The sequence below is a fragment of the Vidua chalybeata genome, chromosome 2 (assembly GCF_026979565.1).
Source record: "Vidua chalybeata isolate OUT-0048 chromosome 2, bVidCha1 merged haplotype, whole genome shotgun sequence".
NCBI lineage: Eukaryota > Metazoa > Chordata > Aves > Passeriformes > Viduidae > Vidua > Vidua chalybeata.
In genome coordinates, this window is record NC_071531.1 from 101657189 (window position 1) to 101932013 (window position 274825).

General features: G+C 39.7%; 6 protein-coding genes across 28 annotated transcripts; 3 read left to right on the forward strand and 3 right to left on the reverse strand.

Annotated features, from left to right (window-relative positions):
* Positions 1–13549: 13549 nt before the first annotated feature.
* Positions 13550–27753, reverse strand: RGCC (regulator of cell cycle). Of its 2 annotated transcripts, XM_053934973.1 has the most exons (5): positions 27068–27172; positions 26742–26918; positions 17312–17419; positions 15805–15867; positions 13550–14154 (listed from the first exon to the last, which is right to left on the reverse strand). In XM_053934973.1, exons 1-5 carry the CDS (start codon positions 27102–27104, stop codon positions 14147–14149), a joined length of 393 nt encoding a protein of 130 aa, XP_053790948.1. In that variant the 5' UTR covers positions 27105–27172; the 3' UTR covers positions 13550–14146. The 2 variants fall into 2 exon arrangements, with proteins under 2 accessions (XP_053790948.1, XP_053790947.1); XM_053934972.1 differs by lacking the exons at positions 13550–14154; positions 15805–15867; positions 26742–26918 and having other exon boundaries at positions 17332–17419; positions 27068–27753.
* Positions 27754–39414: 11661 nt separating this feature from the next.
* Positions 39415–102746, reverse strand: NAA16 (N-alpha-acetyltransferase 16, NatA auxiliary subunit). 7 transcript variants are annotated; one of them, XM_053936684.1, is made up of 20 exons: positions 102385–102493; positions 90138–90222; positions 87800–87904; positions 87091–87248; positions 85875–86009; positions 79848–80001; positions 78200–78319; positions 75973–76068; positions 72407–72513; positions 51716–51788; positions 51307–51476; positions 50786–50938; positions 48768–48896; positions 48072–48285; positions 46130–46323; positions 45295–45403; positions 44698–44796; positions 43982–44125; positions 41462–41559; positions 39415–41201 (listed from the first exon to the last, which is right to left on the reverse strand). In XM_053936684.1, exons 1-20 carry the CDS (start codon positions 102436–102438, stop codon positions 41001–41003), a joined length of 2598 nt encoding a protein of 865 aa, XP_053792659.1. In that variant the 5' UTR covers positions 102439–102493; the 3' UTR covers positions 39415–41000. The 7 variants fall into 7 exon arrangements, 5 of the variants coding, with proteins under 5 accessions (XP_053792659.1, XP_053792660.1, XP_053792662.1 ...); XM_053936685.1 differs by having other exon boundaries at positions 48768–48892; positions 50782–50938; XR_008429623.1 differs by lacking the exon at positions 39415–41201 and adding an exon at positions 43210–43491 and having other exon boundaries at positions 41487–41559.
* Positions 102026–119947, forward strand: MTRF1 (mitochondrial translation release factor 1). 5 transcript variants are annotated; one of them, XM_053936705.1, is made up of 10 exons: positions 102026–102402; positions 109189–109647; positions 112169–112260; positions 113099–113186; positions 113397–113504; positions 113592–113764; positions 114941–115058; positions 116200–116336; positions 118018–118116; positions 119730–119947. In XM_053936705.1, exons 2-10 carry the CDS (start codon positions 109212–109214, stop codon positions 119847–119849), a joined length of 1371 nt encoding a protein of 456 aa, XP_053792680.1. In that variant the 5' UTR covers positions 102026–102402; positions 109189–109211; the 3' UTR covers positions 119850–119947. The 5 variants fall into 5 exon arrangements, with proteins under 5 accessions (XP_053792680.1, XP_053792679.1, XP_053792681.1 ...); XM_053936704.1 differs by lacking the exon at positions 102026–102402 and adding an exon at positions 102889–103134; XM_053936706.1 differs by lacking the exon at positions 102026–102402 and adding an exon at positions 102889–103127.
* A 3274-nt stretch (positions 119948–123221) lies between these two features.
* WBP4 (WW domain binding protein 4) lies at positions 123222–146294 on the reverse strand. Its single transcript, XM_053936708.1, has 10 exons — positions 146189–146294; positions 140041–140113; positions 138547–138609; positions 138323–138446; positions 137306–137518; positions 136459–136514; positions 133525–133591; positions 131362–131501; positions 130115–130335; positions 123222–128351 (listed from the first exon to the last, which is right to left on the reverse strand). Coding segments are annotated over exons 1-10 (1167 nt in total). The 5' UTR covers positions 146191–146294; the 3' UTR covers positions 123222–128143.
* A 59-nt stretch (positions 146295–146353) lies between these two features.
* ELF1 (E74 like ETS transcription factor 1) lies at positions 146354–234228 on the forward strand. Of its 12 annotated transcripts, none has more exons than XM_053936690.1 (9): positions 146355–146440; positions 195878–196187; positions 204724–204898; positions 213277–213384; positions 213971–214135; positions 218970–219053; positions 221966–222158; positions 223268–223735; positions 232544–234228. In XM_053936690.1, exons 2-9 carry the CDS (start codon positions 196116–196118, stop codon positions 233157–233159), a joined length of 1881 nt encoding a protein of 626 aa, XP_053792665.1. In that variant the 5' UTR covers positions 146355–146440; positions 195878–196115; the 3' UTR covers positions 233160–234228. The 12 variants fall into 12 exon arrangements, with proteins under 12 accessions (XP_053792675.1, XP_053792665.1, XP_053792674.1 ...); XM_053936699.1 differs by having other exon boundaries at positions 232547–234228; XM_053936694.1 differs by lacking the exon at positions 146355–146440 and adding an exon at positions 167783–167865.
* A 2538-nt stretch (positions 234229–236766) lies between these two features.
* On the forward strand, positions 236767–259384 carry SUGT1 (SGT1 homolog, MIS12 kinetochore complex assembly cochaperone). Its single transcript, XM_053936709.1, has 13 exons — positions 236767–236903; positions 236984–237029; positions 240441–240531; positions 241215–241284; positions 241603–241673; positions 245746–245799; positions 247530–247546; positions 248499–248533; positions 248949–249045; positions 250039–250146; positions 256682–256772; positions 258074–258255; positions 258856–259384. The coding sequence occupies exons 1-13, from the start codon at positions 236860–236862 to the stop codon at positions 258955–258957; spliced, it is 1008 nt and encodes a 335-aa protein (XP_053792684.1). The 5' UTR covers positions 236767–236859; the 3' UTR covers positions 258958–259384.
* The last annotated feature ends 15441 nt before the right edge of the window (positions 259385–274825 follow it).

The following is a 274825-nucleotide window of genomic DNA, read 5'->3' on the forward strand; positions in this document are numbered from 1 at the left end:
CTGTTCTTCAGCAGTTTCATGTTCATTGAAAAACAACTTTCTAATTTTGTAATGCCACTCAAAAAGCACAGACGAGATGGATTTGTCAGCTGCTCCTGCATGTAAAATAATAATTTTACCACCAAGTCTTCCTTCACCAGACTCTTTCCACCCCTTCCCCAATACTCTCTCCCACCAAGAGCTTTTTCAACTTCTGCCTTTGCAGGTGGACCAGTACCTCACCTCTGGCAAAGCACTTTGTCGAGGCAATGGTAACACTGCAAAGGAATGCACAAGGCAGGACTCACACAAAGTCGTTTTACATTTCTGAACTTGGAAAAAGCTGTGAAGCCTCATTAACAGATTAATAGTTCTGGGAGCCCCTGTGAGATGACAGTGCAGCTCCTGACCTTCTGGAAAGCTTGTGGGAGGCATTGGTTTGTATTTATGTTGAATGCAAGAAGGGGCTGCATGTGATTTGCAGCATAGAATCACAGAAGATTTTGGGTTGGAAGACACCAACCCCTTGCCATGTGCAGGGACACCTGCCACTACACCAGGTTGCTCAAAGCCCTGTCCAACCTGGCCTTGAACACTGCCAGGAATGGGGCATCCACAGCTTCTCTGGGCAACCTGTGCCAGTGCCTCATCACCCTCATAGCGAAAACTTTCTTCCTGTTATCTGATCTTACTAATGAATCCAAAATTAGTGTCTCATGATTGGGGAATATTTGAGGAGAAGGTGAGAATTAGGTCATAACACCATGGAAGAGCTACAAAGGGGCCACAAAAATAGGTGGAAATATCTTATGCCATTGCTTACCATGGACCTACATACCTGTCACAACATCTGCTTGAGAAGCCTAAAGTGAAATCAAAGGCTCATTTGAAGTCCAGAATGATTTACAGTCCAGTTCCTTAAATGTCACGCTGAAAAAGACCAAACTGAGAAGTTCCTACAGCATTTCAGAAAGAAATGCAGAAAGAAATTGTCTAGATAGTGAACACCAACAATGACAGAACACCTGGCAAAGTAAAAGCCACCATGCTTAAGTTGGTTATATCTGAAGAAACACTTTTCTTTTTCCACTTGTGAGCTAAAACTTATTTATTTTGGAGCACTCACTTTTTATTCAGAGTTCTGCTTTAAGATCACATTAGGTGAAATTTTCCCCATCTTTTTAAGCAAAGCTTCCAGCCCTTCTGGTTTCAGAAAAAGTTTTAAAAATATTGTACAAGTCAAGCAAAGGATTAAAATGCTGTAATAATTTCTGATGTCTGTCCTGAAATCAGGTTTGAGACAGTTTGGAGTCTCCTTGATGTGTTTTGAATACTTGTCATAGCTTTAACTTTAGCTTTCTAAAATGTTCTTGTCTCAGCAAGGCAGACAAAAACATGGATGACTGTTTGACCTGAGCAGATCAGATACACCATCCTGAAAGAGAACATGACTTTTGGCTCGGTGTGTGTGTCCTCAGCAGTTTGCTATTTGACCTTTCTTAACAAACAGCACTTCAGCAGCGGGACTGGGAGCTACTCCCCAGGCAATTCTTTGAACCACTCTGTCATTGTTAAATATTTAAATGTCCTTTTAAAATGCTCTCCAGATTTCATAATATTCACCATCAAGTGTTTGCACCTTCTCTGCTGGGCACGTCCTCAAAGGCTCCTAGTTGCATGAGTCTCCTTACCACAGAGGGGCAAGCCTTGGACCAACAGCTTCTAAGGTTTTCAAAAGCTTTGCTAAATCAGTACAAACTGGTTCTGGCTGGAACATTTTATAGTTGGGCTGCTGGGGTGGTCTGAAGAGCTTTTTTTCCTCCCTTTGTGATGCATTGAAATCCAAGGTAGGTGATGAGGGGGCTGGAGAAAGTACTAGAGCATTTCTGGTCACAAATGGGGGAGATGAGAAGCTTGGGCCCAAACCTGCAGACAGCCTCCTCTTTCCAAGTCCAGAACATCATTTATATTGGATTTAGAGGTTTTAAGACAATGTCAGCTTTTGCCAGAGGTGATTTGGGATCTTGGGTTAAAAGAACAAGCATCTGGTGTCCAAGGTTTACATGGTATTCAGGCAGAAGCACAGGTCCTTGGAGAGTGAGCATCAGAAGATAAAAATTAGGAGACACAGCATGAAAATCTCAGCAAAGGCAGCAAGGTATGCCATAAATTAATAATCAGATAACTATCCAGAAAAACACAATTGAATGAGATGCAATTTACATAAAGGCAAACAAGCATGCAGAAACAAGGATAGCAAAATAAGCTACAGTTTTAGATTCCCTCTATGTGGTGCATTGGAGATGACCAGGTGGAGTCAGCTGGAGTCTCTTTGGAAGCCTTTCCATTCACTGGAAAGATTTTATGATCAGTTGCTGCCAATATTCAGTCACAGAGACAGGTCTCCACCTCAGATCTTGGGTAAAGACCCATGTCTCCAACCAGCCAGAGACTAAGGCCTTGGAGCAGAACACTGGAGGGATCCCTGAGGTGTATGATAAGCATAGAAAATCAGAGTAAATGCCCAGGACAGTCCCTTTTAATGCCCATCTGACATGAGAACTCTATACAAAACAGAGAACTTGGATGTGGCCTGAAGGGATCTGAGCAACTTGGCCCATACACACTGAATGGGAGAAGAATTTGGCCCAGGATACACAAATCCACTTCTCAAAATCAACCTATGTTTTGGGGTGAAAGAAACCCAAAAAAGGCTCCAAAGGGAATCACAGTTGTGGACTGCACCAAAGAGGGTGGAGGCAAACCTCCAGTGAATCACAGTCTTTTGGAAGAGTGATGCATGCTTGCAAGGAAACTTTATTTTGGGCAAAGTCGGTCACTCCTGAGTCATGCCAAAGCAACACCACTCAGATGATCAGGCAGAGAAGACTATCCACATTGCCTTTCCCAAGCAAAGCAGGTGGCAAATGCCATTCAGGGGAGTGACAATGTCCATCTGCAGCCCTGGTCTCTTTTAGAGAACCCTTCCTCCTCTCTGAATCCTAAAACCCAAAAGTGGATGGGAAAGACGTGGAAAAAGGCCTGGAGTTCTAACGAGAACAGTTCAGCTCCCTGGGAGGGATGTGGTTGCCCCTCTGCAGTGAGTCAGGGGCCGGGAGGGCGCCCAGGTTGCACCACCCTGGTTCCTGTGCAGCTGCCAAGGCCAATCCCTCCAGCCGCAGAAGAGCCTGCCAGCCCCAACTCCTGGGAGCAGGAGGAACTCATCAGGGGCAGGGAGGGGAGAGAGGCGTGCTGGGGGCAGCAAGGGGGAGCATGGGAGGCAGGAGAGGAGAAAATGAATTGAGGGCAGAGAGGATGTCTCCAAAGAAAGCCAGAAAGCACCTACACATAGTATATAAACACTTTCCTGTCCCTAATTTTGACACATGTGGGAAAAGACCTTTTTTCTGTGCATGCTGGTGGATCTGGGGGTGGATCTCAGCAGCTGCAAGAGGAGCACGCACTCCTCAGTGACTCCCTTCATGTCAGGATGGGGGCAAGGAGAGACCGGCAGACATCCACCCACTGCTGCTTCCCTCAGCTCCTGCACACCCAACAGTCAAAAAGCCCCAGATATTGGGTGACTTTAGCATACCCAAGAACAAGGCAGGAATCCTGCCCACGCACACCTCAAAACTCTATTTCCTTTCACTGAAACAACTTCTGCCCCTCAAGGCTGGAAGCTTAACAAAAAACCACAAATGGGATCTACTGTTTCAGCGTGTTTTCCAAAGAGAGAACACCTGTGTGCATGTGGGAGGAAAAACCATCCGCTCAAGCTTGGGCACCCAGGAAAAGGACCCACGTCAAGCCCATTATTCCAAACCAGTGTAATTTTCCTAGAACTGGTAGGGACTTGGGTTAACCTGGCTTGCAGATGGGGAGAGGCTCTCACACAGGGTCAGGCACAGGAGCTCAGTGTCTTTAGAACAGGCAGTAGGTCTGAGCACGACACTGGCAGTGAGTCAGGTCAGCTCCTCGTCCAGGTGGCTGAGGTTTCACAGGACAGAGTCAGCAACTTTCTCAGCTCCACTTAGAGCACAGAGTGAGCTAAATGTGAAAAAATGTCCTGAAGCCAAGCCTCTAAAAGCTGAGAATACAAAATTTGATGCTAAAGTAGGTCTTGATTTCTATTGAGCTGGCTCTCTGGTGCACATTCCTGCATCAGCTGCTTCGCATCGCATCAGGCCGGAGCGTCACACTACCACTTGTTCACTGCTTGCACTGAAGCTTGGTTTCTGAAGCAGCGAGCCAGCAAGCCAGGTAGATTCAAACTTGCCACGCAGAGATTTGTGTCAGTATTTGGGTGTTGTTTGGGCAAGCCTCCATTAAAGAGCAGTTTATTTTCCCCAGAGCGTTGGCAAGGAAATAAATATGCTGAAAGGGCCAAGACACACATGAGCTATCCACCAGCTTCTTCCCTCTGGATGAATAACATTAACACTATAATCCATCCATCTGGCATATCTGAAAATGGTACAGGATCCATTCCTGTCAGCCTTCCTTTGATGGTTCCAAATGAGGGTACCCAAGCCAGAGGGCACAAGGATTTTAGAGGGGTTTCATTCTACCAGTCCTACCATCCCATGACCTGCTGCTGCATGGAAGAGGAATGGTTCCCTTCAGATAGTTGGGGGTCAACCTTCTTTTAAACCAACAAGCTAACCCTCAAAAGGATCAGATACTGTACCAAACAACTTCAGCAGAACTTAGAAACCATTGCTGATACTTGCTTGTGTCTGCAGGGAGCTTAACACAGCAGTCACTGTAGGGTCCCAAAACAACAGTGGTTTTGCTCCCTTTGGGGAAAACCCAGCATCTTGGGGTCTTTTCTTCACACAGCCAAGGTGACAAGAGGCAAGGCCTCATGGGGCAACAGAGAAACACTGACCTGGTTAACACTTGCACATGCACATACCACATTAACATAGACTTTTTTTTCTATTTCTCATCTGGCTTCATGAAATTAGATGGAGACATCACAGTAGGCTCTGCATATAGGCTAGCAGATCACTCACCACATGAACTGGGGTTGTCTGGAAATATTACATCTTTTTTTCCATTATGAACAAGAGACTGTTGTAATTCTGGCACTGAGATGAGCTGAGGGCATCAGTTTCCATGCAAATCCCTATGATATCAGTCTGATTATGGGGGAAAATAAAAGTTCAAAAACACAGGAATTGGAGAAAAGCCAAAGAATAGGAAAATTAGAGGCTGAGCCCTTAACTGAGCAAAACTGAAAGAAGTCACTTTTCCTGCCTTCTCCCTTTAGCATGGTCAGTTTGCAACCACACATCACTACCGTGTAGTACTGTTCCTTCTTGATAAAAAATCTGCATTTGTGAGGCTGGCAGGTCTGTCATCCTACCATCTGGTTGTCACAAAAGCCAGGAAATGTATCTTGAAGGTATTTATAATTTTCAAAAGATACAACAGAACTGGTCTGGTTTTAAGAAATGGTCTGTAAATTGTAGAGGAAACATCTGAAATTATATCACTGATTTAACAGATACATACTGCAAATGCAGTGTATCTGTACATTTTTATGTACAGATATAAAGCAAATCATTACAGCCTGACACCCTCAAAATCCTACCTTGCCTTTTCCCTGCTTCTGCAACTTCATCTCAGCTACTGAGTTCTTCTTTTAAGGACCAATACCACCCTACTTCAAGCCAGGCTTTTATGTATATGGAGATCTGGGCACATCAAACCTCCAAAGGAAAGGCTTTCCTCGAGGAATTGGTTCAGTTCAGAGTCTGTTTCCCATTTTGGACATCATCATCACCACACCAACTGCTCAACCCCAGATGGAAAGAGAAAAGAGGACGGAGAAATAAGAGCTGCCTGGAAATTTTTCCATCAAAGTCTAGACACGTCATTATGGGGAAATAGTCTGCAACAGAGGTGCTCTGAAAGTGAAAATTCCTGAATAAAAAAAGTAGCTCAGAGAAGGTTTCCAGAAATGTTTGGGTGATTTTATTCTCCCTACCTTTCACTTCATGAGGTGCTAACGATGGCATGTCACAGGATAGCACAACTGTCTAACTGTATTCTGAATATCAGCCAATAAACAGAACCAATTTAAACCACCTTTTTTTTTTACCATCAGGCTTTTGTTACGTGGGAGCCAAGATATATTTCAAAACAATGGTGTTATTCAAAATACATAGGGAAATCTGCCTCATTGGCTTGGTAATGTAAAATTTATTTTTAGTTAAAAAGAAGTCAGTTTTTTAAAAGGTCACTGGAAAAGCACAATTGGCAGATGCTGAATGGCTCCTTCTTATTTAACCACTGCGTCATGAGGACTAGGGAAGAGTGGCAGATGGTCCAGCCATCACTGTGAGAAATGCTTGTTTTAGTCTTAAACTTGAGTCCATAGACTCATGTGAGCCATTGTGGATGCATCCTATTAAAGAAACACTGAAATAGGTCTGACATTTTAAATACTTAAATGTTTTTCAATCCAGATTGCTCATTGTTTGGGTGCTTACTCCCTTCCCCTCCATCCCTATCCCTGATAGGGGTAACTAAAGTAACGCATACACCAGGCCCCATCCTCTGAAGTTGAACCATTTAATCGCTAAGAAAATAAAAAATAAAATAAAATAAAAATAAAATAAAATAAAAACACACCCCCCCCCAAAAAAAAAAAAAAAAAAAAAAAAGAAAAAGAAACAACAACAGATGTCAGATTCCAATAAACTGTGTTTTGGTGCTTGCTACTGCTCTAGCACAGCCAAGGCATGTGCAAGGCTGCAGCTGAGCCAGGCAGGGCAGGGGGGAACAGGAGCAGAGTCACGCCACAGCCACGCTTGGCCACTGAAAGGGATGTGATGACAGAGCTGCTGCCCCTCCATGCAGAACAAGGTACTGATGATGCTGGGGAAAGCCAGAGTCCATGAAACAGTCTAAATGCTTATGCACTTTTCCTATGGCCCTGCAAATCAGGGGGATGGGGCCAGCTGGGGTGCAGAAGGTGTAAAACCTGTAGAGATGAGCAGGTTTTTCTTATTTAGCTCAGCTCAGGCTGCCTGCTTTCTGCCTCTGAGATTATAGGCAAGGGGCTCACGTCTCTCACAGTCCTTTCCCAGAGAAGACCATGTGGATTTTGAGCCACAAATGAAGAAGAAGGAGGAAAACAAATCTTAAGCCTCTAATTATGTCTCTCATCTTTCCTTTTGCCTCTCTGTGGATGGACCAGCTGTCAGGCAGCCTGTAATGCCCATCTTTTGGTCCAATTTGGGAAGACCACTCTGTAAGAAGGGGTTTTGTTAGATACAAAGAGATGTAGAGGGAAGAGAACAGTGCATGGGAAGCATTTTGTGTTGAGGTACCTTCACAGCTGGTGGAGGTGCCTTTCAGTAATGCATTTCATCAGGGATCATGTGTTTCTTTATACCTTCATGGCCGGTGGAAATGTAAAGAAACACATGGTCCCTGGTTAAAGCATTACTGAAAAGACTAAACAAGGATACTAATGGATTTCAGACAAGTTTCTCGAAACTCTGTAACTTTCTTCTGCAATCATCTGGGCTGGAGTTACCGGGTAGCAACCTCAGGAAAAACCCACCAAGTTAGTTCTCTCAATTTCATTCAGCAGGGCTCAGGAATGTCAGACACACTTCCTATGGCAAGACATTTCCTACAAGATTATTTAAAGATGAAGTGCTGTGAGCAAGAAGCCCTAATCCTAAACTCAGCATTAATGCAGTCCTTGGATCACTGATGGACACGGCCAGCCTCCTCTGGCCAAGCACCAAACTTTCACCTCTCCCTCCCAACTGGGGCTGCTGCATGCAGGAGAGATCTGCCCTGAGCTTTATAGTGGAATTTATTTATTGGAGCATGCCAAAGTGCTTTGAGGCAGCTGATGTATAGCTGCTAATGTGTAGTAACTACTGTTGCATTAGCAGCACATTGTACCAGCTGTCAACAAAATAAATGATCTGGGATGCTATTTGGAGACTAAGAGCTTAGCTGTTCTGTTTGGCCTCTGAGAAAAACATGCATTTTGTTTCACATCATAAACTCTACACATAAACAAACATAAATGTTCATAAATCAGTTTTCCAAGACCATAAAACTACTAAAATATACACAGCTTCGAGAACCAGTCTATGGAGACAGATTGCTAGCATCAGAGCTTAATGTTGCATGAGAGTCCATTGAAGTCACAGCTTGAAAGCACAAAATATTTGTGGGTATAAGCTCTTAGCACCACCCTATTGCCAAATCCCATGGGGGAAAGAGTGTCAAGTCCCATCCACCCTCATGAATCATTCTGCTTCTCAGAGAGATGGAATAAAACCAGGGCACAGCACAATCATTCACGCAATTTTGTGAGATACTAGGCTAAATGCCTCCTGAGATGTTCTAAACAGTGTTCAGGAAGTCCTACTTGTGCTTCATAAGAAAGCTGAGACACCCCAAATTTGCAGACTTTCTGGAGCTCTGAGGGAGCCCAGCTACACACTGACAGAGAGTTAAATCCCAGCCCACCTGCAAATTTCACCATGGACTTCAGTGGCATCCATTCAGTCCTCAGCCACTGAGCCACACTTTATAGATAATTAACCTAGAAATTGTCTAGCAGCTGAGATAGCCACTGGCATAGTCCTAGAATGGTTTTTAAAACAAGCAAACAAACAAACACAATGCCAAGGCTCCAGATGTCCTGCTAAGGCAGCAGGGCTGCCCTGCCTGTGAGCATGGGGTGGGCAGGCAGGGGACCGGAGCTGGGCTGCGGACAGGGAGCACTGGTGGGGAGCAGCAAAAGACAAGAGAGTGTGCTCTGAGGGTGCAGACAGCCAAAGGGCACAGGCCTGGGGTCAGCACAGTGACACCCAAGCACCAGCCTGAGACTCCCCGTGGTTTCCTTGCTCCTGCCCAAGGAGGCGACTGGAGCTCCCGCCCCGCCTAACGCGGTGGCAATCGGCAGGCAGTGCGCTGGCAGCCGTGAGGGTGAGTTACGAGCCTCCCCTCTCAGCCCCCCGATTCACCAGGCCAGCCCAGATACACGGGGCCTTGAGGGAAGGCACGTCAGGGGATGGGCACAGGTACAAAAGAGGCTCCAATTCCCGATGTGGTTCTCCAAGCTTGTTTAATCCATGAGATGGAGGGGAAAAGAGCCCGAACAGGAAGGGTCATGGCCTTATCTAGGCCCTGGACAGGGAGGGCTTTCTGGCTCTCCGCCAACCCCAGGGGAGCACGAAGGAAGGGACCCTGTTTATCTGATTCCAGTCACAGGGGTCCCCGAAAGGGAGGAAAGTATAGCCCGAGGTGAGGAGTGAACTTCTCAGCTCGCTCTGGCAGCTCTGCTCCAGAGCCCTGAGCTCCCGTGGGCTCGTCCTGTGACACCCCACGTGGGCTTAGTGCCCGGGCTGTGGTCCCAGCAGCTCCCGCCGGCCCAGCAGTGCCGTGCCCCAGCTCCCAGCGCTGCAGTAAGCAGCTGTGCTTGCACAATGTGATGCACAGTCCCAAACAGGGAACCCTGCCCAGCTGGGTGCTTCTGCCTCTGCTCTTCCAGCCCCAAAAGCTGTTGCACTTTAAGGCCACTTGTAGGCAGGTTTATTTTGACACCTACACTTTTCTTTAGTGAGTGGATTGAGAAGCCCAAGTGAAAAACCTGCTTAACTGGGGTGTTTTACAATATTTGCTGTAGCAAAGGACCATCATTAGGGGATAATTCAGCCTTCTCACCTTTCTGTAATGGTTATTGAAGGAGCCAAGGGCAACATCCTAACCTCGGTGGTTCACCTAATGCTTAATTCAGACTAAATTGGTCCTGACCGGATTTGATAGAGTAGCAAGATTTTTTTTTTTAATGTGACGACTACATATATACCATAATACTTTAATTGTTTTGGGTTTTTTTAAGACAAGGGCAACAGTTTTAATTAAAACTAATGATCTGAAATACATTATCAACAGAACCAAAGGATGGCAATCGGTGTTACAGCCATCAGCTATGGAGAAGGCAACACTCACCTCTAGTCTGAAGCCTATTTAAGCAACTTCAGGCCTCCCAGAGAAGACAGTGAACTCTGATGCCTTGGGATAATGGAGGCACAGGCCTCTAGTCTGTAGCTTTTAAAAGCTAAACCAATAAATATTTTAGCTTTCCAAATATAGGTGTGAAAGAGCAAAAGCAACCAAAGCACTGGGGTGCCTTTGTAAAGACTGGCCTATTTTAATCACACAGGTCAGTCCACAACATTTGACTGATAGCTCTTTTAACCTCTAAGAAAAGAGAGAACCTTGAAAAGATCTGGTTTACAAATCTGATTTACAGTTTAGAATCTAAACTGATGAGATGTAGCAGCCAGGATCATCTTACATTATTGTAAAGTTATCTAGAGAGCTAGAGCTGTTGGCCAGGCTGCAAAAAAATCAGTAATGTAGCAAATAACACAGAAAACAGGAGATTTCCCCGTTGAGAATATGGATTTCGTGCTGTCAGTATGCAGAGCTGGATTCAGTTCAAGAACTGCTGCAGTCATATTGGCTTTGCTTCCAAACATTGCAACTTCAGAAGTTTCTCTCCAACAGTCTAGCAGATGTCATGACTAGCACCGTCAGATAAATTAAATCTCCCATGATGGGCTCCAGGGGTGCAAATACCAGTCATATGGTCAGCTGGGTACACCTGAGCCATCTGAGATGAGCTCCAGAGGAGACCCATGCAGGGTGGACCTTTCCCACTGGTGAATTCCTAATGTTTCCCAGCAGGCAGAAACTTCCTGTGCTGGTTTTCTTTTCAAGCATCCACTACTGAAACCAAGGCTTAGATGAATCTGTGGAGTTCTGAACATGGTTTCTCCTGCCCTCTTTGACCCTTCAGATTAGGCAATGCTTCTGGAAATCAGTTCCACACCCAGCATGTGCTGAAAAGCCCACAAGAGCAACAAAGAATGGAAGAAGGCACCAGCACAAGGGCCATGGGAGCCAGCAGGGCCTTTCCCTTCCAACCAAGTTCCATCCCTGCCAACACAACTGTTTTCCTCCCTCCTAAAAACTCACCTGGCTGTCAGTGCATCAGTTGTGGCTAGAGATGCACATACAACCCAGGAAAAACTTAAATCCCTCCTTTGTCTGGTCCCTCTCCCTTATTAAGATTACCAAGCATAATGTGTTACCTGGTATCAGCTTGCACCAAGGACACGCAGAGTCAACAGCAAACCAAGATAAGATGCATTAGCTCAAGCCTTGGTGATGGAGGGTTAAACTAATCCATTTAACCTAGAATTTGCAGTAGGTAAAGAGCACATGTGCAAGTAATTGTTTCACCTCACCTTCCACAGGTTAAGCTGTGGCAGCACATCTGCTTAGTCTAAGCTGATCATTTCTGGGTGCATGGTGTTGGCACAACAGTGCTGAGACTCTTCTGAATTCAAATTCAGCATTGCAGCATGAGAGGGAGGTCAAAACAAGGACTAAAAATTCAGCCAGGCCCATAAGGACAGTGCAGTCTCCAGCAATGCTCCTTGGGGATAAAGTATGACAGAACTTTTTCTAGCAATTCATTTTTCAGTGCCATATGTAATCAGATTATGAACTTAAGTCATAAGCATCCTCCAGTGAAATGACATCTACATTAGTGCCTTCCTTCTGACACATTGAAAATTGAACATAAACTGGCAGAAATTCAGATACACAGCTCCACAGATTTGCAGCTGATGATCTCCAGATCTGCTGTATAAGCAAGAGGTCTCCACCTGTTCATGCATAAACAAGATTAAAAAAACTCAAACAGATGGTGACTTAATCCCCAACTCTATCACCACTGACGTTAAACAAAATGAGGAACACGCCTAGCTAAAACCTTTGCTTATACTGGAAAAACCTTCAAAACTGGGTGTCTGTAAGGACAAAGTATTGCCATTCCAAAGTACTGCACTAATGTGGTGATTTCAATCTATAAAGGGAGACATCTGACTTTAAATACTGATTATAGGCACAGAGTATTCAACAGGATCAAGCAACAACTGAATATGCAGAAGTGGAAAACTCATGCCTCAAACAATCCAACCTGAGGAACAGAGGAGAAAATAGCTGTCCATCTCCCACCCCCTTGTTCATACTATCAACTAGCATTAAAATATAGAAAACCAGCCAAAACTGTTGCTGCTATTCTAGCAAGTTTAAAAACATGCCTTATGCTAAGGATGTTTCTTAAAAGGGAAACTGTTGTCCCTGCTGTCCTGTTCCCCTTCCCTCAGCTCCTGCTGAAAGGCACATTGTCTCTACAGCTAACAGAAGTCCTACACCAGCCAGAGGAATCCCTTCACATCTGGGACTGGGCAGGAGGGCCAGACACCCTCTCAAGTTCCACAGAGGCAACAAAAAGGAATAATTGCTCCTGTATGATTACAGCATAGTAGCAGTGAATTTTACACTGCTAATAATGGGGTTCCTGTGATGTAGGAGCCTCTGGGAAGGTCCCAGAGCAAGGAGAAGGATATCACTGGCTCAAACCTGAATCATAACTATTTCCTTCATAGATCTGAAAGTTAACTACTGCAAGCATGACACTTTACCCTCCTAAATAATTTTATTCCCTTTCTATTCTATGGGACAATTTATCAACAGAATCTGCAGTTAGAAATGCTGAAAGGAAAGTTTCCTCTTCAGGAACACACTGCACCACACACTGTGCACTTTACATTGCCCTTCTGCCTGAAAGAATGAAAAAAAAACACAAAACAACCTCAAGACTCTTTCAGACTGATAAAAATGTACTAAGTTCAGAATTTTTTTTTTTTCTTACTAATGAATAAAACTGAGGGAAAAAAGAAATCATATGGTGATAAATAAAACCCAAATGTTTTAGTCAATTTTTAGGAAATCTAAAATCCAGGGAGATGGATCTACACCATTCTTATGACGTTCCTATTAGGAAATACACAGTAGGTTTTCTCCAAGCTGCAGAAGGCAGGTCTAAATCTGTCTTTTAAGGTCCCCTAAGCAGATAGTTGTGTCATAGGTACACACACACTCCAGACACACTCAAAGATAGCACATCAAAGGGGGCACAGTAACTGAACCATTCAAGCAACTGCTCACAAGACAGCTTTGGTCAAAATTCAGCCGGAGTTCAAACCAGCCCAGCCCCAGCTCACTTGGTCTGAACAGACTGCAGAGCACAGCTCAGACAGCAGAGCCAGCTGTAATGCCTGCAGCAGCTGGAGGGGAGCTCACATAATGACATTCCCAGTGTCTAATGCATATGGAAAGAATCAGGTTCCTTGTAAAAAGCACAGGTTCACCTTCCCTCTTTCAGCACCACACTGATGGCCAGGAAGTCTTTTCAGAGTGGTTGATCATTCCAGACCCAAGGACCTGGTGTTAGAAACATCCAAACACAAGTATTGTCTCAGTGGTACAGGACCTCCATACCTTTAAACTGATGGGCCTAAATGTCTGACCTTCCAAAGAGTGAGTGCTTCATGTCAAATGGTCTGAGAGTTTAAAACCAGCTTTTACAAAGGGTTTACAATAGGTGTTATTGTTCAAATGTCTAGTAAGTCAGTGTTATTTCATTTATATTAACACAAATCTGAAGTAATAGTTTGACCAAATTTATTATTTTCCTGACTGTTACAAAGTACAAAGTTCTTGTTTAAGCAACCACATTTAACTAGCATAACAAATTTTGCCTAACAGGGCAAAAACATACCATTATTAAGATATTTTAAAGCATGTTGTTTTCAATAAGAGTTTAACTGGTATTTATATTTCAGAGTTTGCATGTTCATAGGAAGCTTACAGACATCTGGATTCCAGTTCAGGATTTATTTGCATACAAAAATATATTATAATGGAGAAAAGCATTAAAGTTTTCAACTATATAAAATTACAAATATATTTGCATAAAAGCAACTTTAAATTAAAATTCAAGCTATATTTTAAAGCAAAATACAGCTCTAACATTTAAGTTATTCCATCTGCTGCAAAGTAAAAAAAAACCAAAAACACCCCAAAAAAACCCAAACCCCAAAACCAATGTTGCCAGTTAAATACTTGTAAGAATTCACAAAGGTTATGTTCAGAGGGTATCTTGGGGAGTGAAGTTATCAGACAAGGGCAGCAGTTCTCACTGACTGATGTAATTTATCCTTCAGAGGACATTCACATGCAAGCACAATGCTGAAAATTCATTTCACATACCTGAAAATACAGAACAAGAAAGATCACTAAAGATCTCTATTAAATAAGATTGCATGTTGTTGACATATCAGACCCTAGCCTAAGCCCAGCTTGCTAGACTGCCTGACAAGCCAAATGATGTATTTTTTTAAAGTTAACAGGAAAGCTGAAATGCTGGTGTGCAAAAAAGACAAGGCAAGTACTGTTCTAACAAGTATATTAGGCTTGAAAAGGTATCTGAACAAAGTTCTGTGTAAACTCAAGCATACACATACAGCTCCTCAAAAATGTGATGATAAATACCAGATGGAGGTTGGACTTCTTCCTCACTGTACAATGATACTGTACAAATGAAACTCTGCTGAGATCACTGGAGATTTGTCTACTTGAGAGTAAAAAAAAAAAAGAAATCTCACATCAAAAAAACAAAGCACAAAACCACTAGAGCAGGTGGTAGTTCCTGCTTTCACCTTTGATGTACTTGGCAAGGGAAAAATAAAATCTATGTATTACAGGCAGCCCCTTTAGAGCTGCAACAAGATATAGCAATGCAAATATTTGCTGGTTTGGGCTTTCATTGTCCTACAGAAACCTTCAAAAACCTGGATTTTTTTCAGAAGAGTGGTCAATTAAATTTCAGTGGTAAAGATGACGTTAGCTCAAGCTTACTTCCATGACACAAGACAGGAAACTAAAAAAATGTATTTTAAGCATGAGAAGTGAAACCAGGATTAAGATACAAGTAAGACAGCAGGGAAGCAGGAAGCTCATAAGGGCAGCTGTCTTGAATTAAGTCCATATCTTCAAGAAATACAGAAAAGGGAAAACACGTAATGAGTACACAAAACTCTCAGTTCATAGTTTGAGAGGGCTTTGTTTATGCTGTTACTAAGGTCTAGTCCTACAGCTTGTTGGTTTGGGCTCTATAGCCTAGTTCCACATTAAAAAAAACTCCAACCTGAAACACAAAAGAAATGTTATTATGTCCATAACAGAAGAGGAAGAAGCAAAAGGAATAGGCAGAGGATATGGTTGGCAATAGGTGGCCAGTTTTTTGGTTGTTTTTCTTTAAAAATCATAATGAAGAATTCATTACTGTAGCTGAAAGATACAATTTCTAAACAGTGCCAGAAATAGTGATCCAAGTTCCATTCCTGGTAAAAACAAGCACAAACAGGATTTTGACATTTAGTTTAAGTCAATAGATACAGATATTTGCTCCTTAGTTCTTTCATAAAGCAAAGTCTAGAACAAAAAGGTTTTTTTCTCACCAAAGGATACTCCTCCAGTTACTTAGCTTTAAAATGAAGAAATAGATCACCAGTTTTTAAACTGAGTTTTGGGTATTTAAGAACCTGATGTTTATTTATCCATCCACTGTCAAGGAGAGGTGAATTGCAGCTGACTCAGAGATGGGACCAGGGGTTCATTGAGTTCAGCCTTTGTCACACAGGATAAACTGTGTGCCTTGAACATTCAGGCAAAGTCTGAATTTAGTCTGTTTTACCTTTTTATCCAGATAATGATCCACAGGACTAGCAAACTAAAAGAAAGCCACATTGTATAAACTATTTCTATTTTTCCCTTCCCTCTCTCCTTATATATTGGCTTTCAACACTCTTTATAACAAGTTCCAAGTGAGATGCAAGCAACTAATAAAAATCTACTTACTTGCTAGTGTTCTGTCAAGATCAGCAATGAAGTCCTCCAGCTCTTTTGTGTCTCCAAGCTTTGCTGCAAAACCAGGGTAAATACTGATTAGACAGGACATGTTTCTCTGGCTAGAAGAAACACTAGAAACACATGAGCCTCCAAATAATTTTCAGGGGTAGCAAACATGCTTGGATTATTGTCAGCAAACTTCTCATCAACAGAGTTGCTGCAATGTCCAAAAGCACTTAGAGAACATGGGAGACTGAATTGAAATTCTAGCTTTCATAGTTTTCTACTTGACAGAAGCAACACAAAGCAATACTTTATGTAGCCTCCTTTAAAAAAAGGGGTTGCAGTGAAGAATAAAAGATACATATCAACTAATCCATGTCTGCTACTGTGGCTATCTTTCCTGTTTCCTCTCTTCAGATGCTGCATGCAAGGCCCTAATCAATTCCTATGAGCTCCCAGCCCTACTCAAATCTCAGCCTTTTTAAATCACTTTAGTATCACAGGCTTGCTGTGCTGCCAGATCCTTTCATCTTGGTCCATACACTATAAATTTGGAACTAAACATTCACCAAATTTTCTGCTCCTGGCAACACCACTGGTTCCATTCAATCTAGTTTTACTGCAAGTTGCTTCCTTATCTCATGTCTGTGGTCTTGTCCAAGACAGTTCCAACTCTTTCTGTCTTCTCATCAGGAAGAACATCTTGTCCTTTAGTGTAATTCTTCACCAAATATTTCCTGTCAGTTTAGCTGACCTCTTTTTTTGCTACTTCACAGAAACTGTTACTCATTATTTCTCGTTAATATCCCACTAATTGAAAAGAAAGCATTCAACTTGGTTTTTTGTGACTAGTCACTGTGGAAAAGATATGAAAGCATGAAAGGCTATTGAACATGCACCATGCAGTACAAATGTATGTGTGTTCACTTATTGATATGTCTGCTCCAGAGTTAATCCAAATTAACCTGAATGAAACATTGTCCTGGGAAGTTGGATCAGCTGCAAGACAGAAGTCTCTTTGAAACAGCATAGCTTCAAAGGAGGAAGGAACTGCTAATATATGGCTTGTATAAGCACTGTGTAAGGTCTATATGGATGTGAGCAATTGTGTTAACTTAAATGGCAGCATATGGCTTCAGAGGAGTCCCTCTACCCCTGCATCCAGGCTAAGCATTTTTATAGCAAAATGGGACTTAAGCCACTTAGTTGCTTCAGTGCTTAGCAGAAGTTAGCTCAGTGTTTCAAAACCAAAAGGCTTGCCAGGCCACCTGCAATGTGCAGATATAGAATGCTATTGCCATTTATAATCAAGACAACAATATTTGGATCTGTAGTGTTCTCAACAGAAATCCTTAGTTTTGTTGTCATTTAAAAAGAAAAACAAATCCAAAACCCAAAAAAAACCACCAGGAAAAAGCCAAAAAAAGTCCATGCAAGCATGTGAATTCTGGCTCCCAGCAAGAAGCTCAAATAACTGAGGATTAGGAAGAAGTGCCAGCTAAAATTAAGATACCTTTACAAGGAGTTACTGAAGGGGATGGCAAGCTTGGAGTAGATGCAGTTGAAGAGTTGAGCTTTTCATCACTGAGACTGAAACTATTTCTGAAGAGGGAATCTGCACCTGTAAAAAAGCAACGTTATAAAGTAAATTTGACACCTTCTGAAGTTTTTAATATAATTTAAACCTAAAATGCAGCCTTTCCTATACAGACTTCAAAGTATGTAGAACTCAAATTTAAAGTCTTCAAAACCAGAGAAGTGAATAAATAAACCTTTTATTGTGTGAAGGCTGCTACTCCCACTCCTACTGTTCAAAAGAAAGCAGGACTAGGTTCAATCCTCACCCTCAGTAAGGAAAGCTTTCCCTGAAGTCAGCACCATTTGAAAAATTAGACAGAAATTACAATTATCCCACATCAGCAAAATTAGATCTGGTAGAACTTGCCCAATTCACCATATTCTGGGAAATTCTGTTACGTAATTTTTTCAAAAGTTACCAAAAAACCCTGAATAGAGAGCTCCAGGACAAGGACAACCCCTCAGAATAAAGAATATATTTAGTGCTGTCCTTTATCCCCAAAGCAAGTGCACCGCTTTCTCCATACATTACTCTGCTGCTTTAAGTATGACATTTTTAATTCTTTTATTCTGTGAGTCTCTGGAGTTCATGAAGCAGTACACTGATACACAAGATATCCTGCAATCTTATTTTAGGTGATCTTTAGTTGATCTTATCTTTAGGTGATCTTAGGTGATCTAAAGAAGGCCTTATATGTCCTGGAAAGGAACAGAAAAGGCCCCAATATAATTTTGATGTTCTTGTATTTTAGAGAAGGCCTTAAGCTCGAAAAGCATCAAAAAGTATCTTTAAGTACAGGGACACCCCAAGTATTAGTCCTGGCTCCACTGGAAGGAGGCATTGTCATCCTTCTAGAGACTCTAAAACTGCTGGTCCTGCAGTTTCAAGCCAGCAACCTGAAAACTGTAGTTCTACAAAAAGACACCATTGTGATACAAACATGTCCATGGTCTCCACTTACTTGGCACATTGCCTAGGACATCAATGTAGGTGGTGACTACCACTGCTTGCCACTGAGGCCAGCAATTCTGCTCCCTGCAGCACACACAGCACTTGTCCCTGGAGCCACAGCCTGGGAGGTGGCTACACTGCAGCACCAAGTCCATTGCAGAGAGAATTGTCACACTTCCTTGGACGCCTGTCCCATTTGCTGTGCCAGGAGAGGACTGCTTTAGCTACATTAAGGGTGTCTTGATGAATTGGCAAAAGGGGGCAGGACCACAGCTTGCCTTGCCAAGATCTGCACATCTCCACCTCCACAGAATGTCTGGATGTCTCCAGACAGCAGACACTGAGAACATCCTCCTGCAGACCTGTGCCTCAAGTTCAGCTGTCTTTGGGAAGAAGTGTGTGTGTCCCCACCCACCTCCTCTAGCCTGCTGCCCTTTCCAGCACCTTCCACGGGAGCATACAGGCACAGTGACAAGGCAGACCAGACGACTGCACCTACAAAGCCTCTCAGATCTTTCCTCACCATAAAAGCTGATTTGTTTTTCTGTGCTGGTTTCCAAGCTCACCTCTGTTTCAATACAGACTGAAAAGGCTTGAGGGAAAAGCTTCAGCCTGGAATACTTTCCTCTTTCTCATGCATTTTGGCCCACCACTGGGCTGTATTTTCAGCTTCCTTTGCCATCATCTTGGATCCTGTTCTGGCAAACACACACAACCCACAGCACCACACAAATGTGAGTGATGGCGTGACTGACATCTGTCACCTGGGGCTATTGCCACTGGTCAGCCACCACTTAGTATTTCTTGTTTACAGACATGGGTATAGAGTTTGATTGCTTCTTCAAAGAACCCTCTAATTGGAATTTCTTTATCTCCACTTTTAAGAAATGCTGTTCTTTCTAAACTTCAGCAGATCAAAACCAAGTTACTCGAAACTTCAAATATAAGGACTTCATGAATACAATGCAGAAATCAGATAATTTTAGATAGAAAAATGGGAAAAAAAGATAAGCCATTTTAAAAGCAGCTCCTAAAAACAGGAAAAAAATGTAACCTAAGGGTGAAAGAAATCTGTTAGTGCTCTGCAATGATGTGTGTGAACCCTGTACATTAATTGATACTTTCTCTCCATTAAAGGTGTGGCAAATTTCCTCTGAAATCAGTTTGCAGAACAATTGCCTACTAAGGCCACATTTTTTTCAGCCAAGATGCAAACCCCAGTGACTAAGAAACACAGAATGGAAAATTCTAGCTGTTCAGGACAAAACCCCTACCATCATAAAAAACCCAAGTAACTTGTAATAGCTGACACAAACAGTGCCGCAGCCAAGACTGTAATTCACTGAAACACTGACAGAACAGAGCAAAGATAAAACACTTTTCAGGCTATTTATTTGAATAGGCAAGAACAAAAATTTCCAAGTCAATTCATATTTTAAAGGTTTTACAGCTCATTGAATTAATAAAAAATACAGAGAACTATGGATATAAATCTGAGTATACTTTTAATGTGAACTCTCTGATACTAACATCCAGACACCAAATGTAGCAAGGCTGGGTTGACATCAGAAAATGTCATTTCATACTGGCTTCCACAAGTTATGCTGGCAAATATTTACAACTGGACAAAGATAAAATATGTCAAAACTGTTACTTTAAATCTCTGAATGTTTTTCTTCCAGTTTCAAAAGGTGAAATGTTTTCACATAACAATGTTATCTTCTGATGGGTTGTAATAGTTTCAGGAAAATATCAACATTTATATTTCTCAAAGCAAAATATACTTTAGCTACTGACTGTGGCTTATTCATGCCACCAAGCATCAGAAATTCTAGTGATGTAAGGAGGAATGCATTGACTCCACCAGCAAGGTCACCATACCTGCTGAAAACAATCTACTGTTAAAAAATACTTATGACATGCAGCACAGAAAAATACCCTCTTTGGCAAAGTGTGGCTGTAGGGCAGAAAGCTCTGGGAAAAGGACACTTCAGCCTTTGCTCTCTACCAGCTGCCCAAGCCAAGATTTGCTCATTCACCTCCAATAATGGCCCTTGGAAGAGTTCCACTGTCAGACAAATACAACATCCTCTGCAACCCAATAACCAGGGGCTGAGGCCAGGGATCTCATTGCTGCTGTTCTTCCTCATCCAGCTCCTTCTCTCCCACCACAAGTTTCTAATCCACTATCTATTTTTCACTTTGTACATTGATTTTAGTCCCAGTGCTTATATGTAGACTATGCCACTTTAGCTGTTTAAAAAATAACAATTTGTCTCTCCAAAAGCAAAAAAAAAAAAAAGCCTTAGAATCTGAGAGTTTTGTCAGTGAGTCTATTTGCATCAGTCAAGCTACACTGCAAAATTAAGGGGTAGGAATAAATATGGATGTATTTTACTTTGGCAAAGTAATCTGTAGTTAGTATAACTTTACTGTTCCAGTATATGGTTAAACCACAAAATAAACCATAGCAACACCATGTAAATATAGAAATGTCCCCATGAAATGAGCAATTGAAAGGCTCTCAGTACTAATGGACTGAAGGAGGAAAACCTTCAACTTTTCATTTCAAAACTGACAATGGAAAAATTCAGCCATGTCGCTTCTTTAGTACCATGCTCTTTCTAGTACCATGGCTCAAGATACAATTTTGAAGAGCACTGGAGTTGGTAACATTTTTACTGCAGTTTTCAGTGGAGAAAGTTTTAGGGAAAAAGTTAAAGCACATCCCTAAAGCTTTCAGAGAAAAGTTTCACAAGTCCACTCAAGTGTCTACATATCATGAATTCATTATGAAACAGTAACTCAGCACTTAATGAGCAGACCACACACAAATAATTTCTATCAGAACATAGCCTACTTGCTAAAAGAATTAGAAAAAAAAAATCTGGAAATTGTAATGTCACCAGCAGAAGTGAGACATATTCATGCTACAAAAAGCCTGTTTCAAAATGTGTATGTTTCAGCCCCCCAAGGACAGTGTTTATTTTTATCATCACAGTTACACTTGGCTGCATTGTTTATTTTTGTGGGGATTTTGCTAGCTAACAAACATCTGTTCCAATACTGACCAAAAAATGACACCTTTTCTCTATTGACACACCTAAGCATCATTATTTAAAGGATTTCAAATCACATAGCTACACAAAAGTGATCTAGGAAGCCTGAAACCCAGATGCACAAGCATGTTTTCTCATTATATACAAAGCTTACCTTCCCACTCCCCCCACCATGCTTACCAGCTATGAGGCAGTTTCCAACTCCAGCCTTCTCTTTACTAATCTTCCTTTCTAATGAGTGAGAGTAATGGGTATGCTGAAGTGACAAGAACAGGAAATCTTACGAAAATTGCATTTCTCAGCACACTGAAACACCTGTAGAGAAGGCTATGCACCTGAAACTTCCAGTTTTTCTTCCCCTTTTCTTCTTACATATCAGTAATGTAATAAAAATTTATTTCTCAGATCATATAATAAAAGGGACTTTCTCCAGAAGAGAAAGTCTTTACTTTTTTTCATTATAAGCATTTTATTGTCCTCTTGTTTGAGACAAGCCATAGGAAGTTCACAGGCACAATCTACCTCCTTTTCATGTTACAAGGCTGGCATTTGCTGCAGAGACCAAAGGCTCATCTACTTCACATCCTGTCTCTCACACCAACTCACAGCAGATGCCTGTAGAGGAGCTTCAGAGTGGTGCAGCCACACACTGATAGTTGCAGGATGAGCTCTACCAAGTTCTCCCAATGCATGTACCAGTCTCTTTCCTGAGACACCAGTGACATCAGCCCAAGCAGTCCTCAGTGGCCTCTGCTGGGATTTTACCAAGTTATTTTTGAGTATGTGAACTTTTAATATCAATAATACCTTAATCTTTAACTGCTCATGAAAGAAATAATACCTCATTTCTTTGAAACATGCTAATTTAATTTGACTTCCTCATACTGGTGACATAGCAGTCACTGTCCTAATGTCACTTAGGATTCTCCAGAAGACTGTCTTGTCCACACCCAAAACATCTCTTTTTTTGCCTGACAGTCCCAGGATATTTAAGCATTTGGAAAATATTTTACATCTTCAATCATTTTTGTTGCCTTTATCTTTCCTTCTTTATGGTCACATATTACAAGACTGACAATGTAAACAGGTTTTTCAGGGTGAGTGCTGCAGTACTAACAAAAAACATGGCTGATGCTTCATCTCTGGATGGCCCAGGCATTAGCATGAGCATGAGGAGATATCCACAGCCACATCTATGTAAACACAAGTGCTGCCACTACTCCAGGCACTGTGTGTTAAAAGACCCTGCTCAATGCCTGCACCTACTTGATTTTAAAATAATAAAATTAAGAGTTCTAGATGCACTCAGGATTTCTTTCTTGTGTTTAAAAGCCATGAGGCATTGCTCAGAAACCATTTACTCACCCCTAAAAAATAACTCAAAAGAAACACTGCTGGCTGTATGAGCACAAGAATTTAATTGATTAATTTATTTTGCAATGCTTTTAACAGAGAGGCAGGAAGCTGAACCTGCCTGCCTCAAGAAAACATGGAGCTACAAGTGTCAAACATTTCTGAGAGCGTGACAACAGATTCTAATGTAGCTTTTCAGTGTTATTGTAACTTTGGCCCAAGAAACACTAAAGCACTTCCCTTCTCAACTTCTCCTAAACTCCAACTTCCCATTCATTATCCTTAGTCTAAACTTGGAAGGCTGTCCTGACACTGCCACAAACTGTACTGGCACTATGCACTGACTGGGTATGCACTTTACACAGGCAAGCCTGCACTCTTCTTTGCAAGCTTATTCTGACACAAGAAGACAATGCTATCTGTAAGTTCATTAATACAGCTGCAGCTACACAAGTGGCTTCTGCCAACACAGCACTCTCTAGCACAAGTCCTCCTTTATCACAGCCAAGATATGCTGTGAATAGCAAAGAGTTATAAAGTATTCCTCAGCTTAGAAGCTCCAGCACGATTAATAACCTAAAGAACAAAGCTGCTGGGCTCCAATTTGTTTGAATACATCAACTTGAAACATAACTGGTACTCACTCACAGGCCAGAAGCTCTGGAATGCTGGAGTAACTCAGAAGTTGCATCATGATTTCCAGCACTGACCCACTCAGTGAATGTAATACTTGTGGGCTGAGACCATCACACACATCTGCACTCAGAGCCTCCCTGTCCTGGCAAGGTCTAGAGTCCATTGTGCTACGCACAAGGCTTGGCCACAGCCAAGCCAGGCCTTGTCCAAAGATCATTTAATCAAATGACACGACAAGATGTGGGAGAACAAAGTACTATTGCACCCATTTTTCATACAGAGTCTTCAAAATCCTACTTTTTCTCAAGAGCCAGAAATATGCAATGTAAGAATTTAAAATAGTATTTTTGGAGGTAGCTTCCTCAGGAGATTTTAAGGAAAACAGAGTATTTTCAGGATTAGCTGCATTGACAGAGGTATTCTGTAAATTTTTTGTTAAATTAAATGAGCTCATGCCCATGGCAGATATCCCAGGAGAGGAAAGGCTTCCCTTACTCTACTAAACAATATTGTTCAAGTATGACCACTTGACATCTGTTAGTAGCTTCTCATGAAACTGAATTTAAAGCTGATTCAGGGACACTGAAACAAACTGTTGCAACAGTTTAAAATGTTTCCTTCCCTTACAGTTCCATCCCCCAGTGGAAAGATATCACTGCAGGAGTGGCCAAAAGATACATCTCATCAGCCACAACACATTGGTTAGGAGGATTAGATCAAACAACAACAGATAGCACTAAAATACAATAGTCTGAACTGTTCCATGCACACATGATAAAGTGTACTTGAAATAGTCTTGGCACTGGATAACAAGATTTTGTAAAGATGTAAAGAATCTTCATTAACAAGATGATCATTCAAAGTACCTGCAGATAATGTGGTTTTAAAAGATTTGAGTTATCAGAACTTACTCTTTCAGCCCAGTTACCCCTTGATTCTGCAGTGGTATTTTAACCTAACCCTTATTACAGTAACAGCAAGGTCATGAATTCAGCACTATACTAGCTAACATTAAATTACAGAAATCAAAGGGAAAATAAACTCAATAAATACTTGAGTTTGAACTGAAAGAACCTGGGTAAGTAGGCAACTCCCTGCATTTATTCTTAAAATAGATGTAGGGAGTGTAGCTGGATTACATCAGACACTAAAGCCTGTTTTATAAAAGGAGCTCTTCATAAATCCACAATTCCTCTCCAATCCTACCATAACTGCAAAATAAAACACTGACTGCACTGAATGACTCCTATAGGAAGAAGTGTTTTACTAGGCCTTTTCTGAGCCATGAGCAGAGCTGGCTGGTTTTGTTTCTTTTCCCTTAAACATATCCTCATAAACTCTGGTGCACCCTCCTGGTCCCTTATATGCTGGTGCCCAGATGGCAGTCACTGCGACTTCTCCAGAGGCACCTTTCACACGATGCATCACCAAGGGAGCAACTCAGACATGGCACAGGATTTGAAAACTTGTCAAGTTCCTCATACAAGATTTTTGAAGACTTCATATAGAGCCATCAAACCCTGTCTATCTTACTACCCCCACTACTGTCTTCAGCCTAAACCCATGTGAATTTGCCATACATATTTTTATTTTCCAGATCTTCCTGAAGATCTGATCTGCCCATTTATATGAGCATGCTGTTTTCTCACCAGGCCTTCTGCCCTGCCAGAGAGCACTGCCATCTTCCTTCAAAGATCCTTCTTGTCAATTCTAACAGAGTAATTTTAAGCAGTTTTGAAGATTTAAGTCTTCTGAATCACAGCAGATAGCTATCTATAGTTACTTAGCATTTCTCCATACAAGAAGAAGAAATTCTAGATACTAGGTTGGGGTTTTTATAATTTTCTCAACAGTAGATTATTTCACTCTGTCATTACAAGCATCTCAATTGTGAAACACAATAAGTGTATATGAGAGGTCAACATATCACAACTATGAAGACTGCACAAGAAATAGTAATACTAGGGCTGCCAGTTTGACTCAGTAAAGGCAGATTTCACCTTACACACCCTCAGCTGTACGAAAGAAAAATGTTCGGTCTAAATTAGGCACAGAGTTCAAAATCCTCCTTGGAAGTAGAGATTCTTAGAAGGAGTTTTACACTCACTACATTATGAAACAGAAAAATAGCATCTTGATCCATGTACTTCCACAGAAAAAAACCCAAAGGCAGTGCTAGGCAAGGTATTCAAGTTCAGGGCAGGTAAAATAATACCTGCCAACAAAATGAATTACATCCATGATGATGAAATAAAGGGCTCTGATAATCTGGAGTCTCTATGCTCTCACAGCTCAAGTGCTAGAGAGATAACATTAGTGTTTAAGCACTAAATCGACAGAATGGCACCTTGAGTCCCTGAAGTGATAAAGAGGCAGAACAGAAATTAGAGGAGCAGACTTATTATAAATAGCTGCAAAACATGTACATTTCATCAAACTTCTCATATAGTTAGGAACTTAACAAAAACCCCGAAACAACAACAATAAAAAAAAAAAAAAAAAAAAAAAAAAAAAAGAAAAAAAAAAAGAAGAGGCAAACCAAATAAAACCCAAACTGGTTATATTTTGCAATTACCAAGACTTACTTCTGAGAAAGTAACCTCCTGCTCAGCAGGGAACAGCAGTTTCCAGCTTCACTATCTGGAAGAGGAAATATGTTTTCTCTCCCTGATTGGTAAAGTCAGTGAGAGGGGCTGAACTTCTTTCCAAGTTAACTAGAAAAAATTTAGTTCCAATTCTACATTTTCTTGCTCCAAGTAGCTTTCTACCCTTCCTGTTCCATGTTCTGCACACACCATTCACATACATCTTGTACTTGGGTGCAAGGTAGCTTAAAATCAGCACCTCTGAAACAGTGATAACACTGCCGTCCACCCAGATGGAAGGAAGGATGACCATTCTTACAACGGGAAACCTGGGTGAGTTTCCACCTGCTGTGGAAAGCACATTTTGGCTCGCTTGCTCTGTCCAGATGATTCTGGCTACCGAGACACAGCAGACACTCTGTGAAGACCGTCCCCCTAAGAAACATCTTTCACTGCAGATGCCGGGACGTCCCGGTGTCCCGCAGCCCGACCTTCCCCCAGAGACAGCTCTTCAGGCTCCACTCCAGCAACTCTCCCCTCCGTTCAACACCAGCGAGTAAAACCAGCGGGGCCAGCCCATGCATCCCCGCACCTCCAACCCAGAACGCGAACGAGAAGGCACTGCGTTTATAGAAACAGACGGGTTCCCGCTCCCTGATCCCTGCCTCGCTCAAACAGAGAGACGTGCTGGGTTAGCACCCTCTCTGGAGCGTCGCTTCCCGGCCGCCCCCCGCCCCCGGGGCCGGCACAGCCGGCACGGACGGACCGACGGACACTCACTCTCGGAGTCGCTGAGGCCGCTGCCGTCGCTGACGCTGGCGCTGCTCCGCCGCTTCATGCGCTCCAGGTGCTCGCCGTAGAAGAAGCGGCGCCGGCCGGCGGGGCAGGAGAACTCGGCCAGCACCGCGTCGAACTCGCCCAGCGCCTCCGCCAGGCCCCCGCCGTCCTCCCCCGGCGCTGCTGGGCGGTGTCAGCGGCGTCAGGACCGCACCGGACCTGCCCGGCCCGACCCGACCCGGACGCCGCCCGCCCCCCGCCCCGGCGGAGGGAAAGGGAAGGGAGAGAAGGAAGGGGTCCCGCCCGCCCCCTCAGCCCGCCGCTCCCACCTTGCCCCGCCGGGCGCTGGGCTGCAGGCGACTTCATGGCGGCGGCGGCGGGCGGAGATGCCCCAGCGCCGCTGCCGCCTCCCGCCGCCAGCCTGAGCGCCCGGCCCCGCCGCTGTCCCTCTTATAGCGCGGCCGGGCCGGGCTGGGGCAGGGCGGGGCGGCGGCGGGGGCGGCCCCCGGGCGGTGCAGGTACGCCCGGCCGGCTGTGCCAGCGGCCGCAGTCCCGCCAACAACGCCACCGCCGGCGGGAAGTGTCGCCCGTCGCCGCCCGGCCGCCACCGGGAGTGCGGCTCCTTCGGGAGGATCGCGCTGCGCTAACCCCAGCACCGGCTGCGTGCCGGGCTGCTGTGGAGGGAGGATATAACGGGACTCAGAGCCGGCTGTGAGGAGGGACTTGTCACGGGAACATAGGACTGGGTCAGCCTTACCCAGCCCCATGACTGCCAGCAGGACAGGGCACACAGCACGACGAGGAGGCGGCAGCTCGCTTGCAGTGAGCCCGTGGCTTTGCATGCAACAGCAATGCTGCTCGGCCACCCCCGGGATCCCCTTCCTTCCCCATGCCCATGGGAGTGGGCTGGCATCTGCCTGTGGTTATTGCCCTGCTCCGTACATCGGTGAGCTGCGGGCACGGCTGTGGAGGCAGCTGGGCCAGTTAATCCCAGAGGATGACCCGAGGAGAAGAGCAGGTGGCAGGGGACATGCAGGGAATGCTCAGGCAAAGGGAGTCACGGCCCCAGGTGCATCAGCCAGGGGGTTCTCCAGTGGAGTGCTTCACTTGTTCTTAGGAGGAGGATTCTGGCACTTGTCCTGAAGTCAGGTAAACCTGATGTTTATACATGCCATAGCCACAGAGTGTTGCTTTTGTCTGTCTCTTGCTCGTTTTAAATGTAAGCTGTCTGAGCAGCTAAAATACCAGTTGTGTTAAATACTCATTGGGGAAGACTCTGTCATGTTTAGTTATGGCCAGAATATGAAAACAGACATCAGGTGCTATTCCATGAGAATGCGTCAGGAGTTATGATTATGTTTGTGTGCTGATGAAAATATTTAGAATTAGTAGAGTCGGGGAGTGGTAAGAAAAAACATCTCTGAAACTTTCTGACATTTTCAGACATGCCATCATTGCTCCTGCAAGATACAAAATTAGAAAAACAATGTTCTAGACAATAAAACAGATTTGTCCACCTCTCCTTACTGGCTGATATGGAGGCATTTATTTATTTTTGCAGTGAATCAAAAGAAGTTCTCATTATGAAGTTCAGTTGTTGTTTATTCTGTGGCTTCCTCCTCTCTGTGGTCTTCCTCTGTTTTTCTTTCTGCTAATAAAAGTGTCTACAAACAATCCTTTTTAAAGACCATAGTGACACAGAGGGAAAGCGAGGTTAAGAAGTAGGGGACAAGAAGATACAAGGGCATGACGTCAATAGCACAAGCAGGATGAAAGACAATGGATGCAAGGCAGAAGGGGGAACTGCTGAGGACGTGACTAGGCACAGCTCACAGCCCAAAAAGACAAGGACCTGGCCCTGCAGCTGATGTCAAATCTCTTTTGCCCAATCACATATGAACAACCCTACCTGTACCACACACATCCCCACCGAGCACCGGTGCTTGGTCTATAGCACAACCTGGCTTGGGACAAAAGGTGTTGGAGGTGAGGCTTGAATCTGTCCATTTGCTGAGGAATACAGGCAAAATGACCAAAGGCTAAAAGTCTTCCTGTGCCCTTCCTGTTGTTTCTCATAAAGATGGTCAAGCAATCTCACAACCTTTTGGGATGGGGTCTGAGCTCATGTCACAAAGAAGGGGCACAAAGGGAGTTGAAGCTGTAAGAGAATGCTTGCATTGCTTGGGGCCTTGCTGCCAGAAAAGGGGAATGACCTGCCTCCTTCTCTCTTCTTGTGCTTCTGGCCTAGACCTTCTGCATGTCTTTTAAGCAGGTTTTTCTCATCTGCTGCTGAGCCAATTCAACACTTTAGAACAGCAGGAAGAAAGTGAGTAATTTTCTGTTGAATTGAGTTGAATGGATTCAGCTCAGGGAGCTAATAAAAGGAGGGTATGGATAGGTAGGGGAAAAAAAACAACTGCTTCCCTCTAGTGATATAAGAATTTATCCCTGGCATTCTCTTTAAATTATTATCTTTCACTCAAATTGACCATTTTCAGAATAATTTCTAGGCATGCTGAAGAAATTATTCTATAAGCTTCCCTTCTTTACAGCCATGTGTTTGGGAAATCTTTCCTTAAGACCACCTGAGCTTAAAACTACTTAGTTGTGTTTACTGCTCCACAGACTAATCTCTTAACATTTCTTTCAGTAAATACTCATGTTTTCTCCTAAGCAGCCATGATTTTGCTGAATGCAACCAAGACAGCTGGTGAATTTTAGTTTAACACATAAACCATTAGCTTATACAAGAGGAAACAAAGATTCACTTTTATGTTTATTGGTTCTATGTCATGGACCATGTAGCCATGCACATCCATAAATATTCTTGAAAGGCCTCAGCATGCTCCAGCTGAACTGGCTGCACTTTTGCCACAGATGCCAACAGGAGCAAAACACATCTGGCAAAAGGAAGAAGTCACTTTTAAGTGCAGTGCCTTGAAACTCTGCAGGCTGACACGCCTGGCTGCTCATTCTTATGGGGAGAAACATCCAACACAACTCCTAATATAAACCTCAGCTACTGAATCCCTCTCATTTTCTAGGCAGCTGTCCAAGGCGTATTTAAAGTGAATTTCTTCTTGCCCATTCGACACAGTGTCTCCAGATCCTCCTCAGCTGGTGACGCGATGTTTACAGTGGTTTCCTACTGCATTTTTAACCTCACAAACTTGTGAGCCACACAGCTATTTAAGTCAACAAATCCTGCCTGGAAACATGCTTCAGGGAAAGGCTTTTAAAACAGGCATTTTGATATAGTCAAGCTGCACGGCTCATGAAGCACTAGTTTTCTAAACAAAGCATGGAATAATTTGGGACAAAACACATTGTGTTGCTACACTGAAGAGACTCCTAGAACGGGTTTAAAAAGGCATTGATGCTGCAGGTTGAATAATCTAGTTGCTTCCAAAGCGTGGCTGAGACATGACCACAGATCCATGAACAACTTCTGAGGCATTCATATAAAACAGAAAAAAACCCAAAACAGAATGAGAAATTTATTGCAAACTGGTTACAATTTACAGTACAGGTGCAGCACCATATGCACATACACAGAAACTGGAACTGCAGAGGGGGGAATTTGCAAATCTGAATGGCTGAGAAGTTTGTGTCTAATGAATCATTTCTTTCCACCACTTCAAAGATCAGGAATAACCCAAAATATCAAATTTTTTTGAGTAATACCATATTTCCACAGTTAAATGTCTTGTGAAACCTACACCTGTATTCTCATTGGTATTGATACCAGACAAAAGCCAGAGTGGCAGATCCCTGCCCATGGAAGCAGCCTGGAGTTTTGAATATTTAATTTCCACAAGTCTTTTAATATTTATTAGTATGTGAAAATAACAATTCTTTACATAAGTAACAACACCAACTTGTTAAAGTAGATAATTTAAAACCTGTGAATGACAAACAACAGTCCATCATTGCCAAACTTCTAGTTGAAGGAAGCAAGGGAAACCAAAATTAAGACAGCTGTCAAAGAGAAAAACGAAAACTGCCAGAGGATGAAAAAGCACAGGTGCCAGCCAGACTGACACACAGGGAAACCCAACTCCTTGGGCTGCAGAGCAGGAATAGATCAAACATCACCAGCATAACTTGTCTCTGCAGCACATCACAACCCTGCCCTCAGGATGCTCATTTGAAGGGAGGCAGTGGTTGACACTCCAGCCTATTTTATCCTTCACGCTGCAAGTGGAATTGCCTGTGTGAGCTAATTGCTAAACTTGTTTTGTAATGAGGAGAGTTGCCTAATTAAACCTTGTCAGAGACATGAGCCATGCATTTTACATAGGCTGCCTAATTACCATCCAAGGTGTTTTGCTACTTTGGCTGCCAGCTGGGCTAAATAAAAGCCTATGACCTGTAGCTCAATCCACACCATCAGTGAGAAGAGTGAGTGACTTATAGCAATATATTAATCTTGAAAGATTGTCAAATAAAAAATCTTTTGCCAGAGGTCTTTCACAGACCTTTACTTCCTCTTCTCCCAACATGTTCTGTAGACCTTGAACTGGAACCTGGAATTTTGACAGACTGATGCATTTCCTTTTGGTTTTCTCTCTGCCCTTGATTGATGCACAGTGGATGCAAACTGCTCACAGTCATTCACAGCTGTGGCCTTGTGAGCAAACCATGCACCTTCCTGCTGAATTCTACCAAAACCTAAACTCACTTTCTCTGGCCCACTAGCCTTCTAAATTTTCTGCTTGTCAAATTAACCTCCTGAATGTGAACACAGTATGGTCTCCATCTTTCAGTAACTAGAGGCAGAATCTCTTGGAGTTTCGAATGGATGTCTTCAAATAAGTTAATGATGCCAAAATATATTTATGGCAGTTTGGATTTAATCACTATTGTTGTAGCTGGATTAAAAGTAATTTAAACTGATAAAGTAGATTTGTAACCTACATTGACATCACTGGCATATAGTGTTGAATGTTGAGCTTCTGTCCACAGTAAAGAGAGATGCAAAACCACTCAAGATTTTGAATGTTCTGGGTCAAGGGGCTTTCCTGAGCACTGCATGGGAAAGGGACAGAAGTTCAGGTAAGGAGAAGGATGGCAGTGAGTAAACAAGACATAAAGAAGTCTGTAGTCTTTTTCCTGCAGTGCAAAGGAGCCACCAGAGAACAAGCAGAGAGAAGGGGACAAAAAGCCAAGAAAATGTAAGCAAAGGGACCACGGCAGTAAGCCAGGAGGGGGAGAGAGCCTGGCATTTGGAGTGCTGTGTGGCAATTAGAGGTGAAGAAATTGCCTCCATTCTGACTCTGTTTTCAGGAAAACAAAGCTGTGCACATATCCTTTGCATGAGGAGGTTGCACACAAGACTCTGCACAAGACTGAGTGGAGGAAAGGGTTTGTTCTTCTTCCATTAAGTCCTCCCTCACCCAAAAGGGTCCAGTAGCAGTAAATATCCATTTTAAAGAGTAATGGGGGGGGGGGGGAAGAAAAAATAATACTTATGAATGCTAGGTATGAAATTTATTTTCTATGTTAGGTTGTGGGCTCAAGCTTTTGGGCAAACCAATTTCTCTACCTCTACCTCTACCCAATTGCTGCTACCATACCAGGGTCCATATATAAGGATCAGGAACTGGAGACACTGAATTCTTTACTTTTCTGCCAGTTTTGCCTCAAAACCTTTCATGACTACCACTCCATCAAGAAACTTGTACTATTTCAAATACAAATGAAAAACAGTTGTTGTTTTCCACCTAGTTTGGCTCTGAATTGTTGATAAATTGAGGAGTAAGATTGCTGGGTACTGTGCTCCTTTAGAAAAAAAGGGCAATTTTGTCCAAGGGAGAAGGAATGCTCTCTCAATAGTGAGTGATTACATAGAAGAAAACAAAAAAGGAATTTAAGGCTTGAGAGGCTTGTATTTTATGAAAAATATCTGACACACAAACCACATTGGAAGCAAATTTAAAGCCTTGTGAAACAAAACATATAAGGAAAGTCTTATGTATTAAAACAATAAGATATCTCTCCTAATTTGTCTCCTCCATTAGTAAAATAAAAGGCAGCAAATCTTTCTGTTTAGATATATTTCACATCAATGCTATTTGCTGTGACTAAAAATTACACATTTTGGTTTTTTTTCTGTTGTATTTCACACACTCATATGCACAGAGCCTGCTTCGCTCAGGCATCTGTTACTTCCTATCCAACACTGTTTGTTTCCAGAGCCTTAAATCTTGCCAGGAAGTAGAGATTCTAAATAGATGCAATTAATAACTACAATGATAATAAAAAATACTTGTGGCTAAAACACCTAGCCAAAAAAGATACTGATTGCATCTAAAGGTATAAAAATGCTTCTTGCCAAACAATTCAAATTAGATTTTCCTGGAAACACTGAATATCCTCTGGGTTTTGTGGTGTTTTTTTATTATTTTTTTTTTTAATGTACATGGGTTTCCATTTTGTTGTTTTGACTTGTCCTTGTATTATTAAACCAATATTTTGAGTTTTCCATGGTGTATTGCACCAATCTCAAGGAAACTTATATAGCCACAAGAACAGGGGAAGTTAGGAATGGCAGGGGGTGCTGGGTGTTGTTCCCATCCATCCCACTGAAGCAAGCTACCAAAACAGGCCGAAAAAATCAAGACTTACTCTCCCTCCCATGCTCTGTTGGCTGAAAGGCAGTAGGAGGCAAAGGGAGAAGCCAAGACTGCTTGTTTGCTGAAGGCATGTGGCTGCAGAGGTTAGAACAGGAGAGGAGCTCTTCATTTATTTGTGTTGCAGTAGTGGCAGTCATAGACCAGGACCCCATTGAGTCAGTCACCATAAAAATGTGGAACAAAAGCAGTAATCCTGGAACTTTGGTTAGCCAGTAATTCATGCCCCTTTGAGGGACAGGGATTTGCATATTTATGGTTGGGAAATAACAATGTTTGAGTCCATTGGAGCCTCTCCTGTTACCAGTGCACAGGGGATTGTGTAGATGGGAAGAAAAGAATCAGTGTTACAGCCAGTGACCATGTACTGCGTCCAGCCCTTTCCTCTGAGTGAGGCAACTGCATTTTAGGAATAATTATTGAGCCGTGGGTATTTTCCCTGTTTTTCTCAGCTTAAAATAATTTTTGTGACAAGCCATAGCAGAATCCTGTTTTCATCAGAAATGGAAGTCAAGTAAACCATGCTCTAATTCTCCTAGCCAGAGGGATCTGTGACAGCAGCTTCTTCCATATGCCCATCTTCTATTTTCAACTCTTACTTCATAAATAACAGGCTTTCAGAATTGCTCACTCCATACTGCCCAGCTCTACTAGTTGCACGTCTACATCAGAGGATTTGCATCCAAAACTAGAGCTCAGAGCATTTACACAAGAGGGAGGCAGTTAAAAAAAAAAAAATAAAAGAACATGAAACACCACTGAAAAGCAGAGGCTTTGCCACAGCTCTGCACATCCAGACTTATCCTGCCGTGGCACTAAGAAACATTTGTATCGTGCCATTGTATCCAGGGTTGCTTGGGCCGTAGGTCTTCCAGAAAGCAAATTCAAGGAGCACACACCTACTCAACACTTACACAGCAGGGTGCCACACTTGGCACTTGACACAGATGTGAGTTTCCCCTTTATTAGAGCAGGATTACAAGCCCTCAGTGAGTAGGAGGAGACAACAGAGGAAAAGAGGTAGTCACCAGAGACAGAAGTAGCTTGTTTTTTGGAGGATCTCTGCAGCCAATTTATATCATGGTAAGCCACATACCTGGTCAAACCAGCACGGCCACTGCCCACTGTGGCCCTCGCTCCTCAGGCCTTCTGTCAACAGGGTCGATGTTCATGAGAGGGTGTCTAATAATTATGGGTATTCTCAGTTCAGTCAGAGAGAAAAGGAGACATTTCTACCAGGCTGGGCCTGGGAAAGAGTTTGAGAGGAATGTAAATAGTTCTCTACCTCTCTTGTTCACATTGTTGATAGATATGTTCTGCCACTGTGCGTCATTCACAGCGCACCAATGGCGTCAGATGTTTTTACTTTAAGACCAATGAAATTGGTCTGCACAATGTTCTTTATAAAAAGAGCAGTGTATTTGAAAAAAAATCAGTTGAGTTCAGTTCTGTTCTCGTCTTCTGAATTGGAGTCTCTCTGTTCCAGTCCTGCCTCAACGGCGACAAATAATAAAGAGCCAAATGCAACGACAACTTTCTTCTGATCAGTTATTTGTTGCTGCCGGTTCCACAATGCCCCTGACCCCCAGCCTGGCTCCTCTGAGATGGCCAGGATTGTGAGAGGTTACCTGTGAAACATGGTAGGGAGAGCCAGGCATGGTCATAAGAAACCCAGAAGGATCACAATTTCTTCTAGAAAAAACACACTTCCTAAGATGGAAGGTGATTGAGAGCAATTTGTACCTTCCTTGAATGGAAGGTCATGTACAAAATACCCTGACACACACCTATGTGTGGACTGCTCATCAAATCCCTGATTAGCCATTGCTGTCTTTTCACTGTCTATCCATCTGTAATTGGTAGACAACCAACCCACATTTGCCAGGTAAGGTTCATGCTAAGCTGTTGACTTGAATCTGTTCACAGAGGCAAACAGCAAGTGCCAGAGCCTGAAGTGGAGAGAGAGACTGAAGAAATACACTGGGGAGAACATAAAAAGCTTTTAGCAACATATTGTCAGATAAGCTCAGGAAATCACATCGATATACATCTTTCAGCACAACTGGTTATAGTCAAGGTGGCACTTCAGTAGCAAAAAGAAAATCAGCCTTGCAGATCTCAGTACCGCAATAACTATTTTTAGATGTTGGCATCCTGAGGTGCCCGTAGCTTTGCACTGGATATAGGGATGCCCCTATATGTAACAGAGCTCTCCAGCCTTCTGATTTTTTATTAATTCATTGCCTATTAAACCAGAACCATGAAGGTGTAAGCTCACAAAGGGAAGACAGACTACACCTATTGGTATCACTACAGGGCTGTTGGTTTTCATTACCTATCCCCTGGAGAATCACCTTATGGGTCCATCAGTATTCACAAATGACACAGCTGAGGGTCGTGGTCCTGAGCAGTGCAAGAACAGCAAGGGACTGCTGACATTCCTATACCACTTTGGGGAGGGATGCTCTGCAATGCCTGAGCTAATCATCAGCAATCACCACCTGGAGTAGTCCTCCAACCCCATAGCAAACAAATCATGCTCTCTCTTATGGATCCCAAAAAAATTTATTCATGGCAAATCTAATGGCTTCATCCCAGTGGTCTGAATTTCCCTGGACAGGTATTTAGACATGCAGGGAATGTGTTACTAATAGAAAAGTTCCTCCAACTTCAGGAACTCTCAGATATAATTTTAAATACAATCAAATGCATGGATTAGCTGACATTCAATTAAATGTCTCCAGTGACTGACTCCTTTGGTGCTTGATGCCTTTTGTGGATTCCTGGACGTCTCTTGCACTACTGTTTACAGAGTCTGACCTCAGGCAGGTATAGTTTGCTTGCATTTACAGATAGGCTTTATGACAGTTTACTACCTGTGGAATAAACTTTTTTCTCAAACTATGAGTTCTCTGTGCTAGACATTGTATGGGGAAGAGGAAGACAGTTCCTGCTCTGGCCCTTGCTTCCTCCCTTTCGTGTTGCTTTAAATATGAGCATTTATCATATGAAATCAGTCCTAAAACTACCATGTATTAACTCTTCCATCTTACTGCATACCTAAAATACATCTAAAAAAACCTCATACCTAAAAAACCTCTCAAAACCTGAGCCTCCTCCTAAGTGCTAACAGCATGTTCTCAAATACTTTGTCTAGACTTGAAGTATGTTCAAGCAGCAAGTTCCAAGTGGGGAACAGACAACATGCTTAGTTCACAAAAAATTAACTGGAATGAAGGCTAATCTTCAAGGCTGACACATTCTGCCTCTCTTCAACAGCCTGAAGGCAGGAATGGAGTTGAGTGAAACTTGCACAGGACATCAGATTTTCCAAAAAAGCCAATCTGTTCATCTGTGGGCTCAAACATATTTTCCCAATATATCTGTTCTCCAATGCCTTGAAATAAGTCCAACCAACTGCACTCTCAACTTGAGATCCCCACATCAATGCCTACAGACAGCTAGGTTATACAAACACGAGTCTAATTCAGATTTTTAAGCACATACAGAACAACAACCTCTCTCCAATGCCTGAAAGGAGAAAAAAAACAAGCATTTTCCTACACTCTTATTACAAAACATCTACAAGACTCCAGCGTTTTGTTACTATGAAAATATTCTGGATGCAAGGCTGCCCTCTAGTGGAAAATGCACGAACTCTTCATTAGGAGCTGCAGTTAAGGCAGTGAAAAACAAATGCCCTAAGTACAGATAACGTCGCTGTTGAAACAGCAAGTGGCAAGTGCATTCACACATGCCAATGCGCTTATGCTTCAACCTTCTGTGTCACACTTAATGCTTGACCTCTTCCTAGACGCTACAGCTGCAGAGATGTGAGAAACTGCCCCTTTCCCCTTAATTGCCAATTCAGGACTAAATGTTTGCTATGTATATACATATCATGTCAGAATTTTCCATTAGGGCCTGAGTTTTGGAACAAGCTTATTTTCTATGATGAGACGTTTGTCAGCCTTGGGGCATGCCTGCCTGCCTGCCTGCCTGTGGGAAGAGGAGAAGGAAAGAGGGTGTACTGTGTGAGATGGCAGGACCCTATGTGAGATTAGATGCTGAGTCAATGGGATCTCTTGACATTTATGCTGTCAACAAAATTATTTGGCTGGTGCAGGGATCAGCAAAAAGGAGTTTAGAAAAGCCACTACAAGCCAGCTCAAAACAAAATGTTTTCAAAGATCCAGAAATGAAGACAGGTAAGTAAATAAGTGTACCGTAATTGATAGCAATCATAATCAAGGCATCTATAGCTTAACATCCAGACCATGAGGAAATTTGGAGGTGTTGCTAAGACTGGTAAAGAGCAAATGAAGCCTAATTAACCTATATAGCAAGAGACCACAGAATATTTCACACAGTCAAAGGACTGCAGAACATCTGCTGGGGGTAGGCAGCAAACCTAAGGTCAAGTCAGAATTGTGCCCAAGCCTTGTTGCACACATATCCCAGCAGTGTTAGTCGTACATCCATCATCATGTATCCAGGAAGCACTGCTGTTACTCCTGTTGTTCTCAGCTCCTCCTTACGTGGTTTCACAGACCCTGTGGAAGGGCACAGCCACATCAGATCCAGACTGAAATGCCAAGCCAGATAGGTAGCTTCCTGCACCAGAGGTGCAACATTTTTGATACCCTGCTAGTCAGTGTGGATAAATCCCGAGCCACGATAGCTCACAGTGCTGGCACGGTGTCCCATGTAGCAGCAGCAACTGCACTGCAGGGAAGAGGAGCTGCCCTGCCTGCTTCAGACCACTGATGCCACACTTACCCTGCACTGGGTTCAGGCCGTTGTCTGATGAACTCATTAACGACCAGAAATCAGAGCAGTCATAACATAAAACATCTCTATCAGTTCAGCAAACTCAATTTAGCTCATGTCTCTGAACGATCTAATGCTGCCAGGCTTGTTTAGATAAACGAGGTCCTGCGTTCTGCCAGCAGCCTTGTGCTACATTTGCATATTTTCCTTCTTTCTGCCTGGACACCTTACGGTAGCAGGTAGTTAGGGTACACAGCATGCCCTGCCCATCTGCAGCGAAGATGAAGTTTGCGTGAGATCAGATTGCCAAGCATTTGTTAGCCCAAGAAGTTCACACCTGCAATGACAGCCCTGAGGAAAACTCAGCAGGCTGCATGCCTCCAGCAGTTCTAAGAGAAAACCAAACCACTCACTGCATGACAGAAGACTCAATTTCCAGAATTCTTTTAAGTTCCTACTGCTCTTAGCCTAGATATAAAAACTATTCATCTACATTATCAAGGAATCCACTGCTGAAGGGGTACCCTGGGTGTTTTTGCTCAAGTCTGACTTCAAGTGTCAAGCTAAACAGCACAGGACTGGATAAGCAGTCCTATCTAGAGTGCCACAGACTTCTTTTGAAGACATGAATTAAATCTCTAGCAAGAGAAGTGTTATCACTAAAAAAAGACAGAAGACACTGTATCACTTCATGTCTTCACCATATGCTGCCAATACTACAGTGGTTCTCAGGTGCTGCTGAGACAAAACAATCCCATTATGGTCCACCTTTCCCTGCCTGAGACATCTTTGAGCAAGTTGTTCCACAGCAAACGGCACATGGTGAATACTTAAGACAAAACTACATCACCACTTCTCAGGGTAGTGCATTACTATCACAGAATCACAGAATGGTTTGGGTTGGAAGGGACCTTAAACACTGTCTGGTTCCAACCCCCCTATCACAGGCAGGGACACCTTCTCTTAGACCAGGTTGCTCAGAACTCCATCCAACCTGGCCTGGAACACTGCCAGGGATGGGGCATCCACAGCTTCTCCAAACAACCTGTGCAAGTGTCTCACCACCCTCACAGGAAAGAATTTCTCCCTGTTATCTGATCTAAACCTACCTGACTGCAGTCTGAAGCCATTACTATTTATAGATACACATCTCAATCTGCTAAATAGTAATTTTTTTCTTAACTACTTACAGAGTTAAAGTTAAACCAGCAAATGTAGCAACTCAATAGAAAAAAATTATGTCCATAAATATGTAAAAATTCCAAACCAAAGGCAAATGTGTACAAAATAATTTATTACAGCATAACATATGTTGGCAATATTTTACAGTGAATTTTCCATTCAACAATTTTAAAATCTAAACAGATGACACACAAAGGAGAATTTTAATTAGAACAGTTTATTTGTCTTAATAAAATCCCCTCTTCATGAACTGGTATTTGCCTTTGAGGGGCTAGTTAATATTACTGAAATTATTTACATTGCAGTGAAATAAAAACAAACCGAGATTGAATAATTCCATTACAGTTTCCAGAAATTTTCTGTACAAGCCACAGTATAATTACGTTTTGATAGCAGTTCATATAGAATGTAAAGCTGTCATGTGATACGTAGCCATTTTGTCTAGCAATGCTATGTTTTAAATAGGTATATTAGATTTAAACTTCCATTTTGATGTGTTGTATATTTAATAGTTAATGCACCAGAATACGAAGTAAGAAAAAGGTTCATTATGATTTGTAGTCAGCCTCTTTGTGCTCCCTTAAACAGTTTTAAAATGTAAAACATATTTCTCTGTTTTGCCTTGCAGCACCTACAGCAATAGCATTTAGGCAGGAGAAATTCTGGAGTATTGGCCATGATACTTAAGTAGACAACTAAGACTTTTAATGGAGGTAATACAGCACACCCACCAGTGAGTTTTTATGATGTAGAGAAAAACTGTATTCTCCTTTACTGTACCTTCTGCGCAAAATTGGAGCAGCTTTTTTCATCATAAGTGCCAATAGGTGAACAGAGGGGGAGAAACCAAAAGGAAGAAGAGGAAAAGGGGAGATGGAACAAAGGACAAACAACAGTATTCAAATTCATTGTCTTCTCAGGGAATTACTTCAGGATATTAAAACTTTAAAATGTTAAACTGACTATAAAATTAAGGAAACAACAGCTATGGAACACAAGGTAGAGGGAATAGTTTTCAAAAAGCCTTAGATATTTGTTGGTTTAGGTTTTTTTACACAAACCTAATCTTCATATCTGTCAACACTGGTTCCATATAAGACACACACCTGATAAAAACATGCAACCCCCCCAATGCTTTCATTGTTCCTGTGCTTCAAAAGAAACCAAACTGACCAAAGATTAAAAAAGAAATCCAACCAAAACAACCCAGAAAAAAAAACCCTAAAGAACAGTAAAGACAAAGAGGGCAATTCAAGCAGCACTTCAGTCTTAATCTGCCAAAAACTCTCAAATGATAATTTATTAACAAGATATGTTCACATATATCTGCATATGTAACAACACTTAAGTGAAAGCAGTCTTTAATATCCATATTATTGTGAGGGAGGGCTGATGATTTATTAAAAGACTTAAACCTGTACAAGTATAAACATGAAAAATGCTGATTAAAGATGTTTACATAAATATTGGCAGTTTTCATTGGGAGGAAAAAAAATCCTAATAGCATACTCCATTTAACTATCCAAATATTTTGTTTTAGATACCTGTTAAAGATATTAAAATACAACCTGGAAAAGTAACCCTGATCTGTATCCAGCCAGCATGTAATGAGAGTCAGAGTTTCATATACATGTGTGTATGTAGGTATACACACACACAGGGGCTTGCACACACTACTTCAGATTTCATTGGACAGCAAATCATGGTTAATGGCCGTGTGATTCACAGATGCAATGCTGCTGTTGTCTTCATTTGTGGCAGGCATGAAGGCAGACGTAAAAGGAAACAGTTTATGACATGCTGCTTGATATTCTTCACATTGAGCATGGCAGCTTCCAAAACTGCCATCAAGCAACGCCTCAAAAACCTTTGTTAATGTCTAAAGAAACAAAAGCATCAGTTAATAAATGCAATTCACAACTGTTTTGTTTTTAAGGGCACATACTGTTAAACAATACTAGTCTCAGCAAACAGGTTTCTCTGTTGGTATTTACGCATCTTTTACTCACGAGAAAAATTTGAAACCTTGTTCTTTCAAGTAATCATTTATCATGGTAAATGAAGCATGCACATTATCCTGCATTAAATTATACACTATTCAAGATCCCACAAGGTGGCTTTACATACTGTATCTTTTACCTTCACATTTTTGTCTCTCATGTTTTTATCCAATCTAGTTGCAACAGCAATTGCTTTTTCTTGTCTTGATTTGTCCAGGAAATACATCATCTTTGCACCTTATCACAAGACAAAACCCACAATGTTTAGTTTTCCTAAATGCCATACCACATATACAGACACAGAACCTGAAAACTTACACATGAACGTGAATTAGACTTCTTACAAGTTTTAATAAACTATATCTTCCTCCCTGATTTGTAACTGGAAACTAATGAAATTAAAGCCATTTTGAAATTTATTAGAAGCATAAGGATTGAATAATACAGGAGACCTGTTCCTGCAAAAGTTACATGCCTCACTTGACTGACAGGTCTTCAGTAGAGAAAAAAAACCCACGGAGTACATTGATGACAAGCCCTTCAAATCAGCAGGCTAAATGAAATCCATCCAACAAATGCAGGAGCAAGTAATTCTCAGAGACACACTGAATTCTCTCTGGAAGTACTGGAGCTAAGTGAACAACAGTTACTAAACAACTGTGGAACTTGGACCAGTAAAAGTTCAGGCCAGTCCACATGGCAGAATACAGGGCCATGGCTGCTCACCTGGAGCTAAGGACACAGCTCAGGTACAAGGAAAGTACAGCACAAGTTTGGTGCTTTGTCTGGACCAGACTACATTGGTGGAAAGGAAAACACTGCATCATGGAACTACACAGCTTCTCAGACCACAAACAGCTCACCAAAACCAGTCTGGGCATCTCTGCAAAATTCTGCTCCTTGTAGCTGCCTTAATCGAAAATCTCATCTTAATGAATGTGCTGGCAATTCATGCACTTTACCCAAGTCTGAAGTCCAAGCCCATTCCACTATGTAATCTACTGCAAAAACCAAAAAGCCTAATCATTTTACTGGAAAAGTTAAAACTCCACATTCTGAATGTTTTGACTGTCTTTTGGTTTTGCTTAACTCATTTCCCCAGTTATTAGTTTTCCCAATTAAATAAAGTTTCCTAGTTGTTACTGCTTTTTATAGGTTTAAGGAAATAAATTGCTAGACTCAATGCAGAGCCATTATTGGTCAAAAAACTTATATTAGCCTAGTCACCCTTGCTTAAAGTTAGGGAGGCTATGGTATAGAAATTGGAAAGAGGTTAGAAGTCTGCTTACACTTCTTAATAGTAATTTTAAGCTCAGAAAGCACTCGTTTGTGCTGTCAGGGTTTAGGTCTTCAGATCTTCACATCTGCAAACTTTAATTATAAAGATAACTGTTCAAGAAACTCAAAAATTGTACAGTAGGTAAGTCAAGTGCCTCAAACCTGTTCCAGCATAAACAGAAGACTGACACACAGCTGAAGTCCTAAAGCTACCAAAAACCTACCCAGTGACTGTAGTGTTTTCCATAACACTGGAGGATCAGAAAATAAGACCTGTAAGCAGCCAGTGAGATGCTCAACAGTATCAAGAGGGGAAGAACACATCTCTAAGAATTAGGAGCAATTGACTGCTGAGATATTTGTACTTGACTTCCCAAATCTTGAGCCTGCTTGCAGGAAAGGGGTACAAGTATTTCTCTAAAAATGCTATCCTGAAACACAGATCTTATAAAAGCCAATGGAATTTTGTGGTATTCTACCTAACCTTCCTTTAGAGCAATGCTCTGAAGCTACCTTCTTCCAGTTATTCTGGACAGATCCTGGGAAACTTTTAAAGACCAGGTGAAGTTAGCACTAAGTACTTGAAGTGCCTGATAAAACTACACTTACTTTTGTTTCTTAACTGCTGGAAATGCATTGTTTTCTCTACCAGCTTATCAAGTCACATCAATATCCAAAAACTTTCTGTAATCATTCAATTTCAATTTCTTTTGACTTAGCTCCAGCAGCTACTTGTGGCTCTTCTACACAGTGTCTGAGTGTCAGATTTCAACATTTTCACTGCTGACCATGAAGCAGAAAAGCAAAGGCTGCATAACAAGTTCATCATGGTACTTTTATTGATGCTGTTGCTACATGATAAAGTTATGAGTAGGAACAGAGACATTCCAGCTGAAAAGAAAACAGGGAAAAGCACTTGCTAATGGAATGGGATTTTGTTTTATATTTTCTAATAATTAAAAAAAAAAAGCTGTAATAGGAAGGATGATAGTGCTTCAAAACTTGAGTATCTATAGTGGTTTGACTGCACTTTTTGAAGGTCAGGAGCAAATTTCTTATTCATCTAATAAAAAAGTGAAGTACGTTTTAAAAGACAGTACAAGCAGACAGAAATGCCCCCCCCAACGCCCTTCCCCCCCACATAAACATGCAATTTTACATCTCATTAGAATTTATGGATGAATTCACAGAATGGTTTGGATTTGAAGGAATCTTAAAGATCATCTAGTTCCACATGCCCTGCCATTCCCAAGGCCACATTACAGTGGACCAGGATGCCCTAAGCCCCATTCAACCTGGACTTGCAGACTGCAGATAAAGATTCTGGATTTACCTCACTTAAATCATCTCCTTTTCAAGAGCATGAAAAAGTAAGACAAACCTGACAGTTGGTGCTGAATGGAGGTAGCATTGTGTTTGAGAAATTCTTCATTAAAACTCTCCAAGTTTTTATTAACAAAGATTTTCTGCATTTCTTGAGTTAGGACCTTGCTCACAATTTCTGGGAGGTTACTATGGTCAGACACTAGAAGATGGAAGGCAGGGGGAGAGAAGCAAAAAAAGCCATTTAAACAACTGCAGAAAACACTGAAACCACACACATCACTGCCGAAAGTCCCAGTTTTAAAATTTATGCACAGAAACACAAATCTCAATCAAAATATGTCAACACAAACATTCCTGGTGCATTTACAGAGGAAACATTCATAAAGGGTGCTCTGTCATGTAAACTTTCTATTACAAGTTCACCACGCAAATTGTTTCAGTCAGAATCATTCTCCTGAATCTGCCACTTATTTTCTTAAATCTTAAGGTTTTCCAGGATCCTTAGAACACTCACTTTTCTGGGAAATCTAGCTAAAATGAGTTGCTGGGTCCACCTGGTGGATTCATGGAGGAAGGTATAATACATACACAGTACAATGGGGAGCACCGCCTATGTTTCCTTTGGTATTGCCATGAAAAAGACCCATTTGTTTTTATTTTTCTTTGTATCAGTTTGTATTTCAAGAGTATACATTACAAAAATATGTAATTACGTTCTTGCAAAATGTAACTTCTTGTATCTTTATAATTACATATTTCCTACACACATACCAGCTTTAGAGAATTTAATCAAGCACTCATGTAGCCATGGGTTATTCCTGTTGATAGCAAAAGCTCTTTTGACAGACTGTAACATTAACAGAAACTTTCCTGTGGGAAGGAGAAAAAAATATTAGGAAATCTAGATTAAGAATACAGAACATTTTCTCTTCATTATTAATTACTGCTTTCTTTAGTAAATCTAATACAAATACTAGAAACATCAGTTTCTATACAGAATTAGAAACAAAGCTTATTTTCCCATTCGAATTGCTTAATAAAACAGATGTTTTTGCTGCTCCAACTCTGGCAACACTGCACAGATGTTACCACCTATTTAGCTTTGGTCTCCTCTTGATAATTAAAGATCACACCACAAATACCATTCCACAGTATTTAAGAGTACATACCACAACGTAATCTGCTCTTAGGGCTTTTTTTGTTTAAGGGTGACTAAACAAAAATGTTATTTATTATTATTGGATATGATGCACACCTCAGCTTCACTCAGGTAAGTATTCCAGATCATTTTTCACTACACTTGGATAACACAAGCTGAACTGAAAGACTAAAATTGTAGAGCAAAAATAAAATTAAGCAGTACTTTACCTTTTCTAAAGTATATTTCAAATGCTAATAAGTGTGTTTCTATATCATCTCCAATAAGATTCTTAAGTGGTATAAGGAACTTAATGGCTTCTTCTAATGGATTTTCTACCTGTTTTAATAAAAGAACAGTGAAAATTATGGCTTAAAATAAATGTCAAATAAAATCCACCAACAGTTTCTGTTATTCAAAGCATTTAAATAATCAGAGGTCAAAGGTGAACTGAAGCTAGCTTTCTGAATTAAACTACAACATAACATTTTTATTTAAACAGCAAGATTTTTTAAAGTGTTTATTCATCATTTCATGTTGACAAAGACAGCAGCATTGCTAATGCTGGCACTTCTTGTGCACTCAGTGCTGTAATTCAGCATTTAGGAAACTATTAAATACAACCAGCTTAGACAACAAGCTTTAAGTTTACTGTGATAATGGAGGTAGTTCTTTGTGCATAGCAAAATACTGGCTCATGCCTTCAAACTTTGTAAATGGCAATATTTCTGTTACTTTTCTCTCTATTCACTGTATGAAAAGCAGATTTCTTCAGGCAAAACACATCTTTTTGTTCAGTATCTATTTTAATGAAGTGTGACCTACTGTTTGGGAAAAAAACTCTGAAATCTAAAGAAAGTAACAATATTAATGTAGAGCTTGGATTTATTGAGGAAAAATACTTCTCTTTAGTATGAAAAAGAGATGGACTACAAAAAAGTATCTCTGAATGCAAAAATGATTTTATAAAAACACCTAGATTCTTTTAGGAGAATCTGATAACAAACCCCTATTATAGGTTTTTTATAATAATCAAGAGAGTTTAACATGAAAGACCATGCTAACCCTTTCCAGTTTTTCAGGAACCAGCTCTTCCCTGGGTCCACTAGTTTCCTCCTCTTCTTCATCTCTCTTTTTCTTTTGATTTTTTTGCTGTCGTTCTCTTTCTGCATGCCTTCTTTCTTCTTCAAGTTTTGCTTTCTTCTGTGCTCTTCTTTGCTTACTGAGCATTTTCTTCAATTCTTTGGCTGAGAGATTTTCTACAGGTTAAAGTAACAGACAGCATAAACTATTTAACTCAAAAATCTTGTTTCTCTCAAACAACACAGGTCATTATGCTTCTCTCCATCTCAATATGGCAAACTTGTAAGTGATTTCCATAACTACCAACACTCACCAGGAGTATCACCACTCCGCAAGTCAACACTGCTGCTGGATTACTATTTACAGCCTAAGAACACTTGATCTTGCATATTTTCTCTTACATGGCTGTTACAGAGACCTCAGTGATTTCAAAGGTTAGCTACATAAAATTGTTACATTAGTCATAGGTTTTACCTTGGAAAATGAGCAATGGTAATACTAAGCTCTCATGTTGACTGTAGGCTCAGCTTGCTTCTAATGCCATCTAGAAATCCAGATGGATTTACACTCCATCTGAAAACATGCTAAACTTGCTATTTTTCATTAGTGTCTGACTAATATACAGCCATGATAACTGCACTGATTTCATGCAAATGCCATGGGATAACTAAATGGAAATTATCAGTTTAGCCAGAATAACACTGCAGCTTCCAGTCTGTTTACTGTGGTTCACTGAGAACAGTATTTTTACTAAATGTGGCAAGGCACAGAAAAATGGGCTCCCAAGGGACTAACACATCTTTTTTGTGGCTATGGCAGCATGACCTCCCTGCTTGGGTCATCCCTATTCTGATGCAGAGAAGCAAGTGTTCTTTTTACCCCATCCACACAGTGCTGCCTTCTCCCACAGATAAACCTACTGGATCCCAATGAGCAGCAGGCGTGACTTCTTAGACACCACCCACCTTTATGATACATTGCTATTCTCTGTGATAGATCCTCTGCCACAAACTAATATTATATACAGAAACAAATTAAGAGTTGGAGAGAAAAAAGGTGCAAGTTCAGCTATTCAAACATGCCTCTTCATTATTTATAGGCAGGTACAGAAAAACTTATTCACCTCAGAATAAAGGTAAGATTTTATTTGCAATATTAAGTGGCATTTTTAGTTTAGCTTCCCTTTTACCCCACGTCAAATATTTTTCCCTTTGCAAAAAGCCAGAAATTAATATCACTGCTTTAGTCAACAGCCACTGCAATGCTGACAGTAACTGCAATTCCACTAAAGGAGAAGCAGCTATTTATCCTAAAATTAAAAAAAAAAAAATTAATAATCTGCCATTGAATCCTCAGATTTCTGAACTACACCCCACTGGATTCCTAAGAATGTCTATTGTCCATTTAATACTAGTTTTAAATAATGTTCTAAATGTATTAATATTGCTAACACATTTACCCATTTATTCTTTGGTCCTTTTTGGTCTTTTGGCTTTTTAGGTTGTGTGAAAAGTGGTAAAACTTCATGCAGTAGTAACTAGTATTGCAATGTAATGAATTAAATACACGAGATCAAAATCAAATTCATGTAATTCAGACTACTTTTCCACAAAATCTATCAATTGCTTCATAATTCATTAGCTAATATTTATCTAATGGCTGAACTGAATCTTATTTTAATGTTCTGAAATGTCACTCCTCCCCAAGTACTCCAGAACTACAGCTAGATTTATTCATGTTCCAGTTCTACAAAGTAATGGGATGTGAACAGAGCAAACTGTAGCCTGTAACCTATGATCTCTTTTCAGTTATTGCAACAGAAAAGAGGAAAAACTTCTGTTCTATTTACTCTGTAACACGTAACTTACTTAGCTTAAGCTTTTACATGTGTCAGACATATGAGCCTTCATTAGAGAGTAGATACCTGAATTCACTTCTTGCTCTTTGCTTTCATTGGTAAGAGGATTATCATGGAGCTTCAAGTAAATTTCAATTGCTGATCGAGCAGCCTTGAAGTAGAAGGCATGTTTCCTGAGCACATCTTCTAATCTCAGAAGGTCTACATAGGCACGGAGTGTCATCTTTCTCATGCAGTACGTGTGGAAGTCAAATTGATCATCTGTTATCTCAAAAAAATGCTTAAAAAAAAAAAACACACTCATTTACTCATCCTTTACTTACTCTTCTTTTTATTAGATAGAGGTGAATAAAGTTACAATTTATATTATTTACAGACAATGTTTAACAGGTATAGACATATTCCTTATAATACTGACTGTTCAAGAAAAGCTATTGGTCAGGAAAAATCTAGGTTAACAAAGGTTATAATGTGATTATTCGAAGACTAAAGTCAACATAAAGTTAATGCAGGAATAGCTGCATAGAAGATATGGTTTTTTATACTGAAACCTTTTCACTTCAGTAATAGTCTTTCATATAATAGCCAGAGAAGACATCTGTTACAAAAAATCATCAAGTATTAACCTGTTGTTAAAAGTCATTATACTAGAAGTTTTATATGCTTCTAGCATACAAAACTGTGCTGATTACATCAACAAATATCTTCATTTGCTTATGAGAAATACTGGGGAAGCAGTGGGTGGTGTTTGCACCTACTTACCCTTTCTACTTCATGACATTTTTTCAAGGCGTCACCGTACTTCCCTAGCCTTTGATAAGCCGCAGCACATTCCGTCTGGAACCACATACACTGCATCTCGTTAAGGTTCTCCATAGCAGAAGTTCCTTCCTGAAATAAGAGTTAAGAAATCAGGTTTTGCTGTTGTAATTTTCCAGCTACGTCTTTCCACTGTGGCTGCTTTCAGGATGTTAGGAGCAAACGATCAATCCTTCAACGTACTTGGAATACAACAGGAAATGAACACCCAGTGACTCGTGATATGCTATGCTCCCCCAGATAGAAAGTAACAGATTGAAATTATTAAAAAAACCCCAATTATTTGAAGATTAATGTCTCAACAGGTTTTTAAGATTAACTCATGCTTGTACACACAGTCTCACTTCTACAATTTGGGGGCACAAAACATTATTTAAAAATATTCCTTGAGTTCAGCAAACAATTTTAGCTGTTTTTTCCTCATCAAGTAAGTGGCATCCACCAGTCTAAAAATCCACCAATATATTCACTGCTTTATCACACAGTATGACAATGACATATTTCTTAGAACTTGTTTGTCTAAATAAGTATAAGATTATAAGATTATAATAAGATTTATACATGATATTTTGACAAGAAAAAAAATCCTAGGATTGAGTCTTTGTAATAGTTGTAATGCTCTAGACTAAGTGAACTGGAAAACATCCCATATATCATTAATATTAGCCATTAGGTTTTCAGAAGAGTCTTTATAGCAGATAAAAGACCCAGTTACATTCAACATTTACTGTTACTGAGGATGATATACTGTCTTTCCAGATGTCTATGATAAAATTCTGTTTCTTACTTTAACACTTCTGACATACAAACATGATGAGTTTTAGTAATCAAATTTTCAATCATTCCTAGAAATACCTAGCAAGCTTGAATCCAATTTTAAGTGTTACCACATCTAGAATTTAGAATAATAAAGGAACCTAATTTATGTACTCCAGGATATCCCACAAAGTAGTCGTCATGTTTAGTTCCATAAATTATATGAAAATCTGATATTTATGAATCCAAATTTTGTCCAATGTCAAAAAAACAGAATTTAAAGTGCTTATCCTATCTTTTAGGGATAGACTCTGTTTTAACAATTTTTTTTTGTGCGTAATACTAGCTTAAAGGAATGAAATGTTCAAGTATAAACTAATTTATGATAATACTAAATCATAATGAGTATAGTACACACTCCCATGCAGCTAGATCAGATGGTACCAAAGGGGAAACAACAAGGTATCCATCAGATGCATTTCAAAAGTGGTATTTTGAAGTATGGCAATAAAAAATACTCCTGGACAACTACCCTCGAACAATCATTTTTTCCAGTATTTAGTGGGTCTAGACACCTGGAGTACTGCATCTGTCTCTGGGGCCCCCAGCACAAGAGGGTCATGGGCCAGTCAAAACAGATTCAGAGAAAGGCCATGAAAAATCAAAAGGCTGGAACCTATCCTGTGACAAAAGACAGAGAGTTGATGTTCACCCTGGAGAAGACCTCACAGCAGCCTGCCAGTATATGAAGGAAGTTCATAAGACGGAAAGGAAGAGACTTTTCACCAGGATCAGTAGCAACATCAACAGGAGCAAAAGATTTGAACTAAAAGAGGGCAGCTTTAAACTGGATGCAAGGAAAAAAATCTTTACTGTGAGCATGTGGCAATTCACTGGACTGTAGTTGCCCCGGAAAGCTGTGGATGCCCTGTCCCTGCAAGTGTTCAAGACTGGGATGGATGCAGCTTTGAGCAACCTGAGATAGCCAAAGATGTCCATACCCATGGCAGTGGCACTGGATTATTCCATCTTTAGAAGGCCCTTTCCAATACAAACCGTTCTATGATTCTGTGTAATTCCTTACCATCTGGCATAAGAGCATTATAATAAAAATGGATATCAATAAAAGGTATTTGATCAAAAGTTATGAGTGAAAAACCACCAGAGGCAAGCAAAACACTTCTTAATCAAAGCAATACACTTGCCCGTGTGAATTTAGAGCACATCTCCTCTGCATCCTTCACCATATTTGCTCGCAGCATGTATTTAGCACATTTAGAATTGATAAATCTGTCTGCAGTATCCAAAGACTGTGCTTCATCCATCCATTTGGCAGCTTCCTTGATGTTACCTACATGCTGTTAGGGAGAAATGAAATAGTTAACTTTCAGTAGAGGCCTGCTATAGACCATCTCCTGAATCTGTATTTGTTATTGGTATTTCTCCATCAGAACCAAAAGTCAGTGTTATTCTCACTCCTCCCACTCCCAGATTTTTTTTCAGAATTACAATTCGCTGTAATTTGTGACTGGCTTTGCAAAACCCAAACAAAGGGGTTTTCATTTCCTTCCTGACAAAACAGTGCCCAAAAAGAAACCCACATGAAAACTGATGCCCATAACAACTGCTAACTGAAATACTACCCACACATTCACACCAGTCTGATGGGTTGATATTTTTTTTTTTTACACACTAGGTACTCCACATGTCCAAATTCCCCTTTTACCTTGTAAATTTTTGCTTTTAAATAGAATAGCTCTATTAATGTTGGAGTGCTTGCAATTGCAGCATTAATGTAATCCAAGGCCAAAGAACACTGGCCAAGTTTGTCAAAGTGCTGTGCCAGGAAATACCGAACCCAAAGCAGTGTTGTTGGGGGCTCTTTCTCTCCATTTTCTGCAACAAAATGGGAAAGGTTACAATAACCAGTAAAGCTGAAGACTGCATTTGAAAAATGAACACAAAAACAAAGCTTGGCAAATTCAGCAAATATTTCTTGCAATGAATTTTTTTTACTAGAAAATATAGTAACTATTTTTTTGCAAAAAGTATCAGCACTTCAAAAAGTTCTTGACAACTCCCATGAACAGTATTAGCAGTTACAGGGTAATTAATGTAAGACCATAGAAACTTACCACATGTACTAAAAAGATCACAAGTTTTCAAAGAGGCTTCATAACCAGTAACAAGTTCCTGGATTGTAGAAACCTAGATATAAAAAACAGTATATGCTTAAGTTTTGCTTTACTATTTTAACAGAAACGAATACATTTTAACAGAAACGAATACACTGAAAAGAATACTTGAGCAAATTAGAGAAACTATACAAAAATAACTACTTAATTTGGAAAAAAAATGGATGTATCTTCACATAGTTTACTTCACCTTTTGCAGGTATTTTGATCACCCATTTTAACTAGTGATGCGGCAGGGAAACGGGTTGATCTCAGGCAGCAGAAAGTATTCAAGTGCATATGATTAGTATCTTATGTAAAAATTCCAAAATGTAACTTAATTTATGCTATTCATTTTTAAGCATTGAAACTGAGCCAATTAAAAGAAAGGTGCTTTGAAAAAGACCAAGCATAAACTTCCCATAACAATGACGAAACAGACACTTCTGTGTTTTTTTGGCAGGTTGATCTATACTATTAATGATTTTGGTTTTGTTTGAAAGGTATTTTTGCCTACAATGCAGGTTCCATCTTTTGACAAAAATCTATACACTGACTGACTGAAGGACAATACTTCCTAAAATCAGACCTTGTCAACAATATTGGTTTTCATTCCTAGGTTTATGACTCAAAACTCATTCAAGCAGTTTCTAACTCACACCATACAGGTCTGACATTCACAGTAAGTACAAATGTTAGGATCTGTGCATTTCATGACAACTATTCCAATTCCAGGTCCATGGCTCAAAAATGCCACTTAGTATTTCTGAACACTTTATGAAGTGCTCAACCTGTTTTGTAGCTGCATTCAAAATATGTCTACCATATCCAGCAAGTAACCAATAAGCCTCTTTATGGAACAAGAACAATATTACAGTAAAAATATGATCTATGTATATACGCCCAAAACACAGAAGGGACTTAAAACATAAGACCTGACAGTAAGCACAGCAGGATAATAGCTACAATCACCATCAGGTGAAAACTCAGGATGGTAAAAACCTAAAACTTCAATGGTTAAAAGTAAGATGATCCTATATTTAACAAGCTGATTGCAAGAGTAAAATAGAATTCTAGGGAGACAGCAAAATTTTAAAAAGCCCAAATTGATAATGCATGCATTCACTTCAAGATACACTTTGGGAGAGAAGGGAGAAGAGAATAAACCTTGTTCCAGAAGATCAAAATATACAGTTTCAAGGATACCACTTTATTTAACTTAATTCAGCACAACAGGCAAAAATGGTTTCAAAGAGAGCAGAGAAAGTGACATGCCCAAGTCTCACACAGCCACTGTAAATATCTCAAAAGTGTAATGAAATGTATAAACATGTACATTCTGGAAAGCTCTGGGCAATTCTCATAAGAAATTAGTTTCAGTAGCAAAATCTCAAAAAATATAATAAAATGTTACTGGACTCCAAAATAACTACAAAGCGATAAAGGAATGTGAAGAAGTCACAAGTAAGTGGATGACGGTAAACAAATGCATTTAGTTGTTCTCTGGCCTGCCTCAGACATCTGTTCACTGGAAGAAATCAACACCCTCAGAAAATATCTGAAGATTCTTTTCTCTAAAAAAAAGTTTAAAAGCAGAAATATCTGCTTCAGGTAGCAGGGTTGCAGTGTGTATATGTAACTGTGTGTTATTTCCTTGCTGATTTTCACTGCAATTTCCAAGTATTCCCAAAGTTATCCTCATCCGGCTGCCACTAACCTCATAATCAGTGAACTGTGCATAAAGGGAGAAAGACTGCTTCATTTCTTGAATAAGCACACCCCACCACAGAATTCTACATATAAATGTTTAAATTACTGCACACTAGGGAGTACAGCTTCATATCTGGACAAAGACCAAGCTACCACCAAAAAGAATGGCATCACTGTCCCTGAGCCACACGTGCCTGGTCCCTGCTTTGGCTGAGTGCTAGTGACTGTATCCAGGGTTACAAGTGATTTCCTCCCTGTTCCACCTCAGTGCAACAATACCCAATTGCTCATTCCATCAGCAGTGGACAGACCTGGGACATCCTTACATGAGGGTCTTCAATCAGCTGACATTAACAGTGAAATAAAATACTCAGTCTTGAGGAGATGGAGAATACCAAGATGTGTTCTGTTGTAAAAGATGCCAAGTTCTTCCAAATTCAGAAGTCTGCAGTGGTTTTGGCTTTTGCAGCTCAAGAAAATACACTGTAATTGTCATTCTAGAAGCTACTATGAGCAATACATTTGGAAACAAGTAATCAATGAAAGCAATAGCTAAGAAAATGCAACTGGAGTAGCTGGGTTATGGCAGACACGCTCAATGAAAATGGCAGTATCTTTCTCCCTTATTTTTTATGTTTATGCTTCAGTCTCTTGCTAGTAATTTAGGAAAATAATTCCAGGTTGGTGTGTCACTTCAGGGAGCAAATGATCTGGAAATATGAACCATAACTTCCGTGTCCATATTAATTGCAAATTTAATTGCAAAATCTGTCTCTTGAATTTGCTATTATTTGTATTCTAGAGTTATCACTGCCATCTTAAAGGCAATAATATTTCACTATTTGTAAAAGCCACAGCATTCGTCATAATTTTATAATTTCCAAAAATTGAGCAGAGGTATCTGGAAATACCATGATACTGATCACAAGCTAATTTCAAATAGATTTATTCTAGGAAACCAGTGTGTTTGTTCTCTTGCCATTGAGTTGGGAAACCTTAAGGTATCACAAAAGTGTAGCTGAAGTCATCAACAAATCTCTCATTTCATTACAAAAAGACTGAATTGATTCCTGGAGTCACCAGTTTCAGAAACCTCTTAATCAAAATTCAAGCTTCAAACCTTTTCATAGGTCACTACCTACACCTTCCATTCATTATGGAGAACAATGAGCTGAGCAGCAGGAATCCTAGGAGGAGGAAATGGGCTTTAGCCTTCTCATTTGCACAAACAAGTGAAGTGCTCATTTTTCCTCCAATATCCTAAAGATTGAAATTGTACATGCTCACAAACCATTATATATTCTTGCTAACTAAATATCTTCCACACTTGGTGGCAGATCAGCCAAAGCCTCCACAAAGGAGGCAATGCTTCCATTCCTGTGCAGTTCATTTCCATTGGAAAGTACAATTTTGTAAGTAAACTTTGAGTAAACATCTTAAAATTAATAGTTGATAAATACAAACAGACTGCAATAAATATAATGCACATACACCTTAATTTATTTAAAAATTTTAAGTAACAAGAATCCAATTGACTTAAATCCCAACTCTAAAATACCCTTTTCTGTGAGCACTAGTTTGTAATTACCTGATTACACCAAGATATGTTTTGTGTCCTCTTTTGTAAGGGACAGCCTAAGGGACTGTTTTCCAGGTAAATAGGTGATGACCAGAATTCTTGTACCATCTTTTGTAGCTATCACAGTGGCACCTATAGGCCAGTCATGAAATTAAAATCTGTGATGCCATATACCAAATAACTCCTGCTACAGAAATTTTTCTTTAGGCAAAAAGAGGCCTATCAAAGGTAAAAACAATACATAAGAACTACAGTAGCCTAAATTTTAGCTTGATTTTTTTTTCTGTATTCCATGTTATTACATGGAATTAAGTTGAATGAAATGACAAATGTGAGGTGAAATACATAATGGAAGACAAACTCAACAGTCCACTACCACAAAGCAAGGATGCAAATTTTTCAAGCAAAAGGCTTAAGTTCTCTGGCTTATTTATGGAATCTAAAAAACTAGATTACATATCCTATTAAAACTATAATAGACTTCTGTTTCAATGACAACCTTCCAAATACCAATACAGTATTTCCTTCAATGAAACAATTGCAAAAAGAGGAATTGAATTATTGTAACGTACTATGAAGCGGTTAGACTTAAGCTGTTTCAACAGTCATTTTTTAAAGACTTAAAGACTTCAGCTTGTTAATTTATCAGTTACAAACACTTCATTTAAGTATTTTTATTTTCAGTTGCTCCTTTTAGAATTCCGTAAGAAGTTACTAGCACTTCCAGCACAAACACAAGTCAAAAGCTACCATATAAAGGCAGTTTGGGAAGCAATCCATGTGTTGACATTTGGCACACGTTTGAATCTCCACCTTTTGATTTCCTGAGGATACATTTCATATGATCTGTTCTGCTCTCAAAGCCAAATGACCAAAAGGGAAACTTTGAATACTGGTACTGAGATGTACACACAATAACCCCCTGCAACGTTTTAGGCTGGGGACGGTGTGGCTGGACAGTGCCCAGGCAGAAAGGGACCTGGGGGTGCTGGTCGACAGCCAGCTGAACATGAGCCAGCAGTGCTTGGTGGCCAAAAAGGCCAAAGGCATCCTGGTCTGCATCAGGAATAGTGTGGCCAGCAGGAGCAGAGAGGTCATCCTTCCCCTGTACTCGGCACTGGTGAGGCCGCACGTTGAGTGCCGTGTCCAGTTCTGGGCCCCTCAGTTTAGGAAGGACATTGAGACACTGGAGTGCGTCCAGAGAAGGCCAATGAGGCTGGTGAGGGGCTTGGAACACAAGCCCTATGAGGAATGCCTGAGGGAGCTGGGGTTGTTTAGCCTGGAGAAAAGGAGTCTCAGAGGTGACCTCATCACTCTCTACAACTTCCTGAAAGGTGGCTGAAGTCAGGTGGGTCTTTCTTCAGGCAGCAACTGACAGAACCAGAGGACAGCCTTAAGATGTGCCAAGGGAAATACAGGTTGGATATTAGGAAAGTCTTTTACAGAAAGGGTGCTAAAGTGCTGGAATGGTCTGCCTGGGGAGGTGGTAAAATTGCCATCCTTGGATGTGTTTAAAAAAAGATTGAATATGGCACTCAGTGCCATGGTTTAGTTGAGGTGTTGGGGCATGGGTTGGACTTGATGATCTTGAAGGTCTCTTCCAACCTAGTGTGTGTTCTGTGTGTTAAGGACAGTCACTTTATTATCTTTCAAGCAGTCCACTGCAGCCTACTCCTAAACAGCAAACAGTGCCTCTAAGAAGATGATGTTGCTGTCTCAGAAAATAGTTTCACCTCAGTGTCAAATCTACAAGCTTCTTAAATATCAGTGACTAATATGGTAGTGTAATATTGTACCTTGATCTTCTAACAGAATTCAATGCATTCTCTAAGTTTGCAACCCCCTTAAGCTGGAGACTCTTCCATGTGGGAAAACTTTGGCTAATCCTTCTCGTAACCTCCTACAAAGGGCTAGAGGAGAAAAACTAGACAACAGTTTTTCAGCAGGTGACATAGCAATGCTTCTCTTAAGCAACTTCTGGGTACTTATTTGGTAGTAATTAGAGCAGATAGGTACTGGAAAAATAAAAATGTCACAAGAATCTCACTTACTCAGGTTCACCTGTCTCACAAAGCTCCTGATCAAAAATATAAGAGAAGGATGATATAGAACAATCATTCTACATTCAAAAGCCATCTAGTATCAGACTGGAAAAAACAGAGAAAGTCTGGGTGCTTCTTATTCCCTACCTATGCAACAGAACTCATTTGAGACATCCAATCCTGAAGTACATCAACCTTCAGTTGCAGGAAAAAGACCTGTAACATTCAGGAATCAAAATTGCCTTGGTGTTACTGAGCAGGTATCTTCCAAGTAGTTAGCAGCCTGAAAGTTTAAACACTAACTATATTTTGGCACAAGGATCGGATATATTCTCTATGGGCAGGCCCTTCATTTCACAGATCGTGCTACATGGAGCATTACTTTCTGAATTTCAATATGCAGATAATTTTAAAGACAACTGTAGCACTTTCCTAAGAAGGGCAATGGTTTGCTGCCAAACTTTTTTCCCTCCTTCAAAAGAAGGGAGTAATTTCACAAGAATATAATCTTATATTGATGAAGCACTTCTACTGTTCTAGCAAAAGGACATCTAATGCAGAAAAGCCTGGAAAAGAGAGGGAAAACAGCTGGGAGGAGGGTATGCTCTTTATGAACTTGCTTATCCTCCACAGGAGGAAGGTATTCTGTGCTGTAAAATAAACAGGATGATTCCTAAAACAGATGGTCTCTAATCTGGAATCTGACAATCTCACTGAGATGGCAGGCAACTTCTTATGATTCAAAGTGTTGATATGGGTGGTCTTCACCACTGAGAAGATGGATTTTTTCACATGGTTCTGAAGCTCTGGAGCAGGAGAAGGAATGCAGAAACCAACCTGCAGAGGCAGTATTTCCTTATGTTGCATTTTCACTTAAGGCAAAACGATGCACACAGGGGACAAAAGAGCATGTGTTCTTGCCCTTCAAGGAAAGGTTATGTCATCTGTCCTTGAAAGTTGGGATTGAACTACCTTTCCGCTTAAGTAGAGAATTCTCCACAGAAGCATCTTTCCTGAAGAAAACTTGTTTCTTGCAGATAATGCATGGTGCTGACAACATTGGTCCTGCCAGTCACAGAAACTGATCCCAAAGCAGCGCTTGCTTTATCAGCAGCAAATCAAACATCTCTGAATCAAGTTAGTACTTATTTTTGAAAAACCAACTCCTCAGATGCAAAAACTCCACTTGAACAGCAGAAAAATATGTCTAAAAGCTGAATAAATCAATCCCTAGATTTACATCTCAAAGTACGAATGAATTTTTCCAGTATCTCCCTTCACTGGCTTTGTTAGTAGTGGTGTTGAAGGTGAAAGCTTTCTGGTTCCACAAGAATAGCGTTCTTTATTGAGGAATATGGAGTTTTGTTGAGTCTGTGACACTGCTTTTCCAGCCCAGCAGAATCCATTAAACTTATGCCTATTTGAGAAATTGAAAAATAGCTGCACTTACCAAAATATCTAAACCATCTGTATCTAGGTATCTCCATACTGACAGATTGAGATACTTAGAAACCATTTGCAAATGGCTTTGCTACAGAGTATCCAAAGGAAACTGATGTTGTGCTGCTTCAAAATATCTAGGAAAAATGGGATACCTAGAGACTGAATGACAAACAGCCTTTTAACAGCAGTTTGAGTGTTATTCTTGTGCCAGAAAACCATGCTGACATTAACAGAAAGTCCTTGTGACCAAATTAGGAATATCTTTCACAATATAAAGAAATATCTAGTGGATGCCCTGAGGCAATACTCTAAATGCCTCTTGGGGAATGGAGAAGCAACAATAAAAATAATCCACAAGAGTCCTATGTCAATACTTGAAGTCTTTGCTACAACAAGATTTTATCTAAGAGAGTAATAAGAAGGTGTACGAAGAGGTATCAGTACCACATCATGCAGAAGTGGTATCAATACACCCTGAATAACACTTATGAGCTTAGTACCAAATAAATTAAAACTAAAAAATATAATGCAGTTGCTAGCTCAGAATTCTGGAGAAGGTTTTTGATGATAACATTTTGAACAGGGTTTGCAGCTGGTCTATGGCACACAGTTAACACCAAACCAAGCCCTTCTTGAGCTTTCTCCAGTATCAGCCCATTTCTGACACAGTGCTAATAATTCACACACACACAAAGCCAGCCAACACAACAGAGCTGAAAGCTGAACCCACAAAAAAATGAAGATTCCCACTATAATAATAAGCTGGTTCCTTGTTCTTCTTTTGATTCTATGGTCTCCACACCATTCTAAACTGAACCTTCCCCAGAAACAGCTTAGCACTAGAAAAAGCTCTGACACAATGACAGCACAAACAAGAATGTCTCCTGCTGCTCACAGAGACACTTTCATAGTCTCCCTGGAAAAGGTTATTTGATGGCTTGTGATGGATGAGCCCGACATACAGCCTGGCAAGGAACTTGTAGTCCCTTCTTGAGAAGGGTCTCTGGAAACACTGTGACGGAGGATCCCAGGTTCAGACTCAGTTAGGCTCTGCCCATATGGGAAATCTGCAATCTGAAGTTCCCATCCCTACAAATGCTGATGCTCAGATGTAAATTTTCAGGCATGTAGAAATACTTCAGAATGGGCACACTTCTGATAATATCTATCTAGCATGGCCCCATCACATTATTAATGGTATTTCAGTCCAGGGCACTTTGACCATACCTTTCCGGATGGCAAAGGGAAGGAAGTTCCAAATAAAGAAGCTGCCAATAGACTAAAAAAAAAAAAAAACCCTCAAATTCCTTAACTACATGGGGGTGAAAAGGGCAGGAAGAAAGGGCAGCTACACTTTTTCTAAAGTGTTTAACTACAGTCTAATGAAGAGAAGAACATCTTCATCTATAGCCAAGAGGTGATTGGCATAAATTGAGATCTACTTTTTATCCAGACAAAGAATAAAACATGCCAAACACACAAGCCAGTGTGCTCCACACAAAAGTTCATGCTCTCCCAATGTGATCTATACAGGAAGGTGTTCACAGACAGCCACCTGAAAAGTTGCATTTCCTATGACTTACAATTCTATATAAATTAATATCTAAGGTCACAGCACCTATAAGCTTAGACAGTTTAGAGAAGAACCAAAAAACTCTGCAGCAAGGCTCAGACTGGTTGATTTTGATTTTTTTCTATAAGCAACATTTCTCCATTATTTAAAAAAATGTCCCATCTATCTGCTTTCAAACATATGATATTAACATTCAGATTTATCAGTGTAAAAAGTAAAAGGTGTAGGGTATGCAAATGACTGAATATTTCCGCTTTCAGTCACAGCACTATACACTAACTTACTTGCAAATGCTTCCTTTGTCTCACTTGAAAAGTTTCTGCTCCACAACTTTTTATATAGCAGACACAGATTTCCCTCATCCAATGTGCTATGAACAAGCCCCAGAAAAATATTCAAATAAATTATTCCAATTGTGAAAGCCTAGTCAGCCTCATACAGACAACTTCCATTGCTTGCATGTTAGGCTAACATCTGAATGCAGTAAAAAAAAGTCACAATCAAAAAATATTCTACAACCTTCACACCATGAAAATCAAACCAGGAAAACAGGGCAAGCAGCCTTTTACTTAACACAAGTCACCTTAAATTTCTTGTTTATCTTTGACATATACAGATATCAAGGATGTAGCTTTACTGTTTTGTGTAACACCCAATGAAATAGTTGCTTTAAAACTAACAGCAATCCACATGTAGGTACATCTCTATTTTCAAATTTATTCAACTGAGCCATCAATACTCCCTTCTGCTTCCCTGAGAAAACGATTTTTAAATGTGTGCATATGCTTATGTTACACAGGGAAAGACAAAAATACATAAATTGCAGAAAAACACACATCTTAGGGTATCATGGTTAGCCACCAACTTCAGCATTTCTCAGTGTGCTGTGGTTAAGCAGACATTTACTCTCAGTAATTTTGCCATAGGGCTACCAGCTTGTAAGGACTGGCTAACTATAAAGCAGTAATTTTGCACTACCATATTTAAAACCATTGGTGCCCAATGCTGCTAGCACTGCTAACAGCTAATCTTGAAATAAAACAAGTGATACTTTTTCTAGTGTCAATAGCACAAATGAACACACAGGCTGTCTGAAACACTAAATTCCAGAAGAAAAAAAGTCCTCCATTTATCCAAGCGAGTCTAGTTTGCATTTGTCATTCAAAATTAACTTGCAACAGCTATTCTGTGTGCTTGCTCTGGTGAAGCAACGTGCCCTTAAAAATAATGCTAGGTAAAAGCATAATCAATTGGAAAATTTATAGCAGCTGTCGTACAATAGAAATACAAACTCAGAGCACATCAATACTCTGTCTAGGATGACACTGTAGTCATCACACAACTCATTTAATGATAATCTGGTTTTCTGAAAACTTTTGGACAGGTCTGGGGACTGCACTAAAGAAAGAAAATAATTTCACATGAGCGAAACATCAGTAGGAGAAATAATGAGCAGAGATATCTAGAGCATTTCTTGTGAGCGTCTGAACGGGTTAATCCCAATATAAATCACTCAAACTAAAAAAGCTCTCCTGAGAGAATAGTTCATAAATCAAATGCTACACCTGTCAGCTCCTAGCTCACCTGTTACCTCACAGACCTAAACTGTCAGCCATCAGCATGTTTTACACTACCCATTCTCACTGCAGAGTGGAAGCATTGTATCCTTGCTGTACCTACAATGACATTTCCAAGCCTGCTCCATCCTCTATTTATTTTAAAATATTTCCTTACTCCTCCTTATGATCCAGCAGCACAATACAAATGCTATCTTTCACTATGAATATACCAGTTGCCAGCCAGATCCTGGGTAAGTCCACTTACCAGATCAACCCTCCTGGAATTTTAACTCAAAGACACTACTTCCTAAACACTTGAAATGATGGAGCCAGTATGAACAAAGGGCTGTCCTTGGTTAATCTTTCAGAACGATTTCTTCTTGAAATGCAGAGTTTCCTAACAGAACTAATGGTTTTTACTTCCTTATGTAATCCACCAATAATCTGCAGAGAACATCTAACTAAAAAAATAAATAAATAAAAATCAACCAACAGTGGCAACTTGCTTTATATTGCTTTAGCTTTCCACATTAAGGAAGAAATATGCCTTCTTTCCAGAAAGGTTAAAGAAAGATCTTCACTGAAGACAGCCTACCTTCCTGTGTAGACAGTCTTACACCTTTTTTTGAGACTGTTGTTTCTGATGTTTCTTCCAGCCAGACATTTTCTCTCATCCAGTATTTCCTCACAGTCTCCATGATTTTAGATACTCAGAAAAAGGACACATGTGCACTAATGTCGAGCTTCAATGGAATCAACCAATGCACCTGCAACACAATCGACGTAAACCTTGATGTTGACTAATTGAAGATCTTCACTCTTTGGATTTTTTTATCTCATGGATACAGAGACCAGCATGTATGGGGAACCAAAGAGGATTTCTGAGCATTGATCAAGTACAAAGAGAATTTTCTGGGGAAGAGGTGAGGATAGCACTTCAAGATCCATTCCTTGTGAGGAAGAGTAACAAATGAGGCTCTTCACAGATACTTCTAATACAGCTGGACTGTAGCTTATAGAATGTGAAAATTACGTTATCTCATGAAACTGCTTATACTTCAGGTTATTAGCTTCCAGCAGAAACATTCGGCCAAGAGCCACAGTTACATTCACCCTGGGCAGTAACTTTGCATAAACAACAAAACTCATAATAATAAAGTGGCACTCCTAAATCCTAGTTTTTGCTTCTCAAACATACAAAGCCTACAGCTTATTCCTGACATAAAAATTATACCAACTACGCAAATTTTATTCAAGCAGAAAGCTATCAGTAGGATAAATGTCATTAAGTCAAGTACTCTTGCTAATTAGAAGCTAAAAAAAAACTGATAAAAAGATTTAAAAATCCTCCATGTTATACAGTAGGCTTTTTAAATTTAAAGTTTCACATAACTCAAGGAAACTCAGGAAAAATGGCTATACTTTGCTGATATCAATATTTTTATAATAAAAAACTTGAGATACTATAGCACAAAGCAAAGTAGAAAAGCTAGGAAACCACTTGTAGCATAAAAGAAAAGCCCAGCAGCTAGATAGTAAATCTCTTTGCCTGCTCAGGAGACTAAGACACCCGTATCACAGTACTTAAATTTACACACAGACTATATTGTGTTGAGACATCTTGTAAACGCTCCATGTTTCTCAGCATATAAAAAACCCCATATATACAGTCACATTTCAAAACCTTTCATTCACACAGTAGTAGTTTAGTTGATTATTCCAAAAAGTCTCAACAAATGATGAAAATTAAATTGTTCATACCATTACAGAAATATCAACTATAAGTAAAAAAACCCTGCTTTCCTCTACAACTTTGAAATGTTACTTAAAACACAGCTTTTAAAAATATAAATATAGTAGTTATCTTGTTAATAAAACCCCCAAAATACAACCACGTAAGTTTCTTTATGTTGGATGAAGTTTTTTTATTATAGCCTCCCTGCTATCCTCCCATGTATCTCTCCTGCATAGAATTAGTTCACTGTAATTAGCCACCTACAATTCTTACTACATAGTCTTTGGTTAAAAGCCACAAAGACCAGAAATTCACTTTAAAATGCATGTTACCTCCAAGTATGTTTATGAATTGATGATGCAAAAAACTTAGTATTTTATGGCAAGATCAAGAATATCAAGTGAATAAATCTCTAACAGCAATATGAGAACTACATGTCTTAAATGCTCTTAAGAAACTACTTTTTTTCAGAAATAACTACAATTCTTCAAAATACATTATCATAATTGGCCCCACTATGCACAAGCACCTCTCAGATTTTTTTTTAAAATCATGTCTGTGGACTTTGCAAATTAGGACAGCTAGTATTTATTTATTTATTTATTTTCACAGCTTTAATCCACACATCTTTTCAAGTTTGGCTTTGCAGAAACACTTTGTTGAGCAACTCCACTTTTAGCTTATTAGCACAACATACAAAGAAAAAGACTGAGTACAAATTTAAAGCTGTACAGACTCAGACACTGGTACTCAAACACTTGCACTGTTCTTTCAGCAGAAATGGCAGGGTGGAACAGACAATTGGGAATGTGAACTACTCTGTCTGCAAGTCAGGGCTCTTAAATAATCCATTCTGAATTGCATGAGACTCATAAATCAGCTCCCTAAGAACATAATCTACTGGAGTCCTGTAAATTCTGTCTTTTATTCTCCCCTTCAAAATACACTGTATAGAAAGAGCAAGAACTTTTCTGGAGCAGAATTTCTATATATTAAAACTCCAAGATGAGGATGACAGCTCATGGGACTTGTGTTATCACTCCCATAAAACAAGCTATATTTTGAGCTAAAGGCCATTGTCTCTTTAAACATATGGCATTGTAGTTGCCACTGTAGATCACAGTAAGGCACCAGGTACTGGGAAGAGCAAATATAGGTAACTGAATCAGTTATTAAAAATTGAAGTCCTGATCTCCAAAGCACAGCACCTCATTTATAACCTCCATAGAACATCTGTCAAGTCTTAGACAACCGTGCCACTGAGCACCTCCCAACAGCTGTGCACTTACACAGTACATCAAGGGTAGGGGCAACAGCACCCTGACCCCACCAGTGCCACACCAACAGTCCCTGCTGCATAATGTTACCAACACCAGCAGGTTTGCTAGAAGAAACTGACTCCATCAGCAGAAACCTACTCAAAGTGGGTTCCTCAAATAGGAACATGAGCTATCCGACCTGAGAAATTAATCTGGATGCAATTATTTATTAGACTTTTATTAGTATTTTGTCCTCCACTTTTCCTTCATCATCTAGATGGGGGCAAACTCATCTTTAGTGAGCATCTACATCAACAGCCTGGCCAAATGATTGCTGATTTCTAAGATAGAAGTATTTTTTACACAGCTCTTTTTCTTTAATTGAGACTACAAGCAGATGATCAATGACAAAATACCAAATGTACAACACTTTCTATTAGAATTTGCACTGTGAAATTTTGCAGAAATAAAGACAGATACCATATGTGCCACTTTGAGAGCTCCAAAATCAAGGCTCTTGAAGGACCATACGGAAACAATCATATGTGATCTGCAGATTACATCCTCAGCCTAAACCCACTGCACTCTTTAATAAACAACCTGTTCTTTGGCCTGTAGTGAACCATGCATTTACTCACATTTAACACAAACCTAATGTGGGTCTGCAGTTACTCAGCTGTGTTAAAAGTTAATCCATTTCTAAAAGGCAGATTCTGTGACAAGTTTTTTCCCTTTGTGAATAACTTGAAGCAAGAAATTCCAGGAAGTGATTAGGGCTCTGCTGGCAAATGGATATAAAAATCACAACTGGAGATTCCAAATTACACTATGTGGATTAGGGAGCTCAGTGCTTCTGTATACAGGCATTCATGCATATCAGCATGTCAGTCTTGACTGTGCCTTTCTGCACTGTTTGCTGTAGTGCCTCAGTCCTGTCATTTACTTACATAAAATGCCCTTGCCCTGGCACTGCAGTAGCAGTTCAGACAAGCTTGCCTGTTGGCAAATAAACGGCAACAAGCTGGTCCTGGACTTGCAGGTGAAACACAGTAAGATTAAGAATTATGAAGGTTTGAAGACACCTCTACAGACTGCCCAGTCCAACTCCTTGTTACAAAACAGGGACAGCTGAAGCAGACTATTCCTGGCCCTGATCAGTCACATTTTGACCATCTCCAAGAAGGCAACTTCACTTCCTCTCAACAACCTGTTCTTATGTTTGACAACCTCTATGACAATTTTGTCTTTTCTTTTGCTCAAATATTCTCCTGTATTTTAATTCATGCATGTAATACCTTGTCTCTGAGCACCAATGAGAAGCATCTGCCTTGTCTTTTTTCATTCTTGCCTTCAGTTAGTTACATACACAATATTCCATCTAAGCCTTCTCTTTGCCAGGCTGAACTAAGTCACTATACAAATATATTCCCCACTACTGGCCCCAGTGTTACCTACCTGGGGACACCAGCTGAAGTTCATGCAGAAGATGACAACTCTAAGCCTGGCAGTTCAGTCAGTTTTCAGTACAAATTACTGTCTACTAAGGCGTACTTCAACATGTTGTCTGTGTTATCACAGATGGTGCCAAAAGCCTTGCTAATACACAGGATCAACTGCTGTCCCCTTGTATGGTAAGATAGTAATTTTGTTACAGAAGGCTATTAGGTTAATCAGGCATGAATTCCCCTTCATAAATACATCCTACCTACTGTCCTTTGTTAATGGTTTCCAGGATTATTTGCCTTATCAGCTTCACAAAGATCAACCTCAGTGGCTCATAGCTCCTCAGATCCTCCTTTTTGTACTTGAAAACAGGAGACATTTACTCTCCTCCAGACCTTAGCAAACTCCATCCATCATGATCTCTCAAAGACTGAGTAGAAGTACAATTACATTGTCTAGCTCTACTAAGAGTTGGAGATGCATCCCAATCAAGTTTGATGTGCATATCCAGTATGTTCAGACATTCTGTCCTCCAGTACCAAGATGCATGTATTTAAGAAAGCAATTAAAGTGACACCCATATACCCTCAAAAATCACAAAAGTGATGTACATTCTCTGCTGCCTTGATATATCAAATTTGATACTTCATCAGCAACTCTTAGAAGACTACCAGAAGATTTACCAGAAGTGTTGAGCTTGAAATGAGTATCTTGTTAGAAAAGATAACAAAAAATGTCATGGAAGGTGCTTTGAATTTTACTAGATTCTGTCTCATGAAGAAGTGTGAAGTTGTATTTTTGTTTCTTTGCTATTTTTTTAGCATAACAGCAAAGTTGTCAATGAAGTCACTAACAATTGGTATCTTCTGTTTCTCTTTGATACATAACAGGAATCCACTCTTGTACATGTAAAAGAATATACACAGGTATCATCAAGACAGCATTACATGCACCAGCTAGGCATCAGCTGAGCAACACACTGCTGTTCTGTTGTATGCAGTCAATTACAGAATGTATGCAGGTGCCTTGAGTCTCCTGATTTAAAAAGCATCCTATCAGAGGAGCAAAAGCATCCAAGAAGATGAAAAGATAAATATCACCATAATCCAATGTTTGTCTTGGTGCTAGCAGATATGAAGATGCCAGTTGAGAAGATAAAAGAAACTTAAGTACCTGCCTGGGACAGATATTCCTCCCAGGAAGATGAGGCATGTACTGTATTTACCAATTAAAGTCATAGATGCAATACATGAAGAATAAAGTTTAAACTGCAGCTTTAGTATCAACACCACCATGATGTTGTTTATCACAGAGTGTTTTGCCTTTACAGATAACTCTTACCCCAAAAATCTTCCATTTTATGATAGAAATTATCCAAATGAAGTTAATATGGGGCAAAAAGGTCTAAGAAACAAACATGGAATGAACTTCTAGAGTTTTGTAGAGCAGTAAGACATTCACAGTGTTCCCTCAGGATGTCTTAAATAATAGCCAGAACCAAGAATGTGTTTCAAGGGTAATTGTACAAACAGGCAAAGGCTGGTATTTGAGAAGTTGACCGAACTCCAGATTAGGTGAGAAAAATTAATATCAAGCTCAGAATGCAAGTTCTTTAACACTAGTAACCTGTAGAGGAAGCTCTCAGCTCATGTTCAGATCAGCCACTTCCTTTCTCCAAATCTCATGGGTGAATAGAATCTGGTGCAAAGTTCACATTTGTGAACTTTGCCTTTATGTAACCAGACTAATTTACATTACTTCATTATAACCAAGGGTTTTCATGTTTAGAAAGCCTCAGGCTGACATATAATGAATAGAAGGAAAGCATAGTTAATTTCTTCACGACATACAGTGGTTACTTCAAGAATCATCTGAGACAAACTGGTAGTGATGAACGTTATACTTCAAGTATTTTTTTAAAACACAAAGCCATCAAGACAGTGTTCCATCAAATGATTTCTCTAATATTTTGCAGATAAAAAGAGATCTATGACTGAGTATCAGCAATGATGTACCACTGAACACAGTCTATATGATACTATAAACTTCCTTTGAATAAGACACTGGAAAATAGTGTAAGACTGAGTCCAGCAGTCTCTATCATCCTCCAATTGACCTTGCTTTCAGTTGGAGAGACATGGACTCTGGCTGCGTACCAGTGTAGCAAGTCAGGAAGTGATTAGTGTTTGCCTTTGGTACCTACAAACAGGGAGCACAGTAACAATTAACATTTGAGAAATAACTTGAACTCTTTACATCCTAACTCCTTTTACTCCTTTTTCATGCACGTAACGTGTACAAAATCAATTGCCAATATTACAAAAAAAAGTAAGCCAACATTGACTCAAATGGCCTTTGTCCAACTGTTCATCCTGCAATTCAATGCCCGCTCCTTATTCCAATATTACAGTAATTTTATGCTACAGCATGGTATAGAACTGGATGCAGGATACTGAACAGCTAGCATAATTTTTTAAAGTATTTTTATATTTTTTGTATTTTATATTATTTGAAGTATTTTTATAATCAAAAGTTCTATGCACAGCACAAGACATTGATCAAGTTAAAATGACAGTACAGTTTCTAGGCAAAAGACAATTGTTAGCTTCTTTTCTTATGGCTTCTCACCCTTCAGCATGAACTACTTATGTCTCCTCCAGTCCAGGTGGCTTGACAAAGAAGAAGAAACAGTAAAAAAGCAAACCCGTTCACATGCTACTTTATTGCAGTAGCATAGCAGCACAAAACCTGAAGAAATCACAACCTCATCTGAAGAGCTTTGAAGGATTAAACCATGTCTTGTATAACTCCCTTCTAAAACTATGGAGCAAAACTTAAGTCAGATCACTGACTTGCAACCAGTAATGGACCACAAAGTCTGAAATTGGCTCTTGCTGCAAAAGCATGCACATTAATTTACAGCAAAGCCAGCTTAATACCTTCTACACATACGGTTCTGTAGCTCTTTTAAAGTCTGCTTTAACACAATCATCAGTGGGTTAGCAACTTCCTCCTAAGAGGCAACATTATTGCTGGGGGTGATGAAATCCAGCACCACCTGTCCCATGTTTCACCACACCATCTCTGTTACTTTCTCAAGCATCCAAGTTTCACAGTTACCAGATCTTGAAGTTTCCTTTTCAAACCAATTGTGCAGACAAATATAAGCTTCTGCACATCACAAACTGAACACAAGGCCAACACACATGCAATTTTTTTCTGCTTCAGAATTACAGGAAAGGCATAGGTTGCATAATGCAATATGAAGCATATTTTAACTCATTAGAAACTTATTTATTAAGGAATTATTTACCTCAAAACAAGTCTTTGAGCATACACAGAGCTTTGTTGCTTTTTGGCAGTCTTTCTTTATTGAACATATTTCAGAATCTCATGTCATTGGTTGCTGAAAGAAAGTTTCTTCCAGCAATAACCTTAAGATTACTTTTTTAATGAAACAAACAGCTTTACATTTCTCCTAATTATAGCACCCTTCTGAGATTTCACCCAAAAGATCTTAAACAGTTCTACTTGCACTGTGAAGGAAGATTAAAACCATCTTTCCTACCTAATCAAAGTAAGGCTCATTCTTTTATGAAATGATGAAGAGCAAGTTGTAATCCACACCCTTCATTACACCAATATTTGCACATGTACATAAACAAATTCCAATTCAGTAGCTGAAAAATAACATGCCATGCACCCAAGTTGGCATTCCAGTGATTTCAGTTTTATATTTAGAGGGCATTCATTAATTCTTTCCAGAAGCAGCTGGGAAAGCTTCCTCAATGTTAGTTTCATAGATACAAAGTGCTCATGTAATAGATACTTTGGGAAGAAGCCTACCTAGCACAGCCAAAAGGCTGAGTACCATCTTACAGCAATTAGATAATAAATAACATTTTCCTGAACACATCTGACAAATGTTTGTCTTGTATACAACCACCCTTTTGTCCTTGCTGTTCATGAAAGGTCACAGATCCACGTGGAGCTCCAGAAAGAAAGAACTTTCTAGGCTTAAATACCATTCATCAAGTCTTTGTATCTATGCCACTTCAAAATCCAACCACAGTTGACTGCACCAAACTGCACTTGTTTCCAAAGAAACACAGGTGTAACTTTCTGCCCAAATGATGAGAAATCAGAATTTTGCTAGGTATTTTCTAGAAGGCATAACAATACTGACTACAATCCTCTTTCAGTCAAACCATACAAGTCATTTATGTGAGAAGCTAGTATTAAGCTCCAACTTAGACACATTAGAAGCCAAAACTGAATATTTTCCTGAAAGATATAGCACACATTAGTTTGTCACAATTTTTTGCCCTCAACCCCTACATTTTAGTAATTCTAAAATTAACTGTCAGGGACTAAAATTAAAGTTTCTCTTAGTTTCAAAAATTCTTCTGTCACACTATAGCTATAGGTAAACTCAACCAAGTGAAATGTAGAAGACAGCCTGCTTTGGTAAGGAAATTATTTGAAATATGACAAAAATGCTTTTGCAGAAGTCCGCAGCACAAACAAATCCCAAGCACATTTGGAAAAGATGAAGCTCTTGATTTTAATTACTTTTTAGGATTAAGCTGGCAGTTTTGAGCAGCACTGATTTGGTATAATGAAGATGACTACCAGAAATGAACCTTTCTGTTTATTATGTTTATTAATTAAGTGCTAGAAATCTTTTCAGATGCTGAATGAGTTTATATGTATCTTTCAACATCCAGATTCTTCACACTTCAAATAGCAGAGGTTAGACTTCCCTAACATTGACTGTGCTCTATCTAGATACTCCATGTACCACAATGTAAAAAAATTCAATTCCATTTCGATTACATTGATAAGTGTGCATTTGCAATAGGCACTGTAGAAAAGCCAGTACTATACAAGTATCTTGTTTTCAACTGGGATAGAGTTAATTTGCTTCTTAGTAGCCAGTACCATGCTGTGTTTGGAACTTATAGCATGAGTACAATGCTGGTAAGACACTGATGTTTCAGTTGCTCCTAAGGTGTGCTGACACTGAAGTGAGGACTGTTCAGCTTCCCATGGTCTGTAAGGCAGCAGGGGCACAAGAAGCCAAGAAGGAGCAGGCCAGGACAGATGACTGAAGTAGCCAAAAGGATATTCCATACCATATAGTGTCATGGCCAGTATATACATGAGGAGAGTTGGCTGTGAGCTGTCAATCACTGCTCAGGGATGGGCAGGGAATGGAGAGAAATTGTTCCGTGCATCATTTGCTTCTCTTGAATTTTATTCTTCCCTCTCCCCTTCTCATTATGATTATTAGTATTATTATAGTTTATTTGGATTCAACATTAAAGTGTCCTTATCTCAACCCACAAGATTCAGGTGTTTCTGATTCTACTCCCCCATCAGGCAGGGTGCAGTGAGCAAGCAGCTGCATGGTACTTAAGTTGCCAGTTGAGGTTAATCTACAACAACACAATACCAGAATTTACTACAATTATGTCAACCATGGAAAAAGTAGAGATTACAGAAGTGTACTGAAAATTTCATGTTAGAACACTAGCAAAGAAACTCTTCGAAAGAAGAAAAATTTTAGTCCAAATAAAGGAGTAGTCACTTCTGGTTGAAAAGCTGCATGATGATGTATTTAGGGTTTCTTCAGATACAAACCCCTCTTTGTACCTAGTCATGAATGGATTAGAATACCTATAATGTTTGTAACAAAGATCTGAAGAGATGTATCTGAAGAGACTAATCTTAATTATTCTGTTTTCTACACACTTTAGCAACATGCTTTTGTTCAAAAAAAAATTTTTGTATACCTTGCTGTCAAGTTTGGAAGGATGAATTACATTTGAAACAACAGTTCTTTTGTGACACAATTACACTAAAACAGAGTTTAGAAGTACAAAAATTATACACTGAAGTTTCAGCAAAAGACTGAAAAAGGAAACAAGCCTTTGTGGTAAATACTAATACATTCATGCAATTCAGAAATGTACATAGAACAATAGCCACCTTTTATTTTAAAAGCACTACTTCTGGTGACATCATAAACCATAAGTTGAAAGAATTCTGTAACACTTGCACTCAAAGTACACAATGTTAATGATCATCTTTGATTTTTCAAGAACCTCAGTGCACTCTGCACCAATCTGACTTCAAGAATTTTGACATCAAGTGATCATTCACATATGACAAAATAACACATTAGGGGAAAAATGTTCAACAACTCTAATTGGTAGTTTACAGGGAAAGCTACAAGAACTCTTAGATAGTCTATTAGCAATTCAATACAGAAGACTTCATTAAAACCAAATAAATACTAAATTTTACCTTTTCTGGATTGTAATATAAAGATTTCAAAGTGGTAAACAAGGGTGGGCAGCCTTTACTGAAGTTAACCCTCAGGAACTTATCCGTTAGTTCTCTAAATTTTTCACCTAGGAACAAAAGTGTGTTTGGTTATATGTCAGTGATTGCAAGTGTTATATAAATATAAGCACTAACTACTGTGCAACTCTGGATAACAGAGGAACTGAGAAACTGCAATTGAGGGCTTTAGTCTTTTCTGTTATTAATAAGACACAAATATGCTCCAGATTTAAAAAAAAAATCAGAGTAAAATACTTAAGTTGCTAGTGTTTAGGAGTCTGCTAGCAAACATGGCAACAGTCCTCAAACCTGCAGTCTGTTAGAAAGAGAAAATATTAAATGCTGACTACAGAGGACGTAGCAAAAGCTATTTAAACAAACACTGAAAACACCCTATAATATTAAGAATAGCAGTGGAGATCTTGCAAAATCATTGGAGGTTTTTGTAAGTTAGACAAATATGTGTTAGGAGTAGTGCAGATATAAAGTATCCTGATTTGAGGAAGAAGGATGGATGAAATTAATCCTTTGCTACTCTTCTAGTCCTATTTTTATTGGTAGGACATGACTTGTGATATGATTGTTTCTGGAATTAGAAACAAGACATTGTTTCAGAAACATAAGCTCCATATCAGAATCACCTGTATCAAAATATACTTCAGGAAGCTAAAAATCTGATCCTATTATATTTTCAGTTAAAAATTTCAATACTTGCAGTAAGTGCTACCTTTCTGAGAAATGCTGTTAAAAAAAAAAAAAAAGAAAAAGCAGTACTTCGAACAGAAGACATCCATCCAGCCAGGTAAATAACTGGTTTTCATTGCTTTTTCCTATGATGAAAGTGATTGTTTACAGCTGGGGGGGGGTGGGGTGATGGAGGGAGTAGTTGCTGTTGTTTGGTTGTTTTTTTGGTTTTTTTTTTTTTTTTTCCTATTATTTTTATTGACTTTGTTTGCTTTGCATAGGGATGAACTTCTTCCACACTTCAGTGCCTCCTCTGTTGTGGACTTCTCTAATGTTTTCAACAAGGAGGTACCACACTTCACGTAATACTAAGATTCACCCATAAAACTGACAAAACTGTTGAAATAAACTTAACTTCAATAAGAACACATTAAAAGTTTATTAACAGCTTTTTTTTTTTAGATATTCAGAAAATGTAGACAACTACTGCTTTGTATACAACATTTTCATTTACTTCTGTCAATTCTCAATTGTCCTAGACTTACTGTTATCAGCAGTGTTGCTAATAAATATTGAGACTAATGGAAGTAATTCATGTTCTTACCTTGCTGTACTAAATCAAACTGCTGTATATAGAAACTCTTACTACCTGTGGATGGGGATCCATAACTGGACTGTAAACACATGCTTTATTACAGATGGATTAATTAAAATATGTTGCCTCACAGTACAGAAACTCCCTTATCTAAAGAAAAAATCCATCTCAGTTTCTCCTGTTGAATTCTTCTAACTTATTATCTTGCTGGAAGAATAATAATTTAGAATTTAGGAAAGCACGATTCAAGTGTCCATTAAATACCTATTTACTTATAGCACACAAAAGTTTTAAAACAAAGTCAAAAAAAAAAAAAAGGCACACAGCTGGGCACCCACCTATAACAAGAAGCAGAGTTGCAATTTAGTCTGAGGCACACACCTTACCACAAGAGCATAAACAAATATAAAAATGCATGCACACACACTTGATCAGTAAAATTGATGGTGACAGCCTCCCTTCATAAAGGTAGTTACCAGCTTGATCAAGGAGCTGATTTGTTTCAAATACAAGGTTAGGATTCAATGTACAGCAAGGTCTGGACAAGAACCTGTCCTTTTAGCATAAGCCTGGATTTTAGAGTATTTTAATTTTTAAGAGCAATTTAATTCTGAATCAAACAGTGACAGCTGTAACTGGTCAGTGACCACACTGGAACAGTAACTGCATTTAACCAGAAATTCTATCCTCTTGAAGCTTGCCAACATTTTTCTGCAAAGATGTTCCTTTCTACACCTTCACATCCTCACTATCAAACTTCAAACAAAAGGAATTCTTGTCTCCTGTACTTGTAAACACAGAAAATAATTTAATAAATAGATTAATCTCTACAGGATCAAAAACAGTCTTACACATTCACGCCTGATAGGCTAAATAATAAGTTAGCAAAAACAAATTTTAATTTTGAAAAATTCTTACTTGTTATAAAATGCTACAGAAAGTAGCCAAGAGATTTTTCTTGTCCAATCTAATAATGGTTTTTGCTTTCATTTACCCTATTGTTACAGCATGAGCAACTAATTCTTGTTACTATACATATTTCTACTTAAGTGAACATAAGCTGTGAAACTACACTCAGGTGTAAGGCCACCTAGAGCAAAACACACAGTGAAATGAAGTCAACAGCAAAACACACTATTAATAAAGATATAGGAAAGTGGTTTGCAGGTTATTTTGTTTGCTGTGTTACCATAACAATTTTGTTATATTAAAAAAAAAATCCATTACTCATCACAACTTTTCAAAACTAGCTGAAATGCCTTAAAATTTGCCCCTGTATCTTCAAATAAACTGAAGGATAGAGGATCATAAAAGGCACAAATGGCAACTTGTTATGAAGCAGTTAAAATCTTTTCATTTTACACAGGAAATGTGTATGCACATGGGAAACAACAGGACTAGACGCTCTGGAACATTTAAAGGTACCAACAATGTGGTGCTCAGCAAATGAGCTAAACTAAAAACTAACCTTAAAAATTTAGAAGCATGAGGATGTATGCTGGGAATTTACAATTGATCTCAAGCTTATGCACTTTCCGAAAATCTTCTACTGGAATTTCAGCAGCTAACTATATATTTTTATGGCATTTACCATTTCATTTAGTCTCCTTCCTTCCATTTTAGAAGAGCTCAGCTCTCTATTTTAACAAGTATGTACACATTTTCCTTCCAAAACTGAGCGTATTTGTGCACTGTATTTGAAAACAAATTTTGAAATGGCAAACTCACAAAGAACTTTGCTATAAAACAAAATAATTTGGGCTACATTACACTGCAGATATTTTTGTTCCTTTTCTTATCAAATTAGCAACACAAAGGTAGTTTTTGTTGTCAAATTAAGTTCTAATGGCTCTACAAGAAAGTAGGTGTACATTTTTATAGCAAAAGTATGCATATTACGCATTGAAGTGTACTATACCCTACATTTTAATTAATGATTCTTAACTTGCAGAAAAATTATGTATAGAAATTCCTACAATCTACATATCATTCTATACTGTAGTTTTATCAACACAAATATTACATAGCTCATATAATCATATTTGAGTGTATGAAGCTTTTCTATCAACTCCTAAAACATAAAAGAATTATGTCTAATCCAAGAGAAATGCATACATTTGATTTGTCTATGTGTTCAAGTAGGTATTAAATGCACAAGTAGGAATTAAATACACATTAAACAGCCTGATGAAAACTGCAGAAAAAAATAGGAAAAAAACTATTACAGAACAGATATGCAACTTGTTACCTGAAACAAAGTTTAAAGGTAATCTTCTAGGTGAAACTGCTCTGGGATGTCTTTTACTAACTTCTTCATAAATCTGAAGCCTCTCTTCTAAAGTGCCTATTATCAGCAAATACAATAGATATAAGTAACAGAGATAAAAACCTATTTTGAAATGTCTTTAAATGTTGAGAATTAATTGAGCTAAACTCCTTATGTGGATTTGGAACAATTTAAACATTTCATGTTACTTTTTCCAGTTAATCATAAACAAAAACTGTACTGAGAACACACTGTATATACAATATACAACTACCAGCATTAAACACTCTAAGGATAAACTGTAAACAGGACCATTACCTTGCACATTCAATCACACAGAGCTGGAGTTTGGTTTCTTTCAGTTACATGTTGGTCAGACCCATTCACACATTGTATTACATTCATAGCTTCGATTAACCCTTTTTTCACTATGCATTCACTTCAGACACACTTAAAGCATTCAGAGAAACATGTTGCATTTCTAAACCACAGGTATACAGATAGTACACTATACAAGTACGCCTCTCTTATAGGTCCTCTGGTGACAGCAAAACCAGGGTACAATACTGCCAGTAAGTACTGAGCACCAAAACTCTTTATACCTTAATGTTTAACAAAAATAAAGCTACTTGAAGATTTTCTGCCCACTCCTCCCCTTTCCCCCATAATATGCTTTGGAGCTCCAATGTGGTTAGAATTTAAATAACACTAATCTTTTGCTTTAAAATGCCATTTTTTATGTAAATAAAATCGATTTTGCTTAAATATTAAATTCAAACAATTTAAAACTGAATGTACAGATCGAGGCTACAATTCATATGTATTAAATATATCTGTTTTCCTTTCATAAGAAAAATAGTTTATCTTGTCACTGAGCTCAGATGTTGGGGAAGGGGGGGGAATCTATTACCCAGTGTCTCCAACAGATGTAGAGTTATAAAAGTAATACTAAAATATTGTTTGGACTGGAACTAAAGCATATAAAAGCCCTAATTGAAGTCACAAGTTGGAGCTCCAGAACTTACCATGGGGGAGGAAATAGTCCTAAGACCACCTAAAAAATAAAGTAGCATTATTAGTTTTATAGAATTAGTACAGTTTTAGTCTACATAGGATTTTAATATGTCAAAAACTACGGGACTGGTTCCTTGTTAAAAACCACATGCTTTCGTCAACATATTTGCTGTATCAGATAGAATAACTGAGTTCCTGGGTAGCTTGATTTCTGAGACAATAACCATGTGATGCAACTCTATGGATACACCAGGAAAACCACTCAAAGGGCAACACTACACTCTGAATATATGTAACAAATTAAATAATTTTCATTACCCAATCACTAGCTGTATTCTCAGAGCTCATGAGACCTAATGGTAAAACCTCCTAGAAGAAAGTTGGTTGAGAAATGTAATGCAGCTATAACATCTACAAATATAATTGTGAGCTTATGATTTATGATGTCATCAGAATAATTCCAATAAACTTTCACTAATTCGTGAAAAATTAAATGCAAAGAAACCATTCCTGTGTAAATGTAAACACTCTGGAAAGTTATCACTGCAAAAGACTTAGCATAAACAGTTGCAATATTGTACTTTTGAAAAATGAGCTATTTTTTCTGGAAAAACACAACAGCAGAAATGTGAGCTGGATGTTACTCCCATGAGTAACAAAGGTTTTAACACATTTATCACCTTTACCTTCTAAAGGGCTGACTTAAAAACAAAAGGGAAAAAAAAAGGTATTTTTTTCAGATGGTCTATCTTAAAAGGCCATCCTAAATAGATATTTTATTATTTCCTACATGCCGTAGAAAGAGATACCATCTAAACCAGTTTCAAAAGTTTCAACAATTTTATGTTGTGGCATATGATAGCAGTCTGATAATCAACTACTAGACAGGAATTAATAGCCATTTGGTTTCCAAGTTCATATGTGGCAAAGGAATGTTCTTCATATAAGCATCTTAGTAAATGCCACCCTTAATTCCAAGAAGATAAATACTTGGTGTTGGTATTTTCAAGCATACAAGTTTTTCAGTGAACATTTAAAAAATGAAAGAACATACTACATAATATTCAACATCAGAAGGTACATCATTTTCTGCCAAGGAGAAGCTTCTAATCTAAAGCAGTACCATATCAAACAGGAGTTCTAAGTGTATCTTGTATTATACATATTTTCACTGTATCTGTGTAGCTTAACTTACTGGGTTGTAGGGCCTTTTCCAAGCCTTCATAATAATACCAGTTTTCTGCATTACGCTCAATTAACTCTTTGTATACTTCACCAGCTTCTTTCAGCCTTCCTAACTTGAGTAACATCTCTCCTAGAAACAACACAGTACACAACTATGAATTACATCAGAAAACACTTGTGAGTAAAATTTACAATACTAGATATATAAAATTGTTTTTAAGCATACACAGAATTTTAAAAAGAGACCTTATTTTCCCAAAGCCATATGCTGTTTGTTACAAATGCCAGTTGAAGCTACCATATATAGAGTTCAGAACATTCATCACTTATTAAAACAAAGACTACCTGAATGTCTGCATCTGAATATTTAAAATAGCTATTGGGAATAGCAAATAAACAAGCAACTCCTCCTTCCAGGACTTCATCACACAACTGGATCAGATTTATCAAGCTGTTTACTCAAGCACATTTTTCATATCAACTAATCAGTTTTTAACTCATTAAATCACACTGATTTGCTACTAAGTAAATTGTTCTACCAGGTCTAGCTTGAAGGGAATTAATTTTCTTCACAGCAGCTCATGCTGGGCTGTATTTTGGGATTTGTGACTAAATGTTGATAAATATACCAACATTTCCACCACCGTTAAGTAGTACTTTTAGACCATCAAGGCTTTCTCTTTTTACTTTACTTTTTGGCAGAGTCCCTACTCTGCCACCCAGCAAGTAGACCAGGATGGACAATAAGGCAGGAGTGGACACAACCTGGACAGGTGATCCAAACTGGCCAAAGAGATATTTTATGCTGTTCAGTTTCATACTAAGCAATAAAAGTTAAGGAGGAGTGTTGGGGCAGGTAGCCATTGCCTGGAGACTAGCTGAGCATCAGTCTGTGGGAAGTGTACAGGGACTGCAGAAGTCAAGGAACTGGGTTTGATTTTCCTTCCTTCCTTTTTCCATCACTCAAACTATTTTCATCTCAATGCACAAGTTCTCTTCCTTTTGTTCTTCCTATTCTCTCCTGAGGCTGGGTGAAGTGAGTGGGCAGCTGTGTGGGGCTTACCCCACTGGTCTGGGTCAGCCCACCACAATTGTGCAAGGAGTAGCTGAAGAACACATGCCATTAGTCACACATATTCAGAATTCAGTATTAGCACTTCAAATCCACAAAACAATTGAGAGTTATTTTTAACCAAAAAAGTCAACTTCAGTATTCACTTCAATAAGTAAGTGCATTAGGAAGCTTGAAAAGGAAACAAGAACTTGATACTTCAGTCAAAAAAAAAGAAAAATTTGTGTTTCTACTTCAAACAGTATTCTTTATGAAGTTCTTTTTCACAAGATTAAAGCTGGGTTATAATAGTTCTGATTTATGGAAAGCTACTCTAGTGTACCAACATAATCTCTGAGATTTCCTCTATTCCTGTGTTAACTCAAGAGAGACTACCTGCATCCACTACCAACTTTGGTAAGAAAAGTTATTTACTTGTGTACAAAATTGTAAATCTGATAGTACCAGTTTTCCTATAGTAATTGTTACAAATAAATTAAAGACTTTACATGTTGTATTTTCTTCCTTTCATTGCTTTATCATGTCTGAAAGCTATTAGCAAAAATTTCTAACAATACTGGGTAAAGGAAGAATAAAAGTTACTTACCTTTAATTTCTTCTACTATTAATTTATCACATATTTGCTTTTCATATGTCTCTATATGTTCTAAAGACTCCTGAAAAAGATCTGCCTCTCTCATCACTTGATTCTGATATAAAATCAATTCACTATATTCATAATCTATTTTATTAGGAGGAACCTGGGGGAGAAGAAAACAATATATCAGTTAACATTTACCTGTATCTCAAATGTATGCAGTATTACACAATAAAAGATTTAAGCTATAGAACATAACCAGATCTGTTTATATAAACCATCTAAACATTCAAAATGTAAAACTTCCATTACTCACAATCAAATCAAATTCATTTAAGCATATCCATTGTAGTTAACATTTTAGAAGAAATCCTTTACTTCTCTTTTTTCTATCACTGTGGCAAACTAATTAAAGCAAAGATCTACATATATTTTCTTTCTGAAGCACTTATGCACTCCACAACAATTTTGACATAAGTTCTAGAGCACATGGCTGGGGTCTAACAGCATGATTTCCCGTATACCAGAGTTCTGGATCAAACTATTTCCAAGACAAATGACCCATCCATGGCTTGACAACTGGAATTTTTCAGATAGAAAACTTACACTATTTCTCTCTAACCAAGTGTTCTCTGTACTAAACTTCAATCCCCCAGAAAATACAGCACACAAGCATACAGAGCTTTTCAAGCAACAGATAATTATTTTTAGGTCTGCCTCCAGTTGTAAACCTAGGACTTTCTAGAGGCTGCAGTACAACTAGTGACTCATCCACCTTGCAGTGCTACAACAGCCAAGGAAGCAGGGTGACACTGAAAATTATTCCTTTCAGAGATAACTCCCTAAGGTGGATTTAGGCAATGAAAAGTCTTGCCAGAATTATAGTAATTCTTTTCATACTAAATGCTCTTCACTAATATACAAACAATACTCCAATTGCAAGAATGTTAGAGAGCAAATGCAATCTCCAGAAAATGCCCAGGAGATCAATAAAACTATATGAAATGTACTGTCCCAACAGAAACTGTGAGAGAGACTTATAATCTAACATGATTTTTTACATAATAAAAGATGAGAAACAGTTGAGTTTCACAATGTTATTTTTTCCTGTGACACTACATACTTTGCTTCCTCCCGAGCAACCAACACTTCAAAGTCACATTGGTCACTAAACAGTTTACTATTATTTTCTGTTCCCTAAAAAAGCTTTTCCTTGGTCTTTAAAGAGACAGATTACTTAATTAGAAAAACCAACACAAACAACCAAAATATTACACTGGCTGAAAGGAACTTTCTTATTGAGAATACTGTCCTAAACCACTACTTCCAGCCCTTCCTGAAGCACAAACTGATTCTATAGGATTTAACATTTGTGATTACATGCTCTTCAGATTTTGAGAGCCAACTTTTACAGTATTGCTTGGCATTTTTAGAAATATTTGCTTTTATATATAAGTGGTCTGAAAGATAGTATAACTAAAAATACTGTAAAGATGTGTGTATCTGACAATGAACATTACTATGAAAATAGTATCATTCAAGTACATTTTTTAGCAACTAACACAGTATAGCAAATGATCACTAATGGAAGACTATACCTTACACAAACTAGTCAGCAGGTAGCATGAAATTCTATACATTTCTCAAAGTAGCTCTCTTATCTACAGCTCCACTTCCATTTCCACCTTTGCTCAATTTTTAGTCTATATCACCCACTAGAAATCACTAATAAAACCATTTGTTACCAGGAAAGCATTTTTCACAGAAAGGACTCATGGAACAGGGGTTGAGCATTAAGCTTATGTCTTACTGTTTATCCTTACTGCAATACCATGGAACAAAACCGCAGAGCACCAATTTAGTTCTTTCTCCTTCACCTCCTAAAAATATCTTTTCCTCCAACACAATACACATATCTAAATTTCAAATTCCACAAGTAGCACAGCTTTTTTGGCACATCATGAATTGGTTTTAGGCCCTTGAAACACAGACTACCCAAAAACCCATTAAAAATATATACACAATACACAAACAGATATCAATTGACCTCCTCGTGGCTGTTGTGGCTCAGCAGGATAACAAAAACAAAAACAAACAAACAAAAAAAAGCCACCACAAAAAAAAACCACAAAAAAACCCCACCAAAAAAAACCAAAAAAAGACCAAAAAAAAAAAAAAACCCAAAAAAAACCCAAAACAAGAAAACCCACAACAATCAAAAAAAACCCCAAAAAACCCAACAAATTATTCCTACACATAGATTAAATCCACCAGAAAGATACCGCACCATCACTCCATTTAAAAAGTTATTTTTACAAGTAACTTCAAGAAAAGTCTGTTTTCAGAGATACTTTGACAACTCATCAATTTAATGAAGATTTAAATCTGTAATTCATCAGAAGGCAAGCAGTTAACAACACAGTAGTTAATCTGAATAATCAGATTGTTTTATAAAGAATAAAATACTCTATAAAGACAATGTCCACACAAATGCTATTGCTGCTCAATACATCTTTACTCCTTCCTCCCCCTAGAAGAGTTATGATTCTTCCACAGGAGATATCCAACTTTCTCCTGAACTAAATTCTGCTGTTTCAGAATAATTTTTTTCCTCTCCTCCTGGATCAAAGAAGGATCAGCTTTTCACCACAGGTCCCCTAAGAACTGTCACTGAAAGAATGTGACAAGATGCAGCCAAAACATACCTAAGAGCAGACCCCCAAAACTCCAGAGGTTTTCTGTCCATATCTGTATTTGTGGGCCTGATGTGAAAATTAGGAATAAAATAAAAAATTAAGAATAAAAAATTGTTCTGGAAAAGAAGAAAGGAAAAATGGGACATACAACAGTAAAACAAATTGCATAGTTGTTTTACACCTTGGTTCCCAAAATTTTAATTCTGAACTGACTCTTATATAATTTTGACTTAACTTGGGACAGCACAAGCAGTTACATTTCCTGCAGTGATGTCTACCTTTAACCTCATAACCTGTTTTTGACTGAAATATTGTGCATCTGGACAATTTACAGCTTTCAGATGACGGGCAACATTGATCTTAACACACCAAAAGAAAATTCACCATTTCCAGTGATAACTTAGCCACTAGAATAAAACTGTCAAAGATAGAAAGCAATTTATCAGTTTAATTTGTTAATCAACTTCCTGACAATCCTCAACCTCCAATTCCTTTATTTTCCCTTCTAAGCCAGCTTCCTAGCTATTACTCTTCCCAAACTCAGCATACAGCTTTTACTAAAATCATCTAGGCTTTTTTCTGTTTACAGTAAACAAAGAGACTCTCTGCCCTTCAGCTTTCTCTGTAGTCATCTTATCTTGCCATATTATTCTTTTCATTTTCTTTTTCTGACAACAGGCTCATCAGTAAGTCTTGATCTCTCAGTAAGGAGTACTTTATGGATAAAATCCTTGCTTGTTTGAACCAATAGGGTATTTTACTTTTCACCCATAAGCTTGCCCTGAGGGACAGTTTTACAGTAAACTAAGTCAGACTAACTGCAGCCTGGATCAACAAAGACAGCTCACTTCCCTCTATTATTCCCCTTCCTCTCTCCCCTCTCACCTCAGTTATTCAGTTCAGCCAATCAATCCTTCCAAAGAGTGATTATCTTTCTGGCACTTAGGCTTCCTGAACCAACCCTCCACAAGTCAGCCAGTGCTGCACAAGGAAGTGGTGCGAGCACACAGGAAAAACTCAGATTGCTGGTTTTGGCAACAACTTGTAGCTAGATTAGCTACATTATTTTGTAATACTGCATCTTCAGATATTCATCTACAATCACTAAAATGACAGTTCCTTGAATTTTTTTTTAAGTTTTACTGCTTGGTCTTGGCTGTTTGCATTCATATCTGAAAGGACAGAGTTGCCTGAGTAATTCAAGTAAATAAATATCATCATCCTACATTACCATAATTTCTCAATTATTATGACAGCAGCGTTTTAGACAACATGTTACATTTCTTTGTCAATTCATTAACATGAATGGTAGACAGTATCAGGCCTAATACAGATTGCCATAAAACTCCTCAAAAACATCCGTTTGTTGAAGAGTCCTGCTCATGAGTCATTTGGAAACCCTTCAGTCTTTTAATCCTCCTTTTAAATTACCACTCTTCTATTGCAGTCATATGCAATAGTCTGTAAAGTCCATCTATCAAGTTGAGTGTATATGAACTACAGGCGAAGAGGGGAGATTTGGGAAGGAAAATAAGCAAGACGTGTATCTCCTTAAAGATCCATGCAATGTCCTGAACTTTATTTTAACTGCAGGATTAAAAAATCCAGACACCGCAAAGCCAGTACATTTAGGGAATATTGTGGAAGAGCCAATGCATGGCAAAACTGAGCTTTGAGTTTGCCTGGGCTCTCCTGACTGTTCAGGACCCAACACATTGATTCTCTCTTCCAGTGTTTGGGGTTCCACCTGGGCCTGCACTCATCAGGGAGCTAGCACAACAAAGCACAAGACTATTTTCAAAAGAAATGCAACTAATGTGTTCATACGTATTTTTAGTGTTTTGGAGGAGAAAAGACAATATACCTACTTAACTATCTCTAAACAAAAAAAGAGGACAGGTTTGATGGGACCAATTTCCTATAAAACTATGTTGTCCAACATTTGTAGCATATTTCTGTCCTTCAATGCTTAAGCAGCTTTTCCACCACTTGCTTCTGACTGACACGATGCTAATCAACAGTTAAACCAGCTCATTGTACAAGTACAAGCCATCTTCCTATTTATGCGAATTTCCCAAATAGCTCCAGCTTTATGAAAATGGCATCAGTGCTCGTGCTCATCTTAGGATCGTCTTGTTTTAGGGTGAGATTTGAGGTGGTGGTAACTTGCACAGCAGACTCAACCAATACAATGCCTTCATCTACAGTATTTAAAACTGGCTTAGTCACTAGACTGCACAATGTATCATGACAGCTCTCAAACAACCGTACTTACACACAACCTTTTAGAAAAGACAACACTAACAGCATCATGTCCATTCTCTCCAAGGGGCCAATACCACTACTAAGCTCTCTTAGTCCTTGAAGAACCTCAGTTTCTTATGCAACATTTGCTTGTTTTCCATCTAATATATATTCTTTCTTTCTAACTCAAACAGTCATTTTGACACCAAATTCAGACTGTGCGCTGCTGACTCATTTGAGAATGACGACTTTTTGGTTGTCAAACACTCACAGAAGATGACCCAATTTTGATTAAAACTTATTCTTTTCAGTTTTTACTTAATGCTGAAGTTACAGTTCTTTTGAAATACCAAGCTATATACACCCAGCTTGCAACATCCTTTTTTTGACTATGATATGTGATCAAGACAAACACTGGTCTCTCCTAGCCATGTATTTCCTTTCTTACACTTATATAACAACTCAGAAAGGATGTAAGACTTTTGTTTTAAAAACACAGTCTAGAGTGAGATAATATCTTAATACTTTTACACAGTAGTTCCAAGATGCATCCCCAGTTGAATGGATCTATAAACATGTTCCTTTTTCTTTCCACACTGCAGAATAATCAACATATCCACTCTGTTCTGCTAATTTAGACTTTATAGCTTTGCATTACCACTAACAGAACAAGGGAATAGTCTCTCTCAAAAAAAGGTTTACTCAGTGATTTTAGGGTAAGTGTACTATATACAGATGCATACAAACCATTGACAATATTTCATTCTTTGTAGAGATGTAATGGCATCCAGACTATGGCAGGAAAAAGGGCAAATGAGCACATCCAAAATATTAAAGTATTTTCTGTAGTTTCACCTACTGTAAAGGGGCAGGATCATCACAGGTTTTCTCTAGCTACAAGTCTCACAAACATTAAGTTACTCCACATGAGACTACTCTTATCTTCAACCCTAATAGCTTATTTCTCAAAGCAGAAAGCTCCACAAATAACAAATTTATTCTTAATTCATAATTAATTTCTATTTCCAAAGAATTAATTCCTCAGATTATATCCCTTACACAAAAAGTGTTTTCTTTCCAGACCAGGAAATCTTACCTGCTGAGTTTTCCTAAACTCTTCAAGTAATTTTAAGGCCATATCATAATCTTTTAGTAAGTGGTATGCAATGGCATATCCAATCCAGGAAGCGCGTTGTGTGGGGCGCAGTTGAAGCAGCTGGTATCTTGTCTCCTTCAGTAAAAGAAATGCAATTTTAAAAGAAGAATTTTTAACCAGAGTTAAAAATGTATACACATGTATCATGATTTAACACCAAGACAGCTAATATTTTAAAAGAACTTTTAAAAGCCCTAGGCAACCTTTGAAATTCTAGCAGCTTAGCAAAAAACAGCACATTTCTGTTTGACAAATTTGGAGGTTACATTCTAAATACACAAGTCATGGAAAAAAGCATAAGATCTCTTTGTGGAGACACAGAAGGTGCTATTTTCAAGAGCACCTCCTAAGGGCCTAAATTATTTCCAAAGACAGAGCTTTGAAATCTCAGAAAGCCCTTTCCACCAGGAAGCAGGAGCTCACTGCCACTGAAAGAGTGGCATTCGCTCTCATAGGCACAAGGTCCTCACACACCACTGCAACACTTCTCAGAACTTCTTCCTGAGTCAAATCATATCCTCGGGTTAACTACTCTATTTTCCCTTTGCATTAGCAAATTCAAGGGAATTAATATCCTTAGTAAGGAGACCAACTGATGTGAAGCCCACAGTCCAGTCCTCTATTTCATATGAAACAGGTAAATCAGTTCAGCCATTTTGAAACTATTCACTGTTTTTGGACAAATTTTAAGGTTTTATTTATAATAATAATCATCATCGCTGGGATTCCAGAATCAGTGATCATGGGACAAGTTACCTACATACTAACAAGAAATATGATAGTGTATTTCTTACCAAAAACACCTTCAGCATTTGCACCCAAAACACAGTTTGAAGGGCTCACAATTGCTTGGTAAGTACTTGCTAATTTAAGTACTGTCCCTTTTCCTTACTATTTTAGTAAAAAATGAGTTAAGAACTATTTTTACAAAGTGACTAGTGAATCCAATTGCACAGAACAAATATTTCTAGTTCTGCTCTCAACCTTATAGAGAGCTTTACTCAGTATCTTTTCCTGCTTTCCTAAACAACAGCTTAAAATCTTTTTTAAACAGATAAAGAGTAGCAATAGAAGTACTACCAATAAAAGGCTTCGCAGTGGAATAGAACAAGAGAAGTCTAGCAGCAATGAGTGGGAATTCAAAGAGAATACTTACTCTATATCCTTCTAAATCCCTCATCTGAATCTGCAACAGAGAGAGATCTCTCAAAATCTGTAGGTTATCTTTATCTAGTTTGAGTGCATTCCGGTAACACTTAATGGCTTCATCATATTTCTTATCCGAACGCTGCAGAAGACCATAGACATGCCAACCTAATGCAGGTTAAGGAAGATACATTACAGTTTTCACAAAGTAACTGCAGTGCACTTGTATTACAAGTTGACATCTTCCTTGAAGATCAGTACCTTTACAAATGAAGATGGATTACTGCAACCAGACTTTACTAACACATTGTAAAATATTAAATGCTTCCAAATTTTTTTAATGACATGTTACTGCTTAAGTCACATTCTGAACCCCCTGAGCACTGTTACACAAATTAAATTTTCCAAACTCCACCAGACTGTAAGAGTTAGTCACAGATTCATTGCTTAAAATATGCTAGAACAATTACAGCAGGAATTCTTACTCATAGAAGTATTTCATTCTAACAATGGAATTCGTGTACAATTTCTACTTTTCCTCACTTGCCTATCCATAACCTCTATTAGACTCCAGCTTTTACAGCACGAAAAAAACACAGAACTCCACTTGATTCACAGTATTTTGTGCATCAGAAGTCTTTGTCACAATCACAGCATCTTAGATTTCCATCAACAATGTGCCATAGCAAAATGATCAGGTTTTGTACTACAAAGGATACAGACGTGACTCTTCACATCATTACGAAGTCCTTTACGAACAAATTCATACGCTTCCTCCTTCTTCCCTAAGCAGTTCAAGGTCAGTCCTTTCATTGCAAGTGTCTCTGTAAGAAGTATCAGATACTTATGTTTCTGACTTCCCATATGTCAGCTTCACAGTGCAGATATCCTTTGAAGTTGTTGCACAGTGAAGTCCCCCATTAAAAAATAAATTTACATCACTAGCAGCCTAGCACAGCTGAAGACAATTACATGGATCATTTCCTTTCTTGAAACTGGTCTTAAAAATATCACTTATAGAACATCATGCAGATGTAACAAAAACAGACAACACAAACTTTTATTAATTAAAAAATACACTTAGCAGGCTTTGAGGGAGTTAACAATAGGCTAAAGCAAATTTAGAGAGCTCCTAAACATGTATTAAAGTTCTCAATGCAAAGACCAGGGGGAAAAAAGGCTGTGTTCACCATAAGAAACAAATCTCTGTCACAGTCTGTTCCCCTGTTACAGACTTCTTACAAAGCATTAGTTAAGGGAAGCATATTTACTGCTACCATATGAGGAGACCTCAATGCAATAACATTTTAATCAACATTCTGAGAGGCACAGGATTTCACAAAGTATGTTGGTATGACTACTGCTCTCCCTCTTCCCCCATTCTTCAAGGCACACAGTAGACAAGCAAGTTGCATGTAATGCATCCACTATGCTTGAAAACTGTTCCAGATTCATATTTCAGTGCTTTTGTTAAATAAGAGGCCACTTGTTTTGGTCCCTGCCAGAAGATCAGTCACCATTTTCATCATAATGCTCTGGTTTTCCTCCAACTACAACCTCTTCCCCAGTATTAACAGCAACAGACTGTGATCTCAAGGTCAGCTGTAACAGCAGTTTGAAGTTTTATTGATAGTTTTATTGATTTAACACTTTTTCTGTAGAGTACACCTATAAATCAATGATGAGCCAAAATTGGTCAAAGGCTTTTTTTTTTTTGTTATTTTTTAGTTGTCCTACATCCACACTGTAAGAACAGAGAAAGGCAGAATGATAAGAAGAATATCCACACTGTGGGAAAGGGAGCAAACTAATCCTGCCTTCCCACACCAGAGAGATAACTGCCCAGCCACATCAATCCATATGTTTTGCCACCTTCTCACTAAACTTTTGAAATTCCTTTTCTCTGAGGCTAAGTGTGACAAGTGCAGCTTTCCATCAGATCATCTCACTGGCTATGTTCTGCCTCAGCTGTCCATTCCAGGCTTTACTCCCAAGCTTCAAAGCCATTAGTGGCTCAAAGCCACGTAGTATGTGGATTGCCAAGGCAGCTAGCTGTCCTGGAAAAGTTTAAGAGACAGCAAGAGCAGAAAAGACAGATCTGTACATTATAAAAGAGACATTATAAAAACAGAAGTGCTAGTAGAGACAAATGCATTAGGTCAGAGCTGAACAAACCACTCTAGTTTTGAAGCAACAAAAAAACTACTTTAATCTCTAGGGAAGTAATGAAGACAACAAAGAAATAGCAGACATGAATGGAAGCACAAAAAGGATTAGTCAAACATTTGGACAAGATTTGACAACACCAAGTAGGAAAATAATTTTACTGACGGAGTACATGCACACTCAGTATTAGGTTGCTTCAACAGTAAAAAAATCCAAAAAAATCCACTGTACCAGAAGGAAAGTGTCTGAATAATGTAAGAGAAACCTGTAATACAGTAAGACTAGAGTATCCTATTGAGGATGTAAATAGAATTTAACAGATGTAAATAGAAGCAATATTCTGTTGCCCTGTTTCCTACAATATTTAACAGAGCAGGATCACCAGATTCTGTCTTCAGCTTCAAGTATTAACAGCAAGAGTATTACACTTAACTCTGCTCCCTTTAAGCAGCAACTTGGTATGTAGTATAGAAAATTTAAGACTATGAACTTGACAAAAACCCCTCCAGATTTTTAATTTATTGGCAGAACATGTTCATATAATATTCAAAAAAAGGCTGGGCTTGCTTTAAATAGGAATGTAAGAAAAACCCACACTAGCATTCTGACCCAGAAACCTAGAAAGGCAAGTTGGAAGCTTCACTGAAGTGCTGCTTCCACCATGTATTTTCATCTTCAACATCCCAGTGCACAGGACTGTTTGACTGAGGCAAAGTGGAAACCTGATCTGAATGCACAAAGACTGAAAATCCAGAGTAATTATTCAGTCATAACAACAGAATCACATTCCACAACAAGCTCTTTTCCTTCTCAATAGTATGATATAGACTAATAAAACATTTAAGCTCTTGACAGGAGCCCAAAAAAAAAAAATCTTGAATCTGCAGTTACCTCCATGTTCAGCAAATTTTGGGTTAGAAAGGATCATCTTGCAGAACTTGAGTCCATTTTTGTACTGTTTTTGTTCGTAACATTTCTGTAAAAGACAAAATATAATCATTGAAATGCATTTAAAACCACAGAACCTTAACACACTATTACAAATGTAGTCAATCATCCAGCAAGGTATGGTGATCATATCACTAACAAACTCTAGGCAAATATACCTATTCATATTAAATTGCTTCTTCTCAGCATTCAGAACATGCAACAAATACTCTACCTTATGGTCTACTTTTTTCTTAAAAAAGTAATTCCTTTTCAACAGAAATAGGAAAGGGAAGTAGCAATATCTACTTCAATTCAGAAATTCTTAAAATAGAAATCAGAGTTAGAAATCTTGACTCAACAGAACTTTTGAGGATAATTAATCTCAGAGTCTAGATGCTCCTTTCAAAATCCCATTTCCCTGGCTTAGTGACTTCCCAGAAAAAGACACCTCAAGACAGAAGACTTTCCTAGTTGCCAATACAGACTTTTGGAAAGAAGAGAGAAACCATGAAGTAGGATAGACTTATTATAACCTCAGAAATTGATACAGAGGTATCAGGGTGGGAGAATTTACTTGGGTATTAAAAAATAAAACATCTAATTTCTACCTGTAATAGTACAGCTAAGGGCTACTTATAGATTTACTTAGAATACAATTTACCCAATTACTAGGTAAACTGGCAAACTATATGGTTCAACTGTGGGAACATATGGAAGAAACAAAATGTGAACATGGGTCCCTTTTTTTCTTTAGGAAGATACTACCTAAATCACTAAGGTTTTGGTAACTTAGATCAACTACTGATCACTACAGTGGATCACTAAAACAAATCTGTTTAAACCAGTTAAAGGCATGCTTGTGTCAGAAAGCATGAAAGTGATTTGAAGTCACTTAAGCTTTTTAACTGTAGGAAAACCACCAAACCAGGCTTAACTTAGCACCAGTTTTGGTTAATAAGGAGTATTGTCCTGCTGTAATTTAGACAGTTATTCTCAGGAGAAGATATGTCATTTCAGTTATGTGCTTGAGTGCTTTAGCACTCTCATGGATCATTCCCACTCCATCAATCTTCCAGGACAAAGGCAAAATCTGTGTTAAATTAATATGGAGATAGTAACTCCTTTGCAATCAGAACAATTATCCCATTACTTCACAGGGTGAAAGCAATACAGAAACATACCTATGCTCACTTTGGGGTAATTGGCTAAGGCAGCAAAACAAGGGTCTGCCCCCAGTCTGTGAAGAAGAGCTTAACTGCAGATAGTTTTTAGGTTCCTGCTGCCTGAAACTCAAGACACTTGCAGCTAATCATGACTAAGTGCAGATTAAATCATAGAATAATTTAGGTCAGCAGGAACCCTTGGAAGTCACCAAAATCAACTCTCAAAACAAAAGAGAGTTAACCTTGAGATTAGATCAGGTTGATCTGCCTGACTGACTTCTGCCAGGACGACCAGAGAAGCAAACAGTTGGGAATTCACATTTAAACAACAGCAACAGAAAAGCTCTGAATGTTTCTTTGGCTTTTTCTTTTTTTTTTTTTTTTTAACTGAGAACTAGTTTCAGCATCTTTTACCAGAAATAACCTAAGTTGTGGCAAAACTTGGAGTCCCCTCTAGGGGAAGGTGAAATTCTCCTATTCATCTACTTTCTTTGTTAACTTATGATGCTTTGTACCATTTTTAAAGAATCCTAGGAAAATACCAACAATGTGCTATGTATGTTTTCTAAACTTATTAAAGTATGCCTAAAAAAGTAGCAAGAGCGAACATTCATTCACAGTTCTACAACTCTTACAATGTTGAGTGAAATCCCAAATATACAGCAGTGCTTAACCAGAAGCTATTTGAGACAAGTGTGCACTTAGAATAGATTAACTGGAGAAAATCAGATCCATTATCCTTGTTCTGACATTTTTATCCTATAGAGTTCAATCTCAGGCCTAGAATGAGAACTGAAGATTATTAGAGATAAATGTGATTTTTGGAGGACAGACAAGATCACATTTTCTGAAGTCCAACAGATGAATGGGAGAGAGAAATTAATGCACTCCACACTGAGAGGAAATGTAAGTTCAATATTCAGTTTTTTGGCTTGCTGACAAGATAACCAGCATCCTTAGTTTAGGTTGAGAGAAGACCTCAGAAGCCCAAGTGCAAACTTTAATCCAGTACTGCTAAGTCCACCACTAAACCATGACCCTAAGTGTCACATCTACACATCTTTTAAATATCTCCAGGGTTGGTGATCCAACCCTTTCCCTTGGCAGCCTCATCCAATGCTGGACAACTTTTTCAAGTGAAGAATTTTTTCCTCATATCAAATTTAAACCTCCTCTGGTGCAATTTCCTCTTATCCTGAAGCTTCTAGGAAAAAAGACCAACCCCTATGTTACTACAGCCTCATTTCACGTAGCTGTAGCACAGATGGACATTTCATAGTTGAGAAGCCTGATGTCTCCATACATGTTCTTTTTTACTTATCAGGACAAATGTAGCCGAAATGTATTTATTAGAACCTGTCCCACTGCATTAAATCTTTGGTTTACTAAAAAAGTTAATTTGCTGAGTGTTTTTTTTTTAACTGTCTTATCTGTAGTGCTTAATGTGATGCTCCTCATCACCCCTTTATGGCAATCATTTCCTGCTAAAGCTAAAATCAAATAATGAATGTTTACACACTTGAAACCTCAAAGGGAAATTGTGGCAAGACCAAAATGTTCAGAACTTCTACTATTCAGATGTTCCTGGAAGGATGCTACCTCATCTGGCAAAAATCTCATTTATTCCCTTTTTCAACACTAACTCAACAATATAATCTGCTTGTAGACTACCGTATCGATCTAGATACCATTCTGCATAAGTACATTATGCATTCTGTGTACATCTGCATAAGTATCAAGTGCCTCTACACAGAGGTCAAATTGGCACTGAATTCGCAAAGTAATTGTAAAGGTAAAAAATCCTACTAACAAGGATGTAACAATGAAAAACAAGAAAATACTTGGTTCCAGTATTGCAATTCTTTCCTGCATCTACTTAGCAAAGTGCCATTCATAAATTCTATTTTTTTGTAAGATGCCATTTTTTTTAAAAGACCTAAAACCGCTTCCACTACTAAATATAAACAAAATCAAGGATTTGAATCACTAGCATTACTTGTAAAACAGAAGGATTTCACATATCATTACTCAATCACATGTGTCATTTATATCTTACTTATGTTTAACTATTTACAACATCAGGTTAGTGCAGGGATGATTTTACAAACTACATCTCCCTAGACATAGCATCTGCTGCTTTGAAAAAGGCCCTACATCGAGCGAACAGCTACATTTTTCACATACGTAGTTTAATACACAGGCAATTTTATGGCTGAAGAACATCCCATTATCTCAGACATTAACACTCACTTCCAAGAAGTCGTCTTAACAAAAAAATAAACTCAACTGGTGACTCGAAGAGACTGCAGCTGCAGCAACCAATTCCCTTCATCACTCCATGGCCCCAGTGCCTCTGAAGGTATTCAAGTGATGTATTTCACAAAGCATTTTTATGTGAAGACTAGATAAAGAGTAGTATCACATTCAAAGACTGAGGACAGCTATTGCATCAAACCAAATAGTGTCAAACAGCAATCAGACTTCCCTGATCAGCTTGATGGTCTGTGAGTGTAACAAAGCTGCACTAAAGTTCAATCCAAATTGTACAGTGACCCATCTGATGGTGAGCTTGTGTAAAGAGGGCTTGTAAGAAAGGTGGGCACAACTTTTTAGTAGGGCCTATTGCAATAGGCTAAGGGGTGATGTTTCTATGCTAAAAGATCAATTCAGACTAGACATAAGGAAGACCTTTTTTATGATTATAGTGGTGAAACACTGGAATAGCTTGCCCACAGAGGTGATAGATGACCCCTTCCTGGAAACATTCAAGGAGTTCTGAGCCACCAGAGCTAGCTGAAAATGTCACTCATGGCAGGGGGTTGGACTACATGGCCTTTAAAAGTCCCTTCCAACCCAAGCTGCTCTATAATTCTATGTGCATTTTTTTAACAACACTGCAATTTAAAAATTGATTCTTCTGTCTCTTGATAAGAACTTATCAAACAAAATCAAAACCATTACCAACATTTTTACATTATTCTCTGATCCTACTTGTACAGCACACATTCTGTTGAGACAGGTCTGCACATCAATAGGCTGCCTTGCCAGAAGCATGATGGAGCATAAGAACCACCAAAAAGAAAAATAAGCACTTCAAACCAATTAAACAATTTTAACATAGCTGCATAAATACAGCTTCAAGTTTTATTAGGAGAACAAATGAGAAAAACATTAGGCTGGAAAACACCTATATATTTGCCAAGTCCAGCTGTCATGTTCTCATTGAACCATGTTCCCAAGTGCCATATTTACATGCCTTTGTAAATACTCCCAGGGTTGGTGACTCAATCACTTCCCTGGGCAGCATGTTCCAGTACTTAACCACCCTTTCAGCATGGAAATTTTTCCTCATATCCAATCTAAACCTCCCCTGATGCAACTTGAGGCCATTTCTTCTTGTCCTGTCACTTGTTACCTGGGAGAAAATACTGACTCCCACATCACTATCACCTCCTTTCAGGCAGTTGTAGCAAGTGATAAGGTCTCCCTTGAGCCTCCTTTTCTCCAGGCCAAACAACCACAGCTCCCTTGGCCACTCCTCAATAAGACTTCTTTAAGACATAATTTGTTTTAGTCTTCCCTGCTACTACACTTCCATATAATCCTGCCTGCAGACCTCTCAGCACTCAACAGTTTCAACATTCTTCTTGCCAGGTAGTGTCTTGGCTCTTCCTGCCAAGATTTTGGTGTAGAACTCAGGGAGGATTTTGGCAACACCTAGGATTCATTAAAGGAAAAATTATTCATGTTCTCAATGCTCTGTAACACTGATGGCAGTGCTGCTTAAAGAAGGAAACCAAGGACTAAATGCAGAACATCAGAACCTAGGGGAAAAGGACAAGGCTTACACATCAAGCCTTATGGAAATAATATTGGAAGTCAGCCATGCTGGAAATCTCTGCCAGTCACGACGGTGATCAAGTTCAGTAGTAAAGAACCCTCAGAGTTATCAATGACAGATTCTGATCAGCAGCTTTTCTTAGGAGCTATCTGACAGTACTTTGGGGTTGATCAAATTACTGATACACATTTCTGACCAAAACTAGGCACAACCAATACAGGAACATTAGCAAGCTGTCAGTATTCTTAATTGGCATTTAATACTTGGACCTTTTAAAAAGCCTTGTTTTACTGCAGGTCTATAAAACAATGTCATCAGCATAAAACAGGCAATCTATTTCCTACAGCAGCTGACAAAATTAGTTGTCTAAGTATCTTAGATTTAGGCAACACTCCGTAGTTACCACTTCTGAGCTAATAAATAATTATTAAATTATTCACCAGTTTGGTAGCAAGGTCTGTCCATCTTGTTTGAAGGAGTTCAGCATCTGTGTTGGAAATGCTCTTCATCACAAACTATACGGATACTTGCAATACTGATACATGAAAAGAAAGCATCGTGATACCACTGAAGTTCAGAGACAGACTAGAAACCTCTCCAAGAGGTTTTCCAAACAGCATCCCTCTCTCCACACTGACTTCAGTTCACCAATGGTTTAGAGAATGAAAAAAAAGTATCAGCTGGAAGGAGCTTCGGGTCATGGAGGCCAAGAAAGCCCTGTCTCAAGCATCTTAAACTTCTAGTCCCAGGGCAACCATTCCAGAGCATCAACATATTTTTCTACCCATTCTCCATACCCTACCAGGATTTTATATATGTGTGGACACCCCATGTCTGCTATCACTCAGCTGGTAAGAGCAGTTAACCTCATCATCGGGAATAAAAAGAGGAAGACAACCTAGATACATTCTCGCTTGCTTAGACTGTCAAAATGGACAGGCCACATCATTCTTCCCCAGACCTGGGGACTTAGCAATGTAGAACAGTGCCGAGTCAGAACACAGACAATGGTGTACAACAGAACAAGCAGCCAGCACTACATGGTGGCAACATTTTGATCAATATATTAATGTCACAGTAATATCTAAGCTTTCACTATCATGATACTCTGTACACAACAACAGCATTTTTGTCCCTTAATCAGATTTTCACAATTATTCAAGTTCAAATCATCAGAAGACACAAAACTTGGTACATATTGCAGCTGGTAGTAACAGCTGTAATCACTGCTGTTTGTATTCTTTATTACTGGCAGAATAAAATTTATCTTGTATTTATTACAGAAATGAATATGTACAATAAAATAATGTTTTTTCACCATTTATTGTCACAGACCTCTTTAAAAGCCCTATAAACTACACCTCTTTTAAAAGGGGAAGCTTTTATCAATAAGCTTGCCTTGAATTAAGACCTGTGTAATTTCATGCTGGGCACACACACACTCAATACAATTTGAATTCCTAGAATATCCTTTGCTGAAAAAGGGCAGAAATTACAAAACAGAGTAGAAAAAGCTCTTGCTGACAAGTACTTTGCACTTGTAACTTCTACACTGCTTGACTTAATACAGTTCTCTCCTATTTATGAACACGTGTGTGCCCCTGCAAAGCAAAAAACGTAACAGCAACACTAGATATGAGACAGACATTTTCCAGTAATTTTCAATCTGCACTTTGTGCAGAGGTACTGAAGAGCCCAATCTGCCCCATCTCCTGGGATGAATTGCAATTTGCTTAGCAAGAACTCAGACAAAGCAGGTGGCTCCACAACCTAGTGGAACTGCATCTGAGAGCAGTTATGTAAATGAAAACATGAACACCAGCACTGTTTTGTGGGATCTGATACCACACACAGTAAAACAAACATCAGGCTTTAAAAGTTCCAATTTTTTTTAGGCATCTTCAAGCAAGTTCAAGACAATTACTAACACAAGGCTTCAACATTAATTCAATCTTGACATTCCATACTTAACAAGACAATGATTCAGCCAAAAATCACATGAATCACAGCAGATCAGACACAGCCCAGATCAGACACACCTGGTACAGGTCACTGGAGGCAAGATACAAGGGCTGGATGCAGAGAGAGAGGCTAATGAGTAAGACAAGCTCTACTGCAGTTCTCACTAGAACGTTCTCAGCCTCCAGTTACTTGTGCCTCACCAACACTCCAAGCAAAAGGGTTTATCTTCACTCACAAAAACAGTAAAAAGGGTCCCCACCACACACCCCTCAGTGTCCAAACCCTTTCATATGATGAACATATCATGCAGCAAAGGGTTCCATAGTAAAACCACCTTTTTTTTAACAAGTTCTTGTTTGGAGCCTGCTACTTTGCAGCCATCGTTTCTACCAAAATCAAAATGAATCACAATAGCTTGAAGATAGGAAGTACCTACTTAACTTCTGTATCTTCTGTGAAGTTCTTTCTCCCTCTAGAAGGTAATTTCATACTCCTCCTCCTGAGGAGGCCTGGGGGAGGAACTAAGAGGACGAGCAAAGCACACTGCACACGTAGACTTGCACTGTACTTGGGCAGTGGCATAACAGCCTATTTCTTTTCCCAGGATTCACCAGTTTTCAGTGTATAGAGGAAATTGTCTCAATAAAACTTCAAATACCTCTCAAAATCTGAAATCTTGGGGCAATCCATCTCATAGCCCATATTAGGTCTGTATTAAATTAGGATTTCCAAGTCTTACATTCATCTACAACCGATTTTACTTGTTATGACTCAACTTGCTCCAAAAACATGGAAGAATTTGCTCCAAAAACATGGAAGCTTTCAGGTGGCCTTCACTTTTTGTGCCACAAATAGTTCAGAACTGAACTTTTCTTGCTATTCAGTGCTTGCTCTGTTCCATATAAACAGCCAAATAAGAAAAAAATCCAGCATAAAATACAAAGGGACTTAATTCTGAAAAATTAACATTTTTTTAAAAGAAAAGTATAAACAGAAGTCCAGAATCAAGAAACAACCCACAGCATTCCACAGAAGCCTGCTTTCTGAGCCTTGCATGATGGCCTTCACAAACTCATTTTGAAAAACTAAACCAAGAATATCTATCTGGGATAAAGTCTTCTCCAAATGAGACTCTCTCAAATCACTGACAAATGTGAAGTGTGACTATCCCTTATGAAAATCTTACTGACTATTACCATTAGCCTGGCATCTATCCTCCACAATTCTGTTATTTCAGTAGTTTGCAGCTGGCCAGGCACCCTCACCACCTTGTCTGAAAGTCCATATGGAGAGTATCGCTTACACTCTTCCTAGGCTGCCTGTCCTCAGCAGCACAAGCAAAAACCACACCAAGAATCAGTCTTAAGTTACACCAGAAGATTTTAAGTGACTGTTCCAAGCTCCTGTCTTTAAAAGTAAGGGATCTTTAATGTCAGAGACTTCAACCTTCCACTGCTCCAGTGGTGGATTAATAATGGCTACCTCAGCTACAGACTCTATCTCATTTGGAAGGCCCTCATTAGCATAACAACATAACTTCCCAATTATTGACTTTAATAGTTCATTACTCCCCCACATCATTCCCAGGAGACTGACTAGTTGCATGCTTATAAACCATTATTATTACATTAAATAAATTTTTTAAAAAACCTTTCAGAATTCTGTGGATAAGAATTAATTAAATCCTACAAACACCTGTATATATATATATTATCAAAGAATAAATCTCTTAAGGTTATTGAAGAAGTTGGAGAACAAAAAGAACATTACAGAGAAGTTGAACAAGTCCTCAGAAAGGGCATTTTAAGTAATTTCTAACACTTCCTTACCCTGAAAAATGGAAAATGCATGCCTGAATGAACTGAGCAGCAACAACCCACTGCTGCAGGGCTATATACTTCCAGACTTTTTGTGTCTTATTAGTTGAAGTCAGCTGCAATTATTAAAGCAGCAAACCTTATTTTAGGCAACAGCAATATGAGGAATTTGCTAAGAAACCAAAGGATTAGTCAGTTACAGGCATGATACTATCCACAGTTCTATTAAACATGAAACAAACATCAGACAATACCTTACACTGCATGAGCCTGGGCTCACACCAATACATACTAGAAGACAGTAAGCATTTACTGAAAACAAAAACAACTTGGTAAGTAAGCCATGAAAACATGACAAGAAGCCCAAGGCTTTCCTCTAAAACCTACTAGACTACTTACAAATATTACTGCCACGCCCTGTCCAGACAGAGCTGATTTGATTCCATAAAGCCAATGTTTAAGACTAACTCTGAGACAGTTTGTAGTATGGATTCTTGGGTCAAGGCAAAAAAAAAAAAAAAAAAAAAAAATCAAAGCTGCTTAAACTGAAACATACTCTGAAGGCAAGTTTACAGCTCAATTTTAAATACACAAATAGATGATCAGGCTAAGCTTACTAGAAGTAAACACCAAATACACAATACCAAACTTAAACCTTAACAAGAAGCCTAAGTTACCACAAGTATGCTTATTTTAGATAGCATCTGCCTCATTTACGTAAAAAGTCACCTAAGCTGAAGACTAACTTGAATTGGCAAGAAACACACAAACACTCCTATATTAATTCTTATTTATGATGCTTTTCTCCTTCCATGAGAGGGGAACATATTCAAATACTTCATCCATGCCTTCTGTGAGGCTGTGAAGTGGAAGAGAAGAGCTTGAAGCTGCTCAGCCCCTTACTCCCAAACAACATCACACCTGTAAGCACCAACAGGTCTTCCAGGGGAAGAGTCTCTAGACTGAGAAAGTGTCTGCAGAACAGTGACAGTATGGCCTAAGAAACAAAACAGAACTGGAAGACAGAATAGAGCAAGAAAGGAGGTTTAGCACTACCTTACAGTAGTCCTGATCAACTAGGATTACTACCTATGCTACAATTGCTATTACTTCCCTAATCACCTAAATGCTAGTTTTAAGTCAGCTTGTTCAAGCACTGCCAAGCATGCAAGCACACAAATTGATGTGGCTTAAAGACTATTTACTCAGCTTCTCAGCTTACATTGATCTCCAAGAGGCCACACTAGCCAGGGCAGCTCTGACAGCTTTGCTGTTACTTGGCCGTCTTGTTCAGAACATTGATCACCTGTCTCATATGTTACATCCACACACCAAGTCACTGTGAAGGATTTCTCATGATCTCCAAATGAGTTTTCCCTTTCTCAATTGCTAATTCTCTGCAGAGTGTTCATAAAAATACTAAAGTCTTAATATATGAGTATAATTTCCTTGCATCTGTTCCAAGTAATTAAATCATTACATGCTTGTAGGGTCTAATTGTGCAGCCTCCCACTTAATCCCTGCCCCCAGTTTTGGAAATTACTAGGGATGCTGTGGGCATTTAAAATATTCTAGCAGTGCCTAAGTAGGCAAAAGCTGGTTTGATTAAAGAGCCTTTAGCACCACAAGCCATACAACTAAACAAAAATACTCTGAGACATGTCAAGGAACCAAAGGGTTCCATTTGTAGTATGCCAACATTAGTATTCCAGAAAGAAGTGCACCATGAAAGAGTCAGTCAGAAAAAAAAATTAAGAAATTAAGGTTCAAGAAGTGACACTATATGAAGAGACAAGCCAGTAATTTTGTGATCAACACTTTAGGAACTGCAACAGGCAGCTACAACTGGCAGCAACTGCAACTACACAGCACCAATTAAAGGCTTCTGAAAGTTTTAGAACACAAGTAAATTTCTGCATGAACTTCACTGAAGTTTTATGTATCTCACCTCCTTGCCTAAGCATAATTTCCAACAGTTTTATCCACTTTTTAATATTAAAAAACCACTGTATAAAATATGATCTCTAGTAAAGCCATTCTATAATCCAATTAAAAAAAAACTTTAGAAGTGGCTGCTACTGTCAACTTGTCTGCTCCTAGTAAGAATAATCACTTAACTGTTCTAATATTAGTCACTTATTTTTAGCCGACAGAAAGAGGAGTGCTAGAATGACTTACTAAGATGCATACCATAAGCATGCAGTAAGCAACAAATCACCATTAAGAACCAGTAATTTTTTTAAAACCTGTATACTACACAAAGCAGCCAAAAGAAAACCGCTCTGAAGAACCTGCTGAAACAAACCAGCTCCACACAGAGCACAGGAGCTTAGTGACACTGTTTGAGCTCAGCTTCCTGAAGCCCAAATGCCTACCTCTGAACCACTACTGTGGTTCTGAAGCACTGAAACTACCTAAGCAATTCAAAAAGAACTAAAGAAATTTGCGCCTGCCAGTAGGATTACTTAGTGTGCTGCAGAGACGTCCTCTGCCTGCAGAGTGGTAAACTGAAACAAAACACCTCAATTTTGTTGAGGCTGGAACTCCATTACTATCACACTGACAAGCTCATGAAAAGGGGAGTGGGGTGTTTTCTTGTCTCGGGGGGGGGGGCGGAGTGGGGCTTTTTATTTCTATGAAGTGTTAACATGATAAAGCATAGTGATTGAGTTAGAAACTCACAGCTAAAGTGAGCTCCTTCTTCAAAGTTATCTCGCAAACATTAAACGTCCTTTGCACCGCTAAGTCTCAAAGAGCGGAATTTGCCCTGCACAAAGAAGTTGAGACGAGTCCTCCAAAGTACGCATAGAAGCAGGATACTTCATTCCACCACACGTCTTCAACTACACTCAAAACTGCTGAGCGAGCGAACTGCTTTTAACCCGGTCCCTATACCAAAACTGACGCTCTCGCTGGAAATGAAGTGCAGATGGGAATCAACCAAGCAACAGCAAATCCTGATACACTCGCACCGTGCTTCGAGGTCTTCTCCTTCCGCGCTGCGCGGGGAGGGGAGCGGCGGCGCAGCCCCGGCTCGCCCCGCAGTCCCCGCGGCGGGCGGGAGGAAGGCGCTCGGCGGCCCGGGGAGGCTGCCTGGCTCCCTCCCTCCTTCCCGCCCTCCCCCGGCCGGGGGCCACACCAGCCCTTCCCGGCCGCCAACACGAGCAGGGGCGGCTCGCCCGGCCTGCTCGGCGGGCCCCAGACAAAGGAAGGAAGGAAGCGAGGACGAACCGGGGCGAGGAGGCGACGGCAGCCCGGCTCCCCCCGGCGAGCGCGGCCGCCGCATCCGTGTGCGCTCAGCCGGGGCCAACTCCGGCGGCGGGTGAAGTGACCCGGAGGGCACCGAGCGAGGCCGGCGAGCCAGAGGGAAGAGGAGGGAGAAGCGGCGGCGGGAGGAGGAGAGAGGAGCGGGGCCGGTGGCTCACCAGGATCCGCTTGAAGAGGTTGCTCTCCTTGGGCGGCAGCGGCACGGACGGCATGGCGCGGGCGGCCCTGGGACAGGCACGGCTGGCGGGGGTGGGGGCGGCCCGGGAGGGGCGGCTGTCGGTACGAGGGACGGGAGGAGGGGGGAACGCCGGGGAGGAAAAGCCCGAACTCGGCGGGGCGGCGGCGGCGGCACTTTAACTCATAGCCCTGCGCCGCCCGCCCTCCCCGCCGGCTCCCCCGGGCCCCTCTGCGCAGCTGCCGGGGCGCCTCGCCGCCCGCCTGACGCTGCAAAATGGCCGCCGGGGTCCCCTTGGCGCAGGCGCAGCGCCGCTCCCCCTCACAGACACCCCTTCCGCCCGGCCGGCCCCAGGGCAGGGAGTGAGGATTCCCTCCGTGATTCCCTGAGCGATTCCCGGAGTGGCGGCTGAAGCGCTCCGCTCCCGGCGCTCAAACGGCCGCTTCGGAGAGCCAGGCTGCCGGCAAGCCTGGGAGGGAGGCGGCGTTGGGAAGGAGCGCAGCCTCTGTTGGCGGCGGGGCTCGGAGAAGCTCTGCGGGCTTGCAGTGCCCTGGCTGGTATTTAAGGAAACAACAACAAACTTGGCAGCCAGGCTTCGAGCAAGCAGGGACGGCCCCCGTCGCATTAAGGCATTTTCAGCAGTTGGTTATGTAAAACTTCCCGACACCATCGTGCGTCCGTAGAACCGCGGCGTTTTTTCATCGCTTGGCTCCTTCACCGAAGGAGGTCTAAGGTCTTTTATTTCTTTTTTTTTCTTGTTTTTTTCCCAAAAATCATTCTTAAAAACAAAACCCAACCAAAACCACCAAAAACCAGAAACGCTAAAACTACATGGCCTAGGGCATTACTTAGAAGGAAAATTGGTTAAACTGTAAGGGTTACAACCAATTAAAAAGACATCTTATAGGGAAGATAAACTAGAAAATAAACTAAAATTGACTGCAATTGAAATCTCTGTTTACATAATTAACCTTTAAAAATATTAATTATATTTTGGCATTTATTTCAAAGTATCTTAGTTCTGTAATGGTATGGTTACCCACCTACAGTCGCAGATGATGAACATGATAGATAGCCCCAGGTAAAGCAAGTGTGTGTGAAACAGCAACTCACAAGAGCCAATTAGAAAGTCTGTGTACTTAATGGATGTTATTTGGTACTCGGTAAGCAGATGGCTATGAGACTGAAGATCCCAAGCAGCATGTCCTTGACTTGACACGAGCCTTGCTGAAGCTGATGACATGATAGCTGCTTTCCTTTCTGGCTAACAGAGGGAACAAGACAGCAGACAAAAAAAAAAAAAAAAAAAAGTGGTATGTTTAGGAAGCTTGCTGAGATAAAAATAGCAAAGATGAGAACATAAAGTATATGCTTTATAGTGCTTTCTAGCTCAGCCATCAGCTTATGGACGCTTTTAGCGAATGGTTCTTGGTTTCCGTAGTGTTTTGTTAATCTGTCTAGATGTATGGTCTGTCATAAGGAATATCTCTATTGTGTTTATTTCTCACTTTTTTGTTCTGGCATGCTTCTAATGATGTCAGTCAGGAGGGTCACTGATGTGACACATCACAGTATGTGTGTTTTACACACGCAGTACCCAATTCACTGTTCTTTCTGCTGTATGCTGTAGTAGTGCTGCATTGGGTATCCGATTGTTACAAAGCAGGAGTATTACGGTGAGGGATGGCAGCCTTGGCTTTGCCCTGCAGCATCATTTTCAGAGCCTGTTTCTACCATGGAGTGTCTTCAGCAATTCTAACAACTAGCTGAAGCCTCAACTCCATGAACCCTAGTTTCTGTCTTGGCAAAAGACATTATTATGCCTCTGGTTGGGTTGAATGATAAACTGATGCATCATGGAGAATGGTCAGACAAATATTGTGCTAGGTGAACCTTTGATCTAAAGCAATAAGGCTGTTTTTGATAGCTAAAGGTCTCTGTTTCCCAATAGTCCAAACACTAGAAAGAATGCTGTCTGAAAGTAGGCAAATTGCAAATAAAAGGCAGGGGTTCAGTTTGCATCTAGATGTGTCCATATTAAAAGTCTGTTAAAAGCAGCAAGAAAAGGAAAGCAGGGAGGCAATAAAAGAAACATTTGTAGACTAGCTGGGAGAGAATAAACAAAGAAATGAGCTTTGTGGGAAGGCAGAGCTCCAACTGAAAGTGAGGTTTGGGAGCACAGTCAAGAAAACTTCTTGTCATTGAATCCCACTGTGCTGGGCAAAACAAAGCTCTCTCTACAGGCTTTGTTATTAAACAGGACTGTATTCAAGATGCATGTGATTCTGTCACCATTTTTTCCTTCAAACAGAAAGATTTCAGAAGCCTGAACTGTTCGGGCTGAAAGGGGGGAACAATATTGAAGTGTTACATAGATTGTAACAAGTTTGTTATTTTTGCGGTGTGTGTCACTTTGCTCCTGTGGAAGTTGCGGGGAGACGCTCACACACCACTAAACCCACTTAGGGCCCCCTGGGTGAAGAAGGGCCCCTGCGTGGGCATGGACCTGCCTTCAAGCCAAGCATGTTGCAAGACCTGGAGCCTGTTCTGTCTGATGAACCATCCCTTTGCCTCCAGTTTCTAAATTGGCAGGTTAATAGTGCCAGGTTTTAAAGTACAGGACCACCATATCTATCCCGAAGCCCCAGAGCCCAGCTGTCTTCCTGCTGTCACTCTTGCCTTCTGCACCCGATGTCACTGTGGACTGCTGAGGAAGGTGGTGGCACCCTGCCCCATAACCCCTTATGCTCACCAGCTCCATCAGCAGCTGCTGCTTCAGCCATACAGGTTTTAAAGCATCTAAATAAACCGTGAGAGGGGTAGAAGCAGCTTTCACATTCATACTCAGTTCCCATACTGCAGTCTAAAAGCACAGGGTAAATTAGGGAAAGAGTGTATCTTACATGTTTTGAGTATGAGATGCATGGACAGGTCCTGTGGTGGATGGTCCCTGGCAGCCCTGCTGGCTGCACAGAGTCCAGCCCTTGTCTTGGCTGTGTTGCCCCTGCGTGCTTTGCTGCCTGATAAGGAGGGAGCAGGACTTTGTTACAGTCTCTATTTTCACACTTAAGTTAAAACATTCACCCACAAGGCAAAATAAAGACTGAACATGATCATGTTTAATCAGAGGATTTAATGCAAGAACCATTACTGGCTGGAGAAGAAGCTGATTTGATTTTCCTTGGCCCACCTTCTTCTTTTAAAACCAATTTTGGAGCATGAGGTCTACTGGCAGTTTCAGGTTATTAGGTTCTTGCTTGTCCTCCCAGAGAAGACCTTCCCAAATACTTTTAAGTATCAAACTGCAAATTTAGAGTACTAATGCAAGTACAATTTTATTATTTCCTTCACTGAGCCCCAGAAGTCATAGTGGAAGCAGAGCAAGGTACAATGGGAATGGTGTCTGGCTGATGGCACATCATGTGGGCTCAGATTGGAAGATTTCCTGGGGAAGATTTCAGGGTGCTGTTTCCTGTGGCCCTTCCTGTGGACCAACTCTGGGGTGGGTCCCATTCTCTGGAAGTGGTTTTCCATCTGTCTGCCTTGCCTCCTGTACCCACAGGTACAACAGAGCCAGAACCTGTCTCAGGCCTAAACAAGCGGTTAGTTGTCATTCAGATGCTGAGCTTTGATCCAAATCCTACCCATTGATTGGTCCCATTTTCAGTATTTTGGAATATTTACCACACCAAATCCCAGTGATGTTTTACATGCCAAATACAAAAGTTTTACCTTTTTTTTTTCTTTTTTTTTTTTTTATTTTATTTTGTAGAATGACAGTAGCTGGGAAGAAAGGTATTTTAGTGTTACATTTATAAAAAAACATTACTTAAGTATTTTAAAAATTTTAAATTAGTGGGAGGTAATGGTATAATGTTTAATAATAGCTTTTTAAATATCCACATACATAGTATGTTTTAAAACACTTTCTGAGGAAGCTGCAGCTAACTAGCATAGTCATAAGCAGAATGGTAATTTTTATGAATATTTTGTTTGCCTTTAGGACAATAGTAGTAATTCATTTAAAATAGAATTTAATAGTGAGCTCTGACACAAAGTGGAGCTTAATGTTATTTTACTCTGATGTCCCTGAAATTAATCTTTACTAACCAGATTCGAAAGGCGGACGCTGCCTTTGCGGCCGGCGTGGCTCGGGCGCTGCCGCGCGGTGCCGGTGGCGGCGGAGGGACGGGAAGCGCGTTTTCCCGCAGGCATGCTGGGATGGGAGTGCGCCCGCTGCACTTCCCGTCTGCCGTGGGCCCGCGGGCCGGCCGGGCGTGCGGACGGTGAGTGCCGGAGCCCCGCCGGTACCGGGCAGCGCAGCCCCCGCCCCGCCCGTGCTCCTGCCTCTTCTGCCCGCTCCTGCCGGCCCTCCCTGCCCGCTCCTGCCTCTCCCTGCCCCGTGAGCGCCGCAGCGGGGCCGGGCTGCCGGGGCGCTCCCTGCCCTCGGGGGCTTTGCTCGTGGTGGCCGTGGTGGGAGGCAGAGGTGTGTGGGAGGTGCTCCGGGGGCTCCGGCTGTTCCTGATGCAGTCGGCGAGCATTGCAGTACCTCCTCCTGCCGTGCACCTGCGAATTCGTATGTGCCTGAGTGCTGCTGCATGGCGCCGGTCGCACCTTTGGTTGTTAGAAATGCATTTTATAACCTCCGAAAGAGTTCGCAAGATTGAGAACTCTTTCCTGTCTTTAAATTATTTTTTTTAAATTATTATTTTAATTGGACAATTACAGTTGCCACTTTCGCTTACTGGTTTTTGATTTGTGGTGTGCATATTTAAAAGTTATTAAAATCTAGTTTGGAGATCATTTAATAGGTCATCTAATGCTTATAGCTCTGTAATAGTTATATGTCTGTTTATTTTTATGCAAATAAGGTGTGGCAGCCCCACTCTGAGAAGGAGATGCTTTTGTTATTTAACATAGCAAAATTATTTTGAAACTTCTGACTTCCTTGAAGGTCTGTGCCATTTAATTACTTTTTTTTTTTTTTGCTTTTAAACCCAAAAATTTTATTTCTGAGAGCTCAGACAAAGCAACACAGCAAATTTGTTATTATTTGAGTACATTGCTTCTTAACTACACCAGTAAAAGTTTGCTGGATGGTTGTAATTAATGTGTTTAATGAATTAATTAAAATAAAATGTAACATTAATATTTTGAAATTGCGTTGATGATGGTCAGCACTTAGCCAAACAATAATGGGCCATGCTGATCTGGAGCGAGTCCATATCCATCAGCAGAATTAGGTCTTTTGGAACTGAGTCCACTCATGCCTAAATCCAGGATCATAGATGATGAGCCTGATTTGTGCCTTTTGCTGTGTTCCCGGTGAAGGGAACAGGGTCCCTCTGCTACAGCTGGTTTTAGTCACTATAGCAATCCAGGAGGGCTATAATTTGCTTTCTGTACATTGAAGCAGCCTTGAAGCTGCTGCTGTGGATTCCATAGCACCTGCTGGCTGGGGAATCTGGGGAGGGTACAGAGGTAGAATAAAGGTCCTTGCCTCCTTCTGTAGGTAGCAAAACAAGCACTCAGACAAGATGCAGTACTTCTGGTTCTACTGCATATTGTTCTTTCTTCATTGTGGACAAATGGATGAAAGTAAATAGGTGAGAATAATGGGTGAGATGAATAGTTAGAGTGTCTCAGTAATTTGTTAGTAAAATGCATGAAGATGCACAGAAGGTCTTGTCACTGAAGAATAAAAAGTAATTGTGTCAGGAAACTGAAACGTGTTTCCAGGTGCTCTTGTTGCAAAAAGGTTCATGCTTTTATTTTCTCAGAATCCACTTTTTTGTAAAAATCAGTGGGCAGATGGGACCGTGGCACTGGCAGGGTTACTAGGAATGCTTCTTTGTATGTTAAACCTTTTCTGTGTGAGGAGCCCTAGAATAAATGTGATCTCAATGTAGTCTTCCTGGTAGAGCCTTGCGCTCCAATATAAAATTTTAGAGCACGGTAGTAATTCATAATGTAGTTTGCAATGTTGATGATATAAAATGAAGAGGAAATGATCTTTCATAGAGCAGCAGTAATGCTAAGAGGAGCCTGGGTAGTATAAAACTGTAGGCCAAATGTCTCAGAAGAATACAGGAGTTGTATTTCAGAGCACCTGCTTCTTACTCACTTTTTGGATGAAAAATATTATGTTGGTTAAGTGTAAATATATCACAGTAAGGAGTATACAGGGGACATAAAGCAGGTAAAGCAGTTCTCCTGTCTTCTTCATATATGAATGAGTGATTTTTTTTTAAGTGCATTGTAGTCCTGTTGACTGATCTGTTGTGTGGTCATCTACTAATGTCCTCCTTTTATGGTAGTGGATATAATTTGTCACATAATTCTGGACATTTCTTACATTCTCTGTATAGAATTCTTTACCTCTAGTATTGATTTGTCTTCTCAGCGACATTTTTCTTTCATCAGCAAGGCATGAAATGATTGGATTTTTGCAATGAGACATATGGCAGAATGAAGCTATTGTCTGTAAAGCCTCATCCACAGGAGCTTTTCAGTAGTATAAATAAACTGTATGAGGAGGGGAGAGAAAAGACTTTTTCCAACCCTCAGTCAGTACAATGGTAGTGATAAGAGCTTCTGGTTTAAACTGGGACTAAAACAGGAATAGTTTTGTCCATGACAGTTGCATTTGTGTTGGTGTAATCAAACCAGGATATGGGCTTGATACCATCCTTGTGTTCATTTGTTGTGTTTTTTTTTTTTTTTAATAGAATGTTTTCTTTTTCTAGATAACAACACTGGCCAATGTACTGTGAATTTTTAATTTCAGGTGGTGGAAAAATAAGAAACAAAATGAAACCTTTCCAAAAGGTCTACCTTTTCAAGAGCTTGCTTGCCAATTGCTGCTGTCACAGCCAACTTGACAGCTGTCTTCTCCCTCGTGTTGCAAAGAAGATAGGCTGCATGGTGGGACTGCACAACCGTGGATTTTGGAGGCCAAAGCCTTTATTGGACACAGCTAGATTCACTCTGTCTTTTAACAGTTGGCACAGGAAAAGCCATCAGGATTCTCAAGGTTTGTGGAAGCATGAGGCTGTGCAGAAATATCTGGAGTCTCTCAGCAAGGAATACCAGCAGGTTAGTCATCAGTTAAGTGCACACTCATTAAATGACTTTGAGCAAAGAACCCTGAGGAGAAGATGTGCCGATCTGTCCCCCATTGCAGCTGCGTTTCAAGAAATCAAAGAGGCTGAAAGAGAAGTTCAGGAGTTAGAAGCGATGTGCACAGGTAAAGGAAAACACATCTACTTGCTTGCTTCAGAACAGCAGCTCTGCTTGTGATAAATTTCATTGCCCAGCCTTCGAGGAAAGCTTGTGAGTAAGTTCAGCCAGCCCTGGAGCACTCCCTGGTCCTCCCTTCTCACGGGGGCTTGTGTGCTGCGAGAGCTTTCTGCATCCAGCCACATCCTTCTGTTTTTCATCTCACCTCACTTTAATTTGAGGTCTTAATATGGTAATTTTGGGAGAGTAGGGATTGTTTGGAACCTCAGAGATATCCATCTAACAGAAATAGTTGGGAAGTGTTCGTTTTCAGGTTATTTTTTGGTTGAACTGAGAGCAGTTTGAAAGAAAAAAAAAATTAGCGAGGCTAAAACCTTTGATAGATGCAGACCTCAGCCGTGTTATTTAAAATGGGATTTCACCTGACCAGTTCAGTGATATTTATTGAGCAAATGACATGAACTTTCTTTAGGCTCTAAGTTGTCAGCTTCCAATTTAAATGGCAAAAGCTAATATTTCTTTGAAAATATTTGGGGCGTCCTTTAAGGAATAAAAAATGATGGTTGTTTAAGAAGCTGCTGTTTTTCAGTAGTCTGGTACAGTAGAAGTTGTGGTAAAAAAGAATTAAAACTTGCAACTGGTTTTTGTACCATTTAGGAATAAGAAAGTACAGAGGGAATAAATAAAAGAATTTACAAAATAAGTAATGGTGCAACATTTGGGAAAAAACCCCAGCATTATTACAAGTGTGAGGAGATGCACACAGTAGGAAGGAGAAAAATGGCATCCATTCTGCTACCATGGTAAGTATTAAGCCAAGAGAGGGAAATGCTGACCTGAAGAGAAGGGGGTTTGCATTAAAGCAGTGAAGGTGGGGAAAATCAAAGGACAAGAGAAATCAGTACCCAGCAGTGTAAATGGAGGAGGACAAAAGTTCATGGTGCTTTTCAGAGAGACAAGGGGTGTGGACAAAACAGTAAGAGACATACTGAAATAAAGATGTAAATGTAACTTATTTAGGCAGGTGGAAAACATTTGTATATTTTAGTTTTAGAAATAAATAGATGTTTGTGCTTTTGGAAAAAAAAAAGGTTATTTAAACTATTTTAATCCTCAACCCTCTCTAATTCTCTTCACGGGAGAAAAGAGGAGAAAGAGTGAAGGAGACAAGGTGCAAAAATATAATGCTGAAAAATAAATGGTCTTGAAAGAATTAAAAAGTATTAAGAAAACTCTAGGAAATTCATATTTCAGCTTAGAAAGGCTGTTTTTGGATCAAAGTAATAATATAATGAAGAATTTTCCTAATTCCATAAATTATGATGTGGAGGGATGGAGTGAGTTCTAGTTGAAAGAAGGAAAAATAATGGTAAAATATTACAGCCAATAAATGAATTAAATAGAGCCAAAATATTCTGTCTGTACCATTTATTCTGTGGCCAAATTAAAACACAGATGTCCCCTTCATTTGGCTGTTCACTGTTTTCCACTTAGCTCCCTAACTGACCCTCTTCTCTCTAGTACCTGAATTCCTGACAATTGATGTAGGATTTTATATTTGCAACAAGTGAAGCAGAAAAATATTTCCCAGTTTATCTCTGGTGCTGTGAGTCACGAGATAGGTTAAATGAATTCTGTTTGGAAGGGAGGTAGGAATGGGATACCAATCCTTTGAACCTTAAGCTCATTGGTCACTGCCAGGCCATCTCTCAGTGCTGTTGACAGTAGTTAATTTGATACTGTTTATCTAACTGATCAATAAACATACTTTTTGGACCAGCTAGAAGCGATTGAGAATCCAGTTTTATGCTGCATCTGAGACAAACCTATGGTTTCCATGCTGGCTACAAGGCAGAAGATTTTCACCTTCTCTTTGTTGCTTTGTTCCCTCATTCTTACTCCCAGCTGCTCAAAGCTGGCTTCAGCCATTCCCTCCTCATTTGTATTGGTAATTGTCCCGTTGTAATTTAAATCTAATTCAACTTGGCATGGTAAAAATGTGCACTTATTCAACCAGACTTGCTTTTTCATTTCAGTGAGTTGAATTGTTCACTTTCTGGTGAGTAAAGCAGAAAGAAAGATGAAAGGGAGAGGGGGTTCCCTGTTTCAGCAGTGACAGGTTTTCCACTTGATTCCAACTGTCTTCCAAGTTTTTACTTAGTGTATAATCTATTGCTAACTAATCAGCATTTTTTGTTACTGTAAACTGGAGCCTCCATAGCACAAAAGGCTTGGAGCTTCTGTGAGCTTTACCTGAGAATGTGTTGTAGTTTGTTAGTAAGCTTTAAAATGGGGGAAGGAGCAGTCTAATCACAGGTAAAATATCTGCTGCTCCTTCTAGCACACCTGAAAAATATGATAATTGAATTAGCAAAGTGCATTCTAGCTTGGGCTGCTCTTATTTGAGTATCTCATGCTGGCAAGCCATTACTAGCTTTTCTGTGCTGCAGTGCATGTCTTTGGACAGCTGTGTTATAATTTGCTCTAGGTGAGATTGACTAACATCTACTCCTGTTGTTCAAATTTAGAACTAGACAGCAGAGATGAGAAACAACTTCTACACCTTGCCTTAGAAGAGAAGGAAAGCCTGGATAAAAAAATGAACATGTTGTGCAGAAAGGTGAGCCTGAGGTAAAATTTTACAGCTTTGTAAATAAAGATGTCAGAAAACCTTTCCTCTGTGATTTTAGCAATAGATTCTGACACTTGAGTTTAATGAAACAGAAGTCCAGCTTCTGTATTCTCCCTGAAAAGAAGTGGCAACATTAATTATTAATAAGCTTCTTAGTGACAATTGTGTCTTAGGACATGATTGAGTAATTTCTCTTGCTTGCTTGTCTGTCTGCAAATGCTGAAGGGGATTAAAAAAGTGGTGAGTCTGTGCTACTAAGATTTGACATAACATCCTAGTAACTGTTTGTGGCAGTGGAGCATGCATTCTTGAAGGATTTCTGATTGGAACTTTCAGTCCTTCATTTTCTCTTCACTTGACAGCATCCCATGAGTGGGGATAATAAAAACAAAGAAGTTGAAACAATTCAGTGGAGACCACAGAGTTTGGGCTCATTTCTATACTCAGACTGAAATAATATGAAATGTGACTTTCTGAAAAAATAAGATCAATGTGAAAACTGGCTGGGTTAGCTAATAACTTTGTCTTCATAGGTAGCTGGGAGTGGTGTGGTTGACCTGTGGTGTGCACCTGACTTGGCAGGACCAGATATTCAACTAGCTTTCATGTGGATGCACTAGCATCTTGCATTTCCACACTGACTGCACTGAGTTGCAATGGTCATTGGACAGTTTTTAGTCCTATTTAACTAGCTTGCCAAAGGAAGTCAGTGGTTGTGTGTGCTCAGGCTGTGGCGATTGTGAAGTCTGGCTGTAAATTTGATTAACAGAAGATCCAGGAGATGACAGAGAGAATGGCATTCTTTTTTTTTTTTTTTTTTTTTCAGCTTTTCCAGCTTCTAGTGCCAAAGGAAAAGGAAAAATATGATAGAAGTCCTGTCATATTAGAAGTGACAGCTGGCAGAACAACTGGAGGTCAGCAAAGCCCCTACAGTGAAGATTACTTCCAACCTCCATCCAACTCCATTAAACCTCTTATGAGTTATTCTTAATGCTTTTTTTCTGCTTTACTGGCATAAAGTAATACTTTCTAAAGATGAGCATTAACCTGCCTAATGACTGGAGTTAGAGTTGCAGATAAATCTAAAAACTGCTGTTTATGTGGTAATGCTTTTTAATTTTTAGGGGATATCTGCCAACAGTTCACTAAAGAAATGTTTGACATGTACCAGAGCTATGCTGACTACAAACGTTGGACTTTTGATATCGTGAACTATACGCCGGCTGAGATAGGTACAGCAGTTTTCAGAGATTCCAAGACAGTGGAATTGAAAGCAGTGTTTCTCTGCTGTATTTGTCACACACTATTTGTCTCTCCAGGAGGCTTGCATCATGCTGCTGCTCATATTTCAGGAGAGAATGTCTATAGGCATCTGAAATATGAAGGAGGGACTCACCGAGTCCAGCGAATCCCTGAGACAGGCATGTCATCAAGAATGCAGCGTATTCACACTGGGACAATGTCAGTCATTGTCCTCCCTCAGCCAGAGGAGGTAAGCTGTTCATTGGTTTGGTAAGGTGGTGCTGAACCCCTGCTCACCCATTTTGGCTTTGGAGTAGGTGTTATTTAAAACCATGTTACTGTTTTGGGGATTTCACTGATAACCAAGTGCTTTGTGCAAGTCCCAGCAAATGAACCACAAGTGCTCTGACTCTGGGAGGTGATAGTCCTTGGCTCTGTACCTTACACGTATAAATGGATCATCAGAAGCAACTTTGCAGAGATTTGCTGTTGCCTGAAATGGCATGTGAGTGAGTGATCATTTAATTAAGTGTTCCAGGCCCAACACTGACAAGGCTCACTGCTATGAGTAAGCCAATTTTAAATTACATCAGGTACTAAGACACAGAATATATCCAAGAAAATACTCAGTGTTGCATAGTAATGTGATTCTGTACATGCTTTTGATTTTTTTTTTGTTTGTTTGTTTAATGTAAATTATTGGTGTCCTTCTCTGGTAAATCAAGGACAGTCTCCTTTGGATGTGAATGAGTGTGTTGGCTAGTCTGTCTGAGATCTCACTGATACCAACAGTTCTCACTTAGACCACCAATTTACACAAAAAATAAACAAAACCAGATCCTGTAGGCTTTTCCTGCACCTTCTCCTACTTCTTCATAATACTTTCCTTGCAACATTGATCAGATCTGAATGTTCTTTTCCCATCCACTGAGCTCAAACTATGGTCCAGGTCATCATGGACTCCTATTTCCAGTGTGACAATCCTTACTTGAATGGATCTGGATATACCTATTTTCTCCTCAGATGATTCTAAGTACTGTTGCAGTAATCATTCAGGCTTGACTCATAAACAAGATCCTTTCACTGCTGTTCAGAAGTGGTTTTTAATTTTTATTTCTTAGCCTCTCTGCCAAAGTTAGTGGTTTTGCAAAACAGTGATTGTGTTTTGTTTGACACACACACACACCTTGTTTTGTGAAGGACTTGGAGTAAGAGTTTGAAAAACTAAGAGAAATCTTTAAGGCATCATTTGCTTTTCAGAGATATTTGACACTGCATTTTTTAAATTATAATGCTTATGACTGCTACTTAGGAACAGTTGTAAAGGAGCAATTTTTTGAGAAGTGATTTCTTATTAATGCTGAGTGTCACTGATGTCCAAATATTTTTAGAATGAGCAGGAAGTACTAATTTTCTTTGATTCTAGGTTGATATTAAAGTGGATCCCAAAGATTTGCGTATAGATACGTTCAGAGCCAAAGGAGCAGGAGGGCAACACGTTAACAAAACTGATAGTGCTGTGAGGATTGTGCACCTTCCTACAGGTAAGTCTGGCTGTACTTTGCACTTCTAATTACACTGAATCTGTATCTTGAAAAGGAAGCTTACGATCCTGCAAGTTGTCTCTTTCAGGGCTGGGCCTTATACCAAGACAGGAGAAGTAGCCCCTTCTGGTTCTGTCCCTCTTGTAGCCAGGCAATATGAGAAAGGGCCTGTGTACCAGGGGCACAATGATTATGCCAGTTCTGTCTTCAGAGAGAGTGTTTCATTAATGAAGTGTTTCAAGGATGAAAGAACAAATGGAGGGTGACAGGGATGGGGTAGAAAATGTAAATAATTTGCACTGTGTGCTGTGTACCTTCAGCAGTAGCAAGGGCATGCTTAACCTAGCTGGAATCTGTGTAGTTACATGACTGATTAAAAAGAAGGCTTGAAGATCTTCATGCAATACTAGATAATGCTATCATATGTTGGATAGAAAGGAAAATGTATATTGATGGGAAGGTACTGTGTAGACTGGACCACTCTGTCTTTTTTGGGATTTGTTCTACTGGAACTCACTGAGCTTCTCTCTGTAAGATACAGAATCACTTTAGGCACAGGAAATTGACCTGAAAACAGCTATTCCCTATATGTCTTTTTCATTCAGAAATCAAATGAGAAGTTACACATTTCTTTTCAAGACCTAAAGGTCTTGTTTTATCTCATTTTTCTTAATTTAGTTCAAGACTCACCAGTGCTGATTAGGCACCCCTTTCTCCTAGAATAATGAATTTTCCAGTCTCCAAGATCTTATCTAGACTAATATTTTAAAAACTTGTGTTACACTCTTTTAAACATCCTCTTGTGGACTGTGGACTCAAATTACATTTTTAACATATGACAGCTAATTGGAGTGAACCCAGTTATTAGAGGCAATGTCAGAAACTTGTTTGCTTCATGAAATTTTAAAATATCCCTGACTTTTCTACTTTTCTGTAGCACAGAACAAAACCCCCCCTGGTGCAGCTGTGACAAGTTAAAATGCACTAATGGTTCTGGCCAGTGTGTTAAAATGACTTTTTATCCTACAGCTGAAAGGCCCTACAAACCAGCACTCCAGTAGGTTTCATTTGCCTAATGTATTAGAATTAATTCAGCTTGTTTGTTCTTTGTTCTAATGGGCTCTTGGATGCCTCTGTGAAGGACTGGCAGTTGAGTGCCAGCAGGAGCGGTCACAGCAGCTGAACAAGGAAATAGCTCTGCGGACACTGAGAGCTAAGCTGTACCAGCAGGTCGTTGAAAAGCAGCTCAGTCAAGAGCAGAGTGCCAGGAAGCAGCAGGTGAGGCAAGTGGTGCTGGAGATCTGGAGATGTGTTGTGTTGTAGGTTTGTCTCTGGGTGATGGGGACAGAGCAAGTGAGAGTGTGTGTCTAAACTAGGGGTGCTTACAAGGGAGGAGAATCTTGTACTTCAAAATGGTAAGTCTGCCTTTACTTACCCCAGTGCAATGGTATTGTAGACTTCTCAGGCAATGAATAGAGACATCAACTGTGGCTGGAAAGAAGGGTCAACAGACTGGCTGAAATTTTTCAAAAGGGAAAATTCAACATTGTGTACTGAATGCCCCCGTTAAGGCCAGAGTTACACAAATTAAGCATCAGTAAAAAATTACGTTCAAAGAAAACTACTGAGTGGAATAGTTCTCCAGTAGATCTGCAGTTCTCAGAAGTTTCTAAAGGAGAGTATTTTAAGGCCATACAGAGGTTTTGAGAGAAACAAGTAAATGACAACTACCACTATGCAATTAAGTAGCAGCTTATTTGATACAGTTTAGGTAACCTTTTGAGGAAGAAACAGCTTCTGGAAGAGTTACCTCAAGTTGGGCTGCAAAGTGTGCTTTTCTCTGTCATTCTTTTCCCATTCTTTGAGTGTTTTCCTGTTTGTGGTTCAAACTTCAACAGTGATCTATTGGAATAAAAATGCTTCAGAATTAGAGAATTTCTCAGTACTCCAGATTTTCCAGCCCAGCTATTTAGTCACTTATTTCAGGCTGCATTTAAGTGTATTGTCCCTGCAGATTATTAACCCCAATGTTGTAAGCAGTGAGTGTCCCAGATTGAAAACAGTGAGCCATTTATCTTTTGTTATTAATTTCAGTTTGAGAGCCTTCAAAGCTGCATAAAGTATTTATATTTATATTTATATTTATATTTATATTTATATTTATATTTATATTTATATACATTTATATTTATATACATTTATATTTATATACATTTATATGACTAGTGTGGAAAATCAGGCAAAAGTGAATTACCTTTCTAGTGTTTCAGAATTTATTCAAGAAATTACATGTTCTAAAATACACATGTTGAGTGCAGATGAAATTTTCACCAAAGGCCACTGAAACAGACACCTATTTATTTCTCTGAGCATTTTTAGCATTTAATTCTCCATTTTAGTGGAGACCACAGTGTTTACTGAAGTGTTTAATCCCAACAGTGCTAAATTTGGGTTTCTGCTTAAAGTTAAAATTGCTGTTTGCACTCTCACACTTCACCACTAGAGGGTAACTTAACTTCTTAATCGTAATCTAAGCCTCTTTTGGTGCTAATTTCCAACAGCCACACATTGACTGTGCTGCTTCCATTATTAATGGAGCCTAATTTCATTATTTTGTGTGGAAGATACAAACCCCCCTCCCCCCAGTAAACCCCACTTGTATCTTTTTTGGAGTAAGGACTTTCGTACCTTACAAGACCTTTGGGAGTTATGTGGTTCTTTCAGCTACAGAGCTAGAACAGAAATGTGCTGGAGGATATAAAAATTTGGTCTGTGATACAGAATCACAGTTCAGTAATGCCACAATATTTTTAAAAATCCCATGTGCCAAGCCAGTGACCACTAGGTTGGTAGTTGGAACAGGCTGATCCATTACAGTTTATTTTAAGCATCCTGTTCTAGAGAAGTATTTGGTGTTTTTAAAACACAACAGATTTTGTTTTTTCCTGCTTTGCTGCAGTTGGGAACAAGAGCCCAGTCAGAGAGAATTCGTACTTACAACTTCACCCAGGACAGAGTGACTGACCACAGGATCTCATATGATGCACGCAATATTAAGGTAAAGACTCCTTATGAGGGTATTTAGATACTCACATTTACCATTAAAAAGAAGAAATTAACTTAGTGAGTACAACTTAAGATATAGATATCTATGTGTAAAGAAAGTAGCCAGTTGTGCTCTGACAGAACACTAGATTTAGAAAGTTTAAACTTTCTTTCCTGCCTTCTTGTAGTCTTAGAGATTACTGGCACAGGCTGTAGCTCACTGGCCTACTTCTCTGTGTGTTTTTCTCCTACTCTGTGAGTGGAAAGTGACCCAGCATGTAGTCCTCAATGAGATCCATGAGTCCTTTGGCCAAACTGGGCAAGTGACATTTGAGATTCTTGAAGCGTAGTACATCCAAACCAAAAACCTGACAGGAAGGACTTTTTATTTTTGTTAGGCCATTCTTTCCTCTTCCTAATGCTGGAGTAAAGAATGAGAAAAACTTTTATGTTGCATCACAGGCCACAGTTAAAAGAAACTGAAATTGAATGTTTTAATTTTAAGATTATGTGAGGTCTTGCTTCTGAGTAAATGTCTGCGTATGGCTTGAATCTTACTGATTGTTCAACCTGGAAAAGAGAAAGCTTTGGGGTGACCTAATTGCAGCCTTCCAGTACTCAAAGGGAGCCTACAAGAAAGAGGGAGATTTTTACAAGAGCATGTAGTGACAGGACAAGGGGGAATGGCTTCAAACTAAACTAGGGTATATCTAGATTAGATATCAGGAAAGGTTTCTTTACTGTGAGGGTGGAGAGACACTAGAGCAGGTTGCCCAGTGAAGTTGTGGATGCCTCTTCTCTGGAAGTGTTCAAGGCCAAGTTGGAGGGACTTTGAGCAGCCTGGTCTAGTGAATGGTGTCCCTGCCCATGGCAGGAGGGGCTGGAACTGGATGATCTTTACTGTACCTTCCAAGCCAATCTATGATTCTGTTTATTAGGGTTTTTTTACAATTGGAAAAAAAACCCTAATAATGGACTTTTTGTATTAAATTTATGAAAAACAAAGTTTAGGGTGAGCCCTCAATATTTTGGCTTAGATATCCAGTTTGCTGTAAGTGCTGATGCATAAGGAGCAGCACTTTTCAAACTGTACCCACAGGTGTCCTGGGTAACTCCAGAGAATGCAGGGCATACTGAATTTGGAATGGTTCATAGTTAATGGAGTGCAGAATACCATGGCAGAGAAAATAGTTCCATGATTGCATAAAAGTGGCTTTTGTTAGCCAGTTACTTAGTGTTTGGATCTTTCTTGAGTGAAACTGGAACCATAAACTGCCTGACAAAAGTTAGTCGAGCTTTGCTTGCAAAAGACTCTTGCCATGGACAAGAGTATTTGAATAAGGTTCTTCAATCCTTGATTGTTCCTGCAGAGAATTTTCATGTAGGTGCATGGGTTACATGAAAGTAGGGCATTAGCTGTTTTTGTTGCCAGAATCCATGTGCCTGGCAGGCAGCTGATGTCCTACTGCTGTCCACCATTGCTGCTTTCACATGGGAGGGACTTGCAAGGATGAGCAAGTGGAGGGACTGCAGGCAGAATGCATTTCAGGGGTTTGAGTACTTGGTGTTTCAGAATAATGCTGAAGGACAGTCAGTAATGCTTTTGTCTGCTTTTTTTTTTCATAGGAAATTTTAAGTGGGAAAGAAGCACTGGATAAGCTCATCAACAGACTATTGGAGTTTGCAGAGATAGAGGCTGTCACCCAGTATCTAGAAAATTTGCAGGCTTTAGAAGGAGGAGGCTGAAGACCTCAAGTAGAATTAAAACTGAATTGTTGTGTTTGGTAGCTGAATAAAACAGATGTGTTTCTTAGATTATTAAAACCTGTATCTCTGTTTTTCAATGTGTGATACTATTCTTTTTGTATCTTGGTGCAAGTGGGTTGAATTTATTGCAGCAGCCCTGGCAGAAAAGCATCAGCTTGGAGTTCTGTGTGCACTTCCTCCTGTCTTGGCAGCTTGGCTTTGGTAAGCTGATCCTTCTCTTGACAGTATCACAGCTGAAAAGGCACAGAATTGTGGTGGTGGAGCAGAATAAATACCACATAGTGCACTTTTTGTTTGGTGGTGGAGGATGTTCCTCTCCAGGTGAAAGAAACTGAGCTCCCCTAACATAGTCTAGAACCTGGCCTCATGAATACTATTTATTTTTTATCACTTACTGTGTGAGCTTCCTAAATTAAATCCCTTAGCAATAACTTTGTAATATGATGCTTTATTTTTTTAGAGTAAATATACAAAAGCAAAGGGAGTGAAAGGGTCAGAATGTTAAAAGAGAAACCTGTTAAATTTCTTCCAGGCACTCTTGGGTCTGCTTGTGGTGGGACTGGCCCATATGCTGCGGTGGTGTGTAGAAGTACCTGCTCTAGTTTTCAATAAAGTTTACGAGGTATCAGGCAGCTCCCTGCCTCCTGGCAGAGAAAACGAGTTCATACTGCAGATGCATTTCAGCAAACCAGGTAGCTCTGGAATTCAGCTCCTGTCTTTGGGAATGCCTGCCTTTGCCTGTCCTTGAGGGGATCCAGATGTTTACAGGGCACTCTTGGCTTTGACAGCACTTGTGCTGATGTTTTGCCCTGCATGTGTGCGGTGCTGCAGGCACTCCTTGTATGCCTGACTCAGGAATGCTCTGTGCTCAGGGTGACACAAAGATTGGTGCTCTGCTCAGCTGCTGCTAAGCTGGATTCACTTGCCAGATCATGGCATTTTCTCTTCATCCTGCTCGTCCCAGGTTCTGCTAGAAAGCTGCTCTGCATTGTCTTCTGCACAAGAAGAACCAGTTCATTGTTGCAATTTAAATTATGCCTTGTGGTTGATTTTTATTTGCATATTTGTTTTGTAATCAGGAATGATGCAGTGTGAGGAAATGTTCTTCTAAAAGGTGTAGTTGTTGTTACTGTATATATAGCAAAAATTATAACATTATTCAACTATATTAAGAAAAATAGAATTTATAACGAAGAAAGCAGGAAAATTATACTCAGTTCCTTCATTCTGCAATTATTTTCCCATTCTTTTGTGTGTTCTTATCAGCAAGCTTTGTCTGACAATTTCTCTCTTGCTTCCAACACTTTAATTACAAAAGCTTTGGGGTTTTGGTTGGGTTGGTGGTTTTTTGCTTTTTTTTTTTTTTTTTTTTTTTTTTTTTTTTTTTTTTTTTAATTGGTAGCTCTGCAAGTCAATAAGGAAACTTATTACTGTGCAATTCAGGATTTATTTGGACTTTGACTTCTTTCAGTCAGCAGTCCAGAAAAAAAACCCTCCAGAAAGACCTGCAACTGAGCATATACTTCTTGGAGTGCCAACAGACTGGCAATATGATCAGTTGTAATAGGAGAATATCCAGCTAACATGGTTATCCAGTTACCATGCTCACTTTCATTATGCAATTAAATGCACCAATTAATTGTATTAATTATATCTCTCAAACATTTCTAAATTTCTCTTAAAAACTTCTTTAAAAAAATTAAACAATAAGTTTCCACTTCCAAGATTAGTTAGTGTCTATGAAGTTATTTACAATGAAAAATTATTGAAACACTTAAAAATATGAGCCTCATTTATATTACTGGAAGAAAGAGAGTGATATTTCTACAGGACCTTATGGATATTTGTGATTGATTAATTTTCTGTAGCCCTTTTTTGTTGATGGTTTTGTGCAGAGTGATGAGAAGACGGAAAGCAGACAGCAGTTCCCCTCTTTACTAAGTTTTGGATGTTCTAAATACAGGTATTGAAATTTAGAAGCTGAGCTCCTTATGCCAGCCTGGCCCAGGAGATGCTGAAGGGTCTTTGTCCTAAGCTTTTCCTGCAATTGCATATCCATGTGTATGTCAGCAAAACACAGCTATGACATTTGGGCTAGAGTGGAAACACTTCTACTGGAGGCCACTGCCTGCAATGCTCTGCTTTACTAAAACCAGATATATTTGCTTCTCCTCATTGAGAACATGTTATTTGAAATAGTTTTCTCCAAACTTAGAATAAAATATGGCTTCAAGTATTTTATAAGCTCTTCCACCCCAGCTTTTCTGTGGGATGGAAGAGCTAAGAGCTGAGAGATTGTATTTGACCATGGCCTGGCATTTGTCCTCAAGGAAGGTGTGTGCAAAATAACACTGCTATTTCTGAGGTGTTTTCAGGATGGAATATTTCAGCTTGGGCTTTTTGGTTCCTACAATCAATCAGGACTTTCAGCAGTGAAATCAATAGCAGGAAAAATTACAGTAGCAAAGCACAGGGAGGAAAAAGGAAAACAGTTTCTTGGGAAGAAACAAACAGCACAACAGAGCAAGAGGACATTCCTCTGCTCAAAACAGCCTCCTCCTGCAGCTTTCCTTGTCAAATAGTGTTACAGCAAGCATAAACTACCACCCTCTGCCTGGCTTCCCCTCAGCACTGCCTGGGGACCTTACCTACAGACATCACATCACGTCACAGCTCGTGCAAGGCACCAGCTTCACCACTCTGCAGACCCTGCTGATTGATAGGGAATGTAGTTCCTGGATCTCTTTCATTTCTCTGCTGAGGTCTCACGCAGCAGTGTCTCACTCAGCCAGCAGGGAAGCCAGACAAAAGCTGTGTGTGCCTGGAAGCAGCAGCCCTTCCATGGCAGCGCAGAGATGGATGTTCACCCTCTGCAAAAGGAGGGCAGCCTGGGTACCTCGCCTCAATTGCTTTCATTGAGTCATTGAGTGTGTATCTGACCCTCAGGGCACTGCTCATGGTTCCTAAGGCCAGAAAATATATGTAATATTGAATCACAGTTATAATCAAAAAGCTTATATATAATCAGCTTTGAGTGTTACTAACAGTAACTGCAACAAATCTTAACCTGAACTCAGTTAAAAATTTTTAAATAAAAAATTTAAAACCACAGTTTTTGTTACTCAATTGATGCACAGAATAAACCAATTTCCAGTTACTGTTTAAGGTGCTACAGGAAGGTACACAAGTATTCTGTTGGTAGCCACAAAATAAAAATATTTATTTTTAAGAAGCATTTCCATATTTACAGACCTATTTTAGTTTATATTTACCCCAGGCTCCATTTTGAACAGAATCTGCACCCCTAAATCTCCCAGGTTGCACTAAACCCCCTGAACAGATGCATGATGGTACAGATTGTTCAAATGAAAGCTTTATTCAGTACTTTCATATAAATTCCACTTCAAGAGCTTGCAATATTTTGTAAGTGCAACTGAGAAGAGAAACCAGCTGTTTAACTTTGTAGACATTACTTATAAACTAAAAAAAACGCTTTTCAATCACCCCAAGCAAGCCATTAAAATCCATTGTCTCCAGTCCATGGTCTGTAAAACACTGTCTGCTGGTTTTTAACATAGGCTATTTATGTTTTTACAGGTAAAATCAAATCTGCTTTTGGGAATCCTGGGAATTCCCCAAATTCTTCAGGAACCTCTGAAATCTGGCTCTCTGGGAATCCGCTTGGGCAAATTTAGCCTTTTTGAGATGATAATTTGCAACACTTTTTGCTTTATACAGAAACTTCTATTCAAGTTCTATCCTGAAACACTTCACAAACTAAACCTGTTAATCACACAAATGGTTAGCACAAATTCTAAGTTAAATAATTTAGCAGGTAGAAGGTAGGGGCACTTAAGAGGTAGATAGAAGAGAGACTGAAGAGGTCTGGCTGAAAAAACAGAACCCAAGGGTTGCCACAGCTGATAAAAGGAAGCAAAAAGACAGCTTTTGTACTAACAAGAAAAAGGATCTAAGGCCTGCAAACCCTGTAAGAGGAATGGAATCTGTCTTGGGAAAAGGAATTTTCAAGAAAATCAAAAGAGCATATATAAAGTCTTGAAATAGCTTGTGTGTTGTTGGAATACAGACAGGGTTCTTCAGGACACAGTGCAAACAGGCAGCAGAATCACTCCTGGGAGCTCTGACCTGGACACACGGTGGCTACGGAAGAACACGGAACTTTCCGGAAATCTCAGCAGAGCAGGGGAGAAGGTGAAGGGGGACAACAGAACACGGCACAGTGGTGATAGAGATTTGCATATCTGGGAATACTGGAGGAAGACAATTCGAGGAAGACAGCAATAATAAGGAAAGTACTAAAAAAGGGGAGACACAACTCAAAAAACAAATCAAAGAAACAAAGCAGCGTGAAATTGTTTTTTACTCCCTTTCTGAGATGACAAAATTTGCACTGAAATAAAATTTCTTTTAGGGAAGAAAGAAGAAAAAGGAGAAATATTTATACATGCACAAGTTAGTGAATTTAACTCAGATCCATGTCATGATTTCCCCAGCCCTCACACTTCTAAAACTGAATTTTGGAACTGGATGATGCTGCAGGCACAGGTTTTATCTATGAGGGGCAAACAAAACTTTACCCTACTAGGAAAGTGTGGATTTCAGTCTACAAATACCCAGGTGAAGGATTAAAATGTATTTTAGCCTAAATTTTAGCCTAAACAAGGATTATTCTATAACATGGGTAAAATTGAGCAGTCTCTGCACAGCTCCTGGCATAGCAAATGCCCAACAAAATAATTTTTCTTTTTTCTGTGTATGCAATATATTTGCTTCTAAAAGCATCACCAACTTCAGGCAGGCCCTGCTGTAAAGACACACACAAGTCTTATGCTGTGAAGCTGCTTTTCTAAGCAGACAAGGTGAACGAAAACATGAGGCAAGGAAAGAAAAATACAGAGCAGTGAATTGACTGGCTCAAAACCACACAGAAGAAAACATCATCAGAAATTGCAATGACTCCCCTCTGCTCTCTGGCTCTCCTCATATTGCTCATTATGTCTATGACATCATATAAAACCAATGGTGTAGTCAAGGCGCTTGCAATAAAAACAGGCAAGCAGATAAAAACACTCTGTCTGATAGAAAATAGATCAGCTAGAAAAGACAGCACTTGGCTGAAACAGTAAAAGGAACATTCCTTTGTTAAAAGCCAGTGCAGCCCAAAGAAGGGTTAGCAGATGAGGAGTATAACTGTGGCAATACCTAGAGGGCTCCTATAGCAAATTCCAAAAGCAGAAGAGTTTGCAGGGAGGTAGGACAGAAGGGAGGGAGATCTGTGCAAAACAGATGTCATGGAAAAGCAATGTCTGCCTTAAATCTTGTGTGAACAAGACAGTATTTTTGTGTGGAGCAGAAAATATTTGGTTTAGATAGACAGTAAGGAAATTGAATGACGGCATGGTGCAAAATTAAACAATAGTTTAGGATATATCAAAACTCAACTGGCCCTTTTTATAATTTACACTTAAGAACAAAGAATTAACTGGTCTCTCAGAGGTAGTGGAGAGCAAAGTGCTGGATTTCTTTGTGAAATGCAGGCTTTAAAAGTCACATCAGCTAAAATCACACGTATGGTATTTAAACTAACTTTACTAGCTGTAAGCAAAGAAAACTTTTAATCTTTTTTCCTAATGTTCTGTTTTGTCTATTTAATACATTACAAAGACCTTTGGCTCATATTACTAACAGCAGCTCCACAAAGAAACAAGTTTTGAACACTCATTTTCAGATGTCTTTAAACATCTGCTCAAGAGATTTAGTTACAGGTAACTTAAATCACTGCCTGTGACCACTTCAAAGTGACAAAGCATTTTAAGAAAAGATGCTAATATTTTGGGAACCTCACTAAAAGAAGAAAGCTATCCTCCTCAGAGGATACTGAAAGTGGAGCCTACAAGAAAACCCTATACTATTTGATAAAACTGTACTAATAAACAAAAACAACTTTTCAGAAATCATAATGAAATGCATATACTTTAGGCTTGGAGTAACAGAATGAGGATGAGAACAGCAGTACAAAAAAATGTCTAAGAAAATAAAGAATTGTTCTTGAAAGAAAAGCATGACCAGCTGGTAACTCAGCAGCTGGCAAAAGCAAAGGAGCAGAAAGAATCAGATGTAGTGGTACATCATGGGTAAGGGTGCTCATGGCAGACAGCGTGTGAGGTCATGTGCAAAGCAAATGAGGTTTAGGGAAGTATCAAGAGCTACTTTCAATATGCTAAGAAGTATTGGTGACATCATGCATAACCTTAATCAAGGTGAACCAGCCCAGGGAAATCCATCTAGGCAAGTGTAGTCCAGGCAGACACAGGCTGGAATAGGTGAAGAGAAGCACTGGTGGGACACTGAAGATCCTGTCACACAAGAACGCTGTTTGTGATTTCAAAGAGAGAAGATGTGATGGATTCAAGGTGAATGAAAGCTACTTAGCTCAAGGGCAGGACTTATGTAAATTGGAAGAGTAAACTGGCCACAAACACAGGAAAACTTCAAGTTAGAGCAGGCTCCTGAAGTAATGTGCAAGTAAGAACAAACCCTAAAAAATCTGATTGAGAAACCCTCTCCTGGGAGTACATGTTGTACATTCCCGCATCTCAGACTTTGAAGGATCCTGCATGTGTCCTGCATCTCTAAATAATAATCCAGGGTCAGATATTAGAGTAAACTTCCAAATTTATCAGAACAAACATCAGCCAAAATACACCAACCCTGAGGAAGCCAAGAAAACACATGGAATTAAATACAATAATTAATTCTCTTCTAAATAGAGCAAAAGTCACAGAATAGAAAAAAAGAACTTCCACTGTAATACAGAATAAACCAGATTCTCTGTCCTGCACTCCTTTCTCAATTGATCCAACAGATTAATAGCTGTTTTCTAAAAGAAATTCAAGCTCAGCAGTTATCAACTCTATTTTGCTGGACTCTTGACAACTGCCTTAGCTGCATTCCTTTTTTTTTTTTTTTTTTTTTTTTTGACTGCAACTCTCCTGAACAAAACACTGTGAGCTTTAAGAAGAGAGACATAGTTTTTAACAGATTCATTATTTAGACCTTTCAGGTTCACTCTTTGATGGCTAGAAAAGCAATGAGTGCAGCTTTATTCTGACACAGATAATGAATCCTGGTGATGCTAAATGCAGACTAATCCCACCAAGTGGGACAATCCTTAAGAAAACGTCCAAGTCATCTTGGACTCTACAGCCATCAGCTCTGCTGATCTTTTGGTTTCCTCCCTTATGGTATGGATAATGATGAAGCTTCAACACACTTAGGCCCTCTCAGCTTATCAAACACTGCAACCATAAAACACACACTTCTTATCAACAGAAAAAACACAACCATCTCAAAAATGGTCCTGTATGCCATAGCAGGGCCGAGTCTCTAAAGTATTTTTTCATTAAAATATCAGGCAAGTGGTTTTTTGCTAGGCAATAGACAAAAAGAAAGCAAGACTAAAAAAGAAAATTTGATAAACTAAAGGAAGGAAAAGTTCAAGTAGACAACAATAAAGCAGGAGACAGGAAGACATCACAGAAATGTCTACTACAACAGGGGTGGCTCTGGTGCTGTTACTACAAATTAGGATTCATCAGGGTTAAATCTTCTTCAGAGGTTTCATACATTTACCATGAACATACAAAATAATTTTTCAGAACATCATTTGGAATGGGTGGCACTGATGTGACTAACTCTTCTAAAAACACCTTCTAAATGATCAGTTTGAAATGCTGGCAGTCTCACCACCCACTCTTCTGCAAGTGATCAGACGAAGGTTAGTAAGCACAATATTTTACTCGTTAGTGGAGAAACTACACCACATAAACAATCTTGGGGGATGATTTTACTCTCTAGTATATTCTGTTGATCCAGTTCCTCTATGAAAATAAAAGGTCTGCTTCATTTTTGTCAGATTAAGGATTACTGCATTCTCACATACTTAGAAAAGGAGTAAAAAACCTTATGAAATGTATTTAAAACAGCATACACAGAGCAAATAGAACTTGGATGGCATGGTTACAACAAAGACTACATGTATTTACAATATTGCTGCATAAGTAATTTAACACAAACTTCCATTCCAAAACCAATCACATCAAAATAAAATAAAAAAATATTAAACTCATGTATGTTTTATTACCTATAAATCCTTAAGTTCTATCCAACACTTTCTTTATAAAAGCCTGTTTAAAATATTAAACTTTTGATTCACTCTATCTTAAACAGAATCTAAAATTATTTGTTAAGTATTACTGATCACTTAGTCTTTGTCTTAAGTTTCTAGATTTTCCATTTTCAAATTTCCTCTTCTTAAATGTTGGCACCCCTTCTGTCAGGTCTCCAAGGGAGGTGACTGTCTTCTCTTTAAATATGACTGTTTCCTCTTCTGGATCCTCTAGCACTGGGGGTGCTACATTGTCACTCTCTGTACTTGGAAGCTCCAGGTCCACTTTTTCACTGGGAGAAGAGAGGAAAATGTAAAAGGGTTAATCTACATGGAGAAAGCAACATGGTATACTGCAGACAGCAACAGCTATTTTTATTTGACAAAACAGCTTTGAGCTAGAGCTTTGAGCAGTCTTCTAGATATCATCGTGACAGGCCTCAAGAAAAAACACCCATGTTCTTTGTTTCTTCTCCGTAGGCTGCCATAAAAAGTAACAAACAAATACCTCATTCTGTACAGAACTTATAGCATGGCCCAAGCACTCATTGTGTCAAAAGTCCTGCAAGAGATAACAGGGCTGTACGTCTGTAAATTTAAGAATATTGGAAGACAGTAGACAGTGAGTAGTAGCAGTGGTTCACTGCCAGAACACCACTGAGTTTTTTGCCTCAAGTGTCCATCCTGAAGGACGGCATGGCAGAAGAGAGACCCAGCTTACCAAATCAGACAGTGACCCTAAGCTGGGAGAGGCAGCTTCGGAGGGCAGGATCACAGCCAATACTGATCCAAATAAATCAAAGACAACAACTAAAAATGACCTATTAGTTTTAAAGGGTCAGCAGCAAAACACTGTGTTCCACAAGGGTAACCAATGCCACAAACATATGACAAAGAAGAAGAACCGAAGAGCTGGCAGAAAGTTACCTAAATCCCAGGTGTCGCACCAGCACAACACTGCTGCAGAGATATTGGCCAATCCACACAAAAATACTTTTGCTACTAGCCTGATGTCAGCTTGTGTACTACACCCAGTCTGAGGTTCCATGCTTCTAGGAAGACATGGATCTGGCTCAAGCACCCAAACAAGAGCTGCAAAAATGTGGCAAGTCAAGAAAATGTGATTGTTGCAGTATCCCAAAAGTGTAAATTTTCTGGAAGTGGTTGGCACTGTGCCTAGACTGAATTTAAAGTAAATAATGAACAACTGCATTTGTCTCATTGACACGTGTGCTTATCTCAAGCCTGTCTGTTAAAGTATAGACTGATCTATCAGGTTCAGTGGCTGAATGTACTTTTTACTACACAGTGCTTTCCCAAAACCCAAAAGAATTTTTCAGCTCAGCAGTCAAGGAGCAGTTTAGCTGGTGCAATTCAGGAGATGTTACCTGAACGTTATCATCTCCAAGAAGTGCATCAATGCTAAATTTAGTATGAGCACTGTAGAAGGTCTACCTGCTCAATAATGATGGAGAATGGAGAAAGCATATGGAGACAGACTCTTTTCATTCTCCAAAACCTATTTTTGCCAGACTCCTTACGGGACCCACAAGAAGAAGCTGACAATAAAAGAGCATACTTCACAAGAAAGAAACAAAAAATTCACCACAGGCATTATGCAGAAAAACAACCCTTCTGATCAGATGCACTTCATGAAAACATCTGCAGTTCATTGGTCCGACATGGGGGGAAGAGAGAGAGAGAGATCATAGAAACTCCTGGGGCAACTGAATCAGATTGTTGAAGGAGATGATGTAAAGAACATAAGCTTAGAGTAATATAGCTTTGAAACTCAGCCTCTGAAAAAACAGTGCATGACTATGATTTAAAATCACTTCAATTTACTCTGTACTTATGGTGAACTTCTACACAAAACCCAGAACACTACCTCTGTCTGCAATGAGAGTTATTACTTAAAATAATCATTGTGAAAATAATTGTATTTGGGCAACATTTCCAATCACAGTTGTGCTAATTCTGCCAGAATTCAGAGGAAAAAAAGCTTCAGTTCCTGCAAACAACACTATGAAAATAAGGATGGTAAAAAGATACTCACCCTGCTTCTTCTTCTTCTTGTTCTTCCCCTACTTCCTTAAGTGCTTTCCATTTTCCATAAGGGTTGGTCTTGTTAGATCCATCACTAGAGGTTTCTTGGGAAGCTGATGTACTCTCCTCTTTATCCATGGTTTCTTCTGACTTAACTTCTCGCCATTTCCCGTAAGGGCTTAACTTTTTAGCTTTGGGAGATTTTTTCCCTTCCTCTGATTCTCCTTTCCTCTAAAGAGGAAAAAACCCAGCTTAAGCAAAAAAGCCTAAATAAAAACATAATGTAGCTTTATTTTACATATTTTATTTGCTACTATTATTATCTACATATTATCTACTATTCATGCTTTTCAACCAAGAGTAACTTGAAGCAATAAATTCATATTGCGATATAATCTACAAATTTTTCTTCTTGAGCTTTATAGATGAAAACAAACCTTAAATGTTACAAGAAATTAAAGCAGGAAAATCCCATCTACCAATGCTGAAGTTAACAAACTTAAAAATTCACTTGAAAACAAAGCTTAGCAAATTTTAAAATAAAGAGGAAAAATTTCACATGCAACTTTCTCTACATGCAGATGCACACACTTATTGCTAACACCTGGTAGCAGTTTCTAAAGATGCACAGTGATACAAAAGTATGTGTTTTACAATTAACACCTGTCTAGGAATACATTTTATATTTAAACTGTCTCTGTATGTTCTGAATTACCAGCTCCAGGGAAACCACCTAACCTAGCCAGAGACATTATCACAAGTTTTATCTCAAGTTTTAAATTTATGTTTGAAATATATAATTTATACAGATTTTGTACTATGTGCTATGTTTTTTCTCAACTTAGTAAGAAAACTACAACCATGCCATTTTCAGTCCAAAGCATTCCCTGAAGGTCTATTGGCAGTCACATTTACCAATGAAAGGTTGAAATCATCCTCATACTGAAATCCAAACCATTTTGTGGATTATTTCAGAGAGATGACAGTAACCTTTCTCAGAGAACATCACGTCTTGTAGAATTCAAGGTACTTCTGGTGTGTTGAAGGAAAGATCATGCTTTCTATTCTGGAAGAGTGCCACTAATGAGCCAAATAATTGAATAAAGATTCATTTTATTAAGAAGTGCATAATTTTACTTTCAGTCACATGTTTTAATGTCATTTCAGTAAGTACAACCTACCACAAATCATAAAAGATTCAGTTATAATTTTCTAGTATAAGATCATGTATGCAAAATAAATCTGAAGAAAACTTACCTTGACGTTTGTTTCTGAACTCTCTGCTTCATTCTCACTGTCTTCTGAGTCTGATTCAGATGTTGTTTCTGCAGTCTTGTCACACTGACCCTTCTCATTTGAAGATGAAACAAAACCATCCGGTTTCTCCCATGTGGATACTGTCCAAGACATTCGAATAACCACATTATTTATGCTTCTTGTTTTGACCTGTTATTGTTTCGACAACATAACCTTTCAGAAGCAGTGCTGCCTTATGCAAAAATACAGCAAATAATTTAGCAAAAAGCTTTTGCCTTTGTTTGGTACATTTGTTTTAATAACCATAATCAGAAAGATAACATTTCTTCCCAGCACAGACACAGTCAGGACAGCTGAGTTCACTGTTGATAAAGCTTGTTTTAATTAGCTCTTACAAAAACCATCATACACAGCGAACTGTGACCCACAAGACTGTGGTCCCTTTCATCCTTACACAGGATAGACAAATAAATTAATTGCCCTGTACATGTGCCTATTTGATTTGAGCTGTTCATTGATTACAAGGACAGGATAAAGTAAAGAATGATAACTGCAAGCTTCAGGTCTCCAGGCAGCTAAACCCTTTTCTAGTGCTACTTTTCTTAGTAACGTTAGGTCTCTAATTAAAAGAGCTCTCAAGCAAACAAGGAAAAACATCAATCTGAAAAGACATGGAAGTACATACACAATATGTACATGCACTTATATCCTCATTTTCAATTTAGAAGTAGTATTCCAGTAAATATACTAAGAATTACTCAAATAAAAGTTGACTCAATGCTCTTAAAACTGGTGTTAGTAAAAATACAGGAATAGTACACCAACTTTCAGTCTACAGTTTTATATAAGCTTTCAGATATTAAAAAATCATACTCTTTTTCCTAACTGCAAACAACACAAGATGTAAGTGCCTAGATGTATCTTGAAGAAGTAAAGATGTAAGAAACTGGCAATGAATAATTTTGCATGAACAGCACAGTCTAGTAAGGGTACTGCTGTCACCTGGCTTCAGATTAGTAACTGAGCAAGTCCACTTTCCCAGGTGCCACATAAAGAGTGGAGTAGGTGCAACCTCCCAGACTTGTAGCACCAAGCCTGGAGCTATCAGTCCCCTAAGTTACATGTCTGACATGAGACACATATAACTATGTATATCAGTTAAAAATTTGTCTTGTTGTCAGAGGATGGGATTACTGTTAAAACAGAACAGAGAAGTAATTTTCAAGTACTCCCAAGACACGCACTTAAAGCTATATAAAAGCAAGCCATCAATTTGAAATCTCAAAAGCCAAAATTCTGCCAAATGTAATGATTAGAAACATATTCTTCACAAGTGTCATATGTCCATGAAGTACTTAAAATACAGCAAACATAGGCAAAAATGCATCTGAACTTGAAAGGCAATGTTTAAAAATAACCAACATCTCCCTTCCCTTTCAAAAGAAATTGCAAATCCTTTGGGCAGGGGAGTGGCCCAGTGAAAAACTGAAAGATTTTGGATGGTTTTATTGGTTGGTTTTTTTTGTTTTTGGGTTTTTTTCCCCTATTCTTGGCATCATTACAAATGCCACTTCATACCCAACTGCAGAAGGAAAACTCATAGTCAGCAAAAAAACCACTTGCTCTCCAGAGAGGCATCACTGACCTTAAAATGATTCAAATAGATTTAGAAAACAGATGCTATTCTGAAGGAGTTACCACAAAATTCCCCGTGTAGGGAGAAAAAAGTGGAAAAGAAGTAGGAGGTAAGATTCTGGACTTTCTTATCAATGCTATGTCAGCAAGAGGAAAAGTTTAGGAGATTCTTAGTCAGTTCTACATGCCCATCAACACAAAATCCTGCCTCCTTCTAATTTCCAAATTGTAATTTCAATATATATGTAGTAGAGATTAATGCCTAGTTTAGAATTACAAGTTGAATGTCCAAAAAAACCTCTGAAGCAAAAATGTATGCACACTGATAATGCAGCCAGAAAGCCAGTGCTGACTTAAGCAACTATTTTATTTCAACTAAGACAGCAGCTTAAAAAATACAAAACTTAGTAAAAAATGCAGCTATTTGCAAAAAAAAAAAAGAAAAAAAAAAAAGAAAAAAAAAAAAAAGAGGTTTTTCTGAAAACCCTCTCTCCCGCTGCAGAATTTAACTGGAAAGAAAGTACTTACCTCCAGTTTGTGTGTTATAGTAATAGGTATGACCATCTTCAGTGACACCTTCCACCCACTCTGCTCCCTAGGAAAGGTACAGGAGCTCATGAAAAGAACTTTTTAGGATCAGCCAATGTATCACTTATGAGTCTATTCAACCCCTGAATAATTTTTGTCTGTGATCATCTTACTGGCTTAAAGCTTGAATCCCTAACGTTGTTAGAAAGTATTCCCTTTGACTCCAATGAGATGGAATTCCATAACTTAAAATACTGCAAATGCAGCTACACAATTATTTCTCAAACAGTGGATAATAAGTATGAGGCTGCATAGTAAGTGTTGCCACACTCTTTACATTTTCATTTAGGCCATTATTTTACATGTTTGGGTTTTCTCAAAGTATTCACCCCCTAAGGCTGTAATTTCTTATTTGTGTCATTGTCTTTAGTGGAGATTGCTGAAAAAATTCTCTGGGAGACTTAGGTCTTTGTGAGGGCTACAGAAAACTAGTACCAATAAATTTTATCACAAATTAAATATACACAAACAAATAAAAATTTGTCCCAAAATAGAACATTAAAACAAAATAGAACATTACAACAAATAATTACAGAATCAAACTTTGCATGCCAACAATTTTACTTCTTTACTAAAGCACCAATTTCAACAATCTTTGCACTTTTCCACTTTTTCCCCTACTGGTTAATAGGGGCACTCTTTTCCTCTGCTGGTTAATAAACAAACATGAAATGTCGCTGAACTTGCTGGTATATCTTTGTGGATATGTAGTTTTTGTTTTTTTTTCAGAATCAGCTACAGCTATATAATCAGTCTTTACATATGCCCTAACATCTTCCTTAAGAAACCAGTTTTCATCCCCTCTTACACACACAACTACTTCCCTGCTCCTTAAGTACCAATGCTGCCAGTTCTGTGTTGGGCAACTTCACCATACATTATTTTGGTATTAATAAATGTATACAGAGATATACAGACAGGCTTTTGCACACCTATACCTTTGCTTAATACTCTTGTTAAAACTTTGGGGTTTTTTTTAATAAAAGCACAATACAGTCAGAAGCTACAGTTCTTGCACCAACTCTGTAAACATAAAAAAATTGTAATGATAGGTTCAGAGCAGGCAAAGGCGTGAAAGCCTCCAGAATCATGCTTTCTCAAGGTTTTGCCCTCAGAAATTTTAGTGTGCTGGTTTTGACAAAAGAAGCAAAAGGAAAGTTTATTTTAAGGATAAAGAGGCTAAAAAACATATAACCCATTTCTTTAAGAATTAGATCCTGAGCATTTGTGGACCTGTTGGCTAGAGGTTTTCAGCCAATATCTGACACTAGGCACACTGAGTGTGACATAAATGCTAAGAAGCACACTGTCAGTCTCACTGGTTATAGGCAGCCTTTAACATTCCGCTTCATGTCCTCCCCACCTCTTACGAAGTCTGAGCAAAACCTAACATGCTGTAAAGCCAGGAGGGCTCCTGGCATGACATATTGCAAGCATGCCCTTTAATTTCTGGGCAGTGAGTCCTTGCTAGAGATCTGGAATGTTCCCAATATCCTTAGCTCAGACTAAATAAGGGAGCAATCAAATGCTTGTTTTTAGCGATAGCGAAAATAACTCAAGACAGGACGAAGTCACTGAGCAGGGTGAGGGAGGAATGGCAAAATACAGCTGTGTGGTGTTAGAGATACTGGGGGCTGAAGGTGTGTGCTTCTGATATGGCTAGGATGAACTAACTTCAAATTGATGCCAAGAAGGGAGTGCCTTCTTGCCCCCAATCTGCTTTGCCCACATTGGCATTTTTCTGATTATTCAGAATGCTGATAGCAAGGAAATAAGTCTCCAAAGCACTAACCTAAACTCTGATGCCTTCACTGCCTGAACTAGGTCACTGTCAGGGTAAATATATACCAAGGACCATACAAGATTAGTTTCAGGACCACATCTTTCAGTGGAAGGCTACAGTAAGACTGACTTTACATATTGCAATGCAGTACATTGACTGGAAAGATAAAGTTGAGTGCTGATTATCAAGTTGTGCAAAACCACAGGACAGGGAATCAGAAAGCCAGAGTAGCATGCAATGTAATGATACAGAGCTACAGAATATCAAGCACTCTGAAAACACCAGGTTTTTTTGAACGCTAGTGTAAAATCCAGCATGGGCAAACCCAACAAAACTGAAATCAAACTAAAGTGTATTATATGACACCTATCTTGAAAACAGGGAAACGTAACATCACAGGAGTGTTGGAAAAATCCTGGTTTTAATGCTGCAAAGCACAAAAATCCTGGAGTGGGAAGTGTCATGGGAAAACCCATCAATCATAATAAGAAATTTTTCTGCCTTCGGACTATTCTGCAAGTTTTTCTGTGCCTCAAATAAGGAAAATTAAGTAACGTACTAAATTACTAATTTCGATGAATAATTGTTTGCATATAGGTTCCATGATTGTAAGAAACTAGTAAAAACACAATTTATTATGTAACTGTATCATAAAGCAAACATTAAAAAATGGGCATTCTTTTTTTTTCAACTACTACAATGCAGTCTCAGTGTTGCCTTAGATAAAGGAAGCTTAACTACTTCAACTGTGTAATATTTAGTTTTTATAATTACATTTCATTCAAAAAAGGTTTAACAGAATTTATTCAGAATTTTCCAAAAGCTTTCCATTGTATGGGCTGAAGCATAAAACAAGTATATTCTGCAGGAACCCAACCATCACTAATTACTTCTCTTCCATTGACAGAGAAATTAACCAAATAGGATTTCTATAGTAAAACTGCAGTTTATCATAAAAGATTCTACATATTCAAATTATATTTTCCTAACTTTAAAGGGCAAAAAATTCATCTTCCTCAATCAGACAACTTGCAAATTGCTTAGATTATTTAAGTGTTCACAAGGACAAAAACTATTAATAATTTGATTACCATTTGTGAGTTTTGAGAGTTGCCTTGGAATCCTTTAGGTTTCTCCCACTGTGATTCTTAAAAAACAAAAACATATTTCACCCATTTCACATAATTCAATTTTGTTTATACTTAATAATCTTTACTAAAAACAGATCTAAAGGATATGACACTGCTGCATGTACACATATAAACAAATTATATAAATACATATACACCACGCTGGAATATAAATAATCCTTGACCAAACTATGGTATAAACAATAAACCACAGTATCATAATTACAGCTGGCTTTACTGGAGCTAACATCCCTCCAGACTCTATTATTATGCCTGATGCAGAAATACAACATTTTTGGTTAAAAGAAAAAGAAATTATGAAAGACTACAGTAAATACTAATGTCAATCCTTCAATTTATAAGAAACAGTTTGTAACATTCTCATTAATCATAAAAGAGGGTTGCTTTTATATTCTAAAGTAAATCACAACATGCAGCTTCTCAAGAGAAGTCAGTTAGATAAATCCTGTAAATGTGGAAAGACACAATGAGTTTATTTCACATTCCTGATCACAAAGCTTCTTCAGGAAGAACACAGCCATCTTTGTGTACTTAACCCCTGGCAGGCTAAACATTTCCAGAAACTGTGGAATTACTGTATTCTTCCATTATTAATTAAAAGTAAAAAGAGTCTGAAATTCTGGATACCCAAGTCTCAAATGTTAAATACCAAAACTCCATCTAAGTCTTCACATTTTAATTAAGAGCATACTACTGAAAGAGCAAAGAAGTAAAAAAAAAATACAGATAGTCTTTTCTCACTCATATTCAGTAATTATATCTGCACTTGCTCCTCAGTAGCTTTTACCTCCAGTTTTTGTGTTGTAGTAGTATGTGTAGCCTTCGGGAGATAATCCTTGCACCCACTCCTTCGTTTCAATTTTGGATGGCATCGAGGCATCCTGAGGTGTCTTTTTTTTCTTTTCTTTCTTTTCCTTCTTCTCTTTCTTTTCTTTCTTTCCTTTAGTTTCCACTGTGTTACTCTGCGTTTTAATCTGTGTTGAACTGGACCCTACATCATCTTAGAGAAAAAAATATCCTTTAAAAAAGACTACTATTCTGAACTTAAATATTAGTCACTCTTGCACAACAGAAAATAGGAAAAATTGTTTTTATGAGTACTTTCACTAACGAGTGAAAATCCTTAGTATTATACTACTAACAGGTGCACTTAAAAGACTGTATTAAAAGAATCTTGCTTTGTACCACTACTATAGCATCATAACAACATCCAAATATAAAATGATGAGTAACAAAGAGAAAAATCTTAAGGACCAATGAGCTCTAACTAAACAACAAAAGAGAAACTAAAAGAGTTATGAAAAAGACAGCTGCTGTAAGAGCCTGAAACTACAATCGTGTTTTTAAAGGATAATATGTCTTCAATGTCCAGAACAAAGATACTTGCTGAGCTGCAACCTGACTAGGAGAGTCTCATCTCCACTGTTTCACACCAGTGGGAACCCAGCCTCTCCTACTCATGGGAATTTTTGCCTCCAACTGGCAAAAATGAAACATAAAATTAATCAAAGGAAGCTGCACTGCTGATTCAAAGCACCAACTACAGCCTAACTTTCTGTTAACACATTGTTTAATTTTTCTACTCTAAATTTGATTGTTCCATGGATCAGGGGATACCATAGCTATAAATACTCTGTACTTGCAACTTCTACTACTGGCAATTTGCAAACTCCATTTTTTTTTTTTAATGAGCAACAGTCCTGGAGGCCTTCTCTCTCATTCCTAAACCAAATTTAAGACAAAACTTTCCTAGTCAATATTCTTTAAATTCTGTCTTTAATCTTCTGGCAGCTATATGAACTACCTGGCTTAATTCCAAGCCTTTTCATATCCTCTTGATATGCTTTCATTGCAGCCTCCTCCATTGCTGCAAATTCTTTTGACATGTTTTCTTCTTCTTTTGCCTTTTCCAAGCTTTTCTTCTTAATCTAAAACAAAACAAAAAACCCCCAAGAGAATAAATTAAACCAATCTGATAATGAAAAAGAGTAAAAATAAACATTTGTGCAATTAAGATATTTGAGTTACCTCACTAATTCTCTTTGCCACATTTTCTTTATGATTCTTTCCTCTTTCATGAAACTCAATGCTCTTCAAAGTAAGAAAAAAACCAAGAAAAGTAATATGTATTATACAATTTTAAAACAGTTAATTTTAGTTACCTAAAATTTAGTTGGACTAACTTTAGTTGAACAAGCCTAAATGTAACCTGTTCTCAGAAGACTTACAGCAAACACTACAGCTCTAAAATGGCTACAGGAAAACAGGAACACTGAGAAACATTCAACAGAGAAATTATAAAATCTTGTAGTATATTTAGAAGATTCCTTTTTTTTTCCAAATAATACTGCTCAGCACATGTTAGAGACAATTAACAGGGAAACTGGGTTCCCTCTTCATGCTATCCTTCCACATATCATCACAATTATTTTTGTCCCTGTTCTCATGCAAACTTTTAAAAACCATATGGGTTATTTAGTGTTCCAAGTATTAGCTACTGCCCTTAATTACATTATGCTGCACTTCAGAAATATCTCATGATTTTAAACCAGACTGCAGGTTCAAAAATCTGAAAAAAGAGAGAGAGAATGAGAAAAAGGAAAAGTGGGAGAGTTGGACAACTAAGGATAACAGAACAGTCTGCAAGCCAAAAAGCTGCCGGAAAGACTGACACCAGTAGGAGCTGGAAGGAGTTCAGAAGCTCAGGTACAACAGTGGTAGTCCTCATGTGGTTCTCACATAAAAACATCTGTGCTCATTTGGGTGTTCAGATGTTAGATGTCTAAGCCTGACCTTTACACAAACTGATGTGCAGAGGATGCACATCCCAGGATGACTCATCTCGTTTAGAGACAGACTTTATAAATTGCTCAAATCCCTCCCTTGACACGGATTTCTCTTCACTCACTCCGGGAAGATACCCGCAGTTCACGTGAGCTAATTAGGTATCTTACTGTAAGCCAGAGGAAGCTCAGCTCTAGGAGTACCCCTGGCATCCAGTCAGGAATGCAAAACCTACTGCTAAGGAAGACACCAATGTGTCTAATAGTCTGCAAAAGGCATCTACAAGTCTGAAACACCTTTCTGTAACCCAGTAATCCTTCTGTGGGCTGTGCGAAATGAAAGAAACCAGCTTTAAGAGCTCAGAGCACTGGCTGTACTGTGCCTACCACATACAAACAGTACAGATGCCAGGTTTTGCTTTCTACTTGCACATGAAAGTGAAGGACAGGTGCAGACAGTTTCAAGACAGACCAAATGTTAAGTTACAGAACTTGAAGAATAAGCAGGGTCAGATATTTAGTCCCTATCTGTACTGCCAAGGAGAACAGCAGACACCATCTTGTATGTGGGTATCTGGTTCTGACGTAATATATTTTAAACACCACAGGTATTACAAAGGCATTTTTATAGAACAAATTTCATGCATCAACAGACTAGTATCAAAAAGTGATGTTTAAAGCCTGTAATTCAAATTCCTAATATTTCAAATAATGGACATAATATGATAGACCATCGTACAGGTCTGTTGTCTGCTATCCAGCACTTGCAGTAATCGCAGAATTTTTTAGGCTGAGATTTCCAGTAATCGGCCCTGGGGAAAGAAAAAAAAAGATGTATAATCTGAAACAATATCCAAAGCCACAGGTTTTCATACATATTTATATATCTCTTCAGAAACTAAATTTAATCTTCATTGGGTGATTAAATACGAGGAGTTTGGTTTTCTTTTTTTTTTTAAACCAAGTCTACCAAGAATAGCTGTATTAACAACTGTGTCTCATAAAGCACAGTTTAGTATTGGGATTTTGACCATCTGACCTTCAAAAACTGCAGAATTTTTACAACTGAGTTGGTGCTGTAAGAACCAGAAATACAAGACAAAGCAAGCCAGAGATAAACAAGCAGCTCTAGATACCCCATTTAAACACGGAAAGGTCAGAAAAATGCAACTTGCACTGTTTTTCATAAAAATGCTGGATACTGTTCACAGTGAACTCAGCAACACAAAAGTGCAGCTCTGGACAACACTGAGCTACTGTGGGGAGTGAATCCCAGACCAGATTCTGACCTGTGGGGTCACATACACAGCAGTAAATTGTTTGGATGTTTCAGTGTAAAAAAGTGGGAATTTCTGACCCATGTAATTAGATAAGCGAGGAAACTTGGGGAAAAGTTAGTATATCAAAGTATTTAACAATAAAATCAACAACCTCCAATGGCTGTTTCTTCATCAAAAACCACTTTCTAATGCCAGATGAGATTTGTGTAGAAACAATTTTATTTCTTATTGGCTTGCAACAACAGACACAATGCTTTGGTTCACCAGAACACACTTGAACAACAGACATCTATATTTTTAAGTTAAAATGACAAAGAATGAGGGACAAAATTTAAAAAAATAATCACAATTACACTGATAACATCAGAAAAATTGAATCTTGGCCTTTTGTCTGAAGACCACTGTACAAAGTTCAAGGACAATACTTCCTGATATTCAATAAAACCGAAACTTCTTCCATGCACAACAATAGCACCCTCAATCCTTATGATACATGTGAGCAGATCTTTAATTACAGAAACAGATCTGATCAACTCAACTCCCAGAATTGAAGCAGGTATCAAAATACACTCTCCCACCAGTGCTTCACACAAAAATACAATTGCCAAGAGGCTATGATTATTTGAAAGTCTAAGTACAAAGGATGTACTCTGCAAAAATATATCAACCTATAAGCAATAGCATGATTAGCAATGCACAACTTTTCAAGCAATTTCCTGGAAATCTAGAAAGAAGCAGCTGGGCTTTCCCTGATTTAAACAGAAATCCACTCATCCCTAAATGGCGTACTTTAGAACTGTGTGATTACTCAGTCACACATTTAATTAAAAGGGTTTTTTTTTGAGACTTATACCCGAACATACTGGGGCAAAGCCGGAGAAATCCAATGCTCTGGCTGGAAAACCAGCTGAGTGGGAGGGAGAAATTCAAAACTCAGAAATACTTCAAGATCCTTTTTCCTGCTTGAGCTATAAATTGTCTCTAAACCTTTTGACATCATCTACAATAAAATTCCAGCTAAATGCATGCCATTCCTATGTCAATGGACCAATTTTGACAGAAAACATAAACTGTAAAAAAAGCCTCACTGCCTATTTTGGATGTGCAAGAACCTCTGCCTTCTTCCAAGTTTAACCTAAGACAGGAGGCTCTTTCTCTTCAACAGAATCAAATGTAAGTGCTAAAATTAAGACTGTACAGCTGCACCCACCACAAGTCAAGACCCGAGAATTTGACAAGTCGTATTTTCACAGCTCTATTTTACACCGATTTCTTTCCTAAATGCTGCTGGCCACCACATATGCTGCAAACCACTGTACCAATACACAGAGTAATCCCTCTCAAGAACCTGAGGGCACACCTGTGGCTTCAGCACAAATCCACATCTTAATAAAAGTCTTTTCATTTCATCTCCTATTGGTTTTCATAAAAACACTCTCTTTACTGTTACATATGAAATAAATGTAAATGGTAGTGTGCACAGCTATCCTAAGAACCTTAAATCCTGAATTTCATGATTAATGAAATGAATTGTGTAACTTATGATCTCAATTCTGTGTCTTATGAGCATGAATCTTATATAGTAAATAATTCCCTTAGAGATTTTATACTTGAGTACACACCACTGGAAAAAAAAGAGCATGCTCAGCTGAAACCTCCATCGAATAAGACCTGCCACTGTAACAACAGCAGAACCTGTGAAGTTACAGTGGTTCTGCAATGAGAACAAACCAAAGAGGAATATTGCTGGAAAGGAAGAAGTGCAATCCCACTTTATTGAGATGCTACAAGTTCTTCATGGGCTCCAGTCACAATTCAATCCATGACAATTTTAAGTCTGTGATTGTTTTATCAATCTGACAAATGCAGGCTTGAGAGTAAAGTAGTACAAAGGCCTTTTATTCTTGAATAATTGTGTACAAATAATGGAAAACAGCTATTTTATAAAGCATTGCAGTCAAAATAGCTTTTAAGAGTCCTTGTCTTCTGTCAGAAGTTGAGGTTGATTCTTGTTTTCAGCTCTACAGCTGGGCCAGCCTCCTAAGGACTAGAAAGTTGGCTAGCACCAGTACAACTCCCTTTTAGTAAAAGGAGTCTGGAGTACAGGAGGAGACAGTCTAGAGCACATCACGTCTGCCTTGTCCAGGTTTGCAGGGTTGAGGTTTAGCACTGCACACATTTCGCCAGGCATGGCTCCCAAAAGGGAGCTTGGTGACACAGACCCAGAGAGGGGTGCCAGTTTTACTGTGAAGCTGACTTTCCCAAGCTGGCTGAGCAAGCTGATTTGGTAGCCTGTTACCAGGGAACAGGGCAGCCCCAATAGAGATGGGTACTGGGCAAGCTCTGGGCAAACTGCTGTAGACCCATTCAGACTTGGAAATCCCATACTAACTCACAACCAATTTGTGTCTCCCTGAGAAGAGTGATCTGCTTTCAACTTTTACTGGTCATACTACTCAGAAGAAGAATATACAACATTTTAGGGGGCTAAAGGAAAAGGAAGGAAAAGGAGGAAACGAACATCAAGCTGGTTTTTTTGAAACTCATAAGATGACAAAGTCTTGGCTGCAAACAGCAGAGTGCAAACTGATCAATGTTAAAAACATTTTCAGATTTCTGAAAGTAATTAAAAACATCAGAGTGAACAAGAAGACAAGAAAGAACAAGTAGCAACTCTGCATTAACAATGCCTGTTATTTGCCATTCCAAAAGATATGAAAATGATGAAACTCAGAGAGAAAGCACTGAAACTCAAGTATTCATACTCTGTACAAGGCATTTCTTGAGCTTGGAGAATCACACAGCCTACGCTGCAATGACCGGTTACGCATCCCAGCATGGGAACCGCGTGTTTGGGAGTATGCAAAAAGGACAGGTTCAGAAGTAACCTGCAGAGTAACTCAAGTACTAGAGTCAAGGGCTCTGAACCCTCAACCTGCAGGCTGCTTCTCCTCACAAGTTACTGTACCATTACAGTTTCAACAGGTGATGCAAACCTGATTTCCTTATACAGGGAATCTTAAAAACCCTCATAAAGTAGCTATCTTGAGCTGAGACAGCTTTACCAAACTTTACGTGGAGATTGGGCTGGAGGATTTTGCTCCTACCATGTACTGAAATCAAGAGGGGAAGAGAAACAACTGGTTTAGGTGGTTCTGAACACAACGAAAAAGAATTTTACTATACAAACAAAATCTGGAAGCATTTGCTTTGAATAGCTCTGTTCTAAAATATCTGACTGGAAATCTGGCAGGGATGCAGGGGGTTTGCATCAGGGATGTATCTGTCCAAATCAGAAGCCCTCAGGGGTAAAAAACAGAATACATGGGCTCAGCAGTCTTCTTTGGTTTGAGTATCTACAACCTCCAAACACTTGACAAGAATGTAACATCTTACAGCTTTCTGCAAGTTTGAGCACTAACGAGCAACTATGTGCATCATCACCTTGAATACACATTTGTGAGTAAGATTCAAGTTCTTGAGTACACAAGCAAATTAATTCAGGGTAGATATTGTGGCTGTTCCATAACAGCCACTCAAAAGGACAGAATCTGTTATTATTTTTGAACACTGTTTGAAATACTGAGTACTTCTGAACAGAAGTAACACTTCTGTAATGGAAAGAAGTACAAAAAAAAAAAAAAAAGAAAAAAGAAGAATTCCATGTATTTCACAAGAGATCCTCCTCCACATGGGAAGCTGTTCCAGAACAACTAATTCTAATTCAAATATCCCAGTATTGGTGAGACCTAAAATTGCAATGCTAAGATTGGCAGAGAAGAAGATCAAAAATGTTTTCTTGTACTGTTTTCTAATAGGTCACACAACATATGTTTACCCATGGGCTCCTCCAGAGCAGGACTGGATGAGAGTTTCTTCCACATGAAACATGGCAGTTCTCTGAAGGGCTTTGCTCTTCTGGCCCTCAAGTCACATACACTTTTTGCAAGCTCTTGGTAAATTCTAATTCACAACCCAAATGTCTGCTTCTTTTTATCATTATATTAGACCCCTGTGAACTACATACGAATTACAATATCCAATGGAAAATAGAGTCTGCAGAAGCTGCTCAGCCTGACCTGTATTTGCATGAATCTGCTTTGCCAGACCTCTTTTCAAAACTGTAAATTACAGAATCACAGAAACATTTAGGTTGGAAAAGACCTTTAAGATCATTGAGTCCAACCCTTAGCACTGTAAAATCCACCACTAAACCATGTCCCTAAGTGACACATCTATGCGTCTTTGAACTACCTCCAGGGATGGTGACTCAACCACTTCCAATGCCACAAATACTTTTAACATACAAGAATGCACAAAGATATCAGAGAAAGCAGCCTTCTGCACGTATGGAGCTGCAGTTCTCTAGGTCATCTCCTCTAACTTCAGTGGTCTAAATAGCGAGATAGAGTTGTCTCAGTTCTCCCTGTCAATAGATGGAAACTGTCATCTCAAAACCAGCACTCTTTGCATCCAAAAGAGACACTTGAGAAGCATACTGGACTCCTTTAGGTGCATGTTTCATCCTTATACATGGAACCTAAAGTGAACTGTCTGAGTCAGCTTTCAAAAGTTAAATATCTGAAGTCAGGGCTATCTCCTGAAAGCAGAGGTCTGCTGCTGTAGATGCAGAAGAAGAATATGGGCTATGTCAGGAAGAATGTGATAAGAATTATAAGAGAGGAAAAAAACAGCAACATAAATTGGGTCAGGAATCTGTTCAGGTATAATTTTAGCAATAACTAAAATTAAGAACACTGCTGTACCTAGTACCAGTCTGCAAGGCAGGCTCGCACAGCTCACCATCAAGTACTGCCCCACAGACAGACCTCTAGAGAAATTTTTGACCAGGTCAAGATTCTTTTTTTTTCACCAGGGAAGCTAGGATATTTTGAAAAGTAACAGAAACAAGCAGATAGATATACCATTCTATATGCTACTCCCACCTCATAAAGTCAGCAGCTTGGATTTTTACACATCTCCCTCCCCAAAATGTGGTCAGGTATTGACAAAAATTTCCTAACTAAAGGCTTCAAGCAGGTAGTGATGGCCAGATAAAACCAAGGCACAGACTATTTTCTTCCTCACGCCTCGCCCAGAACCAAAGGCGGCCGCAAGGTGGGGGGACCTGGAAGAGGGAGGGAGGGAGGCCAGGGAGGACGGAGAGAGGGGCAGGAGGGAGTGCAGGGAAGAGGGAGGGAGAGAGAGAGAGAGCAGGGGTGAGAAAGGGTACAGAGAGGGAGTGCAGGGTGAGGAGCCACAGGCCCCCATCCCTCGCAGCCCTCCCCGCCCCGCCGCCGAGTGCCCCGCCGGCGGGAGGCGAAGCTGCCCGGCCTGTGTTGGGGCGATAAGAGCAAGACAGCGCAGCAGAAGCAAACAGCCTGAAGAGAGCGGCAGGCCGGACGGGGGCAGAGGGACCGGAGCGACAGTGAAACGCAGTCAGCGGGGCGGGGGTCGCCGGCCACGGCCGCAGCCCCACTGGCCCCGACCTCCCCACGGCCTGCGGGGGCCCGGCCCGGCCCCCGCACCACACGCCAGCAGCGCTGCCCGACCCCGGTTCGCAGGGCGGGCGGCTGTGCCCGCTCCCTCCCGGCCCCCGGCACTCACATCGCCGCTCGCCCGGCAGCTCGCCGCGCCGCTGCCCTGCGCTCCCCTCCGCTCGCCGCGCCGCTGGGGTGGGACGGGGCGGCGCCGGGAGAGGGAGGGAGCGCGGCAACGGCAGCCGGGAGGGCTCAAGCCGCGCTCTCCTCCCCGCCCTTCTCCACCTCCTGCCCTCTCCCGCTCCTCCTCCCTCGCCCCCGAGGAGGCGAGCGCTCAGCGGGAGCCGCCCGGACAGGGAGAAGGAGCCGCGGCCGCTCGGTGAGTGCCGCCCGCCGCCCGCGTCCCGCGCTCGGGGGCACCGGGAGGCTCAGCTGCCTCCCCTACGGTGGGGAGAGACACCGGGGGCCACGAGTTCGAGCCCCACCGCCGCCAGCGCCCCGTGCCGGGCAGTCCCTGCCCCGCGGCACCCATGGGAGATGAAAGGTGTGGGTAGAAGGGCGGTGGCAGGGTGTGAAGTGGCTGGGGAGGCAGCGGGCCCCGGCCGGGCGGCGGAGCGCGCCCTGGGGCGGCGGCCAGCGGAGCCCCGTCCCGCCGGACGCCGCTGCCAACTTTCTGGGAGTTCGGCGGCGCGTGTGTCGGGAGGGCTCCTGCTGCGTACCAACTTCACCTCCTCCCTGTCCCCACTGCCCCCGGCGCCGCCGCCCTGCCCTCCCTCTGTCCTGCCTGCCTCCCTCCCGGCCGCCCGCCTCTCCTGCCGTCGTGGGGCAGCCGCGGGAGAGGGGGGGCCGGGGCCGGCGCCGTCCCGGGGCGGGGTGGGGACAGGGACGATACGGTCACACTCGGGCGTCCCCGGCACATTGGCCCCAGATCGCCTCCTCCGCTGCTTCCCCCACAAATAAAACTCACCCCGGGCTGGTGTTCCCCAGCACACGCTCACCCCCCACCCCACCTTCGCCTAGCCCTGTGTGACTGATCTCCCCACGGTTCTGCGAAAAAAAGTCGCGTTAATTCACCGGCTGCAGCTGGCAGCCTGTTTGCTACAGTCACGCACAGGGGTGGAGGAGAAGCCTGCGGAGTGAGTCATGGCTGTAAGAGGCCCTCCGGTTGTTTATGGCAAAAACAAGGAGGTGGCTCATTCAACATGTGGGAAATACGGGGAGTAAGAGTTGCCTCGATCCATCCTACAAGTTCAGGGCAGCGGTACCTGTGTCTAGTACCCCCTACCCCAGCTCGCTGTCGAGCTGCCTGAGAAAGGAGGTGGGGCGGTTGCCTTTTCCTCTCACAAGGAGGGCTTGTGGTCAGACTGTCATAGCTTAGCTGCAGGAGTTTTGCATTTGTCAGCATTTCCATTATAAGTGTACTTTTTATGTAGTTCACAACATGGCTATAAGTATACGCCCTGTGTTGAAACTTGGTTGATGGCCTCTTCTCCATCTAAGCAACTTTTGAAATGATTCTGCTTAGATGCTAAGTGGAAATCCGTGGAAAATACTGGCTTTTTATGTTTCTTTCAACTTTAAAGTTTAGCTGCTTACACAAAAGGACTCATTTACAGCTGTTAGTCCAAAAAAATTCCTTCCCCCTTGAGTTTGTTAAATTGGGGGAGAGTTTAAAGACCAAATGCCTCAGTAGGCATTGGTCATTAATTAGTTCAGCAGACACTCTGAAGACTCTTACAGGGTCCCGGCTACCGCGAGTGAGGGCACCCACACAGAGAAGGGACATGGGACACTGTGTGTCCGCAGAGCTCTAATCCCCGAGTGCCAGGGCAGTTCCAATGCCTCAGCACCGTGGACAAGAAGCTGGTGTTAAAATCAAGGCAGAATAGGTTAACTTCCCTCTGTGGGATTTAATTTTTTTTTTTTTTTCTTTACCGTGTCAGTTCAATTGCTGCTTCTGAGACAGGGAACAAGCCCAGTATTTAGGAGCTTTCGTTTTGTGTAGCTCCGTATACGCGCTGGGTCCCGTGAAACATGCCTGCCACCCAGCGGATGTCACTGATCTCTATATATTCTATACATTTACCGCCTCTCCCCTGTGCCCAGCCCTACCCCGTCGGTAAGTTTGCAAAGCCAAGTGCTCAGGATGCCGGGCTCACCTGTCTGCCTCGGGCCTGTGCCCGAGGATGGTGTTGGTTGTGACAAGGATGTGCCAGCGTCCTTCCCGGGCAGCTCGGGACACGACATGCGTCCCCCAAGGTGTAGCAGCTCTCTGGCTGGGCAGCAGTGAGAAGAGGTAACATGAAATAGGCAAACAACTGTACGCAGAGGGAGAGGCAGCTTCGGGGCTGAGACAGCTGGAGAATCGGATTTTGCAGCCCAGCCGTTGATTTCCACATAAACATAAAGGTTTTTGCCTGTGGTCTGTTGGGTTTTCTGGGAGCCTGGCCTGGGATCTGCTTTGCACTTATGCTAAACTTAACCATCTGGAACATAAATGAGTGTCTGTTTGGTCTCTGTGTACAGAAGATGTTTTGCAGGTCTAAGCACGTTAGAAATACAAGCCTTGAGTGTCAGAATTGCTGACTCAGTATCCATCATTTTTTGCTTTAATATATCTTAGTTTCCTGTGTTAAAAATATGTGGATAACAGTATCCTTTATCTTACAGATTACTGTAGTGATGAGAAGCGTATAAGAACCTGAGAGAAAATAAATAATTTCCTCTGTGATTTGGAAGTGTTTGATGATACTCTAGAGAGCAAGGGCAGAAAGAGGAGTTTGTGTGTTAATTATAGCAAAGCTTCAGTGGGAAAAAATGTGACCAAGTCAGTTGCAAATACAGACTTATCTAATAGAGATTGATGCATATGAGCACTAGGAGACATTTTTAGTTAACGTAGACCACTTAGTTCTAATAATTTCTAAATTATGCTTTGCTTATCATACTTTTAATAGTGCATTTTGTAAGTAATTTCCAGATTTCCTTTTCCTTAGGAAAAGTGCAAAAAAGCAGATAGGCAGCATAGGGTAGCATATTTGTGTTACTGTCCTTCATCAGCTGGATTTGTAAGGTAACACCTGGGACTCTGCTGTCAGAGCCCCCTGTTGAGGGTAGCCAGTGGTGGTAGATCATGCCTGTGGTCTGTGTTGCTGTATTTGCTTATAATTACTTGTGTTGTCTGATCACCATGAGGAGCTGAGAAGAATGTGGATATGGCCTAGCAAGCACCTACTGAAAATGCACACAGTGCAGTTTGGTTTTGGACGTTTGACCAAATGCAGATGGACTTTTCATGGAGGCAGCAAAAGGGGGACCTCCAAAAGGGCTCCACCCCTCATTCAGATCTGTCATCAGAAGATGCATTAGAAGAGCAGAAGAGCATTAAAGCCTTTCAAGTTTCCAGATGTGTATTGCCATTGGGAGACAGCATTTTCCCTCGTTTTGTTCTGAAAACAGCTCAAGTATTTTGGCCAAGTTCTTCTAATCCCAGTCTGCTTCTTTCTGCACCCGTCACTCAGAGGTAACTTCTACAGCACATGGAACAGAATTTAGCCTGAGGCAGACATTCAACTTGGAAAATTTCAAGCCAAGGAGTCAAAGTCTGGCCAAGTTACAAGCAGCTAGAAGCAGCATCTTGCACTGGAAGTGTTCAGCAGCTGCCTAATAGGCAATGCTACAAGCTTCACCAATCCCGTGTATACATTTATGTACATGGAAATATGCTGCTGAATTACAATGTTTTGATTGGTTACCTGGTCTACTAATTGTCCTTTTGGTTTGTTGGTTTGTTTTTTTTTTTTTTTTCCTTACTAGAGAAAGGTACCTAAACATCTTTGGTTAATGCTATGAATGATTTTCCTTACTCACATTATTCATTGTTTTCCTGTGTGAAAAGTTGAAAACTTTAAAATGGAGCCTCTGAAGTAAATGACAAGCCAGGGCTTACTTGTTCTGAATATTTCAAAATGACTTAACGATTGTTAAAGACCAGTTTACAGTAGAACTAAAGCAAATTGCTTCCCAGCATTTTGAATTGTAAAAAACCCACATCTCCCAAATTCTGAAGCTATTCATCAATTGCTCTATTGTAGCAGACTCACCCTATATTGTGTCCCTGATATATCTATTAAGTTTGCAGTGAAGTGTGAGTTTAAAACAATTGTGCCATGGAGTCACTGTGGAATAAATACCACAAACATTGGCAAAGTTGCTTCATAAATCTTTCTTAGTTTAGAGAGGAACTTAGGCGTGCCTTTCTTCTATGGGAGTGCAGCTGTTTCTTGTAAGGTTGCCTGGGGGCTGGATCTTGGTGTAAGGCTGGTTAATATCAATATATTCACAGCTTTTGTGATGATATCGCATCATTACCAGAATATTATGTGCAGGTTTGTGCACGTGTGGAACAAGTTACTAGTACTAGTACCATACTCCAAATAATTTTTTTAAATGATCAGCATCCATCAGAAGGCATTTTTCATGCAGCCACATACAAAGGAACCAGGATTGTGGTTACACCAGCACGATAGGGGACTGTCCTCAAACTGGTAATTTATTGAAAGAAGGCTCAAGAATTTGTGCAGAGAATCATCTCAACAGGAGTTTTCATTGCAATGCTTCAACTGAAGTGTGGTCCTTGGCTGTGCAGCAATATAAATATTGCACAGAAGTAGGAAAGTACATGGCATTAGCAAGATCACAGGAATTCCATGTCTGGTTTTGCTGCTCACACGCGAGGAAGGATGTGAAATATTAATAAGAGCACAGGGACCAAAGTGATCCAGGGTTTGGAGACCACGTGTCACAATTGCAGGTTGTACATCTGAGGAAGGATATGGTGCCTGTATAGATCATGCATGTGTGTAAGGAGAATACATGATATTTACTTGACCATCCAGTGTCTGAGAGATGAAGTTAGGCATGTTGTACTTTGAACTAATAAGTAGCAATGAGGGCAGTAAAGGATTGTAGTGGATTTGCAGTTGCTGTGAGTGTTTAAAGTTGTGGGGGTTTTCTTCTTAAAGGTTTGCTTTCACTTGCTTTGGTGGAGGATGTTTCCCGTGTGTGTAGAAGGGGGAAGGACTGTACTCCATTCACCTGCGTTTTTCCCTAGATTGAAAAAACAAGATTACTTGCAGTGCTTTCTGTGTATTGTAGCACATATTGCTACCTTGACAAAATTACAATAAAATGCTACACTTTAGAACTTGGCTGGTTTTCTCTTGAGTCAGGAGGACCTTTTTTTCTCGGTGCCTAATTTGACTTCTGGGAGTGTGATTAATTATTGTGTACTTCCGTCTAGAGTATCACCACATCTGGTGGCAGCTGGTGACAGGATATCAGATCCTCACTTTACACAGTCCCCTCCTATTCCCAGGTTGATGTATCATCTTTCTTTGTTCAGGATACTGTCAGTTATATTCAGGGATGAATTTTTTTTTTTTTCTGCCTTTAGATAGGCAAGGAGATTGCTCAGTGTTCAGAAGTCAGCTGCTCACTGCTCTCCTCTTAACCATCTCTCTGTCCTTCGGTCATTCCTCTCCTGCAGCCACATCTGCTGCAAGCAGACAGAGGCAGGCAACGTGCACGTGGCCTGGCAGCAGAACACCCCCGGCAGTCAGTAAAACAACAGAGGGTATGTCAGTGAAATAGTTTTGTAACCTGAAACATGACTGACTGCCTGAATCAAGTTGAAGCATTACCTGCAACACTCCTTTTCAAGCAGCTTCACAATAAACCTGAAGGTTTAATTTAGCCTGGGAATTGAACTTGAGCCTAGATAGCTATGAGATGTAATTCCGTAGTCCATTCTTTTTGATATAACAAACAGACATATTTTTTCCTCTGGCAGCTGAACTAGGACAAATATACTCTAAACCGTTGAATTATTTCTTTCTGTAAAAAAATGTATTTTATTGTATGTACTCTAATGTATATGGTATAAAAAATCTGATGTTCAGTCTTTTACAGTGGTTTTAGTTTGGCTTTTTCATTCACACTTTAAGATATCCTATGAAAGTTTTAAGGTAATAAAACATTTTCCATATAGGATGAGTTTACTGGAAGTTTTTTTGTTGAGAACAACTCAAACTTGAAGAGACAAAGTTCTTGTAAGTCACTGTCTTTAGACTTGAAAGCATGTATATATGAATGTTTCCACTGACTTGGAAATATTCAAGCACTCCTCTCAAACATGATTTTCAAATACACTTTCCTCATCTGCCCCATTGAGATGTTCATGCTTGAGAAGATATTGACAGCACAGCATTCTGGGGTTTGGCCCTGTTGCTATGTTCATTGGAGTTAATAATAATGCACTATTGATTTCTAGGACATGCAGGAGCCAACTTAACAAAAGTATAAATCAGATTGGATGCTTTCAATTTTAAAGAGCTCTAGTTCGGCTATTTAATAAATTTCTTCTCAGAAAATCAGAATCAGGGAACAATACATTTGGCATTCTATTTTGGTGTTTCAGTACTTGAATAAAACTTGTTATAATATAAGATGATAATGAGTGTTGCCACATTGTGTCTGTTTTGAAAGTGCAGTCATGGGTTGTAGTTTTCTACTTTGTGACATCTTACTGTGTTTGTAATATTTAGTGAGTTTCATTCCCTTCCTGTTTGTGAGGTGAAACAAGGTTTGAGGCTGAGATTAAAATTGTCAGAATTGTTACATGTCCATCTCAGAGGCATATCAAATTTGAACATAATACTGTTATATAATTGAGCTATAAAGCTGACTGTTTGTATGCTTAACAGCACAAACTTACATGTGTAGGATAATTATGCACCCTGAATTAACAAATACTAGAAATAGTAGTAGGACTATGTAATCTGTCAGGTTTGATTTTCCACCTCACCACAGCCAAGTGTCACTATAATCAGAATAGTCAAGAGTTAGGTGTTTTTATGGAAAGCATTACTCTGTACCTGTTGTGCAAACTTCCCATTTGGTCCCTAATCCAGCAAACATGTGGCCAGTGAAGATGTAATTTTGCCCACTCTCCAGAATTTAAGTTCTTTCTTTTATTTGTATATGTGTACAGAAATCTTTTTTTCTTGTTAAAACCTAGTACTAACATCTACTTGTCTACTCTAGGCAGTGGATATCCTGGGGTTTTTTTCCTAGATTAATACAATAGTGACATTAAGCAGATACATTGTTTGGAGTTCCTGGCGATACAGGCGTCAACAAAATTTAATGAGGTGTTTCAGCTTGCTTGACCTTGTTCTGTGACTCATTTGTGTGTCATAGATTCAGGTAGAAAGCCAAGCACTCTCCAAGTCCTGGCAGAAGGTTGCTCACATGGTATCTGCTGCTGCAGCTTCTGTTTCAGCATCTGCTGCTGCCCAGAGAGGCTCTGCCACTGTGCCGTTTCCAGCAGCTTGCACGTCAGCCTGTGTTGGATGATTCTGGGGTGTGTTTGGGCTCTTCAGAGAGGGGGTGTGACCTGGTGGTGGAGCAGTGGAAAAGCTGTAGGATTCTGCAGCTTGCTGCAGACCTTCAAAGACCTTTTCCAGGCAAGGGGGTATTGAACGGCATTCTGGTATCTGTTCTCTGTTCTTTCATTCTGTTAAAAGGGAAAGTTCTGGGAGAAATTGAAAGGTCTGTTGTTTCTAAGGTCCACTGTTGATCAAGAGAATTACAGCAAATATGTTTGTTTTAAGGGAAGCTGAGGGTGGACTTTGTCACCAGTTTACTGAAGAGGTGACAAGGTTATGCCATCCTGTGTCATGGGATTTGGTATTTTTTTAAGATAAATGACAAGGGAAGTGGTATTGTGGGTAGGAGGACAGCAACACTGGTCAGAAAAAGGGTGTGACAGTACTTAATGTTCACGTACTGCCATAGGAACACTGACTGATCCAACTTTGTCGTTGTTGAATCCAACATCCAGTTATGTTGTGATAATGTGTTGTCTAAGGAACAATGAATCTCTAGAGCATAGTCCATAGCTGTGATGTCTGCTTGTCTTTTGCATCAGTCATCCCCCCACCCCTGGCAGCTGGTCACTCATCTTCTGCGTGCATTTACTGCCCCTGACCTGCCAGCTGAAAATAGGAACCCTTCTGTTTCTGCCAAAATTATTTTGCTTAACTTACCTGGTTAAAACAGTAGATTTATTTCCCTCAAAAGGTACTGGGGAGCCTAGGTGGCAAAGCTGAGGCAGATTCTCTAACTGTGCTGAGAAACTGATGGGAGAAGGGTTAAGGAAATCAGTAGTGTTTTAGTGGAGATATTGGAAATGAGATGTATCCACAGAATCTAGAACTGTAAACCTTTCTTCAACCTTGTGCTGGCAGACCTGTGCCAGCATTTTACTTTTATGTTTTCCTCTGGTAGAGGGGAATTATGCCGACATGTAGTTTTGTGCAGAGAATAGGTTTCCCCAGCACCTGCTTATTCCACTGAGCTGAGCTCTTTGCTTGTGTGTTTGGATTTTCATGTGCTCTGTGCAGCTGTCTTCAACTGGATGCCTTTTCAAGTGAAACCTTCATCTTAAGCCAGCCCAAACAAACCTTTAGGGGTTTTTTTTCAGGTTTTCTTAGTTGACCTAATTTTGTGGGTTAATAGATTTGGTCTGAAGGATTTATAAAAAGATTACTAAGAATTTTTCAAATTCAGTTTTCAAATGCTAATATTATCATGTAGCAAAACTTGGCAACCATTACAGGTATAATATTTTAATTAATGAACAAACTGGTTTCTGATCAGAAGTATACTACAGCCATGATTGTGAGAGACAGAAATACACTTTTATGTTCTTTGCAAATGACCGTTCCTGAATTTTTTCTAGGACGCATCTATTATGTTAAATTGTTCTCATGTCCTTAAGATTAAGTATAGCAGTATACTTCTATCATTATTGTACTCTTTTGGGAGGGGAGGGGGTGATTGTATCATTGTGTACCTCATTTGAGGTGAATTATTGCAAATGCATTACCTAAAGTCTGATGTAGTTGCTTTCTTTGTCTCTGGATGTACATTTTGGGGCAGTCTAAAGCAGAGGTCAGATATAACAGATTTTCAGGACAGCATGTTTTCAGGATGTTGTTGGCATAAAAGGTCTTCATGTGTTTTCTGCAAGAAAACCATTATGTTAACCTTTGTAGATGTTGTGTTTTGTCCCTCTGAAATAAAAGCTGTATCAAAAATGGGAGTTTGTAGTCTCTGTTTTATCGTTGTGTGTGACTGACTAGCAGCTGAAAGGTCAGGTCATACATGAGACTGTTACTGTACAAGCCTTCCATTGTGTTTACCACGTATGTGGAGTTTTATCTTCTTTTCCCAAATCTGTACACATTACTCAAAGAAAACTACTAATTTCATGTTTTCCTCAAGGGAAAAAAAAAAAGGTATTTTTAGAGAGAATGCCTTTCCTGTGGAGAATTACTGCAAAATACTGTATACTTCATTACATACTTTGAGATTCAGACTCAGTTTCAGATCTCATGTTTTTGCCTCAACACCTATCGAGAATATTACTTTTTTAAAAATTTTTTAATCCTCTAGGTCTCCTGGATTCACACTTTCCTTGTTTCAGATTGACATCAAGACATGTAGCAACATTAAATACAGTTAGATGCTGTAGTTTGTTGGAGTTTCTGGTTTGTGATGTGGTGGATAGCCGGATCAACTCTCCCAATCTTTTATTTGGAGTTGGAACATGTATGTTCAGATGCAAGTTTCTATTCAGTAGACGTTATTATCAGACTGAGCAGTAGTCTTGCTATAGGTGTTTCAATAGGCAGAAGTACTTGTGCAGGTGTTGTTTAAGGGAGAACATGCATGATTGTGGTTCTTTTGCATAGCACTGTGATCACGTTTGCAGGATGACTGCTTTTTAGAAAAGCAACCTATTCTTAATGGGAAGTATTAGGGAAACCACAGATTTTGGATACTGTGTTAAAGAAACTGGAGGACAGATGCAAGAAGGTGGCCTTATGAATCAGTGGCTGTCACTGATTCTTTGTTGTTTGTGTGCTCCACTTTCTTACCTAGTTGCATTTTCAAATAATGGCTTTCAGTTTGTTACTGAACTGGAGACAAGTAAAATTAAAAATTCTGAAGGTTTTTGTTTTGTTTGGTTTTTTTTCACCATGCTGGGGAGGAATCCCTTTTTTGGGATTACTTGTTTCATCTGCCAGAAAAGTATTACTTACAATCTCCAGAGAAGCAGGGAGGAAATGACAATTGTATGTGGATTCTGACTGGAACATGATCAGAGCTTGGATGGCTTAAAAGCAAATGTCTCCATACTTTTGCTCTGGAGCGCCACCACAATCAAATTTTCCTATCTTTATTACAAAATGTATTTGAATGTTCATTTATATGCCTGAAGAATAGGGAATAGAGCTGGGAGTGAAAGAAAAGAAGGTAAAACAAATTAGAAAGAGAAGGAAGCAGAAAAAGGCAATCCAAAGTAGCTTTCTCTTTCTAACTGTAAGAACATGAGCCAGGGGAATGAGACACAGAAGAAATTTAATAATCCCACTGGTAAAGTTGTGATAATTCCTATTGAATAATTGGGAGCTAGATCAGTGCTTGCAGAAGAATGTTGAGTTTAATTGATTACCTGTAGTGAGAAATTTACATCCCTCTCATCTAGCTTAGTGTGTGGATATTTGTTTACTGAAGGATTTTTTGTGTCCTTTTTAAGAACACAGTGTTACTTTTTGCTAAATATGAGAAAAATGGACTAAAATCTGAATGCTGCTACCAAATAACATTGAAGACCAGTTGCCTATAATTACAGCTTAAATTTCTTTCTCCTTGTCTCCAGAACATAGTAGTTCATAGAACATGGATGTAGTTTTGAGGAGATTAAGAGCATGAAGCATGGACAAGCAGTTTTTTCGCCTAATTAATGATCAGATTTTCTAAGTGAATGGTAGCCATCAGTGAAGCACCAGAGCTTTCCCAATTGGATATGACCAAGAGTTCAAACTCAAGATCTTCCAATTCCTTTTAGACAGTCTGGACTTACTTTGCTGTGCTTTACAAATGAGGAGGGAGGTACAGAAAGCCTCAGGCAGTTCTGTGGGGAATCAGGTATGGTTGTTAGCCTGGGATTGGTGGCAGTGATCAGACCTGAGGGGAAAATAATGGGGAAAGTGAGGCAATAAGGCCCCATCAGGGATGTGGATAAAAAGAGTAGGTGAATTAGCAGCCTGCCACCAGCTTTGTACTATCACAGTAGTGATATTTGTTCTTTTTTTCCCCAGAGGATTTCAACTCTTTGCACTTTTGGTGTTTAATAAAAGTGAAAATAAATGGATGACAAGGAGATACCTTTTGGGGCCTTTGCTTGCATGGCTAGTAGAAGTGTATTTCTGCTCTGCTTGGAGTCAGAGGGATAGTGTGGATGAACAGGTGTTCAAAGTCAGGTTGGGTGGGGCTTTAAGCAACCTGATCTAGTGCAAGAAGTCCATATCCATGGTGAATGGGGTGGACTGGATGATCTTTGAAGGTCCCTTCCAACTCAAACTACTCTATGATTCTGTGATGTTGATGGTAGAGAGGAGCTTTTTGGTAAAACAAAATGTCAGTGGCCCTGTGGAGAAGGACTTGGGGTTTCCTGTGGATGAAAAGCTGGACATAAGCCAACTAGTGTGTGCTTGCAGCCCAGAAGGCTGATCACATCCTGGGCTGCAGCAAAATTGGTGTGGCCAGCAGGGTGAGGAGGCGATTCTTCACCTCTGGGCGATCCCAGCTGGAGTGCTGCATCCAGCTCTGGCATCCTCAGCAAAAAAAAAGACATGGACCTGTTGGAGCAGCTCCAGAGGAGGGCCATGAAGATGATCAGGTGGCTGGAGCACCTCTCCTACAAAGTCAGGCAGGGAGAGCCTGGGAAAGAGAAGGTTCCAAGGAGACCTTATCATGGCTTACAGAAAGGAGGGATAGGGACTTTGTATGTCAGATAATGACAAGAGGCAGTGATTTTAAACTAAAAGTAGGCCAACACAACTACTAAATTGTTACACGCTGTTTTCCCTGTTTTGCTTTGTCTGTGTAGATTAACAGCTTTTTGCTGCATTAACTCTGGCCTGCAGATCCTCAGGTCAGGTCTTCAGCCTACTCCTTTCTGACTACAGGCATGAACTGTTCCCTGGGCACTGTACCTGTTGATTTGTACCCAAAGCGGGGTGCTCTCTCCTCTGTTTTCTCTCTGTATGATCTCCAGCTGCCATTTCACCACAGAAATGCAAATCTGCATTTTCTGATGATGCAGGTAGCATTTTTCCTGTGTGGTGAATTTTCCAATGTGTTGTATAATTTTGTTTCATAAATCCTGTACCTCTAAATCTGACTTTTGCTAGAATGGTGCACAAATAATATACTTGGCTAGCTTTGAAAACATTCACTGGATAATGTCATATACTTGAGTAGAAAGGGGAAATTTAGTATGTTTTAGTATATTTAGGAAAATTTGTTTATTTTCAGAAAATTAAGTAGAAATAATGCACCTAACACTGTTACAATCACCTATAACCACAACCCCGAGACAGATTGTTTAGGATCTTCTGGGGATGCAGCATCCTGCTACATGCAAGTAAGGATTAGCAATAAAAGAATTAAAGGGTGCTTGTTTAGGGTAGAGGAGTTCATTTTCTCATGAAACAGAGTAGCAGGAAGTAAGCTGCTGCTCGCTTATGCAAAGCAGCAAGGGATCATATCATAAAACCAACAGGCCTCAGGATGAGAGCAATTAAGGAAAAAAAAACCCCAAAAAAGTAATTTTCTTTACTCTTTCTCCTTCATCAGTGAGATCACTGACTACTGTCTTAAAAAAGGTTGTTTTAATTATTGTTATTCTTAATATTAAAATTAAATTAGTTTGATGTTACTCTTCAGTTACACAGGAAGACTTCTGTGCTCTCAGTCACAAATGGTATATTCTTGTCTGTTATGGAAAGCTGGAAAACATTTCTAATGAGTCTTGCCAAAAATGGGGAACATTAAAAGGAAAAGTTCAAGAAATAAAATTAGTTACAGAGAAGCAGTAGATGAAGCACTCTGAATTTAGGGTACTGTGCTAGAATGTGAGCACACTTGTTCCTTGACGGTGGTGGAGGGAGTTGAAATCACTCAATTCTAGTGGGGTGTTTTTCAGAGCACACATATCTTTAAAGCTGATGGACCTTCAATAAATGCAGGACAAAATTATTTTATACGTTTAAACATATATATTGAAATGCTAAAAAGACAAAATTAAACTGAAATAATAAATATAAATTATATATGGTAGTTTGAATGTAGCATTGAGACTACTAAACCTTTATGACAGGTTATTTGGGGAGAATATTGAGCTGCTTCCATTAATAACAGAATGACCTCTGTTAGTAGAAAGCAGGAGAAAAATCACATGTGGGAAACTGTGCCTGCCATAATGTCTTCTTGTTCTCTTAGCCTCTGCTTCCTAGTTTTGGTTTCAGGGCTCCCTAGACCACAGAACCAAGAAAGATGATTCCTGGGAGGCTTTTGGAAAACACATCACAGTAGCAATAATTCTCCCTGGAGCTGAACCTCCGTGCCTGTTCAGGATGTGTCTGACTGCTGTACCTTGTTTTTATGGGCAAGTGACAATAGCAGAGGTGATGGTTTGGTTTCTTGGACTGATCCACAGGATCTCAGTCCTACAGGATATGCTGGTAGGACTGCTTGCCTGGCTGAAGATGAGCATAGAGATGGAAACTGTTGTTTTTGTGACTTGAAGTGTAGCTGAGAGATGAAAATGTTGGCCTTTTAGCAGCCAGTTCCCCTTCCCAGCAGCGCTGAGCTCCTCAATACCCCTCCTTTTTGTGTCCTGCAGTCTTTATTTTTTCCCCTCTCTTCTCCATGATTTATGTATTTACCAATTGGTTAATGTAGCATGTATTTGGATAGTTAAGCCTGCTACTAAAAATATTATTTCCTGAACAAGCAAGTAACCAGGTTGCGTTTCTAGCTAACTGTTCTTTAATAGCCAGGCCTCAGCCTGAGTGAGTTGCAATGGAAAATTGATTCATTCACATGAGCTTACTTTTTTCATAACTTATTTTCTATCTCCTGCCTCTCCAAGTTACCACTTTTATCTTTCTCCATTAATTAGAGCAACTGGAAGAGCAGTAATAAACACACTTTCCTTTCCTTTGTGTTCACATCCTGAGCAGTGAAGAAATGCCCTGTTGAATTCTTGTAAGCATCTAAAATATTCATGGAACTCTAGCTCAACATTTTTCTAAAAATGATGTTTATCTGGATTTCCTTTAATTCCATGAATGTGGTCTGCATCCATACAGGGAGTCAGCACAAGTGTGTGAGGTAGCCAGTGTGGCCTGCATAAGGTGGTGGGATTGAAAGGATAAAAGAAATTGGAATAGAAGTAAACATTTTTTCATCTGACAGGAGCAGTAGAAGAACTTACAGCAACCACCCTGACACGTGCATCTGTTGGGTGCTCTTTTTGTTATTGTCTAAAACACAAATATGGATAAATAATTCCCTGGTACTTCTTTAAGACATCAGCAGTAATTTCCTGTAGTGCAGATGGCGTTCTGGGACTGTGCAGCCTCCGAAATCTCTGGTCTTTAAAAGAAAATTAATTTAAAAAAAAAAAAAAAAAGCAAAACAACAAACAAAAAACCAACCAACCAAAAAAAAAAAAAAAAAAACAAAAACCCCACACCAAAAAACAAACAAACAAACAAAAAAAAAAAAAAAAAAAAAAAAAAAAAAAAACCACAAAAAACCAGGCAGCTGCAGAAGTGCAGCTTTGGGTCCAGAACTGTCTAAGGGCGGTGCCTAGCTGTCCTTCCTCAGGAGAGGGTTTGATGGGGAACATGGTGATCCCTCCCCCTCTGCTCCCACCCTGTAAAGAGGCCAAACAATAACAGCAATACTGACACGGCTGTGCTGTAACTTTAGCCTGTGTCTGTGCACTAGTGTCTGGGTGTACCAAATACTTTGTCTGTGATTAATAGCATTCCTTGCATAGAGACTTCTGAAAATCTCAGCTTCATTCTTGATTTTTATACTGATAAATACAGACATTAAAAAATCCACTGTGAACACTGTTTTGGTTTTTTTTCTTCTTCCCAGTATGTGTTTATTATTCATGAATGTGTTGCAACACCCAAAAATGTAATGAGTGACTCACAGAACAAGCAGAGAAAAGAAATACAGTTACAACTTTTTTATGAGGTTTCTTAGCCAACTACAAAGTGTCCGCACTTAAGAAACCACTGTTGGACTATATAAAATTTGCCCAGTCCTCAGTTTTATGTTCATTCTGGATGTCTTTGCAACATAGTGTCACTTAGCATATATTTCTTTTCATTCACATCCCCGATTTTTTTTTCTTTCTTGTATCAGGGATTACAACATTCGGACATCAAAAAGAAAAACTACAGAACAACATGTTTACAAATAGTTCTGGATTTTGTGTTTGTGTGTGTAAGAAAGGAAAAGAGCAAAGGCCAAGTTTACCACTACTGGTATAGTAACATGTCTAATGGTTTCAGATTAAGCTAGTATTCTTCAAAAACTGACCTTGCAAGGATTCCCGAGCAAATACAACCATCCTGTTAATGCAGCATAGCTCTGAAGGCGTATAAAAGTGGGGGATCTGAAGTTTGTGGGATGATGTTGGGTGTGCTGTTCTGCTTCAAGAATCAAAACTGACTTTCTTTCTGGAAAGGTTGGTTCTTATCCTTAGAAAGTCTAGACTTTTCTTTCATTCATATGTTTTTGAATTGTATCAGTATTTATAAATTTTACTTCATGTCTTGTACCTCCTTAGCTTTGTATCTTTCTTGCACAGTAGTGGCAAATCCGTATTTGCTTAAAACGTTTGAATGCAAATCTGTAGAGATAGATAGGCACCCTAATACTTGTCTTTCAAACCAGCTGTACCAACAAGTGATCATTTCATTTGTAAAATTAAGGATTTAGCATAATTTTACTGTAGTCAGGATTGTACAGATTTGTATTTTATTAAAGTATATTTTAAAGGAATTTTCAGGGCTGATACACATACTGTGTGAGAATTTGGAATAAAGACATGATATTGCTATGCCCTTGTTGGTTCTCTTTGGATTTTCAGTAATTCAGTAACAAAAAAGAGTTCATTTTGGCTTTGTTTGTTGTAAGTATGTTGTATTGAGGTGTTCTGTATATAAAATAGTGTTACCTTTACAGTGCAAAATTATACTTGGGCCTTAATTAGAATTATACTATTTTCTGCCTTGCTTCAGAAACAGGTTGTGCCTTTTCAAACAGTAAGCTCTTCTAGATTTAAAAAAAAAGTAAAACCAGATAGAGTTAGCTCTTTGTTGGTATAAAATGCATTCCTCTGTCCATTTCCTTCTGATTAGTTGCCTTGTTTCTTGTAGGGTGTGTGCTGGAACAGTTTCTGCAGATGGCATTCAAAGATGTAAGGAAAGCTGGCCTTTTTGTAGGCCAGCTTCATTCAGTTTAGTCACTCTGAATGAAGAATTGGAAATTAGCAAATTATAAGTGAGTTGGATTTTAGGATGCCAAAGCTTTAACTGTCTATCTGAGTGTGCTTACCAATAGCATTAGGTGACACATGACGATTTCTCATTTTTCTCCTGGGAAAACTCGGTAACATTGTGTTGTATTTTGAAAATATTTGCAGATCATGGTTTAACTCTTTTTGTTTCATGATTTTTGTGGGGTCTAAAGCTCACTCAGAGAAGTAGTATGGGGTATAAATTTGTTCTATCTCTATTTTCATTTCTTTGCGTGACTTGCCTTTGAGCTGTGGGTTTACAAGCATGACTTCTGTCACACCTACTGGCAGGGGTATTTATAGGATGTTAAATAACTTCCAGTGCACTTTCTGAAACAAATGAGCAAGGAGTGTGCAGAGGGAGGACAGAATAAGAGCTAGCTCAAGTCAGAAAGCTATGGGTTAAGTAGTACCTCTGTCCCACCCCTCAGCCTGTAGCATTCCCAAGTAATGGGGTTTTTTTTGGTGGTTTTTTTTTTTGGTGACTGTTGTGCAATCATAGGGTGAAAAATTTACCTGAGTGCAAGCCCAGTGTAGTAGTTATTACTACCACAGAAGGAGGTCTGATGTCTTTAGCTGGCAGTGTTCATCACAGTCTGATCTAGTTCAAGAACAGCCAGCATTCCCCATCCTCCCCAGTCAGCTTTCTGCCACAGTAAGGCATTTAATAGGACCAGTGGAAGGCTTAACAGGTACCACATGGATTAGAACCAGTGCAAGGAGAGGATGGGAAGGGAAAAGTGTGCTTGGGGTTGCTAAAGAAGTACCAGGGAGAAGTTGGAGCCTGTAGTTTCTGTCTGAGAGTGAATCAGAGATTGTCCTGTGTCTGAGCTGTATCTACTACCTGGATTTTTGCAATTCTTTTCCTCCACAGCTTGCTTGAAAGTAGAAAGAAGAACATACTCACATTTTAAACTATTCTCAGAAATATTGAGAAGCAATATAGGTCAGCAGAGGCAAACCTATAACAAAAGGAGGAAGGAAGGAACTTGAAAGAGTGATGAAAAGTAAATTTTCCTAGAGGCTTGCCATTGCTAGGATGTGACCTAGGAATACCTTAGAGATGATCCAAGAAGAGTTTGTGCAAGGCTACACAAGGTCAGGAGTTTGTAGCTGTGTGGGATGTTGGTGTACTGCTGGCAAAGGCAGCATCTTTGCCAAACCTGCCTTCGGTAGGTTGGAGGCGCAGTTGAAAGGACAAAATGGACGATATTAAAGCTGCCTGGTGCTTGATTGTGAACCCATTTAATTTCAGACACCTCTCTAGCCCTTCTGCTACCAAGGAATAATTTCTGGAGACTTCTGCTACCATTTACTTGAAGAAACATTCCCTTGTGTATTTTGAAAGCTGACATTTACTCTCTGAAGGATTCCAATTAAACACAGATGGCCAGGATACCTTCCCTCTCAACTTTTGAAAAATATAGTGGCCTTTTTATATGCACTTTGTTTACTATCACTTTTCCTTTCCAACAATTCAACTAAAATTCAGAAGATGGGCACAGTGTAAAAGTAGACTGTATTTTCTCAAATCCATTATGCTCTACTTTCACAGTGTGCACTAAAATATCACTGAACCATATCTTTAAATTGGAAATTAAGAACTGATAGCTGCATGGGCTGCTCTCCAGGTGTCATCCACATTTCTTCTCTGGGCTTCTTTTTTACTGAAAATGCAAGTTTGTAGATAGCAAACAGTTGTCTTAAAAATATCGGAAGTGTATTGCCTGAATTTGTGATTAAGTTTTTAAATGACACAATAGTAGGAATTTTTCTGTGCCTAAAGTCCTAGCAGAGACTTCCTTTGGGCATAGGAGTAAGCTATCTTATAATCTCCTGATGCAATTTCTCCATGTGTAAATATTTAGGTCATTATGCATCTAGCAGCATTAGAAACCCACAACAGTGTCAGCCTGTGTTGTATGTGGCATCTACCCCCATGGAAGGTGCCAGCCCACAAACCCAAAGTACCGGGACAGTAACACTGTGATAGATGCATATCATATTTATTGGATTGAAATGTGATAGCACCACTACTAGTATTTCTTGGTGTTGTAAACAAGGAGAAAAGAAGGTGCAGGAGTTTAGGTGTTAAGACTTGGGTGGAAGCTGGTTCAAGTGTTGTCCTTCCATACACAGTGTCATGTTGGGTATATCCATTGCTCAGGTGTTCTTTGGAGCTGTGCTTGTGAATGGGATTGTTAGAATTTTACCTTCCCTTTCAGAGGCACTTGAGATGAACTATTTTGCAAAGCTTGAGATGCTGGGATCCTACAAAAAACAAATGAAAACCAGAAGCTTCTTAAATAAGATTTTTATCCAGTCTTGAGACAGTTTGATGAAGCCCCAAGTCTGTATGAGGTGATTGTATGAGCCTGAGCTGGGAGCAGGGTGGTGGGATCTCCTCTTGCAAGAGTGGAAAGGAGTTACAGCATCTTGAGCTGCTTCAGGAATTGTACCACAGAGTGTCACATAAATCGGGGCTTGCTAGGGCTTCTCATGTGCTGAACTTGTGTATAATGTAGCAAAAAAATAGAAAAACTAAGAGCTTTTGGATCTTTTCTGTTCCCTTTCCTTCATTAAAACAGTGTTTTCTCCTCCCCAGCCATCATCCAAAACCGAAAGCTGAACACAGTCACAAACCTTTCTTTTGGCTTGTTTTTATGAGACTAAATGGTATGTCTTTCAGGTGGGGCAGAATACCTCCAGATACATCATTCTGGTGTGTCTTCACATGGTTTCAGAGTTTCAGGCTGCCCCTTGTGCAGGAGAGCTGCTTTTTTTCTGCTCCTGTGCCTCCTGGCAGCCCATCTCATCCCACCCTTGCAGACTTGTAGCTGTCAAAGCCAGTTGTGAAGGAGGGAGGCGATTACCAAAGCAGGGTGTGAAAAGAGAAGCAACTTGCTTGGGTTCTCGCTTGAGGCCAGCTGAAGTGAGAGTCACATCCAGGTCTCTGCCAGTCCAAGCCTGTTGGGCTACACTGCTCCCCTTGGAGCACATGATTGGGCATGTGTTTCTCTGGGAGTTGGGGCCAATAGCAATGTGAAAATTGTATTGTGCATTATATTTATTTGTGCAGCCTTAACTTTTGTGCTGGTGGGCTCCACCCTCTGCCACACTGTGTGACTGCACAAATATTTGCTCTGGGAAGCAGTGGGGGGAGTAGCTCAGTGCGAGGAATATGAGGCTGGGATGGAGTGGAGGGCTAAAGCTGTTTAAGTTGGCTTAAGCTGTGCTGTTGGTCAGTGTCTGACTATGTCTTTTGGGCAAACGGTGATCTAAGTTTTGTGGAAATACTCATCCCAGCATTGAGCAAGGTCACTTCTTCTTCAAGCCAAAATTATAATTAGCAAGAAACCTGATACAGTTCCAGGGATGAACATCCACCTGCATTCTTTCTTGCTAAATAAGTTTACATTTTACATATGCTTAAAAAAAAAAAATACTGCTTCCAGATTTAGCTTAGAAACGGCAAAATGTTTGCATAGCTTGTGCTAATACATCACTACAAAATGATTTTTCAATTTAGTTGACTGCTTGGATAAGAATGTGTTGTTTCTTTCCTCTCTAAAACATAACTATTAGACTTTTTTTAATTATTAAAATGGTACTCTCCCTGTGCCAATGTTACAGTTCCTTGTAACCGCTGTGCACCTGGGTCAGATTTCTTCCCTCTGTGCCCCATGATTTACAAAGGGGTTGCAGCACAAGAAACAAATACTTTTAGATGCAAGATTGGATTAGACTTAAGTTGTTGGAGAGAAGGAATATACATCTGTTGTGAGAGGTGGAAAATATATAGTAACTAAAATAATGATACAGTGTTTTCTCCTCATGGACTTTTTTCAACTAAGAAATACAAATGAAGTCTTATTTTGATAAAGAGCTGTAGTGAAGATATTTTAGTACTAACTTAATTGATACTTTTAATCACTAAGTCATAAAAAGTGTGCTGCTGCTTCTTTTTTTTCAGATCTTTCACGAAAGCAAGCTGCAAAAATATGATGATAAACTACATCTAATAAAGTCATACATGGGTAACTGCCCTTTAAACAATAAACTGGGACCCAATTTTGCTTTTAAGTGACATGCAGCTGTCATAAGGACTCAATTACTTGGAAGTAATCCCTAAATTTTTTTCTTGGTAATTAAACATGACCACTGGTTCGAGATATTAATGAAAATAAAACTATGAGTTTTATGCAGTACAAAACTTGTGGGACTACTGGTTAATTATTACTGGGAGCGTTAATGACAGCTGTCCTGAAATATGTTTGAATTTATCTCAATGTGTTTGCTAGAAGTCGCTTCAGATTTTTCTTACTCTCATCTTCCCCGCTCATTGCAAGGCTGCTCCTGCTGCTTCCCCTCTTCCCAGCTCCTTGCCTTGCTGTTATACCCTCTCTGGTGGCTTGGGTCCCTGTGCCACGCCTTCTCTTATGGCCAGTGCACTGCTTTGGACTCTGCATTTCTGGGAATTTGTGGAAAACCAGTGCACACGCCAGCCCGCAAACAGAGCATGAGCTTACCCTTCCTACAGAAACAAGGTGGGAGTAACTCTGTCCACACCGTCTGCACCATGTTTTTAAAATTACACTTCTGTCAGGCCTTTCAGCTGCCTTATGCGATCATAGAGCCCATCCCAAGCACCTACACTGCTGAGGGCAGGAGAGAACACAGTCTTAAACCATGCCAAGGGATGTTTAGGTTGGACATTAGGAAGAATTTCATCACAGAAAGGGTGGTTAGACGTTGGAATGGGCTGCCTAAGGAGGTGACGGAGTCACCGTCCCTGGAGGTGGCACTTGGTGCCATGGTCTGGTTGACAGGCGGGTTTTCGGTCATGGGTCAGACACGATGATCTCAGAGGTTTTTTCCAACCTAATTGACTCTGTGAATTATTACTCATGGAGGGGAGCGGGGTGGGACGTTTCGTAAGGATCGGAGGCAGCGGCGGGGAGCCGGGCGGGAGCGGGACGGCGCGGCGCGGGTCGGGCGCTCTCCGCACACGAAGGAGCCGGGCCGAGCGGAGCCCGGGCGGGTCACGAGGCTGCCGCCGGCCCGTCCCCCCCGCCCCGCGCCCCGCCGCCACCTGCGGGCCGGGCCCGGCGGAGCGCCGGCCGCCGCCCCGGGGCGTGTCGTGTCGTTCCGAGCCGAGCCGCCCGGCCCCGCGGTGAGTCACCGTCCGGGGCCCGGGCACCACTTCCCCCTCTCGACAGGAGCCATTTTAGCTGCACGACGCTGCGGGGAGGCCGGGGCGGCGCCGCGGGCCCCGCGGCCGGGCGGTACGTGCTGCCCGGGGAGCGAGAGCCAGGCGGGCGGGCCGGGGGGACGCGGCGCTGCGGGCGGCGGCTGCCGCTGCCTCGACGTGCGGCCGCGCCCGGGGCAGCGCTCCGCAGCCGTCGGGAGAAACTGCGGGGAAGAGGGAACTTCTGGATAAAGCGCAGCACCAGGGAAAAGCGAAATATAAATTGGGCTGTGAGTAAAGGGACGTCTCGGGGCAGCAGCGCCGTGAGCTGCCTGAAGCTGTGCCTGTTGCTGCGGGCAAAGGGCACCGCGGCTGTGCTGCTCTGAGCAGCGCGCTGCACAAGTGTGACAGCTGGCTTGTAATTCTGCTACGTTTTGTACTTTTGTCTCCTTTTAAGCGTGCGCGGGTGCCAGGCTGGCTGCCGGTCGGAGCCCTCCAGCCGCCGCTCAGCGGGCTGTAAAATACACGTATTTTATTTATTCTGAAGCTGCGTGTGCCTGGACTCGGCTAGCGTGGAGCAGAGCACGGTCCAGAGCGATTCGGGCAAAGTGTTGGCTATCAGCGCTGCGGCTTTGAGCACCTTCGCTCCACTGCTGTTCGCCCGGTGTGGTCCGTGGTTACTTTAAAATGGCAGATTTAATTATAATTTCGAAAACAGATCATTCTCTGCGCCCTTAAATTGAAGTTCTCTTTCTGCCGAAACAGAGCCATTAACGGCAGCCGCCACGGTATCGTCTCAAAATAGAAGGAGTTAAGTTATTATGCGGGCAGGTACAAACCTTTTCCTGAAAATGATTAAAAAATGGAAGTTATGGTGATGCTGAACAAGGCAGACCAATTAGAAAATAGGCTTAGTGGTAGTTGTAATGGGAGAAGAAAATCTTGGAGGTAATTGTGGTGCGTCAAATTGCTTCTTAAACTTTCAGTGGATGAAAACCACCTTGATTCTCCTAATTGTGCACTTCTGAACTCTAGCAAAGTTTTTGAAGAAGAATTTCTATTTCCACCTTTGTTGAACGAAAATGTTCTTTAGAAGTTTTGTCCGAGTTTATAACTTTGGACCCTACATTTCCATCTGTCACTTGAGAAATCAAATTTGATATCTTCTTACTGAAAATTAAATGACAGGGCACTTGAGCTGTTGTGCACAGGGGAATACTTTCCAGGTTCATTTACTGTCTAGAGCCTGTATCTGAGAAGTATGATGGAGTCTTGCTTAGTACTGTCATCAGTTGCAGGGAGGGAGAGGGAGGCAACCATTAAGTAAATGGTCATGTTTTGGGTGAGGCTGTCTCTTGTCTTCAGCCTTCCGAGTGTTCAGCCATATATCCCTTCGGCATTTTACACTACAATGTGTTTTCACTATCTTTTCGTTTTACATTTTGCTTTTTTCTTTCTAAAAGCAACAAGTTTTGCAAGTGTTTGGGGGATTTATTTGGCGGGTTGTTACATGTTGAAAAATCACTGATAAAATTACAGAGGAGCTACTTGAAAAAAAAAAAAGTGTTTGTAATAGAAGTTTTTTTCTGAAAAATTCTTATATATATTTGTATCTTTCTTTTTATCACCATGACTTTTATTTTCAGATCCTAGGGCTCTCTGCTTGCAACTGGTGCAACATGACCCTCCCTTTCCTTATCTCTTTTCTCTCCTTCTTTCTTTTACACCAGACCCTGTTGAGACATCCAGCCCTAAAAACTTGAGGTTTTAAGTTTTTCTTTTTAAGTCGTCTCCTGAGCTGCAGCTGCTTATCTTTCTGTGTTCTAAAGGGTAAGTGGCTGCTGCTACTTTCTCTTGCTCAGGGCTTCACAGAGGAGCAGTTCTTCTTTGAAGGCAGAAGCTGCCATGTTCATTCTCTCTTGCTGCTATACAAGAACTTTGCCAGGCCTACGGATGCATCTGTGGTACAGTGGTGGTGCTAGAAAAAAGTCATTTGAAAGTTCTCCCACGACCCAAGACTTACAGATGACAGCTTGGACAGATCTAGAAGGCAGAGAAGTGGATTAGAAGATACAGAGAAATGGTGTTAGTTTTTGTATAGCTGAAGCCCGTGTTTGTCTCCAAAAAAAAAAAAAAAAAAAAAAATTCCCACCTTTCTCCCCCCACACCCCCAAGGCAGGGATCTTTCAGTTTGGATTGTTTTGATTGTTGAGAGAGCCGTGGGAGTGGTGTCATTAGATGCCAGTTAGCTTGAACATTATTTCCAGATCCCTGCCTTTACAGGAGTGTTGGTTTTCTAATGTGCTCTTTTCTCATCCGTTGCATATGAGAATTGTTAAGTCCATGGTCTTGGTCCTCAAATGAGAAGAAAAAAAGAGGTAGACATCCAGATTTGAAGAATATTGTCGGCCTGGTGTTTAAGGATTGATGAAAACTCATACTTCAGTTGTGTGTGTTACTTTTTAGACACTTGATGTATGAAAAAAGCCAAATACATGAGGTGTATTTCAGCACAGCCATATTTAGGGGAGGGAACTGTGGCAGGATGGTGCTCAGTGAGCTGATAGAAAAGAAAGAAAAATGGAGGATTTCCCTCTGTGCCAGAGGAGAAGCTGTGATCTCCAAAACAGCTTTCTCTTCTTGCACGTGTTAGGAAAAATTTCTCAGCTTTTGCTTGCAGATTTTGTTGTTTTCACTGACATTTTTGGTAACTCACTGGAGTTTTGTTGGGTATGCGAGAAGGAGCAAGGACTTTCCCCCACCACAGTGATTCAGCACAGGAGTGGCAGGAGGTGGAGTTCACCTTTCCAGCCTTGGTTACAGTCTGCACCATAAGCTCTGAAACTTTGCTGCTACAGGCCAGTGATTTATGGTGCTTATAATTTTAATGCCACTGATGTGTTTTAGAGATTATTTGCATTCTTAAATCTTGCTTTTTTAAATCGTACCTAAGTGTTTCTTCACAGATAAAGTAGTTGACAGAGACTATACATACTGGAATTTTAAGTCTTTTGCTTATCAAAAGTCTGCAGCAGCCATGTGAAAGGCTCTGGACATTTTCACTTTCCTGACCAGACCTGGCCATATGTAGAGGTAAAAGCGATTTATTCTTCAATATAAGCCTGTCCTTTGGTAAAGCTTCCCACTGTGTGGGAAGTGCTGAGAGGATCCCATTGGCTAGGGACCAAAGTTTATGCATTCTTACTTTGGTGTGCTTTAGGCCTTACCTGTCATCCATCTTCAGTGTTGATTCAGAGGGCTGGAGCTCAGGTCATTTATTTGTCCTTAAAGAGATCACTCCCCTTGTGTCATGTGTGAGTTTGTACTACGTTCAAACAGGCTTCAATGTGAAACTGATAGTAGTTTTGTTAGCCTGGAAAGAACCTCCAGTTCCTAAATTTGCATGTAAAAATTATTTCTCTCTGTATTGGGGGAAAAGATATTATGGTTAGGATAATTTGCTAGGAATAGGAATGCTAAGTGCATAGGTTGGAAACTGTGGGAAAGAGTTGCTTTGGGATGGATTTAATGTCACTCTCTTCATCTATAATTAGACATTTTGGTCTATTTCTAGAACACCCTATATTTAACCCATCGTCAACATTTCTGTGTGAATTTACCAAATACATTTTTTGTTTGAGGGGAATGTTCTGCGAGTCTTGAATGTTGCCGTTAGCGTACTAACGGTTTCATCGCTTCACTTGTGAGCTCCTTCCTCATTTCCTTCACCTTCTTGCATGGTAGTGGTTTGACTTCTGAAGTGGGCTCAGTATAAATGTCATGCTGCACAGCTCTTGAATTTCTGTGATGGAAGGAAGGGGTGAGCTTGGGTGATTCAAATTTTTGTTTGCTCTTGAGAGAAACATTTTTACTTATTGTGGCTGCATATACTATTTTGTCATGCTGTATGTTCCTCTAGAGTTACTAGTGTTCTTCATGAGATCCTTTGACAGAGTGAATAAAGCTGACAGATTAGAAGAAAACTACCTTGCTCTTCTGAGCTTTGTATCAAGTCACTTCTGCTGTTCTCCAGTTTACAGTTATCTTGGTGCTTATTCAGTTTTAAGTTGCAGCTACGGAAAGAAGCAGCAAAATATGATTGTGAAACTACAGTTACAATTTGTGATACTGAGTGCTGACCACTGTCAGAAAATTAATGTTTAACTTGCCCTTCCAACCAGACTCAATTTCAAGTTAAAAGCAAGTTGACACGGATACTGTCAGTTTCCTCCTCTTTGTGCCTGCTACATGTGCTGCTGCCCTACATAATTTTGGAACTAACAAGAATAGTTTCCCAAGGATGTGATGACATGGTTTGTTTTTAGTGGAGGCTGTCTTTCCAACCAGAAGATGACCCTCTTAGGAAGAGCTTTCATGAAGCCTGTGTCTTGAAGGCAGCAGGACTTGCACATTGTCTTCTGATGACAGAATTTGCCTGGCATTGTCCTTGGACGCGGTGGTTACATTATCCACTCTCCTCGTCTTTATGCATTTTCTGTTTTGTGCTTTCACTCCCCCATCTCCAGAGCCTCTGTAAACTATTTACTCTCTGTAGTTATTCAAACTTTGTCCCAATGCCTGTAAATTAAGCATGCAAACAAGAGTGTTAGCTATCAAGAAAATAATTGTGAAGCTTATGGGCCATGGAGGGCAAAGGGTCGCAAACTGCACACATTGCAAGAATTCACTTCCCTGTCTCGCAGTGCCTCCGAACCAGCTTGTTGAGAGCTTTGTGAGCCCAGCAAAGGGCTCCAGGTATTCTTGGTGGCGAGCTATTGAGAGGCCATCCTGTTGGTTCGGGGTTTTTTTTAAAGACCACTAATGTTTATTACAAAAAGAGAAAAGAAGGAACTGTAGAGAGGAAGTGTCTATTTGGGGACCTTTTTTCTTTACAGAAAAAAAGATGGTTTAGTCATATGAATGAAAACGAAACTTTCTGTGTTGAAAAACAGTCTGAAGTTTGCTGAGGATGGCTTGCAGCATTTTCAGAAGTGCTGGTCCTCTTCGGTGAAAAAAGTGTATTTCTTTTAGTATCGTTCAAAGCAACAATGAAATAAGTTGCTTTTGAAACAATTAAGTGAAACACAGTTGTAATTTGTCTGAACAGGCTGTAATCTGAGCAACCTGATTTGGTTGAGGATATCCCTGCTCACAGTAGGGGGGTGGACTAGATGACCTTTAAAGGTTCCTTTTCACAACAACTATTCTATGATTCTTACACAGAAACCATTAATTTAGACCATTTAAATATGGACTATGAAGGAATTGCCGGAGGAAAAAAGCAGCAAGAAGGTTACTTTTGGCAGAATATTTTCCTATCTGGGCACTTCTGATATACATATATCTGATTATGAATGCTTGATGTAATGCAACATTCTACCATTTGTTTTCATAAAGACCTAATTGTCTTTTAATATGATCCTTCAAATGATATGTATTAAATCTTGTTTCAGTGGTACTGGACTAGAAATAATTCTCAACAGTAAGAAATACTGAAAAACTTTTGCCAAACTATAAGATAAGAGCTTGGACTTGCAAATATTTTTTTTTAATTGTAACCAGGGGTATTTATATAAGGTTTAATACTTTTGAAGCAATGTAGCTGGAAGGGTATATTTTGTGTCTAGATTCTGATGTTTGTAATGGTTAAAGTGTCTCTTATGGGTGCCATGTGTTCAGGTGGCTTCAGAAGCATTTTGTTAATTTGTATTTTTAGACTTCATGAACAGAAAAGCTGTGATGGCATTTATTGATATATGATGATGTGAAATCTGTGCATTTGAGGGGGGAGACAGTAGCAGTTATTTTTTGCAAAGAGCTAGCTGGGTAAAATCCCATTGCCTTGAGAGAGGAAACCCAGGACTACTGATGCATGCATACTGCACAGATGCAAAATGTCAGTAAAAAAAAGGAAATAGAAAAAAATCAGTGTGAAGTTTAGTGGGTTCATTTTTGCTGCCTTAAATTAGGATCTCTAGGTGGGGTCAAACCTCTACTGTGAGGAGAAAGTAGTTTCTTTCTGACAGAGACTGCCTTCAGAGAACCTGTTACACAGTCTGTCGTGAACAAGCCTGGTATTTATTAACTAGGTGGGAGAATAATGCCAGTGCCTTGATGCTGGCTCCGGTATTTTCACACACCATGTGCTTACAAAGCTTAGGTGCACACTGAAGGCTCTTCAGGCTCACACAGCTGCTTTTTCACTCATAAGTGAAGGCAGCATGTGCAACTTCCCTGCTGGCTTGGTGGCACATCCCATTAAACCCCTGCAGCAGCCGTTTGCGTGGATGTGCCCTGGAGCACAGGAGGGAGGTTTGGGCTGAGCAAGTTTTACTCGGATAGTGAATTCTCCTGGAGGTGATGGGTTGTAAATCCTTAAACAGCTCATTTAGTGTCTGCCCAGGCCCTTAGCTTGCCCTTAGGTAAGATTCAACAGTAAAGCTGTATTAGTTTAGGTAAAGTTGCAGTTTCAACTAGACCGACGTTTTTGTGAGCATGCAAACCTGCACCGGTCTAATTTAATTTAAAACGTGCCTTTAGCAAAACAGTCAGAGGTGGACATGGTCATTCCTGGATGTTTCCTTGGCAGGAGCACTCATCCAGCTGCTTGAGGGCTGCCATTGTCATTTTTTCTCGCTGACAGCATAGATTGTTTCCTAGTGCTTTATTGCCTTTCCCTCCTATCCGCAGTCCAGGCTGTTTGCAAGAGCAACCTTTTCCTTATCTAGTTCAGCCAAGATGAGCCAAGTTGGCAAGTCATATGTTGATGCCACAGAAGTTGTTGGGCTGGTTGATTGAACCAGGTTAGAGATTGATTTCAGAGTGGTGGAGCTGTGGAGTTTGTAAGAGCTGGGATTGAGCAACAAGGGGAAGGACGAAGTAGCAGAGTTGTCCTTGGAAAAGGACCATATTTCATGGCCAATGCTTCAGCAAAGTGATGCTTAAAATGATTGACTTAACTCTCTTCTACACGTCACATCAAAACTTGTTTTCCAATGCATTATCTGAATACCACAGCTGGATGCTTCTGATTGAGAAGAAGAATGTGTTCACTAATAAGTTAAGTATTGCCTGAAGTTATATAAAGGCATAAGTCTCGATAATGTAGAATGGGAGGAAAAGGTGTTTGCTTGCTAATTTGGAATCATGTGCAAATAAAAGCTTTTGGTGAAGGCAGAAGCTTGGCCTTTTTTGTTCTTTTTACTTCTGTGAGAAGAAGGGGAAGGAAACGTGGGGATGAGAACTGCATTGCTGCAGTTTTGAAAGAATGTTAACTTGTTGCTTTGTTTAAAAATATTTTAGTTATTCCTGTCTGCTAAATCAGGTTATTGAAATGAAATGATGACCTTTGCTCTGAGCCTGAAACAATCCAGAGGGAAAGCAGGTGTTCGAGAAGATTAAACCTCTTACCTTGGCTAAGAATTGTTCTGGTAGGGCTGAGGTTCTAAGGGTGCCATATTCTTGCTGAAACTAAAAATGTAAGAATGAGGAAGAATTTTAGAAGTTGATTATGGTCAGTTGCCAAGAGCAATGCCATGATAAATTATTAACTCATTGCACTGTACTGCCTTGTAGTGCAAACAGAATAGCTGGTTATTGTGCTTTGCTCGGTAAGTCAACACTGTAAAAAATTCCTCAGTTATCTGGAAAATGTCTTCTTTGGGGTGTTTATTAAAGGGATACGGTAGAATTAAAAATCATGTTCCCCTCTGCTGAAGCTGGTTAAAACCAGTAGAAATCCAGAGACCGTTTCTGTCTGTGGAGCCTGGTCAGCGGTTGTCAGTCAGCTCAGTTTCGCTTTTGCTCCTCTCCTCTCCTCTCATCTCCTCTCACAGTGCTTTGGTGAGGTGTGGTCCCTCCTATCTTCCCAGAAAACACACCAGAGCCAGGCACTTGGGCTGTTAGGTGCAGAGACATGAGGCAAGTTGACTCATAGCTGCTCTGCTGAAAAAGCCATTCTGTGGAGACCACTCCTCTCATGTTAGCTGTAACTGAGTCAGAAGAACAAATGCAGGAGTATCTGGGTGCCTTCCTGATGCTGTGCAGCAGCAATCTCGAGGAGAAAATTGTCAATCTTTTAAGAATTAAATCATCCTGATTTTTGTTTTACTTTTATAAATGTAAATACCTCAACATTTACCTTTTTGTTTTTGCTTCAACTATACAGAGCTTGGAAACTTAGATGATTTTAAGGTGCCTCAAAATAATTTATAAATGAACGTTTCCCTCCCCCTCTTATATTAGCCCTATGCTTCTTACATTAAATTTCCAAGTTAATAATCTACAATTCATATAATAGATATGAATTTGCATGTAAATACTACTTTTTGTGTTTGTTATGCTTGGAGCTAGTACTGTACTAATACACAATAAAATAAATATGTATGAGAATTCTGAAATGTTTGCTGTGATAAAATCTGTTGTTCTGTAGCAGGACACAGATGAACTTTCAGGGTTAAAAAGAATATCCAGCTTGAGAGCAAACCATTTCTGGACCAGTGTCAGCATCTGCCACCCCAGTTTTCTTAGGAAAACATTGAATCCTGCCAGTACATGTTGCAAGATATGACCAACGTGACTTACAAACTAAGAAGCAAATCTGCAAAATGCTGTTGGCTACATAGTATTGTTGGAATCTGAGATGGAAAATACTTTTTTTTTTCAGTTCTCCTTTTGCCAATCCAGCAAAATTTAGTAAGGTTCAGTTCATGCTGCAAGGCTTTTTTGTTCAGAAAGGCTTTTGAGCAACCATTGCTTTTTGTATCTTTTCTTTTTTTTTAATTTGTTGGCTGCTTGGGATTACTTGAGTACTTTTTAAGGGTGGGACACATGTCTTAAGTGGATGTCAGAAATGCTGCCGAAGCAAACGTTCTCTTAGTGTCTGATGGGTCCTAGTTTAGGGCTTTCATTCTGATTTCCAGGGCAGGAAGTGGTCAAGCATTCAGTGACATGGAGTGATGTAGTCTTGTCTTTGAGGCAGGAGACACCTGTGCTTCTGTGGAATAACCTAGGTGGTCACAGAACTCACCCGGGAGCGCATGAAAGCCGGGGACAAAATATGCTGTATCAGAGGAACCTAATTGAGGAATATGTTTCTAAGTTAGAAATGAGGAGAATTTGGACCCTGCTCTTTTTCAGGAAATTGCAAACCTCTGACTTTGAGGTGGCTGTTCTACTAAAAGTGCCAGTCATCAAGTGAGGGCATTTTTATTCTGAACTGTTTTGGGGTGGGGACAGAGACCATGTTAGGATGGAGCACCTTGGTTCCATGAAGGGTAAAATGTGTCAGATACTCCTTGAAATCCAGTGAAGATGTGTACTGCTTTTAGGTTTATGCATAAAATTCTCCTAGACTGCAGCAATACATGATAGTGTTAAATCAGTTAAATATCTACTGGTTGATATATTTCCCAACTTAATTACATGACTGACATGTCTTCTGTTGCTTTAATTGGCAACCCTGCAGATAACAGCACAAAATTGGTTTTCCTCCATTTTATACCACCATTTGGTCATTGATGGAGAACGGATATGAGGCCATCTTAATAATTTCTCATCCTGCCTGAAAATACAGTTTTTAGGTTGACTAAGGAAATTATGTTTTCTGACAGATGATATTATGGGGAAATCTAAGACTGAACAGAGGACAACTTACAGAGGAGCTGAGTATAGCATATTGCTTCACATACAGGTACTATAGAAGTTATAGCTGTGCTGGAGTTTCTGCTTTTCACTGAAGTTGTGCTTTGTCTAGCAGTTGGTTTTTGTGCTTACCACATGGGTACCAAATGCTTCTTCAGGGTTTCAATTTTGCAGTAGATAAATAGGTGTGTTACTCTAGGTATTAGTGTTGGAAAAGCCTTGTAGATCATTAACTTGTCCTAATTTCTAGGACAGGTTGGTCAAGGAAAAGTCTGGTAGTGTATTTGGCAATGGGTTTTTTCCCACTGTTTATAGTTCACATCTGAAGATTTCAGAAAGAATCTTCAAAGATTTCATCTACCAAGTAAAGTAACTTGGTTTCTTGGTGGTATACAAGCCTGGTTGAGGAAGACCAGACTCAAAACCTCCACAGCTGACCTGCCAGTTGTCCTGGGCCCTGTTAGATGAGAATGTGCCACCAGTGTTTTGTACACTGCTTCAGTGGCCTTCTGGGGCCACATTTCAATACGCTTGACCCGTTCGCTTCTTCTTCCATCCATCTGGCTGGCTTTCTGCATGTGGGCCTAATTTACTTCATTTTTCTGTTTCTTCAGAAGGTGTCCCAGAGTCTCTGCTCCTGACGGGCGGCCACGGCCCGCGCAGGGGGACAGACCTGGCTGTGCGGGCAGGAAGCGCTCGCGGCTGGGTCTGGGTATCTTGGGCTGCGCTTCCTGTCGGTTAAACCACGAGCAGGGGAGCAGATGCGCCAGAGGTGGCAACGCCGCCGCCTGCCCCAGGCAGCCATTGTGTAACCAACTGTCTCCTCAGCGCCATGCTCTGCGCCTCTGCGCCTGGGGCCTTGTCCCTCCCAGCCCCTTCTTTAGGTGCCTAAAGATCAGGGTTTATTTAGTTCAACAGAAAGCAGGACTTGAACTCCTGAAGCATGAACTGTAAGAGAGTATCCATGGGCGTTATCCTGACACAGCGAGAGCTGAGATCCAGTGTTTCGTTTTCCACAGCTACCAGTGTGGGAATTTTTAAATGCATCTGAGAAACGGGCAGGTTGGGCCTTAAGTTGTGCAATTTCATGAATATCTTTCTGGGCAGGTGTTTGCCACGTTATCTGACCAGTTTTTATTGTAAAATCTATGATCTTCTGAGTGGTTTTTTTTCTTTTTAATTATTAATTTTTTCATCTCAATACACTTGTGGTTTTGAGACAGCTCTGGCTTTCAGTTAAACACCTTTTTAGAAGTGCACAGAAAAAGCACATAAAACCTTCTATTGGAAATGATGTAATTTTTAATGTAGGTTGCATGATTTCTGAAGATATGTATCTTATTGGAACATAATTAATTTACTAAAACTAGAACTCGAGTAGTATCTATCCCAGCATCAGATTTTAGGGAACTGAGTACTTTGCACATCAGAATTATTTTAGAACTGAAACTGTGCATACAATTCAGCCTTTTTGTCTCATTTGGTGATCTTTTCTTCCTCATATGACAGCATAGCTCCCAGAATATTGTTTTGTTTTTTCCTTAAAATGTATGTTTGTTGAGTAGCCAGCATTGAGTAGGGATATCTTTGCCATGTGATAAAATGGTCCTGTATTATATGCCCTTTAAAATAGGGCTTCTCAGCCTGAGGGTCACATTCCTCAGAGTGAGGAAGAATTGAAACGTTGTAGGGGCAGTGAGATTGGATGGGTAAGGAGTTTGGGGGTTTTTTTGTTGCTGTTGGTTTAAATTTTTTTCTCCTGCCTTGTAGTGGGCTCTGCATGGCAGCCCGCAAGAGAGGTTTTGCATACACAGAAGAGCTGCACTCACAGGCAGGCACCGCTCTGAGCTCCTGGTCCCCCGGGTGTCTGCAGGGCCAGGAGCCAGCACCACAAGGGCAAAACTCGGCATTTTGCCTCTGTGAGAGGCACCAGCTCTCACATTGCTAGCATAGCTGCTCTGGAAGCCTTTCACAGCGACAGGATGATTCTGCTGGCCTTTTTCCCTTTTAGGTTTTGAGCACTGTTCTCAGTACTGTCATGTTTGAGAAAGGAAAGGTACAAACAGGGCACAACGAGGGGAACACATAGTAAAACCTCCACAAAAGTGTTTGAAGTGTATGGCATCTTGAAAAAAGTCGTAGATTTGGGGGGTTTTATCCACCAATTGTGTGGGTTTCACCCACACAATTCTGATATTATTTCATTGTATCTCTGGTCACAGTAAACGACTGAGACTTCACAGAAGCAGATGAAATGTTAGACAACAGAAATGAAAAAAGAAAGGAGGGTGGAGGATAAATTAAAGGATGGATTAGAAACTATGTAAAGCAGCCTGTCTCTGCGTTACCTTGTTTATTGTACTACTTAATCTTCCATCTACCACTCAGCTTACCCTTGTGTTTTTTTCTTTTGCTTTTTTGGGGGGGCTTTTTTTTTTTGTTTGTTTGTTTAGTTCTTTATTGTAGGGTGTTTTGTATAGTTTTTTGTTTGTTTCATTGGGGTTTTTTGGCTTTGCTTTTTTATTTATTTGGGTTTTGTTTGTTTTGTGGTGTATAGTGTGTTCTTATTTTTTTATCGTTTTTTCATTTTCTTTTCTTCTTTTTTTTTCTTTATTTTTTCCCCTCCTAACTTTGTATGGGTTGAATGTTGTACCGGGAGAGGAAAGGGTAGGTTTGAAGTGATACACAAAAAACGTTCTGCCTCTGGTTCTTATGATAATTTGTGGGTTTTCATAACAGAGATGATGTCTGCTGAGGAGCTTCTTGCGTGATGAGGCTGTGGTGCTGCAAGAAAAGCTGGAATGTTTGTTTTCCCAGAGACCTAAATGAAAATTGTCAGAGGGCTGGAACAGCTATCCTGTGAAGAAAGTCTGAGAGAGTTACTCACTCCAGAAAAAAGAAGACTCCAGGGAGAACTTGTTGCAGCCTTTCAGTGTATAGATGGGACTTAAAAGAAGGATAGAGACTTTTTACCAGGTCCTGTAGTGCCAGCAAAAGGGAAAATAGTTTTTGACTGAAAGAGCATAGATTTAGATTGACATAAGGAAGATATTTTTGATGATGAGGATGGAGAGGCACTGGTACAGGTTGCTCAGAGATGTGGATGCCCTGTGCCTGGAAGTGTTCAAGTTTAGGTTGGATGGCACCGTGAGCAATGTGATCTAGTGACAGATATCCCTGCTTCTGGCACTGGGGTTGGACTTCAATGATCTTCAAAGGTCTTTTCAAGTCCAAACCATTTTCTGGTTCTCTGCATTGGGGCCTGCATCAACTCCTGAAAATTTAGAGAAGTCAGATGTTACCTAAATAAGGACCTTTCATCTTCAGGAGATGCAACCTACTTTTGCTCCCATTCATTATATGGAAAACGTAGAGCAATCTCAGTCCTTTCTTATGGAAGCATTAGAGGTTCTTAGAATGAAGGAAAGGTAGGAACAATCTTATCCTTGTGGTTTAAAGTGGGGAAAAGCTGCTGTAGGAGAAATATGTCTCCTCAATTCCCCTTCTGTGTATGACACTGTAAGGGTTTCTCTTTTGGGAAGCATGAGTGGACTTGTGCAGTCACCCCATTCAGACAATGCCTGAGAGAGGGGGGCAAGTGCATGCTAAAATATCTGTATTACTCACTCTGCAGAGCCGAGGGGAGGTAGAAAGAGGTCTCCAGGTTTGTGAGCCACTGGCTGCGGTGAGATTGTGCTGCTTCCTTTTGCAGAATGGGACCAAGTTGGGCACAGAGCTCAGCACAAGGTGATGGGGCAATTTTGCATTTTCCCCAGGGGATTTGGTTCCCCCCCAGCCCTGCCTGCTGCCTTGCTTTCCCCCACAGCTAGGGAATCAAGCTGGCTCACAGAGCCCAGTGGTGGGGGCTGCAGCTGGATGGCACAGGCACATGCGCAGCAGCCACCTCTGATGCCTTATTTAGTTCTGCAAAAGACATGGGAACTTGAATGATGAAATGAGGAAGAAGTGAGGCTTGAATTTCTCTACACCTGGTTGGTGGGAGCTCTGAACGTTTCCAGAATACACTGATTCCGTAGGTGTTTTCATGCAACACTCATAAATTCTGTGTCAAGTTCATTTCATTAGCAGTGAGTTTCTGTGTCTCCCAGGAGCAGGTGTGTGCTCATATAAGAGTGACTTAGGCTTCAGTGTACACTTCCCCAGACATTACGAAATGAGAAATACTGGCTTGTCCAGACACTGCCTTCCCTGGAGGGACCTTTGCAGACCCTGTTCCTTTTCCATAACACTCTTAAGAAAAATCTTTTTGCTTTTTTAATCTTGTTGGTCTTTAAGTTGTGCTTTGTCACTGTTTGAAATCCCATGGTGGGAATTGTTGTCTAACAACAAATCAGAAGATTTATATTCTCTTATTTATATTCTCTTAATAGCCAAGTTCAATAGTTTGAAATTCCCCAGACTAATAGTCTCCCTTCTTAATCCCACCCCATGCAAATACTTTAGAACATGAATTTAGGCTACACTGATCTGTAAAAAGAAAAATGTACAAATGGCATGGGAATATTAGGTTCTGTCTTATTCTGCATAGCTGCAACTTAATGTATTCATTATTTTAATTATGCTAAACATCATGAAGCATATGCATTTGTAGAAGAACCTGAATGAATATATTGCATTTCAGAGTGCATTAAAATTGGGAGCTTAAAGGCCCAAAAAACTAACTTTTAATTATGTCATGAGTGAATGTTCTTCTCTACTACAACTGTGTAAGCAGTCTCTCACCTTCAGGAGGTTTTAAAGGCATGATTTTAGATATTCTCTGCTTGGTTCTTTAACTAAGATTTTTTTTTCTGCAGACATTTAAATTACTTGGGTCTGTAACATGTTATGTCCTGGATAGATCTTCAGTACAGCAGAAACGTCTGTATTCTTCATAGCGTTAATGCTGCTTCTCCAATTCAGGCAGCCTTCAGTACCTCATTGATTTAACCCAGCAGCAGCTTTTGGGGAAGGGCATTGTTTTTAAAAAGGCATTTGGTTCTGGACCCTTAGTGTGCAGAATTAAGAAGCAAAGAGACCATCATACTCCAAGTGCAAGGACTGGTGGATGAAAAACTGGACATGACCCAACAACGTGTGCTTGCAGCCCCAAAAGCCAATTGCATCTTGGGCTGCACCAAAAGCAGTGTGGGCAGCAGGGTGAAGGATATGATTCTGCCCCTCTGCTCTGCTTTCCTGGGAGCCCACGGTTCTGTGATTCTGTGAAAACAGCACAGTTCAGTGAATTTCTGACTTGGAACCTGAAAGGTAATGATTAGCTTTTGAAAAGCTGGCTGAAATGAGACAAACATATGCAAGAGGGAAATAAGAACAGTGTTGAAGCATTTGCCTCTCAAAATATTATTCTTAAAGCATATCAAGGAGTAATGCTGAAGATGCTAATAGAGATAAAAAAGGAAAGATGATGACCACAATTGAAGATAAAAAGCTCAAACCTGCAGCTTCTCTGCAGGGATGAAGGAGAGGATGAAGGTCTAGAGACAAGTTAATTAATTGTGTTGCTTTTTTCTGCGTACAGTGGGGAGCTACTCAGTGTGTCTACAAGGAGATTATTGGTATAACCTGCACATAGAACTCTTTGTGCTATGTGCTCCACACCCATAAGTAGTTGGCTGTCTAGTAACAAGGTGGTTTGTGTACCAAACAAGTTACAGCAAGAGCCTAAGGTCTGGGTTTTGTTGGTTTGTTTTTTTTTTTCCCTTTGTTTTGTTTTTTGAAGTCCCTCTGGCTATGTAATACTCACATTTCTAACTAAGACCATGTCCCTCCCTCCATGTCTCAGTGCTGTGTGTGTGTGTTGGTACTTTCTTAAAGTTGTAGCCAACCTCAAGTTCAGTTCTAAGCTAATGTTTTGAAAGTATTCCTTGAGTTCAGAGCAAACTGGTCAGCAGGTGACTTTGCTCCCTTTCCTGTATGGTGCAGGTCTTACCTATTGTTTTTTACTTGAGAATATCTGGAGTATTTTGTTCCTTCTTCTCTTTCTCTTTGGTGATCTGTGACGCCGGTACAAATTTTCCGTTCAGAAAGCATGTTCCAGCTCAGAGCTGTGACTCATGCTGAGGGAAAATATAGAGTTACAGCCTTCCAACCCAAATTAGCCTTTACCCTTCTACCTGTGAATTTAAAAGATTATGTCCTTCAGTCTATAATTTTCAATAAATTTCAAATCTTTTTCGTTAGGCTTTAGATGACATGTGAGTTGCAGCTACAGTGATCTGTAAAGTACAATACACTGGAAATCAGACAGAAGATTTCACCTCAGAAAGGTGTAACAAGTATCTTGCCTTGGGAGACTCTAAAAGATATGGTTTGTTTTGGTGTTGTTTAAGAGACGAGGTCTACCCTGGCCTATGTAAATGCTGTCTGAGCTACCATAAAAATCCTGTTTAAGCCAAAAATTAAGTTGAATGTTCTTGTGCTGAAAAACTCCAGACAATTCTATTAGAAAAGACAAACAGTGAAAAAGACTACCCCAGACTCCTCAGACTTGGAGGTTAGTGGGAGGGTGTTCAGAAGTCTGACACCTCTGACTTCCCTGTGTGCAGCTGTTCCTTATCAGTCTGCCTGATTGTAGGTATGGTTTGGTACTTTGCACCTCTTCTTAAATTACCTTTCATTGCCATTTCGACAGACTTCTGAATTAAGTAATTCTGCTTGTGAGATATTAGGAGATGTTGTCACATTTTCTTGAGCTGGGGATTTTTTTTGTTGGTTTTTGGGGGTTTTTTGAATCTATGTGAAGGCTCAGTGCAAGTATCAGCTTTGTGATTTTGACAGCCGGAGATGTGCCTTAATTTTTCCAAGAGATTTGCTGATGGAGATTTGTCTCTCCCGTCCCAACCTCATAAGTAAATCCCTGCCTGTGTTAGGAACAGTGTTGGACTCTCCAAGCCCTTAAAACCAAAAAATTCACAATGCTACTTGCCTTAGTACACTCATCAAACTATTTCAGAAAAACTTCTGAAAATAAGTAATCTCAATTGTTGTGACCAAATGCATGACAAAATGGACCTTTGGGGATGTTTAGGGAAGGTGTATGTTGGGGCACTGTATATGTGCTCTGACTGGTCGCAGATTGTAGAAAACAGGTGACTTCTTGCCTGGTGCAATAGTTCTCACGGATTAATTCCTGTGCTATAACCATTGGAAATGCATGACTGAGTACTTAATTTCTTATATTTATGGGTAAAGGTAAGTGAGAATCTTTGTGGCAAATAGATTTAAAAGCTTCAGGCATGGTTTGCAAAAACATGTTTTAACTGATAAGTTTTATAAATAAGACTGAAATATGTATCTATATTTTACTCAGGTGTAATTGTTAACCACAGTGCTAACTTAGATATAAATAAAAGTGTGCTTGTAAATGAGTAGGATCTCTCGAAGACCAAAATGCTTGTCTAGTTCTGAGTTAGAGCAGCTTACACATAAATGTTAGTTGCAGTGCTTTGTGGTATGGGCTGTACTGCTTCTCATTACAAGCCCTCTTAGCCTTTTTTTTTTGCTTTTTTTTTTTTTGCCTTTTTTTTTTTTTTTGCTTTTTTTTTTTTTTTTTGCTTTGCCTTGACTGGGTCTGCAATTCTTATCTAAAGGAGTAAATGTTACTTAAGTAAAGATTTAAGTTAAAGCATCATGTAATTAAAGTTCTTCTGGTGTGTTTCATCTCTGCTCTGAGTTAACTTGCTTGTAAGAGTGTAATGGTCTATCGCCCTATATTCTCTGCTTTAGCAACATGCACCACTGGTCCCAAGAAGGAGGATGCCTGAACAACCTCAGGCATGAGTTGTGAGAATATACATATTCATTTGTTAAACTTCTGTTTAAGTCCAAGATGCATGATGAGCATGTAGGAAAGCTAAGGTACCTGTCATACAAGAACACATAAAATACCTTGTGTAGTCCTCTGAAGCACTACCACTGCAGCTGGTGGCCGTGGGATGGCCATGCATCTTGTGTAAAGAGGGAAGTCACTACTCCTTTTGTTTCAGCATTGCAGGGTTTGACTTGCTACTGTCTAAATTGTAGGCCCTAGTCTGTGGGAATAGGGTTAGCAGGACACCTTCCAGAAAGGGAAGCTGGGCTAAAAGCCATCAGGGAGATGGTGGAACAGCCAAGCCCAGGGCAGCACCACATCCTGGCTGGGCAGAAGGAAGCCAGTGTTGCTGGGAGAGACATGGGCTGGAAACACCTTCTCCTTGTGCCATTCCAGTTACGTGCTGGGAACATGCCTGCCTGCCTCCTGCTCTAGCAGCAGGGTCTGAGGGGAGGCAAGGAATCAGTGTAATTACATGATGTTGAACCCAGAATGGGGACTGGGGTCTCTCAGACCTGCTGAGATAAGCAGTAAGTGCTTCCAGACCAGGGCTCTTGTTGGAGGTAGGGTCTGCAGATGCAGGTTTGTTTTTGGGGGCGTCTTGGAGCCTCTGTTCTTGGGGTAGCCTGCCTGTGTTCCACAGTTCCTAAAATGAAATCTCACTCCATCGTGTAGCTGTGAGGTAAGAAGGGAAAACGACGCCTCTGCTGTAAATGTTTTGTAATTGATACAGTCTAACTCAGAATAAACTTTTCTCCTGTTGGTAGAAAGGGTTAAGCATTGAGGGCAGCAGGTATAGGCAGACTTAGGTATGTGATATATTCGACTGTTTTGCAAGGTGCTATGAATGCTGCCTCCCTGTAATCTGATACCAGGGTAGGACAGGCTAACCTAATGGAGGAAAATAGACAGCAATGTAAAAGAACTGGAAATTCAAGTCTAGCTGACTAATACCAGCCTGCTCCAGAGGCTTTTGACTGTTCATTTTGCTGACAGCTGACAGCAAATGAGAGGCAAACAACAGAAATATGGCCTAATCTGCTCTGTATTCTTACAGGTTTTTTAAAGACACTGCAAAGGTAAGACCCATTATATTTTTCAAACTGGCACTTGCCGAATGCAACCTTGAACATAAACATTGCTGACAAGAACAAAGTACCAAACTGAGACTTGAAGTCCAAGTCTGTGTGTTTGGGAAAGGGGAGGCCTCAGCAGGTTCTGTGCGGATTAGTTTGTCCCCCTTTCTAGCTGGTGCACTTCCATTAAATTCAGATTTCTGAAACTGCTCAAGTACTCAAACATAGAAATGCAAATCACTCAGCACTTCTGTGGCTATGTCAGAGAGTAATTTTGAGCTTATTAAAATATTTTGTTTGTTGCACTTGACAGTCCAGTTAGAAGAGTTTTTTAAAAAATTAATTGCAAAATGAAATCCACAAAATGCTAAAAATCCATGTTGCAGAAGTTGTAATGGGGTTTTTACTGAGCTGGGTCCTGTAGCAACTTTTGCAAAATACTGAAAAAATCCTGTAGAAATTTAACTCCCTGATCTAGAATTACTGATGCTTGGCTGGAATAAGAAACTTTTAACTTGAACTTGATCCCTGCAGGCCTCTTTTTTTTTTTTTTTTTTTTTTTTTCCCCTCTTTATATATATATATATATAATGCTCATTTATAATGCAGCTAAAAAAAAGTTATTGTTTTTGGCCATCAGTTTTTCTTTGGTAAACTTAACTTTTACCTGCAGGTGATTTAAAAATAATGACTGTGTTACTAATTTATGGGCAAAATGGTTTTTAGAGAACAATTGACAGTTTTATGTCAGTATTGGGTACAGACTAACAACTGGTAATTTGTGAAGTTTGGCACCCTTCCAAAGCAATTATATTTCATTTCTCTGATCTTTCTTCCTCCCACTGCCACTATTTCATTCTCCTGTTTGTATGTGTTAATCAAAAGAGCAAGATCTTTCAGGGTCAAACAGTTCTTCCCCCCCTCCACCCCTCTTTTACAGGTTTCCTCATATCCTGTTTTAGCTGTCTTGGAGCTCAGCCCTTCAGCTCTTTCTGAAATATCCAAGGGATATTTCCTTTGGAAATCCATGAAATTTGACTTATCTGCAGCTCTATTGTTACAGATGCTTATAGGCTGGTGGTATTTATGCTCCATAAAAGGTGCTATTAAATGCAAGAAACCACTTAAAGGTGCCTTTTAAAACATTTATTTTGTGTCACTGGAATAATACATTTGGTGTAAAAAAATTTCTGAACCCGATTTGGGATTTCATCAATTTACTGTTTTCTTGGTATCTTTTTTTTAAAATGGCTTTTTGACATTTTGTGCAATGTAAAAAATAGGAAGATATATTTGATACTAATGTTACTTACTAATGCTGGTAATTTGGTTATCTTATTACACGACATAAAACCAATGTGCTCCCTGCAAATTTACTATTGGATAAAATAGCATATACTAATTGTTATAGGAGAGGAAGTAATGAGAGATCTTTTGTTTTCTTTTCTCTCCATAATTAGTATCATTTACCACTTGGTGAGCTAGACTAAGTGGACATTTGCAGTGTCATATGCAACTTGTAGTCCATCTATTCTGGTTTTGCAATGTTTAATATATTACTATTTTTCTGATGGAGAATATGTAAATCCAAAAGTGCACAGTTAACAGGAATAAAATTACAGCAAAACCCTGCATTTAGAGACATGATTGCAATCTGCATTACTGAAGGTTTGTCGTGTGTTAAGACAGCCTTTTCCATTGTTTAAAAAGAAATCCTTATGTCATGGGGCTGGTTTAGTCTAATTACACTGAGCTGTTTTAAAAACATTTTACAATTTTCCTAAGCTTTTGACTTCTGTTGTGTCTGTAGCAAGGAGTTTGAGCAAGTACATCTAGGCTGATGCATTTTTAATTGCTTTTCTTTCATCCTTTCAAAACTATTTGCTTGTTGACTTAATTGAGTGTCTCCCTGTGAAATATGATCACCTGATATTTTCCTTTCTTTACCAATAGTGATGAATTAACTACAAAAGGCAGAATCAAGGGGCAGACCAAGTTAGTGATTGCCAAGAGTTTTGGACCAGCAAACCACACTTCCCAGCCTCTGCATTTACTGGACATTAGCATGTTCATGTACCATTATGCAGTAGCAAGAGGGGAAGCAGGTCTTTGTTATGAATGTTATCTTTTCAGCTCGTCCTTGGATCCATATTACATTGCTGCACAAGGCCATGCTTTCAGAAACATTCCCCATAACAAAACCTGATGGTTTTGTTAGGATAAGAGACCTTCAGATAGTCCTACAGAGAATTCTTAGAAAGAGGGGCAGTCATACTGTTGGTTGCCAGGGAGCTCAGTGTGATGGTGTGATTGTGGCTGGCATTTTTCAGGTAGTGAAGGCCTGACTTACCCCCCTGTCTCCTTTTTGACAATGCCTATGCACAGATGTTAGCTTTCCAAGACCAAGACGTTCATATTGCCCTGAGATGTTGGTGCTGCTCCATTCCCTGGCTGGTAGACTGTGGAATTCTTGCAGGTTTGGCAAACTGTATGCTGTTCCCATGCACTGTCTGGAGGACACTGTCCTTTTAGGTGTCCTTTTGGGGTGGGGTGGGGGGGTAGTTCATCTTGTTTGTTTGGCTTTCAGTGAGTGAGGGGAAAATTAAGCTATATGTTTTTCCAGTGGCACTGGGGTGTTGATGAGCAGCAGTGGGAGGAGGTGACTGAACTGGAAGCAGAGAAGGAGGACTTTTGTGTATCCCCTGGTTATATAGAGATGTGGGAGATTGTGGGTTTTTTTTAGTCTTTGGTAGGAAAACAGCTGCACCAGAAGTTAAAAGTCAAGTCAGTAGAAGGGCACACATTTTGTACATATGCTGTGGTGCATATGTGATGCATGTGCACGTGGATGTAAAGCGTGTTCATGCAACTGCACCTGATGTGTGTGTGCCTGGGTCCCTGTGTCCTGCAGGCAGGTAGAGTAGGGGCTGTGCAGTGAAGCAACGTTATGTGGCTTTTATCTAACTGTAGTTGAAATAAGTGATTTATCTGTGACCTTCAGTAACCCAAATTCAATCTGAAAAGTTTCAAAGCTGTATGAGTAGCCAGGTGATGGCTTAGCCACTTCTAAAAATTTACCCTGCTCTTCTCTTTTTGGTGTCTAACGTGCTGAAAGTTGGGCAGCTGCAAAATGGTGTTTGAATCCACTGAACAGTTTTGATTGGGATGGAACGAGAGCTGGGGGAAGGCAAGGAGGAAAAGAGGTCCAATCTCTCACATGATTTGGGGAAGAGAGGTGGAATGGAGCTGTCCCCTCATGGGGGATGGGTCATGTCCAATCTCCTTAACCTCTTTTTATACTATGCAGTGAGTCTATGAAAATGCAAAATTCAGTTATTTTCATGTTGGGGGAATGGGGAAGCAGGAGAGTGGATTTGGACCTTCTATTCCCCCTGGAGTGTCCTTGCTCCCATGCTTTAGGTCAGCTAACTTTTCCTGTTGAGTTGGCTCTACTTTACTAGAGCAAACATTGCAGAGAGGTAACTAAAACCCAGCCTGGCCTTTCCTTGCCTGATCCAATTAGGGAGGCTTGCTCTTAACAGATGCTCAAATACTTTTTTTTGGAGCTCAGGAGCTTCAGTAGAAAAGCCTGTCCCACCTCAGTATCTTTTGGGTTGCTCTTTAGGCCTGACCTGTTGGTGGTAGGCTGATCTTTTGTTGCTGCAGCATAAATCAATTACTCAGAGTACTCTACATCTACACACCTACACTGATTTGAGGCTGCCTTGACACACTGAGCGTGGTGATGGGAGAGGATACAGAGGAAAAAAAGCCTCAACCATGCTTTAATTTTTTTCAGCTTTCCCAGCAATGCTCTGCCAGGTTGCTGGGTTTGTGTACAACAGCTGTGTTACATAAATTTGCTGAACAAAAGGGACTTTAAAAAAAATCTGAGGGAGCATGGGAGATCGGAAGAAAAGGGTTTTCAGGAATGGAGGAGTCTGTAAACAGTGGTGGAGCCATTACTGTTAGTAGTCTGGAAAGGAATCTGGCCTCAAATTAAAATGTTCAGGCTAAAAGTGATAGTTACAAAAAAAGATTTTTTTTTTTTTTTTTTGTGATGGCAAAGAGCTTGTTGCTTGTGTTTGTGTTCTTTTCTCTCTTTGGAGTAAGCATCTGTTTTTATGTCAAGTGGGTTCATTTAATTTCTTTGATATTGACTGGATTTTGTGTCAGTTTTGGGGTTTTATGCTTGTTTATATTTAACAGATAAACCCTCTTACTTTCTCTCCTCCTTGCTGATATATGCACTGAGAGCCTGTGGTTTCCAGACAGGCTGCAAAACAGGGATTTATTGATACTGATGATTTCTATGTCCTTAATGAAAGCTAAGCAAAGGTCACTCTGTTGGCTTTTATTATGTCAGCTGGCCTTTGCACAGTTTGCCCTAGGCAGCATGGATGCTCTCAGAAGATTTGAGTCTGTTCCTTATGTTGTTTCTTTCCTTCGTCAGGTCTACCCTCTTAACCATGTTGTTTTTCTATCTCCTTTAATTTGTGTGAGCAGTAGAAAGACTGAGCCTTCAGAAACATTTTGTGCCAAGTGACATATATTAATCTGTTCTTCTTGTCATTTCATCAGTGCAGATGCCCTGGGTCTAAAGACATGGTTCAAATTCCTTGTGCTGTGCAAATTTGTGATATTACTGGACAGTAAAAATTAGTCCATGAAGAATGACACAGAATACTAAGCTGATAACATTTATGCTTGGTGTGGACTGTATATAAAGATCATTGTTGGTCTGGGATTTCTGCATTAAGAGAACTGCAATATTATACAGCTTTATTATTCCCTCCTTTTTAAGGAAACCTGACTCTATGATGATACTTGTTGACTCTTCAGAAGATGAACTGACTCTGGGTTGAACTGTCCTTAACCTCTGCTGGTAGAATGGAGTTAGAAATTTGAGTGAAATGGTGTGGTTACCATCCATGTGTTTGACTTTACCTGAGATGGTTCTCAATCCTTCTGTTCAGATTTCTTTAATCTTCCCTTTCCTCTCATACAGTCTCCTCTTTCCTGTGTATCCAGGATGGTGTAGAGAAGGGGGGGGTTCAGCTTTGCATTTCTGTTAAGTCACAACTTTGACATGTCTAGGCTAGTGCTAATGCTGCAGACTGTCTTAGGAAATCAATGGGAAATTCCAGTCTCAAGTGATTTGTCCTCTTGTTGAATGAGTGGAACTGTTTCATCAGTAACTCAGAATTCAGATCTGCACTGTAATCTTAAAGCACTAAGCTGGTGCTTAGTAATGTAAGCAATGTACATTTAAAAGCTGGTGCTTTTAAATGTATGAATGATCTTATTAATTTCATGAGAAAGGCACTTCAGGATGATTACAGTCATCTTTAGTAACCCTAAATGGGACTGGATCCAGTAGCTTGCTGGAGGCATCTTTCAGCTCATCTGGGATGCTCTCAGTAGCAAGACTTGAGTATTCTAAGCTTATAGCTGACGTTTAGCAAACTTTTGGATTTCTGCCTGATACTTTGATGCTACGCCTGCTCCAGTGTGGTGCCATTGTCTTATTTTGGTGTTCTGCATTACAGTACTTGAATGATAAGGTAGAGTGGCCTATACTGGCTCATATTATCAGGATTTGAAGGAGAATTTGTGGATTCCAACATGGAGCCTAGTTGCAATATTGCAGCTTCGCCATTGGGACCAAAAATGTTGGTTCTGGAGGTATTTCTTAGAAGCTTTGTTGAACTGGCTCAGTTAGTCCTCAACGGGCTAGGACTAACTGGAGGGTATAAATGGTAAAGAGTGGTGGGGAAAAAGTTATGCTGTCTAGCTGATGTCTAGGACAGAATCCTACAGTGCATCTTCTGGGATACCAGAGTAGCATGTACTAAAGCTTAATGTGCTTTTTGACAGACTGATTGAGGAGCTCGTTTCTAGATATTGAAATCAGTGGATGAGGGAGTTTCCAGGGGGATTGGAATAATTTGAGTTCTGTTTCAAGGATTAACGAAAATCAAGATGTTTGTTTATATTGTTGTGTTTTAATGCTGCTTTTTATAATGTATTTGTACAACAATTAGTAAAAATGAAAGCAAAATCTTACTTCCTCTGTAGTTCTGAAAATTTGATGTAAATTTTATGATAATATATATTGGGTCCCCTTTCTCCTAGGATTATTTGTATGTGGTCAAGCTTACTGTGCATGTGAATAGAATTTACACATTTTATGCTGTTTGCAAATAACTTATTTTGTACTCGCAGATGTATGTAAAATCAGGCAGGGGATAAGTGACATTACATAGCAAAAACAATAGTCGTGTTTATGTTAGCCTATAGACAGCAGGACCCTGTGACAGTTGGAATAATGAAAGCACAGTTTATAAAAATAGATGTGAAGGAAAATATAGCTGGTTTAGAATTCTGCTGGCTTCTATGAAAAGCTGCTGTTGTTTTCTATATGGCAGTGAAAGTAATATGGATTAAAGGAAAACACTTTTGCATTATTCTGCTGTGCTGTTGTTGCCCAATAGATCATTCGCTATTACTATACGCTGCAACAGAAGTAATAAAAAATATCCTGCAAACGGTAAACGTCCGAGTCCCTAACCTTTATAAGGTTAGATGTAAAAGCTCACCAAAGCCTGTTCACTCACTTGTCTTTGGATTTGGTACTAATGTTGTGGTTAGAAGTTTCTTTTGTAAAAAAGAATGTACTTGACTTTATCTATAGAGCCCTTGGTGGTTTGGGGGTCGGGGTGTAGGGGAGAAGGGACAGTCTCACATCACTGCATCATCACAGTGCAGAATTCACAAAACGGGTTTTGACTGACCATTCCTACAGTGGTATCAGGTGATTAGTAGTTTCGTGTTAGCATAAAGTGTGACTGGTTTAAGCAGTGTTTGTGTGGATCAAATGCATTAAGCTGCTGCAGTCTCTTAAATGATATTAAATCAGGATAATTAGTTTTGCATTAAAAGTTTTGTTGTTTCTTTCTTAAAATAAAAAGTAAGGAAATATTTCTTTATGGCTTTTAGTAAGTTTACTGCCACAGCTTTTGTATCTTATGCATTTAGTGTACATTTTGGTATTATAGTATCTACTGTAAAATGTTAATGTTTTACAGTATAATGAATAACCTGGCACTAATGGAAGAAAATGTCAGCTCCCAGTGCATGTGGGGAACTTTTAAAATTTTTAGGGTAGCTTGACCTCCAGTTTTCCCTATATTTAAGAGCTTACTCGGTAGCCTGTGTCTCCAACATGTTCTTTATCCCGATTTTACATTGACTCTATTAATTGTTATTGACCGTAGAAAGTTACTGGGTCTTAGAAACTTGTAGCCTTTGTTCATACATGAGGCTTCCGTCATTGTAATGGCATGATTATAAGCCCTTACAGTATTCTGGCTCCGAACAATTAGCTTAACCTCCATTTAAACAGAAATCTCCATTTGGACAAGTGAGAGGTTCTTGTATTTCCCTGTTTGCCTTGTGATCCTTTACAGTGAAGTTGCTCTTCAGTGATTAGAGGGGGTGACTTAAAATATGATTTAATCTTGTTGGACAGTTACAATTTATTCCTAAGCAGGAACCAAAATAGAAGTTGTACTTCTATTACTTTACGTAAAGTTTACTCTGTGTAAATTGTCTTATCTTCTGAAAAAGTTGGTATATCCCTGTTGGCGTAGATTCACCCACTTGAATCACTGTCTGTAGGCAATATTAAACTATGTATTATATAGTTATATACTTTATTTTCAGGCTGGTATAGAGGATGATAGGAGGCTAGGATGGGTCAAGCTGTGCTTACTCCCACTATGCTGGCAACGTGTGTCTACTCCCTAATGGCATCCACATCTTCTAAAAGGCAAGGCCAAATAATCAGATTTAGGGAAGTCACCCAGGATTATATGGTTGCATGTAATGCTTTCAGTGCCAAAACTCTGCCAAAGTATGGAGAAAGCCTTGTTAACTATTCAAGTCAACCACTAAAAATGGAAAGCGCTGAGGTTGAAATGGTTCCTACAGTACTTCCTTCTCTGTTAATGCATGTAACTCTCATTAAAGCAAATATTCTGTTGTTAAGGTTGTGGCTACTCTTACAAACCTTTTAACAGCTAATTAGAGCATGGTTTGGAAGTTGGGAAGGTTCTTCTGTTTGCATAATCTTGGGTTTCCTTATTTCTTAGAAGGGTAGGATCTAGTGACTTAAATGCCTAAATGCTCTGCCATCACTACTTAGGAATTTGGGAATACCACAACCTATATAGGAAAAGCAGCTGTTACATTTCCTAGAGTGAGGGAGTATGAGTCTCTGACATGATCCTCCCTAATTAAATTGCTTGGCACTGGGGAGAGGAAGATGATCTTCATTTTTTTGAGTTTCAGTGTGCTGCAAAAACAAGGCAAAGTTAAACCTCCTGTACAAAGGCAGATTCTAATCATCACCAATGGCAATTGATGTTGATTCTTGTGTGGGTCTCACTCTGGATGGGTACATCTTAGACCTCTGCCCCTTATTCTTTTGTCACAGCACCTCTTAATCAAAAGCAAAGAATTTTGCTCAAAACACTAGGAACCACACATTTTTTTTTCTTTTAAAATATATTGATTTAAATTCCTAGGCGCCAACACACTCCTTAGGTTCCTAATTTTAGACACCTGCTCCCATTATTATTTTGAAATGGTAGATTTTTAAATTAATATCTGGGTCACCTGAGTTGTATACGAAGATTTTTTTTTGCGCTTGCCTCTTTCCCCAGAGATGGTGCAGCAGCCTCTTGGTCAGCTCACCCTAACCAAGTTAACCTTTGGCACTGATGAGTAAGTAACAACATGGGAGGTGTGGGCAGGCATCCTTTCACTGAAGCTGTTTATGTTCAGTAGTTGGGGATTTTTTTTCTTTGTACTGTGCAGTTTTTTTGACAGTTCTAATTTGCCGTGACGTGGTCAGTGCTGTTTCCTTCCGGCTGCTTGCGAGCCTCTGGTAGAGATAAGGGGACATTTACAGTGCATTTTTAACATGAAGCTGAAGATCTGCTTCATGTAGGAACATGGGCACTCTCTGGATTGTACAAAGAATTTATTTATTGGTTTCATCATGTTGACATGGGGATTCAAGATCCAGAGCATTTTACTTGCAAAAAAAAAAATTTAGTTAAATTTGAACTGTGTGTAAAGAAGGAATGTGATATACTTGGGATATCCTACAGCTAAGTAGGTCTGTCTGAGTTCTGTATTTTTACTTTGACTAAACTGTGAAGATGAGAGGTACTAATGAATATGAAAACTGCATATCTGAATTGAATGAAAATACAGATTTTCTCTTTGTTAACTTTTGTATCATTTCCTTAGTCTCATGCTTTTAATATGAAACACTTTGATGTCTTATTTCCTGAAACAGTTGTTTCAGGTAATGAAAGTTCTTGTATATTAATCAGTAAAAGTAATACCTTTGGAGACACAAAAGTGTCTGACTTCCTTGGACGTAGATAGAACAGTTTTAATACGTAGAAAGCTTTATTGCCACTGCTACAATTTCACATTGCCAAAGTAACAATTTTTTAATGATAATTTTTTTATTTTTCCCTCCACAGTGGTAAAGGCTATCGAGGTGGGAAGAACAACTCAGGAAAGGATTTGCCTTGGTTTGTTTTGCTTTGAGAAGAGAAGAACCCAGGAACACTGATGATCTAAGAAACACAAACGTTGATACTCGATTCATTTTGTGCACCTGACTTTCTGTCCAGCTGGACCTCAGTGAAGCTCTCTGTTCTTTCATATTCAAGACCATTTTTCTTTGTATGTGGAGCTGAGACCTGGGAATGCGTTATTATGGCAGCAGTTGTACAGCAGAATGAGCTTGTGTTTGAATTTGCCAGCAACGTCATGGAGGATGAACAGCAGGTATGGGATGGTGTAAGAAACCATATTTGTACAAGTTGGTGTTAGGAGTATTATGAAACATGAGGAAAAAATGTGGTGTAAAACACAAAAAGGAAACATTGAGGTCATTATTGTTGCAGCAGATCTTTGTGCTGTTTCAAAAGCTTCCTGTTGCTTCCTGTAACTTGCATGCACAGAACAGAACAGAAATTGGTTGAAATGTTATAACCTCTGCAGTATCATAGAGACATCCTCCTCCAAAAATATTTTTCCTGTTTTGCTGATTTGCACCAGTAGAATCCATGCATGTGTGATGTAGAGTTCTCAAAATGACGGTATTTTATAGTAGTTGCAACTTCTCTAGTGTGCCAGGATAAAATTCTGAGTAGAAGTAATGGTCACCCTGCAGATGACTGGAAGGGGCAGTATGTACCTGCACACTGTTGTTTACAGATTGGTTTCTAAATTGTGTTACTGCATGCTGGTTATTCAGAAATAAGCTTGAAAGTAATTTACATTGGTTTCTTTTACACTACAGGGAAAATATGTCTGTTTCTACCTACGCAGACTCTCAGTTAGGTGTTGATTATTTAAACCACATCCTGTGAGTCCTGAAGCTTCAGTGTAGGATTCCTATTGTAAAAATCATGTGGCTTCTCTATAGCTGGTGGTTAATATTAGAGCTTGCATTTATTAACAAGAAATTAGGTGTCTGAGCCTTTTTAAAAGGCTAAGTGCCATGACAAACTGTTCCTTTTTTGTTAATGTAAAAAGCATTTATTCTCCTCTCTTAAAAAAATACCCCGCTTTTGGCTTTATAATCTTGTCTCTGGTTTTCTGTATGGCCTAATATCTGGCTGGGTCACTGGCCTGTTTCTGCTGTCAGAGTCATGTGATCATTTCAATGAACTGAGTGTTGTCTGTCTAAAGTGCTAACTCAGTGTTGGGTGGAATTAGTAATGTAACTTCCTTCCCTGTATTTTTCCAGAGCTTGTGGTAGCCTGGGGATTTAGATATGGGAATTGCACAAGCATAGTCAAAAACATAGTCAAGTACTTATTACCTCTGCTGGTTGTTCATTGCTGGCTTTACTTTACAAGCCAATAGGAGATGGGAGAATTGAGGCAGGGAGGGCTACTTCAGTGTGGTTCCTGGGAGGGGTAGTGCAAGCAGATAGGGTTTTGTTTTGTTTAGCCGTGCATTCTGCTTCTTGCAGTTTCTTCAAATGCTCACCTGAGAAACTTTAAAAATACTAAAGAGTACTCAACAGGACAGTAAAACCTTTCTAAACAGAGCTTTCTTCAGTTTCAGAACAAACTCAGCCTTGATGTTTATCTCATAACCCCACTAAATTCTGCTCTGGATGAAGTCTAAGAAAAGAAGTTCTGTAGCATACCCTAAAGGTGGTGAAATCAAAGATGTGAAAGGCCAGAGATAGAGGATGCATAGCAGGAAGTCCATTGCTCCAGTCAGATGCAAGCTCCTTTTAAGTCACTGGGTTCACTTAGTTCAGATATCAAAAATGCAGGTAGCCAGCTAGCTGGCTGCCTGAAGGTAAATCTTAAATGCCCAGTTGTAGAAGAGAAGTTCTGCACCGGTGAAGACCTGGGAAGCTGGAACAAGGTTTAGTTTGGCTGAGGGCTTGTAGTACGTTAGCCCAAAAAGACTGCTTCTTATGCTTGATTGACCTGCTTCTTACTACACAGGAGATATTGCTACTCCTAAAGTTTTTAAGTTCTTAGATTAGTTGTGTTTAGGGATGGACAACACAATTTGTGTTCTTTGCAAGAATGTTAGCTCTGTAAGTGCTCTGTGTTGGGCAAAAGCATTTTTTTGGATCTTCATTGTATACAAAAGGTGTCTTTGGAGAATTATTTACTTTGGAGAATTATTTTTGCAATGCCCCCATTTTAAGAACTTTGCATTTTAAGAACTTTGATACTTTTCTCCTTGTCAAAGCTTTGCCTGGAGCTCTCTTGTGTCAAGAGCTCTTGGGACATGGAACAGCTGTGGAGAGAAGTTCAGGGTCTAAGTGGCAACTATGCTCAGTACTTCAGCAAAGTCATAATTCATGGCTATTTTGCTTTTTTTTTTTTTTAAGTCTTGGTTAAACAACCATAAATTATGAATAGTCCATTTGCAAATGTAAGCATTCAGTGGCAGATGCCAATGGGAGGGGGTCAATCACATCGACCCGTGTGAACAGGAAAGGCTCGCTCTTATCAGCTTTATTCTTTGCAGTTTAGAAAAGAATGATTTTTAAATTTTTCGTTATTCTTGGAGGGTTCATTTATCACATAGTAGATCTGTGGTGAGGAAGAAATGAAGTGAAAATATCCTTAAAATTTTCAGAAGGGAACAAGTGGCTTGGGCTAAGGCTACTGATAACCTGTCTGGTTTCTGCTACATGTCAGGGATCTGGTTAAAATAGAGAGTTTGCTCCCCCCCCCCCTCCCTTTTCTGTGTTTTTGTTTTGTTTGTTTGAGTTCTTTAGTTGTTGTGAGACAGAGGGAGACAGCACACACAAAACTGGGTAGGAGTTCCTGCAGGCTGTGGCTGAGTCAACGCCACTGCCTAAACCTGCTTTTCTTCCTATCTGCATGCCTTTTCATTTAGTCCTTTGTGGACTTTTTGATGAGGACATTCTTAATTTAAAAAGCTGAATAAAAGCAGCCATAGTGGCTAGATCCATAGTAGGAAGCTTCAAATGGTGCCAGGGAGAAGTTGAATCATTACAACCATTAAATTGCTAACATTGTTCCCAGCATGACTGCTCTATCTCGGGCTGTGCTCTCTCAGGTGGCTCTGATGCTTGTAGTAACCTGTGCCTGAAGACCCCTTCTGTACCTCTGGCATTTGTTTCTTGTGGGAGGATGGATTGTGAGAGAATAGAGATAGTGCTGAAGGCAATCTCATCCCTGAGGAGTTGCAGCTGTACTAATTACCAAAGAGTAGGAACAGCCTTGCCTTTAATAGGCCACAGCTGTGGCCAGTAAGGATGGGTGTTATAAAAGAGTGGGTTAGGTGGCTGGGAGGAGAGTTGGAATCAGTTGGCTGTGCTGTGAGTAGTCAGGGTTAGGTGGTCATGTTAGGGACAGTAAGGGTTAGTATGTGCTGTGAGGGACAGGAAAGAGTCAGTGTTGCGAGGAGCTGCCCGTGGGAACTCACAGAGAGAAGGTATGAAAGTCTTACAGTAAGATAATAAATTAACAGTGACAGTCAGTTCCCATCCACCACTGATTGGTGCCAAGCACCGATGCTGACAGTTTCTTCTGATAAAGAGGGATCTGAGACTTTAGGTTGAGCCATAACTTCTGCACCATCATCTCATGCCTACCTTTGCTCTTCCATGTTCCCTGATATCTCCATGGACTTTCAGAAAGATTAAGCCACCTGGTCAAGGTGAAGGTCTACATTTTTTGGCTGTTTCCAGCTCCTGCAGAAGGTTCCTTCCATTTATCCTCTTGCAGTTTTATGAAGATTTCAGGGAAAATATGAAATCTGTAATAATGTTGTCTTCCCAGAAAAGTGAGCATCATGCCTGCAGCATCCTTCTGTGCAATTTGGTTTCTTCTCAGATGCTGGCAGTGGGAACACCTTTAAAGTTGAGAAGCTGCCTCTGCACAGGGACTGTCAGCAAGGGAAAACTTCAAAAGCTGTTTTTTAGTCACTAAGATCACTTCCCCTCATTCTGTTTAGTTTTTTGGGGTGCTTTATTTGTTCTTTTGGGGGGGAGGGGTTTGTTTTTTTAATATAAACTGCCATCTGTATTGCAAGTCTGAATGTTGTTGTTTGGTTAAAAAGACAGTTATTTTTTCCCTGGGGTTACTTTCTCTTTTTTCCCCCCATGTAGCTTTTCCCTTCTATTGCATGTATTTCTTCCTACCCATCACTCACTTGCACAAAATTTATTCCACAACCATTAAAAGCTAGTCACCTTATTCCTGGGACAAGTTGTCATCCTTAAAAACTTGTAGTATGAGAAGGCAGTACCTCCAAAGCAGAGGAAATCCCCTTCCTTATTTTCCATTTCTGTGGCCCGGATGGTATTTTGATCTTCTGTCAGTTGGTGACAGTTCATGAGACAATTTTCAGAGAAAAAGAGAAACACCTTGTCAGCCTGTCAAACACACTAAAAGAGTTAGAGAGCAGAAGGAAGATTGCTGCCTTTAGCCCTCAGAGGAGGACTGGGTTCAGTTTTTTGGGAATTGTGGAATATAACCAATGCTTTCAGGGACCTGCTCATGGGACTTTCTATGAATTTCATCTGTATGAAGTTTGCATTCCTCTGAGTTGGTAAAGATCCATCTATGGGGATTTGGTGTCTAAGATTTGGGAAGATTTTAGCAGTAGCTCAATTGCTTTATGTGTCCAGCAGACATGGGAGATGGGTGGAAGCCAAGTCAAAGCTTTGCTGGAGCTAGGGTGTCATATTTTACTTATATTTGTATGAGAAACATGAAGTAGCAGAAGTAGGAGAAATTAAAAATACACAAATTGTTCTTCTATGGATCTCTGTATCCATTTCCTGAAAGTCATTGCTGACACTTTAATTTGGGACTTATTTTAAAACTTTATACTCTTCCTTTTTGCTAGGGCATATAGAAGCATGTTTGTATTAGAAATAAATTATTTTTGCAGCCTTGCTATTAGAGAGGTAATTTAATTTGTGTTATTTGAATCACTACCTTGTAGCTCTTAATTTAGTGTTTTCCCTGTGTGTAATTCTCATTACAGATTAGATTCAAAGGAAGCCATAGAAAAAAGGGCTCTTTTGCACTTCCAAATGTGTACAGTTATTTTTGTGTCTTAGAAAACAACAGAGCTAGACGAAGGTTTAGCTTGGCTCTCAACTGGGATTCAGATACCTTCAGTGAAATCAAGAACATTACCTCACAACAGTCACGTGTACATCTGTGTACATTAGTATTGGCTTTTAAAACTGAATGAAATGCTTGTTAATGAAATCAGAACCTATTGCAAATAGTGTATAAAAAAGCAATGGCCACTTCCACAAAAATGCATTTCAAATTAAATTGGTTTGCAGTTGAGTGAATGCTTTTCTCAATAGAAGCATATTGGAATTTGTTCTTTCCTTTCCTTTTCACAACCATGGCAGAAAGCAAAGTCTATATGTTGTACCACTGTAGGGACTGAATTGGAAGCAGTTATAACAATAGTTTTAAAATAAAAGGCCACAAGAAGTGATTTTTACTCTGAGTCTTCCAATTCAAAACTGTGATTAAGTTAAAGAAAAGCACATTTAAAGTGTCTTACCGTGAGTGAGTGCTTTTCTGTTCATCTCCAGCCTTTTGGAAGCATAGTGTGTCAGCAGCTTCCTTGGATTCAGGTGAAGAGGTATTGCCCTGTCATGGGGATTTCTCTGCCTGAAGACAGACACAGCGACCATACCAGAGTGTTGTGTGATGACGACTGTTTCTAGATATGGTCAAAACACAGTTTAATCTGGCAGAGCAGTTCAGATCTGATCAAACCAAGTACTTTGGAACTGCGTGAAGCAGCACGGTTCAGTACCACAGGAAACATTCTGGTCGGTAGTGAAGCGTATTTTAGAAACATGGATGTTTGGGCTTTTATGACTGGGTTTCATAGCAAAGTGAGTAGGGTGTAATGTAAATAGGGCTTTGAGAAACTAATCTGAAAAAATGTGACAATCAGTTGATTTTATCTGTTTTGTTTATTATTCTGAAACATTTTTCTACAACTCGTCCTCTCAGAGGCCAAGCCAGTGGTGTGAGCATCAGTCATTAGAGAAGGACAGAGCTGAGCCAAAGTAATTTTCTTCTCCAGAAGAAGCTAATGTAAGACTTATCTTGAGCACGGGCAACTTGATCTGTGGCTGCAGACGCTGCAGCTGTTGAGCCGGTGCAAGGGCGGAAGCGGGGCGAGGAGCATGCCTTGCTGTGCAGATGTGGCAGGGAAGAGGAAGCTGGCCACTTGCTGATGAGTGTGTGGGACACAGCTGCCTACACCAGAAATGAGCACCCCAATGCATCCACTATTTCATAGTCAATGCATAGCAATGGGTGTTTTTAGGGAATGACATCCTATTGTAGCATAGGAGCATAAAACTGGGCAGGGAAGTTGTGCCCTAGAAATGTCATTTCTGTCTGTTGGCTGGGAAGGAAACTTGGGGTTCCTAGCTCATGTCCAAGTGCCTGCAGCACAGCTGTCCATAACTTAAATCCCAAAAGTTATGTATTGTGCCATATTACTGAAACTGAGGTATTTGTAGAACATAACTGTATCTCAGGAATGAGGCTGTAATGGACCATCTACCTTGTAGCTTATGGAATGTATTGTTGAAAATAAAACTTTTTTTTAATGCATGTAGTTTTTTATTTTTCTTCTCTCTTAACAGTGCTTTATCCTTTTTTATTGATGTGGCTTTTACTTGATCAAATCTGTTTATTCTTGCCTAGAAGCAAATAGGATTTTAGGGACAGTAAACAAATAGGATGCAAAATGTGAACATGACTTTTTCTGAGGAACAGTAGGGACCTCTTGGCCATCAATGATTTCTGGTTTCTCAGCTCCAGCACGATGCAGCATTGGTTAGAGTTGCCCATAAAGGTGTGGGGTAGCAGCTGTTCCATTGCGTGACTTGATACACACCTGTCATCTGGTGATAAGATTGCACAAGAGGGCATTAACTGGTCTGCACTTTGTTCATTTTTATTGATCTTGTACCATATTGCTCTCTTTTGAAACATGTTTCATAGAATAGGTCATTGTTTGTTGGGTCTTTTCTAAAATTTTGGTTTTGTTGACTTTTTTTTTTTTGTTTAGAAGACTGTCCATGATAGAAGCCCATTAAAATACTATTTTTGGTTTTTACTTCTTTTTTTCCTGGTTGCCCTTTACCACAGTTTTTGCTGAGACATGTTTTACAAAACACAGAGCAATTTAAAGTGGTAATTACTGCCTTTTAAATCTTATAATTGCACTTACTACGTTCAGTATGGTCCAGACTCTTTCCTAGGGGAGGCTTACTCCCATAGCTGTTGTCTGGATTGAGCAGATAGCTCTGATACCATTTTCCGTCGGTGACGGTGTGTGCAGTGGCAAGAGTGAGAGATGAGTAATTCTTAAACAAGGGCATAATCATGCAGTTGTTTTTTCCCCTTGGGTTTTTAACTTGTGTGGTTAGAAAAACTACTTGATCTTCCTTCCAATACCTGAAGGGAACCTACAGGAAAGATTGAGACTATTTACAAGAGCATATAGTGGCAGTACAGGTGGGAATGACTTCAAACTTAAAAGACTGTAGGTTTAGATTAGATATTGGGAAAATATTCTTTACTGTGAGGGTGGAAGGGTATTGGAACAGGTTGCCCAGAAAAGTTACGGATTCCCATCCCTGGAAGTGTTTAAGGCTAGGCTGGGTGAAACTTTGAGCAACCTGATGTAGTGGAAGGTGTCCCTGTCCATGGCAGGGGGATTGGAACTAGATGATTTTAAAGTTTCTTCCAACCCAGGCCATTCTATGATCTGTACATATCTGTGCTCTTTTGTGGAGAATGGAACCAAATGTGCATAAACTGGTTTTCTCAGAAATATATTTTAGAAACTTTTTTGGGTTTTTTCTTGTTTTTAACCTTGAGACATTCATAATGTGTTTTATATTTGTAGTCAGGGAACCTTAGAGTTACACTAGACTTTCTTTGAACCTGTTCTGCTATCAACCTGCAATGACTTTCTTCCTGCAAATGACATTTTAAAATACTCACTTTGAAAAATACAGTGTCTGTGGTAGATGTTATTTGCTGAAAACCTCTTCCTGTTGAGCGGTTGCCTTTCCAGAGAGTGTGCTACTTGTTATTATTGCTAGTCAGTTTGATTTCTGTTTCCCAGCTGCATCTTTTCTTCTGTATCTGATGTAAAATGACTATCAAGACCAAAGGATGATGTCTAAATGCAGACTTTGGAAGGAAAATGGCGAGGGGGGTGTGGTATGAGCAATATCAAATGACTAAAGCCATAAGAATTAGAGCAGGAATGTGTGACAGCACTTACATCAACCTGTTACACCCCTTCCTTCTGTAGCAAGTGTCCCCTAAAATACTGATTTTCAAATAGTGTCTCATAGGGAATTTGTTGCCTGTGAGTGCTTTGTCCAGTCCTCACAGCCACAGGACTTCTTCACTCTCAGCTTGATGGGAAGAGCAAAAGGTGAAGGTGTTCGCAGCAAGTTGCTCACCCAGTATTATTGCCAGCAAAGTTCAGCACTTACTGTGCTGTGCCAGTCCTCTGTATTGTCAGCTTCAATGCTGAAAAACTATGTCATGCAAGTCTGGTGCTATGTACTGAAGTGCAGTCAGTACAGTAGATACTACAGCAATATTCAGCCTCTGGCTCCTGGTCGGACCCTGCTGCTGTTTGTTTTCAGGTGCTAAAAATCATCTTTAGTACTCCCTCCTGACAGTTTAATATCCAGGTGATATAGTACAGGTCTATTGAAATATTAGTCATTAAGTGGCTAGATTTGAGTTAGTCTAACTAATGCTTTGTTTTTTTTTCATCTCCACCCCCCCAGCTTGGTGATCCATCTATTTTTCCTGCTGTCATCGTGGAGCATGTTCCTAGTGCAGAACTCCTACATAACTACTCTGGCTTAACCTGCGTGGATGAACCTAGTGACATGATCACTGAGAACTCTCTGGATGTTGCAGAAGAGCAGATCATAGAAGATGATGATATCACCCTCACAGGTTGGCAATAAAACCATCTCTGTGCCACTTTGCACTCTCTTGGTGCAAAGACACCTCTGTGTCTTTGCACCAAGATAGCTGTGACTAATGGAGAAAGAAAGTTAAATGACAAAAAGCAACAGGGAGCAAAATGAACAGTGGTATTGAATGCTGTTGATTCTGTACAAGACAGAGAAAATGGCCTTAATGTTGTTAGCAGGTGGCTTGCAATCCCAGTTGCACAGCTGATAATGGTGAAGAGTTTCATCCATCAACAGTGATTAAGGCAGAGTCCTGCTCAGAGAACCAACCAGGTTTTTCTTTGCTCCTCATAGGTTTTATTTGCTTTTACTTAATAGGTGGTAGTTCTTAAGTAAACATATATACCAACAAGCAGGAATATGCAGCTTGAGTAGATGCTGCTTTTAACTTTCTGAGGGTATACAGTTATAAATTAAAATGTGCATGCTAGCTTGGCTTACTGGTGTAAGTATACTCAGCATAGTATTAATTTTGGATCTCTACTAATGATTCACACCTAAAATACAGATTTTTTTTTTGTAAATTCTGTTAGAAAAGGTAGCCCTAAAGAACAACCAATTCTCAAGAGGAAAGCTCAAAAATCTGTCACACATTTTCAAAACAACACTTCACTAAATGAAGTGAGCACTATTTGAAATGCTTTTGCAGAAAAACAATCTAAAAGGTGGGGTAGGTACTTTACAGTGAGAAGTTTTCTTTCAGCCACTAGCTCCACACCTGGACTGTCTCCAGGGGTGGAGACAGCTTGCTGGTTTCACTCATACTTTTGACATTATTTCCAAAGACATGCTCTGATAAAATATTTTACTACCAAAAACAAAACAAGAACTCAATATTAACTTGACATGAGGAACAGTTCACAGAGTAAATTGACATGAGCTGTTCTCAGTATTTTTTTCATAGTAGTGAATTATCTGTGAACAGACTGTGACCATACAAATAAGTTAGATTATTATTCAAGAAGGTTTTCGATACTCAAACAGTATTTCATGTTGAGACCTCTTGCCAACTTGCTGTTCATATTAATTATTCACACTACAACTGGCATTTCCCCAGTGTGTTACTTAAGCCACTTAATGCATCCATGTGAATTTCATAGCAGATTATTTTTGTGACTCCATATTCACTGTAATACATTGTGTGTGAATTTTTACATGCATGAGTAATTGTGAAACTCCACTTTTGTGAATGCCCTTGTTAACCTTATTTTTCTTTTTTTTTTGGTTGTTGTTGCTGGTCACTTGAGAAGGGTTTGCAAATTGCTGCCAGAAACTGAAAATATTTAATCCTTGTAACCGATGGTGTCCAAGGGTTTCTGGGATACTTTGGAGTCAGACAAGTACAGTATTGTTTCCATCATCCATTATAGTTCAAGAAATCTGGTTTTCTTTAAAGGCAAAGTCCTTAGAAATTGAGAGCTGCCACTTTACAGAGATGATTGCTGTGAAGGAAATGATAACTAATTATCTGTTTCACAGTCTCCATCCTGTGCATGCTGGATTTTCTTAGAAGGGAAAGGGGATCAATGCAGGCCAAGCCAGGACCAGCTCTGTGGCTGGAAAGCTCCTGCTCAGAACAAGGCAGGCAGCACCAGTCTCTGGCAGGAAGCTATCCAGCCTGACTCTAGTGGGGCAGAATTTGGGGCCCAGGGGTGTGAAGGCACCCCACAGGAGATGAGAGGACCCTAGGGAGGGAGGCCCCTGTTCCCTCCCTGCCCACTGTGGACAAGCACTGGCTGTGGCCACAGCTGCCCTGTTGAACTGCAAGACTGCTGTGTGGAAGAGACCCTAATTCAAGTATAGCTTGCTGTAGTCTGCCTCTGAAATGGGGCTGATCATAGCTCAGTTTTCCCACCTACTCTATTTTTCAGCTGCTTTTTTTCTTTTCTCACTTCTTTGAAGTGTCCTTCTTGATTTTCTTTGCTCTCAACAGTGAAATGCGTTGTTTTGCTTTTTGAAGTTAGTACCAGTCTTTTCAGTCACTTCCATGTTATACCTTTGAGAGAGGATCAGACATCATAAAGACTGTACTAATTCCACATTAAAATATTTATAAGACTGAAGTTCACAGCAAAACAAAACTGAAGCCACCATAATTTATGACTAAACATTACTGAGCAATGGCTGCTTAATATGAAGGATTTAGGTTTTCTAAAGTTATTAGTTTTTCAGTACTATTTTGTGACTGTCATCCACTGGGCTTCTCTTTTCTTGTAGATTAACAGAAATTTGCAGCAGGTCTCATGAAACTGAAGCAATCAGTTTTTAGGGATCTTTCTGCAGAGTAGTGGATGCTGATAGGTTTTTTCATTTATAGGATGTAGCTTCAGCCCTTCAAAAGCACAGCTATCACATGTTGGTAATTGATCTGTCATATAAATTATAACCTGCAGAAAACTATAAGAACAGTATCTGTTGCACATGAAACCCTACTGTGACATAGCCAGCAATCAGCTTTTTAGCTATATTAATGCTCATGCTGTAATTTTTTTATTTTTTAATGAAAAGGCAGACGTTCCTTATCACCCTCATCTTTAAAAGCACTTTCCCCTGGATGAACTGTGATGGCAATTTTATGGTCAGTTTGTTGCCAGTCTTATGGTATTTTAAATGATTAACTATCATGTAATAAAGGGTGATTAACAAAATTAATTGGAACATTTGGCTTTGAATGAAGTTTTATCTCTAAAGGGAATATTGAAATACTTTTTCTCTGAAAAATACAGGGGATAATATTTTGTGCAGAAGAACTCTAGTCCAACTTGTCAGAATGTACAATTGCTATACTTTGTATATCTTATTAATGTGGCTAGTTATGGATATAAGGTGCACAGGAAGGAGGAACTAATCAGATTATGTAATTCCCGAAAACATTTTTTTTTTTTAATTCTTGGTATATGTTTTTTTTATTGAAAACCACAGTTTATCAAAGTCTGCCATTTTGTGGTTCACCTGTTTTGGCATTGTCTTCATGGGATCAGGGAAGTGGCTGCATGGGGGCAGTTTTGGGGAGGAGGGGATGAGAGAGCAGGGACAGAAAATTTGCATTTAGATGTCCTGTGCCGTGGTCTAAATAGGGAGCATGGAAGTGTGCATTTTCATAGATCGATAATGGTACTTAATAACCAGCTCGTTTTGAAGTCTGGTACCATTTGCCTAGTACATTTTGTGAAGCTCTGGCAGTTTTGTACAAACACAGCTTCTTTGGTGGTCATTTCTGATGTTACAAAGAAATCCAAAGGAGTATTTAGGTGGAAACTGAACTTCATAGCGTTAATCCGTGAGGATTGTGAGTTGATGAGATGCCAGTTGCAAAAAAAACAGGTTTTGGTTTCAGTTACTTTGTTAAGAAATTATTCCCAGCAGCCTGTAGCTCTGGTAAAACCAGAGAGTTTTTTTTTAATATACCTCCTCAATGAGATAATTTTCTTTACAATTTGTAAGGCCCTATTTAAAAAAGAAAATGGTAATTTGCAGGTCTCCTGAAATACCTGTGTTTTTAAACTCAGTTTTCCAGTGTCAGATAACAATAAGAGTGGATACTAAAAAGTGCTTAAATTTAACAGCCAGCTATTCTGCAAAAGGGGGGGGTCTGTCCATGTCTAATGGCTCTCTTTCTTCTTTTAGCAACTTTAGGTTTCTTCTCACATTATTTTGAGGTTCTGCAGTCCCTGTTTTTGTCTCTAGTAAAATCAGCAGTGAATTCAAACACAGCTGTGACTAGCACAGCCTTTATCTCAGCCTGGACAAGGACTTGTGTTGCCCACCCTCCAGAGCTTCCAGCCACCAAGGAAGCAATGAGAGTGGGATAAAATTGCCCAAAGTGGTGTAAACATTTCAAAAAAGATACTAGACAGGAGTAGGAAAAGCAGGACTTTGAACTGAGGTGGGGAACTTCCAACATGAGGCATAATTTCAGAGCAGAATGCTGTGTTTGGGCAAGCCTTGTGCTAACGCTGATTCATAGGGAGCCTGGATTCGCAGTAACTGGGCAGAAATTGGCATGTGTATACAGAGGCTTATGTTTGTGGCTTGCTCAGATAAACAAAAACTTGTAGAGTACCCTGGGAAAAAACTGAAGATATTTTTAGGTGTGGTTTTCCCCCTCCCTTCTCCCTTTTTCTCCCTTCTCCCTTTTTCTCTCCCCCGCCTCTTTTTCCCTTTTTCATTTTTGTCTTCCAATATTTTTTCCCTGTCCCCCTTTTTTCCTTTTTTTTCAAAAAGCTTCTGCCTATTTCAGATAACCTTTGAAACCTGATACTTTGCAGAAATTATACTCCCTGCTGCCCCATTTTTTCAGCTCTGACTTTGGCAAAGAGGAACAAATAAGCCATTTAATTCCAGTTCTTCTTAAAACTAGTGTAACAGCCAGTGACTGGAATACCATTCTGCAGCATTATAGAAAAGCTAAAATAAGAGACTCCAGTTTGATAGCTGAGCTGGTTATCTCTGAGCACTGTCTCATGTTGAAGGATGCAAATGAGCACTTGCTGTTAAAAGGACAAAGAGATGATGCTCCACTTTTTCTGTGAGGTGCTCCACACCTTGTTTGTATTTGCTCTTGAGTTCTTGTAATTCAACTTGCTAATCCAGCAATACCCCCAAAATCTTTTCAGACATTTTATAAATCTCAGTTGTCTCACTATGTGATCAAAAAAGCGTGAAGCCTGTCATGTGTCAAGTGACAGCAGTTTGGATCATGAACCAGAGGGCAGAGATGGGAGGGAAAACCACAACCCTTGGTTCTTTCAGTGACAGAGAAATATTAACTTAAACCACTTTGTGAAGTCATCTTCTCGGAAGATGCTTGGCAAGAGCAGTGGAGTGGTTAAGAAACTTAATTTTGCCATCTTGTGTTTGTGGATAGAAAGATAGTGCTGCTGCTTGTAGAGGAATACATCTGGTCCAGGTAGCTCTGCTGGCAAGCTGCAGAGTGAGGTGCAGATTGAGCTCAGGGTGAGAGCCAGACACAAGAAGCTGTGAGCTGCCAGCCTTTGGGATAACAAAGGGCACCAGGGCCAGGCAGGCAATGAACAGTGAGAGGCTGTAGAAGCTGGGAAATGCTGGTCTTTTGGATAAGAAAAGAGAAGAAGACAGGTGACTGCAGCAGCAGCGGGGTGGATGGACATAGAGAGGAAGAGGGAGACCTGCCTGCAGATGGACATGAGGCTGTAAAAGTCCAGGGGTTCCTGGGCTGGGATCCTCCTTGGGGGCACCGGCTCAGGCTGTTCCTGTGTTACTGTGCTGTGAATAAATGGCTTTATGGAATGAGACATCTGAGACTCTGCTGTGGGAAACCCAGGCCTGAACTGGCAAGGAAACCTCGTCTGACTCTGGATGCGTGTGTGGAGAGCCAAAGGGGACACATCGGTCATGGGAGCCACATGCTGCGAAGGGGCTTTGACCCAGCAGTGGCATTCTCTGGCCTTGGGATGTGACTGCCAAGGAGTCTCCTGAATGGTCAGACTGGGAAGTTTCCTTAACGTGCTTAAAGTTTTTGTGAGCAGCAAATCATATCAATTTCTATGTTTACATTATTTATATGGCTATTATAAGTTCCTTTCATTAATCTTGGATAGGGATGGTTAACTTCTAGCCATATGGTGTAACAGCAATGTAAAGCTGTTAGACTCTTCCTCACCTGCTATTATTCAGAGTGAAGAATTGTCTCCACTCCCATCACCTTCGTACCTGAAAGCCAGCAAGTGGGTCTGGTCCTCCTGCAGCTCTCTCTGGGGAAAGAGCAGACAGCAGCAGCTCTCTTCTCCCTTCCTGCAGAATTGAGAACCTGGGGGTACCATTGCTGGCTTTAAAATTGTATGTGGTAAGCCAGCCATGCTCCATGACTGGCTGAACTGGATCGTGGCAGGCTAACCTTCCCGTCCATTCAAACAATGTCAGAACTGAGAACAGCTGCTTTGACAGTGCTGTGTGCATTTATTTATATTTGTATGATGTGACATCCTTTTTGAGGTCTTGGTAAGGCTGGTAGGTAATATGGGAAGTTCTCATCCAGATAAAACTCAGAACCAGAAGCATCAAGTCACCAGCACCAGTCCAAGAGTGTACATGGCCACACACTGAATAGGATGTGTGTGTTCTGTCTCCTCCTGGTGGGCAGGCATTCCCTAGGGATGCTGTGTGGTTCTTGGGGCTGAGATGCCCTGGGTCTGAGCTCCTGAGCCTGTCAGCTGCCTGACACCCCAGAGTTCTGAGAAAATTACCTGATGTAGTTGCCAAGCCACTCTCCATGGTATTTTAAAAGTTTTGGCAGTCAGGAAAAGTTGCAGGTAACTGGAAAAGGGGAAACATAGTTTTTAAAAGGGTAGAAGGGATAACCTTGGACACTGCCAAAGCATCAGCCTCACCTCAATGCCTGGGAAGACCATGGATAGATCCTTCTAGAAGCTGTGTCACATAGAGGCTAGGGAGGTGATTCAGGACAGCGATTTGCTGCCCTCTCTTGCTTCCAAGGTCAGGACCTTAGTCCATACTCACTTTCTCTTTGTGCTATCCTCCTTCCAAGCTCTGTGTTCCTCATTTCTTAAGACTGTTTGGAGGTGTCAGCCAGAAGGTGCAGATCCTTAACTGTCTGAATGTCTTTGCCAGATATGAGGTGGAGATGGTTCTGTAGAAAACAGGGTGAGTTGCTGTGTGGATCAGGGATTCCCAACACCTGTCTACTTTATTCTGCATTAGTCTGAGCCTCTTACACTAGGGCCTCAAGGAAAAATCCAGAAGGTAAAGAGGCTACTGTAAATCACAGTTGTTGGAAGAGGTAGAGCTGATGCGTGGATGCCAGCATTCATCTTTGCCCTCTCATAATGATACAATTGCTGAAGCTATAAACATCTGTGATGAAACCAGGGTGCTTTGGTTGGTTGTTTTTTTTAATTATGTAATTGCTTAGTGCTAATTGAACTGGTTGCTTTGTTGTTACTGTGATATTTTTAAGGTTAAAATATAGAAATTCTGGCATAAACTTTTTGCTTTTGTGCGCAGAACTATTCCAAGGCCATTACATTGTGTTTTAACATGTATGTTTGCTTGCTTTGTCAGTCAGTGTGGTTTTTTGGTTTTGTTTTGTTTTTTAATGTAACTGCCCCACCCAAAATTCCTCAAAGCTTAACAGGGAGAGGGGTGTAAAGCCTGTGAAAGTAACTGAGGTTTCTTGGTGTTCTAGAGAGGGGAATAATAATGCAGCCCTTTTTATCATTTTGATAGATGGAAGTGAATTCCCCAAAGTTGCAGCAAATTCACGTCAAAGGATAAGGAAGCCTGGCCCAATCATTTCCATTTAACAAACAGTAATTTCTAAAAGGATTTGTTAAACAGTTTTAAATGTTTATGGTACCAGGAACTGCCATCTATGTTATTTTTCATGCTACAGTTGTTTTGAAAAAATCATCTGGTAAAGTACTCTTCCAGTTAAACTAGCTGTTATTTTGCAAAATTATATTTTATTGGATTTTTTTGTTATGTACCCCCAGATGACCTTAACATGTACCTTAAGCATTATAATTAATGCTCAGGAGCTTTGGGCTTATCTAATGGCTGCCCTCATGAGATTGATGAGGAATTGTCTAGAAGTCAAAAATTTTGAAAAGCTTGCCAACCTTTTATATTGTGTTTCATGTTTGCTTTCCAATGTGTTCTTGGAGCCTGTTAGCCCTACATGTAATTCCCTTCAATTTGAATGGTTTAGGATACACCTTTACATCACATGGTCTCTAATAGAACTTGTGGAATATTTTTTCTTTCCTCCAGGCTAAATGACTGGAGAGTTTTGATGGGCATCTCTTATTTATGGAATTTGCTTCTGTTCACAGAACCACAGAATTGTTAGGGTTGGAAAAGACCTTTCAGATCATCAAGTCCTACCGTCAACCCAGAACCACCCCCATGTTCACCATTAAATCATGTCTTCAAGTGTCATATCCACATGTTTTTCTGTGGATAAGACATGGGAGCACCATAAGGAGTTAGTGATATTGTGGTTTTAAATAATGATATCTGGAATATTGTTTGTGGTAGTGATATTTCTTAGTTTCATGGGTCTTGTGTTTTACTGCATGTGCTTGATCAGCAAAGAGAGGGGTTAGAAAGATGAGGCAGAAACAAAAGGTTTGTTTGGGGTATTTTTAATCCATGCAATCTGAAAAATGTACTGTACTTAAATAAATGAAATTATTGCAGTGTGCATTTTCTCCCCAGCTAATCTGTTGCTGCACATCTAGTAGAAAAGGATCTCTTTTTTTTTGTTTTTTTTTTTTTTGCTGGGATTGAAATACGACTAACTATGTTAAGCTTTAAGTCTAGTTTGTAGCTTTTTAAAAAATTTTTTCTCTCTTGTTTTAGTTGAAGCATCTTGTCATAATGGAGGTGAAACAATGGAAACAATTGAGGCTGCTGAAGCACTTCTTAATATGGACTCCCCTGATCCTATGTTGGATGAAAAAAGAATGAGTAAGTTTTTTTATGAAAATCCAATCTGTATCTGCCAGGTTTATTTGTGAAAGGAGAAGCGATTCACTGCAGCATGGTTGCATGGAATTGGTAGTAATTTTTTTGTAATTTCCAGATAGCCTGTACATACACAGTTTGGGTATCAGAAATCCAGTGTTGTAGGCAATGAAGGATTTCATTGTCATGGCAGAGTTGAACAGGAAAGAGTCAAAAATTATAGAGGGAAGGTGTGAATGAAGTTGGATGGTTTAGATTGCAGTGTTTCGTTTGGTTGATGTTTATGTTGTCAGGATAAAAGAATATACACTTACATTTATAGATTGCCTTAAATATGAATATGTGATCAGCAGATAAATGTATTTTTTGTGGGGTACATTCTGTCACCAAATTGTTCTAGTTTAGTAGTGGTTCTGCTTCTGTGTTAAATGTTGGCACATATATTGAATTATACACTGGTCTTCTCTCACTTGAAAGACTGAAGTGTCAGAGTTTGATTTTATTCTGTGTTTGAGTTTTTGGTCTAAAGCCAGCTTTCTAAAGTCCACATGGCTGTTTAAAAATACTCCTTTTGTCCCTTTCCCTTAAGCAACTATGTTTGGTGCAACTGAAGAGGAAGAAATGGTGCCTCCGATCACACACGTGTCAGTCACGCTCGATGGGATCCCTGAAGTGGTGGAGGTTCACCAAGCCCCAGACCCTTATGCTGAGTCACCAGAGACTCCAGAATTTGAACAACCAAAGAAGAAAAAAGGTAAGATGCTACCAGAGAACAGCAGTGTGGAGCAGGAGAGTAGGGGGTGGCATGGCTGCTTCCTTGTGGGTGTCTGGAACTATTCTGGGTGTCAGGCCAAAACAACTGAGTGAGCTCAGCCAGAAATGCAGGGAAAGCATTTTCTTCTTGCGTAGTGTGAGCACATGTACAGATGCTTAGATTAATGATGTTGTAGAGGTAGCAATGATGGCTTATTCTACAAGAATCTCTGCTTGTTCCTATTTATAGTTTCTTCTGCAGGGCAGAATTTCAATACAAGCCATAGAGCTTTCGCTACTGAGAATCTGGAAGTACTTTCATTAGCTCTTACTTAGCTTCAACTGAAGATACCTGATCAGTCCAGAATATGGAATGAGAATGGGGAGAGATTTTTAGCTTTTCTTAAATATTACTGATTTTTTAATTATTATTAATAGCTGCATGCTATAGTAAGTTAGTCCCATTTGTAGTATGTTACATTTACATAGTGTAGTGATGTTCCACTGCAGTCAGTGCTGTGCCAAAGTCATGAAGCTGTGTTAGCCAGACATTTTACTCCTGTTTTCCCACCCCACTTCAGCGTTAGAGGCTCTGAAGCTTGTGTGTGCAGGAAAGAGAGTCTTGCTGTACATATAGATATTAAATGTTCTTGCACCAAATTAATATAAAAAGAAAAATAAAGGAAGGAGCTTATGTTTCTGGAACTCATTCTAGGGCTCATCCTAGAGCATGAGGACTTGAACAGGTTCCCCTGTGTAATAGCATTCCACAATAACGCTTCTACTGCCCAGTCATACCCCTGTGGAATAGGAGTGCATTTTTGCTGCTACTTTTGGTGCTAATTCCAAATGTTGGGAATTGTTATGTGTGAGAGAGACCATATTGGCCTGTGAAGATCTTGGGGAAGCCTTCTGAGCCCCATGTGTGTTACAAGGTCTCATAGGGATGGGTGTGGGTCAGGAAGTCTCTGATTCCCCTGAGAAAACTGAACTGAAACTCTCGTGGAGGAGGTCTTTACCAGCAGCTGCCCTGAAAGTGCTGCTGGGGAAGCTACTGTGGCTGTGCACACTACTGTGAGATAGCCAACTGTAAGAGGATTTTAAATTGGGGGCTTTTTGTTTGTTCTTTTCTTCCCTTCTTTTTTAGTGTTGACTGCTGTGTGGGTCAAAACAAGGAGCTGCTGTCTGCCAGACATGTAACCTCTTTGGTTTGATGCTTTCCTACTCTTTCGTGTTGTGCTTCTGCTTACTCCCACTCCTTCCTCCTCCCTAGCTGTAGGTTAGTTTCTTCACAGAAAGCGTATTTGTTTTAGAAAAAAAAAAAACTAGAAAAGATGCATCAGCTTAGTGTTTCATTAAGTACTGTTTTTTAGTGAACTCAAAGCTTCATAAAGTAGATGGTATAGTCTGAGTGATGTAGAAGTGTTACTTCAAAATGTCTGGGGATTTGTAAGGCATTGTTGTACAAGAATTGCTGCAAAATGGTATTAAGTCTGTAGTGCACTTTAGGATAACGTGCAGTGTGTGGGTGGGATGCTTTTGGGGTTTTATTTGTTTGTAGGTTTTTGGTTTTTTTTTTAAAGTACACTCTGTTTCCCTTATTTTGGTCAGTTCTGATGCGGCAAAGGATGGTGGTCATTTTGCCCTGTCTATATCACTCATGATTTTATAGGGTTTTTATAGATTCTATAGACTTCTTTTATAGACTTCTAGGATATATATATATAAGCCATTAGGTAAAATTAGAGCGATTCACAGTGCAGAGCTAACTGGGCCAGAATGGCACAGCCAAGTAGAGTTTGTCCAAGAGAATGTTCACCAGAAGCAATGTGGTGGTTTCACTTCCTTTCCTTTTGGCATTATTGCTGCAGCAGGAGAGCTGTATCCACCCATCTGCTCAACTCCAAACCTGTGTTCAGCATGATGTTTGTACTTACAAATGTCTGAGCACTGAGCTGCTCAGCTATGGATCAGAAAGACAGGAAAAACAAAGGGATGTCAGACAAAGAAACTTGGACGTTTCCTATATGAATACCTTCAGTTCTGTTTTTGCTGTGGAGGATATCTGACAGCAGGTGGTCACATAAGTTATATACATCATATTTTAGACACGTCATTTATTTTGTTTGTACATGCATTTTTTTAAAACAAAAATCACTGAATATAGTGCAAGAAAGTGGATTTTACATTTTCTGGTGTGGTATAAGATATTTAATCAGGACGAACATTTCACTGCCTAATGTCACCTTAATTTGTAGCATGAATTTCTAACATGAAGTTTTTTACAGCCATGCAAACAGGAAAGTGAAAACACCAATTGTAAATCCAATTAGTTGTCCAAAATTATGGTAGGCCCACATAAGGCTTAGGTCTTGCACACTCTTATCCTTCCTCTTTGTAAAATTCTCTCCTAAAAAGGAACTTAGTGATGTACTGTGAAAAACAACAAATTCATGCTCTATTGAAGCAAAGGAGGAAGCATGCTAGTGCTTAATGGGCTTTTAAAAAATATCTTCTTTTAAACAAAGGAAACATATCTGATGTGTCTCTGTTAACTTTTTTTTTTTTTTTTATGGTATCAGTCAGTGCCTGGAGATTATTGCTCACAGTGTAGTCTAAAACTATCCAAATAAAGTATCTCTAGCCCAGATATACAGCAGTAACAGCAATACATTTCTGTAAACGAGTTTCACATCCTTCACTGGTTTCTAGTTTTGGATGACTTCTTACAGAGCCCTGAAGTAGTCTAGGCTGAAGAAAAGAGAGCCTAGAATGACTCTTGCAGTCGTATTCATATGTAGTAGCCTAGGTTATCTCTAATCAGAAGTGCATAAATTATCAGTACTTAAGTTTCCTGAAGCTGACTAGGAGTAGTTCAGTCCTGACCTAATTGAGCTCTCATCCACTTATTTCCTTTTAAGAAGAGAACTCATTTAGACATAATGTCTAAATTAGTGATATCAAAATAACACTCCCTACTCCTTAATGGCTACATTTACACCTGTTCAAGAGGGGAAATGAGACAACAGAGTCTTCCCACAGCTCTAAGAGGAAAGCACTTAGCCAAAGTTACCCTGAGGGGCTTCTTGTGTGTTAGAAGCTCATCCACACAGAGTGACTTCATCTAGGACATTTTAGGTAAAACAGACATTTCTGCAACCTGCAGTGGTGAGTGGAGAAAAGCTGCTAAACATGTACTGCAGTAGTTCTTTATCCTTTCATATCATGATATATTAAGAAAACAATGTTATAGGTTTTCCTCCCTCCTACCTTCTTTCAAATCAAGGACATTACTGGCCAAAACACTGGGTGTCATTTGTGTCCTGTTCTCAGTCATGAATCCTGTCTGGAAGAAAGCAAGAAAATTAGAGGTTTTGTTTACTCACTATAACTCTCTCAACTAGCTATCCCATGCCTCTCCTCCCCCGTGCACTGTGGAAAAAAAAAAAGTATACATATGGACTTAGCAAGATTGCTAATGTCAAAAAGTGAGTGCTTAAGCCAAAGTTTCTTATGATTTCTCTGTAGATACTGGAAGTTTAAGATGAAGGAAATAATGCAAGCTAGCACTGAGCTGGGTTTTTTTTTGGGTTTTTTTTTTTGGTTTTTTTTTTTTTTTTTTGTTTTGTTTTGTTTTGTTTTTTTTTTCCAGAGTTAGTGAAAAATGCTCTCTCACTCTGCAGCAGAGCTGTTTCCTTACTAAAACAGCCCCTCAAAACAAAAACAAAACTGGAAAGTTAGAGTGCATGGGATTGCACAGACCTTTTGGTCTTGCCTCTTTAGAACATCAACTCTTTTGAAGTGCAATACATAGAGAAAAAAATTCATTTAGACTTTTAACTATGGCAGCGTTCTATCTGAACTAGAAATATGTTTCTGAGTCTTGGATATGCTTAGTTTAGTCTACCTCTCAAAAGATTGTAGGTAATAATATAAGTAACATCAGTGTAGTAATGGGGCACTGCAAAACCTGGTAAGATAGATTTCATAAGAAATTTCTGAAGGCTTCTGATTAATTACATCACCTGTAAAAGCTGCCATTGCAGGGAATGAGAACTAATAAAAGAATAGGTTCAAGGTTTTATGTTGAAAAATATTTCAGCATGACTTAGCTTGTTTCCTTTTGTGTCAGTAGTTGATTTCTCAACATTTTCAAATGACTGCTCTTCATTTTTGTAATCAGTTGTAAGTAACTTCTTCCTTTTAGTCTTCCTCAACAGAGAGTCACAATACTTATGACTCTAAAAACTGGTATTTTTTTAGAGCCTGTTACTGTTTCTTCTGATTTTCATAAACAAGTGACTTCACTTTACTTGCAGACACTGTAAAAAAAGGTGTAAAAGACAATAGGACTGAAAAAAAGTTTGCTTCAAATGACAGTGTAGTTTGCTGCTGTCAGTGTACTTGCAATAGATTAAACAAGGAGACAAGCTTATTTTGTCCCTACCTTCCATTTTGGCAATGAGTGAACATGATAGTGCTCTGTATTTTATCTAGCTTTTCCTGTTTAAGCCGTTACACCTAGTTAATAGCTTATTTTTCTCATCTTGTCTGTTTCAAGTGCTCTTAAGAGTAGCTAAACAGCCACAGAAATTTCCAATGTACGTGGACTTCAGGAAAGTGCATAGTGTAGCCTTTTTTTAGAAGTAAAGTAAGAGCATAGGTGGTCCATCCTGCCATAGAAGAAGTTCAGCACAGAACTAAGTTCCCAACTTACTAGAAATTAAATATTTTTTGATTTGGAGAAGCAAATCTCTTCCCTTTTTAGATCCCTTTTTTTTTTTTTTTTTTAAATTTTCTTAAGCTACAGTTAACTTACTGGTGATTTATTTCAGGGAAGAAACCAAAACCATCTCGTTCTGAGTCCCCTACTACAACTCCAAACATATCTGTGAAAAAGAAAAACAAAGATGGAAAGGGTAAGTTAAAATAGTTGTCACCAAAATGTTTAGGAGAACATAGTTTCTGAGTGATTTGGAAAAAGGAAAAAAATCACCAGTTCACTTGTGATGCAAACATAGGTTTTATATTCAGGGGTGGTTAACATCTCAAGGCAAGGAAAAGATGAGTTCATGAGTTTTCTTGGTGAGATACACATTTCCTTGGGAGAATAATGTATTTGTCACTTTAGTTGCAAGGGCTCTTGGAAACCCTTCAACATCCCTGCAGAGTTTGCTGTGTTTTGAGTGAAGTCTTGGGGAGTGCTTTGCATTATATTAATGCTTCTTAGGCTGTGGTTATTTTGACAGATGATCTTTGAAAATGTGTTCCATCTGTATGTGTCTAATTCTGCATGAGTCTTACCAAGGCTGCCAGTTGGCATCAGGAAGTACCAAGTCCTGAATTTTGAAAACAGTTACAGTACAGCTTGAACACTTGGGCAGAGAACGTGGGGGTTTGATACTTTCATTCATTCTGTGTTTAAAAAGTAGAAGTAAAAATAAATGCCACATAACTGATAAAATAAATCATTTGCTCAGCCTGAACTGTTCAGTAGTGCCTGTGAGTTTTGTCAACAACTTTGACAAAAGGGTTGCTTTGCTGTGGGGTCCCACGCTGCACCCGTGCCCAGGCTGGTGTTTGAAGGGCAGGCTGATTCCCAGCCCCAGCGAGCTGTGCTGCCATCAGCCTAGCCAGTCCTGGACACTGGTGCCAAAAGAATGCCACACTCTTGAGGTCAGAAAAATGTCTACTCTGACAAATGAGTATGCCAGGTTTTTTTTTTTTCTTGAATAGGCATTTTCTGCAATAACAGGAAGAAAAACCTGTTGGCAATCAACAAATATTTTACATGTTAATGCCATCAATTTTAAATACGCACTGTTGGTTTTTTTTTAATTAAAAGCTGATTTTTCCATAAAAATGAAAGAAGTATCAGAAAAACATCCAAGTGGTGCTCAAATGAAGTTATAGAAAATATGGAAGCAGCTAGCCACAAAATTAAAAGGCGGAAGAATTTAATAGTTCTGTCGATGATAGCAAGGATACTCCATAATAAACATTGTCCATCATTACAAAGTTGCTAATTCTGAAGGGAATAAAATGGAGCATGTTGCCTCAAACCACAGCTTGTTATGAAACCCATTTGTTTTGCATTTTTAAGAACACAGAATTGAAGTAAAAAACATAGTAATATGACCATCTGTGGCAGGGAAGCAGCTAGAAAATCACAAGAGCTGCCTGTCTATTACCTAGGGAGAACTTGTATGCTAAAATTACAAGCTCTCCATACATGATACGATGCATAGGGAAAACTGAATTTTCCACATATTACTTTTTCTGCTGTGACTCAGAGGAGGTTAAATATTCTGCCTGTAAGTAAAGCAAACCTGTTTTTTGAAGCCAGTCTCCTTCTCAGTGATTTTTAGTGGCTAAGCAGTGACAAATTTTCTGGCTGCCTTGATGCAGTTGAGCATTTTTAGTCTAGACTACAACAAAAACACCCTGGATTAGGTGGTAAATGGCTGGGGATGCTCTCACTCCTGCCTGACATTGTGTCTTGCCTAAGCAGTCTGATTTTGCCTTTGGGGTATCTGAGGGCTGGGAGGCTGGCTTATGTAAGCTGGGAGACATTTGTTGCAAAGGCAGTGTTTTTTCTCTAGGAATGCTCATTTTTCAAGCTTCCACCTGCTGAAGGAGCTGCTAACATTTTTGTATTGGCAATGCTGATGACTTTGATGAATGTTTGCTAAATATAGTACTATAGGAATTTCAATTTTTAAGAGAACTCTTATTGGAAAAAGGTTCAGACTGATGGTTGTTAAAGTTGAAAAAATCTACTGGGCTAAATTGAAGCTATGAAAAGAGATCCTGTCACCTTCTGATCGGCTGGGCATCATTTTTTGTGGAACTTCAGCACATGCTATCCTTGCTGTTTTTGCACTGTTACTTGTGGGAGGTGATACAAGTTTTTTCTTGCTTTCTCAGGCTAACAACTGAGGAGCTTATGTGAAGCTTCAGATTCCCAAACGAACATCAAACAACAAAAGCCTTAAAAAAAAGGCAGGAAAAAGGTCTCATTAGTTGCATGAGTTTAGACTCCTTAAATGTGGTTTTGGAAAAAAAAATCTAATTTTTTGCTAGTTTTAAGTATTCACCATCTGTGATTTTAATACTCTTTCTTTACATATGGTAAACACTGAACAGATGTGACAGATTTTCATATAGAAGTGTTTGTCCCCACTTGTTTGCAAAATGAAATTTGGATATTGTCTACCAGCAAACACATGCACTCACTGGATTTAAAAAAATTACCTTTTTCTGGACTTTGTTGTCGAAGGTTTGCCTGCCTCAGCACATATCACTGATTGCTCCACATAAATCTCATTGTTCAAGGCAAGGATTTTCTTCAGCCTTTTAAAGGATTATAACACTCACCTCGATTCAGCAAAGCATCTAAGCAACAGCTTAGTTTGCAGCATTTTTAGGGGGTAGAACTGAACATGTTCCCTTTCAAGGTAAAGCAATAATGACTGCTTCTGTAACAGGATTAGGCAGGAGGGAAATGGGCACATGGATGCTTAATGCTGTCTAATGTTGGTGATCCAACACTGGCTGTAGCTTACAGAGTGGCTGGGGTATTTGGACACCTAGATTATGATAACTCACAAGATTATAATAACTTCCCTTCCCATGCTCTTCCACCACTATTTTCTAGTCTTGATGATATATTGTAATGTATTTTGTAAAGATACCAGTCTCTTAATTTTAAGATTATTTGCACCATTAATAAAATATAGCCAAATAACTTATTCTTTCTTCCTTTTTTTCTTTGTTTTGTTTTTTTTTTTTTTTTTTGTTTTGTTTTGTTTCTGAAATTTTTTTATTCTAGGAAATACAATTTATCTCTGGGAGTTCTTACTAGCACTGCTGCAGGACAAAGCTACATGTCCTAAATATATCAAATGGACTCAAAGAGAGAAGGGCATTTTCAAACTGGTAGATTCCAAAGCTGTGTCCAGATTGTGGGGAAAACACAAAAACAAACCTGACATGAATTATGAAACAATGGGTAGAGCTCTCAGGTATGTGCATTTTTAATAGTAGATTGTTTTTGTTGCTTTAGTGTTTGTATGCATTAAATGCCTCATCTAATTTGAATAATGCAAAAATCTAGTATTCTATTAGTTTGGGAAATGAAAATGTTATTTCAGCAAAATAAATTAGCTAATTAAAATTAACCCTCACTAAAGTCAATTCCAAGTCAGTCACCTTCAGTTTCACCATAGATGTACTGAAAATGTGTTTTGCAGCACTGCTGCTAAACTGCATCCTCACAGTCATACACAGATAAGTAAGAGACTGAAGATTTCAAGTGGGGCAAACCTTTAACATAAAATTTCAATCTATTTTCCAAAAAACCTCGCCAACATTCATGTGTATTCATTAAATTATTTCTACTTGTTGCACATGATTATGATTTCATCTCCAATGGAAAATACAGTTTTAGAATTCAGTTCTAGTTTCACATCTCTGAACTTGTTTGTACAGACAGTTCTAAAACATAGAATTGTGTGGCACTGCCTGTCAGGCTGGGAGTTTTCTCATTCATAAAAAATTGTGCAAAGTAAGTAGACAACCATGGAGCTTCAGTCTTATCAGCTGATTGATAATTGTCCAACTGAGCCATATGCACTTCTTTTCATTTCCCCTCACCTTGGTGTGCGTAATTTCAAGTTGTCCTACTAATTTGTAAATATAATACAAATAGTGCTCTCCTGTCCTGTTCCCTTTGCTTTGTTGTAGCTAAAATGTCTGCCTGTGCTTACTGGTGAATAAACACAAATTCAGATTACTGAAAGAACTGTAGGAGTCAAAAGGAGAACTGAAAGTTTCATACAATCTTTTACAAAGTGTGAGTTGATAGCAGATCTGCCAAGTCACGGAGTTCTTTTCTTTCTCCTCAGAGTTCTCTAAGTTTGAAGTTAAAAGGTGGCATGAAATACCAGTAAAAAAAAGTTGTTTGAGGAAAAAAGTACACTATTAAAACGGCCACTTTTTATAATGAAGAAACTAGCTGCATACAAGTTTTGTTACTTGCTGGTGCTGTGTTTATTTTCTGGGAGTTTTGTTGCTTTGTTTTGTTTTTGGCAAAAAAAACCTGTATAACTTGATGTGTGTGCACTTTAAACAGATACTACTACCAAAGGGGAATCCTTGCTAAAGTAGAAGGTCAGCGCCTGGTGTATCAATTTAAAGACATGCCAAAAGATCTCATTTATATTGATGATGAAGATGCCAGCCCTAGCACTGAATCATCAGATTCAACTCTGCTCTCACCTGCTGTGGCCAACAGAAACCAATCAAGCAGAACTAGAGCGTCTGCGAACGCAGGAACAAAGGGAGGATCAGCCTCAGTGGTAAAAACAGGAAACTCGAAGCCTGCAAAGCTGAAGGAGCAAGTAGAAGTTGTACAGCAGCAGACACCTGGCTTGACTTCAGAAGTTTTGAGGACAATGCAATCTCCACAGCCAGTACAACCCGCTCAGCTTTTTCGGACAGTTCATGTAATGCAGCCATTGCAGCCCCTCACAGAAGGACAAGCAGCCGTAACCAGTAATGTTCCAGATGAAGCATTAAATTCCTCAGTTCAGAATATAAGGTAAGAAAATGTACAGAAAATAAATATTTGAATAATAATAAATTCACTGGATGATGGCTAGATAGACTTAATTCTTTATTTTGCTTCTAAGAAATGCAAGTCTTCCAGTTTGGTTGAAGCGAAATGATGTTTTTGTGGCTCATCCTAGGAATTTAGAGTTACTATAGCATAATATGACAGGTACACACATAACTGTACTGCCTATGGTGGAGGAAAACTCATCTTTTCCATGGTGTTAGGCCTGATGAATATAATTTAGAAAGGAAAAAGATACAACTTCTCTTTAAAATTGACATTTTCAGTTCTGTCCCACAGCAGAAGCTGTGTTTTCATGTCTGCTTTTACACTGGTGTCCTTGCTTTTGAATTATACATGGTGGGTCTGCATGATACTTCCAAAATTATTTTCCTTCTTGCTTCTTAATTTTTCTTCATAAGATTTTTTTTTCATCTTTTGCATCTTTTGTATTGTCTCCAGTTACAAGGAAAAGCTCCCTAATACCTGCTCTAGCATTTTGCTGCTGTTTCAAGAGCAAGTTCTTCTGATTGTAGCAAACAATTTGGGAGCTAACTAATCCTTTGGGAGCTGTGCATCTGCAGACATTTGGGAGCCAATCATGCTTCTATACTTCATTTGTGAGTCAGCTGGCTAACACTACACAGCACTTAAGCATCGTGACTCTTTTGCACTTACCCCTTAGTAGCAGGATTTACTTGTAAAAATGGACAAGGGCAACATAGTAAAAGGAAAGCAGTACAGACATAATTGAGGCTATACTGAACCATATAAGTCAGTAGGACAATAATACTAAACATGAATAGGGGGAAAGTTCAGCAATTTGCAGAGTTAAATAGCTCTAGGCTAGACCTACACTAGATTATGGATCACAAACAATATCAGTAGTATAGATGTTATAAGGAATGGTAACAACAAAGAGAAGTATCAGTAAGACTTTAAAGCAGGCAAGAAGTCCAGCCAAATGTTTGGAAAGCTATTCAGTGACATTATGACATCCAATTACTGCATTACAGTATTTCCCAGTCAGACCTTGGGTAATAAGCTAAAGGAAAAAATAGTAGAGATGATGCATTTGTGAAGCTCAGATGAAACAGAAGCCTTAAATCCTTAGAATTCTGTATTACATTGGTTCACATCCATTGTTTTTAACCAGAACATTATTCCATGAAGTCTCTAACTGTATTTAGCCAAGATGACAAAGTGAAGGAGTTCAAAAGGAAGCATCAAACCTTTTCAGAATGGTATAGAAGTACTGCTGATTAAGAAAGTTTATACTAAAGGGTCTGAGCAGTTAAGAGTGAAAATAAAAACTACAATCCAGACTATTTTGATGTGCTTTTGACCAGGTTGGGACAAGCTGCAAAACAGGTGCTGATGAGTCCTGTGCAATAGACACTGCCCATTTCAGGCTCTCAAAATACAATTTATGACAGATATATTTCTGCTCAGCTTCAAAAGGCAGGCTTCAAATAGTTAGTTGAGGTAGAATGACATACTGAACATTTTTCAGAGCATATGTTTTAGGTCTTGTTTTATAATAAGGCTGAAACAAAAGTTTTTCAGACAGCTGTAAATCTTAGTCATATGAATGTACACATTCTGAATTGCTGCAGCAGGGCTTCCATAAGGGTTGAAATGAATGGTCTGCATGGTTTGAAAATCTACAACAGATATGACTGCCATTGTAGACTAAGAATTGACAAACCTTCTGATGTATGCACACACTGTGTAGGGTTGTGGTTGGAGCCTCTTTTTAGTGTGGGAAGCATGAGGACAAATAGCAGCTTTGGTTGCCAGTTGCTGTTCAGTGGCTGGGGCAGGTAAATAGTCAAGATCATTTGGGCAAAACAGCAATCAGGATCTGGTAATGATTCTCAGAAGGTTTTCTTATGCATGCCAGTTAATGGTTGTGCTCTGCCTTGAAGCATGAACATCTTGAACCCATATAATTTGTCTTATGCAATTTAGTTTCTAAAGTTTTATTCATGTTTTTTTCATTTTATTCATTCATACATTTGCTCATGTAAATGTTCACTCCTCTTCTTCATGGAAATAAATGTCTTTCCCTCTGCAGCAATTTGCTTGTGTTCTGTTGTGAGAAGAAAAAAAAATAGAGAAAATACTGAGCATCTTTGAGGTCAAAACAATTGGTTTCTTAACACTTAACTGTAGCCTTCTCTGCAAAGGTTCTTGGTAAAAGAATCATATTTGAAGATTGTTGTGAAGTGCTTGTGTCATCATCCCTGACCTGCACTAGGCAGCACTGCCTGGTACAGACCACTCCCAAAGCATCACTGGGAGAGTGTTGCAGCCCAAGGCTCAAGTTCCTCAAGGCCTCTTGGCAATTCTCAAAGGAATGGGCATGTAAATCTGTGGGTGGCTCTTCAGGAGAGAGGCAGTGACTTCATTTATAGCTGCACAAAGCTTATATCTTACTCTGAAGTGGAAAGGTCTTGGCTTTTGGATGGCTTTGATGTGCTTTTTGGAGAAGTTTTGGTGCTGCTCTGTGAAAGGGAGACAAGGAGAAATGTTACTTACAAAGGATAAAAGTCCCTTCTTCAGCCCCAGTGCTTAAACAGAAAGGCTGTGATGTGCTAACTGAGGCTTGGGAAACAGGGCAGGAGCAGGGTCAGGTCAAGCAAACTGGGTTTTGTTGACTGAGGAAAACATTTAGTATCCCCAGTGGGAATATTTGGAATTGTAAACACAGTGCTGTTCTGCAGGTCTAACTGTTCTGGGTTGGTGTATGCAGGCACAGTAACTGCAGACTCCAGTCATGCAACTGGGAGGTTTGGCACCACGTGTTTCCAGTGAGAAGACAAAACCAAAAATGCCTCTCTGGATGAGCATTTTATTGCTTACTTTTTCGATGAGCCAGCTTTTATGAGGAAGAAAAGGTTTCTTTGAATTTCATGCTTGCAAAATTATTCTGTTTAAACCAGAATAACAGACATGGGTTAACCAGAATACCTGGATTATTGGAGTCATTGTATTTTGCCTTGGAATTAGGAGGCACTGGCCTGGGATTCAGCTCTGTATACATTGGCTTATTCTGAGCATTAAAGAGCATCCTTTCTGTTGCTGCAGAAAGTGCACCTCTCCTGTTGGGCTAGCAACATACCTTGCCTAGGGCATCCTACAGGGCTGAAAGGTGCCCATGTTTGGACAAACTGAGGACTGCAAATGAAGAAACATGCATTTTCATTTACCTTTAATCTAGAGTAGTAGTGATTTAATATGGAGTGAAAAGCAATTCTTATGTTACTTACAGTTCAGAGAATAACATGTAGGGAGTAATTTTACCTTATATGTCTGTCTCTGTTATTGGCTGTATGTGACATGGCTGAACTGTCTAGCTGGCAGCTCTATATGCCAAGAAACTTAAAATTAGCTGACTTCTGACAGACCCTGTGCAATGTTTTACCATACTTCAGGTTTTAATCTATTTCTGTCAAAATTCAGCTTGCTGTTTCCTTTCTGTACTTACAAGTTGTCATTGTGCTAGCTTGGACAGAGCCCATTAGGAGACCAGAATTCTGACTCAGTTCTGTAGCTGGGGGAAAGCTAATACAGGCCACAGAGGACCAATGGGATATGCTCTGTGTTCACTTCTGAATGGGAGAACCTTGACATGATGAATCAGCCACAGTTTTTGTCTTTATCTTTTTGCAACCTTCAAGATAGAAAATTACTTCTGAAGGTGACACAAGCATGGATTGCAGTGGCAGGATCCTGATTCAAGAGGAGGAGGAAGTAGCTGAACATGAATTGTGTTTTTTCAGGGCATGAGCATTCTGAGTAAGAACAGCGATGAAGCCAAGCATTCACCAACACCATGTATTGGTCCCAGTAAGCAGAGTCAATTGTCTTTGAAAGCCACGTGTACCCAAGCAAACACATGCTTTCTACTCTTGCTCCATAATCTGTTTCTGTGTCCAGGCTGTGATGCTTTGGTCTGACTGCAGCAATGCTGATGCTGGGAAAAAAAAAAAAAAAAAAAAAAAAAGAATAGTCTAGCAGGAATTTATCATCTCTGAAAATGTGATTACAGCTGCTATTTCAAATTAAGTGTCTTCATCTCCTGTCTTATATAGACGCTGTCTTGTGTAAGTTGCACAGTGAACATCAGCATTATTTTCTGTAATCATCCTTCACACCCTATCTCTATTGGCTTTGCTTAAGCTCACATAACTCCACAGACACAGGGAACCAGTCTGGCACTGTCCTACTGAGACATTGCATTGACCATCTGCTTTCAGACCCATCTGCATGATGTCATCTAGGGTTGTAGCCCGTCACTCCTCGGCCATTTCTATAGGTCTCCTGAATAAAAACCATCACAGTGTAAGTCATGGTAAAGGGCTCCCTAGATCTCCCTGGGACTTGATGGGGAACATGGGCAAAAGAAAATGATGCCAGCTGAAGACTTGCAGATAATCAAAAACAGCTTCTGAAGACCTTCCTTTGATTGGCAGTGCATGTGCTTCACTTCTGTTTGTAGTTAGGCAGCAGTCTTCTGTCATTGCTCCAAAGGCAAGCCTGCAGTTTTAAAAGCTCTCCAGCACACTGACTAGTAGGTATTTGTTGGATCTGGCTCACTGCTGCCATAGCCTTCCCAAAGGAAGGGAAAGGGGACTGTTACAAAGAGCTCATCTCTGTAATCTCTTAAGTGAAGGCTTGACTGCAATCCAGGTTTCAGGTTGGTGAGAAAAATGTCCTTCCTGAGGGAGATGCTGGTCAGAAATAGGCTGATGTGGTCGCGGTGGGCTTCTACAAGAAACTGTGATTTAGCTTACAACAGGGTGTGTTTCTCAGAACACATCTCCAATATAGACAACTTCTATTACAGCAAAGACTTTGCTTATAACCAAACATTTTGATTTTTCTGCAGCTGAAGACCACTTTTTCTTAAGCCCACTTCTAATTTAATTTCTGAGATATGCAAGAAGGTGGCTGCTTATTGACAGAAAGGACTATAGTGTAATCTAATCAGATTAATTTTGTTTCTGCACAATAAGAAGATATCCATAGGAGCTCTCTTTCCATGTTTTTGGCACTGCTGAAAGAGGTGGAGGTTCCATAGCTCTGTTTTAATTCAGGTGACTGTGCAGTTTTGAAAAATTCTGGAAAGAAGACTGTTGGACTCTGTGGTTCAGTAAAAAGGACATGTTGAGAGCTGAGTCCTCTGCTTCTGTCCTCTCTTACCTCTCTCTATGTCTTAATATTGGTTTGTTTCATTTTATTAGTGTGCTGTGAAATACTTGGTTTACCTTGGCTTGCAGCTTCAATATTTTTGGTATCTTCTCAATCTCATAAATTTCACATAAATTACCATAGATAAACTTGTTTTTCTTGCCTGTCACTATTTATCTCTTGATGAGCTAATAAGTTATTGCACAATTCTAGGCCATTAACAGTAAAAAATGGCCCAAGAAATAGATGATCATTTTCTGCCAAGCTAAAATGACTTCAGAATTTTTGTCATTCTTTTCTTAGTTGTAATCAGATTGTTTTATGGCAGAATTTCCTTTCCATTGCTGTTGCTCAATGTTCTTGTTCTTTTTGAAACCTCAGTAGCATCTTTTAAAATAATCATGCAAAAGATTTGTACCTTAGAGAAGAAAGGCTGTTAGCAAAATGCCAGTGAAATTCAGAAACATAGCAAAATATAGACTTAAAAACACCTAAAATAGCGTAGCCCAGTATTAATAAATCACCTTAATTATTGTGTGGTTTTTTTTTGTAAAACAGACAAAATGAATAACCAAGCTGTATGTTTTCCAATTATATTTAAGGCAAATTATTTAGGCAGATAGATTTTTAGTTAATCAGGTTTAACAACTAAGGCAAATGCCTTGCTTGGCTGTCATTAGCATACATAAATATTTATGGTGTGCTTGCATGGCTACCTGCTGCATGCTTCCCTTGTAGCAAGTTCAGACTGTGTGTGTATGCATGTATGTGTATATACAGGTTGATATGGGTATCATATAGCTGTATCTTGGCTGACGAAGAAGACAGCACATCTGGAGTAACCCTCAGGGATGGGACTGCCCTTCAAGAGAAATAAAATGGCTTCAGATTAATATGCAGATACTAATTAGAGTGTGCTGAGACAAATGGTCTGGTTTCATCTCTCAGCCTAGTGCTTTGCAGATATCTGCATTGATTAGATGCAGTTCACACATTTTCAAAGCCACTTGGCAGCTACCAGCTTTTATTTTTACAAAACAACTACAGAACAAGGAAGAAGCTTCAAGGTAATACTTGGAGGGCATACCAGCACAGGCTAGCAGCTTTAGCCCCTGATTTCAAAATTGCAGCTATTGCATTGTTCTTAATCCTTCAAACTCAGGTAAATTTATTCATGGATTAAAGAACTTGCTTGGTATCTATTCTGACTTTTGATGCTTTTCTAATGGCAAGTGTCAGTTATGTCTCCTTCATAGCTGTTTTGATTGCATGGCTGGTCTCTGTAGACTTTCCTGGGTTGAGGTGTGCCTATCTGACATTTTGATTTTATTACAGGTCTCTTTAACTGTAGGTAGTTTGCTTTTTTTATTTTTTAAGAACCTAGTGGATGCCTCATCCTGTTGCTACTTCTGACAGAGACATTAGTGACTTTTCTGTCAAGGTCCCATGGGAATTGCTGGGGGGAAAAAATAGTTAGCACTGATAACCCTTGGAGACTCGGTATGAGCCTTGGTACTGTCATTCTGAGCCTTGTGCTTTAGGCTTGGTTGTTGGTATTTGCTGTGCCAGCACCAAGTTCTCCAGAAATTTGAAAGAAAAAAGTAATCACTCTAGCTGGTGCTTCACCTTCAACAAGCCCCATTTTCATGAACTTCTTCCTTGGGATTTCTTCTGTTGTGTGAAAAAGGAGCTCAAGATTGACTCTGGTGTCAGTCACATCGAATTTTGTGTCATGGTTATGATGGGTCCTGTAATGAGACCTGCATGGGTGCCTTGTTAACAAGGATTTGAATTTGGTTTGCTGAATGCTGCAACTGTCTTTCTTGGGAGGAAGAGAAAGTTACAGATGGAAATTTTGTTTCTTGTATTATCTAACCCTATGTGATCTGGGGAAAGATTGCCTGCAGGAGGGACTTGGCAGCTGGAGGATGCTCAGGGAAGCACTCATGTGCTCTGAGCCTGATACCAGCAGGGTTACTGGGCCTGCTCTTGCTGGAGCAGTCTTTGGAGTTCAGCTAGAGGCCTTTCCCAGAGGACTGCACTGAGTGGGACATGAGCAATCCTCTACATATATTCCTGCACTTGTCTCTGCTGCTGCACTAAGAAAGGGGGAATGCAGCTCCCTGTGCAGTTGGGCTATGACCAGCAGCAGCATCTGCATCCACATTGTCCCATAGCTTCAGCACCACCTAAGTCTGGCTTTGGTAAGCTTTTTGTTGCAACTGTGGTAACCAGAGTATGGTTTTAAATGGATATTTTGACTATGCTGAATTAGATTGGACTGGTCAGTGGCTAAATGTTGATATGTAGACTTTCACAGAGCTGTGAAAAATAAATTCTATATGGGTAGAAGGAGTGTAGAACGGAGGACATTCCATGGTTGATATATGGCAGGCAACCCTTACAGCATATCTGAGGTCCAGTCTTCAGAAAGAAGAGCAGGCAATATCATGCATGGACATGAAAGTACGAACATTGACAGTAAATTGCTTTCCATCTAAAGTGATTTTGGAAAGGGTAGAAATAAGCTAGGAGGTGGAGATAATGATTTTTTTTATTTTTGAGAAAACACAAGGGAGAGCTTAAGACTGAAAAGGAGGAGGAGGGCAGGGAGGACTAAACATTGAAGAGAAGCAGGAAGATTGGAAAGAACCCTGCATGACAAACAGAAGGAAAGAAAGATTGCCAGAGACAGTGTGGCACAATGGCATGGAACAAGCTGTGGCAGGGTCTTAAAGCAGTTACCCTACCCTTCCTCTCTCCCTCTCCGTAACCATTTATGTTTTCTGGGGTTTTTGTTTTGTTTTAATTTGTGTGACTGGAGCATGTTGCCATGATTAAGTCACCACTGTGCATTGCAGTAGCTATGTACTCCAGCAATACAGCTCTTAATCCCCTAATGTTGTCCCCACAGCTCTACATCTATTGACAGTCACGTGGTACCCAAGTCTCTTAGCCTGCAACTGATGGAATCACTCCTAACTCTAAAATTATGTTTTGGAAGCAGATCGGTTCTGATCTGCAGATCTGATCGGTTGTTTTACCAGAAGGTGTGTGTGAGCCTGGCAGACAGAGAACTCTCTGTCCTGGGAGCGTGGCAAGGTTGTGCCCAGACACTGCTACCATGTGGATACTTCTGTATATAGTTAAATGTATATGTGGATGTCAGGACCATCAAGGCCTGACTTAGAAATTATTTAGGCTTGTGATTTATTAATTACTTGGTGTAATTTTTGAAACTGATGGCAGATCTTTAGTAGCTTGTGCTTTTGATGTTGGTCAATGCTTGAGGTAGAGGTGTTGGATGTGATTCCAGGTGTCCTGATGACCCACTGAATGTCTCAAAGGCAGGCTGTTCAGCTTGGCGATGGCAGTATTGTTCATGTGGGGTACCTTTACTTTGGGAATCATCTTGCTAAATTCAGGGGTCAGGTCTGGTTCTTGTTTTATTAGGAGAGATTCTACTACCTATTTTGTACATGTTGGGTAAATGAAATGTTTATGATGCCAGATGTTTTTTCTGTAGTAAATCTAGAATTATTTTTTTCAAAATTCAACATGGAAGTGTTCTGACACAATAATCTTCTCTAATCTTAGCAGGACTTTGCAGACTCCAACCCAGGTTCCAGTGGTTGTTTCTCCTGGAAATCAGCAGCTGCATGCTGTAACACTCCAGACAGTGCCTCTTACTACAGTGATAGCCAGCACAGATCCAGCCTCAGTAACAACAGCACAGAAATTCATTTTACAAGCCATTCCTACTTCCCAGCCCATGACGGTTCTTAAAGAAAACATCATGCTACAGTCTCAGAAGCCAGTCTCACCTCCTTCCTCGATTGTGCTGAGCCCAGCACAAGTTCAGCAGGTGCTCACCAGCAGCGTGCAGACAATTTGCAATGGAACAGTCAACATGGCTTCATCTCCATCCTTCAGTGCCACCACCCCCGTGGTGACGCTCTCGCCCAGCAGCTCACAGGTGGTGTCTCAGCCATCGGGCACAGTGATCACTTCGGTCATTAAAGCACCGGACATGAAGCAGGTTGACCTACAAGAACAGGAAAAGGAGGAGAGTGACAAAGTAGAAGATACTGAGCAGACAGAGCAGAGATTCCAGCAGCAACCATTTGTGATGGTAGTGTCCAGTTCGAATAATTTCCCATCTAACATGCAAGTGAAACAAGAAAATGAGCCATTGGAACCCAATTTGTATTGATAATTAAATAATTAAAAAAAAACCTGTGGATGATTATTTTCATAAATGTGATGGGACCTTTTCAGTTGTGTATATATTATTTGATTCTGAAGCATGATGTTGCAAAGCTACTAAATTTCTGCAGTTAATTCTTAGAATTCATGCTTTAGGATGGATTTTGATTTTTTGTTAATTGCTAAATGTTATCATATAAATAAAATTATATATTACTCATTTTTCAAAGTACAGGCATGAAGGAACATGCTTTTTATTCTATGAAGACTTTCTCCTGAGGTTGTTGGCCAAAGTTTCAAACTTCTCTTATTTTGTTGTCAGTCTGTTGCTGATTTACATTGCAGTAATGTTATTGTAACCTTTTCTGTTTAATCTGTATGTGTATCACCTTTGGAAGCAGCAGTTAGTTTTAGTAAGACAGTTTCATTCCATGTGTCTGAATTTTTATGATCGAGTACATGTTTCATATCAGTGAATGACATCAGTTTTAGACTCTGATAACCAGGTATCCTCTTACATTTTTTGCAGCACAAGCTCTTGTGTGTGCAAAAATGAGTATACACTCCTATTGAGAGTATTCAAAACATATATTCCAGAAATGGACAATGCCATGTCTATATTTTATATGAAAACATCAGATATATTTAATTACAGAAGCTAACGGCATCACTACAGGTGCAAATGTTTCATGCCATTTTGCGACTATGAAGCTTAACAATCTTGCTTTCTACTTCAGATTATTTTGTAAGGGGGGAGGGAAATTAAATATATACAATTTATGCAGGTTTTTGGAGATTAATACTGCTAAGAGTTCTTGGTTTTGATTGTAAATACTGTATATTCAATGTTGCAGGGAAGTTTTTTCAGCTAATTTTTTTCCATACAAACTTTTGATAGATGCAAATAAGATCAATAAGATCGTTATGTTTAGAGGTCTAATGTTATATGTATTCATATTACTGAGTGACTTTGTATTTAAAGACAAATTTTTAAATGATGGAGCCCATTGAACCTTGGGTCCTTCTTTTGTATTTTAATTGGTTTATTATGAAAATAAATCAAATGGAAAAACATTTTTCTGTATGTACTCCGAAATGTTTTTTTTTTATTATTATTATAATGTTTTGACAATGATCATAAATAAGTAAAATACAGTGAGAAACAGGACAGGGTGATTAGTCAGTGTGGGTCTGTGGTGGAACATGAGCAATTCACAAATCACGTCTGAACAGACTTTCGGTATCCTTTGAAACAGCAGTAATGTATATTTTTGTAACTGAACTGAAGGTTGAGATAAAGTCCAGAATCTGGACTTAAACTTCTCCTTTTCCATCACTTCCCAGTATGTTACAAACAAACAACACAAAATTCTGAGTGTAATTCACAAAGGTTGTTGTAGCCTGTATGATACAACTGACAGCCCAAACTATTAGGGCTTCAAAAACTTGCATGTTGCAGTGTTTAAGCAGAGGGTAAGTTAATAATAAATATTGTGCCTGGTATTATGATTCTGTCAGTATAAAATGAAAGGGAATATGACTTTCTATGATTGAATTAATGTTGGAGTTTTATTAATTGGTTGGTAAGGTTAAATATAACTTAAAGCACTAATACTAGAAAAACTAATAGGAGCAGAAAAGTGGCAGAGAGAGTATGGTCTTGCTGCTTGACAGAAGGAACTCTACAAACTATTCAACAAGCAATTCTCTGCCACAGCTGCCGTGTTAGTTCAATGTTTCTTCCCTCTGACTCTTTGCAGTCATGCTTCCACCTGCAAACGCAGCACCTCACCCCATTTACAGGAAGGCTGGTCATACCCACACCAGTGGTTGTTTATCTGGCAGCACTCCCTGCAGCTGGGGAGTGCTGGGAATATTTTCAGGAATGTGGATAAGCTTTGTGGAAGCATATCTGGTAGCAGTCCTCACCCCAAGGGCTGTGTTAGATTGACAGAAGCACTGGAGAGGGAGGCTAGTTTTTTAAATCAAACTATAACATAGAGATGTTTTCCAATACTACAAGTATTTAATAATTCTAGAAAATCTGAAGTGATAATGCTTGACTGACATAAGTGTTTTTAGATACAGGGATGTTGCTTTGGTGTTTACTGGAAATGTGGGGGGGGAAAAGAATTTGCATCATAAGATTACAGCTTGACCAACAAAACTTCATGCCATAGATGAGCTATTACACATGGAAAATGATTTGTCAGTTTAGTTTATGTGTCTCCAGCACCAGACTGTTGTGTAACACACAGTAAATGGAAATCACTCTCTCCCCATATCCCTTGGGCTCCGGTGTGCCAGCCGGGTGGATCTGTATTTGGAACTCTCTTTGATATGGTAAAGGAAGGGAAAAGCTGGAGTAAATCATAAAATGAGAGCTCACATTGGGAATTTGAGCAACAGCTCCCATCAGAGCTGCCTGTGTGCCTGTGGCAGCAGCCAAACAAAACATGACAGCTAAAGTCCCAGCCACTTCTGAGTCAGAAAATAAAAACTGAGGCCTTGGTTCTTTTCCACACATGTGTGAAGCCATGGAGGATAGAAAGGCACTTGTTTATTTTTGAGTCATTTCACAGAAGGAAATGCCATCCGGAGGAGGTGGAGGAGGGATGGAGGCCTCAGGCTGCCTTTGGGAAGTCCTGTCCACCACCCTGTTGTCCTGAACATGGGCTGGGTGCTTGGTGCACAGCACCAGCTGACACACTGAGAGGTATTTCTGTTTTTTATTCTGATTTGCACAAAGTAGGGAGCTAGGTGGTAACCCACAAAAGGCTGGTTCTCTGGCTGGTTCACACTGGTTATAAATTTTAATAAACAAAGGCCTTCACTGGTTACAGATTATATAACTTGTTTTGTTAATTTTGTTACTCTAACCCCTATTGCTAATGGTATCATAAACTGCACCACGGGAGGTTAAGGTTGGACATTAGGAAGAATGAAGGCAAGTAGATATTGGAATGGGCTGCCCAGGGAGAGGGTGGAGTCACCGTCCCTGGAGGTGTTTAAGGAAATACTGGACTTGGCCTGGTTATCACGGTGGTGTTCAGTTAGCGGCTGGATTCGATGATCATTTCCAACCAAACTGATTCTGCGATCTCTTGCTTCTCACGCCTGCGGTCGCAGTTCTTCCCTCCCTCTGAGCCTGGGGTCCGCTTCGAGGAGGCGGTCAGGGAGTCAGTGGTCCCGATGTCCCGCTGCCGCAGTGACCTTTCCCCCAGTTACTGCCCAGTCCTGCCGACTTCACTCCTGGCGGCCAATTCCTCCGGTGATTGTCTTCCCTTTGCCTTTAAAACGAAAGATCAGCCACGCGTACGATGCTCACAACGCAACTGCGCAACTACTTAATCCTCACTGGTCCGGCTACAGCTACCGGTTAACAACTGAAAAAAAAAAAAAAAACTGCAGACTGCGATACAACTGTTTAGCAGCTCAGAGCCCGAGGGGCCGAGCTTCCCCACGGCCGGCGGGCGGGGCGGGCGCTGCGGGGCAGGAAGGGGCGGTGGGAAGGAAGGGGAAGGGTGGGAAGGGGAAGGGCGGGCAGGGCCGCTGCGCTCCGCCGGCGCCTCCGCTCGGGGCGGGGCGGGGCCCGCGCGGCCGCTCCCCCGCGCCTCCCGGCAGCCCTCGCGCGGCGCGGCCTTGCGCGGTGCGTGCGGCGCGGGCGCCTCGGCGGCTCCAGAAGTTTCCTGGGGGCGACGGGCGGCATGGAGGAGGAGGCGGGAGCGGCATCGGGAGCGGCCCCGCCGCGGTGAGCGCCCTCCCCGGCCCTGCCTCCCCCGCGGCCCCGCCGCCCGCCCGCCCGCTGACGGCGTTGTGTTTCCTTGGCAGGTTCTCGGACGCGGACGTCGACCGGGACCCGGGGGCGGCGGCGCAGGTGAGGGCCGGGCCGGGGGCGGGCGGGGGTCCCCGGGAGCCTGGCTCAGGTGAGGTCGGGCCGCAGGGGAGCCCGGCGCAGACCTGGCACGGTACTCGTTCTGCCTGTGTGGCAGAAAAGGGTTTGGGGGGGGGGAAGCAAAACAAACCAACTTTCTCTTCCGTGTAGGTAGATGGTAGTTCACACAACTAAATCCATTAAGATTTTGGAGTATAAAACCCCCAAGCTTATTGAAGAGAAGTATTTCATCTTAGTTTTTATTCTGCCCTGGTCTGTTTTTTTCCACGCCCTATATTTTGTGGGCACCACGACTGATCTTCCTTTCATCTCCATAGAAAATAATTTTTATGTAGTGAGAACGATCACTCACTGAAACACCCTCCCCGCGGACGTGGTAGAGTCCCCATCCCTGGAGGTTTTCAAGACTCGAATGGGCAGGTTGCTAGATACTCTCATCTAGGCAGGCTTTCCCATGAAAGGTTAGATGAGATGATCCTTTGAGGTCCCTTCCAACCTGGCCTGTTCTGTGTCTTCATCACTTAATATGTTTTAATGTATTTTCTAAGGTAATTTTTACTTAAAACAGATGGTTGATGAGAAGACAGAACTGGAGGGTGGCGAAGTATTTCTATTTAACTGTTTGGGAGGGGAGAGGATGTAAATGGTTAGTACTGCTTGAAGACAGTGGGTGGTAGAACCATTAAATGATACTAAATTATCTTTCCACAAAGAAAATGGTGAAGCTAAATTTTTCAGTTCTTCGGGGTTTAGGCTGTAACTTGTAGAAGTTTATCAAAAGATAAATTACATTTAAAAACCAGTTTGGAATAGCCAAATCTGTATGGCATAACAAAACTGATTCAAGATCTAAAAAAAGTGTGAGTTTCACATTTTGTAGTTAAAAAAAAACCACCAGGAAGCAAACCAAGAATCCCTGACACCAGAAGGTCTTCAGAAGTATTAAGGAATACTGTCAGAATGTATTTTTATATTTTTTTTCCTGGATTAACATAGTTGTATTGCTTTTCTAGCTTATATTTCAGTTCTTTGTGCATTCAGTGCTTCAGAACATTATGTAACACATTCTATAGGCATTATTTAATACCTGACACAGTAACACTGCTGTCAGTTGTTAGGCCTTGTTTTCAAATCCATGGATTGAGTAGGCAGACTGTGCTTGGTGGTCTCTGAACTGGGAAGTGCCACAGCTCAGAGTAGCATTTTCCTGACTTAGAAGGTCTCCAGGTGCTACACTGTGCTTGCATGGTCTTTTGTGTGATCTCTGTGTTCATGTGCTTAATATTTTTCATCTGGGGATGATTCTCTAGAAGTGGTGCTGTGTAATGCTTTCGTACCTGGCTGGGCTTCTGTCCAGTTGGCCTGGCATTTCTGCACTGTGTCCTTGGGATTCTTGATTGCTTTAATTCCTGGAGATTGTGCTTTGGCTTGCTGCACTTGGATCTGATGAAATTGAAAGATCATAATCTATCTTCTAATACTGTCTGAATGACAAAGCTGTGAACTCAGGAATGACTTCTCATTTTAAGTTGAAAATATAAGCTACTATGTGGAGACAGAAGGTACCTTTAATTCATGCAAACTCTTTACCGAATTTTCCAGTGTATTTGCAAGCAGATCTGCAATTTGGTCACATGGTAAGGGCCTTTAGAGTCAAAATATGCAGAAAGCACATACTTGTGTGTGAGGACAAAGTCTAAGCTTGTTCTAAGTAACTGTTGCTGATGTCCATAGTCTGGAGTTCCCAGTGCTAGTCCAGCATTACTTGGCTTCTCAAATAGCTTACAGGAGTTACTTGCTCTGTGTGTGCCTGGATGAGATGTGGTAATTTACTGATAAAAAGCACACAAAGAGAGAAGTTTTACACTGTTGAAAATGCCTGGCTTTGCTTTGCTTTCCTGGGGTGAGGTTTAGTTTTGTAGGAGGATCCATTTATGTGTTGCTGACTCTAATCAGTGCATCCATCATCAGCATAAATCACAGGAAATAATGTTTGGGGGGAGAGGTGATCTGTCAAAGCAGTGCCTCTGCACCTGAATGTGCTTGTGATGTTCAGTGTCAGAGTCAGACCCTGCTTGGTTTCGAATGTCAGAAGTGCTTCACCTCTGCATAATATGAACCAATTTGAATATGTGCATTGCCTCACATCCCTGCCATGTGGAATACCTGTAGCCATGAGTATTTCCATAATGACAGCTGCTTTTGAATGACTTTAAATCTCAGGAAGGCATCGGTACAAGTGGATCGAGTTACTGCTGCCTACTGCCTACCCCTTTCTTCAGAGACCCCCAAGGATTTAGATTTATGTGCTGTACCTCTACAGAGGTGTGTGTATCTTGCATAGTTAGAACTCGTGCCACTGCTAGAAGAAGCTGTTCTGGCCACATAAGTCCTAGGTGGCATAAACACTTAATGTGACATCTGTTAGAAAAAGACACTGGTCTGAATTAGAGCTAAGGCAAGTCCTCCTTCCCTTCTTTTTTCTCTGTCTTGGTGGTATAGAGTTTTGGCAGTTGTTCTGTACAAATATTTCTGCAGGTTTAAAGCTTCTATCTTAGCTATGTTCATGCTTGCTAGATTCCAGGTGGAAGTCTGAGTAGAAGTCAGCTTAGCAAACAGAATTACTGTACTACAGCAATGTACTGTAGTTGATTTTGGAAGACTGGCTTCTAGCAAAGGGAAGAACTTCTCTCACCAGTGAGGAGAGAATTGGAGATGCTCTTTCCAGCTGTGTGCTTCAAGTTGCTGTGATTTTATTCTGTGGGCAAACCCATGAACTTTTCTCAGAGAGAGCAGTGTGTTACTATTTCAGTCCATATATCCTGTGATTCCCTTAACAAAGGACTACTTTATGCTTATTTCCATTGTTCAATAATACCTCCTCTGAACCCTGTGCTCCATAAATCTTTCGTTCTTCTGCTTTTGTGCTCAGCATAAATTGAAACAATCTCTTATGCACTGTAATATGTGTTACGTGGTATTTCATAGCATCTTATCTCCACACAACTGTTCTGACACACTGTGCATTGACTTCCAAATTCCTAGTACTGCACTGCTCTCTCAAATCCAGCAGATCTGTGTATAAGTATGCTGAGAATTGTAGGAAGGTTTTTGGAACAGAGAGGATCATCTGTTAGACTTCATGTTTAGAGCATTTGAAATCCCATTTCCTTCACAGTAAGAAACAGTCTCTTGAATTTGGTATAATTGGCAGGTTCCTTGTACTTCAGGCTCTGATGTTTAGCTTTGTGCTAGAGAGCTAAGCAACAGGTAAACAGAAATGCCAGTTAGGGTTTTGTCTTCTGAAATGTCTCTTAGTTGACAGAGTTTGATACTGTGTTTTTATGAGGATTTCTGAAGTACTATTTCATTTTTTTAAATGTGTGTTTACAGGAACTGACAACAGCTTTGGAAAAGAATCCAGATGATGCTGAATGTTATTGTCAACGAGCTTATGCTCATATTCTGCTACAGAAATATGCTGGTAACATCTTCAGTCTAAGAATCCTTTTACAAATGTATCATAACACATGTTTTACAGGAGATGTCTTCAATCTGAAGCCAAATACAGTAATGAGAGAGTGTGTTATCTGTAACTTAATATGCTGGTTTTGGTGTTTGTACATAATCTTGTCATTTTCTTAGATTGTTTTGTTACAGCAAAACTTTCAGTGAAATGGGTTTTCTAGAGTCCCAGCTTTCTCTTTGATTCCAGTCTAGTATTATATTGGCAGCTTTTTATAAGTAGACTTCTTAGGCAGATTTTGAGATTTTTGCATCATGTCTTCCATAGTTGTGTTCTTGGTAGAAACTGAATCCTGTCGTGGTAGGAATGTGATAAGTGAACAATGCCTGGGAAAAAGATTGAATAAGATCTGGTTTATTTTTCCTTTCCAGTAAAAACCAAGCAAACAGATTCACACTTCAGATCTAAGCAGAGTATTTTGCTAAATGAAAGTCATGCTACATCTTACATAACAGCTCTGCAGCTCTGTGAGGGATTCATGTGTAGCACTTACAGCTAGACTTAATTCAGACAGTGTGATTTGTGTGCAAGCTAAGAAAGATAACATAGTTCATCCTAGAAAAATTTCACTACTTAAAGACTTAACAGTTCACTGCTTTTTATAACATTATGTTTCTCAACTTTAAACTGACTTTCAACAGATGCAGTTGCAGATGCAAAAAAGTCTCTAGAACTCAACCCAAATAATGCTGTAGCACTCCTTAGAAAAGGGTATGTATCATTTATGGTACTTTGGGAATATTGTGGTAATCTCTAGGTCAATACTAGAGTTTGGATTATGGTTCTGTGCACACTTTTTACAACATTGAGAATGAATAAATTTAAAGCCATGCTGCTTGCAACCCATTTGTAACAAAGCCATTTAGTTTGGGGTGATTATTGTAATGCCCTTGGCATTTCAAAAACACACCTTTTGGTTAATTTAAATTCTTACACGTCATTTTAACCAATACAGCGTGTTATCTATGGAATGTGGACTACACTGAAAAGTAATCTCTGTTTTCTTGTATTTCTCTTTATTTGTGTCAGGTTAGGTGAATATCATATCAAAAACTATGCATCTGCTTTAGAGTCTTTCAGAGAGGGACAGAGGCTGGACAGTAAGTATTAAAGTTTCTTGTGTGTATTCCTTATGTTAAAATAATGGGTAATGTGTTAGATTAAAATGGAGACCAAAGTTGGTTTTTTTAAGGCTGATCTCTTGGGTCCCTAACATCAGCTGACTTTTGAGAACCTTTCAGCAGTCACTGCATGAAAGTGTTAAACTGTTTAAAAATGTGTATCAAAGTTCTTAGCAATTAGTAGCTGATTTATTTTTTTCTTTATAAATGTTTTCCTGCTTCCTGGGGGTCTTGAAGATAAATAGTAGCAATATTGTAGTGTTAAGTGTCATAGAAATATTTTTTAATAAATCAGGCTCTTTACATGTAGCTGGAATTTCTTCTTAAACGGTTTGATCAGTGTTTAGAAAGAATGTGCAACTTGGTGGGTATTCAAACTGACAAAGTTACCTTACATTACATACCTTACAGTTTACCTGTTTACCTGTAAAGTTTACCTTACATTACATACCACTTAATTACAGAACCATATTTATTATATCTGTCTTTTCGTCTTACAGTGTATTGGCTTTCTGGCTGGACTTGGGTACTTTTTAGTATGGGAACACTTAGAACTTTTTTAAAACCTGACTTTATTCAATAAGCACGAAAGGAGTAGTTAAAAACAGAAAGCTTTGGTAGAACACATCAGAAAGCACAAAACAAAGCCATTGCAAGATGGTTGTGACCCTTTTCTCTTCTCTTCTATCCCCCATTATAAATAAAACTTCATCCTCTCTTCCAAACAGCAAGAAATGATGGTAAAAAAAAGCACCTTGAAAGTTTATGCAGACCAAAGTGTGCTAATCTAATAAGAATTGTCATGGTCTTAGATCTGTTCAGTTTGTTGTCTTATCTGTAATAGTAGTGGCTGGGACATCTAGGCTTAGCAAAAATATAATTACTTTGCATCTCCCAAATAAATTATCTAATCCTCTGATTTAAAAGTGGAGTTTCATGGAAGTGTAAGCTTATGCTTAATTCTAAGTGATCATACTTCTTATTACTATTGTGCTTGTTTAGCCTCTTCTTTCAGTGCATTAAGTCTGCAGAAAGCTAGTCTTTTTAAAGTCTTTCTTCCTGGATGAATGTGTTTAAATGGCCCCAACAAAGGGTCTGAGTGCTGAAGCCATCTAAAGTGAAGTGGCAGAGCAGTGTTGGGCCAGTGGTAGAAGGGAGATGTTGTGAAATTGCAGCAACTCACAGCTGTCAGTTTAGGCTGCCCTGGAACAGGGGTTGAAAATAAGAAGTTTCATGAAGCTCTTTCTATATTGGTAGTTTGGATAACTAGGTGGTCTCCATTAATTTTACAGTAGAGAGACAGGTTTGTCTTTGCGTTCTAGTTGAGTTCTCTATTTTGGAACTTTCCATTAAAGGAAGAGATTCCTTCCACTGACGTGTGTTGCTTTCCTTACTTGGTAGGTAACTTTTTGTACATCTCCAAGCTCATCACTGCTGAATTTAATTGAATGTCTAATCTTTATTTTTCATACTCTTGCCCCACCCCAGGCAGCCAGTATCAGTTTGAGGTTTTTCATGTGCATGGATAACCTCACATTCTATTGATGTTGTAGAGTACAACACAGGGCTGCAGATATCGTTTTAGATAAGTCAGTGAATACGAGGGTCCTCTTTGCTAATTCAGAATCCCTGAAATACAACACATTTTCCTGTGTTGAATTGCTTCATTTCTACCTGTTTGAATTTAATTTGCTGTTGTTTTGCTGCTTACTCAGTTGAAGAGTTTCTGAAGCTTCCTAGCGCTTCCTGATTACTCTCTTATCTGGAGATACTTTCTGCTGCACTTCCTCTATGTCATTACAAAATTCTGTAGCCTGCTGTGAGATGTGGAGTCTCCTGGAGGCTTTTTTAAAATTACAGACTTAGTTGATTCTCTTTCATATATTACCTAATTTGCTGGCAAGTTTGTGTCAGTAACAGAGTTTACCTTTATGGAATGTTTCCTGGATCCCAGGTGAAAACAATTGTGAGCATAGGCATTTTTGCAACACAATTAACTTCCAGTTAAATGCAGGTAATGCAAAATGAACAAAGCACAGAGAGAAAATTTGCGACATATGCGAAGCAGGTGATGAGAGACTTCAGCTGTTGCTGCCTTGGGAAGAACTGCTGTGGTGGGGAATTCTTTGCTGGCAAAGCTGGTTTCTTTGCCACACGAGTGGGCAGAAGTAGATTAATACACGTGTCTGTTCTTTGCTAATGTAAGGGTTGTTTTAAATCTCAATCTGGAATGCTGATACGGATGAGCTTCCTACTTGTGCTCATCACTGGTAGGACTGAAAGGCCCAGGGTACCACAGCAGCCTTCCCATTATCCACATACAAGGATATCAAAGTAGGACTTATTGTGATGAGGTGTGGAATGTACAATGTTTCTTTATTTTATGAAATAACATTAGAAAGCAATACTCCTTTCATTCAACCATGCGATGCATGCAGATTTTTACAGTTCCTATTGCCTTAGCTGAAGAACGAATGTAATCTGGTACTCTTCAGTATGCTATGTGGATTTAGGACAATTATTCTCTAATTCTTTGGGTTTTTTTGCTGTGACCACTGAATTAATTTAGTAAAGCTGGAATCTGGCAAATTTTTAAAGAAACTTCTTACTTTCTTGTATTCTAAGAGTTAGTAGATTTTAGTCAGTGAAGACCCAGGAAGGTTTTCTGAACTACAGTTTTTAGTAGAAATAAGTTATTTGGGAGGATAATACAATTTTAGAGAACAAAATTAATTTGCCTCAAATTATAAAATGTACCAGGATGCAGGGAAAGAATGTGATCTTCTATAAAAATAGGGAAGTCAACTTCTTTTTAGGTTTGTATTGCATAGCAATCTAGCCATAGGCCATGGTTAAAAAGAGAATTTCTCACCTGCTGAGGGAGGCTGGATCAGTGGAGATTTTGCTTAGACTGCAAAGCTTGGAAGTCTTTTTAGGTTGCAGTGCGAAGTTTTGAAAATATTGATTAATTTAGGTTTCAGGGGAGCTCTGGAATTCATATAATTCTGTGCTCTGACCAAAAGTAAATTTTAATTTTGAACTTGCATGTGTTTGCTTGGAACTTTTGACTATTGTTTTCCAAGTATCTCCAAGACTGAAGATTCCACAGTCTCTTTGGGCAGGGTGCTTCAGGGATTGCCCATTCTTTTGGTAAAAATTTTAGATAACTCGTAAGATATCTGGTCATGTGGCAGAAGAAAAGTGGAGATGAAGTGGTTTGGGGAGTGGGGTAGCAATTTTATGACCTAAGGTGTGCCTCAGAATTGATGTTCCTTTTCTATTTGGAGGGTTGGGGTGCATTGTATAGCTGCAGTGGAGTCAGACTTGGTGTTACGTGTGTGTCTGCTGGGAACTTTGGTCAAGCTTCTTCATGTCCTTTGCCTCATAGTTAACAATGTGAATTCACTTATAAAATGAGAAAGTTCAGCTATTCGTAGTAGTTGGTCAGTATTGTTGCTACTTTTTTACTTTCTTCACGGTGGAAGATTTTTTTGGGAATATTGTTGAAATAAGGTGGTTGCTCTCTTGCTATACTATCATCTTTTTAGCTATTTTCCAGTGGATTAATTTTTATCTGGGAGATTTGCTTCCGAGAGATGTTTGTCAAAAGCTGCACAACTTTGGGTTGTCCACACAACAAACCATCTCTCCTGACATTTCTCTGGAGAGGAAGCGTGTGACTGTTTGAAAAAGTAATCTAAAGAAAAATGGAAAAATGTCTAAAACTGTACTTCTTGCTTTCTAAACAGCTACACAGGAGTTGAACAGACTGGAAAGCAATAGCATATTTCTGTCAGACAAAATCTAGTCTCCTACAGATTAATTAGAATTTAATGAAATATAGCACATAGTGGAGTTGTACAAAAATACTTAAAGCCTAAGTGAGATGACAGAGCTTACAAGAAGGTTATAGGAAATAACACCTTTTTTAGTAAATTGATACAAGTTTGGGATGGATTTGTTCCAGTTGGCAACTGAGAGGACTTTTTCTTCATGCAATACGTGTAATGCTTGAAAGAGTTTTAATATTACTGTGTTTGATCTCTTCTAGATGTAGATGATACCTTTACTATTTGGATTAAAAGATGTGAAGAAACACTAAATGGTAAGAAAAGACATGTTTACTTAGTGAGGGATTTGTTATGCTCTGTGCTTGGAAGCTGTGTTATGCTTTTCAAAGATTCACTGCTTTCCTCTTACTTAGAACAAAATAATTTGTTCTAAAAGAAAAATCTTTTTTAGAAGTCATATTTTTCTATCTCTTGTTTCTCTTGCAGTAAACACCCTTCCCACTCATATGCTTCATTCAGATTTATAGGAAGATTTATATTGGGATTTTAGTGTAATAATTAGCTGTGCCAGGAGAGTACCTGTTTAAAAATCAGACAATCATAATTAATTTTAACTTATTTTCATACACAACTGTGAACTAATTTTAACTGTAGAAGTGTGTGTCAGCTTGCTATCTAAAGCCTACATCAAAATAAGTTTTCAAGTCTTGCAGAAGATAAAGTTGGAAAGAGGTAGAAATTTGGAGATTTTACTGCTTGATTCCATGTGGAAAGTACCATAGGTGCTAATGGCTGTTCTGGTGACCTACCCATGGTAGTCACTGAGTGAGTGTAAGCATAGTTTTCTTTCATACCTTCCTACAGACAGACAGCCCTGACAATTAACTCAGAGCTTAGGCTGCCTGGGAATTCTAATGAAGGAGAGCAGAGCAGAATAACTCGTGTCGTTTTTTTCCTCTGCCTGTTGTGACTTTCCCTCCTCTCTGTGCTGCACACAGGAGAATGGGACAGTAGAACAAGTTTGTGTCAATGTGTTGACTAAAAACCATACAGAGGAGAGCCCTTTTGTGTTGTATAGTGATGAACAGATTTCTGCTTTGTGAGACATTTTTTACTAGGTTTAATTTTATTTGGAGGAATTAGGTAAGTGATTGGCATGTATGGTTTTTTTTTGCGAAGAGTTAATTTGGGTGATAATTTCTTCTGAAAGAGGTTATAATACACTTTTTTCTTTAATGTCATATTTAAATTTTGCAGTGTTTTGTTTTATCTTGTATATTCATTGTCTTGTCTTTCTTGAATAATTTTATTAATTTTCTGATACATCAGCAAAACAAAGCAAACAAACCAATAAAGACAATAACAAAGCAATAACTCTGATTTCATCATTGCAGCTTAATTTTTTTTTCTTTTTGTCAGTGTGCATTATAAAGAAGCAAAGGGAAAGTTTGTTTCTTTTCAAACATCTTTGATCTGAAATACTTTAGGAAAAAATACTTAGAGGGGATACTGAGCTATAGTTTAGATGCAAATACTACAGTATATTTAGGGTAATGTGAGTGAATTTCTCTGCCAAATTTCCATCTCATTCCCCAGTGGGGTTTCTCTAGCATGAGATAAAAATATGATGAGAGCTTTGTGCTATTCCTGGGGATGGATGGATGATAAACCTAGTGCAGACTCCCAGAAAGTGATTTTTTTAAACTTTTTTTTCTTGTGATGTTGGATTCATTAAAAAAGGCCTGTATCCATTTCAGGTAAGCAAGGGAATGTAATGGAAAGATTATTGAGTCAGTAAATCAGAACATGCTTTATATTAGAGTTGTTGGTTTGCACAAATTGCTGGTTGAAGTCTGATTAAAAAGTAGAGTGTTGTGATAGCAAAATAGTAGAGATAGAACTGATGTGTTTCTACCTCCTCTGCTGTTGAGACTGGAGTGAATGCAGGATGTCTGGAGTAACTGAAGCAAGCCAGGGTAAAATTGTGCCTTGTAAGTTCAATGTGTCTTTTTTCTGAAAATACATTCTATTTTTTTTCCCCCAGCATCACAGACTGATTTGGTAAGATGTTTTCCTTAATGTTTTTACTATTTTGACTTTTTTTGTTATGCTATAGTATATTTTCTGCTTCAGTGGCTTCACTTCAAGCTTTAAAAGAATCTTTCATATTGCATGCAATTCTGAAGTATTTAACTTTTTTCCTGAACATGAGTGCTTTTGAGACCAAGGCTGCAAAATTTGAACCCTGAAAACTTTTAGGAATGGTTAACAAATCTGGCAATTATTGTGCATTCATTGAGGTAAAATTTAACTTTCTGGCTTGTGGTCTGCAGCCTAATTTACAAATTAACCAATTGTGGTTAATTGTGTTGTCACTACTAACTTGATTTGATCTGTTAGAAAGTAACTTTGTTTTTTTTTCCAGAAGCTTGCAAGTGGTTTGTGTAGACATTTTTTCTGTTATAACTTGCTCAACTTTCCGTTTCCTTTTTTTTTTCATAAGAAATCTTGAAATTGACCTCTCCTTCTGGTTTTTTTTTTTTTTTTCTTCTTGGGACAATAAAAAAAAGCGGGGGAGGGCTTTGCATTGGATATTCTGCTCCCTCTTTTATGTTTAAAAGTTGAAACTTGAGTTCTGGGACCTATTTCAGGTTTCCTTCATGGTTTATAGATCAGGAGCATAGTCACTAGATGTTTTCCAAGTATACATCTTATACAGGAAGAAATGAGTTTAAGTTGAACTTAATTCTATTTATAAAATATATTCAAATTACAGACAAACACATTTAATGTAAATTGAAACTTTTTAATTTGTAATCTGCCATAAATGACTAAACAGTGAAGAACTTCACCTGTAAGTTAACGTTCACACATAAATCAGGGAAGGGGACCATCTGGAATCAAGAAAAGGGGAGTAATTGGTGATGATGATTTGTGCCTTGAAAACTACTTCATGGTATATTTTCACTTACATTGATGTAACTTTCTTTCCACTTGAATGTGCTTCAACTAGAATACACAGCAGCAGCCTCTGCCACCAAAGATCAAGTAAGTTGACTTTAGCTTTACTGTGAAATTTAAAGTAATTGGCATATCTGCATTTTGGCTTGGGAATTGGAGAAGCAGTATAATGATTGTAAGAGATTTTTTTTGGGGTAACTTCTGAAATGTGGCAGTCCAAGTGAAGTGTTTCTCAGTGCCATAATTTTTGTCCAGACTGGTACTTTCAGGAGGTTAAACCTAACCAGGAGAGAGCGGAATAGAATCAGCATTCCAGCTTCTATTTTCTCATTTTCGTGCTTAGCTTAATTCAAAGCCTGTTCCATTGTGCCTGGTATAGGTAACATTTTTGAGATACATTAAAGATTCTGAACTAAGTGAATGGTTTAGGAAAGTGATCTAATTTTATATGCGATGTGATCTGAAACAATAAATTGTTCCTTCTTTTTTTTCTTTTTTAAAGATATGACTGGTACCAAACAGAATCTCAAGTAATAGTGACCATAATGATCAAGAATGCACAGAAGGATGATGTCAGTGTGCAGTTTTTGGAGAGAAAGGTGATTTGCATTGGTTATTGGTACTCATCCCTAAATTCCCTGAGATGCAGTACTCAAGCCAGTGAACATTATATGCTGCAGTAGGACAAAAAGAACGGGCTGGGAGCTGTTCTGCCTGAGATTCTCTTCTGTACAGTTGTGCTGCATATGCGTGTCTGCCCAGTGAGGTGATTTGGGATTGGCTGCCACAGCAGTGTCCATAGGACTTAAACACAAGCAGTATGAGGTGTGCATGCTGCAAGGGAACATCTGGGTTTCAGCTGCCTGTGTGGAGGGATGGGGGAAGAACTGATCTGGATTTAAACATTAGACTATTCATGCATCTGCAGCAGGACCCGGCAGAAACAAGGTATTCTCAAAATAGGTATGAATTAGTAATATTTTGCTCTAGGACAGTTATAGAAATAGACTGAATATTGGTGGGTGGGTTTTTCTTCCTTTTGGCACACTAAAATCATGGCAGCAAAATATATTTTTTAAGGAAATACAGTAATCCCTTTAATGAGGTATATGTTGTACCAATTAATTTCATATTTAATTTAGCTGACAATGTTGAAGAGTTGGGTTCTTATTCTCAACTAACTTGATACTTCATGAAACACCAGAAGTACTTGGTTATTATTACCTGCTTTAGGTTGTTAAAATAGCCTGAGCACTTGCTCTGTAGTTTGCTTATGTTAGAAGAGAAGCTGCAGATTGCTTTCATGTTCCATTATTAATATGTTGATACTCCATTTGTTGTATAATCCCTAAAGATTTAAGATCCAGCTGACAGGATAGTAGGGTTTTGAGTAAATGTAGCAAGAACTGCAATCTTCTGTTCATTTTCTAGTGTACCTTAGAAACATCTTGTCCAATAAGGCAGTAGTGTAATGCCATGGTCTGAAATGATATTAATTTAATTACTTCATCTCTGTGTGAAATGACTGTCCTTTACTTGAAAATGGAGCTGCTGTTAAAGATGACCAGAGATGTGTTTTCAACTTTTAATAGATGAATGCTTCAGTGAGACTTCCATCAGGTGAAGACTTCAACTTAAAGCTTGATCTTCTTCATTCTATAGTGCCAGAGCAAAGTACATTTAAAGTGCTTTCAACAAAGGTAAGCATTTTAAAATGTAAAGTTTCTTTCACTGTTGCAATCCTGAAGATGTTTCTGTTCTATTGTCTTGTCTCTCTGCAACAGTCATAATATCTTGCTTTTCATGTAGAAATGCTTTTTCTTCAAGGGGGGAAACTTTCTAAACTTGTGCAAATATCAGAAATAGTAATATTATGGTGCTTATTGAAGTTCAAATGAAAGAGTTATGTTGACGATTCTTTCACTTGTTGCTAGAGAAAGAAGACACTGATTTTTACTATTGAAATTCAGGTATTAGGAAAGCATGATCACCCGTTTACAAAAGTTTCAGGAGCCAGTCTTGCCTGATGAAGCATTGTTATCTTTGTGTGCCCAAGAAATAAAAGTCAGTCTTGGAAGATTTCATTGAAATTGTTCTCTATCCTTTCATAGCTTCTTGCTGGTGAAGGTTAACCATGTGATTAACTGTCTGTTAACCATGTGATTAACTGGCTTTTCAAGAGAGTGTATTCCAGGCTTTCCTGGAAATAGTGCATGCCTGGAGGCACTTGAAAATGGCATGGTGTGAGAGAAGGCTTTTTGTCTCAGCATTTTGCTTCTTTTATATTACAAATATAGAAAAATAAGAAACAGTGGTCTGGCATAGCATTTCTTGTTGGCATAATGGATAGACAGACATACTTTGTCTACAGAGCCAAGCCTCAATCCCCAGTGCTGGAATATGTTGTTGATTCTTCTCTTGTATTTCAGCAGTGGTTCTGCAGAGCTTATGGAAATTCTCTTGTATACTCATGTTCCACTTTACCTGTTCTATTCTCAGAAAGGTACCTATAATAATTCTTGCATCACTTCATGGAAGAGGGACTAAAGGATGGCATGAGAGGATTGCCACAGGAAGTTTGTCTTGTTTTTCCACTCCCTGTACAAAGAAACCTGGGCAGGTTGTGTGATTGTGCACTTTACTTATCCCCTCCACAGTGTAGGAACTTACATGGCTCAAAGTATGTAGAAATTCTGGTAGTCCATTAGTATTTGTATAGATTTGAGTGGAATGAGGACAGACCTTGTCAGGAAGAGTAGCTGTGAGGTCCTGTTTTGTTTATGTTCTTACCTAGCTTGTGTTACACTTTTAATTGTTTTGAAGTTTACCATTACTTTCTTAGGAAACATCTACATGAACTGACTACTGTGAAATTCACTTGACTGTCTTTTCCACACTGCCATTTCTAGCCTGGGCTTATCTCTGAAATAATCTCTAATAGTCTGCTGCCTAGTTTTGAGGTTCCAAAACTGGGGTGGAAGGCTGAGTTACGTTCAGGCAGTGTCTGATCTGTAAATATTTTGCATTTATTTTCAAATGTTATTGTTCCTAAATACTTGTGAAAGACTATTTTTGAAGCAAAAGGGGTAAACACAGAAGGTGTTCTAACCATGGAAGTCAGAGCTTCAGCCAAAAAGCTTCAGCTTTTTGCAGAAAGGAGTAGTATAAAGCTGCCTGTGAGGGCATAGTGAAGGAATACAGTTTAAACCATGCCCCAGCTGATTCTTGTTCTGACCACCAGATGGAGTCTGGAAGAAAAAAAAAAATTAAAAGCAGCTCGATGTTAAGTATGCAAGGACTTCTTTACAGGTTTAGAATATTTTTCTTAGAAAAATATGAAACCCTTTAAGGGAATGATGCAGCCTTAGTGTTTGATTACCAGAAATCCAGTTTTCTTTTCTTGGCTTTGTGTATACACTTGGCTTTTATGAGGAGCATGGCAAATAGGCAGGTAGTACTTTAAGTAAATTAATCTCACTGATTAAAACTTCTCAAACCATTTGCATATTATTTTGTACTATTTACATTAAGTCCTTTTGTAAGGACTTGGAGAGAAAGACATAATCTCATTATCAAGTGCAATTGATGAACTTGTTACTATGAAATCCTAAAGAAATTGAGTTTTCATGGCATAGACACAGATGTGTTCCTGCGGATTATTAATTTTAGGTGAGAATAACTTGGTTTGTTTATACTGCCTTATTTTTGTGCTGCTGCTTTGAATGTGTGAGCCATGTTGCCACTAGTGTCATAGTCATCACTGGGCAGCAAAGACTCTGGCCTTTCTTTTTCACTTATATGAGGAAATATATGAGGAAACAATGGAATGCATGAGCAGGCTGTGTGGTGAATAGTTTGGGTCCATGAACTTTGTACAACTAAAAAATTTAAGGGATAGAGAATGAAACAGCAGAACTGGCAGAGAGTAGAACAAGCCTGTGTATTTTGGAGCTAAGAGGAGCTGTAGAGGGTTTTCTCAATACTGCTTGAAATTCAGCATCACTTGACACATGCAAAGGCATGAAGGTAAAGATGCAAATTCAGGAGGAGAAAACAGCCTTAACTGTATTTGCAGAACTACAAATTCTAAAGTGACTGCTAAGAGCAGACAGAACTCACAGACTTCTGAACTGGTTCTTTCAGCAAGTGTTGACAGTGGTGAAAAATACAATTGCTAACATAAGGATTGTTTCTTTCCCAACAAGGAAATTAAAATTATACCTTTGTATCAATCCATGCTGTGTCACGCTCTGAGATACAATGTCTGTTTGGAAAAAAACAGGACTAGCAAGTGTTAAAAAGGTAGCATAGATAGATGTTTTGAGCTGTTTCAATAGTTTCTGTGTGAGCAAAAATAAATTAGTGTTTGTCATCTGCAGACTTTGACTTCAAGCTGTGAACTAGAAGATGTAAAATATTTGAATGCCAGCTCAAGAACAGCGTAATGTGTGGATGAAGTCCAGTTTTGAGATAAAAACTGTAAATTTGTCTTCATGCATCCTCTAGTATTTTATATTCTCCAATTGTCAACTGTTGTACAGATTATACAGGCTGCCTTTAATAGTGACTGTATCTGTTATTGCCATACTTGAAACCTTTATTTTTTTTTTAGCCTAATTAGAAAATTTAGTTGCTGTTCAATAGATAACACTGCTGGGAAACTGAACTTTTGAGTTGATTATGGTTCCTGCTCACATTTAGTGGCAAGTTACTTAGAGTTGCCTCTTGTTGTTCAGCATTTAATTCTGATGGCTTAAGGTCTCAGGTTAATATTTGTGTTAGAAAATGCTGAATACCACTGAATGAACTCTTCTCTTGCAGGTACTGCTGCATCTGCATAGCATTTTGTACATTAACAGCACAGTTGATAGATCATAACTAGATTAATTGATGTTATTGATTGTACTCCTCATCTGCCAGAGGTTTCCGACTGTAGCCATCTGATCAAGCAAGAAGTAACAGCTGCTCCTAAAAGCAGTGTAGAAATTTGAGATTTGTGTCTTACAAATGGAAGCTGAAAACGGTGTTGCATTCAGCGTTTCACAGGAGGAAGGCGCCTTTAGTAGTGCTGCTTGTTTTTTACTTCTTTCCAGAAGAGGGAGCCAAAATGTAAAGGCTGGACCAGGTTTGCTCTTTGCAAGTTGCCTGGGTGCAGTTATTCTGTGGCTCAGTGTGCATACTGTCATCATGCTCCCTTCATAGAAGGAAAAAGGCATAAAAATTTTAAATGCGTGACTAAACATGTTTAAGAAAAAACTAGTCAATCTGTATCTGTCCAGAAAATATGTCAGGAAAGTACAAATGTATAAATAATGTAAGGATTTCTACTGTTATTAAACATGCACAGTCAGCCTCACTTTCTTTTCCCTCTTCTGCTCAGTCTGTCAGTCAGTGTACTTGGGATTCCAGGGGAATATTCTGCAATGTTCTCCTGAAAACTTGTGTAACATGATCAGTTTCTGTAGGTCTTCTGATGAGTTCTAGGTGGTGCTTGGGATTTTCTTCTCCTCAGACTTAGGAGAGTGAAGATGACTATGTGCTTTTAGTGCTTGTGCTTATGACCTTGAAGGAAACTTGAGGTAGTGCTTTCTGGTTTTCCCCCATCTACAGACAGAATGAGAACAATTACTGTGAGTTTTCAGTTTGTAGTGCTTTGGGCTGTTTGCAAGCAGTGACTTGCAGCAGTGTAGAGCCATTTGAAAAAGTGGTAAAATGTGGTTTCTTTCCCCCAGAACTGTCCTTTAATTAGAGATCAAAGTTGTGCTGCAGAATGGGGAGGTGTTAGAAAGCTTCAGCCTCTTTTACAGTTGACGTTTGTTGCTTAACAGAGATGTCTGATGGAGAAGCACACTCTCAGCAGCTTCATGCCAAAAATACGGTTGTGTGCATCAGTGGAATGCTGTTTTTTTTTCCTTGAACCAAATTTTTTCCTTGAACCTATTTCAGCGTTTTGATTGCAAATGCTGAAATAGCCTGTGAAGCTAACTGGAATTGATGCCTGCTGCTGAATTTAAGAGAAAAGGCAAAGAACAGAACTGTTTCACACACTCTTGGACTGTCAGAGTCTCTATTCAGAGGCAAATGTACACAAATAGATAAACAGAAGAACATATCTATTTTAACTGAAGTTGGGTCTTACCATTGCAGTCCAGTCCGTAAAAAATACTTTCCTGTTTAAAACATGTTGGGAGATGCATTAATAAGTAGACTATAAAATCTTAACATTAGAGCCTCAACTGAAATCCACAACTCAATAGTCTCCTATAATAGGTTCAGGTTGAGAAGAGTTTATATAAGAAACAGAGGAGAGTGGTTTTAAATTAATACTCATGTTTCACTTGTAACTAATTAGTTCTTTTGTAAGTAGCTAATTAACTTAAATGTTTGGCTCAGGAGATCCAAATCCATTGGGGAACTGCTAGTTCTGCCACTTGTGGAACTACTTAATTGTCTTATATGTAGATATTCAAATATTTTTTGCTTCCTTAAGCTAGTAACAGAGCATTAGATTTATGAGTGTAGGTGCTAAGAAATGAACTGTAAGGTTGCAATTTTCAACATGTTTCTGAAAGAGTCCAGTGGAGGTAGCTTTACTGACTCCTTTTGGTTTACTGAAGAGTAATTCTTCTGCACAGTTTAACAGAAATCTCTGCATCCGTACAGATTGTATTATTCATCTGGAATACAGGCCTTTTTTAGGGATGGTAGGTTGGTCATCCAGACTAACACCATTTTGATTTTATTTGCTTATTTTTTGTTCTGTAATGTTACTTTAAAAATGGATACTCTGATGATTAACTTGTGACTTGTAAAGTGGCTGAAAATACTGAAAAATCCAACAGATGTGGGGAGTGGGAAATCAAATACATGTCGATGTTGGACTTAAAAGTTTACTGAAGCTCTTGCCTGCCTTGAAGGACATTTTATGCCTCTTACCTTAAACTTTTTGTTGTTCTCCATACATGTTAGTGATGGAAAATAAGTACTTAAACTTATCTTGGGAATTTGTAGCTTCCTGAGGGATAAAAAAATAAAAAGAAACATTCATAGCTGAATACTGTGATTGCAAACATGGAAGCATTGAAACTTCAGTGAGCTAATTGTTTATATTTTGATAAGATACCTCAGTCTTTTGCTTACCAGTGATTGATTTGAAGAATGGATTAAGTAAAGTTCAAATTTCAGATCAACATAATGCTGTGCAATGAGCTTACTGTTTGAATCTAAGGTTAGCTTTTACAGTGGTGCTTTTGTTCTTGGGTCTGCAGGGGTCCCCAGGTTGTAGTGGCTTTAGGTGGAACTAAGAACTTGTTTCTGCTGAGCTGTTCGCAAAAAAGGAAGCACTGAAGTTTAGCAAGCACTGATTTCAGTTAATTAATAGCATCATATGAACTTTGAGACATCTCCTTAAGTGAATAGGAGTGACATTAGGCAGTCCTTGTTTTGCAGCTTTGCAACCCTGTAAGCAAAGGAGAAGGTCAATTATGGAAAAAAAAAAAAACACCATTTCAGTGTGGTTGTCTAAAGGGATTATGTGAAGTTGTGAACAGGGCATGACATACTTCACTTAATTTTGCTTTTCCTATGGTAATTACAACCACATCAATTTTTAATTGCCAGTTTTGTCAATGAATACTTGACAATTTTCTCCATAGTAGTGTTTGTTCATTGAAGCAAATGAATACAGCTTCTGAATTTCTCCAGTGGGAAGATCTGCATAGTCCCAGGGTGTTTCTCTGGTTTGTGCAGTACACATCAAACATGTAATTTTTTGGTAAATGAAATGTAAACTTAGATAAAGTTGGATTTTCTAGTCTTTCAAAACTGCTACTTATTAGAGCTGACTGCCAAGAAATGGATGCTTGAAAGGCAATACCTTGGACCCTGGCAGGGTGGAGACATTGGGACTGATCATTACCTTTGGGATGCCATAATTTACAAAAAGAATCAAGTGAATAGTAAGCAAAAGAAAGTTAAGTGGTCCTAAACAAAAGGGTAGAAGTCTGATACAAAAGCTGCACAGCACATGGGAGCTTGTTTGATGTGTGACTTGAACTCCAGTAGCTTTGTCTTGTAAGGTAGGTAAATTTGGCTCTGATACAAGTTTCATATTAGAGACTGTGTTTCTAAAACCAAATGTATGTATTTTCTTATGGCTACAGGATCCAACTACTTTGGAGCTGTTTGGCTTTGTTTGCATCTGGATGAATTTGTTCTTTGTCTTGTGTTTTGTAGGTTGAGATAAAAATGAAGAAGCCAGAGGCTGTAAGATGGGAGAAGCTGGAGGGCCAGGGAGATTCTCCTAAGTTAAAACAATTTACACCAGGTTTGTTCTCTGAACTATTTAGTGTTAAATGGTTTATTTGTATTGAGTGAGTTACAGTTATTAATAATAGTTTTGCATTAAATATGTTTATAAAATCACAGCTTCATATTAGCAATGAAAAGCCTAATAGTCTTGGTTTCACTGTCAAGAATTGATAGTCCGCAAGCCATTAGTGAAACATAGGTATGAAATTTAGTCATAGCTTCTGTTAATCTGATGAATTGTTATGGGTATATATATGCTTGTCATTAATTCTGCATATCTGCTTGATTCCCCGTTTTGCAGTTCTCTACGTTACGTGTGTGTATTGTGATTTAGGAATGGTACCTCCCAATTCAGTGCCCCACTGGGACTCTCCCAAAGGACACTGTCGAGGTCTCACTCGCCTTGCCTTTCCCCTCCCCTTTCTCACTGCAGTGTGATGGAGTTGAGAATTGGGCACAATAGGTGAAGGGTTGAGATAAAAACAGTTTATTAGAAACAGCAATTAAATTAGAAAACAAACAGTAACAGCAACAACATTAATAACAAAAGGCTACAAAAGAGAGATTTACATGCAAAATGCACCAGTGGACCCCGGGTAACAATGACCTGAGGATGGATGGCTTCTCCCTCCCCACACCTTTTTCTTGACTGGAAGCCCTGCTCTTCTTCTGGGATGCCAGAGTCCCTTACTCCCACCCCAGCAATGATCTGCCCTGGTGTAGAGTATCTTCCTGGCCGTGCCCACAGAGCTGCAGGCCCCTCCCCTCACCACTAGTGCAAAAAATTAACTCTGTCCTGGCCAGACCCAGGACAGCACTTGTTATGTTACGTGATCTGTTGCTTAAATAATTATTGTTTTCCTAAGTATTGGATTTTGCTTGGAGACTAACACATTGGAGTTTTTCACTAAAGATAAACATTCTGTCTTTGACAGAATTTGAATTTCCTGATGTATTGATTTCAGATTTTTTTCAAATTTAGCTCCACTTATTCTATGGCTCTAGGCTGCTGTTTTGGGTTTTTTTCTGTCAGCCAGTATCCCTTTTTGATATCAATTATCTGTGTTGCTGTCGGCCAGCTTTTTTTGTGTGTGTTGGATAACAAAATCACATAACTCTTTTGACCTAAAAATAAACTTCTGCATTTCTTAGTTTCCTTTATTTTTGTTTCTGCAATGCTTATATCAGTTCAGAAGAGTCCATTTGCATTTTCATGTCCCATTATCATCTCTGATTCATCAGGTACATGTGTCTGTGTTCTCTGATGCTTTCAAAGCCATGAGAAAATGCTTAGTTAACTAACACTCCTGGTTTCAGATACCCAGCACTTATACCCATCATCGTCTCACTATACAAGGAACTGGGACAAACTGGTAGTTGAAATCAAAGAAGAGGAGAAAAATGAGAAGTTAGAAGGAGACGCTGCTTTAAATAAACTCTTCCAGCAAATCTATTCAGATGGTACAGATGAAGTAAAACGTGCCATGAACAAATCATTCGTAAGTCTTCGTTCTTTTCTCTGAAGAAACCTTTTGCACACTGATACGATTTACTAAACTTTGCATATGTTGGGAGAAGCCTCTGTTACCAAAATTTTGGGTCTGTAAATGAATAAATTTTGGCCATGGTTCTGTTGGAGATACTGGTACAACTACACTCACTTAAAGCTACAGGGCTTTACTCTGATGAATGTGACTCTGTAAGTCCAAGGTTGTGCTTTGTCACTGGTCTTTTCATTTCAGTCGGTGTTATCAAAAGAGTAGAAGTTAGGCTCCTGTAGAGCTTGAAGACTTGCCAGGGGGTGAAAGGATCGAATTCCTCTTGATTGCTTGAATCTAGTTTAATTTGTAGCCATCACAGACAAAGAATGTTACTGACCCTTTAAAAGCTTCTTGTTAATGAAGCAGCATCTCACTGTATCCAGTAGTGATAAAAGTACTGCTGGGCTGGAAATGATGGAATGATGGCTCTGTTTAATTTTATTTCATAGGTACACAATTTCTGTGTAATCACTACTCTTTGAAGTTTGCTGTAGGAACTGTGGCTTTTACATTTCTAGAATTCTCAGCAAACTAAACAAGCTCTCTCTCATATTGCAGATGGAGTCTGGTGGCACAGTTCTGAGCACCAACTGGTCTGATGTTGGCAAAAGGAAGGTAGAAGTAAATCCTCCTGATGACGTGGAATGGAAAAAATTCTAATCCTCTTTCTGATCTTTACCATCTATGTGTTGCCATAGTCATGTACTGACCATTATGTATGGACATAGCATTCTTGGATTCAAAGCACTGAATGTTCCCTTGAAAACAGGAATTGTCTGTACATTTTGCGTGCTTTAGAAATTCCTTCATCTGCAGATCTTAAAGATATACTCGAGTGGAACCCTATTTTTATCATCTGTCTTAATTTCTGGGAATTGAGTCCATCAGTTCAAATTTTCTACCACCTTTATCAGCTCTCCTCTTTGGGATAAGGTGATCTCTAATGGCTGGTCAGGATTATTGCCTTACACCTGGTGTTTCTGTTCAATAACTTATTAGATCTTGGCAATTTTGGGTAAAAACACTTTTCACAACAGTGTTAAAATTGTTTGCTCCTTAACTCTGCTAAATAAAACTGTAAATACAACTTTTTCTATAAGGAAACTGCTTTATTTTATTTTTAGTATTGTTTTTTGATAGGGGAATCACTTAAAGCATATAAGTAAGGATGTGAACATACTGCTTCAAAAGAAAAGCTGGCATGTATAGGAGCAAAACGTGCATTCAGTGAAGAGGGTGAGATTACTATTCTTGATGCAGACACAAAACATCCACTTTGGAGTCCTTTCACCTCTGTGATAAGTTGAACTGTAGTCACAGTCATGGAAGATAGCAAATTTGTTGTGACTGGAAATTTTTACAGAAAAGTAGGTCCTCTGTCTACCTTCTAAATTCAAAATAAATTTATCTGGAATCAAAGCCAGCAAGCAGTTGCTTTAAGTTACGTAATTTCTGATTAATAGAAATTGTTTAAAGAACAACTTGTATGCCCTTAATTGTTTCTGTTAGTGCAGCTTTATTGTCATGATCGAATTGTAAATAACAATAGAGAAAAATAATTGAGAATCTATGTAGTGTCTGTGCTTATACTTCCTGAATACAAGTTTGCAGGGACCTAGAGATGCTCAAAAGCCATCTGGATATGCTCCTGGGCACCTGGCTCAAGATGTCCCTTCTTGAGCGAGGGGGTTGGACACGGGCACTTCCAGGGGTGCCTTCCAACCTCAGCCTTTCTGTTTCAGATTCCATAAGAGATGAGCTCAGAAGGTTGTGCTAAATGTGCCTTGTCCATGTGCCACTGTCTCTTGGGAATTCAGAGATGGCATTTCTATGATGACAGAACATTTTGCTATGAATTGCAAATATTGATAGCACCATGAAAGCCACTTCATTCCTTGCTAACAATTGGATGCTGTTTTAAGTTTGCTACTTTCCTGTGCTTTCCTAATTATGTAGGGTTTTCCGGACCATTTGTTATTCTGCCTGTTGTCTTTGTATTGGACGTGTTATTTTCCTACAGTGTCAGTTGGATGAGCTTGGTAAAATAGAAAGGCTGTTAGAACAGGTGTTTTTAATAGGACGAGTGAAGTCTGCAGCTGTTAGGTATTAAATGATAATTGAAAATTAAAGAGGAGGAAGGAAGGATATATTCTGTTCCTCTTGAGGAATAGGAATGTAGATTTTGCAGTGATGCTGGGAAAGTGCAGTGGTTTTTTCCCCACTACTGTTACTATGCATGTATGGTAGAGAGACACAAAGGCTTTAAAATCTCACAAATGTTAAAAAGAGAGGGGGTTTTTGGATGTAGACTATGACTACAAGTCGTGACATAATTGCAGTTTCTTGATGTACTGAGATCATGATTATCCAGTGCAGGCTGGGCAGTGGTTTCTTTTGCCTCAGTTCCGGCTTCAGAATTGATACATGTTTTCCAAAGTTCAAATTTTATAACCTTCAGAACTGAATATTACCCTGCTCTTTGAATGCAATGAACTGAGGTGGATTGGATTTAGGAAGGGTTTTGTGTGCCTTACCTCTTGACATTTACTAAAGAGTGTCTGCTTCTTGGAAGTTTCTCAAAGCATATACTTGGGACATGTTTCAGAGAAGAATTTTTAGTTTTGGTGTGAGGCTTTTCTTGACCTTCAGAGAATTCTGAGTAGCTGGTTGCTTGATACGTAGAGCATTTGCCCATCCATATGTGATACTAACATTGGAGTTGATTTGATTTGGAATAGGTACTTGAACTCCATTCTCCCAGATAAGTGCTTTGCTGCTTTTTATTTATGCGCAAAAGCATTTCTTTCTTTTTAATGTAGAAGGAAGACAAATGTCTGAGTGCTTCACTTTGTCACAAAATTGGGTTCTTGTCTCTTGGCCAGCCTTGCTTTATAAATGTCATTCAGAGTACTTAACAGAGCTTAGCAAAGGCTTGCTATGGGAAAAAGTCTAGGTAAAAATCTCTTAAATAGAAATTAAAAAGTAATTTGAAGATGTTTTCTGCCAATCAAGTTGCTCTTATTTACTGAAGAGAACATAGCAGAGGTTCCTCTGTCTTTTGCTTACTGAAAGACCATGGGAGCATTATGTCAGATAAACACAATATATTCTTGTATTAAATGGGTACTGTTTCACTGCTTTGAGATTCAATTCACTTAGCTTAAGGCAAAAAGTTAAATAAAATGCATTGCTACTTACATACTCTTGAGGCATATGTAATGTAAATATAATGCTTTAGCTTCAGGCTAAAACTTGTAGCAATCAAGTGGTAGAACACCCTGTCCATCTCAATGCCGTAAACCAAGTTTGCAAGTCTAGACATAATTCCGGCATGTTTCTGAGCACAGGCAGATAATCTGTGTGTATTCCTCCTTCAAGTTTAGGTAAATCAATAATGGCATGTGTTGTTGCCTTATAGGTAGAGTGGAATGTGTGTGTGGGGGAGAGGTGTTGGTTTTTTTGTTTGGAGGGGATTGGATTAAATCAGTAGGCAAAAATTTCTTAGAAAGCTGGGGGGGAAGGTGCTTCATGAACTTGGTGGTTCAGTGTGTTCTTGTCAAAACACACACACACAAAATGGTACCAGAAGCTGTAGATCAAGAGAATGCTAGCAGTAGCTGGGCATTGAATAGAGGTTCTGAAAAAAACCAGGGACAGAGGGAATTTCCTTTGGGACTGGAGAGGGTGAGCGGAATATGTAGCAGCACTGATAATGAGTTGGCTGGAGGAAGAGAACTGCCTGCAAGGACAGAGTGGATGATATTTTTAATTGTGTTCCAACTGCTTGAGGGGATTTTTTCCCAAGCCTTTTGTTCATCTGTACATAGTACTGTCTGGAAGACCAAGGAAGTGTCACCTTAGTGCTCTGATGTGATGTGATCTCAGTGATCTGAGTACTGATGCAAATACTGGAAGAGGACAGCAAGATGTAACAGTTCCCATTTCATACCATAGATGGGATTGCTCTCTGCTTCTGCTCTTCTGGAAGATCCCTACTGCAGGTAAAGGCTGCCTCTCTCATCTTTGATATATGTGCTTGTGAAAGACCAGTTTGTAGATGTGTGTTTGTAAAATGCCAGCTGAGCCTCTCAGAAGCAGAAGATGGTGCTCCTGGTTCAGTCTCTCTTTGGCCCTTTCTGAGCAGAGATTCTGTCCACCCAGACATGTCAATCAGCAATCAGTTCATTGCCGACTGTAGTTTTATGCTTCGCTACTTTTTTTTTTTTTTTTTCCCTGCACTGCATGAAACAAGTGATTAGTCTGTTCTTTACTGAAACTTTCTTGGAATTTTTTTGTGCTGCAGTAGGGGTGAAGTGTTACATGGGAGGTAGAAGCCAGATCACCCCCCTTCTATGGCTCCCAGCTGCTTTTTGCTTTCTCAATGTACATACAAGTGGAGGGTGATTCCTGTATGAAAAGGACAAAGGGTTCATTTGTTTTAAGGGGGGAGAAAGAGACTTGTAGATTTAGAAAAAAGATTCCTCTTGCCTTCCCATCACTGGCTTTCAATCTGTTTAACCATATGGGATTGCTCCCTGTTTTCCATCTCTTTTTCACCAGCCTGAATTTATCACCTTTTTCCACTCTAATCTGCTCTGCCGTTCTAATTCTCCTAGTAGAATCACATGGGTAATTAAGTTTTAAGGATAGTGGAACTGCAGTGCTGTGACAAACATACACCCACCTGTGGTGGGAGACATTGTTGATGACAAACTCATTCCTCTTCTCCTTCCCTAAACTTTGCCCAAAGGAAGGCTTTCAGTTGTTTTCTGATGGCCCAGGTTCAGATTCAAAGAACAACCTGCTCCATATTTCCCCAAATGTTGTAACTTCTTTAATATACCAAGGTATTACATTTGTGATGGCAGTGAGAAACTTACTACTTTACTGGTAGTAAATACTGTACATGTTTACTGTTTATGTTCTTGTTTCTTGATAAACTCACCGCTGCCCTTCTTTTCTGCAGCTGCCATCAGGTTCTCTACATCTCGGAGCCTCAGGGGACGAGCAAGAATTTCCAAGGAGAGACACATCAGGACTAAGTAAAAACCCAGGAAAGTTGTCCTGGAACGCCTTCCATTGGCATGCTAAGAGTGAATTCAACAGGCAGGAGAGCAGCAGCCAGCATCTTCTAGCAGTCTGAAGGCTTCGCACACAAGCCCGCTTCTTTGCGTCTTCATTCTTCGCCTCTTCCAAGCTACCGCAATCTCTGGCTCCCGGAGGCGAAGAAGCGGCTACTTCGCGCACAGCTGACTGGAGCAGCAGCGCAGCGCTCTGGAGCGCCGCTTCTGCCGAAAGACGCTGGGAAGCGGGACGTACCTTCGGCCAGCTCCGGAGCCCTGTATTCTGCCTCTCTAGTCATCTCCATCTTAGCAAAAAGCTTTTCCACTATATTTCGCAAGGAAAAAGTGTACCAGCACTGCGCACTTACCCCGATCTTGTCCTGAAACTTTGATTTGGTGCACATTCCAAGGACACTGCTCTTTCCTAGGCAACCTGCAAACTGCTGTCAGATGGCCATGAAAAGAAAGAAAGAAAGAAGAAATTTCCTAATGTCAGAGATCTTAAAAATTATAAAACATTTGTGTGTATGATATTGAAGTGCCAGGACTGTTACTAGATATAGTAATGCTAAATTGAACATATATGTGAGACCAAACAAGTTAAACTCATTGGGCAATGGTTTCTCAGAATCAAGAGTCTGTTATTTCTATCTTAAATGACTTACTGCTACTGCACAGTATGAATATTATAATAGAATGATAGAATGGTTTGGGTTGGAAGGGACCTTAAAGTTCACTGAAATTCACCCCCCATGTCATTGACCAGGGACACCTTCCACTAGACTGCGTTAAGCTCGAAGAGCCATTCAAGCTGGCCTTGAACACTTCCAGGAATGGGTCACCCACATGTTCCAATGTCTCACAAGCCTCATGGTAAAGAATTTCTTCCCAATATCCAAACCAAACATATACTCTTCAGGTTTTAAAGCCATCGACACTTTTCCTATCACTATGTGCCCTTGTGTAGCTCATCTCCCTCCTTCTGCTAGGCTGCCTTCAGATACTGGAGGCCTGCTATAACATTTTCCCAGAGTCTGCTCTTCTCCAGGCTGAGAAGATGCCTTGAGGACTCGGGCTTCACTACAGATCCCCTGTGCTACACTGGGGTCTCAGACCATTCTTCTTATTAGAATTGCTGTGTGATGCTCAGTCACTGTTTCTTGTTCTTCATTGTGGTACAGGTCATAAATAGTTGATTGCTTTAATAAAGACACATTTGAAATTATAAGAGCTAAATTTTAAAGCCAAATGAATTGGAGAAAGATTCCTAAACCTGTGGCCAGTTACCCAGCCCGTATATTGATTGTAAATGACATTCCTTGCAGATGTAATGATCCATGAACCAAAGCCAAGTGATGTATACTACTTAAGACAGATGTTCTACCTGCTTACTGGAATATGTTCTCATGCTTATAAAACAATAGCCTGAACATTAAGAACAACAGATTCCATCATGAAGTAATGAAGTGCTTTGGTTGAAAGTAAAATGCATTTTAAGGAAATGAGTTTGGGGGCTAGCACAGCAAAATCTCAGAAACTGAGGGCCAGCTTAGTTCTCTGGTTCAGAGACAAGTGAAGCAATTCAGGAGTGTCCTCCTGTGAAAATAAATTACAGATCCTTCTGCACAACAGTTAACAAGCAGCATCAGAAATGTGTGTAAATAAAATACTAGCCACTACAAGTTTGCCATCCATGAGTGCTAGGGCAACTCAGACTGATAGCAGTGGTTTTGCTGTTGTGCCTGTTAGAATAGACAGAAAAGAATGAGGAAAACTATTTTTTCCAGCTAGTTTGTTTCAGTATTGGTACAAAGACTATTTTCCTGCCCTTGGGAGACAGCAAAAACTGTCAACAACTGAAATGCTTCAGAATTGTAAATGAGCTGAATCACAAATCTTTCTTTTCAAATCAAATTTAAAATGCAATTCATAACTATAAACCAGATAGTGCTGTTTAAAGATGAATGTACTATACACCCTAAAGTATTCCCAGAGATAACCATTGTTTACATAGTCTGTTTGAAAATCTAGAGCTCCAGATAAAATGCTTGTACACAACTGAGGTACCTAAATGATAGTCTCTTTTCAGATTAATGATACTCTTCAATCTCATCACTTCTACCAATTGATTTCCGTAAGTCCTTAGAAAACAGGAATTTAACTTTTTTTAGTTCTATTTTTTAAAAAATGACAGTGACAAGACCTAGTCATATGTTTTTCACTTTTTACAATATCTTTTCACAGAGACAGATGGGCTCAGTTGCAAAAATGTCTCTTGCTAGAAAATGATATGCTATACAAAACCATGCTTTTATAGAAAAGCATAGTGGAAGTAGAAATCTACTGTTAAAGAACCAGAAAATTGACAATGCTTCATTGGAATATGTCCCCTCATTTTGCCTTCTTTCTCCTTAAGATCTGGAAAGAATACTGGGCATAAGACAGTGTTGTTTCAAGGAAAAGATTTTTTTTAGGATTCTAGGGTGCATGCTCAAATTTCTGTTGAGAAAAGGCACTTTGTCTTTTGTGATACATATCATGATGCTACAGAATATCACTAGTGACAAATTCTGAGCAACACCAGCAGATCAAAATCTGGTGAGAGCAAGCAATAGACCTGGAGTGGCCAGGACAGAACTATGGAGTCATAGAATCAGCCGAATTGGAAGGGGCCCATCAGGATCACCAAGTCCAACTCCCGGCCCTGCATGGGACTATCCTTGAGAGTCACACCAGATGCCTGAGAGCAATGTCCAAAAGCTTCTTGAACTCAGACAGGCGTGATGCTGTGACCACTCCCTGGAGAGACTCTTCCCAGCCATCCTCTGGTTCAAAAACTTTTTCCTGCTATCTGACCTAAACCTCCCCTGACTCAGCTGCATTCCATTTCCTCGAGTCCTGTCCTTGTAGACCTCATTTGAATGCTTTCTAATATCTTCATGTCTTTTTTCATTGTGGCACCCGAAACTGCCCCCAGCACTCAAGGTGAGGCCACGCCAGAGCAGAGCAGAACAATCACCCCCCCTTGTCCAGCTGGCAGTGCTGTGCCTGATGCACCCCAGGACAGGATTGGCCCTCCTGGCTGTCAGGGCACTCCTGACTCACATTCAGCTTGCCATTGGCCAGAAGCCTGGGTCCCTTTCTGCAGTGCTGCTCTCCAGCCTCTTGCTCCCTAGTCTATACACACCCCAGGATTTGCCTGTCCCAGGTGCTGAATCCAGCACTTGCCCTTGTTCAACTTCATCTGCTTGGTGATTGCCCATCTCTCTCCTTTGTCAAGATCTCTCTGCAGGGCCTCTCTGCCCTCAAGGCAGTTAGTTCACAGCTCCTCCCAATTTGGTGTCTTTGGCAAACTTACTTAATATTCCTTCAAGTCCCATGTCCAGGTTGTTAGAAAGATGTTGAAGAGAACTGGCCCAAGGATGTGGGCCCATCTAGCTGTGGTAAGGCGGCAGATGTGGCCAGGGCAGCTGCCTTCCCAGAGCGTCTCCCTTGACCAAGGCGGATAGCCCAAACGAGCAGCAGACGCTCGCGTAGGCAGATGGTGTATAGCAGGCTGAGCAGAGAAGACAGGAGAGGCTCTCTGTGTAGGCTTCCAACCATTGTTCATTAACAGGAGGACTGAAGGGACAGCGAGGGGCAGGGCTCAGGGCCCAGAAGTCAGAGCCGCCAGCAGGGGAAGGTCCAAGGTATTGAACTGACCAGGGCTAGGCGGGGTGAAACAACTCGAGGGCCAGTGGGAGGAGGGATAAGGGTGGGCTAAAAGAACAGTAACCAATGGCTAGACAGAGGGGGAGTAACATAGAACAAGGACCAATGGGAAAGTATGAAACAGTGAACTGGGGAATTCTGGAACTGGGGAAGGGACTAGAAGTGATGTCACAACAGTTATTAACATCAAGAACAAAGAACCATGGGGAAAAAAAACCCTAGTTGTCACTCTAACCTAAACTGTTGTAGCCTCCCAAGGCATTCCTGCCCCTCCTTCCTCCATGTGAGATTCTACATCTAGCCACTGAAATGAGGGCTCCATACTTCCTGTTCCTTAGTGCAGAAATCACAACAAATGTCTTATTTGTTTCTTTTATAGCCATCTTTGCTTATGTTCATGCTTTTTATCCCAACAGCAACTGACATGACATTTACACACACATCAACAGCACACTTTCCCTACTGTTACTAGCCTTAACAATTTTGCAGTCTGTGAATCAGTGACCTTTGCAACTAAATTCAGACCTTCAACATTTCTCAAAGAAAGAGGAAAATGTCTGCAGAAGAAGAGAAAACTTTGCTGCATACTCTGTAAGACTACAGATTATATGATCATGAGTTAGCATCACAATCATTGAAGAACAGACCCTACCTATCCTTTAGTGTTGTAGGTTGGGTTGGTTTAGTCAGGGATTTTATTAATGTTAGTTAGGTTCCTTGTACTCCTATTTTCCCTCACAGTGGTTTGCTCCAAGTTGTTTACCACGAGAGCTCACCTGTCAATCTTCTCACTTCTCACAGTTTTCTCCTTACATGGTTCTGTCAGTCAAGGTTTGCTCACTCCTTGTTGGGGTGTCAGTCTTGTAACCACTCCCTGCTTCTTCATTAAAGTTCTGTATCAATCACCCCACCTTAGCACTTCTATTTGTCCCAGAACACTGTACCCACCTCTGTTATGTTACCATTGGTTGTTATAATTTGTGTCACTCCTCTATCGTTTGTCCCCATTGGGTGAGTCAGGTTTCCACCCCTGTCCGCCCACCCCCTGCTTAATCTTTTGCCAAGTTCTTTGTCCGTCGCCATTTTGCCTTGCATTGCACTGAGAGCGATTTGCTCCCACCACGGATGGGGGAATAAAAGTTCTCAGGCTCGTAAGCAAGGTGTCCTTCTCTTGTCCCTTCGCTTCCTCTCAGCGTGAAGCTACCAAAACTGCATTACCCATGCCAGGGCACTCCGTACTATCAGGAGGGCAGACGCCATAACCCTGGAGTGCCCACTCATGTGGCAGCTACGGCCTTACAAAAGCAGCGCTAGCCAGCGCTTTTCAACTGCTGAGGTCGTAGCAGGTAACCGCCGCACTTTAGCAGGGAAAAAATTCAAAGAAGAGCTATTTTATGCAGCAACATAGCTGAGAAACAAAAAAACTAGGCTCTTCCAAACTGTTCCCTGCCGTATACAAGTGTTGCTACCAAGTGAGAAAGCGGCACGGACTCCAAGAAGGCTGCTTTGTACAACTGCAACTTTAATGTGTAAAACTCTTCTCTTTATAGACTGTTCCAACACATTCTACCTGATTGGCTAATTAGCAAAAACACTTCTCTCACAAACAATCCTTGAGAAGAACAGAAAAACAAAGAGTAGAAAAACACCACCTGCATGTTGTTTACAATAACAAGCTATCATTGTTTCTCTACAACTCCCTAAAAGTCGCACAAGTCCCCCATGAGAAAACTTATCTCATTTTCTCACTCTCTGACCAGGCTGTCACATCCACATAAATGTACTTGTAAGAATAGAGAAGAGAAAAGATGTGGTTTTGAAAGGGTGTATCCTTGCTAGGCTAAATTGGATCTCATCCTGTAGATGAAAGATCAAGGAGCTCAAAGTGGAGATAGGGAGACATGTCCAGATAACAAGATATAGCAGAGCATTTTTAAAGATAATGAAGGATTCTGGTGGACTGGGCAGTTAGGTTAAATCTGCCACTCATTCACTTTCAGGGACTGAATTGTGGAGTGCTAAAACATATCTGTTGCTGTATAAAATAAAAGAGATGCATCCAAATTGTATGGTTAGTGGGAGCACTCTCATTCTCTATTGTAAAACACTTCATAAGATATTACATAGTCTTAGTAACAAAATGAAATAAAGCCATTATACCATCTTGGAATGGGAAAATATGTTCAAAATATTTTTTCCTCAGTTTTCTTCTTTTTTTTCTTTTTTTTTTTTTCCCCACAACAAGTGAATCATCATTTCAGCCATTCTGGAATGCTTTCAACAGATGAACCCAGCATAGTATTTTTATTACAGGCTCTTGCCCCTTACATGCTTCATTACAATTTTGTAATATACTCCACAGTCATAAGAGTTTTTTAATCTCTTTTCCCAGACACAATTTTAAAGGACTACTTAACCCCTAAAAATCATCATTTCTCTGGTTTCTCAAAGCTTTTTGAGAAAGTTGTTTTGGTTTGTTTGGTGTTTGGTGGGGTTTTTTTTGTTTTGTTTTGGTTTTGGTTTGTTGTTGTTGTTGTTGTTGTTGTTGTTGTTGTTGTTGTTGTTGTTTGGTTTTTTTTAATATTGCAGCATTCCTAATGGCTTCAGACCCACTACAAGTAGAAGTTCCAAATCAGTCTTATCATAAAGAGACTGTTAAAGCTAATGAACTGCCAGTCTTGGTATTTGTATGTTTCTAAATCCTTTTAGTTTCAAGGTTGCCTTCCTGAATCCTCAGTTTAATTAGAAAACATTGTGTTTATAAAACAGACCCAGTTCAATTGTTTCTGCAAATTCACCTTTCTTTTATAGGATTGTACTTCAAGAAATCCTGTTTTATTCAAACATTAAAAGGATCGATTTGACATCATATGTCTCTCTTTCATCTCTCTGAACTGTATTTCCTTGTGTGAGTTTCTCAGTTGCTTCAAATAAGGACAGATTCTTTTCAATTCACATAGCATGTTATCTGAAGGTCTCCTGTCTGCTTTCTTCACTTGCTTGTATGGGAAGCCATGAATGTTATCTTTTATAGTCTGAATATTTGAATGTTCTCTTTTCTAGTCTACTTTTACCTACCAGTGTGCTTATATCTACTAGAACCAATTTCAGCTTGAAAGAACATATCAGAAAATCTCATTACTAAAATGCCCAAAAAGAATGCATAACATTTAGAATTTTAAAAAACCAAAACAAAACGTTGGAGCAATATTATTCTAGAGAATGCCATGTATCAATGAAAAGTAGAAAAAACTTTTATTTTCAAATGCACTTACAGATCAACATTTTAACATTTTGCATGTTTTTTTGGGTGTTTTTTTTTTTTTGTTTTTTTTTTTTTTTTTTTGGTTTTTTTTGGGTTTTTTTTTGGTTTTTTTTTTTTTTTGTTTGTTTGTTTGTTTGTTTGTTTGAAAGCTCTGGCACTTATCTGATTCCTTTTTGAGCTAGTTCAGCTAGTTAATCTGGTAAGAAAGCAGTTCAAAAGAAACAGAAAACCAGAAAAAAGTGGCAACAGGATGCCATATGTAGTAAAGCGTTAGGTCAGCTTTCTGTGTTGTAGAAATATGTCTGTCATACATGAAAATCAATGCATAGCACTATCGTCTTTGAAACTTTCTCATTGCTATTGAACATCTGAATCATCAAGATGGTTTAATGGTTTAAACCCAGCCCTCTAAGATGCTCCCCAAACTATTGCAATGGAATAACTTAGCAAGGTGAAAAGCTTGCTATGCAAAACCAGAACATGATGTCAAGAATGCTTTGTTGTGGATTACCAATTGTTTGGGATCATTTATCCCTTACTCTACCATGTAGGTATAGGAAAAAACTAAGTAGCCACAAGGTGTTTCCAGCTGTTCATCTATTTTGGGATAGTAAGGATTTAGGGTAGTAAACAAAACTGTGGTGAGCTTTACTATTGACTTTATTGCTTTTTCACTTTGAATTAACTGCTTTGCATTTCAGCTTACACATCAGTTTCATGAGAAGAATAATATCTTCCTTCCTGCTCAAAAGATGTGTCATTATGCCTGTGATGTCATGGACTTAAACATTGGGATTGAAAGGAAGTATTGGCATGCCACAAGGTAACTGCAGTGAACAATGTTTCCTCCCCAGCTTGACTGTGATTGTAGAATTTTAATTAGCAATTCCAAAAATTTGTCTTAGCATAGTCTGGTGACATATCTCAATAGAACAGTGTCCTAGGGTGACTTGATGATGCTTGTATCCCCAATCATCTCTTCTGTTTATGCTGGATATTCTATTCTGTGCCTTCAAGACTGGTTCTGAGAGCAAAGGCAGGGAGAAGATGAAGCACGGATGTTGTTATCAAAGACTGCACTCACTTCTCTAAAAGCAACACTCCTCCACATTCTGCACTGGACCGTGCTGTCTGGGCACGAACAGAGCAGAACAGAGCGCTTCTTTGCTTTTTAGTTAGTTTAGCCAGCTGAGGCAGAGAAGTTTTCCCTGGACTGTTGCTTTTTCTTTCCCTTTTCTTGGAACTGTTTGAACCTGCTCTGGACTGGGACCCGGGAAGCAGCAAGAGCTTTCACTTTGTGACCTATTCTGGGCAGCAGCCTTTCCCAGTGCCAGAGGGACTGAGAACAGAGCGACCAGCCACAGGAGAGACTTTCTGAATTTGTCATCTCTTCAGAGCTGCAAATGAGCTTTGTCATCTGGTATTGTTCATTTTTTGTGCTGGGGAGTGCTTTGCCTGTTAAATAAACAGGTTTTTTCCACTTCTCTCCCAGGAAATTTTTCCCGGACCGGTTGGGGGGAGGGGCCATGTGGGTTGGCTTTCTGAGGGGCCCCCTTTCGGAGGTCTTCTCCCAGATTTGCCCTAAAGCAGGACAAGTAGGATGTGAGACTTAGAGAATGATGGAATCACTTTGGTTGGAAAAGACCTTTAAGAATATTGAGTCTAACTATAATTAGCAAATCCAAGAAGAAAGAAATGTTTTGCTGCTTGAAGAGAACACGTGGTTTAATCTGGTAAGCTTTGCAAGTATTTGTCTCATCACAAGCACACATGTCCAATGCATTAGATGGGAATATAAGAAGAAAGCTGTGCAAATAAACAGAATGATTCTCAGGGGAGGATATTTGCATGATTAGTCCTTCTTCCTGACTTCTTCAAATGAATTATTTTTATAAAGTGATGATTGGATTTGTTCCTCTTTTGACAATTCTTAGAGTATTACTCACATTTTTGGCATATGAGTGCCAAATGGGTTAATTCACATCGTTTTTCAGATAAAGACCGAGATTTAGTGTTGCTGAAGCTGGAGGCAGAAATACTGAAATCTCCCAGCCTCCTTCTTAGTACCTCATTTGCATTCCAAAATCAGTGCACAGTCTTGTCCCTTAAGGTCCAGCTGTCAGCCAGCTGAGCTAGCTGAGTCTATAGCAACAGGGTGCCATTAGTAGGGCTCACGTGATGCTGCACACAGAAGCCCTCAGTGTGCAGCTCTAGCATACAATAATTCCATGCAGTTGGACAATGCCAGTGCTGACTTTGGATCACCAGAAGAGTAGAACTATAGAGATTTAATGCAGAGATCTCTGGAGGAAGTGGCCTGAAGAAAACGGCAGAAATCCCATCTGTGTGTTTGTACAAAGAATTGAAATGCCATTTCCAGAAAAAGATCTTCAAATGTATCTAGCTTTTTCTGCAGATGATTTCTAAACGATATGCATTCCATGGAGAGTTTCACTGAGCATCTGAAATACAGCTGCATTTACATGGATTGAATCAAGGTTGGGTGGCAGTGAAATAAAGGTTTTCAGGAATACCTGAAATCCAAGTCCTGCAGAAATTTATATCTTTTTGATGTCCAGATGCTTTTTAAAATAATGGGTGACCATTTAGCTACCTAATATTTAGCTACCTAATATAAAATAGCAATAGAAAAATTCAATCCACTCCTATGATACAGATTCATTTTGAATGGACAGGGTCATTTGCATTAGTGGTTGTACTGCATGTGCAAGAAATATTACTTGCTTGGTTTCTAATGATGATAATAGTCCTCTTTGTATTACTATAAGATTTGAATCTATCATCATTATTTTCCTATTGTTATTGTGCTGTAAAGGAAAAATAGTTTTGCATGAGCCAAGGAGTAAAATGCATGTATTTAACATCATTCTTGCAGGTAGTCCTCAATTCTGAAAATACCTTTCAGAAGCTGTATCAAACGGGAAAGCTAGACAGATGGCAGAATGCAGAACCTGCCGTTTAGGATCGAGTACAAAATAAACCCCAAGAAATTCTGCACGGATGCTTCCTAAGTACAAAGATGCCATGAATTCAAGTTGAAAAATAGTCAATGTGAAACTTGTTTGATGAATCAAAAAATGATGCTAATCAAGAGACTACCGTGCCAAGCATTTTTGTAGTTAACATCATTTCCAGCATGAAAAAATACTCTTTTTCTTGTCAATTTTTTAAGAGTGCACAACAGTTTGAAAAAAGTGCTTTTTTCTTTTGTATTGATAATAACTGTGTATCATTAGAAGAGATACTGTCAACAGGCTTTTGAAAACAATGTTATTTTCAAGGTTAGTTCTATTCATAAATACTTCACATGAAAAAATTGGATCTGCTGTTAATCCTGAAGACTATTAAAGGACAATGTCTTTGTTGCATTCTCTTCTCACTAGTACAGGAGCTCACTCTTACCTGCATTCTAATGCTTTTTTATGTTCCTGATGCATGGCCTAGACATCCTTGTCTCCATGACCATCATGATTTCCATATCAAGTGATGAGAATTTCTCTTCCTGATTGGTGAAATTAAGTATTATAACATTGATGTAAAGTCAATTGGAAGTTTTTTTTCTCTAAAGGAATCTCTTCCTTCCTAATGAAAACCATTAGCAATAGCAAACTTACTCCATTTTTCAGGAAGTGAAATAATACACCTGCACTGTACAATTTCCACCACTTTTCACCAGAAGAAGAAAACTGCTGTTTTCTTCTTCTGTCACCTTAGACTTACTTGATTCCAAATAGTTTTCAACCTTTGAATTTCTATTTCTAGCTAATTACTCTCACAGTGTGCTATAGTATATGTATGAAAAAGGCCATTTGTGCATATTCAAATGGCTTACTTCTATGATATTAAGAAATGGTTGTACTTCTATTAAGAAACATAAAGGTTTCAGAATATGAATTATGGATAGCATTAATTATATTACCAACAATTTATGTTTCAAATTTGAAATAACTTTATCACGTGTCATACATTCATGCGATGCTTTATTTGCATACTTAATATTTCACAGAATTTACATTAAAAATTATTTCATTTTTTAAATCATATGAGAGAGAAAAACTGCCAAGTAAAAAATAAAATAGAAGACCAAAAAGAATAAGTCCCTCATTCTCAGACAGAATGGTAAAAATAAGGGAAAAATTTTGAATGTTCACTATAAAACATAATTAGCAAGTACAAATATAAAGAAATAATAATGTCAGAGAAAAAGGTGAGAACACTTTTCAGCTGTGCTTAATTGCACAGAAAGGAGGAAGAGGAAGGTGGGGGAAAAAAAGAGAAAGAAAAAAGAAATAAAAAAAGCAAAAGAAAAGAAAGAAAATGACAAAGGAAAAAAGAAATAAACCAGGGTGTGTATTGAGCTCCTTGCATTGAGTAAAACTACATGGGGAATTTCAAACAAGATGGTCAGTCACTGTGCATTTGTTGCCCCAGCAGCCTCACCTGCACTCTCCAGCAAGGCCTCCAGCCC

Excerpts from the sequence above, each read along its gene's own strand:
- RGCC (XM_053934972.1), bottom strand. The coding sequence starts at position 27,580 with ATGCAAAGCCACGGGCTCACTGCAAGCGAGCTGCCGCCTCCTCGTCGT.
- NAA16 (XM_053936684.1), bottom strand. The coding sequence starts at position 102,438 with ATGCCGTCCGTGCCGCTGCCGCCCAAGGAGAGCAACCTCTTCAAGCGG. Across the intron at positions 76,069-78,199 it reads GGAAAAGGCCCTACAACCCA|GCACTTTAGAAGAGAGGCTT; the intron begins GTAAGTTAAGCT and ends TGCTGATAATAG. Across the intron at positions 44,797-45,294 it reads TGAAATATACTTTAGAAAAG|GAAAGTTTCTGTTAATGTTA; the intron begins GTAAAGTACTGC and ends TCCTTCCCACAG.
- MTRF1 (XM_053936703.1), top strand. The coding sequence starts at position 106,615 with ATGCTGGGATGGGAGTGCGCCCGCTGCACTTCCCGTCTGCCGTGGGCC. Across the intron at positions 106,688-109,188 it reads GCCGGCCGGGCGTGCGGACG|GTGGTGGAAAAATAAGAAAC; the intron begins GTGAGTGCCGGA and ends TTTTAATTTCAG. Across the intron at positions 115,059-116,199 it reads GATTGTGCACCTTCCTACAG|GACTGGCAGTTGAGTGCCAG; the intron begins GTAAGTCTGGCT and ends GCCTCTGTGAAG.
- WBP4 (XM_053936708.1), bottom strand. Across the intron at positions 138,447-138,546 it reads TGGCAAAGAGAATTAGTGAG|ATTAAGAAGAAAAGCTTGGA; the intron begins GTAACTCAAATA and ends GTTTTGTTTTAG. Across the intron at positions 137,519-138,322 it reads AAGGCTTGGAATTAAGCCAG|ATGATGTAGGGTCCAGTTCA; the intron begins GTAGTTCATATA and ends TTTTTCTCTAAG.
- ELF1 (XM_053936690.1), top strand. The coding sequence starts at position 196,116 with ATGGCAGCAGTTGTACAGCAGAATGAGCTTGTGTTTGAATTTGCCAGC. Across the intron at positions 196,188-204,723 it reads TCATGGAGGATGAACAGCAG|CTTGGTGATCCATCTATTTT; the intron begins GTATGGGATGGT and ends CCACCCCCCCAG. Across the intron at positions 223,736-232,543 it reads TCCTCAGTTCAGAATATAAG|CAGGACTTTGCAGACTCCAA; the intron begins GTAAGAAAATGT and ends CTCTAATCTTAG.
- SUGT1 (XM_053936709.1), top strand. The coding sequence starts at position 236,860 with ATGGAGGAGGAGGCGGGAGCGGCATCGGGAGCGGCCCCGCCGCG. Across the intron at positions 240,532-241,214 it reads TCTGCTACAGAAATATGCTG|ATGCAGTTGCAGATGCAAAA; the intron begins GTAACATCTTCA and ends GACTTTCAACAG. Across the intron at positions 258,256-258,855 it reads GTGCCATGAACAAATCATTC|ATGGAGTCTGGTGGCACAGT; the intron begins GTAAGTCTTCGT and ends CTCATATTGCAG.